General features: G+C 49.1%; 4 protein-coding genes across 14 annotated transcripts; 1 reads left to right on the top strand and 3 right to left on the bottom strand.

The window, feature by feature from the left end:
* Positions 1-45,744: 45,744 nt before the first annotated feature.
* On the bottom strand, positions 45,745-66,402 carry RIBC2 (RIB43A domain with coiled-coils 2). 2 transcript variants are annotated; one of them, XM_030320917.1, is made up of 7 exons: positions 66,117-66,402; positions 64,793-64,874; positions 60,905-61,249; positions 55,310-55,428; positions 52,192-52,419; positions 47,280-47,446; positions 45,745-45,931 (listed from the first exon to the last, which is right to left on the bottom strand). In XM_030320917.1, exons 1-7 carry the CDS (start codon positions 66,228-66,230, stop codon positions 45,853-45,855), a joined length of 1,134 nt encoding a protein of 377 aa, XP_030176777.1. In that variant the 5' UTR covers positions 66,231-66,402; the 3' UTR covers positions 45,745-45,852. The 2 variants fall into 2 exon arrangements, with proteins under 2 accessions (XP_030176777.1, XP_030176779.1); XM_030320919.1 differs by lacking the exon at positions 47,280-47,446.
* A 155-nt stretch (positions 66,403-66,557) lies between these two features.
* On the top strand, positions 66,558-142,365 carry SMC1B (structural maintenance of chromosomes 1B). Of its 2 annotated transcripts, XM_030320904.1 has the most exons (25): positions 66,558-66,666; positions 81,132-81,320; positions 83,801-83,913; positions 84,001-84,204; positions 87,172-87,410; positions 88,920-89,178; positions 90,124-90,264; positions 95,051-95,133; positions 95,927-96,134; positions 98,819-99,004; positions 100,185-100,364; positions 107,842-107,988; positions 115,467-115,604; positions 115,879-115,995; positions 117,389-117,495; positions 128,305-128,446; positions 129,275-129,420; positions 130,716-130,869; positions 132,863-132,961; positions 134,726-134,882; positions 135,358-135,512; positions 136,549-136,700; positions 138,509-138,578; positions 140,706-140,816; positions 142,264-142,365. In XM_030320904.1, the coding sequence occupies exons 1-25, from the start codon at positions 66,558-66,560 to the stop codon at positions 142,363-142,365; spliced, it is 3,708 nt and encodes a 1,235-aa protein (XP_030176764.1). The 2 variants fall into 2 exon arrangements, with proteins under 2 accessions (XP_030176764.1, XP_030176766.1); XM_030320906.1 differs by lacking the exons at positions 136,549-136,700; positions 138,509-138,578.
* A 1,878-nt stretch (positions 142,366-144,243) lies between these two features.
* On the bottom strand, positions 144,244-170,580 carry FAM118A (family with sequence similarity 118 member A). Of its 9 annotated transcripts, none has more exons than XM_030320909.1 (9): positions 170,485-170,580; positions 158,845-158,900; positions 157,824-158,079; positions 154,597-154,818; positions 152,819-152,947; positions 151,253-151,538; positions 149,589-149,621; positions 148,709-148,792; positions 144,244-145,476 (listed from the first exon to the last, which is right to left on the bottom strand). In XM_030320909.1, the coding sequence occupies exons 2-9, from the start codon at positions 158,889-158,891 to the stop codon at positions 145,457-145,459; spliced, it is 1,077 nt and encodes a 358-aa protein (XP_030176769.1). In that variant the 5' UTR covers positions 158,892-158,900; positions 170,485-170,580; the 3' UTR covers positions 144,244-145,456. The 9 variants fall into 9 exon arrangements, 8 of the variants coding, with proteins under 8 accessions (XP_030176769.1, XP_030176772.1, XP_030176768.1 ...); XM_030320912.1 differs by having other exon boundaries at positions 157,824-158,076; XM_030320908.1 differs by lacking the exon at positions 170,485-170,580 and adding an exon at positions 169,140-169,222.
* A 6,991-nt stretch (positions 170,581-177,571) lies between these two features.
* UPK3A (uroplakin 3A) lies at positions 177,572-185,289 on the bottom strand. The gene is made up of 6 exons (XM_030320916.1): positions 185,238-185,289; positions 184,064-184,219; positions 182,669-182,945; positions 181,291-181,373; positions 179,312-179,444; positions 177,572-177,877 (listed from the first exon to the last, which is right to left on the bottom strand). Exons 1-6 carry the CDS (start codon positions 185,287-185,289, stop codon positions 177,730-177,732), a joined length of 849 nt encoding a protein of 282 aa, XP_030176776.1. The 3' UTR covers positions 177,572-177,729.
* Between the last annotated feature and the right edge of the window lie 22,504 nt (positions 185,290-207,793).

Raw genomic sequence — 207,793 nt, 5'->3', positions numbered from 1 at the left:
ACCCGATCCCTTCCCCACCCGCCGACCCGAGGGGCGGGCCGGGTAGCAAAGGTTAGCTCCGCCCGACTCCGCAGAAATGGCGGGGGGGGGCGGGGACCGCGGGAGCGAGGGGTCCCAGAGGGTCGGAGGCGCTTTCTGGGGGGGGGGGGGTGGAAGGGCGGTGCCCCTTCGAGGCGGGGGCTCCCCGCAGGACGTGGCCCGCGGGTCTGCTCGTTTCCCGCCTCCCGGCACTCACGGATCATCCCGGGGCCTGCAAGTCCGTCGCGACCTGGGACCCGGCTCTGCCCTCAGGAGACTGCCGCTCAGGCCAGACGAATTCAAGCGACATTCCCAACACCAGTGGCATGTGACGAACCCAGGGTCCCGGAGCGCAGAGGAAAAGATTCGGTTTGCGGGAGAGGAAGCAGCCTTGGAACGCTGGGCCTGCGCCAGCTACTTCCCTGTGCAGAATTCACGGCTCCAAGCAGGCCAGTGGTCACTGAGGGTAAATTAGTCTGTCGGAGCCATAAGTAAATTTGCTTTGTGTTTTAATGTTTTGTTTCTCTTGAGACAGACAGAGAGCATGAGCGCAGGAGAGCAGAGAGAGAGGGAGACACAGAATCTGAAGCAGGCTCCAGGCTCCGAGCTGTCAGCACAGAGCCCAATGGCGGCTCGAACTCACAAACCCTGAGATCATGACCTGAGCCGAAGTCCGATGTTTAACTGAGCCACCCAGGGGCCCAAATAAATTTGTTTTAAAAGGACAAAACCCCCAACTGGTGCCGGTGAAGACGCAGAGGAGACCCATAGGAGCACCATTCAGTTGAATGCACCGACCCCCTCACCCAGCAATCCCACCCCCACGTTTACACCCGGCACAAATGCACACACGTGTGAGTGTGCACCAAAAGCTGGGTACTAGGGTGTTCATAACAGCACTTTTCACACATACTAGCTTCCCGTTAGGAACTTCCCGACATCACCAGCAATAGAATGAAAACACATCGTGGGGCGGTGGCACCTCCCAGGTGGGTGAAAAGTGGGTGCTGCAGCCTTCGTGGAGCCCAAGAATGGCTCTCAGAGACACCACGGGGCCGTGGAGCCACGTGCTAAGGATGCCACGTGACTCGGTCTATGTGAAGCACGTGTACAGTTTAGAAGTCGGGAGAGTGATGGCCCTTGGGGAGCACGGGGAGGCCCTCTGGGGAGCTGGATCTGATTTTTAAATCTGGACGTTGGTTACAAAGTTGGGTTCCATTTATGAAAATTTTATCAAGCTGTTCACTTACGCTATGTGCCCTTTTCTAAATGGATGTTAGATTTAAAACTGTTAAAAAGAAGAAAAACTAAAAACCCTTGTGCCCTCACCAGATGCCTGGTAAGTGGGAGGTTTGCAGAGAGTGTAAGAACGCTCATGAGGGGGTTCGCTTGAGAAATCACAGCCTAAAGATGCTTCCCCAAAAGGGTGGCTTGGGATTGGCCCCCGAAAGATGAGCCGTGGGTTGGGGCTAAGTGATTCCTGCCCTGAGCAGCTCTCGAAGGTTATCTGGTCCGCTTAACCGGACGGTGGGGGTGTCTGAGGTTCGTGCAAGAGGCAGGCAGTTGGACAGGGGTAGGTGGGGAGATCTGAGCTGGAGACAGGTTTGTGCTTTGCTGTTTTGTTTTTTTTTTTTTAAGCCACGAGACAGTAAGGGGTCCCTGGGGAGAGTTTACCGTTCAGAGGAGCACCGCGTATCACACGCCTGCACGTTATTTTGTTAATACAACAGCCATAGTCGTTAGCGCCCCCATTCTGCAGATGAGAACACCAAGGCTCAGAGACGTGAGGTCACTGGCCAAGATGGGAGGATTTGGAGTCTGAGTCCCAGTCCTGGGCTTGTCTGAGAGTGACTCGTACCAAGGCTCTGTTTTTCACCGAATGCTGTAACAAACATTTCCCTGTCTTCCCTGTCTTATTAGAAATCTTCATTCCACATCTAGCGAGTGAATAGTATGAAAATCGCACACACGTTTGCTTCCCCACTCCCCTGGGATTGGACATGGAGGTCCTTTCAAATGGGGGGGGGTGGTAGTGGGGGTTGAGGGGTGAAACCCGCATGTTCGAGGCTCAGCTCCCGGCAGAGAACTGGATGCCCTTGAAGAGTGATTGCCGCACCCGGGAATGGACTGATTCACGTCCCCAGAGAGAGACGCGGCCAAGCCCCGGGTCTGTCCGCCACCCTCCGGCATTGAGTAACATCTTTGTTTAATTTGGGCCACTTCCACAGGCAAGAGGAAAGGGCGTCTTGCTTTTTCTCCGTATCATCGATCATCATCTGATGTATCACCACAGAGTTTGAACATGTTTCAGAGGCTTATTAGCCATGTGTATTTCTTTTCTTGTAACTTCTTTCATAACCTTGACTCGTTTGTTTTTGTAATGACCCAATTGTTTATGACAGGGGACAATCTAGAAACAAATACAGTGTCCAACAATAGGCTATTTTTTATGGTGGGTATGATTAGATTCAATTCTACCAACATTCCATGATTCAGTGGAATATTGTGCCGCTGTTGAAAGGGCTGAATTGGATTCCTGAGTAGAAATACAATCTTTGTGGGGCACCTGGGTGGCTCAGTCGGCTGAGCGTCCGACTCCGGCTCAGGTCATGATCTCACTCACAGTCTGTGAGCTCGAGCCCCGTGTCGGGGTCTGTGCTGACAGCTCAGAGCCTGGAGCCTGCTTTGGGTTCTGTGTCTCGTTCTCTCTCTGCCTTTCCCCCCTTTGTGCTCTGTCTCTCAAAAATAAATAAATGTTAAAAAAAATTTAAAAAAAAAGAAATACGATCTTTGTGGACTAATATTATGTAAAAAAACACACACACACACACCTCAAAAAGCAAAATTGAGTGTGAACGTAGAGGTCCACACTGCAATTGTATGCTGAAAAAACTGTATTCATGTAGCTCAAAGATCTAAAGGGAACGAAAAGAAATCGGAGATGGTGTTTACTAGTGAAAATTTTGTTCATTTTTTTTTTCAGGAACAGTTGCGACACAAAGGAATAATTGTGCCAGAAACCTGGGGTGGTATAATCCCTATACCTAAACTTGACCGAGTTATGATCACTGATACAGCTCCTGTTTTCTGACCAACGAACGTGCACCATTTCACCAGGGGAGACGTGGTTCTTCTGGAACGAAGTTCTAACCATTTTCCTTCTTGATGAACAGCACGCAGTGTGTAGTTTGCAAAAGATGGGACTGGTCTTCTGCGAGGTTCCATGGGGGGGGGGGGATTAGGGACCAGGGAGGCTCCCACCACCTAACCCCCGGCGGGGATTGGGAGGGAGGGCGCTGGGGCAAGACAACACCCCCCCTCCTTAGATTGTTCTCCAAGCAGGAAGCCACTTGTCATGTCCCACTGTGACAGCCCAGCTTTCTCGGATCTCAGAGGAGCAGCACAGGCTCCTTGCTCCCCGCCCCGCCCCCCCAAACAAACAGCTCTCCATTTGTTTGAAAGCTCATTGTTGGCACATGTGGGCTGTTTTTCTCCAAGTCAGAAAACAAATGGCTTTGACGCCTGCCCAAACTCTGGAGGACAAGCCTCCTGGGGTTCCTGCCTGTGCTCCCCACCCTGAAGGCTGTGGCTGCCCTGCCCCCCCCACCCCTCCCGGCACAACCCGGCCCTGCACCCCTAGCTCCGGGCTCCTGCAACACCCAGGCACCCCTGCCTTCCTGCCTCAGTGCTCCGCCGGCTCCTTCTGTCCTCCAGGAATCTGCCAAGATGCTACTTGGCCCAGGGCTCTTCCTGCCCGTGGTGCTAACCCAAGCGCCCGGGGGGGCCTGGGTGCTCCCCACCCTGCAGTTCCAACCCCTTCCCGACCCTTTTCCCTCTTGGTCCTCCTTGACGTCCTTGTCAACGTGTTGATTTTCGCTCCCGCCACAGGCCCATGCGCTCCCTGAGGGCAGGGACTGCGCACATCCTCGGTGCGCACAAAACCCTTGCCCTTGCCGGGCAACCGCGGGGAGGGTGGCCGCCAGCAGCTGGCAGTGGCGCGTGGTGAGCGTCAGAATCGCACGGCCTTGCAACGCCCCCTGGGACGGAGGCTGTCCTTGCATATCTCGGCCAAGGAGACAGCAGCTCGGGAGGTGGCCGAGTCCCCGACAGACACCGTGTGGCTCCCTGGGCCCTGTCCTCCCCGCGCGAGCTGACCCGGGCTGTGGCCCAACCACCTCCTCTACCCCTAGATCCCCTCCCGGCCCCTCTGGGTCCCTTTCCCGCTCTATCCTAGGGTCTCTTCCTCACTAGGAAGGTCCTGGGGCAGTGGCCTGACTAGAGTGACGCACGGGCCGAGAATTCTGTCCCCTCAAGGGGGCCGCAGAAAATTAGAGATTCCAAATTGTGCCAGATATATACAATTATACACAAAACCGTATAGCCCCGGGCTCCCCCATCCCCCAGCAGACATCTGTCTCCTAACCACGCCCCGCCTCCCCCCACCCCACCCCCGCAGCAGGGCACCCGAATCAAGGCCCTCCAGAACGACATGTTTGTCCTCAGGGGAGCGGCCATCAGTGAAAGGCCTACGCTGGGTGCCCCACATCTAGCGACAACTTCCTGTCATCAGGGAAGGCCACGACCACGGAAATCCCCAACAGTGGCGGGTGCGGGGGGGGGGGGGAGGTGCTTCTTATATTTCTGTCTCCCTTGTGACCCTAAAGTTGCAGATTTCCACGTGTCCAGCACCCACACACGTCTCGGGCCTTCTATCTAATTTCACTTGCACGGCCAGCCGTAAGGAAGGCGTGCCCCCAAGTCTGTGACTCCTGTTTCACAGCGAATGAAACGGGATCCTGGAGGAAGCTGCCGGCTTCATACGGACCAGCAGCTGGGCCGGGATGCAGTTTGGGTGTGTCTTATCACCCCAAGGTGCCCACCCAGCACAGTGCCAGGTGGTTGGTGGGAGCTGGGTGCTGAACTAGGCTTCTCCAAACTCCACCTGTGGAAGTCCCCCAGATTGTGACTGTATCTGGAGACAGGCCTTTAAAAAAGGGAATTAAGGGGCGCCTGGGTGGCTCAGTCAGTTAAGCTTACGACTTCGGCTCAGGTCGTGATCTCGCGGTTCATGAGTTCAAGCCCCTGCATCGGGCTCTGTGCTGACAGCTCGGAGCCTGGAGCCTGCTTGGGATTCTGTCTCCCCCTCTATCTGCCCCTTCCCCACTCACCCTCTCTCTCTCTCTCTCTCTCTGTCTCCCTCCCTCAAGATAAATAAACATTAAAAAAAAAAAAGATTTTAAAAAAGGAAGTAAGGTGGGGTGCCTGGGTGGCTCAGTTAGTTGAGCGTCTGACTCTCGATTTCAGCTCAGGTCATGATCTCCCGGTTGTGGGATCGAGCCCCACGTCGGGCTCTGGCTGAGTGTGGCGCCTGCTTGAGATTCTCTCTCTGCCCCTCTCCTTTGCTCATGCTCTGTCTCAAAAAAAAAAAATTTTTTTTTTTAAAGAGATCAGCATGTGTTTACATGCACGGGCACACACTTAGGGATGGCCATGTACAGACACAAGGGGACAGCCGTCTACAAGCCAAGGAGAGAGGCCTCGGGAGAAAGCAACCATGCTGACATCTGAATCCGAGGCTTTCAGTCTCCGGAACTGTCAGAGAATAAGTTTCTGTCTTGCAAGCCACACAGTCTATGGTACTTTGTTACACAGCTTTAGCAGACTACAACGGGTACAAAGACAAGGGTGAGGAAGAGGTGTTATGCATCGTGGTCTGGGACATTGTAAAGGGCATCAGAACCAGGGAGGGAAGGAGGAGAGGGAGCGTACAACATTCCAGGGCATTCTAGAACCTCAGCTGTCCTGGGACTCTATGGATCCAAGGAAGAACTGTTAGGGCGAATGCAAATAAAACCACCCTCATTTATTGTTATGTGAAACAGAGTTCTAGGAGTGCTGCCCTCTGCTTTGAAGCCTGGAGCTCCCGTGGCACCAGTGTGTTGACAAAAATGAGAGAAGCCGGGGGCGCCTGGGGGACTCAGTTGGTTGAGCATCCGACTCTTCATCTCAACTCAGGTCTTGAGCTCAGGGTGGTGAGTTCAAGCCCCGCGTTGGGAGCCATGTTTGTCTTCATGAGATCGTGACCTGAGCCGAAGTCATAAGCTTAACCGACTGAGCCCCTTAATTCCCTTTTTTAAAGGCCCGTCTTCAAGGCTTCACTTTGGGGGTGACGCCTACTTTAAAAAAAGAGAGAGAGAGAGAATCTAACTGAACAAATTCTGGAAAAACTGCCCCGATGCCTTCAGGACAGTGGTGGAAACTCAGACTGCCTTTTGTTTGGGTTTTTGTTTGCTTCAGGACAGACCTGCAGGTCCTTTTGCTGTTTGCCGGAGATACTGCCGAGGACTGGCAATCTCGAAACTTCCTGTTAGTCTGAGTTGCAGAGTGGGGATTCTGACGGGCACCTCTCATTTTCTCCCCTTGTTTGAGGGATTCTCCACTGAAGAGCTCTTGAGGGAGCCCTGATTTCTTCCCACTACAGAGTCTAAACTTGTACTTTTCCCACACCGGCCTCCCTCGAAACCAGGGTGCTGGCCTGTGACCGAGGGGAGCTGACCACACACAACCACCCCAGACTTTGTAGTGGGAGCTGGTAATGGAAAGAGGCAGGCCTGCTAGAAGCAGCAGCAGCAGCAGCAGAAACGTGAAATTTCTGGGCCTGAATTTGGCTGTGGCCCTGGCTTTACTCCAGATGTGCCTGGTCTAGCCCAGCTTCTAGGCTTGGTCTGCGGTATTGCCGATGGTTCTACGGGCTGCCCAGGACCCTTCCAATGAACTTCTCTCCATTTACATCGACCAAAGTCGGTGGCAACCGAGAATCCTGCTTGATACTTGGGATTGTTTACAGAATTAGAGGAGGAACGGGCATTCCCTTACGGATGGTGGGCAGTGAGAAGAGTGCTTCTAATTTCCGGTGGGCGTCTGGATGGGGTATCTGAACATGACTTTGGTTGCCACCGGTGGGAGGAATGTACAACTTTGTACGTGAGATTGTTGGGTTGAGTTCAGCACAGACAAGCTTGAAGAGAGACAGAGACAGAGAGAGACAAAGAGACAGAGAGAGAGAGAGGTATATTAGTGTGCTGAGAACAGCCCATGGGCAGAAGGTCGGGGGCACCATTGGGGAATCCTATCCTGCCATGGCTCCCTCTTGACAGCTGAACCCCTTATTAAAATTTTGCATTTTTTACAAGGGCAGACCTCTCAGTGCTTTCTATATTTTATTGACATTCTGAATGGCGTGTGTTTTCTACCGTGGTTTCTAAGTGGTGGCCACTCATATAAAGGAAAGTTGTAAGATTTTACGTATCCAATATGTACGGCTGTATGTGAGTCATGTGCAATTTTGTTTATTGCTATGAGATTTATAATAGGAATATGAGCATAAAAGGAAACATAACCACCAGTGTGTAGGAGAGAGAATAGTTAAATAAGGACGTGACATATCCCTGCTATGGAATATCACGTAACTTTTTTTTTTTAACATTTATTTATTTTTGAGACAGAGAGAGAGAGAGCATGAACAGGGGAGGGTCAGAGAAAGAGGGAGACACAGAATCCAAAACAGGCTCCAGGCTCCAAGCTGTCAGCACAGAGCCCGACGCGGGGCTTGAACCCACGGACCGTGAGATCATGACCTGAGCCGAAGTCGGATGCCTAACCGACTGAGCCACCCAGGCGCCCAACACGTAACTTTTTAAAATTCTGTACGAAGACCGTGACAACAGAGGTGGTTGTTTTTTAATAAAATGCAAATGAAGGCATAAGTTAAAATTGAATATATATAATATATATACAGTAGGCTTTATTAAAGTGTATATTTTATATACCGTATACTATACATATGCTATATATACACATACACTATATATATACTATTATATATATACACACTAGGCTTTGTTAAAATGTATATATTTTATATGATATATATGAATATGGAGAAAATTTTGGAAGAAAAATACTATTTCATTAGGGCAGTGGCATTCCTAGATCTTTCTGCACTGATGAGTTTTTTACTCTCTACACGTATGACTTTTTCACTGAAGAAAAATAAAATCTAGGGGTGCCCGGGTGGCTCAGCCGGTTAGGCGTCCGACTTTGGCTCTGGTCATGATCTCACAGTTCACGGGTTCAAGGCCCACGGAGGGCTCTGTGCTGACAGCTCGGAGCCTGGAGCCTGTTTCGGATCCTGTGTCTCCTCTCTCTCTGCCCCTCCCCTGCTCACACTCTGTCTCTCTGTCTCTCTCTCTCTCTCTTGAAAATAAATAATACACATTTTTAAAAATCTAAGATAAGCCACACCAGTGTTTCTGCAGAACTTGTTTTCACAAGTCAGGAGTTCGGTCTCCACCCCAGGAAGACCAGCCATTGTTTCTTTCCTTTGACTTTTCAGGTTTATAATATACTTTTCACAACAACCACATTGCAGAAAATCAGGAAGATGGAGGGGGAAAAAAATCTCCTATAATCCCACGCCCTGACACAAGCAGACGTGCCCCGAGCCTGTTGCCAGGATTTTACACGCATAGTTTATGTAGCTCATCTCAGGGCACAGTCTTGGAACCCGGTGTCTTTAATTTACAGTCTGTCATAAACGTGCCCCGTGTGGCCACGAAGCCTCCTTCGCCATTCCTTCTCGATGGGCAACAAGACGCCATCAAGTGGGGGAGACATCAACTCATTCCCCTATTGGATGTTTGAGTTAATTCCAGTTTCTTTGCTGATATAAGAAATACTGCAAAGACCGTTTATTTGTTCATGAGGCTTTTCATTTTTGGGGTTATTTCTTTAGGACGGATTCCCAGAAGTCAGATGAGTGAGTCAAAGGGCACAAGCTGCTCCAATGAGCGTCTCTCCCTAAGCTGGCCGAGTCACCTGCCATTTGCTGGAAGGACAAATGGTTCCAATTAAAGGCCCAAAGTTTCTCCACAGGCTCCAGCTGCGTGTGGGGGGGGGGGGAGCCACTGGGGTCTCTGCCACCCGGGCAAACTTGCCAAACTAAAGGCTCAGTGCCAAAAGTCTCCGTAGGTAGTGTTTTTCTAAAAGGAATTCAACAATCTTTTGTATTGACTCATGATTAAATCTGTGCAGCTGTGAGCCTTGCAAAGCGTCCGCTTTGCTTAGCAAGGAGCAAGTGCACACCGGAGCTGGCTGGGGACCCACCATCATCCCTCCCGACCCCCATCGGGCCACCCCGCAACTCAGCATGGCAAGGGTCTTCATCTCTCTTTACCGCAACTTGTCCCCATTCTGCAGATGAGAAAACCGAGGTTCAGATGGGCGAAGGGACTTGCCTGGGATCCCGCAGTGACTCAACAGCAAAAGCAACACTCGGTCTAGTCCCCGGGGCCGCTTCACTCTCAAGCCACGTTGGACCAGATTCATTCACGCCGCAGACGCTGAGCACAGCCCTGTGCCAGGACCTCCCTCGAGGAGCTCGTGGTCTGGGGGAGACCTACCCCCGGCCATTTCAGTACCAGGGAGAGCCGTGCAGCCCCAGCACGGGGCCGGACGTTGCTCACAGAAGCATGCCAGGTGGGCGAGGAAAGGAGGAAACACAGGAGGAGAGTGCGGTGAATTTGGGCAAGAGCGGCACGGGCCTGGCTCTCAAGAACCTCAGCTCCTGGTCTCCTGGGTGGAGGTGAACATGGAAAGCTAACCCCGGTGGGAATAATCAGAACTCCCCCTGTCCACAGAGAGCACCCAGGGACAACGTTAGAGACCACAGTCACAGGTCTCACACCCGGCAAGGTCTCCTGATGGCCAAGAGCAAGCTCTGTCTTCACAGGCCTCTGTTTGGACGCTGCCCCTCCCCGTCACTGGCTAGATGACCTTAGGCAGGTCACTCTCCGGCTCTGAGCTGCAGCGGCTTCTTTATAATAAAGGGAATGACATCACACGCCTACCGATGTTGGGAGGGTTAAATAGGGTAAGCAACGTGTGGGGGGCTTCTAGACCTGAGCTTAGCTCAGGGACCTGTCTGCTAAGTGTTGGCTGGGATGGTGAAGTAGGGGAGGAGAAGGATGTGTGGGGAGAGCTGATCTTGAAGGGCCTCGTGGAGGGCCCGAAACCGGAGCTGGGAGGAGGACGCAGATGGGGACGGCAGGGCGCCTGCGGCGGGAAACACGGCAAAGGTTTGCAGAGATGCCTCGGCCACCCCAGGAGGGTCATTTTCAGTTGTATCCTGGAGTGTCTTCTTTTTTTTCTTTCTTTCTTTTTTTTTAGAGAGAGAGAGAGAGAGAGAGGAGTGGGGCAGAGGGAGACAGAGAGAGAGAGAATCTTTTTGGGGGGCGAGGGAGGGGATATAAAGTAAGAATTTCTTTTTCGTCTCAACTTAGCTAACACACAGCATAGTCTTGGCCTCAGGAGCGGAACCCAGCGAATCGTCTCTTACACACGACACCCGGTGCTCATCCCAACAAGTGCCCTCCTTCATGCCCGTCACCCATTGTCCCCCCCTCCCAACCCCCGCCCCCATCGACCCTCAGTTTGGTCTCTGTATCTGAGAGTCTCTTACGGTTTGGCCCCCTCTCTGTTTTTATCTTTTTTTCCTTCCCTCCGCCTACGATCATCTGTTATGTTTCTCAAGTTCCACGTGTGAGTGAAATCACGCGATAACTGTCTTTCTCTGACTTGTTTTGCTTAGCATAACACACTCCGGTTCAATCCATGTGGTTGCAAATGGTAAGACTTCATTCTTTTTCATCACCGAGTAGTATTCCATTGTATATAGAAACCACATCTCCTTTGCCCGTTCGTCAGTCGATGGACATTTGGGCTCTTTCCATCCTTTGGCTATTGTTGATAGCGCCGATATAAACATTGGGGTCATATGTGGCCCTATGAATCAGCACTCCTGTATCCTTTGGATACGTTCCCAGTAGTGCAATTGCTGGGTCGTAGGGTAGTTCTATTTTTAATTTTTTGAGGAATCTCCATGCTGTTTTCCAGAGTGGCTGCACCAGCTTGCATTCCCACCAACAGCGCAAGAGTGTTCCCCTTTCTCCGCATCCTCGCCGACATCTGTTTTTGCCTGAGTCGTTCATTTCAGCCATTCCATAGGAGTGAGGCGGTATCTCATTGTGGTTTTGATTTGTATTTCCCTGCTGATGAGTGACGTTGAGCATCTTTTCATGTGTCTGTTGGCCATCTGGATGTCTTCTTTGGAAAAGTGTCTGTTCATGTCTTCTGCCCGTTTCTTCACCAGATTATTTGTTTTTTAGGTGTTCGGTTTGGTGAGTTCTTTATGGATTTTTGATATTAACCCTTTGTCCGATAGGTCATTTGCAAATATCTGGGAGAGAGAGAATTTAAGCAGGCTCCACGCTCTGACACGGGGCTCAGTCCCACAACTATGAGATCATGACCTGAGCTGAAATCAGGAGTCAGATGCCTGGGGCCCCTGGGTGGTTCAGTTGGTTGAGCGTCCAACTCTTGATTTCAGCTGAGGTCAGGATCCCAGGGTCATGGGATTGAGCCCTGAGTCGGGCTTGTGCTGAGCACAGAGCCCGCTTGAGATTCTCTCTCTCTCTCTCTCTCTCTCTCTCTCTCTCCCTCTGCCCCTCCCCACTCATGTGTGCACGTTCTCTCTCTCTTAAAAAAAAAAAAGAGAGGGTCACATGCTTAACCGACTGAGCCGCTCAGGCGCCCCGTATCCTGGTGTGAGCCCTGACCAAGGGCCAACGCTGTGCCACACTTTGGCTCATCACCTAGAACCCCGCGGGCTGGGAAGCTGCCATTTTGCAGAGGTAGGCACGGGGGCGCCGTTGTCCCTCTGCACCCCGGTGCGCTCTCTGCCCAGGGCAGCCTCCTCTCCTGGGTTTGCATTTGTCTGCGGAGCCTGGCTTGCCCTTCACCTTCATTCCGGCCACTTGGCTTGGCTGCCGTTCGTTTCCCGCTCCTTCTTGCCGCGTGGCCATGTGGTGGTGTGGCCAGGAGGAGCCCCGCACGCACACAAGGCGTCGGCCGAGCCCCTGGGCTGTCCTGGAGGGCTGCCGTGTTTGTGGCTGTGGCCGTGGCCGTGGCCGTGGCAGTGCTCAGGGTGCAGCAGCCCCACGGCCGCCCCCACCCCCGCCCCAGGCGCCTGGGGCAGTTGGGCAATACCGAGAGCATCCCTGCTGGCTCCCTGCTGTCTGCGGGACCATGTCCAGGCCTCAGACTGTCACATGAGGCCCCTGGGACGCTCTGCCCTGCCCGTTCTCTTTAACCTCTTCTGTCTGCGTCCTCAGCGAATCGATTGTTCACCCATTCGCGCAACAAGCATTTTCTTGAACGACCACTATGTCCAGGCACTGTTTTAGGCGCAGAAGGGAACCAAACAGACAAAACCCTGCCTCCCTGGAGCTGACACGGCGGGGGGGGGGGGGGGGGGAGGGATGGGACTTCCATTCGGACCCGAAATATCTTTCCTTCACCTGTGGCTGTGTTTCCCTCACCTGGGAAACCCTTTCCCTCCTGGCAACTCCATTCCCCGCACCCCCCCCCCCAAGTGTTCCCAGACTCCTCAGGAGCCGTCTGATGACTGGGGTGGGGCACCGCCCCTGCCCACCCGCCCTGACCACGAACAGAAGCTTCTCGATCTGGGAGGCACATCGGACACAGGGGCTTGTATCTCGCCACAGAACGGGCTCCGACCTTTTGTGTGGTTTTAGCTTCGGTCTTCCTAGAAAATGTGCAGTGTTTACTCTGACGTGGAGAGAGTCGACCACTTGGGATTTCTCAGTTTACGAGGCTGACTTCGTTTATGGCCACATTTTACGTTCCCTCGTGTTTCAGACCCCCAAACACCTTTCACTCCCTCTGGGATCTCGGGGTTGACGCCGGGCACAGTCGGGTGGTCTGGGGGGGCAGGTTGGGATGCACGTGTCCTCTCCCACCGGCCCTCTTCTGGGTCCCCGTGGTCCTGCTCCCCCGAGTCTCACAGCCGTGCTGGCATCGACCATTCCCCCATCTCTCTGACCCCGGGGCAGAACTGCCTCTCGTCCTTCTCAGACTCCAGCTCAGGCTTGTGTTCACCCACATTTAGTGTCCCGTGGAAACGTGGAGAATGAACGGATGGCCCTGACCGGCGAATGCGTCTAATCGGATCGGCCCCCCCCCCCCACCCCGTGCCCTGGTCGAGCACGTGTCCCTCTACCGGTGACCTGAGCCTCCGTAGCTGCCATCCGCTCACGCCTGCCAACCCCGTGGCTCAAAGGCAGAGTTGGCCGAGCTCTGGCAAGCGGCACACAGCACGGCCCTGAGTCCCCAGACGCTCCCGTGAGATAGGAACACTGTGCCCAATGTCTAGGTAGAGAAACAGAGGCTCAGGAGGACCAGGGGCTTACGAGGTGGCGTGCCACCAGCAAGGGTCCACGCCAGGTGCTCCCCCCCCCCCGTGGCTTTCCTGGCTTGAAGTCCAGAGCTCCAGCCACGAAAACACCACAGAATGGACAGGAGGCTCCGATGGGTCAGTGGGGTCAATTCTCCCCAGCTTTTTTTTTCTTTAACGTTTATTTATTTTTGAGACAGAGAGACAGAGCACGAACAGGGGAGGGTCAGAGAGAGAGGGAGACACAGAATCCGAAACAGGCTCCAGGCTCCGAGCGGTCAGCACAGAGCCCGACGCGGGGCTCGAACCCACGGACCGCGAGATCGTGACCTGAGCCGAAGTCGGACGCTTAACCGACCGAGCCACCCAGGCGCCCCAACATTTACTTATTTTTGAGACAGAGAGAGACAGAGCACGAACGGGGGAGGGTCAGAGAGAGAGGGAGACACAGAATCTGAAACGGGCTCCAGGCTCCGAGCGGTCAGCACAGAGCCCGATGCGGGGCTCGAACCCACGGACCGTGAGATCGTGATCTGAGCCGAAGTCGGACGCTCAACCGACTGAGCCACCCAGGCGCCCCTAAAACAATATTTAAAAAACTTTTCGATAAACCACATGTTAATTCTATGAAAGGAAATCAAAAGCGCCGAGGAAAACGGACACACCCCCACCCCAACCCATTAGGCCCATTTTTCACATGTTCCTTTCCAGTTTCTGTTCATTTGTGTGGGGGATTCTTGCAGTTGGAATCATGACAAAGATGCAACTACATATTTACGTTTTTTTCTCACTTAAGCATGATTTTTTGAAGCAAATATGTGGATTAAACTATATAGGAGACATTCTTTTTCTGCTTTTTAAAAATTGGAGTAAGTCACGGGACACCTGGGTGGCTCGGTCAGTTAAGCGTCTGGTTCTTGGTTTCAGCTCAGGTCAGGATCTCACAGTTTGTGGGTTCAGGCCCTACATCAGGCTCTGCAGTGAGGATACGGAGCCTGCTTGGGATTCTCTCTCTCTCTCCCTCTCTCTCTGCCCCTCCCCCACACTCTTGCATGCTCCCTCTCTCTCAAAATAAATGAACTTTAAAAAAAATTGGAGTGAGTAGTAGATCATCCCAGGCCAATGTTCCTATAGCATCAATTGGAAAACCTGGATAAATGGCAAATAACATCTTTTTTTGAAACTTTATTTATTTTGAGCAAGAGAGAGAGAGAGAGAGAGACTCCCAAGCAGGCTGGGCTTGATCCCATGAAATCAAGAGTTAGATGTTCAACCAACTGAGCCATCCAGGCACCCCCTGCCCCTTTTTATTATTTTTTAATTATTTCTTTATACATTTATTTATTTTTATTTTTGAGAGACAGAGACAGAGCACAAATGGGGGAGGGTCAGAGAGAGGGAGACACAGAATCCGAAGCAGGTTCCAGGCTCCGAGCCGTCAGCACAGAGCCCGACGCGGGGCTCGAACTCACAAACCGAGAGATCGTGACCTGAGCCGAAGTTGGACGCTCAACCGACCGAGCCACCGAGGCGCCCCAACATTTATTTATTTTTGAGACAGAGAGAGACAGAGCATGAACGGGGGAGGGGCAGAGAGAGAGGGAGACACAGAATCCGAAGCAGGCTCCAGGCTCCGAGCGGTCAGCACAGAGCCCGACGCGGGGCTCGAACCCACAAACCGCGAGATCGTGACCCGAGCCTAAGTCGGAAGCTCAACCGACTGAGCCCCCCAGGCGCCCCACAGGCACCCCCCCTTTTTTAAGTTTATTTATTTATTTTGAGAGAGAGAAACCATCTTTTTAAAGGGCATGGTAGAGCTGCAGAAGAAATGAGATGTTGAGGAGAGCTGACAGTCTCCAGCCACTGTTTTTTTCTTGAGGACCAAGGATCGAGCTGTTTCTGGCCAGGAGCTTCTGCCAGGGGAGAAGAGAAACCAGCAAATATTCCAGCGGTCACGTGGAAAGCCGGGTGAGGAAGCTCGAGAGAGTTCGGGTGCACCGCTCGTTCCTCCTGGTGGTGCGTTTGCTGAGTTCTCATGCTGTGCAGGGATCTAGGGAGCCAAGGGGAAAGCTGGAAGGCAGAGCAGGGCTTAGGGCACAACAGACCGGCCGGGGAGAAGCCTGCCTCAAACACACTCTCTGACCCCCTGCTCCACACGTTTGCCAGATGTCAAAGCCACCTGGCAGGAAGTGGGAGAGCTGGGCTGGAGCCCCTATAGGGCAGAGCTGACTCTCCCGAAGGCTTTCAGGGCCACGGAGACAAGGTCTCAGCAGATTCTCGATCAAAAGCTCAGGAGGATGTGCTCTGGGAACGGGGACACCCAGAGACACACCGGCCATGACTAAAACTACAACCCAGCCCCTTCCCTGCTCAATTTCTGGTTGGATTTGGGTGCAAAGTCCCAGTTTTGTTTTCAGTTAAGCAGGAATATTTTTGGGAAGGGAGCCCCCTCGCTTTCCATGCACGATGTCCAGCATTCAGTTGAAATTACAAGACATGAGATAAGTGAAGAAAACGTGACAAATAACGGAGAGAAAACACAGGCAAAGGATGTATAGCCACACTTGATGCAGACCTTGAACTTAGCCAACAGGGCTTTGAAATAACAATGTCAAAGGAAATAAAGAAACATGTATGAGGGGTTCCCGGGTAGCTCAGTCAGTTAAGCAGCCGAATTCGGCTGAGGTCACAACCTCATGGTTTGAGAGTTCAAGCCCTGCGTCGGGCTCTGTGATGACAGCTCGGAGCCCGGAGCCTGCTTCAGACTCTGCGTCTCCCTCTCTCTCTCTGCCCCTCCCCTGCTTGCGCTCTCTCTCTCTCTCTCCCTCTCTTTCTCAAAAATAAATAATAAATATTTTTTAAAAATTAATAAAAAAAGAAACATGCATGCAAAATAATGAAAGGTAGATTTTCAACAGCAAGATAATAATAATAGTAATAATAATAATAAAAATAAATTGGAATCTGGGGCAGCTGGGTGGCTCAGTCGGTTAAGTGTCCCACTTAAGCTCAAGTCATGATCTTTCAGTTTGGGGGTTTGGGCCCCGCGTCGGGCTCTGTGCTGACAGCTCAGATCCTAGAGCCTGCTTCAGATTCTGTGTCTCTGTCTCTCTCTGCCCCTCCTCTGCTCATACTCTGTCTTTCTCTCCCTCTCAGAGATAAATAAACATTTAAAAAATTGGAATCTTTAAAGAGAAAGAACCAAATAACCAAACTGACCTTCTCAAAGTGAGAAATTAAGTACTCAATGGAAAGTTTTAACAACAGATTAGGCACAGCATGACACAAGAAAAGTGAGTGGAAATCAAGTCAGTAAAAAAATATGTAAACTAAAATGTAGAAAGAAAAAGAATAGATTTTTAAAAATGCAAAGAATAAAAGACCTATGTGATGCAGTCAAAGGGTCTAACGTACAGAGGTGCCTGGGTGGCTCAGTGGGTTGAGCATTCGACTCTTGATCTCGGCTCAGGTCATGATCCCGGGGTCTTAGGATCAAGCCCCACGTTGGGCTCTGCACTGAATGTGGAGCCTGCTTGAGATTCTCTTTCTCCCTCTCTCTCTGCCTCTCCCCTGCTTGCTCTCTCTCTCTCTCTCTCTCTCTCAAATAAAATAATTTTTTTAGAAAAGTTCTAACATACATGTAATTGTACCTCCAGAAAAAAAGGGAGGAGAAAAAACAGTACTCAGATTGTGGCCAAGAATTCGCCTCAAACAAGAAAAGATGTCAACCCATGTTTTTGAGAAGTTCAGTTTACCCCAAACAGGATAAACACTAAGAAAACCATATTCTAAGCACAGAATAGTCAAACTGTTGAAAAACAAACACAAAGAAAAATCTTTTTTTAAATTAATTTATTTAAATTCAAGTGAGTTAATACACAGTGTAGTGTTGGTTTCAGGAGTAGAACCCAGTGATTCATCTCTTACATAAAACACCCAGTGCTCATCCCAACAAGTGCCCTCCCTAGAGGAGAAAACAGGCAGCAACCTCTCTGACCCTGGCCGCAACAACTTCTTACTTGACACGTCTCCAGAGGCAAGGAAAATAAAAGCAAAAATGAACTACTGGGACCTCATCAAGATAAAATGCTTTTGCACTGTGAAGGAAATAATCCACTAAAACTAAAAGGCAACCGACGGAATGGGAGAAGATATTTACAAATGACATATTGGATAAAGGGTTAGTTTCCAAATCTATAAAGAACTTATCAAACCCAACACCCAAAAACCAAATAATCCAGTGAAGAAATGGGCAGAAGGCATGAATAGACACTTTTCCAACAAAGACAACCAGATGGCCAACAGACACGTGAAAAGATGCTCGACATCGTTCATCATCAGGGAAATACAAATCAAAACCACAATGAGATACCACCTCACACCTGTCAGAATGGCCAACAGTAACAAAGAAAAATCTCAAAAGCAGCTGGAAGTAGGCGTCGGGGGAGAGAAAATACAATATCTTTGCAAAAACCTTGAAAGAGCAGTGGGGAACCTAAGAACACTGCGTTGATCACAGAGGCGCAAAGACATGGTCCCTCTCAATGGAGCTCACGGGCTGGGAAGGAAACAGGATTCGAATACCACGTGATTTGTTCATGGCAGATGGAGGCACGGAAGAGAGGAGACAGGTAACCCAGACGGGGGCAGCATAGTCTTCCCAGAGAGGGAGCACCGAGGAAAGACGGAGGACAGTCCAGACAGAGGCCACCAGCAAAACCTCTCTGCGCCGACCTCCAAGATGGCCTCCACCCCACAGCCCAGGCCCCCCAAAGGGCAAGTTCCCTGTTCCTAGCATGCCCCAAAATTTCTCCTGGGAGTCAATCACCCCCAACAAGTTCTGCGGGAGGGACAGGCCCTACCCAGGAACTTGGCAGCATTACACTCTCTTCCTCCCCTCTCCGGACTCCCTCCCTCCAAGGTGTCAGGGCAACATCCGCTCCGAGTTCTAATAGTTCGTGTTGAAGACGAAAGGCGGAATAGCATCCTTTACCTTGAGGCGTGGATCGTACTCCTGGGGACCCATCCTCTTCACGCACCTGTTGGTGTCAAACGTTTTCAAAGAATCCATTTAGCCGGTATCTACTGAGCACCTAACACCGTCGGACCCTGAGCTAGGGACTGAAGATTTAAGGAATAAACAAGTCCCAGGCCTGTCCTTGGGGAAGATCCTTAATGAGAAACATTTGGGGGCCAACCATTGGGTAAACTGCTTTCGAGCCAACGTGCTGTAATGCTATTTCTTTTTTTTTCCCCTAATGGGGTTAGCTTTAGAAGTACGTTTGGCAAGCACCCTCAACAACCTGCATTAGTCCCAGCACATGCTCATTATTGGCACAAAGGAACATTGGAGCTGAAGACTCAGTTTCATCCAAAGTGCATGAAAAACATTTGGAGGTATACAGTCTTATAATTTTATGCCTAATCTCAAGCGCCAGTTTTCCAGGTTCAAGTTTCGACAATATTAGAGTCACAGCGGGGACACAGGCCAAACAAACAAAAAATGAGCCCAAGCGGAAAAAGAGGGCAAATACGTGTGTACGTTAAAGACCGTCGTTATCTACGCGAGACCGAACCCCGAAATCGAATCTGAGACATCCCCCCCGAGATTTTTCGTGGCAGGTTTTATACGTGCCTCATCTTCTTCTGCACACGAAAATCACTTGAATAAAACTTCCCCACACACTCACGTTCTAGCAAGAGAGCGTCTGTTGGCAATTCGGAGGTCTTATGACTTCATTCTGAGCCAGGGAAAATTCAAAATACATTTTTGAAACTTTAATAGAAAAATAAAACAGCCCGTAAAGAGATGACCTCTACTTTAGAGGCACAAGTGAGAATTTATTCGTCGTTCGGAGTTGTTCAGAATTCGTAAGACTTCAGAGCTGATCAAAACAACTGTTGTTTTTTTTTTTAATTTTTTTTAACGTTTACTTATTTTGGGGACAGAGAGAGACAGAGCATGAACGGGGGAGGGGCAGAGAGAGAGGGAGACACAGAATTGGAAACAGGCTCCAGGCTCCGAGCCGTCAGCCCAGAGCCCGACGCAGGGCTCGAACTCACGGACCGCGAGATCGTGACCTGAGCCGAAGTCGGACGCTTAACCGACTGCGCCACCCAGGCACCCCTCAAAATGACTGTTTTAAACCCTGAAGTCACCACCGAGACCCAAGTGAGGGTCCATACCGCCAGCGCGACCCCCGCTGTGTCGTAACAGAACATTTCAACTCCCTAAAAACACCACCCGGTAACCCCTCAGGGACGAAGCCTGTTTGGAAAAGAATTAGTTCCACATGAGCAATTTTCTCCCGTGTGGACGCTTAACCCTTCAGAAGACGAGCCTTTGCTTTTTATTTTGACAATTTTGAACGGAAAGATTTTTTAAATGTTCAATACATGGCCTTGCCTCGGGAAGCACAGTGGGAGCCTGTTGTGTCTTTCTTTGAAGGTTTCCAGCCATTACGGTGACGGGACACGGTCCTGGGACTTCAGGGGCCGGGCTGTGTCCAGCTTATTCCCTGCACGCCCAGCACGGACACGCACTGTCCGAAGTTTTGCCGAGTGACCCTGCCCGTGAACGCAACTCAGAAGAAGGAGAGGCAAGGGAGAGTGGCTTGAGAAGTCTGGGACACGCGATTGCACGTTCCGGGAGCTTGGCTCAGTGAATCCGCTCCCCGGATACCTGGGGGTATGAACGAAAGTTCCAGGACAACCCAGAGAGAGAATTTCAACTCCTGCGCGCTTCTGGCCCACAAAACGCTGCCCGAATACCAAATACCGTGTGTTGCCGGCAAGGCTCCCACCTGGGCCTGGGCTGGAAAGGGCAAACGGTGGCATCTCCCACCTGCCCGACCTTTGCAGAGGCAGCTGCCACTTTGCCTGGCTGCATAATGCCACCATGCCCCCCGCCTTCCGTTTGAAAGCTAAGGCTTTACCAGGAGCTCGCAACCTCAGGGTCGTAAGCATGAGAGACACGGGAGCAGGGAGGGAGAGAAACAGGCGGCCCAGCGCAAAGAAAGCAACAAACAGCCGCGTGTACACAGTTTTCATCTCTGAGTAAGAGAGGGCTCGCAGAACGCTCTCTCTCATCTTCCCCGGGTCCTCGCAAAACGGGAATTAGAACTGCCGATAGGGGTTGCAGACCACAGGTCTGCAGGCGAGATCCACAAGTAAGTTTTTTCAACAGTTTGAATCTGAAGGCTTTACCCTTTAGCCACAGGCCCCACCGCTCCCTATTACGGACTCGGCTGATTCACCTGCTTACTTCACTGGTTCAGCCTCGAAGCCGTTCGAATGTGCGACCGTTGATCCAGAAGCAGTGCATCTGTTCATCCCACGTGTGCTAAGGACCTACTGTATTGGTAGCGGGATTGACGGTTAGTTAGAGGGAAGATCGGAAGATTAACAAGCGAATCAGATCAAACACCTAAGATAAAAGGGATACTGATTTTACACAGACTCTTTCAGAAAGCCGAGGAGAAGGGAATGCTTCTCAAGCCGTTTTCAAAGGCCAGCATTGCTCTCGTGCCCAAACCAGACAGAGACGCTAGGAGAACAGGTAATTGCGGCTTAATATCCCTCATGAACATAGACACAAAAATCGTTAACAAGATACTGTCTGATCAAATCCAGCCATGTATCAAAAGGATAATACATCATGGCCAAGTTGGAGTGATCATGGAGATGAAATGCAAGTTTAACATTTAAAAATTAATCGATGCAATTCACCACAGGACACAAATTATATATAATCATCTCAATAGATACAGAAGAAGCATTTGACAAATTCAATATCTATTCGTGATAAAAAACAAAAAGTTTAGCAAACTAGGAACAGAAAGGAGCCCCCCCCCCAGTCTCATAAAGGTCCTCCACAAAGACTGACCGTGACGATGCTCAGTGAATACTCCAGAACATCTGGGTTATTCCGATTTGGGCCGTTAAGAATAAAGGTGCTATAAACATTAGTGTATGGGTTGTTGTGTGAACATGAATCTTCATTTCTCTGGGATACGTACCCAGGAAGACAATTGCTGGGGGGGGGCGCATATGGTAGCTGAACACTTAATTTTTTAAAAAACTGCCGAATTATTTTCCAGACTGGCGGTACCATTTTGCATTCCCTAGTTTCTGCACATCCTCACCAGCATTTGGTGTTGTCGCTGTTTTTTTATTTTAGCCATTTTGATAGGCGTGTACCGAGCCATCCCACTGTGGTTTTATTTATTTATTTATTTATTTACTTACTTACTTACTTATTTAAATGTTTACTTGTTTTTGAGAGAGAAAGAGCATGAGCAGAGGAGGGGCAGAGAGAGAGACAGAGAGAGAGGACATCCAAAGTAGGCTCCGTGCTGACAGCACAGAGCCCCATGGGCAGGGCTCGAACTCACAAACCGTGAGATCATGACCTGAGCCAAAGTTGGATGCTTAATCGACTGAGCCACCTAGGAGCCCCTCCCACTATGGCTTTCACTTGCATTTCCCTAATGGCTAAGGGTGTTTACTATCTTTCTCATGTGCCTATTTGTTTTCTGTATATTTTCTTTGATGAAATGTCTCTTCGTGTCTTTTGCCCATTTTCTATTTAAACGGGAGGCTTTTTTTGCTGTTGAGTTTTGCTCTTTGAGAGCTCTTGATGTATTCCAGATACTGGTCCTTTGTTGGATATGGGGTTTGCAAATATTTCTTCCCAGTTTGTAGCTGGTATTTCCATGTTTTTAACAGGATTTTTCTCAGAGCAAAATTTTTAAATGTTAATGACTCAAATTCACCAATGTCTCCTTTCCTGAATAATGCCGGGGACATCACCTCTGACAACACCTCACCTGGTCCCAGATTTTACCTCGTTCCCACAGATTTTCTCCCATGCTTTCTTTTTCCGAAAGTTTTACATTTTACGCTTAAGTTTGTGATCCATTTTGACTGAATTTCTTGATGGGTGCGGAACTGAGGTTGAGATTTACTTATGTATTTACTTTTTAGGCGATGGATGTTCGATTGCTTCAGCACCGTTTGTAGACATGGCTATCTCTCCTCTATTGAATTACTTTTGCACCTTTATCAAAAGTCAGTTGGGCGTATTCATGTGGTTCTACCTCTAGGCTTTTCATTCCATTCCATCGGTCTACGTGTCTCTTCCTTTGTCAATAGAACAGTTTTGATTACTGTAGCTGTAGAAGAAATCAAACTGGGTATGTTGATTCTCCCCCCTTTATTCTTCCTTTTCAAAATTGTTTCAGCTAGTCTAGTTTCTTTGCCTTTCCATATAGATTTTGGAATAATCTTTATATCTCTATATTGTCTATATCTTGCTGGGACTTTAATAGAAATTGCATTAAACGCGTATACCTGTTTGGACACATCAACACATCATTACCTCGTTGTATCTTCCGATCCAGGAACAATGTATGTCTCTCCATTTACTTAGTTCTTTAGTTTCTCTCATCAGCATTGTCTAAATTTCATCGTATACATGCTCCATTAAGTTTATACCTAAGTACTGCATGTTTGAGTGATAATATATGGCACTGTATTTTTAATTTTAGTGTCCACATGTTCATTGCTAGTATATAGAAAAATTTGATTTCTGTATATTCATCCTATATCCTGAGGTACTGCTCAACGCACTTATTAGTGCCAGGAGTTTTTTGCAGATTCCTTGGAATTTTCTACGTAGAAAATTATGTCATCTGTGATTAGGGACAGTATTTCTTCCTTTCTGATCTGTAATGCCCTTTATTTCCTTTTCTTGCTTTTTGTTACTGACTAGACCCTCCAGCACAATGTTGAATAAAAATGGTCAGAACAGATTTGGCCCTGAACCTGACCTTTCAGTTGATATGATCATATCATTTTTTTTCTTCTTTAGTTCATTAATAAGTACATCGATTGACTTTGAAATATTGAACCAGATTTCATTCCCGGAATAAACCCCGTGTGGTCATGGTATATAATTATTTCCGTGCATTGCTAAATTCTACTTACTACTATTTTCTTAAGGATGTTTGTATCTAAATTCATGAGGGATATTGGTCTGTAAAATTTTTTTTTATTGTCCTGTCATTATCTTGTTTTGATATCAGGATAATACTAACTTCATAAAATGAATTTGGAAAGTGTTCCTCCTTCTATTTTCTGGAAGAGACAGTGTAGAATTAATGTTAATTCTTCTTTAAGCACTTGGTAGAATCTGTCCCGTAAAACCATCCCGACCTGGAGACTTCTTTTTCTAGGAGTTATAAAATAATGAATTCAGTTTTATTAATAGTTGTAGGGCTGTTCCAATGATCTGTTTCATATCGAGTGATTTGTGATTAGTGTGAGTTTTCGGAGAAGGTGACCCACTTCATCTAATGTGCCAAATGTTATGTGTACACGGTTGCTCATAGATTTCCCTCATTAACCCTTAGAGGAAGGATCTGGAGTGACATGGCAATTTGTATATTTCTCTCTGTCATTTGACAGTCTTGCTGCATTTGTTGGTCTTATCTTTCAAAGAACCAACTCTTTGTGTTGTGGATTTTTCTCTGCTTCTATTTTTTTTTCTTCTATCTTCTGATTTCCACTCTTTATTATTTCCTTAGGGTTTATTTTTCTCTTCCTCTTACAGCATCTTGAGGTGGAACCCTGGATTGTTGATTTGAGGTGTTTCCTCTTTGCTACTGTATGCATTCCATGCTATAAATTTCCTTCTCGGTACTGCTTTATCTGTGTCTCACACATTTTGATATGTCATATGTTTACTTTAATTCAGCTCTGTGTTTTTTTTTTTGTTTTTTTTTTTTACTTCCCTTGAGACTTCTTCTTTGACCCATGGATTATTTGGAAGCATGTTGTCTCATTTCCCAGTGTCTGGAGATTTTCCTGTTAGCTTTTTGTCATTAATTTCTAGTTGGCTCCTGTTGTGATTAGGGAACATACTGTATGGTTTCAACTCTTTTAATTATTTTGAGGTCTGTGTTATGGCCCAGGATATGGTCTATCTTGGTGTAGATTTCCTGGAAGTTAAAAGAATATGTGTCCTGCTATTATGGGGTAGGGTGTTCTACAAGTGTTGTGTAGGTCCTGTTGGTCAACAGTGTCGTTGAGATCTGTGTCTTTGGTGATATTCTGTCTAGCTATTCTTTCAAACATGGAGAGAGGCATGTTGAAGTCTCCAAGTACAAATGTAGAGTGATCTATTTCTCCTCTCAAGCCTACCCGCTTTTCTTCCACAAAATTTGCGGCTTCGTTCTTTGATGCACGTTCAGAATTGGTGCGTCTTGTTGGTAGATCTGTCCATTCATCATCATACAATCTGTATCTCCGGTAATTTGCTTCGCTATGAAATCTACGCCGTCTGACATTAATGTAGCCACTGCTTTCCTTTGATTGATATTTATGTGATGTATCTTTCTCTACTCTTTTGATTCTAACCTGCCTACACCATTGTAAGTGAGTTTCTTGTGGACAGAATACAGTTGGGTCAGTGTAAAAATCCACTATGCTAACTCCCGTCTCTTAATTGCCAACTTCTGTCATTTAGTTGTCTTCACGTGGTAAATGACCATTTACATTTCATTATTGACAGACATGTTAGGGCTTCAATCTGCCTTTGGCTTGTGTATTATATTTATTCCCTTTTTGTTTGTTTCCATTTTCCCCCGTGTCATCCTGTGAGTTCCTTGAGTAGTCTTTAGACTTCCATTTTCATTTGTCTGTCATGTTTTTTAAGATATTGCTCTGTAGAACTATTTTAAAAGTTGCTTCAGATATTATTGTGTTATAGATACAAAGCTTATCACACTCTATCGAGATCATTTTACCAGTCAGAGTGAAATGTAGACATCATACCTCCCTTCAGGTTCCTTTACTCTCCCATTTATCGTTGTCTTAAATATTTCTTCTACATATATTTGGAAACACATCAGCCAATGTCAAATATAATTTAGAAAACTAAAGAGGAGAAGAAAAACCCATTGTATTTTCCCATACTTTTGCTTGCTTTCCCAATATTCCAAGGCTTCTCATTTCATTGCTTCCTTTCTGTCTAGAAAATTTCCTCTAGCAATTATTTTAGGACAGATCGACTGACAAAACTTCCTCTTAGCTTTCCGTTGTCTGATAATGTGTTGGTTTCCTTTCATTTCGGGAATATTTTCTCTGCACATAGAATTCTGAATTTTTCCTTTCAGCCCTTGTTAAATATCCTGCCACTTCCTTCTGGCCTTTGTGATTTCTTTCTCTTTTTTTCTTCTTTCTTTCTTTCTTTCTTTCTTTCTTTCTTTCTTTCTTTCTTTCCTTTTTAGAGAGAGAGAATGGGAGAGAGGCAGAGAGAGTGAGAGAGAATCCCAAGCAGACTCCACGCTCAGTGCAGAACCCAACACAGGGCTCAAACTCATGAGCCATGAGATCATAATCGGAGCCAAAATCAAGACTTGAATGCTTAGCTGACTGAGTCCCCCAGGAGCCCCAGGCCTTTGTGATTTCTAGTGAGGAGTCTGCTATAATATAATAGCCTCTGTGCTATTCTTCCTATTTTTTCCCCTGTAGGTAGGATGTCCCTTTCCTCCTGCTGCTTTTGAGAAGTTTTTCTTTGTCTTTGGTGTCCAGAATTTTGACTATGACGTGTCCTGGTGTGCATTTATTCAGACTGATCGTATTTGGAACGTGCTCACCTTCTTGAAGCTATAGTTTATGTTTCTTGCCAGATTTGGGAAGCTTTTGGTTATTATTTCCTGCGGGTCACTGGGGCTCTGTTCGTTCCCCACCCCCAGCCTGTTGTCCCTCAGATGTCCATATCAGGTGATTGGTATCGTTCTGTCTTCCAGTTTACAGATCCTTCCCTTTTTCTATCTCCTAGTTCTTTGCTGAGACTTTCTATTTTTTCATTTGCTCTGAGCACATTCATAACTGCTTGCCAAAGCCTTTCTCTCCTGGGTGCTTGGTGATCTTTGCCAGATAAGCTAACATCTCTTGTCATCTCGGGGTTGGCATCTATTTATTGCCTTTTTCCATTCTGTTTGAGGTCTTTCTGGTTCTTGGTCTGATGAGTGATTTTCAGCCGAAACCTGGACGTTCTCGTATTACGTATGTGATTTTGGATCTTATTTAAACCTTCTGTTTCAGCTGGCCTTCTCTCACACCACTCTGGCAGGGGGAGTGGGGGGCTGCCTTACTGCTGCCAGGTAGAGATGGAAATGCTGGTTTTCCACTCAGCCTCTCTTGACACCCGGGGTGGGTGCTTCCCATTCCCACTGGGGGGTGGGTAGGAGTTCTGGCTCCCCACCGAGCCTGCGCCGAAATCTTCCCGGCTGGGAGGGATACAGGTGCTTTGTTAACTCTCCCCACCTGGAGTCCCGGGTCGGGGGACTGGGGGGGAGGGTGACCTTGTTACCACTGGGCCACGGTGAAGGTCCCGACCCTACTTGGCCTCCTCTGACCAAACCCCCATGGGGAGGGGGGGAAATGCCTTGTTACTGCTGAGCTGGGGTGGAGGTCGAGACTCCCCACGTGTCTTTACTGACACCGCCACGGGAGAGGGGCCTCATTCCCAGCTGGCAGGGACGAAAGTCTTGGCTCCCCACTCAGCCACCCCTGACGCCACCCCAGTAGGGAAGTCGGGCCCTCGTTACAGCCTGGGGTGCGCCTGGGCAAAGCCCTGTTTTCTTCTGTGTGTTTAGCTAAAGTAGGGCAGTTTTTGTCTCAAAGTTTCCTGTCTTGCCGGGCTGCCCCTTCCCGGTCCTGTGGCTAGAGAGAACGAGCTTTTGTCGGGCTTCTGGTTGTCTGTGCCTGCTGGCATTTCCAGATGGCAGCCGCCTCAGCCCCAGGCCTAGGGTGCATACGGCCAAAGAGAACCCCGGGAGCTCACCGTCGTGTCGTTGCTGGGGTCCCAAGGCCCCTCGTCGGCCTTCCTGCCTCTCTCCACCTTGCAGAATCTTCCCCTTACTTGTTTTATACAAAACGTCCAGAGTTTTTAGCTGTGCCTCGTGGGAGGGATCGCCTCCATCACCAGGCACGGAAAAGCCTCTGTGCTATTCTTGCAACCTTCTGTGACTCTATCATTATTTCAAAACAAAAGGTGAGAAAAGAAATGTCAACCTAGGTGTCTCGCCAGTTTTTTGCAAGTATCAGAATCTAAGAAAGTCGGTTACCCCGAGAGAAGAAAACTATCCATCGAGTCCAGGCGGGGTGTGATAAATTCCAAAGGACAGCAGCTCAGAGGCAGGAGTCGGCGTGGGGCTGACGTTGGCAGGGGCGGGTTTCCCGATAGGACGTGGTGCCGGGCAGGCAGCTCGGGACAGACCTGTAGGGCCGTGTCTACGAAGAGAACGAAGCACTTTTCAAATAAAAGGCATCACTACTGCTAACCCCCTGGGGGTCCTTAAATTCCCGGTAGTCGCCAGCCCAGGAGGCACCCAACTACAGAGTGTGAGAACAGGAAGGGCCCACGGGTGCCACCTGCCCAGCCCTCCTCCGCGGCGGGAAGCGAGGTCACAGCCACAGCCACAGCGAGGCGGGCGGAAGCTGGGCCTGAGGGAGACCGTCTGGCCGCCCCGGAGAGGGGACTGAAGGAGAGGCCCACGGCGGGGGCCCAGCTGGCCAGCCGGACTCCAGACTGGAGGAGATGGGAGCATCTGGAAAACATCATTCACTTTGACCAATCAGTGTTTAAAAGCCAAACAAAGCCACAGTGAGCACAGCCGGGGTTTTTTTCCCCCTTCCAAGTAGAACAGCACATCTGGGTGTTTCATTTTACCCCACAGTTGTCTGCTGCCACGGATTCCTTGGGGAGAGCATGAGCCTCTTGCAATCGAGGACACATTTACCCGTCTTTAACTCCCAGAAAGTAGCCCGGTTTCCCAAAAACAAATTCACACCTGCTTCAGGGAAACCGGAAGTGGATATTTCCATGTCTCCATTCCTGAGGCAGCCCGGGGCGGGGGTGGTGGTGAAATGCTGGGGATGTGGATACAAGCAAAAACTAAGCCCCTGCCCCACGCTGTCCGCCATCTTGTGGAAGACGTGGAAGGGCCTGAGCGCAGGTGGAAACAAAGCGTCTGCTCCTACGAGGAGGCCATTCAACATGGCCGCCATCCCCCTTCCTTGGAGTCCCTTCTGTGACTCCACCCGCCCCTGGGTCTTCTGTCCCACCGGCCACAGCGTCCACCTGCCCTTCCCATCGTGTTGGGTCCTAGATCTCCTCTTTTCTCCCCCCACTTTCTCCTGAGCCCTTTCTTCCTCCCCTGTGGCTCTGGTTACCATCTCTTCGTCACTGGCTCCCAAATGCACAGCTCCCGCCAAGCCCTTCCCTCTGACCCTATCGCACACATCCGACCCCGCCTCTGGGATATCTCTGGGATCTCAGGACTCACCATCGACCGCAGGAAGTGGACGGTGAACACGGGGAATCTGCAAGGTGTCCCTTGACAGCTGTGTGTGGCCAGAGCAGCGGGGGCCCAGAGGAAGCAAGCAGGGAGCTGTTCTTGGAAAGAGATCAAACCAGTGCTGCTCACATAGTTACTGAAAGATGAAAAGAGGTGTTTGCCAGGCAGACCAAGCGGGGAGGGGCAGCCTGGGGGACAAATGGCCTGTGCAGAGATCCAGAGGCATGATAGGGTTTTCCGGGTGCTGCTGGAGCAGAGTCGGTGTCGGGGGAAAGCCAGGAGACTTGGTTGACAAGATCCTGGCCCCACGGATTTGCGTTTTCAAAAGAAGCCTGGCCCCACGGTCCCTGTATTCTCAAATGACAGCCTCAGTTCCCCCATCTGTTAAATGGGGATAATAACAGAACCTACCTCATAGGGTGGTGGTGCGGATTAACCAGTTAATACAACTTGGGGGGGCGCCTGGGTGGCGCAGTCGGTTAAGCGTCCGACTTCAGCCAGGTCACGATCTCGAGGTCCGTGAGTTCGAGCCCCGTGTCAGGCTCTGGGCTGATGGCTCAGAGCCTGGAGCCTGTTTCCGATTCTGTGTCTCCCTCTCTCTCTGCCCCTCCCCCGTTCATGCTCTGTCTCTCTCTGTCCCAAAAATAAATAAAAAACGTTGAAAAAAAATTAAAAAAAAAATACAACTCGGGGCGCCTGGGGGGCTCAGTCAGCTAAGCGTCCAACTTCGGCTCAGGTCACGATCTCGCGGTCTGTGAGTTCGAGCCCTGTGTCGGGCTCTGTGCTGACAGCTCAGAGCCTGGAGCCTGTTTCAGATTCTGTGTCTCCCTCTCTCTGTGACCCTCCCCCGTTCATGCTCTGTCTCTCTCTGTCTCAAAAATAAATAAACGTTAAAAAAAAAAAATTAAAAAAAAAATACAACTAGACATGCTCTGAACAGTGCCTGGCACACTGTAGGCACGGAACAATATGACCTATTTCCTTATGTCTCTGTTGCCGTCTGTCGGGCCCTGACGCTAGAAGGAAGGTTCTGGAAAATGTGGCTGTGCACTTGTGACTGACAGCCTCCTTGCCGAGGGAAGTCAGGGCTGCACAGTGCGAACCTTTCGCCGCCCACAGTGGCAAGGCCAAGAGGTGAATGGCGGCCCAGATGCCACCCGCTGCAAGCTGGCAAGGGACTACGCCCGTCCAGAAAGCAGGCGCTTTTTTCCAATGTGCCAAGCTCTGCATTCGGAGAGGAGCCTGGGGGACTGCTTTAAATTCACACCTGACATCCTGGGGCCCCTGGGAACAGTGACGGGGACTTCACTGTTGCTTCCATTGGGGGGTGAGGGCTGGAAGCCAGGCAGACTTCTCAATGTAGTGTTGATGGGGTGGGGGGGCGACCAGGAGAGAGGTCCGTCCCCTTGAGCCCCAGGTCAGGGCCCCTTCCGTGGAGGACACTTCCGGGAGCTATTAGATGCCCTGTGGAATTTCCACATTAAAATGAAGTCCACAGAGGGGCGCCTGGGTGGCTCAGTCGGTTGAGCATCCGACTTCGGCTCAGGCCGTGATCTTGCAGCTCGTGGGTTCAAGCCCCGCGTTGGGCTCTGTGCTGACGGCTCGGAGCCTGGAGCCTGTTTCAGATTCTGTGTCCCCTTCTCTCTCGGCCCCTGCCCTGCTTGCACTCCGTCTCTGTCTCTCAAAAAGTGAATACGTGTTAAAAATATATATATATTTAAAATGAAGCCCACAGAACTTCGGAAGTGACTGTCCCCAATGTCTGTCTCTTCCACCTCTACCTGAACGCCGTGTTCAACACAGAATTTAAGAGTCAAGCAAACCTGGATCCAAATCTCAGTGTCCCCACCCCCCCCTCCCCGCGACTGTGGCTTGACCCCCTAGGGCTTGGTGTCCTCGCCTAGGACCTGATGAGGTGATGGCACAGCTCTCACAACACACGGTAGACAAGAGCCCGAGATGAACAGCAATGCGGACGGTGCCTGGCCCAGAGCCGGCGCCCCAGAAACTCTAGCAACACCTCTCCACCCGAGGCGGGGAAAACATCCACCAACACTTTCCACTGGCACGAAGGTTGTAATTTGGCCAGAGGTTTATTTTAATTAGCCAACAGCAGGAAAAGTTGATTCTGGAATGTGAGTGCTTGATGACTTCCCCAGGTGGCAGGAGAAAATATTAAATGACAAAAACAAACTGACAGACATTCTTGAGAGAAAAGAGAGAGAGAGAGAGAGAGTCCTGTTAATGGCACTGCCTAAATATAGCCAAGAGTATTTTCGTAGATGGCAGGAACGATGCCCAAGCCTTGGAAGAAAATACTGCGTCTTCCCAATTTTCCGTCCGGCTCTTTTCTCGATTCGAGGTGGCAACCACTTCTGGAAGCAGCCAGACTCTGAGCGTCAGCCCCGTTAACCTGGCTGCTAGGCCCAGGCCGGCGGAGGGAGGGACGGAGCTCAACGGCTTTGCAGCCCTTCGCATGAAATCCAATAGAGCGGCCTGGCCCGTGAGCTCTGGTGCTTTCTCGCCTCCCCGGGGCTTTTCCCAGGCTGCATTTCAAACGAGAAGATGCGCACGGCCCCACAAAGGGCCCTGAGAGGCAGAATTTGGTCAAGGAGCCGTGCAAACAACAGCCAGGCCCTGGGCCCACACCCCGCACCCTCCCGCCAAACCCCTAATTGGGAGCAGGTTAGAGGAGGCGTCCGCGGGGAGTCAGCCATGCGGTCTCGGACAACAACCTTCCCACCGAATTCTTTTCGTCCCGATTTCCACACAGGCCGTAACAACAGCATGCACAACCAATTACGCGCTCCGGGAAGGAGGCCTCGGCTGGAGGCCGCTGGCAGCGGGCGCCTTGGGAGGCCACCCCCCTGTCCGTTCTGCCATCCGCCGGTGCCCGGAGCCCACGCCCGCCTCCCCGCAGGAAAACCACACGTCGTTTGTCATGAGTTCGCTGAAACGGGTGACCGTTTCGCGGATGTTCAACAAATTGGTGACCGCGGAGCTGTTGACTCCTGGGAGCGGCCGGCGTCTGAGCTGTTTATGTTAAATGAATGGAGAGTGAGGACTTCCTCTCCCAGATATCAGTTTACAGCTGTCGGGGGGGGGGGGGGGGGGGGGTTAGTACTGAATCCAAAAGAGGTGCGGGGAGGGGAGGGCAGGGTTTGCAGGGGGTGGGCGTGGGCGCTGTGGGAGGAGGAGGCTGTTTGGCATCGGATTAACCGGTGCATCCATACACTCTTCTCAGCCAACGTCTGTTGGGTGAAAGGGTTGATCCGACTTTGTTCCGGGCTCTGCACCCACGACTCCATAGGTGCAGCCGGGGCGGCCAGCCGGGGAATTTGCCAAGGCAGGGAGGAGGGAGAGAGAAAGAGACAGAGACAGAGAGAGAGAGAGAGAGAGAGAGCTCCACGCAAACCTTGGGCCCGTGACTTAGCCGACCAGGGCCTCAATTTCTCATCCGGAGACGGGTGTGATCGACGTGTGTAGCTCACAGGTTGTGGTCAGGATCACATGAAATAATTCGGGCAGCCATTGGCCGTTGTTAGGATTCTCCTGGAGACACCACCAGCTTGACAAAACCCACACTGAGCTCTCGCTGGGCGTCTTTTCGGTTGCCTTTTGGGCATCTCAGGGCAGACTGGCCGGGGAGCTATCCCAGGGAAGCAGGGTTTATGCATTCACCTAGCAAATATTTGCTCCCTGGCTGCCTTCTAGGAACAAAGCAAAACAAAGCAAACGATACAAATCTGTTATTCATCAGAGCCCCTGAGGCTGCCCCAAGCGGGCCGCACAGCGCTGTGGAGACGCTGGCCCAGGCCCGAGCGGCCGGTCCCAGGTGAGGGGTGATGGGGCCCGGGGTGGTCTCTGTCCCCCCTCGTGACTCTCAAGTGCAAAGCCCAAGTGGAAGGCTACTAATATTTGGAAAAGGAGTTGTGCTCTGCATTATCTGTCTAACATAGTGGACAGGAGGAAGGGGCGCGGACCCACCCGGAGGATCCTGGTCTCAGCTCCCCACATATGAGCTTGTGTTGTTGTTATTTACATTTTGCTCCGAAGGTGGAATCCAAGGGGAGACACCAAAAAAGGATTCCGATTCTAGTTCAGGTCTCCAAAAGAGCCACGACCAAGGGGAATCTGGATTTTTCCAGAGGTCACTTTGGCTGGAAGGGTGAGGAGTGGGCTTGTCGGAGGTGGGCAAGAGGGGGCTGTGGTCTGCAGTGGTCCAGACTTCGGAGGAGGCCCCCATGCCAGGACTGCGGCCAGGGCGATAGGAGGGGGGGGGGGGCCAGCCCTTGACTGATGTGGGGCAGCACGGGTGGCGGAGGGCAAGTCCCAGATTTCCCACCCGGGACCAGGTGGTGCCTCTCCCCAGTGGGGGATTCGCAGACAGAAGAGCAGGTCTGGGGGGAATGATGAATTTGGACATCATCAAGTTTGGACACGTTGAGTCTGAGGTGCCTGTGGGACATCTGGGTGGAGACTTCTAGCAGAGGTTTCAGTTGCACCCTGGGACACTTCCTGCCAGCTGGGGGACGCCTGCACCCAAGACACTTCACCCCCACCCCCCCACCCCCGTCTTCCCGATGCCTGGGAGGAGGCGGGAGACCTGAGTGTCGCAACGACCCGAGGTGATTTAGAGGCAAAGCGTCTTGTGTGTTTGTTTCTCAGCACCGCCTTCCAAGAGGGAATCTAAAACCCCACATTCTGATCCTCAGTGTAATTTCCAGTCATTTCCACCGACAACATTTGGTTCTTATTACCAAAAGATACTCACACAGATGTAGCATTAAAATCTTGGCTCCGATGGAAAAAGAAAACAAGATAATAGAAAGGATTGCAGCAACGCTCAGACATTTATGATTCCAAGAAATGGTTGTTGGATCGCTCCTCCAGAATCGCCGTCTTCTGTGAGTTTCTGGGTGGAAGAAAGCCAGCCTCTCGGTAAATTTCAGGCTGTTCATCTGAACTTGCACCGGGGAGGCCCCCAGAGTCCTGGATGGTGAACCCTTTAGGGACAAAGGCCTGGCCATTGTCCCCTGGTGTCACCAGCCAGGCACACGGACGCTGCTCACGCGGGGTTTGTTGACCGAGAAAAGGAACGGCTTAAGTCCCACAAGTCGGGACAAGCTAGGTTTTCTCGCTCGACATCTCCTTCCAAAGGTTTCAAGGGCTTATACAGGGAGAGGTGACTCTTCTCCGAGACACAGATGGAAAAACACTTACAGAGAACCAACGCTTTGACTTTGGATGGAGAACTTTATCCTTGCCTTTGTCAAATTCCGTGCTCACGGTTTGGGTCCCGTCAGTGCCATTCCTGGTACAGCACTCACGAGCGAGCCCGGGACACCCCCAAGTGTATTTTTACAGCATAATCACTAACATTTATGACATTTCTCCTATGTGCCGAGCACTTCAGTGAGCCATGCCCTTTTATCCCCACTAGTCTGGTATGATGATACGCTCATCATCCCCATTTTGTAGATGTGGGAACCTGCCCGGGAAGGTCATTTTTCCAAAGGTGCGTGGCTGGCAAGAGGCAGGGATGCTATTTGAACCTAGGGGGTGTGACTCCATCGCCCACTTACCCACTGTTTCCACTTGCTTCCTTTTCTTGTTTTTTGTTCTTTGTTTTTTAATGTTTGTTTATTTTTGAGAGAGAGAGACAGAGGCAGAGCATGAGCGGGGGAGGGGCAGAGAGAGAGGGAGACACAGAATCCGAAGCAGGCTCCAGGCTCCAGGCTCTGAGCTGTCAGCACACAGCCCGACGCGGGGCTCAAACTCTTGAACTACAAGATCACGACCTGAGCTGAAGTCAGATGCTTAACCAACTGAGCCACCCAGGTGCCCCTCCTTTTTTTTGAGCGACAGAGAGAGAGATGGTGCGGGGCGGGGGGGAGTTTAGAGAGAGAGGGAGAGAGAGAATCCCAAGCAGGCTCCGGCACTGTTAGCCCAGAGCCCAGTGTGGGACTCGAACTCACAAAGTGTGAGAAATCAAGAGTCAGAGGCTTAACCTACTGAGCCCCAGGACTCTACTCTTCCCTTTCAGCCCCTGGGCCCCATCGCTGCACAGGGACTACACGGGTCCCATCAGACAACAGGTCTCCATCCAGCTTCCCCAGGGCACCCAGGCTGCCAGGGGAGGGCATCAGCCCCGGGAACCCCCAGAACCCTCTGGGACCTTGGTGCAGTTGTGGACGAGCCGGGCATGACTCAGGGGGCCCTGGAGAGGAAGCAAAAGAGAATAGACTACGTGCAGCTAATTCGGCACGAAGGGACCGCAGATCCAAACAGCGACACCTTCCAGAGGACGTCTCCCCCCACCCCTCCGCCTGTGCACACCGTGTGGAAGGAGTTGGGAGACAGATTCAATTCTGTCCCTCTTCTGGGGCTTGCTTGCCTAGCAGGTTGGAGTCAAGGTCAGGAAAACCTCTCCCACTCCTCGTGGTGCTTCTGTGACCGGACGGCTCCCTGCCCATCCCCCCCACGAGGACCTACCGCTCATCTTGCCAAGTTGGAGCCCAGGAGAGAGAACCGGGCTCTCCCCGAAACAGCCCGAGTCATCCAGGATGTTGCCAGCTGTGGGGCAGGCTCTCGGGGCCCATTCTTGCCTGGTGGTCTGTGGATCCGGGAGGGGCACGTCATGGAGCCCCCGCGTGGACCGTGCTACCTCATGTACATGCAGTGCTCGTCTTCCCATCGGCCCAGCTGAGCAAGCGGGCTTACCTCCGAATTAAGACGGAAAGCAGATCCAAAGTGCTTTGGGGCCACACGGCACGGGGCGGGCCCCCATCCCGGCTCAGTGCTGTGTGGCTTCGAGCAAATCGCTTCACCTCTCTGAGCCTCAGCTTACGCACCCCAACAGCAAAGCTGGTGCAATACAGGGCTTTTTCACCTGGGTCCGTGGGATCCTGAGAGACCCGAGGGGAAGTTCCGTGAAATAGGGTGGGGCGAAATTACGTCCTTATTTCAACCAACTTACAACTGAAATGTAGCATTTCCTTCCATCACGAAGGTACGGAACGTTCTTCGAGAGGAGCATCAGTGGCACCGTGACCTGTCACCGATCAATGGCCACCCCTACTTCAAAATTACAGTAGTTACGAGATCCGTACCGGGTTTTGCCACTCAGAGCATTAATTTCTCAGTATCCTTGTACAAGTGTCCCCGAAGAGGAGAGGAGACCCAGCTGGATGGTGGGGTCTGTCTACACCCCTCCACTGTGTGAGGTCCCTCCGTACATGACACCCTGCTCACCCGACCCCCCCCCCCCCGCCCCAGTGAAACCACCCACCCATCGCTCGGCGACTCCCACTCGGAGAACGAACCAAAGGGTTTGGAGAAAGGCTGACTCTTAACTGCCCGGGGCAGGCCCTGCGTGGCAGGCTGGGACCCGACACGGCGTGTTCTGGGAGAAGGCGTCCGTTTTTGTAACAGAAACTCCATTCAAACGCGTGCTCAGTCTCCAAACCGGGGGTCACCCTCACGCCCCTTCACGCTGTGCACCCGCGTGTCGGCCTTCCTGTTCACTCCGTCTTCAGATCTGTCCAGAAGCGCGTCACGCCCCCACTTCTGCAGCTGGTCCCGAGGCGCCATCACTCGCAGCCGGATAATTCCCGTGGGCTCCCCTCTGGGCCCGGTTTCATCCCTGCTGCGTTCGTTCGCGCGCTGCAGCCTTAACCCCAGGAGCTGGAGGAGCCGTCTCCACATGCGAGCCAGCTCGCCCCTTGCTCAAAACCCTCCAAAGGCACCAATCGGACTCCCAGGAAATGTCAAAATCCTTGCAAAGGCCTGTGGGGTCTTCCCTTCTCCCCTCCCCGCCCCCGCACCGACTCAGCTCCAGCCACACCCGCCTCCTTGAACACCCAAAGCGTCATTCCTCCCCGGGGCCTTTGCACTTGCTGTCCCCTCCTGTCCGGAAAGGCTTTGGCCCTCGTCGCCTTCAGGGTCTTAGTTCCACATCCCTTTCTCGCTGACGACTTCCTCGGCGTGGTGGACACTGGGATGCGCGGCCTGGATTCCTCTTGGTCCCTTTGAGGATTGCCATCAGCCCACCCTCGGCCACACCTCCTTCCAGGAGCAGCCTGGCCCACGGACTGATCAACACGGGCTGTGAAGGCCTGATTTTCGGCAATTCTGAAGGCCCGTCCATCTCCAGAGCTCCGTGTGGGGCCAGCTGCTGTCTCTGCTGGGCCCTGTCACAGCTCAGTTCCGCCTCAGCCCCATCCTGCCTTTTCCCCCCTCCCCCCACACATGCTGATCCCAGCTGTCCTCCCGAACAAACGTCCTGTGCACGAATCTCCAAATCGGTCTGCTTCCCAGGGAACCCGTTGACGTGAGTCACCCCACCTACAAGTGCACAATGCCTCCTCAAACACACGCTAACCCCTTTCCTCTCCACTCGTTAGGGTCCCTCCCTCTCTTCGCGCACAGGTTTACCTGCGTATCTTGTTCGTTGACCGTCCTCCCGCTGGAATGTAAGCCTCATGAGGACAGGAGTATGTCTTGCTTTGTTTATTTTGTTTTTAATTTTTTTTAAATATGTATTTACATTAGAGAGAGAGAGAGAGAGAGAGAGAGACAGAGCACAAGAGGGGGAGGGGCAGAGAGAGAGGGAGACGCAGAATCCGAAGCAGGCTCCGGGCTCCGAGCCGTCAGCACAGAGCCCGACGCGGGGCTCGAACCCACGAACTGTGAGATCACGACCTGAGCCAGTCAGACGTTGGCCCGATTGAGCCACCCAGGCGCCCCTGCCTTGCTTTGTTTTATCCGCATCGTGCAGAAGAGTACCTAGCGCTCTCAGCACCCAACCAAAGTTCGTTGAATGAGTGAGTGGCAGAACGAGCATGCCGTCCTTGACTTGTAGCCCCAAATCCCTTTTACACGCTCTGTGGACTCGGACATCCTGAGTTACTGTAATTGGTTCGGGGAACCTGATTCCAGATCTCGACAACTCACCCCCACCAAATTCCGTTTGGCTGTGCTCCAGATGACGCGGTCTTGATTCTGGCTCTACTCACCTGACCACCTGAGGACTGTATATTTTTTAGAGCTTCATCCACATCACCGTTGAAAATGTTGGCTAGAACCAAGTGCCCCTCATAGCCATTTTCTTGGTGGTGTTTATGTCTCCTGGAGCTGATCCTGTCCAGGTACCCATTCGCATGTGTATTTCTGCCCCCCCCCCCCCGTTAGTGGGCGTGTCTTGTTAATTGCCGCGGCCCAGGACCTACGACTGCGCCTGGCACGTGTGCGTCTCTCCTAGTTGCCTCATCGCCCCTGGCGGCTGGGTGACATGTTCCCCCCGCCAAGGCTGGCTGGTCGTGCTCTCTGACATCTCGAGACACCTCTCTGGTACGACTCAGGGTCACGCTGCCTGGTGTTTCACACGCCCCAAGGAACACTGGCCCGTGGACTCCTGGTGCCGTCCCCTGTATCTCCGACAAGAGTCCCGCAGAGCTGAGCCACGTCTGTCTCCATTGTCGGCAAAGCCATTACAATTAGGGCACACTGTGTGCCAAGACTGCCCTTCCCCCCTGGGGGATTGCTCCCTGGCAGCATCTCCATCATCATACAAATGGGTCCCCAGTGGATTCATACCACTCGCTCTCTGGACCTGCCCCGAGTGAGCTCAGGCTTAAGCTCTAAATCTTCATTAATCGGTGCAACAAATATATGTCAGGCAGTGTTCCGGGTTCTGGGAATGGCAGGAATGAAAGCAAAGTCTCTTCCCTCGCGGGGCTCAGCGTCGAGAGGCAGGTGAGGGCCGACGAAACACACATCCCAGGTGATGGATGCCGTGGAGAAAAACTAAAGCAGGGCGGAAAGGGTGTTCTGGGGGAGGCGTGTTTTCATCGGATGCAGGACCCAGGAAAGAGCCTCACTGAGAAAATGAACTTTGAGCTGAGGCCTCAAGGAGAGGATAGAGTCGGCCACCTGGATATCCAGAGAAAGAGCATTTTGAGCTGGGAGAACACACCCGGCACGAAGCCGCGGTGGCCAGAGCTAGGTTGGCACGCTGAGTGCATAGTAATGAGGCAAGTGCGGTCGGAGCGGAGTGAGGGAGGAGGAGGGCGGTAGGAGAGGAGGTCAGAGAGACGCATGGCAGGGAGTGAGGTCACATGGGCTTTGAAGGCCACTGGCTTCACTCTGGGTGAACGGGGAGTCCCTGGAGGGCTTGAGCAAAATGACAGCCTGGCGTGCATTTTAACTTGGTTTCTGTGGCTTCTTTGTGGGAAAGGGCTGTGTGTGGCCAAAGGGAGAGCAGCAGGGACAGCAGAGAGGAGGTTAATGCAATCATCCAGGCCGGAGAGAACAGGCTGCACAAAGAGTTAGCCATGAAGGCAGTAAGAAGTGGTCAGATTTATACAATATTGAAATCTAGGCAATAGAATTTGCTGACGGAGTGGATGTGGGATGTGAGAGGGAGAAAACGCAGGGGTGCATCCAAACTTTTTGGCCTCAGCGATTGGGAGAATGGGACCGCCCTTGACGGAGATGGTGGAGATTTGCAGGAATGGGTTTGGGGGCAGAATTCCGTTTGGACACATTCACTCTGACTGTTTAGATAGCAAGGGGGCATTCGATGCTGAGCCTGGCATCCCAGGGCGAAGGTCTGGCTAGCGACGTGCATCGGAGAAGCTCTCGCCCGTCCCGGTGACCTGGGGCTCTGCCCACCATTCCTCCTGGGACTTCCGGGAGCCTAGCTCCACTTCGGGGAAGTTAATTCTAGTCTTTACGTCTCGGTTCGTCGTCTGGGAAATAAAACTGGCCAAAACGTGTTCCAGATTCATGAAGGTTTTCACCCCATGACGCGTGTATCCTGTCAGTGTGGCTCTAGGCTCCAGGAGCTTCCGCTATGGACACGATTATGTTTTGTTGGAAGTGCTAAGGTTGTTGCAAGCCCCCCCACCCCCCTTTTGCCTCTGCTTACACTCTGAGCCACATCCCCCTGGCCACAGAGACGGGAACAGGGATGAAACCTTAACCTGTGGGCTGCCCGTTTTATTTATTTATTTATTTAACCATTTTTTTTTTAAATGTTTATTTATTTTTGAAGGAGAGAGAAAGAGCACAAGCAGGGGTGGGGAAGAGAGAGAGAGACACACACACACACACACACACAGAATCCGAAGCAGGCTCCCGGCTCCTAGCTGTCAGCACAGAGCCCAATGCAGGGCTCGAACTCACGAACCGCGAGATCATGACCTGAGCCGACGTTGGACGCTTAACCGACTGAGCCACCCAGGAGCCTCAAGGCTGTCCATTTAAAAAAAATTTTTTTTTAACGTTTTTATTTATTTTTGAGACAGAGAGAGACAGAGCATGAACGGGGGAGGGGCAGAGAGAGAAGGAGACACAGAATCCAAAGCAGGCTCCAGGCCCTGAGCCATCAGGCCAGAGCCCAACGCGGGGCTCGAACTCACGGACCGTGAGATCGTGACCTGAGCTGAAGTCGGACGCTTAACCGACTGCGCCACCCAGGCGCCCCAAGGCTGTCCATTTTAAAGGACCACCGGGTCTAATCAGACTCCCCAGTCACGAATCAGAGTTGGGAATGAGGAGACCAGCCTCACCAGTGGTGGCCCTGGAGCCAAAAGGCCATTCTGGGCCACTTACCGCATGAGCCAGCCAAGGACAGAGTCACCTTGATGATGGTTGGCTTGAACCAGTTCTCACCCTGGGGAAGTGTCAGCCCCGTCCTAAGGCTCCGCGAGTTCCCACTGGACGTCCAGTCAACAAAGGCACATTTGTTGAGCCCAAGATGGGAACCCTAGGAGGTGACTAGTTCACAGCTCAGCCTGGTGTGATGTCCCGAGCTGCCTCTTTCTCCAATGGGTGTTGGAATGTTCCATCTCCAACAATTATGGACAATAGGGTTGAAGTCCCTTCTGGCACTGTCAGAACAAAAGTGTTTGGAGAGCTTTCTAGAACATCTGGTAAGAAGAAAAGACCCACTAAATCCCAGACATTCCATCTCTCCACACTGGGGCCATAAGCAGTGCTAGCTGGGGATTGGCCCTTGGGGCCTTGGATTCATCACTCTTTTGGCAAAGGAAAAGAAGGAAAGCAGACCTACCAGGCACAGGATAGGCAAAACTGACTTTGCCAGGGCTTGGCAGACGGGTGGCTAGGTTCCAAGACAGGGCAGCATGAGCCCTGTAGGGTACCACCTGGGCCTTTGCCGAGTGGGGCGTAAGCACAGAGGAAGGCCGTGTGGGTCCACGGGGCCCAGGGTCTTGCCCTCTCTCAGCTTCTCCCAGCCCCTTCTTGTCATTGTTTTAACACCATGTGGACACGTCACTGGTCAAGAAGACGCCTCTTATGGAAAATGTGCTCAAAAGTCCTCTCGCCATATTTCAGCCGCCGTGCTCTGGCCCGTGACCAGGCAAGAAGCATGGGGACCGGTCGTCTCCTCTCTGCGGCGTCACTCCAAGGTGACCGTCACAGGGGATTATACTCACAGCCTCCACACCAGCCTCCTCTATCTGCCTAGAGAGATCAGAGGCATACGTGGAGACAAGATGGCCCTGCAAAGGGCAGATGCGTGCAAGACAGAGTGCCACCTGCTGGTGGTCATGGGCACTGCAGACAGCCACCAAGTTCATTCCACAGGAATCTGGTAGCAGGTGTGTTAGGGCTCCTTCCTTCGCTTATTTGATGGGGGTGGGGAATAGAGCCTTGTTTCTTTTTTCTGTACATTCCTCCGCTCCAAAAAAGTTGTCTCATGGACTTTTGTGATCATCCCCATCACCCTGTCACTGGCGAACACTGACTGCCCTGGACATTCGTGCACAAATTTTTGTGTGGACATACGTTTTTAATTCTCTTGGGCATACCACGAGGAGGGGACTTGCTGGGTCACATGGTCGCTCTGATTTATAAATTCCTGCTGCCTCCGCTTCTCGGGCTCTGGGCTCTGCCTCGGCTCAGTGACATTAGTGTATTCTGCCTGGGGTCCTCCTTTCTGCCAAGCATAGTGATGCCTTCCGGAAGAAGCGCTGGGTGAGCATACAGCTCACCTTGCCCCCCTTCTCTCGGAGACCACAGTCCTGCACTGTCTGTCGTCCAGCACCTGAAAATAGTTGTCCTGTTTATTTTGTCCAGCTTTCTGTTGTTTAAAAGCAGGAGAGATAGTCCAGTACTCGTTACTCCATCAAGGCTGGAAGCAAAAAACCAATAACACTTTTAAAAATACCGGTACTCGGGGGCGCCTGGGTGGCTCAGTTGGTTAAGTGGCCGACTTTGGCTTGGGTCATGATCTCGCGGTTCACGGGTTTGAGCCCCAAGTCGGGCTCTGTGCTGACAGCTCGGAGCCTGGAGCCTGCTTCGGATTCTGTGTCTCCCTCTCTCTCTACCCTCCCCCCCTCCCCCTGCAAATCGCACTCTGTCTCTCTCTCAAAAATGAATAAATGTTAAAATAAATAAAAATACCTATATTCGATAATTTCATTGTCTAAAGTCCTAGGGAGATCCAAATCTGAATGGTGGTTTCTACAGATAGTTACTCATGGTGACTTCCTTGCTTGCATGTTTTGTGTTTGTGAGAGCTTGTCTTTGGTTGAATTTAATCTGGGAGAACCCTGAGGAGTCTAAATTGGGACTGCTTTTGCCTTGAGATTATTTATGTTAGCCCCTACTAGGTTCCATGGAGGTAAAATTAATCTGAGAACACTTAGGTTTAATTTTTCTGCTGGGGATTTCTCTCACCTCTTGGAAAAACGGAAACTCTGGAGCTATACAAGAGTGGGCATATGGGTGTGAATTCTCAAGGACTGCAATCATCAACCTCATCACCGCCATCATCATCATCATCCCCATCGTCATCACCATTATCACTACCATCACCACCGTCATATCATCATCACCATCATCCCCATCCCCATCCCCATCACCACCATCACCATCACCATCATCACCACCATCATATCATCATCACTATCATCCCCATCACCATCAGCGTCACCATCATTGCCATCACCATCAGCATCACCACCACCATCATCATTATCCCATAACCAGGGTGAAGACTCATTGCTTTCCACAGTCTCTTTCTATCCCTCCCTTTTATCAAGGGCATAGCCACCTTCCGAGGTCCCAGATTAGTGCAGAGGTCTCAGTTTTTGATACTCCCCCTTCATGAGGGCCTCTTATTTTTCTCCTAGTTATTAACCCCCCAAACTCTGGATTCCTGTTATCATCCTTTGCCACCAGGGCAGCCCCAGTTTCTATTCCTTATTAACGTTCACTGTTTTGGTCTCAATCCACCGTTCATTCTTATGTGTATGAATGACTTTCACGGTTTCATTTACTCCCTTGTGACTTCAGCAATGCAATGCAGACAAAAATCCCTGCTGTAATTAATCCAAGATCTAGTGGAGTTGTGGCGGACAAATATTTTCGGGACGCTCGACCCGCCATATGGATCATTGCGTTGGAAGCGGAAATTCTCCACCTCAGTGACTTCATCTGCGGCAAATGGGAGCAATAATCCCGACTGGTGAGAACCGTCGCGAAGAACTGAGGTGTGCGGAAGGAACGCACTTGGTAGAGTGCTTGGCAACAGGTGGCGTGGGCACGCGGCATCGCTAATGATACAGGAAGTGAGGGGAAGCCACGAACTGGAGCACGGCCCACTCTTTACTCCTTCCACAAACATATGTTGCTCATTTAGGCCACAGCTGTACATGATATGGGTCTGAACAAATATATGACGACCTGTATCCAGCATTACAGTATGATGCAGAGTAGTTTCACTGCCCTCAAAATCCTCTGTGCTCCTCCCGCCCATTCCTCCCTCCCCGCGACTCCCTGGCAACCACTGATCATCTTACCGGTTTTGTCTTCTCCAGAATGTCACATAGTTACAATCACTCATTATGTAGCCTTTTCAGATTGGCTTCTTCCATCCGGTAATGTGCACCAAAGTTTCCTCCACGTCTTGTGGTGGCTTGATAGCTCGTTTCTTTTGATCACTGATGACACTCTACGGCAGAGAGAGAGAGAGAGAGAGAGAGACAGAACCCGAAGCGGGCTCCATCCAGGCTCCGAGCTGTCAGCACAGAGCCCGACGCGGGGCTCGAACTCACGAACCGTGAGCTTATGACCTGAGCAGAAGTCAGATGCTTAACCGACTGAGCCCCCCAGGCGCCTCTAACTGGAATTTTTAAAGCCAGTCTGTGAGGAGATAATAAAGGAAGCAAGTAGAGGAAAATCTTAACCGCAGGGTCTAGGTAGTGGTGCCTGGGTGTATACTGTACAATTCTGGTTTTCTTCCGTAGGTTTGAAAATTTTTATAATAAGATGTTGAGGAGAAGTGAGACAAAGCAAAGCCAAACCCTCCGGAGGGTGTGTGTCTGTGTGTGTAAAACCGTATGGGGCCGTTCAGAGCAGAGTGAGCGAGACGCCCGGCGCCTGGACCCTGGCTCCGCCTTCCAGCCAGAGCCAAGTCTTGAGCTCCCTTCTCCTGCTTTCTCCTGGCGGGAGGTCGATCGCCACACCCGGAGGTGTCAGGGCTGTGGCAGGAACCTGTCCGGCGCCCCGCCTGGCTGGTCCTTCAATCACTGGGGTCATTTGCCCACTTGAGAACCACGGGGAACGTGTCATACTTCCGGTCACCAGCAGAGGGTGCACGTAAAAGCAAACAAGGGCCCAAGGTTTCCAAACCGGGTCTTCCCCTTGGAATATTTTCCATAAAATGATGCAAAATTCAGCGTTTAAAGCAAGCTTCTCCACACTAGGGCCATGATCCCAGTCATACCGACGTGTTATTGGTGGCTGCAGTGGGCTCCAAGAGCTCTCTCTCTCCCTTACTCGCCTGTGCCCGCCGGCCCCCGTACGACTCACCCTGTACTCCTTTGCAAGGATCTCCTTCATCAGCACCCCCGCCGGGCTGTGGGGGACCCTGGCACAGGGCCTCGGAGAGCACTCGGTGTGCAGCGGATGGACAGACATTACCTCCCATTTCTCACTTTATCTCCCTGCCCAAACGCGGCAGGACTGACCATCTGGATGGGGCGTCTCTCCTCCATCACCCGCACCCTCCCTCGAAGTGTGGCTTGTTCAGCCTGACCAGCAACGTTCCGAATTGGATCATCCTGGGAGGCAATGGGACCAGGTGTCCCCTGCGTCCCCCTGTTATGGGTTGAATTGTGTGCCCCGCCCCCCACCCTCAGAAAGATACGTTAGAGTCCTCACCTCCAGTATTTCAGCTGTGACCTTATTTGGAAATAAGGTTATTGCAGATGTAATTAGTGAAGGTAAGGTCACTGGGGTGGGACCTAATCCAATACGACCGGTACCCTTACAAAAAGGGGAAATTTGGGGCACCTGGCTGGCTCAGTCAGTTAAGCGTCAGACTCTTGATTTCAGCTCGGGTCATGATCTCACGGATCGTGAGCCGGTTTCTGGCCGATACGATGTGAATGGAGGTGAAGTGTACGTTGTCCGTGGCTCGTCCTCGAGGGCCAGGCCTACCCCCTCTGCTCCCTTGTGGCCCAATGACACAGAGCAGCATCCCTGGACCACAGGACGGAAGCTGGCAGAGAAGTGACAGAGGGCTGCTCCGGGAGCGAGACGTAAACTGCTTTGCTGAAGCCACTCTTGTTTTGGGGTCTCTGTTACCAGAACCAGGAGAGCCGGACGCCCTGGCTTCAACCCCAGGCCCATCACTGCCTGTCCACGTGACCTTGAGCAAGACACTTAACGTGTCTGTATCTCAGGCTCCTCTCCCAGAGCAGATGAGTAATAAAGATACCCACCCGCCACTAGCCGCCCCGAGGGTCAAACTGTTCTAAATGCCTTGCATATAGTGAGTGCTCCCGTTAGCTTTCACGGCAGCTGGACCCGGGGTGCCGGTGACACACAGGCCCCCTCGGATGCCACTCTCTCTGGGATGGTCCTGGCAGGGCCACGTCTATGCCTTCCCTGTACGGCCCCCACAGCTGCTCCGAGAACACACTTTCGGGGCAGAGCTGAACAGAAACCTCGTACACACACAGGGGAGGGGGTTAACACGGTTTGCCCACCATGAAAAAGCGGAGTCGAAAGTCACTCCCGAAACACGGGGTGTATTTCTTTGTAATAAATGCGACTCTTCAAAAGGCTGCTGCGTTTTATGGATGAACAATTCAGAAGGCAAGGACCGTGTCTTTTTCACTATCGACTTCCTGCATTAAATTGCGTGAAATAACCTTCAGTGGGTTGATTTGTACAGACTTCTTCCATATGTTTTTTCCTGAAAATAAAACAAGGAGAAAAAAAAATCAGCAAATGCCTGGTTTCCTAAGGAATCTATCTTTTTTTAATATGTAGGAAGAAGGCCACAGACTTTTGACCCGTGTGTTAGCCCCGGGATACGGAATACATTCCAGCCCGAGGAGCTCAAGGGTGAGGGAGGGATGTGTTTTATCATCGCCTTGCGGTTACACTGGGCACTGGGCACCGGCATAGTCTGCAGAGGTCTTAGAATTAAATCTCTGTGGACGTGGCTGTAAAGACATCTGTTCATTCCATTCTGTGGGATCATCTCTACTGCTCCTCTGGGGCCCCCAGCGGAAGTGACCAGCCAGCAATGGACCCGCCAGGAAACAGACACCTGATTAGAGAAAATACTGGTGGGTCTCTTCTGAGTTCAAGCCAAGAGCTTGATGGATACACAAATAACTAAGTCAATAAGTAATGTGGGGTTTGGGGTGGGGTTGGGGGGATTTCAGAGAGGGTGGTGAGGGGCAGAGGGACAGGAAGAGAGTCTTAAGCAGGCTTCACGCCCAGCACAGAGCCCAACCCAGGGCTCGATCTCATGACTATGGGATCATGACCTGAGCTGAAGTTAAGAGTCGGGTGCTTAACCGACTGAGCCACCCAGGTGCCCCAATACTGTGTGTTTTGTTTTGTTTTGTTTTGTTTTGTTTTTTCACCAAGTTCACCTACGGATCTGCATTAGATGTTTTCTGTCGCTGGCACTCTGTACTATGCGTGGGGTCTGTCAGTGTGAGGAAGAGACTCCAGCTTGCCCTTGGCAGCTGCAGCGGCTGGCACGGTCCCTCCCTGCCCGCCCCCCCCTCCCCCCCGGCCTCCCGCCACCTCCCGATGTCTATGCCAAGCAACCTCCTCAGAAAAGCCTTCTGACTCCCCCAGGCCCACTCAGAGCCCTCCCCTGGGGCTCCCAGGGCCCTCGGTGTACCCCAAGACCCGCACCCATGTCTGAGCCGCTGGGGGGCGCTATGCCCACATGCGCACCTCCCACGGAGGGTCTCCTGGCCTGTGCTGGCACCAGTGGTTTCCAAGCACTTAATTGCCGGCTTGTAGCTTTCAGCCCCTCTCTCCCTTCTGCTTGAATTCTCTACCAGGAGGCTGTGCCCGAGCCCAAGTCACTGCTGCGAGGGGGCTTTGGTGGGATACACAGCCGGGGCCTGGGGCCCTTGCGTGGGAAAGACTCGGGGAGGTGGGCCCGCGCTGCCTGCCCGACAGTCCCCACGACTTGGCGGGAGGGATCTCGGCTCCGGTGCCCCCCGCCGGCCCCACCTGCTCTGCCGTCACCCCTCCCCCTCCCCCTCCCCCTGCCCCTTGGCCCAGGCCCTCACTGCGAGCGCTGCTCCTTGGCCAGGCTGAGGTTGGCGCAGTCCAGTGCCCGGCGTAGGTCCCGCTGCTGGCGTTTCTGCTGCCGCTCTACGAGCAGAGTGGAGCGAGCCCTCTGCACCCTCTGCCGGTCCCAGTCCCTGTCTCGCCGCCACTCTTCTTCCCGAAGCCGCTGGAGGGGGGGAGAGGCGACTCACCACCACCGCCCCCCCTCCCCCAGGAAGAGATCCAGGGGATCGCCCGGGAGAATCGGCCTCTCATTTCACAGATGGGGAAACTGAGGCTCAGAGAGGGGGCAGGCAGGTGAGCAACATCATGCAGGGCATCCGAGGAGACCAGCGCCACCTGCCAGCCCAGGGCTGCATGGGCAGGGCCTGCGTACCTCCGGCCCTCCTACCCGGACGCTGCCAGTGGGGCGCGCTGCTGAACACGGGGATCACCTGGTGGCTTCTAGAACCTACTGAAGCGGCAGCCCCACCCAAGGCCAGCGGGCTCAAGGCCTTGGGGGTGAATTTCTGCATCTCAGCTAACTCCTCATTGGCTTCCAGCCCCCTCTATAAAAACCATTGAGCCCTAGAAGAGGAAACCCCATCAATGCGGAGGGAAGGGGTCGCTCCCAGAAACGCGAGCCGTTCTACCGGCCGTCCTGAGTCTGAATTATTGGTCCGCTCAGCCTTCTCCTGCAAAAGGAAGCAAAAGCAGGTGGCACCGGGGTCTGAAGATGAACACACCTCCTTCCCTTCCGTGGGCTTTAGGGCGGGGCTTCCGCTCACCCGATGAGCAGAAGTAGAGTGTTCAGCGGTGCCCCCCCCCCCCCCGACCTGGGCCTGCCAGCCACCGGGTGCAGACGGGATGGCAGAGGGCCCGGCCCCCCACCCAGGACCGAGAGGAAGCTGGTGCCCGGTTCTGCCGCCTACAGGGCAAGTCATTTTGCCTGTCTGAGCCTCAGTTTCCTCACCTGTAAAGTGAGGCTCCTCACAGCTGCCCTGAGTCATAACACAAGGTGTTTTCGTCAAGAAATACAGGATGCTGGGGCGCCTGGGGGGCTCAGTCGGTTGAGCGTCCGATTTCAGCTCAGGTCATGATCTCACGGTTCGTGGGTTCGAGCCCCGCGTCGGGCTCCGTGCTGACAGCTGGGAGCCTGGAGCCTGCTTGGGATTCTGTGTCTCCCTCTCTCTCTGCCCCTCCCCTGCTCACACTCTCTCAAAAATGAATAAATGTTTAAAAAATTTTTTTAAAGAATACAGGATGTTGGAGCGCCCTGGGGGGCTCAGTCGGTTAAATGTTTGACTCTTGATTTCAGCTCAGGTCATGATCTCAGGGTTTGTGGGTTTGAGCCCAGAGTTGGGCTCCGAGCTGACAGTACGGAGCCTGCTTGGGATTCTCTCTCTCCCCCTCTCTGCCCCTGCTCGCTCACTTTCTCTCTCTTTCTCTCTCTCTCAAGATAAATAAACTTGGAAAAAAAAAAAAAGAATACGGAGTGCCACGGGGACCTGCTTGCCCTGGACTAAGAGACAGCCTACCTATTCTTTGTCTGACCTCAATTTTCCAAACTGTCTCCATGCAGAGGGGGGACGTGCTCCGGAGGGCGTACAGGGGTGCGGAAGGGGGCAGGCGGATTTCTGAGCGGTGAGGCCTGGTCTAGGCTTTTTTCCCCTTTGCACTTTTCGGTCTTAATTTTCTATGAAGATTGAAAATCAGATAAAAATGCTGCTCTCAGGACAGGTGGCCATCCCTCCTTGCCAGACAGTTGGGCTGAATTGTAGGAGTGAAGGACAGAGCAGGGCCTGGCAAGGGCGACCCACATTCCCTGCCAACGTCAGGGCTCTTCCCACCTTGGGCTACTTCCCTGCCTGCCCCCGGCTGTCCCCTCTCACGCAGGGGCTGTTTTCCCTCCCACACTGTTGACTCTGTGCGCCTGGACCAGAGCCAGCAGGGGAGCTCTTCTACCCACTCCCCCTTCCCTGAGCCAGGCCGCTGCCCCTCCCCCAGTACCTGCCTGCTCAGAAGCTCACACTGACCGTGGCACCTGCCAGCACCCCACCTGGGGTGGTCATCTGCTGACCCTGGGGCAGCCCCGTCCACCCTTGCAGGCCCGAGAACTTCCTTCTTCCTGGCTTCTCCGTGATCCCCCCTCCTCTCCAAAGACCTAGTGCCAGCCTATCAGCTGTCACCCCCTGGGCCCAGCCTACCAGTGATCCTCGAACTCCAGTGGGCATCAGAAGAACCCCTGGGGGGCTTTCCTGGCCCCAGACTGTGGGTCTGCCCCAGGATTTCTGGTTCAGAAGGTCTGGGGTGGGGCCTGAGAATCTGCATTTCTCCCAAGTTCCTAGGCAATGCCGATGTTGCCGGTCCAGAGACCCCCCCCCTTTGAGAACATCTGCCCACACCTTGTCACTACCAAGGATGTCAGCCTCCCTAGTGTCACCCTCAAGTGTCCCGTCCACCACCATTCTGATCTGCCTCTCCCACCCTCTCTCCAGCAGCCCGGTTTTTCGAGTCCTCGCCCCACCCCGGGACCTGCCATCCACTGACCGTGCGCTTTCTACTGTCCTGGCTCTCCTGTGACTTCATTTCCCTCCTGGTTCGGCCCGGCGTCCACGGCTGACACCCCCTGGTGCAGATGCCCTCGGTGCCCTCGAAACTCTCACTTGGGTCAGACATGCCGGGCAGGTCTGTACAGCTAAGCGTGGCCGGGGAACGTCATCTGATTGCACTCACTGAGGACACTTCAAGTGCATGACCTCCAGCCCTGGCTCTGCCTGGCCACCCCTCCCCTTTCTCCTAGGCCACTCTTCTCCAGCTCTCCTAATGACCATTCTCAGTCCTCGAACCCCCAACCTGACCCCCTCACCCTCGGCTGCTGACCTCCCTTCCTGTTTCCCCAGAAAATAGGGGTTCCAGAAGTGAAGCCCACCCCCAAGGCCAAGGACAATCAGCCTGAGTTCCCACCCACCCCAAGCTTCAACTAGTGCTCCCAGGGCCTTGTTCTCCTGCTGGGGACACGGGCTCCAGCAAGTCCCCTCTGACATCAATTTCCCCCTCTCTACTGCGTCGCCCTCGTGGCATAACAAGTATGCTGTTATTTCCATAATCAGAAAAAACAAACGACTGTCCCCACCAGCTACCACCCCATTTCTCTGCACCTTTTTCAGCAAAACACTTTGAAAGCGGTGTCTGCATCGGTGGGTCTCCACTTCCTTCCTGCCTGTTACCTTTCTGTCCCCCCACGCCTCCTCCAAAGATGCTCCTGATAGAGTCCCCAGCGACTGCCCCCTGGATCCTGGGTTCAGCCAGCAGCCCAGCCACAGGGTTTGACCCGGGGGCTCCCCTTGCTGGGTCCCTCCTCCCTCTTTGGCTGCTCCTTCTCAGCCCCCCTCGCTCTCTATAAATGAAGGTGGGGGTGGGGGTTGTCCCATGATTCAGTCCTTAGTCCCCTTCTCCCTGTCTTCACTCATTCCCTGCGTGACCTTAGCCAGGTTCGCTGCTTTAAATACTCTCTGTGTGGCCATGCCTCTATGCTTATGTCTCCAGACCTTGTTCTGAACTCCCGACTATGTATCCAACTGCCTACTGGCTTTAGGTTGTGGCAGAAAATGTTACTTGCCTCCCGGTAGCCATTTTTCGGTCTTCCTCAATAAAACCATGGCCGGCTACCTTGCCGCCCGAAATAAACACTACATTTCCCAGTTAGGGGCAACCTTGTGACTAAGTGTTATCCAGTGGAATTTAAGCAGAAGTGTCCTGTGGAACTTCCGGGAAATGTCCTTAGAGTGTTCTTCCTCATTCCTTTTCCTGCTAGATGGAATATGCATGTGAGGGCTGGGGCTCAAGCAGCCATAATGTACTAGGAGGAGGGAGCCAGTCGCCAAGGATGGCAGAATGTTAGTCAATGACCCTGGAGTTGCCATGTGATGTCTATATGCCAGAGATAAAGTTCTGTTTTATTTAAGATGCTGTTAGTTAGGGTTTTCTGCCATGCTCAGGCATGGAATCCTCACAGATATAGATGTGTGACGCACACTGCACACATATCATTTCCAAAATTGCGCTTGTGACTTCCATTCCCCTATCAACCTGCTCCTCTCGCCCTCTTCCTGTCTCTGTAAATGCCAACTCCATCCTTCTCATTGCCCAGGCCACAAGGCCTGGAGTAATCCTTAACTCCTCTGGGTCTCATATGCCCCACCCAACCCTTCAACCAATCCTGCTCACTCTACTTTCAAAATAGATCCAGAATCTGACCATTTCTCGGCACCCTGGCTGCCAGGGCCCTGGACCAGCCAACATCATCTCTCACCTTGACCGCTGCAACAGCCTCCGTAACAGGCCCTCTCCCTCCCATCCCCCCACCCCCCCCCCAATAGAGCCTTTTCTCAAAACAGCAGCAAGAGGGATCCTGCCACACGTGTCACTCCTCTCAAAACCCTCCAGTGCTCCTCATCTCCATCACAGAAAAGCTCTTCCCCATGGGCTGCCAGGACCTTGACCTTCCCCCTCCCAGACCTCTTCCTCTCCCTCCTCCCTCATTCCTCCACAGCCCACCAGGCTCCCTGCTCTTCTCTACTCCTGCCTCAATGCCTTGTCCTTGCAGTTCATCCCCTGGTGGTCCTTCCTCCAATGTTTGCAATATTTGCAATACTCGCGTGGTGCACTCCCTCCCCTCCTTCAGGTCTTTGTTCCAATGTCACTTCCCAGTCCCCTGGGGACCCTTCTCAAACTCAGCACCTTCCATCCCCTTGGCCCAGCCTTACTTCCACCCCAGTACATATCTCCCTACCTCCCCAAACATAAACCCCTTGAGAGCTGCTTCTAGGGACAAGTACAGCAGCGGTGAGAACTAGACGGCTGCAGGAAGGCAGCGGGTGGTACAGGTCTGCGGCTGGGGGCTGGGGTGGGGGGTGGGCGGGCAGGTACCAGCTTCTCCTGGATTTGCTGCTTCTGAACCAGACGGATCTGCTCCAGCTGCTCCCGGGTCATGCCCTTCCAGCGGTCGGGGACCACGCGGTGGGGCCCGAAGGAGCTGGCTGCCTGCTGCGGGTTCTCGGAGAGCAGGTCCCCACGCAGCAGGTTGGAGATCTCGGCCAAGTCGTCTTCTTGTTCTTGTTTTTTCTCCCGAGTCTTCCTTTCCACTGACTCGGTGGCCTGCACAGGGGAGGACGGACAGTGAGGAAGATGCCCTGGGTGACCCCGTGGGGACTGAGGCAAGGCTGGCGCATCTCACTGGGGTCTCTTGAAGGAAGACAATGGTAAAGTGCGCCTGGGACAGGTGGGGCGGGGGCGGAGAGTCGGCAGGCGCGGGCGTGGGGAGGCCCTTGGACCCTGGCAGCCTGGGTGATGGGGGGCGCGAGGGCTGGGCTGAGGGAGCCCCCCTCTGCACTGATTTGTCGAAGCGGGGAGCGGCCTCCCCAGGTTAGGCCGCCATCTCCCCCAAGGCAGGGCTGCGTGCCCCTCCCAGTGGCCCTGGTCCCCTTGGGTGGCCGCAGGCCACAGAGGACACCCGCCAGAGTGATTCACAACGGCGGCGACCCCACAAAGGTGAAAATGCTCTCGATGCACGTGGGCCACGGGCCCCGGGGACAGACAGATTCCGGGTCAGATCCCTGCTCCGGGGAGGGTGAGGAGTGGAGGGACAGGGCCCTGGCCATGTGACCGGAGCAAGTCACGCCCCCTCTCTGGGCTGCAGCCGGTTCTCGGCTCGGTGTTACCCGTTCTCTCTAGCAGTAAACAGGGCGCTGGGCAAGGTGCCCGCACGCCGCGCGCGCTCGCGAAAGGCCAGCTCGACGGCGTCACGGCAGCACAGGCTTTGCGGTGGGACGAGCCCGGACTCACGCACTGAGTTAATTAATTAAACAATTAATTCGTTGTTTATCGACTAATCATACCCCTCTGGCCGGGGAAGGTAGTTGGACGACAGTGCGCTAAACGGGCCAACACGTTGCGTGTATTCACTCGTTTAATCCCACGACGACCTCACGAGCACGTGTGACAGCCATTGCCGCTGGTCACAAACTATCTCCCGAGCTCCTCCTGCAAGGTGGCGCAGCCGTACTTCCCCACCTGCTTAGAGCGCTCGTGGCCACGTGGCTTCCTCGGGCCCGTGAAGTGTGAGCAGAGGTGACTGTCGTGGCAGGATGAGGTGGGGGTTCGGGGGGCGGGGGGAGGACAGGACACGTTCTCCTGGGGGAGCAGCCCTCTTCTCCCAGGGGGACACCCTCCAGTGCGGGCCTCCTCTGCGGAGCCGGACCGGCCCGCCCGCAAGTGGCTCCGGAGGACGGTTACCTGGGCCTCCGCCTGGATGCTCCGGCCTGTTTCGACTCAGTAGCAGAGCCGCGAAAGCCGACGGCGGCTGCCCCGGGCGCGGGGGGCGTGGCCTGGCAGCGCGCACGCGCGGAGCTGGGGGACCCGAGAGGGCTGGCGCGGTGCAGGCGCTCGTCGCGGAGGTTACCGAGTGAGAGCGTCGGGGAGAGCGGCGACACGGTTTCCGAGAAGGCCAAGGGCGGTCCCCCAGCGGGAGGGCTCGCTAAATGATCCGCTGAGCCAATGAGCGAGCGACTAAATGAATGGCCGGAAGAGCGGCCACAATGCACAGCACCCGGCGCCTGGCACCCAGCACCCAGTACGCAGCACACAGTACATGGCATATAGCACCCGGCACACAGTACACAGCATCCAGCACCAAGCACCCAGCACACGGCACCCAGCACCCAGTACACAGCACCCAGCTCACAGCACACAGTACACAGAATCCAGCACCCAGTACACAGCACTCAGCACACAGTACACGGCACACAGCTCACAGCACATAGTATACAGCATACAGCACCAAGCACCCAGCACCCAATACACAACACCCAGCTCACAGCACACAGTACACAGAACCCAGCACCCAGCACACAGTACCCAGCACACAGCACCCAGCTCACAGCACAGAGTACCCAGCACACAGTACACAAAAGCCCCATCTACCATGAATTCTCTGCGGGCCCTGGAGCAGGTGACCTCTCCTCTTGGGCATCGTCTGCACACAAGGCAAGGACCAGAGGATGTCTAAGATGGCCTTCGGTCTGCCGGCTGGTGCCTCGGTCTGCCCTTGGTCTCCCCCCATCCCCGGCAGTTTGTCCTCCTCGGTCCCCGCCCCACCACCCAACCCCTGCCCCGCTGAAAACCAACATTCTCTCTGGTCTCTGGTCTCTGGTCCCGCCTCTCCCGGAGGTTTTGATTACATAAATGTCCCACCAGCAGGACATTTTTGAGCTTGTGTCTCCAATATATTTATCTCACAGCGTGACACCATTAGACCACACATGAACAGTGCTTCATAACACACATGCACACATGGGAGTTAAACACGGCGAGGCTGCATAAACACTGGAGTAGAGTTCTCCTATCCCTTCCTGCTCTCCAGCTCATCGTCCCGCCTGCCCTACTCCACAGACCACAGTTCTGGGCAACCAGTTCACCGGATAAATGAATCCAGGGCGGCCCCCATCCCACCCAGGAAGTAGAACTGCATTTGTAAAGAAGTCTGGAGCCGGGGTCTGATTAACTGGAGGAATAGAGAGCTTGAAGCAAGGCCAGTGAGGGAACGGGCGGAGCAAAAGGCCGGAGGTGGAGAGTTTGGGAGGAGGTCCCGCAGAGTTTAGAGAGGAGGGAGGTGTCAGGAGCCCCGATCATCAACATGATGATTGTTGCCCTTGGTGAGTGCCAGGACCTGGTCTTGATGAGGATGAGCTCTGAGAGGTGACAAAGAAGTGAGACCAAGACAGGATGCCAGAGTAGTGCTGGATGGCCGTTTAGGTAGATGTCACTGTCCTCGGTGTTAGAGAAGAATCTGAGGTTTGCAGAGTTTAGACAAGCCCACCGCGCCCGCGCCCCCCATCCCCAGGCTCCCAAGCTCAGGAGCACGGGCGGGGGCGCACTCAATCTGTACCAGGGCAGCCCCCGGGAGGGCCATGTGGATTGTGTGGTGTGAGCCGGTGAAGGGCTGAGCTTGGGACTTGGGACGGGGAGACTGGGGCGTCCCGGGAGCTACCTGGTTCCTGTTGAATTCTTTCACAGCTGCACAAACCGCCTTTCTGGTGGCACTTTCCAGATTCTGTAAATGCTTGGCCGTTTCATCAAACTGCAGCCTTGTCTTGAAGTAGAGGTCCTCTGAAAGGAAACAAAACGCAGTCACACCTCGCTTGCCCGCCCAGAGCTCCTTCCCAGGTGCGCAGAGCACCCTGTGGAGTGTCCAGCCACGCGTCTCTTCTTATCCTGCCCTCAGCCAGAGAGAGGGGATGCTCAAGGCTGCTGGGACACTTAGATGAGGTGATTCAGGTAGAGCTCTTGGGTGCAGGCCCCAAGGGTCAGCATCACTACCGGGGATCAGTAAGGTCGGCTGGCGATTGGTGATGTCTGCTGGGGATGGGTAAATTCTGCTGGGGATTGGTGATGTCTGCTGTGGTCCTGGGCTGGGGCACTGATCCATCATCCTTACAATGGACAAGGGAGCTCTTCTGTGGGGACCAGACGGGGCTCCGCAGAGGAGGGGTGTCAGAGTGGGGAGATATTCATGCAGTGACACTAGGACTTTTCCAGGCCAATGAGCAGCAGCAGCATCAGAAGAGGTTAACGTGGAACACGCAAACAACAAAAGGTAAAGATCTGGACTCAGATAAGAGCAGGCTCCCATCCCAGCCCAGACACTCCCTAGCTCTGCAAACCTGAACTATTACCCAACCTTTCCGAGCCTCCAGCCCTCATCTGGGAAGCAGGACAACTCCTACATTGCAGGGTTGTTACTTTAAACAAACAAACAAAAAAAAGCCACCGATCCAAAGGTCCTTCACGTGGTGTTTGTGCCCCATGGCATCCTCCTGATGTCCAAACACAAGAGCAAACTTCAGCGGTGAGGCAGGGGCCTCCGTTCCACTCGAGCTTCATCTGTCTTCCCCTCCTTCATTCATCCTTTCAGTTGACACAGCGCCACGAGGAGGTACACACAGGACTGTGCCCTTTGCAGGGCACAAAGTGTGTAGTGACGGGCAAGACAGAAAGGGTTCTTCCTGCCTTTGGCGAACTTACTGTCTGGGCGATGAGCCAGGTCATAAACCGATGAACCCCGAAAGAGATCTATGAATGCACGCTGCGGAAGTGCCGTAGGGGGAAAGGGTCCTCCTGGGAGGGGACACGCTGGGAATACCTGGCTCAGGCAGACGGGGATGGGGAGGAAGAGAGGAAGAGTGCTTCTCTGGGAGGAAGTGACCTTGGAGCGGAGGTCTGGAAGGACAAGAAGCTGGTGGAGAGCAGGTGCAACGGGTCTGACGTGAACAAGGATCTGTCGGCACCCAGAAATGAAAGGAAGCCAAGTGGCTGGAATAGAGTGAGTGGGGTAGGGGGCATGAGGTGACACAGGGGCTGAGCAGTGGCCCAGCACGCAGGGCCCTGTAGGCTACAGAGGATTCTGCATTTTGTTCCAGATGTAAGAGGGAAGCCATTGGAGGGTTTTAAGCTGGGATGGAGGGAGTAGGGGTGACAATGTTTAAAAATCAGCACTCTTGGGAGAACTGGACAGCAACATGCAGAAGGTTGAAACTAGACCACTTTCTCACACCATTTACAAAAATAAACTCAAAATGGATAAAGGACCTAAATGTGAGACAGGAAACCATCAAAACCTTAGAGGAGAAAGCAGGAAAAGACCTCTCTGACCTTAGCCGTAGCAATCTCTTACTCGACACATCCCCAAAGGCAAGGGAATTAAAAGCAAAAGTGAATTACTGGGACCTTATGAAGATAAAAAGCTTCTGCACAGCAAAGGAAACAACCAACAAAACTAAAAGGCAACCAATGGAATGGGAAAAGATATTTGCAAATGACATATCGGACAAAGGGCTAGTATCTAAAATCTATAAAGAGCTCACCAAACTCCACACCCGAAAAACAAATAACCCAGTGAAGAAATGGGCAGAAAACATGAATAGACACTTCTCTAAAGAAGACATCCAGATGGCCAACAGGCACATGAAAAGATGTTCAGCATCGCTCCTTATCAGGGAAATACAAATCAAAACCACACTCAGGTATCACCTCACACCAGTCAGAGTGGCCAAAATGAACAAATCAGGAGACTATAGATGCTGGAGAGGATGTGGAGAAACGGGAACCCTCTTGCACTGTTGGTGGGAATGCAAATTGGTGCAGCTGCTCTGGAAAGCAGTGTGGAGGTTCCTCAGAAAATTAAAAATAGACCTACCCTATGACCCAGCAATAGCACTGCTAGGAATTTACCCAAGGGATACAGGAGTACTGATGCATAGGGGCAATCGTACCCCAATGTTTATAGCAGCACTCTCAACAATAGCCAAATTATGGAAAGAGCCTAAATGTCCATCAACTGATGAATGGATAAAGAAATTGTGGTTTATACACACAATGGAATACTACGTGGCAATGAGAAAAAATGAAATATGGCCTTTTGTAGCAAAGTGGATGGAACTGGAGAGTGTAATGCTAAGTGAAATAAGCCATACAGAGAAAGACAGATACCATATGGTTTCACTCTTATGTGGATCCTGAGAAACTCAACAGGAACCCATGGGGGAGGGGAAGGAAAAAAAAAAAAAAAGACGTTAGAGTGGGAGAGAGCCAAAGCATAAGAGACTGTTAAAAACTGAGAACAGGGGCGCCTGGGTGGCGCAGTCGGTTAAGCGTCCGACTTCGGCCAGGTCACGATCTCGCGGTCCGTGAGTTCGAGCCCCGCGTCAGGCTCTGGGCTGATGGCTCAGAGCCTGGAGCCTGTTTCCGATTCTGTGTCTCCCTCTCTCTCTGCCCCTCCCCCGTTCATGCTCTGTCTCTCTCTGTCCCAAAAATAAATTAAAAAAAAAAAAAAAACTGAGAACAAACTGAGGGTTGATGGGGGGTGGGAGGGAGGGGAGGGTGGGTGATGGGTATTGAGGAGGGCACCTTTTGGGATGAGCACTGGGTGTTGTATGGAAACCAATTTGTCAATAAATTTCATATACATAAAAAAAATAAAAAAATAAACAAACATTAAAAAAATTTTTTTAAATCTTAAAAAAAATAAAAAAATAAAAAAAAATAAAAATCAGCACTCTGACTGCTATGTTGAGAAGAGACCAGAAAGGACAAGAAAGAACATGAAGGACTATTAGAAAGCCCTTGGTGTGGTCCCTCCAGGTGATTTAAAAAAAAAAAAAAAAAAAAGGTGGTGACTCGTATCACTGTGGTGACAGCAGGGATGGGAGAAGCGGGCCATTCAAGATACATGCAGGAGGTGGAAGGACGGGAACTGAGGATGGCCTGAGAACAAGGGTGGCTAAAGGAGGACTCCTGGGTTTGTGACTTGACTAGGGAAGGAGGTGTCATTGGTGGAGGGGAGGATGGCGGGGGGAGGAGCAGAGCCAGAGGGAAGTTCAGGGTTGCTCTCCAGGATGTTCTGAAGTGCCTGGGGAGATGTCCAGGGGGCAGTTCAAGGACCAAGTCCAGGGAGATGTCCAGGGGGCAGTTCAAGGACCAAGTCCAAGGCTGAGACAAAGTCTTTTAGCCAGAGATGGACATGTGGAGAGCCTGGGAGGTGGCTGAGATCTTGAAAGCCCTACGGATGCATTGTTCAACAGATATCTATGTGCCGAGAATGAAAGACAGAGCAGTGAATAAGACAGAGCAAATCTCCTGCCTTCAACGAGCCTGGGATAGGATGCTGGGGAGAGGGATGACAAATACATAATCGTACAGTATGTCAGTGATGGGGCTTTGCAGAAAAATACAGCAAGGAAAGGGATACAGAGTATAGGCATGGGGGAGGGTACGGGGTTGCAATTTAAAATAGTGGTCAGGGGAGAGACCTCTCTGGTAAGATGGCATTTCATCAAAGACCCAAAGAAGGATAAGGGGCAAGCCATGCAGATATATGGGGAAATGTTTCCAGGCAGAGGAAACAGTAGGTGCAAAGGCCCTGAGGCAGAAGTGAGCCTGACACACTTAACATTCTGAGTGAGGAAGCCAGTGTGGCGAGGATGAAAGGAATGAAAGGCAGCGTGGTAGGGGATCATTCCAGACTAAGAAAACCTTCCCGGTCCTTGAGATGAATCTGGTGCTTATTCTGAGTAAAATGAGAAGCTATTGGAAGGGTGTGCGCAAAAGATCTAGCTTAATTTTTAGCAGGATCATCCTGGTCACTGGGTTGAGAAGCAACTATAGAGGGCCAAGGGCAGAAGCACGGAGACCACCTGCAGGCGATTGCAATAATCGCACTGAGAGATGCTGACAGCTTAGCCCAGAGGGGTAAGAGTGGAGGTGGAGAGAGGCGGTTGTGATTCGGGGTGATTTGCTGCTGGACTGGACGTGGCATTTGAGACAAAGGAAGGAGTCAAGACGCCTTGGGGTTGGGGCTTGCGCAACTGGAACAATGGAGTTCCCATTGACGGGGGTGGCGGTTCACGGGGGGGGGGGGGGGGGGGGCAGGCCAGGGTGTCTTGTGTTGACTCTGATAAGTTCGTTAGACACCCAAGAGCAGATAAACGTCCAGAGGTGACAGGACGTGTGGGCTGAGAATCAGGGAAGAATCCAGGCTGGAAGGGTACGTTTGGAAGAAAGATGGCCTATCGGTGGTATCTAAACCCACGAGACTAGTTGAGAGCGCCAAGAGACCGAGTGTGGTTGAGGCAGGCAGGGCGCAGAGGGCACTGGTAAACACCAGGAGGTTGGTTCGGAAGGGGAGGAGAAACCAACCAGGGGGCCGGGGGAGGGGAGCCGGGATGAGAGCGGGTCCTGGAAGCTGGCGGAGGAAGTATTTCCAGGAGGAAGAGATGACCAGCCATGGCACAGGCCGCGGGTGAAGGAGCCGCCTGAAAACGGAGCTCGGATGCAGCAGCTTGGCGGTCACCTTGGGGCGCCCGGGGGGCTCCGTCGGTTAGGCGTCCGCCTTCGGCTCAGGTCATGGTCTCGCCGTTCGTGAGCTCGAGCCCCGCGTCAGGCTTCGTTGCTGCCAGTCGGGAGCCTGGAGCCCGTTTCAGGTTCTGTGTCTCCCTCTCTCTCCGTTCCTCCCCCACTCGCACTCTTTCTCTCAAAACTAAATAAAAATTACCAAAAAAAAAAAAATTTTTTTTTTAAACAAAAAAAAGAAAACACCGGTCACCTTAGTGCAGGCAGAGTTTACTGGACTTGTCGCAACTGCCTCAGGGATGGAGGTTGTTCCAGGTCTTGGAGGCTTTGCCAGAGGGGTTCCCTGGGCCTGGAGGGTCCTGGTGAGGACACGTGACCCCTGAGCCCTAGGCCTCACCCCGCTGCCCCCCCCCCCGCCCCCGTTCCCTGCGAGAACTTCTAACACAGCCCCCAGAAGACCCAACTGGACCTGTGTATTTCTCACTGTCTTCCCAGCAGACTGGGCACCTCCTTTGGGCAGGGTGGGTTTTGCACCTGCACCTAGCTGGAGACCGGCGGGAGCACAGAGTTGCAAGCTCAGAAATGAAGACGTTTACATCCTGGAACACAGGCTCTTTCCCCGGCGGCCAACACAGCACAGGGGTAGGACATGAAACACCAAACAAAGCAGGGGGAAACCCACGGGTTTGATCGGTCGGAGAAAGTATTGGGACCGGTTTGTCCCTTTGGGCTTCATTACCTGCACATCTTTGGTGGGCACGGGCACTCTCCCGTTCCCGCTGCTGTTGTAAGGACCATTCTCGGTTTTGTTCCTCCTGGAATTTCTTCCTCTCGTGGAAGTTTAAATCCTCTCCCATGAATTTCTGCATTCCCGATACTGTATTCCGAATATCGTTATCTGACTGCCTGGCTGGGAGATCTTTCCTAAGGGCTAGGGGGTCAGATAGGTCAAATTCACGGCGAGTTTCTGGCTTCTGGAAGGTCTGCTGGAAATCATTGATGGCTTTACAGAGGCTTTTCCTATCTCTCCTTTCTCGGCCTTCTAATATGCATGTGATTTTGTCATTTTGCCTCATTTCAGCAGCTAGAAGAGACACAGCATACCCATAAGATTAAGGTTCGAAGAAAAAATAAATTTGAATCCACCTTAAAAAATAATTTCTTGTGATTCTAAAAGTAATATAAGCCTTCAAAAGAGTAACACAACCATTAAAGAATTAATATTTCAAAAATTTTTTTTAATGTTTATTTATTTTTTTTTTAATTTTTTTTAACCTTTATTTATTTTTGAGACAGAGAGAGACAGAGCATGAAGGGGGGAGGGTCAGAGAGAGGGAGACACAGAATCTGAAACAGGCTCCAGGCTGTGAGCTGTCAGCACAGAGCCCGACGCGGGGCTCGAACTCACAGACCGTGAGATCATGACCTGAGCCGAAGTCGGCCACTTAACTGACTGAGCCACCCAGGCGCCCCTAATGTTTATTTTTGAAAGAGAGAGAGAGAGCAAGCGAGCGAGTAAGCGGGGGAGGGGCAGACAGAGAGGGAGACACAGAATCTGAAGAAGGCTCCAGGCTCCGAGCTGTCAGCACAGAGCTCAATGCGGGGCTTGAACTCACAAACCACAAGATCATGATCTGAACTGAAGTTGGACACTTAACTGACTGAGCCACCCAGGCGCCCCAAAATTAGTATTCTGAATATACAAAGAGTACCTACAAATCAGTTTAAAAAACCAAACAACCAAAGAAAATAATGGGCCAAGAATAGGAACAGGAAAATCACTATAAAGAAACCTGAATGGGGGTGCCTGGGTCAGTTGGGCGACCAACTTCGGCTCAGGTCATGATCTCCCAGCTCGTGGGTTCAAGCCCTACGTCAGGCTCTGTGCTGCAGCTCACAGCCTGGAGCCTACTTTGGATTCTGTGTCTCCCTGTCTCTCTGCCCCTCTCCCCCCATTGGTGATCTCTCTTTCTCTCTCTCTCTCTCTCTCAAAAATAAACATTAAAAAGAAATTAAAAAAGGGGCGCCTGGGTGGCTCAGTCGGTTAAGCGGCCGACTTCGGCTCAGGTCACGATCTCGCGGTATGTGAGTTCGAGCCCCGCGTCGGGCTCTGTGCTGACAGCTCAGAGCCTGGAGCCTGTTTCAGATTCTGTGTCTCCCTCTCTCTGACCCTCCCCTGTTCATGCTCGGTCTCTCCCTGTCTCAAAAATAAATAAAAATGTTAAAAAAAAAAAAAAGAAATTAAAAAAGAAAGAAACCCAAATGATCAAGAAGTTGTAAAAAGATGGTTGACCTTACAAGATGGGAAACATCTAATAAGTTGGCAAAATATTTACAATGATAATAATAGAATATATTAGAATAGAATATATACAATGCTAATAATAGAATATAATAGAACATTAGTAAGGACAGTAAGGAAACAAAATTTCTCATTCACTGCTTGTGGGAATGTAACTTGGTGCACTTATAACTTTGGAAAGCAACTTACCAATATCCCATAAACCTGAAAACATGCACACCCCAATACGTATTAGTTCCTCTTCTATGGTATCTCTCACCTGCATACACTAGGGACATAATGCATGGATAGCCATGCAGCAGGGTTTGGAAAAAAATCTGCCCATAGGGGAATGAATAAAAAAATTGCAGTTAATTCATATAAATATCACAAAATAATTAAAGTGAGCACTCTGTATGTAGATCAACGATTAATTTTAAAAATACGTTGCGGACACAAAGGTGCAAAAGGATCCATTCCATGTATTTATGCAAAATGTCACGTAACATTTGCATAAAATTTTAAAACACACACACACAATTTTATATCCTCATAAATATGTCCATAAATAGTACAGCATTACAAGAAACATGCATGGAAATGTCGCACCCCTGTGAGGAGGGAGGAAGAGGGAAGGGGAGGTGGGGAGAGCTCTATCTATCCATCTATAACTATACACACACATTTACATAGGTAGGATTTATATATATTTACATATAAACACACATTTTTATATATACATTATAGTACTTATATATATAGCTATATATACACACATACATATATAGGACTTAATTCTCAAAAAGCATTCTTAAAATAAGAGATATAAAGCCAATTGGCAAAATGTTAACATTTAATCTGGTAGTGGGTACATATGTGTCTGTCCTATCATTGTTGTAAGTTTTATTTATCTTGTAAGAATTATTTTGTTCAAGTTTATTTATTTATTTATTTATTTATTTATTTAGAGTGTGCGAGTGGGAAAAGGGTGGGGGGGGGAGAAAGAGAGAGAGAGAGAGAGAGAGAGAGAGAATCTCAAGCAGGCCCCACGCCCAGTGAGGAGCCCAATGTGGGGCTCGATCCCACAAACTGTGAGATCATGACCTGAGCCAAAATCAAGAGTCCCATGCTTAACCGACTGAGCCACCTAGGTGCCCCAGGTTTGAATTATTTTTAAACATGACAAAGGTAAACTGCTTAGGAACTAGAGAATGGTACAAAGAAAAAAATAAATTTCCCTTGTATTCCATCATCCCAACATCACCACTGCTGACATTTTGGTCTATTTCCTTTCTGTCTTTTTCTAAGCTTATTTCTTTTTATATATTTTAACATTTAATGGATAGCCCATGGTATATACAATTTTGCATCCTGCTTCTTTCTATTTAAAAAATCCTTATAGTGCTTTAAGAAGAAATAAGCTACACTTGTTGCCCCTGATGTGGGAAAGTGAATTCTATTCGGAATTTTTAAAAAAATGTTTATTATTTTGTAAGAGAGAGAGCTTGCACGCAGGTGGGGCAGGGGCAGAGAGGAAGAGATAATCTTAAGCAGGCCCCACACTCAGCAAGGAGCCCCACTCAGGGCTCTATCCCATGAACCATGAGATCGTGACCTGAGTCAAAATCAAGAATCAGACACTTAACCTACTGAGCCACCCAGGCGCCCCTGTTTGGAATTATCTCAGAGCTCTGACAGTATCTTATCTTGCTCTGAGTCACCACAGCCAGTGTGAACCAAGAGTGTCCCTATGTCCTCTAGTGCAAGCAGCTGTCCCCAGGAGAAGGTCTGAAACTTTTTGGCAGAGAATGGTGTGTGTGTTTAAGGGTTTTCATGTCTGGTTTTTAAAGAAAACTGAGAACAGGGACGCCTGGGCGCATCAGTCAGTTAAGCGTCCGAACTTCGGCTCAGGTCATGATCTCACAGTTTGTGAGTTCCAGCCCCGCATCGGGCTCTGTGCTGACAGCTCAGAGAGTGGAGCCTGCTTGGGATTCTGCGTGTGTGTGTGTCTCTCTCTGTGTCCCCCCGGCTCGCGCACACTCTCTCTTTCTCTCAAAAATAAACATAAAATTTTATGTTCTCGGGGTTATGTTCTCGGGTTTATGTTCCCGAGAACAGTGTACATTTACCCTCACAATACATCTCCTACACCCCCCATAGAATTCAATAACTGTTTTCCTTTCAAGAGAGAAAAAATCAGCACATTAACTGAGCACAAACAATGGTGAAATTTTAAAAGGATGAAGAGTGTGAAAATGACAAGCTTTTACACTTTTGAAGCAATGAGGACCAGAGTCTAGAGTTATACAGCCCCAGACTGCTAGCTAGGCTTCAAGAGATGCTCACCAAAAGTTTCATGTCTAGCTTTTTCGGTTGCTTCTTTTATCTTCTGGTCATGAACCTGAGCATCCCAGGTGTCTGTGTCTCCCTGGAAATGGAAAACAAAGGGAGCGGAGTTACAGCCAGATAATTTTAGTCAGTTGGTAACAATCCTACTGATCTTTTTTTAAGCCTTGTTCCACTGTTAACTAGTTGTCTTAGGGACACATCAGTTCTTTTCATACCTTTTCAGCCTGTCCCCAGAGCTTCCTTCTCCCTTTCTCTTAGTTGATAGATATCTGCAGAACAGGGCAACTCCTCCTCTAGGAAGCACTGATGTCCTCTCCCAGTCTCAGTCTGTGCACCCCTGACACCCCATGCTCCCCTCCCTCACAGCCCTGATTCCACTGCTGTGAGCAGTGGACCATTTTTGTTTTTTGTAATATAGTTAAATTTTTTTAGAGTATGTTATTTATTTATTTACGTAAATTCAAGTTAGTTAACGTACAGTGCAGTATTGGTTTCAGGAACAGAACCCAGTAATTTATTACTTACATACAACACCCAGTGCGGATCCCAAGTGCACTCACTCCTTAATGCTCATCACCCATGTAGCCCAGCTCCGCCCCCCCCCCCCAACCTCCGGTTTGTTTTCTGTATTTATAATTTTTTAGTGTTTATTTTTGAGAGAGAGACAGACAGAGCGAGAGTAGGGGAGGGGCAGAGAGCGAGGGAGACACAGAATCTGAAGCAGGCTCCAGGCTCTGAGCTGTCAGCACAGAGCCCAATGCGGGGCTCGAACCCACAAACTGTGAGATCATGACCTGAGCCGAAGTGCGAGGCTCAACCGACGAGCCACCTAGGCGGCTCTGTCTTCTGTATTTAAGAGTCTCTTACGGTTTGCTAATGTGACCGTTTTAATGCCAGAGTCCATCGGGCCATGAACTCTGCAAGGTCAGGCAGGGATTGCCATATTCCTCATTTCCTGGGCCCAGCTGAGGCGTGCCACAAAATAGTAACTCGCTGGCATGTATCAAATGAACAGACTGGAAGGAACCCCTGGTGGTGCAGAAAATCCGGCTCAGAGAAAAGAGACCCGCCTTCCGGTCTCTGACTAGCCACTCACTGCAGGCAAGCTCCGTCCCTGCTGCAGGACTCAGTTTGCCTGTCCTGCAAGTGAGAGGGTAGGTGTCTGCGAAGGTCTTCCCCCTCTTCGGCAGTTAACACGACGAGCTGGTGCCCTTTGCGGCCGTGCTTCATCAGCAGTTTCGCTGCAAGGGCTCATCCCTGGTCTCCGCCCCCCGCCCCTCGCTGCCCGCCCCCCACATTCCCACCGGGTAGAGGGCCTCACCCCGATGATCCTGTTCCTGGCGTTGAAGATCCGTTTCTGCCGGCACAGCTCCCTGTGCCTCCTCTTAGCCAGGCTTAAGTACCGCTCCAGGTCTCTGGGCTGCGCTATCTCCATGGCTGGAAATCGCGAAGAAACTCTGAGGGGGTTTTAAGACAAACGAGATGAAAAAGGAAAGACAACCAAATAAAACAAGCTGCAGCCTAAGCCAGGCTGGCTCCCTAGGAGGCCGGGCGGGTGCGAATCGAGCCGGCTCCGCAAGCTTTCAGTCCTTCTGCGACCTCTCCAAGCCCCGCTCTCCTCGGAAACGTAAACAACCCGGTTGCTTGGGAACCGCGCGGCGCTAGCCGGAGTCTCGCTCTCCTCTCGCGAGATGCCGCAAGCACTTCCCGCGCTTTCCCGCCGGCGTGTGCGGCCGCCGCTTGAGGCGCGGAGGGCGCAGCCATGGGCCGTTTGGAGGTGTTGCTCGTGGAGAACTTTAAGTCGTGGCGGGGCCGCCAGGTCATCGGCCCCTTCAGGAGGTTCACCTGCATCATCGGCCCCAACGGCTCCGGTAACTGGGACCCTGAACGCCTCTGCCCTCCCCGGTCACCCAGAACCCATTTTGCCGGAGGGGACGTGACGTGAGGGCGACCTAGCGGGCTGGACGCGGGCGGGTTACGGCCGTGGGCCTCCGCCAACCCCCCGGGCGCCCACCCCCCGCCCTGAGCCCCCGGGTGCCCACCTTCACCGCCGTCCTCCACCCCCAGCCCCCCGCCCCACCCCCACACGGCGCCCCCGGCCCCCGCCGCCAGGTGCCCGCCCGCAGCCCCCGGCCCTCCGCCAACCCCGCGGGCGCCAACCCCCGCCCTGCGTCCCCCGCCGCCAGGTGCCCACCTTGGCTCTCGTCCTCCACCCCGACCCGACCCCCACCCCCGCCCGGTGCCCCCGGCCCTCCGCCAACCCCCACCCCCCCAGCGCCGACCCCCGCCCAGCCCTCCCGGCCCCCCCGCCGGCTGGGACCCCCACCCTCCACCCCCAGTCCTCCACAAACCTCCCGAACGCCCACCCCCGCCGCTGGGTGCCCACCGTCGCCCCCAGCCCCTGGCCCTCCACCCCCCAGCCCTCCTCCAACCCCCCCCAGGGGGGCCACCCCCTCTCTGTGCCCCCAGCCACCAGGTGCCTTCCACCCCAGGGCCTCGTCCACCACCCCCAGCCCTCCGCCACCAACCCCCCCCCCCCCCACCAACTCCCACCCAGCGCTCTTGGCCCTTCCCCCTCCTGAACCGTGACCCCTCCGCCCCAGTCCCAGACCCTCCAACAACCACGCGGGGCGCAGACTCCCACCCTGCGCTCCCGGCCCAACGGGCCCCCCCCTTTCCCCCCCCACTTTCCACCGCCAGCACCCGGCCCTCCGCCCACGCCTGCCCTGTGCCCCCAGACCCCGCCGCCGGGTGCCCACCCCTGCCCTCCGCCCCCACCCCTCCGTCGCCTGACCCTCTACTCCCAGCCCCTGCCGCTTGCTCTCTGCCGCCGGCCCCCGCCCTCTGGCGTCCGGACCCAGACCCTCCACCCCTTGGCCCCCGCGCCCTCTGCAGCTGCGCCACGACCCCTCCCGCACACCAACCCCGGGTTTGTCCAGGCCCCTCCTCTCCTTTGCGCTGGCTCCCCGAGCTTCGCGGTGGCTTCTCCCGCCCTCCTCGTTCCCTCTTGTCACCAGCGCGCTGTGACGGCGCACACGCGGGTTGTGTCTTTTCCCACAGCGTCCGCTCATTTCAGTTATAAAGCGAGGTTACCATACAGCAGGTTCGGGATTCCAGACTCAGCCACCTTTCGCCACCCGTGTAACTTAGCTTCTTACACGTCCCGCAAAGCACAAGGCACAAAAAAGCGAGATGAACGGGAGGTAGGAAGCTAACCAGCCCACCCTGGAGTCCGTCTGAGCGCCCTGTTGAGAGGAGGCCTCGGTCGGGGTCTCTGCTCAGTACTTCCCGCTTTCTAAGTCCAAGCGGGGAAGGACCCCTATTCTTTCCTGAGATCAACCCTGCAGAGCCTTCCACCAGCTGCCATTTGGAAGTGGTCAGACATAGAGGGGTCAGTGTCTGGGGAGTCTGACACCTGGCTGCAGAAATCCTCTTTTCTAAAAAACGTTTGTTTTGAGACAGAGCGTAAGCAGGGGAGGGGCAGAGAGAGAGAGGGAGACCCAGAATCCGCAGCAGGCTCCAGGCTCTGAGCCATCAGCACAGAGCCCGACCCGGGGCTTGAACCCACAAACCGCGAGATCATGACCTGAGCCGAAGTCGGAGACTCAACCGACTGAGCCACCCAGGAGCCCCCCACCCTCTTTCTTTTTTTTTCTTAATTGAGCGAGAGAGATGGAGAGAGTGTGCAGGCTCACATGCCCAAATGGGGGAGGGCAGGGGGAGAGGGAGGGAGAGACTCTTAAGCGGGCTCCACGCTCAGCTTGGAGCCCCCACAAGGCTTATTACCCTCCTGATGGTGAGATCACAATCTGAGCAGAAATCAAGAGTCAGAGGCTTACCTGACCGAGCCTCCCATGTGTCCCCCACATCCTCTCTTTTTAAAGGGGTTTGATCAGGCCTGGCCTTTGCCGTCCTCTCTCTTTCCTTCTGCTGGTTATCACTTCTGACTGTGTCACCGGCTGATGCTGGTCTGGGCGATATCCGGTCTCAGCTGCAGTGCCCTGAGCTGCTCTGTCGCTGACACAGGCCCCTGCTTGACGTGAGTGGCTCTGTCTTACTCTCTACACTTCTCCTCTCCATCCCCTTCCCTTCCTCATCCAAAGATGGAGAGTGAGATCTGAAGGAAATAATTGGTTCTAAGGAGCCTGAACAACATTTTGGATTCAAGGAACTTTCTACACAGGAATATTGTAATAATAATGGCATGCATGGAGTCTCACCAACTTCCTGGCACCACTATTTCTGTTTAACCCTCATAAATGGGTATTATCCCATTTTATGGTTTAGGAAACAGGTTCAGAGGGGCCAGATGACTTTCCAAGGTTGCCCAGTAAGGGGCAGAGCCTGGACTTGAGTTCGAGTTCGGGCCTGGCCAGGCTCCCCACTGCTCTGTGACAAGAAACAAGAGATGTAATGACCCCGGCTGCTGGAGGGCCTGAAATGATAGTTACTTTGAGATTTTTCCTAACTCTCTAGTCTTCTTTTGTCTCTCTCAGTCCAGATTTCCTTTCTGAGCCCGGAAACCATTCTTGGGTTGAAAGATAATGCTTGCCTGAATAAATTAACTTATTTGACAGACCTTGAGTAGGAAACTGAAATTTGTGTTTTCCTGGCACTCCAACCTGACGTATAATTATTATGAAACTGTTGTGAAACTTCTGTTGCTTTATAAAGATAACTACTGTTTAATGTTTTCTTTGCAGTTAGTGTATGTGAAAGAATACGTGAGCTTGGAAATATGCACATAATTGAGGATTTTCATGCATCTTCTGTGTAATATACTTCCTCATTCACGCTTGATTCTGTTGTCAAAAAGACACTGAAAAGATAATTATTATAAACATTCCTTACGTTCTTACCCTAACCTTCACTCATGTATCAGGTTACCAGACCCACCGTCAGTTGATTTTCTTCACCTTTTAACTGGTGATTATGTGAAGGGTTGCTCAATTGTGTTTTGTACTTCCAACAGTAATATTTTGAATGAGTGTTTACATGAAATCTTATACTACAATCAGCCTAAAATACTTGCCCATTACCACAGTATAGTATCCTGTTGAAGTGATGTTTTGAACTTTTTAAAACTAGTGCCAAACTGTAAGTTTCAAAATATTCTTATCTCGTATCTTAATTCAACAATACATATTAACAACAAATCTTAAGGTTATTGTGAAAATGCCTTCACAAATTCCTCTTGTCCCGGTGCCCTGGAAGCTGCACTTCTCTCTTGAGAATTTGTGGTAACCCAGAGACTTTACTTAGAACCATATAAAGCCAGTCATGGATTCTTTTAGCATTGCCTTTAATATAATCTCTCTACAACAAAAATTTCTGGTGTACTTATTGCTGAATTTTGCATGAGCTATTCACATTCTCCTTCTATACAAAGGCTAAAATTCAGTATAATACTCATCCAAGACTAATTTAATGGGTGGTATTTCATTTATATTCATTTGAACACTTGTTAATAAGTCATCTTTTAATAAATAATCTTACGGAATTACTGGCACATTTAGGTAGATTTTATTAAACCAATTGATAATTACCTGTTACATTCATTTTCTCTTAAACTTCAATTTAGCTAGTTAGTCATACTTTTTGTAATAATTTCCTATTGTCACCACCTGTCAAAATTTGACATGTTCTCATTTGTTTTTAGTAAATCTAATGTTGATTTTTTGTGGTACTGGGAAAAATCTCATTTTGATTTTAACCTTAGTGTTCTCCACTTGAATTTAGCAAATAGTTTTTGCATATACATAGTGTTAGGAGCAGAAGAAGGTATGTATTATAAGACAGCTTCTGCTCTCAGGGTTTAGGGAGTATAAGAAAATACACTAATTGAAATAGGAGACCCAGTAACATTGTTTATGGAACTTTAAGCAAGGAAAATACTAGAGCTGATTTGGGGAGGTATGGTCAAGAAGAGGTCAAGATTAGGGAAGGTTTTCTAGAGGAATTATCATTTGAACTGGCTCAAAGAGTAAAGAGTATTTTCCCAGGGGTTTGGGAAGGTCTGTCGGTGGGACAGCTAATAGTCCAAATTGGCAAGAATGTGTAGAGGAGCGGCAGGATATAACGTTGAAATCCTTTTGGGTCAGTCCTTGCCAGGGTGATATATTTAACTTTATGGAAGAAAATGGGAGACTTTGAAGCATATTTAGCAGAGAAGTACTACAAGTGTACCTGAGTCCTCTCTACCTCTGTTTTAAATCCTTCCCCCTTTTATTTTGTAATTCTTTCTCTGGATTTTATCTTTCTCCCTTATTGGGTAGTTTTCATTGGCATTAATACATGTCTTATTATCATTCTTATAACATAGAGGGTGTATAGCTGTATGAAAAGAAAGTATAGTACAATGTTAATTGTAGAATTTAGTGGTAAATGTATGGGTGTTTACTATGAAATTCTTTCAACTTTCTTGTATGTTTGAAAATTTTATAGGGGTGCCTGGGTGACTCAGTTGGTTAAGCATCTGACTGTTGATTTTGGCTCAGGTCATGATCTTACTATATCATAGGATTGCACTTTGGGCACAGCGTGGAGTGTGGAGTCTGCTTGGTATTCTCTCTCTGCCCTTCTCCCCCACTTGCGCTTGTTCTCTCTGCCTCTCTCAAAATAAATAAGTTGAAAAAAAAATTTTATGAAATGCTTGGGGGAAAATCCCTTGAACTTCACTGTCTCTTTAGGCTATTGCCCCAATTTATCAATACAGTGAAACTCTTTGAGCCATTCTCAATGCTCTTGATTCAGTTTTCAAGTGTGATTTCAAGTTTTCAAGCTCCACTGAAATTTCTCTATGTCACTGTTGACCTACATCTTGTAAGAGTCAGTGGCCAATTTCCTATCCTCATTCCCTTTGATATATCAGTGGTATTTCATTCATTTAAAAATGATTGAATGCCTACTATATGCCATGTACCATTCTCATCAGTGAACAAACATAAAAATCCCTTTCCATATAGAACTTACATTCAAAGGTGGAGAGACAGACAACACACTAAATATGAAAAGTATATAGAATATTAAAGTGTTAAGTAATAAGGAGAAAAATAGAAACAGAGATAGGAAGTACTGGGGGTGTTTTTAAAGAAGTTGGTCAAGGGAAGGTCTTGCTGTCTAGGTGGCATGATAGATCACATTTCATCCCTCCCTTGGGTCACTTGGCTCTTTTTGACTTTGTGTACCGACTAGGTTTTCTCCTGTTTCACTGGCAAGCCCTCAGTAATTGGCTGCTTCTCCCCTGGGTCTCTTAAGCACTAGAATCCTCCCACCCCCTGGAAATAGGTCCTTTGTCTTTCTTTTCCCTGTGTTCTTTTCCCACATGATCTTATTCAGTTTCATGGCTTCAAATGCCATCTTTATGCTACTGACTTCCAAAATTATATATCTAGCCTATAATATTCAGCGTATTTTCATTTTTTGCTACTTCTAGTAGACCTAGAAGTCACCTAGCTGGCTCAGTCAAGTTCAGACCCCACGTTGGGCATAGAAATTAATGCCCATGTTGGGCATAGAAAATAAAATCTAAAAAAAATAAAGTACTATAATCAGAAAGAGTAGCAAATTTCCTCTCCCCCACTTCCACGAGACAAACTTATTCCTTCCTAGGTCTTACCTGCTTGGTAAGGGATGCAGTTTACTCATTTATTCAGACCAGAAACCCAGAGTCATTCTTTATTCCTCCTTCTACGCTCCACTTCCCTCATTTAATCTTCTATAAATCCGAATAACTCTACCTCTGAAATACATCCTGAATCCAGTTGTTTCTTGCCATTTTTCGCCACTATCACAATCGAAGATGCTAGAGCTCTCATTTGGACTATTGCTATAACCTCCTAACACATCCTTCTGCTTACTTTCTTGTCTCCCTACAATTCATTTTCACAGCACCCAGAGTGAGTGGTTAACAAACAAAGGAAATCTATAAATCAGAGCACTGCCTAGCTTAAAACTCTCGAATGGCTTTCCCCCACACTTGGAATGAAATCCGGTGTTTCTACCATGATCCACAAAGGCCTTTATGATCTGGCCTCTGTGTATTTCTCTTCTTTAATATTCTTTTTCGCTGTGTTTACTATGCTTTGGTCAGAATTGCTTTTCTTTTTTGCCTTCCTTACACAGACCAAGCTTATTTCCATTTCAGGGTCTTAGCATATGCTGTTCCTTGGACTTAGAATGCTTTACTCCTGGAGTTTCATATGGCTGCCACCTAAATGAATTCTCCATCTTTAATTGTTATTTTTTTTTTAATTTTTTTTTCAACGTTTATTTATTTTTGGGACAGAGAGAGACAGAGCATGAACGGGCGAGGGGCAGAGAGAGAGGGAGACACAGAATCGGAAACAGGCTCCAGGCTCTGAGCCATCAGCCCAGAGCCCGACGCGGGGCTCGAACTCACGGACCGCGAGATCGTGACCTGGCTGAAGTCGGACGCTTAACCGACTGCGCCACCCAGGCGCCCCTGAATTCTCCATCTTTAAATAAATTCTCCCTGTCACACCCAGAACACTAACCTGTGCTCTTCCCTCTTTTGCCACTACTCTCAGGGTTTCAGGCTCTCATCATTTCTTCCTTGGATTAATGCAGTAATCTTTTAGCTGAGTTTCCAATCTTTGGTCTTACCCTACTTTAATCTATGTGCCACTCTGTTCCCTCAGTAATCTTCATTTGTTTCCACAAGAAAGAAGATCCATTTTATTTCTTGATAGATGAGGAAAAGACATTTGAAAACATTCAATACCTAAAAGGCTGATGGGTTCAAATTAGACAGTTTTGGCTAGATTCCATCATAGGTGATGTTGTGTATTTCTCATGGTATTACATCACATAACACCTATTTGTTTTACCACTAGTGATGCTAAGATTGACCCCTGGATTAGGGTGGTGACAGCGATCACTACATTGTGCAATTAGTTTTTCCCTTCTAACTAGTCTGGTCTCCTAGTGTTGCTTTGACATTATACAAATGTTCTTTATCAAGCATTTACCCAAGTTTTTTAAATTGTATTAAGTTTTAAATTTTAATATGATACAGTGTTTGAAAAATTCTATACATTGCTCAGCATTCATCATGATAAGTATACTCTTCAATCCCCTTTACTCCCCATAACCTATTTCACCCATCCCTCTACCATCTATCCTCTGGTAACTATGTTTGTTCTCTATACTTAGTGTTTCTTGGTTTGTCTCTCTCTCTCTCTCTTCCTTTGTTCCTTAAATGCCGCATGAGTGAAATCATATGGTATTTGTCATTTCCGATTTATTCCATTTAACATTGTACTCTCTAGCTCCATCCATGTTGTTGCAAATGGCAAGATTTCATTCCTTTTTATGACTGGGTACTACTCCATTGTATATACATGCCACATCTCCTTCATCCATTCATCAGTTGATGGACACCTGGGCTGCTTACATATCTTGACCAATGTAAATAACGCATCTATAAACATAGGGGTACATATATCATTTTGAGTTAGTGTTTTTGTATTCTTTGGGTAAATATCCAGTAGTGTGATTACTGGATTATAGGGTAGATCTATTTTTAATTTTTTGAGGAACCTCTATACTGGTTTTCAGAGTGCTGCACCAGTCTGCATTCCCACCAACAGTGCACAAGGGTTTCTTTTTCTCCACATCCTGGCCAACACCTGTTGTTTCTTGTGCTTTTGATTTTAGCCACTGTGGCAGGTGTGAGGTGATACCTTATTGTAGTTTTGATTTGCATCTCCCCGATGATGAGTGATGTGGAACATCTTTCCATGTGTCTGTTGACCATCTGGATGTGTTCTTTGGAGAAATGTCTGTTCATGTTGTCTGCGCATTTTCAATTGGATTATTTGTATTTTGGGTGTTGAGTTGTTTAACTTCTATATATACTTTAAATAGTAATCATTTACTATGTCATTTGCAAAGATCTTCTCCCATTCCACAGGTTGTCTTTTAGTTTCATTAATTGTTTGCTGTGCGGAAGCTTTTTTTTTTTTTTTTTTTTTTGATGTAGTTCCAATAGTTTATTTTTGCTTTTATTTCCCTTGCTTCAGGGGACCTATCTAGAAACTATTGCTACAGCTGATGTCAGAGACATTACCCTGTGTGCTACCCAGATGGTTTTAATACCAAATAATATTTATGACTGAATCAGCATTTCATTAAGGTTTATAAAACTGAGGCTTTTTTTTTTTAAGCTTATTTATTTTGAGAGAGAACATGCATGTGCATACTTGTGTGTGAGCAGGGTAGGGACAGGGGTGGGGGGACAGAGAACCCTAAGCAGAGAATCTCTATGCTCACAGCGCAGAGCCCAATGTGGGTTTAATCCCACAAACGATGAGATTACGACCTGAGCTGAAATCAAGAGTCAGACGTTTAACCCACTGAGCTACCCAGGTGCCCCCCATTCAGTTTTAACATAACTATGTTTATGTTTTAACATAACTGTGCCCTGATTCTTGTCATTGCAAATATTTTTTCTTACTTTGAAAATAATTCCTAACACCACTAATATACTTATTTGCTTAAATCTATAATACAGAGAAAATGATCTTAAAACTACCAATGCCAGTATCATTACAAACAATAAAGATACTAAAGGAAATTTAAAGTTCTTTTATACTTCTTTTTGGTGCTTGAAATACATCCCACTAAGAATGTACAGTCAGAATTTTGTGATCTGAGGTCCCTTGAAATAAACCATTTCTCAATATGGCTATCACCAATTTAATATTCACTTAAGTTTACTTGTTTCTGTTTTTGAATTTTTATTTTTAATTTTTTTAGAGAGAATCTTAAGCAGACTTAAGATACCGATGTGGGGCTCAAATCATGATCCTGAGATCATGGCTTGAGTCGGACGCTTAACCAACTGAGCCACCCAGGCGCCCTTCATTTATAGAATTTTTAAATTTTAGTTTTTTTAAAAAAAAATGACAATACATACACATATTTCAAAGCTCAAAACTCTATATAAAGGTATACACCAAGAGATCTTGCTTCTGTACTGTTCCCCTATCAGGTAGGGTCCCAACAGGAAGCAGGTGGCACACTCAGATGAGGACAATTTGTGGAAAATTTGTTTACAAAGGGAGTAATTACAAATGTGTATAAGGCTATAAAGGAATTGGAAGGACTAGAGGAATTGCAGGGTTAGCATGATGGATCTGTCACCACCCAAGGCCCAGAGAGGAAGGAACCCAGAAGGAAATTTGAAAGGGTGGTGACCTATCGAAAGACACAGCTAACTAGAAGCCACCTCACAGAGAGGGAAGTAAGGGAATAAATACCCTGACCCTATTCTTTTCCTTCCCTCCTGCCAGAGCTCCCCATTGGCCCAATCCAAGTAGAAGCCAAAAGGCATGAGAACCTATTGATACAGGGTAGAAAATGGACCAGGAGGAGCTCCTGGGTGGCTTAGTTGGCTAAGTGTCCAACTCTTGATTTTGGCTCAGGTCATGATCTCATAGTTTAGTGGGTTCCAGCCCCGTGTCAGACTCCGTGCTGATGGTGTGGAGCCTGCTTGGGATTCTCTGTCTCCCTCTCTCTCTGTCCCTCCCCTACTTGTGCTGACTCTGTCTTTCTCAAAATAAATAAATAATAAATAAATAAACTTAAAATTAAAAAAAAAGAGAAAAGAAAAGAAAATGGACCAGGAGAGGCAGACAGGTATCCAGCTCAGTTTCCATGTCCTGCTCTTCACCTTGTATAGATGACCATTCATTTCTTGATCGTCTTTCAGTGTTTTCTTTTTGCAAATGCAAGCAAATATGTATGTATTGCTATCTCTAACTCCTCACTTCTCATTACATCAAAGTTCATAGTTAGTTTTTTACTATATATGCTGTTATGCACTTTTTTTACTTTATCCTCTTCTGTTCTCTTCTGCTGTGTAATTCTCCATTGTGTAGCTGTTATACAGCTATTTCAAGCATTCCCTTAATTTTTGGACACTTGAGTTTCCAGTCTTTTTCTGTTAGAAACAACCTGTAATGAATTGCATAATTGTGTATTTGCCATTGTACAGTTGTGCACATAAATCAGGGAGATAGATTTTTAGAAGTGGAATTGCTGGCTCAAAAGATGAATGGATTTAGATGAAGTGTTAGTATCCAAAATATATACAGAAGCTAAACAACTCAACACCCAAAAATCAAATAGTCCAGTTAAAAATGGGCAGACAGCATGAACAGACATTTCTCCAAACACATCCAGATGGTCAACAGACACATGAAAAGATGCTCCACATCACTCATCATCGGGGAGATGCAAATCAAAACTACAATGAGGTATCACCTCACACCTGCCACAGTGGCTAAAGTCAAAAGCACAAGAAACAACAGGTGTTGGCCAGGATGTGGAGAAAAACCCTTTTGCGCTGTTGGTGGGAATGCAAACTGGTGCAGCCACTGTGGAAAACAGTATAGAGATTCCTCAGAAAGTTAAAAACAGAACTAGCCTATGATCCAGCAATCGCACTACTGGGTATTTACCCAAAGAATACAAAAACACTAATTTGGGGGCACCTGAGTGGCTCAGTCAGTTAAGCGTCCAACTTCAGCTCAGGTCATGATCGCACAGTTGTGAGTTTGAGCCCTGCATCAGGCTCTGTGCCGACAGCTCAGAGCTTGGAGCCTGCTTCAGATTCTGCGTCTCCCTCTCTCTCTGCCCCTCCCCTGCCCACTGTGTCTCTCTCTCTTTCTCTCAAAAATAAATAAAAATTTTAAAAAAAACCCACAAATTCGAGGGGATATTCCACCCCTATGTTTATAGATGCATTACTTACATTGGCCAAGATATGTAAGCAACCCAGGTGTCCATCAAGTGATGAATAAAGCAGTGATATATATATATATATATATATATATATATATATATATATATATATGTATATATATATATTTATCCACACACACATATATATACCACATACATACATACATACATACATACATGTATACATACACACAGTGGAATATTATTCAGCCATAAAAAATGAATGAAATCTTGCCATTTACAAAGACATACATGGAGCAAGAGAGTATAATGCTAAGTGAAATAAGTCAGAAAGACAAATACCATATGATTTCATATGTGGAATTTAAGAAACAACAAATGAACAAAGCAAAAAAGAGACAAACCAAGAAACAGATTCTTAACTATAGAGAATAAACAGATGGTTAGCAAAAGGGAGGTATGTAGGAGGATTGAAAAAATAGGTAAAGGGGATTAAGAGTATGTTTATCATGATGAGTATCGTGTAATATATGAAACTATTGAATCACAGTATTGTATACCTGAAGTTAATATATGTTAACTATACTGGAATTCAAATAAAAAATAAAGATGAATGGATTTATAATTTCATTAGCTATTGCCGAATTTCCCCTCTATAGGAGTTGTATCATTTTGTAACTCCAACAACAATATATGAAAGGGTATGTTTCCCTTCTGCCTCACCAAAGGCACGTGTTTTCAAGGTTTTGGATTTTTGCCAGTACGATAAAACTGGTAGTCAATACAGTTTTAATTTATATTTTTCTTATTATGACTGAGCTTAAGTATCTTTTCATATGTTTAGGCGCCTTTTATATTTTTCTCTGAATTGCCTTTTTATATCCTTTGCTCATTTTTCTGGTGGGTTATTGTCTGAGAAATCTTGATAAAACATGTCTGAAAAATTCGCTGCTATTCCTAAAATCCTCCAATGGTTTCACATCATCTTCAGCATAAAGTTTAATTTCTCTCTTATAAGCTCTGCTCCACCTATATAAAATTATTTGCCATTTTTTACTGAAATGGTACCATACTCTCTTACTTCTTGGTACCTATGACCAAGCTGTTGTCTTTTCCTGGAATGGTATGTTTACCCCCTCTCCAAACTTCTTAATTACCCTTTAAAACTTAGCCCCAAATCATCTCCTGCTAAAGTCTACTCAGAGCCTCCAGTAGCTAGTGCTTCTCTTAAGTGTGTCTAGGTGTGTTAATTTTATTTTTAGAACTTACTATAGTGGATTATAATTCTCTGCTTTTTGTTGGAAGAGTATATAGATTTTGGATTCAGACACCTCCAAAACATACAATTTGTTTGACTTTGAGTCTCTACTTTTTAATTTATGAAACACAAATTAAAACCTACTTCATAGGATTGTTGCGAAGACTGGATAACAGATGTAGGAGTACAGCTAGAAGACACCTGAAGTAACAAGGACTTGAATGGGCAGAAGGATGGGAAAGAAGGAGGAAATGGGAGGAGGATGTGCAGAATTGGAATGAAAAGGGACTTAGCATGTTAGTTAAGAAAGCAAATGAATGGAAATATTGAGGTTTGGAGACTGGAGAGTGATAGTGTAATTTTTATATCTTTGAGTGATGACCTAAAAGATAATTCTTCCAGAATTATTATTTTCCTTATGTTGATTTTGCGTTTTTACAGCAGAGGTCCCCTATCTGACCATTACCAAACTTGGTTTGTTTGTTCGTTTGTTCATTCATTCATTCTTTTCAGCACATGAGTCTTAAGCTAACACTGGCTGGTCAGTAGGCTCTTAAAATGTTTCCTGACCATCCTATCTGAAGTTATGTCTCCCAGTTACCCTCTATTCCATCACCCAGTTTATTTCCTTACTTATGATACTTAACTCTAGTATGGAATTGTCTTTTTTTGTCTTTTGTCTCTCTTAATAGAACATAACCTTCATTAGGCTGGGAGGTTTTTTGTCTTCTTCTTTTGGTATATCCTTAATAGCTATTAACATAATAGCTATTCAAAAGATATTAATGGAATAAATTAATTTGGGTAAGCAAGTGTTTATTTTAGGCAGATTTTAAATAAGGATTGACCAAAACTGGTTTCTCTTTAATTCTGTTAACAGTGAGATTTAATTCAACTCAATTAGTATCCACTTTGTCCTATCTGGCTTATAATAGCTTTCAGTCAACCCAAAAAGCCATGTTTCATACCCAATCATTAATTGAAACTTAGCTAAATAAATTTATAGCATTTTAACCACTTCTGATTCTTTTTAGAAAGATTACAAACTGGGGCGCCTGGCTGGTTCAGTTGGTAGAGCATGCGAGTCTTGATCTCAGGGTTGTGAGTTCAAGCCAAGATCGTAAACTTCTAAAACTAAGCCATATTTCCACTGGCTGGCAGTATTTTCTTTGTATTATCTTCCTCCTGTTCTGGCATTGGAAATTTAAGTTGCTTGCGGATATGGGGAAAGGAATGTGATTGATTGATTGATTGATTGATTGATAGGTAGATAGATACAGATGGTGGTAGCAATGACACAGCACCTTGGAAATTGTCTTAGAGCAAACTGTGGGCTCATGATTGTATAACAATTTGGCCTTTGGACCAGGAATGCCCAAGACTACACCCCCCTCCCCCCGCCCCCATTTCAGTGATTTGCTAGGAGGATTCACAGAACTCAGCATGTAGTTGTACTCAGGATTGTTATGTGTTACAGCGAAAGGGAACAGAGCAAATTCTGCAAGAGGGAAGGCACATGGGACAAACTGAAGAAACCAGGCACGAGGTTCTAAGAATCCTCCCCCAGTGGGGTCACACAGGACAGGCAACTCCTCCAGCAATATGTAGTGGCAATATACATGAAATGTTGTCTACCAAAGAACCTCAAGCAAAGACTCAGTGCCCAGGATTTTTATTGGGGAATGGTCAGCTAGGCACCCTCTGTCTAGCACAAACCAAAATCTAACAAAATTCCAGACTCCTAAAAAGAAAACAGGCGAGGTGTCCAGCATCAATCATGTCGTATAAACACTTTCGGCACAGTGAGACATTCCTATCAGAAAGTGGTGGAAACTCTCCCAAAATACAAATCCCCAGATGACAGCCAATCTTGTGAGCAGGCCTTTCAAAGGATTGCAGGCTCAGACCTGCTCTATAACTTTTCTGTACCGCCACCTCCTACAATCATAAGTATTCCAGCAATCTTATTCTAGTCCTTGGGATATCTTGGACATACTTAGCCATTTTTTAAAATAGGTGATAGTTAATCATAAAATGGAATGACTGAAATTCGGAGAGGTTAAATGAGTTGCCATAGTACAATATTTAATAATGGAAGAGAGTTGGGTTTAGATCCACTTGCTTAGATCCTTAAATTTAGGCCACTTAATGCTCTGCCATAGCTGCATGGAAGAACGCGGTGATCTATATAAAATTGGTCACATGCATTTTAAACCTAGACAAGACAGTACTACTTTTTAGACATGTGTATTGGCTATATTTCACTTCCATTGTTGGCTTCTTTGTCTCTGGGCAAGGTTTTTTATTGTTAACAAGGGATAACTTTTCTCTCTGTCTTTTCTTTCCCAGGAAAATCTAATGTAATGGATGCACTTAGTTTTGTAATGGGAGAGAAAACAGCTAATTTAAGAGTGAAAAATATTCAAGAACTCATTTATGGAGCACATATTGGAAAACCTGTCTCTTCTTGTGCGAGTGTAAAAATTGTGTACGTGGAGGAAAGTGGAGAGGAGAAAACATTTACAAGGATTATCCGAGGTATTTTTTTTGTAGATACTTGCTTATGAGCCCTTTGATTTTTCAAAAGTTAAGTCAGATGACCTGTTTTTTATTTATTTGAAGGGTGTGATTTATTTCACTGGCATAGTAAACTAGAGATTTGGAGTTTTTTTTGTTTTCCTCTCTTGGATTGCAAATCTCAGAAGTAAATAATAGAACCTGTATGAGTCTCCACTAAGACTCTTTTTAAAGCAGACATATTTGTTCAAATTTCTCTACTGTCAAATAGCATTTTTCTACTGGTTATTAGGTTAAAATGATGGAGGTTCTTTATGTACGTTTAACTTTTTCTTAGTGATGAACTGAGTATATGTATGTATACAGACGTGTGTATATATATATATATATATATACACACACACACACACACACACACACACACACACACATACATACTTACTAAAGTTTAGAGAAAGAGAGACCATGCATGCGTGTGTGAGCAGGGGAGGGGCAGAGAGAGAATCCCAAGCAGGCTCCACACTGTCAGCAAGGAGCCTGGCACAGGGCTCAGTCTTACAAGTCATGAGATCATGACCTGAGCCGAAACAAGAGTCATATGCTTAACCAACTGAGCTACCCAGATGCCCCTGTATTTTTGGTTTGTATAGAAAGTTTTTCTACCACTGAGTAGCAATTTGAGTGAAATATATGAATTTGTATTTTGTGATTTAAATCCTATAATTCCTGTTTCCTGAAGAAGCAAGATTGAGAGTTGTTTATGAATATCTTTTCTATATGTTCAGAGTTTACAGAGCCTCCATAATATAGGCATGTCTTGGTTTTGGTTTTTTGTTTTTGATATTTCATTCTGGTCCACTAGAACATGGACTTAATTTTCTAATGTATAAATACTATTTTATTAATAAATACTTGTATACCTATACCTTAATGTGTAATTTAAGTATTTTTACCACTTTATCACCTAGGTATCTTTATTGGTGAATTTTCTTTCTCACTTTTGGGTTTTTACTCAAAAGTCTCTGTTTCAGTAAGGATTCTCTAGCCTACTCTTTATTTACTAAATCGTCATAAATTTATTTTTCCCATCTTTATTGAGGTATAATTGACAGGTAAAAAACTTCATGTATTTAGGGGCACCTGACTGGCACGGTTGGCGGAACATGTGACTCCTGAGCTTGAGGTTGTGGGTTTGAGCCCCAGGTTGGGCCTGGAGCTTACTTTAAAAGAAAAAGAAAAAGAAAAAATGTTAATTTCACAAAAGTGCATGTATTTAAAACATGTATGTTTTAATATACACTGTGAAGTCAGTACCACATTTGAGCTAATTAACATGTATCACCTTACATAGTTACCATTTTCTTCGCATGCAGGCACTATTGTTGTGTGTGTTTGTGGTGAGAATACTTAAGATCTACCCTCTTAGCAGATTTGAAGTTTATAATACAAATTGTTAACTGTAGTCACATTGCTCTATGTTAGATCCCCAGAACTTAGCATCTTGCATAATGGAAACTTTATAATACTTGACCAACATCTCCCCCCATTTTTTCTCCCCTTGGCCACTGGCATCCACCATTCTATTCTGTTTCTATGAGTTTGACTATTTTAGATTCCACATATAGGTGCATTCATGCAGTATTTCTGGGCTCTCTATTCTGTGCCATTGGTTTCTGTGTCTGTTTTTATGCCAGTGCCATACTGTTTGGATTACTGTGGCTTTGTAATGTATGTTCAGACCAGAAGTGCAGTGCCTCAGCTTTGTTTTTGCTCTTAGCCCGTCTGTCTTAGTTTGTTTGGGCTGCTATAACAAAACACCACAGACTAGATAGTTTATAAATAATAAAAACTTATTTCTCACAGTTCTGAAGGCTGGGAGTCCAAGCTCAGGTTGCCAGTATGGTCAGATGAGGGGCTCTCTTCTGGGTTGCATACAGCTCGTTGTGTTCTCATATGGTGGAAGGAACTAGGGAGCTCTGTGGGGTCTCTTTTATAAGCCCACTAATCCCATTCATGAGGGCTCCACAGTCACAACTTAATGACCTCCCAAAGGCCCCACCTTCTAATACCATTAGGATTTCTACATATGAATGGGGGGGGGGAGACATAAGCATTCATCCTGCAACACTATCCTGTTTAAAATTGTAATGTCTGTTCCCTGTCACAGAAACTTCCATATCCCCTTCCCAGCTCTCTTTTACTTCTTAGCACTTAACATTTTCTCACATCTTTATTGTACTTCCATATCTCATTTTTGTCTGCACTGTGGGATATATAAGCTCCTTGAGATCCAGACTGTCCTCCGTTTTGTTCACTGCTATAGAATTCTCCTTGGCATAGAGTAGACATTCGATAATTGTTGACTGATTAAATGCGTTTATTAATAACACCTATGTTGTTACATAACTGGCCACTTCAATAAGAAAAATAATTTTACTAACCTTTGAATTGTTGTTACATGTCTGGTATTTATAGTTCCAATAACAGTTTTATTCTCTTAGGGGGATGCTCAGAATTTCATTTTGATGATAATCCAGTGAGTCGTTCTGCTTACATAGCCCAGTTGGAAAAGATAGGCGTGATGGTCAAAGCACGGAACTGTCTCGTTTTTCAGGTAAGGAGCTGTACTCGTTTAGTTGGCTCATGAGTTTGAAAATGCATCCACATATTTTATGTTGATGTGCTTTACTGTTTTTGAAAGGGAACTGTGGAGTCGATTTCATTGAAAAAACCCAAAGAAAGAACCCAGTTTTTTGAGGAAATCAGCACTTCAGGAGAGCTCATAGGAGAATATGAGGAAAAGAAAAGAAAGTTACTGAAAGCTGAAGAGGATGCACAGTTTAATTTTAATAAGAAAAAAAATGTGGCTGCAGAGCGCAAACATGCAAAGTTAGAGAAAGAAGAGGTAAGGCGTCGTGAAGATGAAACCAGTAACTGTTGGATACAAAGTCTTTGGTCTGTCAGCATTGCTAGATATTGGCTTTGGGTTACTAAAAAGATTTTTTTTTTTTTATAATGTAAGACAAATAAGGCCCACTATTCATTAAAAATAAGCTTTTTGACGTAGTCTCTACTGTTTTGTTTCCTAAATAGGCATTGCTACCTGAAATACAAAAATGTCTGATTTTCCCAACTAAAAATAAGCTTGAGGGGTGTATATCTTACATGGCATAGGCTTTCAACTTTTGGATCTTGTCCCTTTACACTCTTATAAATTATTGAGGTCCCCAAAGAGTTTCTGACTGATGTTTATTGTGTTTGAAATTAAAACTGAGAAATTTAAGAAATATATGATAATGATCAATGTAAAAACAGCAATAAGAAACAATTCACATTAATATAAATAACATACTTTTATGAAAAATAATTGCATTTTGTAAAACCAGAAGGGTGACATTGTTTTACATATTTATAATCTGCTTAATATATGGCTTAAAGGAAGACAGGTGAATGCTCCTATCGCCTTCTGTATTAAATCTTATTTATGTTAAGGCCTAGCAGCTTTACCCACCATTGGCTTTTGCACCATCAGTGTAAATGTTAACACAATGAAAAAGGCAAATGAAGTCTTACTATTATTATGGAAAGAGTTTTGACTTCAGGGGCTCCCTAAAAGGGTATTGGGAACCTCTAGGAGGCCAGAGGCATGCTTTGCATATGCTGTTCTGTGGTATTTCTTGGTGCCCTTTACAATGCCTAGTAGAGTACCTCATTTATGGTTGATAGTTCTTTGCGTTTAGAGTGATCTTTGTCAGCGTACCTGGGGGGCTCAGTCAGTTAAGCATCCGATTTTGGCTCAGGTCATGATCTCGTGGTTCGTGGGTTTGAGCCCCATGTTGGGCTCTGTGCCGACAGCTTGGAGCCTCCTTCGGATTCTGTGTCTCCCTCTCTTTCTGCCCCTCCCCTGCTCACACTCTGCGTGTGTGTGTCTGTCTCCCTCAAAAATAAACATTAAAAAAAATTTAGATCTTTGTCAAATGCAAATCAGACTCTGTTCTCTTTTTTTTTAATTTTTAAATGTTTATTTTTGAGAGAGAGCTAGCAAGCGTGAGTGGGGGAGGGGCAGAGAGGGAGGGAGAGAGAGAATCCCAAGCAGGCTCCTCGCTGTCAGTGCAGAGCCCAAAGTGGGGCTCGGACCCACAAACCGTGAGATCATGACCTGAGCCAAAACCAAGAGTTGGACGCTCAATGGACTGAGCCACCAAGACGCCCCAAATTTTGTCTTTCTCTTGCACAAAACCTCCATCAGTGCAGTGCTTCCCACTAGTGTCCCTGTCCAGCCTACTGACCTAGACCATCACCCACCTCTCAAGCTTTGGTTTCCTCTACTCTCCCACCACACTGGCCTTTACTATTTATTGAACATGCCGTCCTCACTTCTAGCTTGAAGCTTTTGCTATTTCCTCTGCTTGGATAGCTGTATGCCTGATTTTTTTCATGGCCAATACTCTCTCATTCAAGGTTTCATTGCCATTTTCTCAGGTAGGCATTTGCTATCCACACCACCAATCTAAATTGGCCTTCCCCTCCCTGGTACGGTTGTATTACCCTATTGTTTCTTTTGTAACATCTATTGCTGCATGAAATTATCTTGTTTATTATTTGTTTGCTTGTTTAATCTCTAATCCCCCCCCCCATTAGAACAACTGGATTATAAGATTGTAAGAGCAGGGACTTTTTCTGCCTTCTTCCTTCCTATATTCCCAGCAGCAAAGGCCTGGCACATAGTAGGCAGTCAATAATATTTGAAGAAATAAAAGTGTTGTGTTTCTCACTGTGATGTTTGTGTCTTCATATTTTTCCATGTGCGTATGTGTCCTTGGGTTTGTTAGTGGTAAGGGGTGGTATTGGTGAGAGTCAGACTACGTTTTTCATAATATACTGAAACAGCTTTCAGAAAGTAGAGTTGCAGAACATTAAACATTATGAGGACAGTTAGAATCGTTGAAATTCCTATTTGTTACGGTGTCATGGCAGATGGCTTTTTACCTGTTACTTGGAATACGTCATTGATTAGGAGCTTTTCTCTCAAGGCAGCCCATTCCTTTATTCCTTTATTAAGAGTACAAATGGTAAAGAAATTCTTCCATTGTCCGTATACTTTAGAATTTTAATATTCCTGTTCTATTAATAGAAAAATTATATCTTATAGCAGGAATTTTACCTGGAATTCTTGGATTTAATGTTGCTAGGGACCCTATAAGTCATTCAACTTTCTTCAGTTTACAAATGAGGAAACTGAGAGCAGAAATGTTAATGGTGAGGCACCTGGGTGGCTCAGTTGGTTAAGTGTCCAGCTCTTGATTTTGGCTCAGGTCATGACCTCACTGTTTGTGAGATTGAGCCCTACGTTGGGCTAAGTGCTGACAGTGCGGCACCTTCTTGGGATTCTCTCTCTCCCTCTCCCTCTCCCTCTCCCTCTCCCTCTCCCTCTCCCTCTCCCTCTCCTTCTCCTTCTCTCTCTCTCTGCCCCTCCCACATGCGTGTGCGGGCTCTCAAAATAAATAACTAGAAACTTTAAAAAAAAGAAACGTTAATGGACTTGCCATACTCTGAGGTCCAAGGTCCAAACAGAAATGCGATGAGGACCCAGGTTAGCAGGTGCCACTTCATTGTTCTTACCACCATATCACTGAGTATATGAGAATAAAATCTGGTTTACTGGTTTGTTGTGTATGTGTACCCAGAAACCTCCAAATAATGCTACTTTTGACAAGAATTAACTTCATAAATTTGATAACTTGTGAATGATACTTAAATAATAAATAATTTGATTCCTTAGAGATCATTTGTTGGTACTCTCGCTGAGTTTATGAAGGGTCAACTTCAGTATATTCCCTTTTAACTGTTACTCAATTGTACTGTTTTATAGGCAGAACGTTACCAGAGTCTCCTTGAAGAACTGAAAATAAACAAAATACAATTACAGCTTTTCCAACTATATCATAATGAAAGGAAAATTCATTTTCTGAACACCGAGTTAGAGCGTGTGAACAGGAATTTGAGTGTCACAAAAGAGTCTCTTTCTGATCATGAAAACATAGTTAAAGCCAAGAAAAAGGAACATGGAATGCTAACTAGAAAACTACAACAAACAGAAAAAGAGTTAAAGTGAGTTTTAAAACATAGTTATTAACAGTTAGGTTTTATGTACATTGATAAAAAAATAAAAATATAAGTGACATTTTGAAAGTTGATTTTTTAGATAAACTTTTTACTTTGGAATACTTTTAGATATACAGAAAAATTACAAAGATAGTAAGAGTTCCCATATTCCCCACATTCAGTTTCTCCTACTTAATAACATTATTAATATGATACATGTGTCAGAATTAGTGAACCAGTGTTCATGCACTACTGTTAACTGAAGTCCATGGTTGACTAATATTTTCTCTCTTTTCCCCAGTGTCTTTTGTCTCTGGTCCAGGACACTATGTTACATTTGTTATCCTGTTTTTGTGGGCTCCTCTTGGCCGTGACAGTTTCTCAGCCTTTCCTTGTTTTTGATGACCTAGATAATTTTGAGCCATATTGGTCAGGTTTTTTTGTAGAATGTCTCTTAATTTGGATTTGCCCAATAGTTTCTCATCATTAGTCAAGGTTTATGGATTTTGAAGGGGAAGGCCGCAGGGGGTAAAATGTCCTTCTCATCACATCGGGAATATCTACATATAATATGTTATATGACCTAGCGTTTGTCTAATACATCATAATATGAGTTGCCATCATTGTTGACGTTGACCTTCTCTCGCCTGTCCGTAACCTCCATGGCAATAGCGAGCAACCTGGCTTCCACGGTCAGCCGGTCATTTTCAGTTCTAGTAATCATCTGTGGCGGTACTGCTGATGTTAACCCATACCCTCATGGGGAGCAACTTTGGCAATGAGAGTACAGTGCCTGTGCACAGGTCCTCTTGCTTTTAGTTTTATAGACTTGACTCATTTTCAGAGTTACTTAGGTTAGCACCTTTCCTCCCAATCCCCTTCAGGAAGGTGATTTCATACACTGGTAATACAGTAGATTCTTTGGTCACATTTTGTATTCCATCTGGATCCCTTAGCCTCCTAAGTGATTTTTTTAATTTGTATACATTACATTAAGGTTCACTCTTGGTGCCATGAAGTTCTATAGGTTTTCACAAATGTACAATGTCCTATATCCACCATTATGGTATCATACAGAGTGGTTTACCACTCAAAAAATTTCCCTGTGCTCCACCTGTTCAGTACCTCCCCCCCAACCTCTGGAAATCACTGATCTGCTTATAGTCTCTGAAAGTCAATTTTTAAAGTTTATTTAAAAAATTTTTTTTTCAACGTTTTTTATTTATTTTTGGGACAGAGAGAGACAGAGCATGAACGGGGGAGGGGCAGAGAGAGAGGGAGACACAGAATCGGAAACAGGCTCCAGGCTCCGAGCCATCAGCCCAGAGCCTGACGCGGGGCTCGAACTCACGGACTGCGAGATCGTGACCTGGCTGAAGTCGGACGCTTAACCGACTGCGCCACCCAGGCGCCCCTAAAGTTTATTTTTAAATGTATGATTTGATCAAAAGAACTTCCTTCCCTTATATGGTATAGATTTAATTTACTTTAAAGCAAACTTTATTTTCTTTTTAGATCTCTTGAAGCACTTTTAAATCAGAAAAGGCCTCAATACATTAAAGCCAAAGAAAATACTTCTCACCACCTCAAGAAATTAGATGTGGCTAAGAAATCAATAAAGGACAGTGAAAAACAATGTTCTAAACAGGAAGATGACATAAAGGCCCTGGAGACAGAACTGGTTGATTTAGATGGTGCATGGAGAAGTTTTGAGAAGCAGGTTGAGGAAGAAATCTTATACAAAAGGCGAGACATTGAACTAGAAGCCAGTCAGGTGAACAAGTCAACATATGAGAAAACTTTCTATTATTTCAGCTTCTTAGAAATAACTTAAAGGATGTCCTCTCTGATATTTTAAGAGATTGACCTCAGACAATCCTCATCTCAGTGATGGGGATTGAAATTTTTCAGCCTATATGCAGAATGTATCTTTAGGGTATTTTTGTTTTATAAGATTCGATGGCATTATAACCTTTATGAGTTCATTGAAGTCATACTTCAACAAGACCACATGGTATCATTTTGTAATAAAATTAGGTAATTGATATTCTTACATTTTTGAGGTAATCGTTTTTTCCTTACGGATATTATAAAAACTTAAAAATCAGATATACGTGGCTTTGAAGAAACATGACCACTTAATTGGCAGGAGGGAAGTTGATTGTTTGAGGTGGTTTAAATGTGGTGGTGAATTAATATGCAATTTGGTATGTAAGATTTAATTATAACAAATGGGAAAAAAATAATTATGACATTGGTAGTAGAGCTCCCATAATTTTTAATTCAGAGTTTTCAAACATTCTCTCAACTGACTTTTTATCATTTATCTTTCATTAATGTTATGATAATTTTACATCATAAAATATATACCAAAATAACTATATAAATAAAATATTTGATTTTATCTGAACTCCTTGCATGTGGACTGTTAATGAGTTTAATCCCCTTCTTTTATTTTTTAATCCCCTTTCTCTTTACGTTTTTCTTGCAGAGACTTTATAGAGTTGGTTTTGAATCCTTATCTGTCTCTCTATCTAGGCAGTTTTAAATAAGAAGAGGTTCATTTTACGTTCACATTATCTTACCTGGAAAAGATAACCAATTATGATCCGATTTATTTAAAACTGATAAGATTATCTTCTAGTCAAAGGATATCACATAAAAATTTCCTCTCGTGTTTCTTCTGTGAGTTAGTAATATTTTAATACTCCTTATACAGCTGGATCGTTATAAAGAACTTAAGGAACAAGTAAGAAAGAAAGTGGCTATAATGACCCAACAACTGGAAAAGCTGCGGTGGGAACAGAGGGCTGACAAAGAAAGACTGGCATTCGAGAAGAGGAGGCATGGAGAAGTTCAGGTACCTCTGTTTGTGCAGTCATGACGGGGAGTTACCATCAATGAAATGGTATTCTCTTTTTGTGTCAGCTTTTCACTATATTAATGGATTTACATTAGGCATAAGCCATTAATTTAAAAATTCTGGGTTCCTTGTTTTGCCACTCAGTGTCCTTTAGGTGCTCCTTCATTATGGTCTAAGATAGAAGCAGAAAGCACCTTCTTTCATGTAATCAGGAAGTGTTTTCTACACACCTATGTGGTGATGGTCATGAGCAGATCACACAGTTTTTTTTCCTTCATGTGTTTTAGTTCAGTGAGGTGAGGAGGAGGATAAATAAAGAGAAAAAACAGACAAGTATCTTAACAGAGGTGAATGCAAGGCCCTGTGGAAACATCAAGGACACAGCCCAGGAGGAGCCTGGGAGCTTACTGCACTGCATGGGAAGTGACCATCAAGGCCGCATGATAGAGCTCTGCCCTCCAGTTAGGCAGACCTGGCTTCCAGCCAGTCTCCTTCTGTCACGGGTCTGTGTAGTCTTGAGAAGTAACTAAATTATTTAACTTGTCTGGGCTGGGCCTTGATTTCTTCATTTGTGCAAGAGGGACCAATGAGTCTACCTCATAGAGACGGGAAGGTTGAATAAGATGAAAGCGTGTGACAATATACGAAGTGTCTGGTCTTTTCCTCTATGCCTCATGACCTCGTTTTCCAAAGAGTGAGAATTGGACTCCAAAATTATTATGGCAATTCAACAGATCACAAATCGTGATATTTTATACAGTCGGTGGGCCATCCTAAAAATATGACCATTTCTGATAAGAATTGTAAAGGGTAAATGGTTCTGAATTATATATACATTTGACTTATAAGTAAATATTTGGAATTTAGAGGAAAACGTTGATTGATTACTTTGCCAGGCACATTGCATTCATTGGCTCCTGTACATCTCACAATAATAACAAAGAGTAGGTATTTACTCTAGGGTACAGATGAGGAAACTGAGGATTGGGATTTCAAAATGAAATATGTCTGTGGAAATGGGTCTGACGTTTTCCAGAGAAAACAGCAATAATATTATAGTGTAGTGTTTATTTGTATATACCACGTATATAGCATTTTACAGCACTGCTCTGAACCTGATTTATTTATTTAATATTCAGACAAATTTATGAAGTAGATACTAGTATTATTATGTTCTCATCCTGGATTTTCCTCTTTTCTAAGTTTTCTGCCTTGGTGACTTATATTCCCATAGATTTGAATGTCATCCGCTGATGACTCCCCAATTCGTATCTCTTCCTCACAACCTCATATATCCAGCTGCTTTGTCAGCACCTCCTTTGTGGATGTTGAATAGATCTCTCAAACTTAATCCAAGCCGAGCTTCTGATCTTCACCCCCACATGCTTCCCACACGTAATCTTTCCCATTTTAGGTGATGAGATTCACTCTTACTGGTTGCTCCGACCAGAAAACTTGGGTTCCATCTTTGACTCCTTTAGGGAATTGTGCCGGCTCCACTTTGTACGTGTACCAAGTCTCGTATCGCTTCTCCGCTGCCCTGCTGGTCCCGATCACCATCTTCTTGTTTGTTTGTTTGTTTGTACCACTCTGATAGCCTGCCAGGTTTTCCTGTTCCCGCTGTCGTCTCCTCTACAACGGCCTCAGCACAGCAGCCAAAGAAATGGTTTTAACATCTAAGATCATGACACTTGCTCTTTTTTACTTCCTCCAGTAGCTCGCCATCACACACAAAGTCAGGGTCCTCGAGTGCCCTCCATAGAGCTACCTGGTCGCTCGCCCCTCCCCCTCCAGTTTACCTTTCAAATCTCCGCTTTATCTGTTCTCCCTCTTACTCCCTGTGATCTGGCTGTACTGGCCTCCTGGAACATGTTGGACATATTTCTGCCTTCAGGCCTTTGCACCGGTTATTCCTCTGCTAGGAACAAGCTTGCCCTACATTTCTTCATTTGCCACTCCCTCACTTCCTGCAAGTCTTTGCTCAGATGTTGCTTTCTCATTGAAGCCTACCCTGACCTCCCTATCTAAAATTATAGTACCCACCACACTTCTGCTCGCCTTGCCCCAGCTCTGCTCTCCCAAAGTGTTTGTTTCTCTCCTAACACATGATTTAATTTCCATACTATATTTGTCTGCCTTCCCCCTCTAGAAAGTTAACTCCACAAAAGCGGGGAGATGTTTGTCTGTTTTGTTCACCGATACAACCCAAGTGTCTAGAATAGTTCCTTATCCAGAAGGGATAATCAGTAAATATTCGATGGGCGAATTTCACGGATGAAGGAATCAAGGCACAACATGGTTAACTTGACTAAATGAGTAAGTGGAGGAACTGGGATTTGGTTCCAGGCGCTTTGTCTCCACAGTCCGTCTTCTTCACCATACACTGCACTGCCTCTCACGTTAGGCATGTTGTGAATTGGCAGGTGAAAAGACGACCAAGAATGAAAGGCGAACTATTTGATAATCATGAGTGGAAGAGAGAATGTTTTGTGGAAGGGGAAAAACAGATGCAGTACCAAAGCAGTAACTACTTTAAAACACTTGTATCATTTGCATCACATTATGAAATTGTACACTGACTTCAGTAAATACTCTTTGTACATTTTTGCCTTTGTACACGCTAGTTTTGGGAAAACCTCCTCATCTTTACATATTAAATTCTGTAGTTACTCACACTGCAAAGCCTTCTCGGGCCCACTTTTTCTTCCCACCAAAAACCTGAAAATAATTTATTCCTCATCTAATTACTCATTGGGCTTAATCTGCATCTAAGGGCTTTTATCAGATTGAATAAGAAGTACAGTTCATTTGGTACCAGTTCTACTAGACTGGAAGCTTTTAAAGGCAGGGTTTGTAACAGTGTTCATTGTAAACCATGCACTTAGATGTCAGTAAGTGGTGGTTGAATTGCAGCTGTCTTTTTTTTTTAATGTTTATGTAACAGAGAGCACACATGCATACACGTGAGTGGGAGAGGGGAAGGCAGGGAGAGAATCCCAAGCAGGCTCCATGCTGTCAGCACAGACCCTGACACGGTGCTTGATCTCACGAGCCGTGAGATCATGACCCGAACTGAAATCGAGTGTCAGGCGCCCCGTGGCTGTCTTTTGAATACAAACACATCGGTAGTAGAAGAAGAACATGTCAGGTTGGAGACAGATGGAGACGTCTGTACCCAGACTCAGTTTCCCACAGGACAGGAGGAGCTTTAACTTCCCACAGATCTTGAGATCACAAGGTTCTGGGCGGTGTTTGCTTCTCCCAGACAACTGCGTGATCAGCCGGCATCTCAAATTCAGAAGACCTGGTACCAAAACTGTCTGATTATCCTCTATTGTGTGTCGAGCAGAACCCAGGCCTTAACCACTTCTCCATGGGAAGACCCTGGCCTTTTCCATTTTCTTCATTAAAGCCCATTCTTTAAACTAAGCCATATCTGAAGTTTGTTCTGAGCTCTTGGCATAACAGATGGTGACCTTGATAAGTATTGACCACAAAGGAGCCCAGCTGGCGTGATACAAGCCCTGGGAGTGGCCAGAGCAAAGGCAGAGGCAGGTGTTTCCAATTGACTTAACTTGGTATGCCTCGTTCATCTTGTTTTTGCTTCTTTGAATGGAATTCTTTTTTGTTGTTGAAAGTTTTATTTTTTTAATGTTTATTTTTGAGAGAGAGAGACACAAACTATGAGCAGGAGAGGGGCAGAGAGAGAGAGGGAGACACAGAATCGGAAGCAAGCTCCAGGCTCTGAGCTGTCAGCACAGAGCCTGACGCAGGGCTCGAACCCATGAACTGTGGGATCATGACCTGAGCCGAAGTCGGACGCTTAACTGACTGAGCCACCCAGGCGCCCCTCTTTGAATGGAATTCTTAAGTTTGTGATAATAGAATTTCAGTATAACGACTCTAATTGTGAAATGTGTGAGTTCTAGAGAAAAGGAACTATGTCTTGCTTATTTTTATAACTCCAGCACCTAGCACAGTAGATGTTTATTCAGTGAATTTGTATTACAAATGAGTAAAATGACATAATTCTCTTCATAGAATATATTTTTCCTTTTCCAGATGAAGATTTGGTCATTTCATCTGCTATTATATACTGAAAAGGAATTGTTTTTACTTTGGTACGCTCCTGGTTTTAGATCACTTAGTAATGGAGTAAGAAAGGTTAATCTGGCTGTAGTGCACAGGGTGAATACGGGAAAGGTTAGATATGAAACCTTGAAGGCTAGTACAGCACTTGTATTTAGTGATACAGTGAATGGAGCAAGACTTGTGCAAAGTCCTAGTCTCACAAGCCCATGGTTGCCTTCCAGGTGCCTATGCTGTTTGTAACACCAAGTAACTGCCCTAGAATTACTGTCTACTTGTGTGTCTCCCACCAGCCCTCAGTCCTTGAGAGCAGAGACTCTATCCTGTTATTATTATATCTCTAGTTCCCAGTACATGGCAGCCAGGGAATAAATATTTATTGAATGAATTAGTTTGAGGGACGGATAAGAAATGTGTAGACATTTGAAGATCAACCCTTAGAGTTTGGAGTTGCCAAATATCTAGTAAATGGTGGAGCCAGGATTTGAACCTTGACCCTCACAAACTCAAAGCTCTATGCTTTACTGCCTTTTCAGAGTTAAACCTTGCGCTTATAGGTGTTTTCATATGGTTATATTTGATATATTTCAAGTTTAGAACATCTTACAATTCTCTAGTAACTTCTAGGAGGATAGTGAAAAATAACTTTATTTGGAGTTGCTGTAATTGATTTTAAGTTTTCTTCCTGTTTTAGGAAAATCTAAAACAAATAAAAGAGCAGATAGAAGATCATAAAAAACGAATAGAGAAGTTGGAAGAATATACAAAAACATGCATGTGGGTACAGGGGAAATTCTTGTGGCTTTCTTATGTCTCGAGGGTCTGGTATATTTGGGGTATATCTGTGAAATGAAAGCTTCCACTGTATCATAATGTTCTCACTCCTGTGGTTTTTTTCTTTTTTAAAAAAATGTTTATTTGTTTTGAGGGGGGAAGGGGCAGAGAGAGAAGGAGAGAGAGAGAATCCCAAGCAGGCTCCATACTCAGCATGGGGCCCAATGTGGGGCTCGATCCCATGACTGCAAGATCACGACCTGAACTGAAATCAAGAGTTGGACATTTAACCAACTGAGCCATCCAGGGGCCCCTCACTCCTCCATTTTTTTCATTTCATTGTAGATAATTAAAAATTAGACTTAACCACATAAGTAAATACAGTATTTAAGTTTTAAAATATAAACTTTCAAGTGATGAAACTTGAAATGTTGGTATTGATGTTTTATAATAAGTTATGTCACGATAGCTGGCATGACCTGATTATCCTCCCACTAAGATTTTTGTTTTTCATTGGTATTTACTTCTTATTAAGCCCACAACGACTCCTCTGATTATAGTGATCTATCCTTACTTTCACTTTCTCAGTCTTCAGAAATGTGTATCTTCTGAATCAACAAAGAATGATCAAAATCTCTTTGCCCATGTCTGGTGCTAAGCTTATTTTATTGTCATTTTCATCATTTAAAATTGATAAGCACTATTCCATTCCCCTACAGTGCCAGACCACAGTATGTTTTATCTTGCAATTAATTTTTTTTCTTTTTGCTAGTAACTTATTGTTATTGTTATGTAGGGATTGCTTGAAAGAGAAAAAACAGCAAGAGGAAACCCTAGTGGTTGAAATTGAAAACACAAAATCAAGAATGTCTGAAGTTAATGAAGAATTGAACCTTATTAGAAGTGAATTGCAGAATGCTGGAATTGATAACCATGAGGGAAAACGTCAGCAGAAGAGAGCAGAAGTTCTAGAACACCTTAAAAGACTTTACCCAGATTCTGTGGTAATTAGAAGTGAATAGTTAATTGAAACAAAAGGGCTAAGCTTTCTTATTTGGGATTTTAAAAGTTACCATTACTAGGAAGCAGAATTATTTCAGAAGTCTTTTAGTTTTGTGTTTGATTATTTGTATTGAAAATATAATAGTAGATAATTGTGACAAAATTTAACTTCCAACAGTGTCTAGAGATAAGTAATTATCTGAGAGAAACCTGGACATTAACAGTATGACCCAGCAAGTCTGAGTTACGACCACTATCCCCATAGGTCACAACAGATCACCTCAAGCCTCATGTTCTTCTTGGTTTTGTTTTGTTTTGTTTTGTTTTGTTTTTAATATTTTCAGTTAACCTCAATGGCATACTTTTGAAATGATGATGTTTTATTCTCTAAATCTGTGTATCCACTTCTGCTGATACATTTCATTAGCTGCAGGACAGCTCCGGTTGTTGGGGCATCAGCTTCACAGAATGACTTCCTCTGCTGTCGGGGTTGTGGTGTCTCACTCTCTTGTCATTAACACCAGGGACACTGTGCAGTCCTTCTCTTAGGAGGGCCTGTTCTTAGCTTTTGGCCCTGGCAACCTCTTGAACTGTTTTGAAACTGGTCTTGACTTCTGGGTAGTGATGGGGGAGGAATAAGGCTGGGTCACACAATCCTTCCCCCCAGTACCAAACAAAATGACGAAACTAGTTTTAAAAAGTAGTTTAACAACCGAAAAAGGAACGGGGCTATTACATCTAATGCCGTAAACTTCAGAAAATGGTGATAGTCCATGATTTAAAAAAAGAAAAAAAATTGAACATTTCTTGTTCTTAACTCTGCAGAAGGAAAACTGACAAATTCCTGAGAATTCTCACCTAGTATCCCTTAATCTAGCAACAAGTAAACACAAGTATATACGTGTGTGTGTGTGTGTGTGTGTGTGTATGTATGTGTGTATATATATTATATATATTTGTTTCCTTCTGATTCAAAACTAGTGGGTCAGGAAACATAAACCTCTGATGTTCTTAGATGGAAGTAAAGGCCAGTTCAAAACCCTGTACCCAAAATGGAATTTTCCCTCCTCCCCCGAGGCAGAAGAACCTTGGTATTGGATATTAATTAAAAACTCAGAAGAAAGAGCAAAGCTCAAGTATTCAGACAAAAGATCTACACAACCTCAACTCCGCTCTCACTTGCCCCTATCCTCCATGCCATTAGGTGATAGAAAACAGACCAGAAAATACTGAGGAGATAAAACAGAAAATACCTAATTTAGTCCACCACTTGGTGCTCTCAGTTGTAGGTGAGGCAATCAGGAAAGTTATCCACCACAGCAACTTAAAGGTCTGAACAGAGCTGCCCACGTAAGCAAGTTGAAAAGAATCAATACAACAGCTGTAGGTACATGCAATAATAAAAAGAAAGAGTAATTTAAAAAGCATTTAGAATGGGGCTCCTGGGTGGCTCAGTTGGTTAAGCGTCCAACTTTGGCTCAGGTCGTGATCTCACAGTTCGTGGGTTCAAGCCCCATGTCAGCCTCTGTGCTGATATCTTGGAGCTGGACCCTGCTTCAGATTCTGTGTCTCCCTCTCTCTCTGCCCCTCCCCTGTTCACGCTCTGTCTCTGAAAAAATTTTTTTAAATAAAATTTTAAAAAAGCACTTAGGAGTCAAAGAGGCTAGTCTGGAAGAAGGTTACTGAACAAAATCCCCCTTAAGTATGGTGTGCTATGGATAATTTAATAAGAGCTTGAATTCATAAAACCAGATTCACATCTGAGCTAAAACAAAATAAAAAGTAAAACATAGAGCCAAGAAAACAAATCAAGAACAAATATTATTGCTGAACTAATAAGTAAATTGCAAGTAGCAAGGAATGGGTTATGTAGCTGAAAGTCAAATGACTGACCTAGAAGTAAGGTTGAGTTAATCACAGGTTGAGTGGAGAAGAAAAATACAAACAGCAAGATAATGAATATTAAAGACAACGATGCCCTATCATAAAGAAATTGGTATTCCTGAAATAGAACCTATTAAATGCAGAAAGAGTAGAAAGATGTAAAATTGAATCTTCAGATTTTCTAGGGAGCAGTGATGATACGGGACGGTTGATATGCTGACACTTTCTAGTAAAGTTTTTGATTTTCAGTCTAATTACTTCTTGGCCATTCATCAGATCTCATATAACACTTCATAGGAAGACTTCCCCGGCTTCTCCAGTCAACCTGGTCCCTATTACATGCGCTCAGAATACTTCGTGTTATCACAGTGTATATTATCCCTCTATTTTGTGCATGCTTGTAATTCTCATTTATATCTTCTCTACTGGACTGAAAGCCTTGTAAGGTCACTTGTTCAGTGATGGTCACACAATTTCTAGCTCAGTAAACTGCATGTAGCAGGCACCTCATAGATTCTTATTTAATACTCAGAGAGTGGATGAGTTACCGTGGCTTCGTGAAGCATTTCAATACCTTGGTAAGGCTAGTCTCTCCTCATTACTCTTAAATGAAGTGTGGCACACCTAAATGGATACTTCCTAATTAAACCTATGTCCATTTGAATGAGACAGTGTTCAAATATGATATTTATAGTTCTGTAAAATTAGTTTATAGTCCATTATGCTCTGTTACATTGAAAAACAGTGAATTATTTGTCCCTCAATAATGTGTTTGTTTTCTCCTGTTTTGAAACCTGCTAAGTTTGGAAGACTGCTTGACCTCTGCCACCCTATTCATAAGAAATACCAACTGGCTGTTACTAAACTTTTTGGTCGCTACATGGTTGCCATTGTTGTAGCCTCTGAAAAGGTAGCAAAAGATTGTATTCGATTTCTGAAGGAGGAAAGAGCTGAACCGGAGACATTCCTTGCTCTAGATTACCTTGATGTAAGAGATTTGTAATATTTATTACTTAGTGGTGACAAAATCTTGTCTTTAAAGCATGTCTTTATTGCCTAAAACTAGGCAGTGATAGAAAAAAAAGTCATAGCTTGAATGCCTGTTAGTCACTCAAATGGCTGGTGTTAGAGTATTGGTAGGCAAAGCATAGTAGTTCTTGATTTAATATCATTTCTTTCTAATTTAGTTTTGCTGTAAGTGTACCTTGATGATTTTGAGGACATGACTCTAGTGGTACACCACTCTGCCTGCTAGCCAGCAATTTATTTTGTTCTGTAGCAAACGGTAGGAACAGTTAAGACATATCAGTCTGTCCTTGAAATGCCAACCCTGGGTCTCAGTTGTTAAATATGCAATCACGTATTTACATACATCGCAGGAAACACGTATCAGTCTTTGGTACAGCAGACAAAATTTGGGGCCTTATGTATTGAGAGGCCTTAGGGTATCCAGAGTAAATTCCTATAGCAGGAGGCTTGTCATTACCATAATTGATGTCCTTTACTGGTTTTTTGCCTCCTAGAGAAAATGCTCTGCTTGGTCCAGCTTTCAAGACCCTGAGCTGCAGGCAGTGTGTGTAGCGGTTAGAGCTTGTGCCCTAGACTTGGACTGCCCTGCACTTGACTCTCCGCCTTGTCTGTCGTTAGTTCTCACCGGCTTGTTCTCTTAACAGTGAGGTCATACCTACCTGCTGTTTTCCAGCAATCATCGCAGGCACTTTTTAAAAATCTGTTTACACACCCAGCCTAAAAGTCATGTCGAAAAAGATCTGAAGGCTTTCCTGGTCATTTAAGCCTAAAATGATTTTCAGAGTTCCATGATGTGCCACTCTCTTGACGCATACGTAAATGGGTGTTATGTCCCATTAGATTTTCTCATTTTGAGAGCATGGAACCCTGGTCAGCCATTGCTTTGGCCCAGCTGGCTGGTGGCAGAGTTGAATCTGGAAATTGTATCTTCTGGCTTTTGCTCAAGTGTGTTTTCTTTAAATGTTACGTGGGCCAGTCAGTGGGATATAGTTCATCAGGTTTTTGTCAAATTTTATTGCATATAAGTTCATTCTGTTAATTTTTTGCTGTCATGCTTATGTATGCTTTTTGAGCATGTACTAAATATTGCATTTTTATTTTAGTGTATCTAATATAACAAGTATTTTTTAACCTTTCAGATCAAGCCAATCAATGAAAGACTGAGGGAGATTAAAGGCTGTAAAATGATGATTGATGTCATAAAGACTCAGTTTCCTCAGCTGAAGAAAGTAATTCAGTTCGTGTGTGGAAATGGCCTTGTCTGTGAGACTGTGGAGGAAGCAAGGCATATTGCATTCGATGGACCTGAAAGACGGAAAGTAAGAGGCTTAGATCACACCTTGGGATAATTTGAAGCAGTATTTATAAGACTAATATACTATACACACAAATATTTATATATGCTCATATGCTCTCTTTTAGAAGGAAAACTAACAGAACCTAGGATAGTTACGGCTTCGGTGATTGTTAAAATGTCTCATTGAATTTTCAAAGAATTAATTTCTGTAGTATTCCCTGTTATAAATTATATTTTAGAAATTAGATCTATTGTAATCATAGCCTAACGCAGTTAATTTTTTTTTTTTTTTTTTTTTTTTTTTTTTTACCTGACATGCAGTAAATGTCCTTGGTGCATCTCTGACTTTCCTGGCGTTTCATATATCATACATGTGTTTCTGGATACCAGGAAAAAGGTTTTAGGAGCTTATGTTTTATATTAATTCTTCCGTAGCTCAACGCAGACATTGTCCTTTTACACATTCACGGTTTTGGCACACTTGAAGTTCTAAGGATAGCATAATTGAAATGAGCTTACTGAATGCTAATCTCAAGAGGATAATTTTTATTTAAAAAATACCGTTTTACTCAGTTGAATAATTTATATTTAGTTAAGCAGTGTTAAATTCCTCAAATTATCTGACATAGGGTTTTTTTGAACTACATTTGTTATGAATTATAACATAGAGTCTGAGAGCATAAGTTATGAGGTAAGACCAGTGATGCTACTTAGTATTTAATGATACACCTTCCAGAGAGTTTCTACACATCTAATTTTATCATTTAAAATTGGAGAAATAATCGTACCCATTTCATAGGGTTAGAGGGTTAAATTAAGTAATAACATGCAAAATGCCATTTCAGTGCCTAGCAAATAGCTCTCAAAAAGTGCCAGTTGTTTTTTTATTTAGTACTAAGCTAATTTACACATTAGATCCGGAATGTCCAGAATTGCAGATTAATACAAAATAGGGTATTGTTATGAGAAGTAGGAATTTCCAGTATTGAGTTTATTAACTTACCTAACATGATTAATTTCTCATACATTTTAGTACTTCTTTCAGTAATCGTAATTTGGTCACTGTCATTGACTTCTACACATTAAATTTAAGGAGGTATCATAAGTGAGCTACTAAGATATTTTGCTACCTATTTATACTACAGTTGATTTTTGTATGTTTGTAAAATTGATTTTGAAGATTTGTATGGTCAATTTAAAGAGGTCACATGAAGATAAGACTGTTTATTCTTTCATTCAACGAACTTTCACGGCCCTATATCTTGTTCACGCCTTACTCCTCTAGGCTGTCTCTCGTTCTTTTCATTATTTCAAAATTTTAATTAGCTTCATTTGTCTTACTTGTATCTTAAGTATATTTCAGGGACTTTATCTTCTTCCTGTTCCACTTAAAGAATTTTCTGTGTAGACGTCACATTTCACAGAAAATGTCTTCAATTTGTGCTTTTGGTTTTCCATGGACTTGATATCTTTCTACAGACTTGATATTGGGTTTAAAATGTTTTTAAATTCAAATACTGCAAGTGACGTCACAAAATGATATTTGGGCTAGTTTATAATCTACACAGTATATATGAACTACATAATATAAGTTATAGCAGTTCTGCTAGCTATAGTTTGGTCATCAAGATTTTTATGATAACTCAATTTCTAAATATTTTTAAATTTATATAACAACATTTTAAAATCTGGACTCTCTTTAAATGCATGCGATTATTCCATCCATTCCCCTTAACCAGAGAAACAATAATAATTTGTTTCCTTTCCCATAAGTTGGGTGACTTACTTTAACAATTATATGGAAAGATATATTTATGTTTTTAACATGGTTAGCAAAAAACAGACCCAGAAAACTGTCATTAGCTAGCTAGTAATTTGTGAAAAGATCATTTTTCCAAAAATTATGCACATTAAACAAAATAAAATGCAGGCTACAGTAAATTGAAAAAACTGGGTACCAGGGCGCCTGGGTGGCTCAGTCAGTTAAGTGTCCAACTTCAGCTCAGGTCACGATCTCACGGTTCGTGAGTTCGAGCCCTGCATCGGGCTCTGTGGCTGACCACTCGGAGCCTGGAGCTCCTTCGGGTCCTGTGTCTCCCTCTCTCTCTGTGCCACTCCCCACTCTCACTCTGTCTCTCTCTCAAAAATAAATAATAAACATTAAAAAAAAAATTAAAAACTGGGCACCATCTAGAACAGAACATAATTGAATCTAAATTTCATACCTTATATCAGAATATATTTCAGATGGATTCAAAATATAAATGCGAGAAATGAAACTGTAAGTCTACTAAGAGAAAGCATGGGGGCTTTATTTTTTTTTTAATTTTTTTTTAATGTTTATTTCTGAGAGAGAGACAGAGCATAAGTGCGGGAGGGGCAGAGAAAGAGGGAGACACAGAATCAGAAGCAGGTTCCAGGCTCCGAGCTGTCAGCACAGAGCCTGACACGGGGCTCAAACCCACAAACCACGAGATCATGACCTGAGCCAAAGTCAGTCGATCAACCCACTGAGCCACCCAGGCGCCCCGGGGCTTTATTCTTAATGTCAGAGATAGTAAGACCTTTTCAGTATGACAAAAAAAAAACCCCAAAGCCTTAAAAGATGGGTAAATTCCCATAAAAAATTCTGCATGGCACAAACCACAAGCAAAATCAAAAGACATGGCAAACCAGGGATAATATTTGCAGCAGAGTAAAGAGCAAATTTTCCTATAAATCGATGGAAAACAAGAACACAAAGCAGAAAAATGGATGAAGGATTTGAACAAACGTATTGTCGTGGAAGGAAATATAATTGCTCTTATATGTGAAAACTCATTCTCACTTTATACGGGAAATGCCAACTAAAACTGCACTCAATGCTTTTTCCACCTGTCGGGTTGATAAACATTGGAAGGTTTGCTAACACCGTGTGAGGAGAGAAACCCTTCCATCCCCTGCTCTGAGTATAAAATTCGTATCAGCTCTGCGAAGGGCCGTTCTACCAGTTGTACTTGTTAGGAACTTCACACACAGATGAACTCACATGTACATGAAATGATTTATTTATTGAACCATTCTGTGTAACAGGAAAAATGGGAAACATTCCAGACAAGACTAATTCAATGAAAGTAGTGTGTTCATAGAACGGAATACTGATAATGTGCAACCTTAAATAAGAATGAAGTCCTTTATGTACAAGTATGAGACCACCTCCAAGATGTATTCAGTTTTTTAAAAAAGTCGTATGTAGACTAGTGTGTAGTGTGTTACCATGTGTGTAAAACATTGGGGGAAATAAGAGATGTTTGCATGCATCTGTTTATGCAAGAACATTCTGGGAGAATGCATAAGAAAAATCACATCATTGATAACCTCTGGGGAGGGAATGGGGGTGGTAGGGGCCAGGGAAATTTTTCACTCTACAGTCTTGCGTCTTTTGGATTTTGAATTCAGTGAATATCTTTTCCATTCAGAAATAAAATGTTAAAGTATATTATTTTTCATACCACTGAAAGGGAACATTAAAAATATGTAGAATCTGCATAACACAAAAATTTATGGGAGAATCTACCTTAGCAGTTTATAAGACTGAAACGCTGTTCTTGAAACAGTCGAAGCTGATTCGGTGGATTGGTTGGTAATCCTGCAGAATAAGTGTTTAATGCCTAAGAATTTTTTTCTAGCACATACTCTCTAGAAGTTTCATTTAGTGTTATTTAAAAATTCCTCCCACTCTTCTGCCATGAAATCCCAACTGTGCCAGCCAAGGTATTTTTCAGGAATGTGACCCCCAACTAGGATTACTACCCCGACCAACTAATGTAAGATTTAAGTTAAGGAAATTGCAGGCTGGAAGTTATAATTATAGTCCTCTGGAATAGGAATTTGACTGTAAATCAAATGAAAATAGGTTGTTGGAGATTACATTTACCTTGCGAAGAAATAAGTTATTTTAATAAACCTAGAAACTATTAAAACAAGTAAGATTCATAATTCTGTGGTTGGTGCTCACAATGTTTTTGGAATTGAAGGAAGTGTATAACATGGTGGGTGAGAACACGGGGATAGATGTTCGACCAACTTGGGCTTTGGTCCCTGTGTATGGCCTTAGGCAAGTTACCTAATATCTTTTGGTCCCTATCTGTGCAATGGAAATACTATCTACTTAATGGGGTTGTGAACATAGAACTAAACAGCATCTCTGTACTGTGCCGAGCACGTTATATGCAGTAGTAAACCGTTGTAGTAACAACAGCAGCAGCCAACCAAGCAATGAAGTAAAAAGAGCCTCAGAAAACTGTACCCCTGCTCAAAGAGGAGAAGTTGACTTGTAGCTGGGAAGAGGGCGCTGGCGTTGTACTCCCATGCACGATATGGCAGATTCTCATTAGCGCAGAGCTCTTTGTGCCCCTCTCCACGCCAGCCCCCGGTGAGGTTTTTCCTCACTGTTATGTTTGGCTTTTGTATATCAGATATACAAGTTAATAAATGTGCAATTCAGAGATTTGGGAAAATAGAGCTCAAAAAGGAAAATGAAAGCCATCCCTAACTTGTCTCCTAGAGTTACCAGAGAAAACATTTGGACATACCACCTGTATTAAAATTTTTTCCATTGTTTATCTGAAATTCACATGTAACTGGGTGTGCTGCTTCTCTCTTTGCTAAATCTGGTATCCATACCCTAGCAAGATCTAGTGCGTACTATGGTATATAAGCTCTATGTTTAGGAAGCAGTTCTATCATTCTTAACTTTTGTAAGTATTGTTTTTACATGTTTAATGGGGTCTTTACTATAAAATCAAATATATATTTACTTAATTTTTCTCATGTTTTTGGTGGTACCGGTTCTGTATTTTAATCTTAATCTGAAATTTATTTTGATGTGTATTATTAGGTATAGGTATTAGCTTTTTCCCCTAAATGGTTAATTACCTATCCCAATATCATATATTGAATAATTTTTGTTTTTCTGCTTGCTTAATTGAATTCAGTGATTTCTCATTTTCTCTTTTTCAGTGATTTCTCATTATGGATTATTATATTTGGTTCTTTTTCCACCTAGTCTAATTTCTTATCTCTAGTTATTTATTTGAGGCTATCTTACTGCATATTTATATTTATTATAATCTTTATTATGATTTATAAAATCTAATTTCTTTTAGAAAGTAATCAAAATATGCATTATAAATAAGTAAATAAAATACTAGCCTACAAGCACTGTAAAATCAGTATGTCTGAAACTAAATTAATGTTCTTTCTGAATCTTGATCTCCTGTATTTAATTCTTGGTACCACTATTCTAGCTAAATGAAGTTCTGGTTTTTCCCCAAGGATTTCCTCATAACCTCTACAATCCCAGTCTATTGGACCAGTCTGTTTTTCAAATAATTGCCAGAATGGTCTGTTTAAAGCTCATGTCTGATCACTTCTGTCTCCTATGTGCTACCTTCCCATTCCGTGTTAATCCCCTCCGCGCCCTCCATAGACTCCCTGGTCCTTAGTCGTGTTCAGTCCCCATTTTCCCGTGAGGGCACACAAAGAGCTCCACGGTCTGCCCTGCCTGCTAGCCGTACCTCTGTGCTATTCCTTCACTGTCGCGTTACTTTCTAGGAATTCCAAACTCACATTGCCTCTGTCTCCATCCCACCCCTGTGACACATGCACGTACACACAGTCTGTGTGTCCGTGCCCCGCTGCCTGCATTCCACCACCGCCCTTTTCTGGGCTACCTCCTACCTGTGTGTGTCAGAGACTGCAGTTGCCTGCTTAGTATCCCTTTCCCTGTTTTCCTTACTAACAGAAGCCTGATCTTCCTGCGTGACAATCTAGGGGGGGACAATTGGAAGTAAACGGCAGTCATCAGGAGTCCTGCCAGGAAAGTTTCTTAATAGAACTTTTACCTCCTTTTGTGAAACATAGACACAGTAGCTGGAGCTGTAGGATTCTCCTGGACTACCAAATGACTTTGAAACGGTCACGTGAGAGATTCAGACATACACATCACTAGTGACACATAGTGTAAACGTAAAGTAAGCTTTGTGGAGAACTTAAAAGCAGAAAAGGAGAGGAGCCTATGTGGTTCTTCACCTTTCCTTCAGTGTGAATGAAATACGGTTTGGCCAGGCAGACAGAGCCCGAGCTGAAAGTGTTCCCAGAGAGGGATGCTGCCTCCATATCACTGCACATAGTTGTGAAGAAGTCAGAGGAGTCAGCAAGGTGTGTACCAGTGGGCTTCCCAAACTGCCCTCCCGCTCAGAGAGAGCTTCCCGTTAGGAGCTCAGTCTCCATGCCACTGCTGTTGCTATCCAGTGAAGATGTAACGCTTTTCCCCAGAGCCATTTCAGACCATGAGCAAACTGATCGCCAGGCCGACAGTTGGGAAGGAAAGGAGCCCCTAAAGCCTTCCAGAAAATAACAAGGCTGTCGCCCTTGAAGAGTGATCCAAATACTAAGGATAGTACAGCAATATTCTATCAGGAGTCTGGGTTTTTGTTAACTCTGGCGTCACCATAAAAACCCTGGAACGCGTACCTCTGTAATTGTGAGACAGAAATAAACTGAGTTTTCTGGTAAATATCTAGTTACGTCTAACTAGTTCCTCTGATAAGATACAATGGAAGCCTTGGCCTCTTCAGGAAGCCTTCTGCAGAGCAGCTGGGTTGGAATCCTCCAGTTTTATGCTTCGAGATTATTCTGAGTATGACTCTAGCTTCTCATCGCTTTATGTTGTAATGATATGTTTCTTTTCCCCACGAAAGTGATTTGCTGAGGGTCAGTACCATATGTCACTTCTTTGGTCACTCCGGTCCCCGGTATGGAACGTCTCAAACACAGTAGCACGCAGGGAATGTTTGTCTGAATGAAGGAATGAATGAGATTCCTATTTGTTGACTTTTTTTTTTTTTTTTTAAGCTCACATTGCATGGTTTTAGTCTTACACAGGTGGTCTGCACCTGCTTTCACCAAATAATTAGAAACATTTGCAAAACACAGAATCATTTACTGCATAAAGCATATGATTACTCACTGGACTATAAACTTGAAGCTATTTTGTACCTCTGACTCTGTTTAAATTTTTTTCTTCCTCCCGGTTTCATTTGCATCGGGGAGAATGTGATATGCTTCGTATCTAAGGCTGTTTTCGTAATATGCCACTGGCATGTGGTAAGAAATTCTTCAAAACACAGGAATATATAATGCAAACTATTTGATACCAAATTTGCCTCTCATTATTGAATATGTTTGGAACTAATGTACAATTTACTTTGAAACTTTTTAATGGCTGCTAATCTCTTGCCTAGAATTGCTTTGGGCCTTAGCAAAACAGGACTTGTATTTGTGGTTCATTTATTGGCTAGTGTCTGTCCCTTCATAAGTTGGGTATTTTATTCATAAATTTCATTAAGTGGTTTTTCTCATCTATAAATTCCCAGCTGGAAAAATTTCCATATTATGTCCAATCTTTATCTTCCTTATGTACATCTCTCCAGGATAAAATGTTTTTAATTTTACAGACAGTAGCTCTTGATGGAACATTATTTTTAAAATCTGGGGTGATCTCTGGAGGATCAAGTGACTTAAAATACAAGGCTAGATGCTGGGATGAGAAGGAGATAAAGAACTTAAGAGACAGAAGAACCCAGCTGATCCAGGAATTAAAGGTAAGCCCATGCTGTAGACATTGTGGCATACTAAAGAGAGTAATTGTGTTTTTAAACAAATTTTTGGACTAATACAAGGACTATGCCTGCTTAAAAAAATTCAAGTAAAGCAAAATAGAATAAATTGAAATATAAAAATCTTTCTCTTACCTATCCTTACATCTCCGTGATATTTGCTAAACACAGTCTGATATATAGCCTCTGGAAATTTTCTCTGTATATGTAAGTATATATATTATTTTTCCTACTTGTTTTATGATAGACTTTTGCTACAAATAATGTTTGCAACAAGCTTTTTCACTTAATGTTATGACACGGACATGTTTTCATCTTAGCATACAGAGAATGACTTTTTTATTTTAAATGTTTATTATTTATTTTGGCGGGGAGAAAGAATGAGAGCGGGGGAGGGGCAGAGAGAGAGGGAGACACAGGATCCAAAGCAGGCTCCACGCTCCAAGCGGTCAGCACAGAGCCTGATGTGGGGCTCGAACTCACGAGATCATGACCCGAGCCGGAAGTCGGACGCTTAACCGACTGAGCCACCCAGGCTCCCGGAGAACCACTTATTTTTAATGAATCCTGCCTGGTATTTCATTATATAGATTGTGTTTATTGCATCAGTCTCCAATAATGGATGTGTTGGTTTTTGCTATTACAAATGATGCATCATTATACATTAAAAAAAATTTTTTTTAAGTTTATTTTTATTTACTTTGAGAGAGAGAGAGAGAGAGAGAGAGAGAGAGAGAGAGCAAGTGGAGGGGGGACTGAGAGGGAGGGAGACAGAATCCCAAGCAGGTTCCGCACTGTCAGCACAGAGCCTGATGCAAGGCTCGAACTCACGAACTGGGAGATCGTGACCTGAGACAAAGTCAAGAGTTGGACGCTTAACCAACTGAGCTACCCAGGTGCCCCTCATTACATGTTCTTTAGAGGATGAAAACCAAAGTACCTAGGAGGATAAATTCTGTAGCCACACTGCCTGAGTTTGAATCCTGGCTCTGCCACTTGCTGGCAGTATGACCTTGGGCAAGATACCTAACCCCATTGTATCTTAGTTTTCCTGCCTGTAAAATGGGGAGAACAAAAGTACCTTCCTTTTAGGGTTATTTTAAGGATTAAATCAGATAATCCAGTTAAAATACTTAAAATGGTATCTGGCATGTGTGAGTACTGTATACGTGTTTATTGTTATTCTTTAAAATACCTTTATTTGGGGGTGCCTGGATGGCTCATACAGTTAAGCGTCCGACTTCAGCTCAGGGCATGATCTCACGGTCTGTGAGTTCGAGCCCCGCGTTGGGCTCTGTGCTGACGGCTCAGAGCCTGGAGCCTGCTTTGGATTCTGTGTCTCCCTCGCTCTCTGCCCCTCCCCCGCTCACGCTCTGTCTCTCTCAAAAATAAACAGTAGATAAATAAATAAAATATCTTTGTATAAATACATCTCTAAGATGAATTCCTATAAGTGGGATTTCCAGGTCTAAGGGTATGTATGTTACTAAATTCCCATCAAAAGAAAACCTATAGTAGAATGTGTATATCCCTAGAGGGCTACATTGGATATTAACAGATTTTTAATCTTTGCCAATCTGATTGGTTAAAAAAAATATCTGATTGTTTGAATATGCATTTCTTAAATTATAACTGAGGTTGAGCATTTCCTCATATATTCATTGGTTCTTTGGAATTTTTGCTATAAAGTACTTATTTCTTGTGCACATTTTTCTATTAGCTGCTTGTTATTTTATTACCTACTTTAAGAATTATTTTCGGGGCACCTGGGTGGCTCAGTCGGTTAAGCATCCGGCTTCAGCTTAGGTCATGATCTCACGGTTCGTGGGTTTGAGCCCTGTGTAGGGCTCTGCGCTGACAGCTTGGAGCCTGGAGCCTGCCTCGGATTCTGTGTGTGTGTCTCTCTTGCTCTCTGCCCCTCCCCCACTTGTGTGTGCCCTGGCTCGCTCGCTCTCAAAAATAAATAATAGAAAACATTAAAAAAAAAAAAAAAAGAATTATTTGTATAAGTAAATTAATTCTTAGTCATATATGTTGTAAATATATTGTGTGACTTTTTGTTGGCTTTAATGACGTGTAATTTATATACAGTAATAGGCACCAATTTTAAGTGTGTGATTCAGTATGTTTTGACAGTTGTATGTAGTCATGTAATTGCTCCCACAATCATATTTAGAACATTTCTATCACCTTCCAGATTTCTTTATGGTTGGCCTCCTCCCCTGGACCCTGAACTGAGAGTGGGGGTAACAAAGCACCTTCACAGCACTGTTCAGAGGATTAAGTGGGTGAATAAATGTAAACTTTATAGAACACTGATCAAAGTACTCAATAAATGTGAGATATTTAAAATATCCATGAAACAGTTATAAAAACTGATCATATACTTGTCCATAATAGAAATCTCAATAGTTTTTTAAAAGGTCACCTTGATTATAATTAAATTAAGTTAGAAGTAACAACTAAAAAAATTTTTGTTTGCATAGACATTAAGAAATGTACTTATAGGTAGTTTTGGGATCAAAGAAGTAATGAAAAGGCAAATCACAACATGTCTCTAAAGTGGTAAATGGGAAGTCTGTGAGACATATAAAAGCTACATCAAGAGGAAATACCTTCAGAAGAAAGATTCAATATAAGGGCATTTATTACTTTAAGAAATTAGAACAACAGCCACAAAATAAACAGAAAAAACTTATAATGTAATTTTTTAAGCTAAAATTAATTAGAGCACAAGTCAAAATAGAAAAAAAGACTAGTGAATCTAAAAGCTGTTCTTTTGAAAGGCTAAGAAATTGCAATTTTAATAAAGGGAGGAAAAATTAGAGGCAAAAATATACAGCCTGCAAATGAGAAAATTAAAATCATTTAAAGAGAATCTTAAAAGCAAATAACTATGTCATAACAAAATCAAAATCTGAAAGAAATGGAAGATTTTCAGAAAAATATAATTAAAAATAAATATAGGGACGCCTGGGTGGCTCAATTAAGTGTCCAACTCTTGATCTCAGTTCAAATCTTGATCTCATGGTCGTGAGTTCAAACTCCACACTGAGTTCTGTTCTGGGTATGAAGCCTACTTAAAAGAAGATAGGTACGTACATACATACATACATACATACATAGACTGACCAACTAGAAAAGAAGTGGGACATTTGAAAAGTTAGGCAGTGGTGCAGTCTGCTGGCCAGGCCCCATCCATAACATCTTCCTTTCTTGCTTGGCTTTATTACAGAATCATAAAAAAACTAAGACAACTTGATTTCCTAAGTTGCATTGTAGCTACCAGTGGCCACGTGACCGTTTTAGAGCTACAGATGGAATTATTGGTATTGTCACTTGCGTTTTCTTCTTCCTTACCGGAATTCAGTCAAGAGGCCTGGGGAGGCAGCAGCCATCTTGCACCAAGAGGCAGCAAGCATGAGGATAAAGCCACTGTACTAAGAAACTAAAAGTTAGATGCTGTTGTTGAGGAACTGCATCAGCCTACATCACACTGCTTTTGTGTGAGAAAAATAAACCCACATTTTTTTTAAGCCACCGCTAGCTGGGTGACCCGCCATTGAATAAACACGCCCAGAATGTAAAATAGACAGCAGCTGTGGAAGACAGTATGGTGGCTCCTTTAAACATTCAAACTAGAATCATTGTATGATCCAGTAATTCTGCTTCTGGGTATATACTCCAAGGAATTTAAAGCAGGGTCTAGAAGAGATAGTTGTACACCCGTGTTCCTAACGGTATTATTCACAACAGACAAAAAGTAGAAGCAACCCAAGTGTTCATCGCTGGATGAATGGACAAACAAATGTGTTCTGTACATTCAGTGAAATACTCATCCTTAAAAAAGGGAGGAAATTCCAACACCTGCTACACAGTGGAAACCTGAGGACGTGATGCTACATGAAATAAGCCAGTCACAAAAAGACGAATACTGTAGGATTCCACGTACATGAGGCCCCTAGAGTAGTCAGATTCATACAGACAGAAAGTAGACTGCCAGGTGCCGGGGCTCGGGAGTGCGGAGAACGGACTGTTGTTCACTGAGCATAAAGTTCTTCAGTGGGCAAAAGTTTTAGTTTTACAAGATGAAAAGACTTCTGGAGAAGGGCCACACAACAACAGACATGCAACTTAGACACCACTGAACTGCACACTTGAAAATGGTAAAGATGGGGAATGTTATATGTGTTTCACCACAATTGAGACAAGGATTCTGGGCCTCGTGGGTTTCCAGGTGACTTCTAATATAATTCTAATCTTCACTAAGGCATTCTAGATTATAGAAAAGGACGGAAACTTGCCAGCTTATTTTATAAAGTTAGTATAACTTAAATTTCAAATATTATGAAGATAATACAAAAAAATAAAACTGGAAATGACTTCCGCTGTGAATATAAATGCATAATTCTCAAATTAAATATCAATATAGAGAATTCAGTAATGTAGTAACAGAAAACATAATCCATTATAATAACAAATCGAAGGCAGGAGAAAAATCCTATCATTATATGTAAAAATGTATTTGGTAAAGTTCAGCAGGTAGCTCTAATTAAAGTGCTAACTAAAAGAGTAAATGGTGGAAATGATTTAAATAAATAGCTTTTACCCAAACCTAACGGGTGTAATGGCTTAAATGGTGAAACATTAAAACCGTGTTAAAATTAGGAAGTAGACTGAGATATCTATTATCAACATTATTATATAATGTGGTCTTGGAAATTATGGTAAATATAATTAGGCACAAATGAAATTTGTATAAATCTTTGAAAAGAAAAAAACTAACTTTTTGCTGATAATAGGATTATAGTTTTGAAACTACTAGATTTAATAAGCTAATGGGAGGGCTATGTGGATAAACAAAACTCCAGTTTTTCTCTGGACTATCAAAAAACATCTAAAAGTGGGAAAAGATTCTCACAAGAGGAATAACTGTAAACCTAAAGACACAGTAACTGGGGCACCTGGGTGGCTCAGTTGGTTAAGTGTCCTACTCTCCATCTTAGCTCAGGCTGTGATCTCAGGGTTCATGGGTTCAAGTCCCACGTTGGTCTCTGCGTGAACAGCACAGAGCCTGCTTAGAGTTCTCTCTCCCTCTCTGTCTCTGCCCCTTCCCAACTTGTGCTCGCTCGCTCTCTCTCTCTCTCTCTCTGTCTCTCAAATAAATAAAGATTAAAAAAATTTTCTAGAAAATAAATCTCAATGAAAAACACAAAGAGGAAAGGCATACTATATTCTTGGGTTAGAAATCTTCTAATTAATATAAAACTAAATACAATTTTAATTAAAATATTGAGGAGGGGTGCCTGGGTGGCTCAGTTGGTTAAGCATCCGACTTCAGCTCAGGTCACGATCTCACGGGTTTGTGAGTTCGAGCCCCGCATCGGGCTCTGTGCTGACAGCTAGGAGCCTGGAGCCTACTTCAGATTCTGTGTCTCCCTTTCTCTCTGCCCCTCCCCCATTCATGCTTGCTTGCTCGCTCTCAAAAATAAACATTGAAAAAGAAATTTTAATGTTATTGAGGATTTTTTTAAACATAGAATCTCTTTTTAAACTTTTTGAAATGTTACTTATCTTAGAGAGAGGGGGGCAGAGGTGAGCAGGAGAGGGGCAGAGAGAGAGACACACACACAATTCGAAGCAGGCTCCAGGCTCTGAGCTGTCAGCCCAGAGCCCAATGCGGGGCTCAAATCCGCAAACCACAAGATCATGACGTGAGCTGAAGTCAGATGCTTAACTATCTGAACCACCCAGGTGCCCCTTATTGAGGACTTTTTAACTTGATAAAATGACGTTCTAATTTTTACAAGTGAAGAATTCCCTAAGATTAGTAAAAAAAAAAATATGTGACAAAAGTGGGGAAGGTAGAACTTCTCTTGCTGGTGTACAGAATACCACGAGAAGCCATTGCAGTCAAGCTGATGCATTATTGACATAGGGATGGACAGATTAATGAAACAGAAGAGGAATTCCAGAAATACTCCCAGTATACTGACAACTTAGTGTACAACAAAGATGATGTTTCAGTTTGGTGGGAAAAGGATAGATGATTTAGTAAATGGTATTGGCATATCTAGAGAAAGTAATGCTATGCCCCGTGTTATAACACAAAAATAAATTCCAGATTAAAAGCCTGAATGTAAAAAAGTTAAATGAGGATAAAACCCATTGTATACAGTTTTTTAAGTTTAAAATGAAGACTAGGTTCTCTGCTTATCAAAGAGTTCTTTCCAAGTTGACATGAAAAAGACATGATAGAACATCTGGGGAAAGGATAAGATTAGACAGTTCAAGGAAAGAAGTTGTCCATTGGCCAATAAACATGAAAAAATGCTCAGTATAGAATATAGCACTCAAGGGAATACAAAGCAAATTCAGATTACTTCATACCTATACGTAAGGCTTGGAAATATATATAAATGCTGGAGGAGAAGTAAAGAAACATGTACTCCTCCGTTATTTATGGAAAGGAGAGTTCTAGCCTTTGGGAAAGCAGCGGTAGCTGCTGTTAAACACATGAATACATTTGACCCCTTGATCGTACCCTGAGGATCTATTGCATGGAAATGAAAACATGAACACTTAATGGTGTACATACAAGTATGTTGTTGCAGCTGCTGGCAGTGGCAGAAACCCAGCCCATCATTAAGAGAACAGTTGGATAATTTTGGTACAGGTACACTCTGGAATAATACACAGCCATTGAAAGAATTGATCTAGAGCTTTATCAATTGACTTTTGTGAGTAACTGAGAAAAACAGGAGGCAGAAACATATGCAACATGATTCTAAACTTGTAAAACAAGTGACTCTGTGTACGCATATATTCATGTAAAGACTAGGAGGAAAATACAGAAGGACATATACTAGGAAGTTAATCTGGTTGAATAATAGGGTGGGCGAAGGAGGAAGGGGATGCGCTAAAAGCAAGGCTGATTCCATTTCAGCCGCTTACGTGCCTTGTATGGAACACACGCTTCCCATTCCTCGTTTTTCATTTCTGTTTCCTGTTCGGAAGTGCGTTAGTTTTTGAGGGTGCTTGTCGTAGGGCATCGTGGGCACTCCGGATGGCTCGTGTACTTAGTTGCCAGTCTCTTATCAGAAGAAGGGAAGATGGGGAGTGCCTGGGGGGCTCCATCGGTTAAGCGTCTGACTCTTGATTTGGGCTCAGGTCACAGTCTCACTGTTTGTGAGTTTGAGCCCTGCATCGGGCTCAGCCCTGCTGGTGTGGAGCCTGCTTGGGATTCTCTCTCTCTCCCTCTCTGTCTCTCTGCTCCCCTCTGCTGGCTCTCTCTCTCTCTTTCTCCCTCTCTCTCAAATAAATAAATTTTAAAAAGGGAAGAAGGGAAGGTGGGGTGTGGGTGTGGTTATATATAAAAATCAGTGAATTATTCCAGTGAGATCACTGGAAAATGAAAGTGCTATTCTCTTATAAAATGTTCTCACGTTTCTCTCCCTTGTTAGGATCTAATGAAGATACTTCGCAAGGAAGCTGACTTGAAACAAATACAGACTCTAGTACAAGGAACTCATACACGACTCAAATATTCCCAGAGTGAACTAGAGATGATTAAAAAGAAGCAACTTGCTGCTTTTTACCGGGTAATATGGGCTTACATAAAACTTGGTGGAGATTAGAACCAGGACAGAGAATTTCAGGAATTATATATCTATAACACCATGTAATTTCTACACTTTATCCCATGATTGAGATTATATTTGTATGGTTGTTAATCTGGATATACAGGTGTGCCTGCAGTTACCTTATCTCATGGATTCCCTTTTTATTCCAAAAGATTCCTGTCACCTTTTTTTGCTTCACCATCTAAAGCTAAAACAGCTATTTTAAAAAGAAAATTTTCTCTTTCGTAATTAGGAACAATCTCAGCTACAGAGTGAGCTGCTGAACATTGAGTCTCAATGTACTATGTTGAGTGAAGGTGTGAAAGAACGGCAACAACGAATCGAAGAATTTCAAGAGGAGATAGACAAGGTCACGCATCGTGTATTTATGACCGATGGGCACGTCAAGTAGAGTTCTCAACCAGATAGCGGGTTTAGGGCTTCTTGCACATACACTAAAGCAGTTCGATAAGTGCCTGGTTTTATTGGTCTGCCAAATGAGTTTGTGGCTTTGGAGAACCACTGCAGCACCTCTCGAGAGGTCATGACCGGTGCACACTTACTCCTGCTCTCTTCTCCTTGCCCATTGTAAAAATGAGAGCCTTTTTCTTCTCCCACTGCCCTTAACGGCAAGAAAGAAAGAACTTTTCGTTCAGATTAGTTTTTAAAGTTGCTTCTTCCCTGAGTAATTATTTCTTGAACATTTATTGTATATACCAGGCACGGCGCTTGCCTCTGGGGCAACAAAGATCTGGTCATCTAGCCTCTGCTGGTAACATGACAGGAGCTTTGTGGCTCAGTTCATGCCGCTGTTGATCCTGTCTAATCCTGAGGAAGTTGTCTGTCACACCATCGCTGAGTAACTTCCACTCATTGCTTTAGTTCTGCCTCGTGTCACAGGTTTCTTATGTTACTTTAATTAGCTTTTTTCCAGGTTAAGTACCCCTAATGCTTTAATCATGTATGTTGACCGTGGATTTAAGACCAGCTCTGGCAGCCATCCCCTGGGCTCTCTGTTGTTTATCAACGCCCAGAACAAAGTTTAAGGTCAAAATATCGTCTGACCTCTACAGAGTACCATGGGACTCAACACATAGAACTATAACTCTCCATAGTTTTGATTATCTAGTTATGTAAATTATGACTTACCACTGCATGAATGATATCACATTCATGCTTAATTTATATTCAACTAAAACCTGAAAGTTTTTAACATGTCCTGCTGTTTAAAACAACAAGTTTCTCTTATCCTGTAATGGTATATAAATAAATGCAGGGCTTTAAAGATATTGAGGTTAAATGTTATTTTGTTGGGATTTGGCTCATTCTAGTTTTTCCAGATCTTTCTGAGTCTTAATTCAATGTTCCAGTCTTCATGGCTTCTATTGCCCAAGACTCTATAGCATTACTTACATAGAAAGAATATTTTATTTATTTATGTAGAATGTTATATTATGGTGTAGCTAACGTAAAGGAAATATTTCTGATTTTGTTAAACACTTCATAAAGCCAAAACTGTTAATAAGGCCAATTATGAGCTTTCTTATTTAGTTTTTACAGTAAGAAATTTGAAAATAGATGGGTGTCGTTTGTGGAGTTAAAGAGAAAGAAATCACTGGCTCCTCAGAGTACAATAATGCTTTTCAGATTAGTATTTAGCCTAATACAGGAAGTTCTTGGTGGGAAGAATTTAGATTTAAGCATTGTCTATATACTTTCTAAAAATTAATTAGTAAACCAGTTGTTTTGAAATAATTTAAAAGGTTGAAGATGATATTTTCCAACACTTCTGTGAAGAAATTGGTGTGGAAAATATTCGTGAATTTGAGAAGAAACATGTTAAACAGCAACAAGAAATTGATCAAAAAAGGTATTTTTATAAGAAGATGTTAGTAAGCAACTTACACATATATAAACGTAACTATTATTTCTTAATTTAAGGGAATTGTGGCTGAACGAATCCTTATTTCAGTTCATCAAGAAATATCTAGTAAACATTCATATTCTTATAGAGATAGAATTCTTTTATTCAGTAACTTTTTTTTTAATGTTTATTTCTGACAGAGAGAGACAGAACATGAGTGGGGGAGGGGCAGAGAGAGAGGGAGACACAGAACCCGAAGCGGGCTCCAGGCTCCGAGCTGTCAGCACAGAGCCCGACACGGGGCTCGAACCCACCAACTGTGAGATCATGACCTGAGCCTAAGTCGGACGCTTAACCGACTGAGCCACCCAGGCGCCCCTATTCAGTAACGTTTTAAAGAGAGGAAGCATAAATATAAGAAATAAGAGAATGAGGATATACTTACACAAACATAGTAATTATTAAAAGAATAATAAGGCAGTAATTTACTTATTTCTCTATAAATATCCATGTATATGGATAAAATTTGTAATTTTCAAGAAATAACATATTACCAGGATAGAAAAATCTGAGGAAGTCAGTTACCATAAGAAAGGAAAGTAAAAAAGCTTTCTGCCCATCACACCCTTCCCCAAATTCACCAGGCATGTATGGTTTCGCAAATGAATCATCCCAGCAAACTTTAAAGGCATAAGGAACTTCAACATTTAACATTTAAACGAATGTTCAGTATTTAAACTTCTTCATGGTATAGGAGAGGAAGTTTTATTAAATGAACAGCTTTTTATTAAATGAACATAATATAATATTGAGTAATATTGATACAAAAAATCCAAAAAAGGTATGTACATATACATCTCAATCATTCCTACCTGTAAATAACCAAATAAGTTTTAAAAGGAAACAAGGCAGTGCAACAACAACAGCAAAATATTCCACCATTATCAGTGTAGATTTCATTCTGGAAATAAAAGGATGGTTCCGTATCAGGGATTATTGCTATAATTTGCCATATTAATGATCAAAGGGGAAAAAAATCAATCAACTCTAGAAATGATTAAGAGAACTAGACAGAATTCAGCATCCATTCTTGATTTGAAATTCTTAAAATGTGAGTAGGTATCTGTAATATGAGAAAATATACCTTATCCTAAATCAGCATTATGTTTTCATGAGTAACGTTGGAAAACACTAGAAGTATTCCTAGTAAAATTAGAAATGAGAAGAATATTCAGTATCACCGTTACCTAATGTGCTCCTAGAAATAATAGTCAATAGAGTTAGACAAGAAATATAAATAAGGTATAAACATTTGCAAAGGAGGAAACAAAACTTCCACTGTTGGCAGGTTATATGATATATATCTAGAAATTCCTAGAAAAAAATTAGAAATTGAAATTCCTAGAAAACTGTTAGAAACAAAAAAGCGTTCAGTAATGTGGCTGAATACAAATATTAATATGAAAATTTTAAATTAAAAATTAATATAAAAATTAATTTTAAAATTAGTAGCCTTTCTATATAGAAACTACCAGGGAGACAATGTGTAGGGAGAAAATATCTCAATTATGTTAGGAAAAGGGTGTAAAATACTTGGTACTTGGGAATAAAGCTACTAAATGTGAAAGTATATAAGGAAACTTTTAGGGGCACCTGGGTGGCTCAGTCAGTGTCCGAATCTTGATTTCGGCTCAGGTCACGATCTCCCAATTCGTGGGTTTGAGCCCCGCATTGGGCTCTGTGCTGGCAGTGCGGAGCCTGCTTAGGATTTTCTCTCTCCCTCTCCCTGTCTCCACTCTCTCTCTCTCTGCCCCTCACCCCTCTGAAAACTAAATAAGCTTTTTTAAAAAAAGAAATTTAAACAAGACAGAGAAATAATAAAGTTGAATAAAAAGAAAAGGCAGGGGCGCCTGGGTGGCTCAGTCAGTTAAGCGTCCGACTTCGGCTCAGGTCATGATATCACAGTTTGTGAGTTCGAGCCCCGCATTGGGCTCTGTGCTGACAGCTAGGAGCCTGGAACCTGCTTCGGATTCTGTCTCCTTCTATCTCTGCTCCTCCCCCACTGTGCTCTGTCTCTGTCTCTCAAAAATAAATTAATGGTCGGGGCGCCTGGGTGGCGCAGTCGGTTAAGCGTCCGACTTCACGATCTCGCGGTCCGTGAGTTCGAGCCCCGCGTCGGGCTCTGGGCTGATGGCTCAGAGCCTGGAGCCTGTTTCCGATTCTGTGTCTCCCCTCTCTCTCTGCCCCTCGCCCGTTCATGCTCTGTCTCTCTCTGTCCCAAAAATAAATAAACGTTGAAAAAAAATTTATAAAAAAATAAATTAATGGAAACAAAGGAAAGAAAGAAAAAAAAGAAAGAAAAGGCATACTAGTTCTTTCATAGGAAGACTCAGTATTATAAAGAAGTTGGTTCTCCCTAATTTAAGCCATAATTTCATCTCAACACATGTATGGACAAGGTTTAAAAAAAAAAAAAAAACAACTGGGTAAGCTGATTCTAGAGTTCACATTCAGAACTAGCTAAGAAAAAATCTGAAAAGGGTAATGAGAAAGGACTAGGACTCCCAGATTTGAAAACATGTATAAAGTTGGATTAATTAAAATCTTGAGGTACTTGCTCACAAATAGAGTCCAGATCTATAAGGGAAATTCAAGTTAATATAAAGCTGGCATTTCATATAAGTAGAGAAAAAATATACTTTTCCAGTAAATCATGTTGGGATACATGTGTTTCCAACCTGGAAAAACGTACTTGGGTCCCTATCTCATTCTTCAGACCCAGATCAATGCCAAACATTCTAGTGAATAAAATGAAGGCATAAAAATACTAGGATAAGCCATAAGAGAATTTTCAAAAATAATCTCAGATTAGAGAAGGTCTTTCAGTATGACTTAAACACCGGGAACCATAAAGGAAAGGATAAAATGCAAAGGTATAGAAATAAAGATGTTTTGCATGGCAACAGTACCGTGAAGAAAATCAAGACAAATGACAATCCGGGGGAGAACATATGTACACATATATGTTTAGAAATCGTAAAGAGTGGTTCCTCTGAGAAGGCTGACAAGGTGGGAGAGAGATATTTTACTTTTTGTGTATTCTTGCACCTTTTTAATTTTGTACCACATCCATGTATTATCTATTCAAATGTGATTGTTTTGACAATAGGACTATAAATTCTAAATTTAAGGATACAATAGTGACAATGACAAGGTTGTACCGTAAGTCAGAGGACAGTCCCTTTACCCAAGGGGTGTAATCATTTTATGTTTAAAAGTAGTCAAAGTCGGGACGCCTGGGTGGCGCAGTTGGTTAAGCGTCCGACTTCAGCCAGGTCGCGATCTCGCGGTCCGTGAGTTCGAGCCCCGCATCGGGCTCTGGGCTGATGGCTCGGAGCCTGGAGCCTGTTTCCGATTCTGTGTCTCCCTCTCTCTCTGCCCCTCCCCCATTCATGCTCTGTCTCTCTCTGTCTCAAAAATAAATAAACGTTGAAAAAAAAAATTAAAAAAAAAAAAAGTAGTCAAAGTCATGCAGAAACAGGAAACACAAAAGCATTTATGATTGCAGATTATTTAAGGTCTAGACTTATACTCATCTAGATGATTGGTTTATTTTGTATTAGGTACTTCTCTTTTTTACAGTTTTATTGAGATAAAATTGACATGCATCACTGTGTTAAGTTTAAGGTGTATAGCATAATGGTCGGAGTTACATGCATTGTAAAATTGTTATCGCAGTAAGTTTAGGTAACATCCATCATCTCACATAGACAAAAAAATCAAATATAATTTTTATTTTTACTTGTAAAAGTTTTTTATTTCCTGTGTAGTTAACATGCAGTGTTATAGTAGTTTCAGTTATACAATATAGTGATTCAGCAGCTCTATGTGTTACACCATATGCTCATCAAGATAAGGGTACTTACCCTTAATCCTCTTTACCTATTCCACATATCTCCCACCCACCTCCCCTATGGTAACCATGTACTTGTTCTCTAGTTAAGAGTCTGTTTTTTGCTTTGCCTCTTTTCTTTTCCTTTGTTCATTTGTTTTGTATTTGTCTTTCTCTGACTGACTTATTTTGCTTAGCATAATACTCTGTAAGTAGCTCCATTCAGGTCATTGCAAATGGCAAGATTTCATTCTTTTTTATGACTAATATTCCATTGTATATACATACTGCATCTTCTCTATCCATTCCTCTGTTGATGGACACTTGGGCTGCTTTCAAAGTTTAGCTATTGTAAATCTGCTATAAACATAGGGATGCATATATTCTTTTGAATTAGTGTTTTCATATTCTTAGGGTAAATACCCAGTAGTGTGATTACTGGACTGTAGGGTAGTTCTATTTTTAACTTTTTGATGAACCTCTATTGTGTTTTCCACAGTGGCTGTACCAGTTTGCATTCCCACTAACAGTGCATGAAGGTTCCTTTTTCTACACACCCTCACCAGCACCTGTTTTTTCTTGCATTTTTTTTTTTAATTTTAGCCATTGTGATAGGTGTGAGGTGGTAACTCGCTGTGATTTGTATTTCCCTGATGATGAGTGATGTGGAGCATCTTTTCAAGTGTCTGTTGGCCATCTATATGTCTCCTTTGGGGAAATGTCTGTTCATGTGTTCTGTTCATTTTTAAATGGATTATTTGTTTTTTGGGTGTTTTGTTTCTTGGGTGAGTGCTATAAGTTCTTTATATATTTTAGATACTACCCTTTGTCAAATATGTCATTTGCAAGTATCTTATCTTATTCTGTAGGTTGCCTTTTAGTTTTGTTGGTTGTTTCCTTTGCTGTGCAGAAGCTTTTTATTTTGATGTAGTCCCAATAGTTTATTTTTGCTTTTATTTTTCTTGCCTCAGGAGACATATCTAGAAAAAAGTTGTTCTGGCCAATGTCAGAGACATTATTGCCTGTCCTCTATTCTAGGATTTTTATGGTTTCTGGTCTCATATCTAGGTCTTTAATCCATTTTGAGGTTATTTTTGTGTATGGTGAAAGAAAGTGGCCCAGTTTCATTCTTTTGCATGGAGCCGTCCCGTTCTCCCAGCACCATTTGTTGAAGAGACTGTCCTTTTCCCATTGTATAGCCTTGCCTCCTTTGTCAAAGATTAATTGACCATATCGTGGGTTTTTTCTGGGTTTTCTATTCCATTCCTTTGATCTGTGTGTCTATTTTTGTGCTTGTACCATACTGTTTCGATTACTACTTTGTAGTATAATTTGAAATATGGAGTTGTGATATCTGCAGTTTTATGTTTTTAAGATTGCTTTGGCTATTCAGGGTCTTTTGTGGTTCCAGGCAAATTTTAGTATTGTTTGTTCTAGTTCTGTGAAAAGTGTTACTGGTATTTTGGTAGCAATTGCATTAAATATGTAGATTGCTTAGGGTAGTACAGACATTTTAACAATATTTGTTCTTCCAGTCCATGAACATGGGATGTCTTTCCATTTCTTTGTATTGTCTTCAGTGTTTTATAGTTTTCAGAGTATAGGTCTTTCACCCCTTTGGTTAATTCCTAGTTTATTCCTAGGCATTTTGTTATTTTTGATGCAATTGTAAATGGGATTGTTTTCATAATTTCTCTTTCTGATGCTTCATTATTAGTGTATAGAAATGCAATGGATTTCTGTATATTGGTTTTGTGTCCTGCAACCTTACTGAATTTATCAGTTCTAGTAGTTGTTTGGTGGAGTCTTCAGGGTTTTCTATATATGCTAGCATGTCATCTGTAAATAATGAAAGTATTATTTCTTCAGTACCAATTTGGGTGCGTTTTATTTCTTTAAAAATGTTTTTAAATGTTTATTTATTTTTGAGAGAGAAAGAGTGCACAAGCAGGGGAGGGACAGAGAGGGAGACACAGAATCCAAAGCAGGCTCCAGGCTCTGAGCTATCAGCAGTGGAGCCTGATGAGGGACTCCAACCCACGAACTGTAAGATCATGACCTGAGCCCAAGTCAGATGCTCAACTGATTGATCCACCCAGGTGCCCCACTTTTTTTTTTAATTTTTTAAATGTTTATTTATTTTGATAGCATGCACATGCATGTGAGAAGTGGGGGAGGGGCACAGAGAGGGAGGGAGAGAGAGAATCCCAGGCAGGCCCTGTGCTGTCAGCACAGAGCCTGATGCAGGGCTTGATCCCACGAACCATGAGCTGATCATGACTTGAACCAATATCAAGAGTTGGACACTTAACCAGGTGCCTGGATGTCTTTTATGCCTTTTTCTTGTCTGGTTGCTGTAGCTAGGACTTCCAATATTATGTTGAATAAAAGTGGTGAGAATGGACATCTTGTCTTGTTCCTGACCTTAGGGGAAAAGCTCTCGGTTTATTCCCATTGAGTATAATGTTAGTTGTGGGTTTTTCATATAATCAAATATAATTTTTAAATACAAAAGTAATATGTACCTCCCAGAGAACATAGAAAAGACTTTTAAAAAATATCAGTCATTATCCCATTGTCTAGAAATAAAAAACTATCGATATTTTGGCCCATTTCTTTAATTTTATTCTCTATAATTCATAGTCCATTTATTTATTCAACACCTATTTAATGTAAGCCTCCCATGAGTTAGGCACTCTTCTAGGCACTGACACTACAACAGTGGACAAAGCAGGTCAAGCCCCTGCCTATTCTGTGTCCTTTGCATTTCCATGTACATTTTAGGATCAGCTTTTCAGTTGCTCGTAAAAGTCTGCTGGGATTTTGATTGGGACTGTATAAATCTATAAATCAATTTGGGAAGAATTGACATGTTTTAATGCTAATGCATGAATAGTAACCGTCTTCACTTACGTAGATTTTCCTTAACTTCTCTCATTAATGTTCTTTAGTGTTCAGTGTACAAATTTTATTCACATCTTGTTCAATTTTAAGTACCTTATATTTTTATGCTATTATAAATAGAACTGTTTTTAATTATCAATTTCAAATAGATGGTTGGTAATATATTGAAATAAGATTGGTTTTTATAAATTGACCTTGTATGCTACAACTTTGCTAAACTTATTAGTTCTAGGAGCTCTTTTTATAGATTCCTTGGGATTATTTATATAAACGATCATATTTCAGTAAAAATAATTTTATTTCTTCTTTTCCAATTAGTGTGCCTTTTATTTCTTTCTCTTGTCTTACTGCACTAGCTAGAACCTCCAGTACGATGTCGAGTAAGTAAAAGTGTTGAGAGCGGACATCCTGCCTTATTCCCAGTCTTAGGGGCAGAGCATTCAGTCTTTCACAGTTAGATATGGTTTTAATTTTAAGGTGCCCTTTAGCAGATTGAGATAGTTCCTTTCTATTTGTAGTTTGCTTAAATGTTTCATCATGAATGGATACTTTTTCTGTCGTCTTTTGAGATGATTACATGGTTGGGGTTTTTTGTTGTTTATTAATGTAGTAAATTATACTGATTGATTTTAGAATGTTAAACCAACTTGATATACCTAGGATAAACCCGATTAGTCGTACTGTATTGTATCCTTTTCAAATATTTTTGGATCTGATTTGCTAAAATTTTGTTAAGGATTTTTGCATCTACATTCATGAGTGTATTGGTATACATATTTTTTTCTTGGAATATCTTTGTCATGTTTTTGTATCAGGGTAATGCCTAATGCCAAACCCATAAAATGAATCAAGAATTGTTCTCTCCTCTTGTTTTTTCTGGAAGCGTTTTTGTAGAATTAGATTACTTCTCTCCTAAAAGTTTGGTGAAATTTGCCAGTGAAGCCACTGAGGCCACCTACCTTTCTTCATGGGAAAGTTTTTAGTTACAAATTCAGTTTTCCTAATAGATGTAGGGCTAGTCGGGGTATTTTTTTCCTTGAATGGGTTCTAGTAGTTTATTTCTTTCAAGGAATTTATGTGTTTCACCCAGGTTGTCAAATTTATTAACATAAAGTTATTAATAATCACTTTTTATCCTTTTTAATGCCTGTAGGATCTGTACTGATATCATCTCTTTTATTTCTGATATTGGTGATTTATCGTCTTTCTTTTCTTCTTGATTCCTAGCTAGAGGTGTATTAGTTTTATTGATCCTTTCTAAGAGCAGCTCTTGGCTTCGTTGGTTTTCTCTGTGGTTTGTCTATGTTGTTGATTTCTGTTGTCACCTTTACTGTTTTCGTCCTTCTACTTATTTGGGTACATAAGCATTATTTTCTAATATGAGTATTTTGAACTGTGTCTTTCCTGGCAACTATTGCTTATACCGCATCCCACTACTTCTGGTATGTTGTGTTTTCAGTCTCATCCCATTCAAAATATTTTCGACCGCCCCATGTGATTTCTTCCAAAGACCCTTCTGGGGTTCAGAAGTGTGTTGTTTAATAGACACCTGCTGGGCGGTGGGTGGAGTATTCTTCCGGTGGCAGTTAAATCTAGTCACTCGAATCCTCTCTATAACTTACTGGTCCTCTGCCTGGTCGTTCAGCAAACACTGAGAGGGCTGTTGAAATTTCCAAGTGTCCTTTTGGATCTGTCCATTTCTTCTTCCGGTGGTGTGAGTTTACTTTATTTTAATTTAAATTTTTTTAATGTCTTATTTATTTTTGAGACAGAGACAGAGCGTGAGCAGGGGAGGGGCAGAGAGCGAGTGAGACACAGAATCCAAAGCAGGCTCCAGGCTCTGAGCTGTCAGCACAAAACTCAATGCAGGGCTCGAACTCACAAACCGCGAGATCATGACCTGAGCCAAAGTCGGACGCTTAACCGACTGAGCCATCCAGGCGCCCCAACTTTATGTATTTTAAAGCCTTGTGATTAGGTCTATACATATTTGGGATCATTAGGTCTTTTTGCTGAATTAATCCCTTTATCCTTGTAAAATGCCCCCCTCTTTATCCCTGTCATATTCTTTTTTTTTCTGAAGTCTGCTTGAACTTCAGTAGATTATCTTTCTAAAGAATTATGTCTACTACTGTTTATTGAATTTCTCATAAAAAATCCAACTGGAATTCTGATTGAGATTCTGGTTCTGATTATATATTTGGGGAGAACATCTTCAAAATCTCAAGTCCTCTCATCTAAGAACATAGTATGACTCGGGGCGCCTGGGTGGCGCAGTCGGTTAAGTGTCTGACTTCAGCCAGGTCACGATCTCGCAGTCCGTGAGTTCGAGCCCCGCGTCGGGCTCTGGGCTGATGGCTCAGAGCCTGGAGCCTGCTTCTGATTCTGTGTCTCCCTCTCTCTCTGCCCCTCCCCGTTCATGCTCTGTCTCTCTCTGTCCCCCCCCAAAAAAAAACAAAAAAAAACATAGTATGACTCTTCATTTATTCTAATCATCTATATTCTTTATTAGAATTTTAAAGTTTTCTTTTCCATTGAGATCTTGTGTTATCGTAAGTTACTTCCTAGATATTTTAGAGGTTTTTTTTTTCTCTTATGAATAGTATTTCTTTTTATGCTGTATTTCTAGTTGGTTTCTACTGGTGTAGAAACATGCTATCGACGTTTAGATCGATGTAACATATGATAAGTTTGCTAAAATCTCTCGTTACCTCCAGTAGCTTATCTATCATGTACCTGGGATGCCTCTGACATCCGACTGAAAATGTGGAGTAGGCAGTTGAATGTACAGGCTAGGAGTTCATGGGAGAGGTGCAGGGAGAGGTATAAAGTCTGGGTCTGTATGCAGATGGCACTTAAAGCCACGTGCCTGGGTGAGATCACCAGAAACTATTAAAGGAGCAGCCAATGAGGGGAGAGGAAAGCTGGAGTAGTGTGGTGTCCAGAGCCAGCGAAGAAGTGTCTCACTCATATGTGGTCTGCATACAAGTCTGCAGCAGAAATAAGTCCTTCGGGGGTTTGTTCTTAACCACCACCACAGGCGCTACTGTCAGCGGCTAAGAGCAGAGCCTCCGAGGGTGTCACGCCTGGCTCCACCATGTCCTGACCGGGTGGCCTTGGGCAGGAAACTTGGCTCTGCCTGGGTCTGCTCGTCCTCATCGTAAACAGGGATAGTACTACCACCCACCTCAGAGAGTCATAGGCCTTAAGTGAGTTAAATCACGTAAAGGTGTTTGTAACAGCACTGGCATGCAGTAACCTCTCATGGAATAGCACTCGGTTTTTTATCATTCCTGTTCTTGTTGTGGTCTGTGTATCAGCAGGATCTAGCACAATCTCTGATAACAGTGCTGTAAAATGTTTCTGGATTGAATGTTGCTGTTAGGGTATGTGAGGGAGACAGGATGGGAAGAATGAGCTACAGTTGGTCTTGGAATTCTTTACGAGGAGTCTGTGAAGCTGGCAAAGTAGGAAGTGCTTCAGGAAGGAACATGTTCTTTAGTTCCCAAGTTGGGAGTGTGTGGACGACGAGCCATTTGCAAAGACTGACTAAAGAAACAAGAATAAGCACATAAATTGTAACTTAAAGAGGAAGGGAGGGAGGGAGGGAGATAATAAAAGATTGAAGAAACATGTATCATATGCAGTGTATGAATTCTGATTCAAACAAACCAGTTGTTTTTTTTAACGAGACTCGGGAAATCTGGCAGTGATCACAATTTAATATTAAGGAATTGTCATCAGTTCTATCTATAGTAGTTTGTGGTTTTGTTCTAATGGTCACTTCACTTTCAGAGACACATACTAAAATGTTGACAAATGAAATGATATGATGTCTGAAATGTGCTTCAAATAACCCAGTGCTGGAGAGCAGTGCCCAGTAGAGTTCTAGATGAAACAGGATTCTTTATAGTATTCCTTCTACTTTTGTAGTTTTTTAAAAATTTTCCACGATAACAATTAAAAATAAAGAACTAAAGGCTCTTGACCACTTGTAACACTTGACTCTGTTTTACTAGATTAGAATTTGAGAAACAGAAAACTCGGCTTAATATTCAACTTGAATATAGTCGCAATCAGCTGAAGAAGAAGCTGAATAAGATCCGTACATTAGAAGAAACCATCGAAAAAGGCAGAGAAGACATCGATAACCTAAAGAAGGTAACTAATTATAGGCGGCCGAAGTGCGTTGCCATTGAAATGATTTCTTTCATTGCGTAAACACTGTTGGACTCCTGAAGTGTTCTCATAGTGACGGGAAGGGTAGGGGGCAGGTTTGAGAAATACTGGAAGTAAAATCAGCAGGTTCACAAATTATTAGGTGTTGAAGTGGGAGAGGCGTGTGGGGTGTAGGTGCCGCTGAGGACTCCTGAGTTCTAATTTGGGCAATTCGTGGATAGAGGGGCAAGTTAAAGAGAGGAAAGTCTGGACCCACGGAGCTTGAGTTGCCTGTGTGAGATCTAGATAGCAAACTCTAGCAGGTGGAGGGCACGTGGAGAACAGGAGAAGCCCAGGCTGGTTAATGGGAGTAGATTGAAGCCATATGTGCATGGTTGAGACCTCACCCCCCCCCAACCCCCCAAGCCCGCCCCGCCGCCCAGACAGAGCAGTAGATGCTGAGGAACAGTGAAGCGAGGGGGGAGCTCGGGAAGGAGGAAGTGAGGACAGTTGTCAAAAAGGTAAAGTCTGGGAGATGTCTGCTTAATTGCCAATTAAGAGGTCATTTTTGCAAAAACATTTTCATTGGACAACGTCCAATGGAACAGAGTCAGAGGGTAGCAAGCTGAGGAATGAATCCAAAGTGAAGGACAAAGGCAGGTAGTAATTACCAGTCTCCAAGAAATGTAGAACAAGAGTGGGTCACATTCGGGAATAGAAGTTCAAGCAGCACACAGAATCACTGCTTTGCTTTATTGACGATGAGATGATCTGTTGACCTTATTAACGTAAAAGATAATTAAGTCTACAATGCAAATCATCTTCATTCAGGCTGAAGAAACTTGTCTGCAAATTGTGGATGAACTCATGGCGAAGCGGCAGCAACTTAAGGACGTATTTGTCACTCAGAATGCCAACACGGAGAAGGTCCAAGCTCAGCTTGAAGAAGAACGGAAGAAAGTCCTGGCTATTGATAGGTAATGAAGAAGTTTGTCAGCTTAAAGGACCATAACCAGAGTTTTACAGACATTTACTACCAATTTAAAATCTGTTAGAGGCAGTTTGTTATTTGAATATGTGTCCCACATCACACCTTTCAGACATTCTCATTTAGGGGAAAACCAAAAGAGGCGGTCAGTTGTTGAGAATGCATAGTTCTTTTTGGCAGATGCAGACGTGGCCCTGAACAGAGAGTCCCTTACCCTGAGTCCCTCTGACGCTGGTGTACAGGGTCTTCCTACAGTCCGTCTGGGTGAGGACGCACGGCGGGCCAGGGCGGGATCTGGAGCCAGCCCGTGTGGTTGGTACCCCGGTTCTGCTGCTTACACGCTGTGCCTGCCTTTCCTCAGAAGGAAATACTAACGTGGGGATCTCATAGTGCCTGCCTCCCCGGACGGTTGTCGGGATTCAGTGAGGGGTTGTTCATAGGACACTTAGAACCTGGCACGTGATGAGCATGGGTGTTTGTCGTGATGGTGACGAGGACACTTGGAGTCAGGTGGCTTGTTGCACCCCAGCGACCTCTGCTTTTCGACCGTAAGTGGTCAGATGAAACGTGCGCTCTGTTTTTGCTCCACTCTTGGCACTGCGTAGTTTTCCTCACTGTTCAAAGCCCTTCAGCATCTCGAGATAGAGCAGAAAGTTCTTTGTCTAAGGTTTCTGAGTGGAGTTAAAGTTCATCTACTCTTGAATTGTTTTCATGGTTGTATTTAAACAGAACCACATCTCTGTTTATCATCATATTCTTGAAAACCACATAATTCTTCATTTATTTTATTTTTTGGTCCTGTTTCTGGGACCTCTTAAAAATACCACGTTGTTTTACTTGGTAAAACCCCAAACCCTCATTTAAGACAGAAGGCATCACATTATTAGGGGCTGTAGGAAATAGGTATGTCATGACTTACCTGGTAAGACATTTCTCTTGTTAAAAGATTGTTTCTCTTGGTTTGAGGCTCTAAAGTGCAGAGCTTATATTGAGGGAGAAATGCAGCTTGAAAAATTATATAGATTTTAAAGCCAAACTAGCCCGATGGAAGTAATTATGTTTATTATTTGCAAGTGCTCCATTGGATACATTAATTGCATTCATGGCCTTTCTCAAGAGCGTTAAAGTTTACAGAACAGCACCAGTGCGATAACTCTAGAACTTACAGCACTCCTAGGAAAAAATCTTTTCCATGCAGTTTTATTTGTAACACATTCGTTTCTCTTCTCTGGTACAGCTCGAATGGGTAAAATATAATCACTTCTCCTATCTGCGTATTTACAGGGAAGTGGGAAAATGGCAAAAAGAGGTTGTCATCATTCAGACTTCTTTGGAACAGAAACGGCTAGAGAAGCACAACATGCTGCTTGACTGCAAAGTTCAAGACCTTGAAATAATTCTTTTGTTGGGATCGCTGGACGACATCGTTGAAGTGGAGGTATTCTACCACGTGACTTCAAAATGCACGCAGCTGTGGGGAACTCGTGTAACGCCCGGTGGCTGCTTAGCCAAGTCCCAGCGCTGCAGACGGTTCCCCTGGCCCCACCCAGAGCCCCGTTAGGAGTGGAGGAGACATCTCCTGGGAGGCAAAAGGGGCAAAAGGATCGTCGTTACAGAGGACTGGGCGTCTTGTGCCGTCTCTTCCATCTCTTGCCCGTCCACGTCCTTTGAGCCCCCGCGGGATGGGCCAGTTTCTTTCCCGCACATTGGATACCCGAGAGTAGAGTGGAGCCGCTGGAGTTAGCGACCTCTGGGGGTGGTGTTAGGAAGGCTGTGCTGTGGCTTCAGACAGAGTATCTTCCGGTTCGCTCGCCACAGGATGCAACAGAAACGGCTGGTCCTGCCTTTCAGGTCATTCCTCTCTGAGCCCTTTCTTCCCTGGGGTCTCCCCCCTACCTCCCTCCTCCCCGCCCTGCTCTGCCCGGCAGTCGGACATCTACTCTGTTCCGTCCACCCTCCACTCCAGAAGTCCTTCGTCCTTGCTAACATGACTACTTCTCACGACCTTATACTCCAAGTCTTTGTCTTTTTTCTCTATTTTAGCAGAGATCACATTCCAGACAGGAGGTAAGGAAAGGAGAAAGCCCTTTCCAGGCCACAAATGACATAAACCCAGTTCAGAGGCTTTAAAGGGGGTAAAGGGACAGGACTGGAATGGAGGCGATCTCATGCCAGACTCAGTCCAGGAATTTGAACACCATCAAGAACTCTTTCTGGCTCAGTATATATTGGTTTTATTCTCCCAAATGGGCCTTCCCCACAAGGCTACAGCTGTAACCACTAGTTCTGACCAGAGGGGAAAGAGAACTCTCCCCTAGTCTCTGCTGGGAAAATCCTGGGGAAGAACTCTGGCTCGTTCTGGGTCACAGGTCCACTTGCATAGATGCAGAGAGAGAAGGGAGGGGGTCTGTTGACAGCAGAAGTACATGGGAGCAGGAAAACAATAGTCATTATACTCTAGAAAGAAAAATAGTATTTTTTTTTAATTTATTTTTTAGAGCAAGCGCTCCAGCAGGGGAGAGGGGCAGAGAGAGAGAGAGAGAGAGAGAGAGAGAGAGAGAGAGAATCTTAAGCAGCAGCCTGACATGAGGCTCAATCTCACGACCCTGGAATCATAACCTGAGCCAAAATCAAAAGTCCGATGCTCAACTGACTGAGCCACCCAGGCGCCCCTGCATTCACTTTTTAAAGCATGATGCTTCTTAAGAATAAAGTGTTGAGGAGAGTGAAAAGGTCCCAACCATATTGTCCCGGGAAGAGAAGTCTTGGGGAATACGATCGTTTTCCTCCAATAGAAGATGGCCTGTCCCAGAGGAAAGATCACATTGGTTCTTTCTGGTCCCAAGGTGGATACAGGGTTGGGAAGGAGAGGCCACAGAAACAGCTTTCCTCTCCTAGGGAACACTTTTACCACTACTTGAGTGGTGAGTTCCCTGATTGGAATTTGGTAAGCACGTCTGGTAGTGGCCACATAATGGGGAGACAATATAAGATCTTCTATAAAGGCTGAAATAGAAAAAGCACTAGGTAGAAATTGTCTCTCTCCAGAGGGCTGAACAAGGAACACCAGGTAGAAATCATTTCAACAGTTGTCACAGGAGTAACTGCCTTATCACTGTTTTGAGGCTGAACCTGAGATTTCCCTTCCACTGGAGGTGTGGAGACAGGGTATGTTCCCTAGGTCTCCAGGACTCTCCTGGAAGACTCTTCTATGGTGGGAGAGACTGTGTCGGATCATTAGTTCCAAAATCATTCTGTGCACGTGGACCATCTGGGGGTCTTGCTGCCGGGTCATCACAGCCTTGCAGGCCACGTGAGGATTTTAACTTTTTACCCGAGTGAGGTGGCGATCAACTGAAGGGCTCGGGACAGGCGGAGGAGTAGAGCTCCCCGTTTCACATAACAAAGGAGGGGCTTCATCTGTTTTTCAGTTGGGCACTGAAGCAGAAAGTACCCAGGCAACAAGTGACATCTATGAAAGAGAAGCAGCCATTGAGGTAGACTACAGCTCCCTACGAGAGGATTTGAAGGTAAATGGAGGATTTCCGCTAGGGCCAGCTCACGGTGACAGTGGATATTTACATATAATACAGAAGAGTTTTTTGACCATAGGTTCAGGGGAAAAAGTAGAAATGGTATAAGTAGACAACTTCTTAAAAATGTTTCTGTCAGCCTTTCTCACCGTGTGTTCACAGAACATGAGTATCATGGAAAGGCTTCCCAAATGAAGTCTTCTGTGGGCAGCCAGTTTTTTGAAAGGCTGTCTCCTTGGAGATTTACAGTGACCACTAGTCTCTGAGAAGTCCCGCAGCAGACACAAGTGACCACCGTACTCCAGGAGCCTGGGTCGGCCTGTCACCGTCCCGGTGTGGCCCCCACAGTAGGGGACAGACACATCGTCACAGCTGCAGAGCACAGACCTGGGGTCCGGTTTCAGGGTCTCTAATCCAGCATCTCTGGCTGTGCTGCTCCGTCGTCCCTGTGAGCCGCACTCCGATACTGCATTTGCGTTTTGCCTCCTTCCTGAGGCCGCGTCTCTCGTTGAGGACACGGCGACTAGCCGGTCCTAGCGTTCCAGCCACACAGCCCCGCAACCTTCAGGCAAGAGACAGGCCGCCTTCGTAGTGGTGTGTCAAGGGTGAAGAAGGGCTTTGCGGACAGAGCCCCAGGAGCTGTGCTGGCATCACAGCGGCCAGAACTGGTGACCAGTCACCGTCGGGGGGACGGGGTTGGCGAGCCTCAGATCGAGCAGGGACCCCCGCCCCCTGCTACAAGGGACCCGTGAGGGAGGAAAGCTCAAACATGGGCTCTGTGAGACAGGGGTGGAGACCAGATGCCAGGTAGCAATGTCCACCTTTCAATTTCACATGTTCTTACAGGTGCTGTGAGATTTGCTGGGCTCTTGGATCGCAGTTCTATTTTTAGGCAGTCACAAAACAGCTTTTGTCTTCTCTGCAGTCTATTTAGTGCTTTCATATTTAGAAAACCCTTACCCACCTTATTACTCAGTAAATATTTATAAATATTCGTGTTTTGTTTTCATGACCTATTTAATTCATCTGAAGTTTATTTTGGTAGGTGGCATAAGGTAAGTATCTGTTTTTAAGAAGTTACCCAAATTAGCCAGTGTACCCAACATTTTTCAAATAATTCTCTTCTCAATGCCTTAAAACGTCACATTCCTCATGTTAACCACCCTGGGAGGGCAAGAACGCTTTCCTGGAAGGTCACGCCTACACCCCTTCCTCCTTTCCCTCCTCACTTAAGGTCTCTTCATCCTGGTGGTTTCAGCTGAAGTGTCTCCCCCTCCAGACTGGTTGGATGCCTTCTCCCTGCCCCGCAGCACCTCTGCTTACCGTTAGAGGGTTTCCACACTGTTGTAAATGCCAGCCTGGGTGTCCGACTTCCCAGTGAGCTCTTTAAGAGCAAGGACAGAACAGTTTTCATCACTGAATCCTCAGGGTCTAATCCATAAGTAAACGATCAGTATTTTTTAACGAATGAGAAAATGCGATCTAGGAGTTGCTGCTTTTTGCCCACATTAGGAAGTGTGGAGGTGAAGCACGTTCCGGGAGAGCAGTATCTAGAACACTGGAGCCACGGCACAGCACGGCTGGCTAAGGGAGCTGCGGATAGCGCGGCCCAACTGTGTTTCAGACTCCGAGGCGCCAAGGGAGGGAAGGGGTGGCTGCGGAGAAAGGGAGGCAGGGACCTGGTCCTGAAGGGCCCTGTGCCTAATTACTCAGCAGCTAGGATCTGAAAGGCAAGCGGTCACCGCTGTTCTCTGTCAATAGGCTCTACAAACGGATAAAGAAGTGGAGGCCGGCCTCAGACTCCTGCTGCAGCAGGTGGCATCCCAGGAGGAGGTCCTGTTGAAGACGGCGGCCCCAAACCTGAGAGCCCTGGAGAACCTGAAGACCGTCAGGGACAAGTTCCAGGAGTCCACAGACGGTGAGGCTGGGCGGCACTTGTCAGCAAGGCCGCACTCCTGGGGGTCGTGGGTTCTGTCTCTTTATTTTTAACTTAGATCTTTCTCTGTCATCCCATATTAATGTGTACTTTTAGTACTGAGTCACTAGTTGCTGCCTTTGTAAAAAGTGCTCTGCTATAATTAAAAAAAAAAAAAAAACAAGTATACTGGTTATTTTAGAACATAATTTTTTATACCAGTATGATGGCCGTCTTAGATTCTCTTTCACAGAATTTGTCGCTATTATTTAAAAATTAGCCCTATTAGAAAAAGGGCCCATCAATTTTAAGAGCCATGTTCTTAGAATTAATAACAATTGGGGTATTTTAAAGGTAGATTTTACTCAAGACAACCAAACTCAAAATCCAGTTTTTAAGATACTCTATGCTTTAAAGTTGCAATAAGAAGCCCTCCCCCCAGTGGTCTTCAAAGTAAAGAACGTTGCTTCTCTCTCAGCTTTTGAGGCCAGCAGAAAGGAAGCCAGAATGCGTAGGCAAGAGTTTGAACAGGTGAAAAAAAGGAGGTACGACCTTTTCAGCCAGTGTTTTGAGCACGTCTCAGTCTCCATTGATCAAATCTACAAGAAGCTCTGCAGAAGCGTCAGCGCCCAAGTAGGTATTTCCACCCCAAATGCTGCTGGAAACCATGTTGCTGGTCGTTTTTTTCTGGTGGGAAATGAATATCCACCGCGTTATCGGAGTGACCCACTTCCAGTCGATTCCAGAAGACTGGCTGCCACAGTAACTGTGTTCTAGATCCCACTCACTGTCCCACTGGTCAGCCTGGACAAGGCAGAACCTCTCTGGTTCTATTTCTTCATCTGAAAAATGAGGAGGTTCGGCCATTTGTTTCCAGATTCTCTTCAGTTCTGAGTTCTGTTGCCTGGTGCTGATTTGGTTTCATGGAACAGTCAGTGGTCTCTGTAGTACAGGTCACGTTCTGTGGAGGGTCTTGGGAATGGCTGACCTGGGGTCTGTGACAAGTTGGGCGGAGTACAAAGGAGAGGAAGGAACCAAAGGCAGGACTGTGTCGACAGTCCGTTTGCTATAACCTTTGCCCGTGACGCGGTCAGTACCCACAGCAGACCCCGTGGCACTGAACGTGGAATCGAGGGGTGCATGGGGACTTCTACACCTGCTTTTACCTTTCTGCTGGTGTTCTTTTATGGCTGAAAGTTGATCCTGGATCAGACACTTAGGGTTTTAGCTGAAAATAATTTACTTATCTTCAGTAAAGTAAGACTAAAATAAACCCATTAACTTCTTGAAGGCAGGATTCCTGCCTGTATCTACAGTACCTGGCCCGTAACGGCTATTCAATAAACGGTTGATGACGGGCCAACGGGTGAGCTGAACAAAGACTGTTTTCGTCAGGCTGCGACATGTGCTGCTGACGTTTGAATGGCAGTCCTACGGGAAGGCCTACTCCTTTGTGTGTGTTAGAATGTTTTCCCTCTCCTACCACCCACGCAACCCTATTTCCTGTGACTGCATGAACAGCTATACACATTGTTTACAGGCATTGGTATTTTCCCATCAGAACGGAGGAAAACCTCACCAATGGAATATTTCACAACCTCTCTGTTTCCAAAGTCGAAATTTTACTAATTGCTTCTGTGATACTGCTAATAAATAACCTGTGTTTCAGGCATTTCTTAGCCCAGAAAACCCAGAAGAGCCTTACCTAGAGGGAATCAGCTATAACTGCGTGGCTCCAGGCAAACGGTTCATGCCAATGGACAATCTGTCCGGGGGAGAAAAGTGTGTGGCAGCTTTGGCCCTCCTGTTCGCGGTGCACAGGTAAAGGCCACAGTGAAGTGTCTTTCAGCATATGTGCTACAAAACTGTTTTCTTCAGCCAGACAATTCAGGTTGTTTTAGGCCTATAGTAATTTAGACTGAAAATCTAATACATAATTCAGTCCTTGACAGATTTTCACTAAATTTCTGCAACTACCAGAGGCTACTAATATTCCAAGTTTATAGAAAGGAAAGAAAAGGAAATCCTGGGATGGACGGATGTGACATCAGAATTGCCAACAAACAGAACAAAACATCCAACCCGTGGGCTATTTTCCTAGTATATATTCAGAGAGCCGTGTTTAGGCAAAGAATGTTACACAGAGTATTTCTTCTGAAAAAACGTTTAGCCTCCTCCTCTCCACTAATGGTGGTGGCAATCTGTGAGGAAAATGGAGAAGGTGTCGGCTAAGGTCAGGACGGCTAGTATTCAACATTCCAGCCATTAGATGAAGGCCCAGGTGTGCATGGTGCTCCCTCTCTACTTTCACGACCAGAAGGATTAGCATCAGCTGATGTTCATAAGAGGAGGCCAGGACAGGAAAGGAAAAGACAATACCACCATTCATGCAGGAGACTTTGGAGAAAGCAGGCAGCAGGAATCGAAACGTGAGCCTGTGTTGAGCAAATCGCAGCAGAATAAGACTATTACTAGGGGTCCCTTACTAGCAATTACTGTCGCCATCCATTTATTCGACAGATACTGATTAGAGATCTGTGTGTCGGGTGGTGGTGCAGGCACCGGAGAGTCAGCAGGGAACAAAACAAAATCTTTGCCTCAAAGATATGTTATTTTTGTTGGGGAAGACAGAGGAGAAGGTATTTTAGTAAACTAACTCTCTGACAGAGAGACTATCAGGAGATGGCAGATGCCATAGAGAAGAAAATAAAGTAGGGAATTGGAGACAGCAAGTAGCAGGGAGGGATTTGCAATATTAGAGTCACCCTGGAAGGCCTATTTGAGAAGGCGACATTTGAACAAAGTTTGAAGGAATGAAGGGAGCAAGTCATGTGGATGTAGCTAAGGGAAGATTGTTCTAGACTTGAGGAACAGCATGTGCAAAGGCCCTGAGGCCAGAGACAGCCGGCATCCGTAGTGAATGGGCCGTATGCAACAGTGGTGGACACAGGGATAGAACTGTGGTAGCCGTCAGGGAGAAAGGGGAAGAGGGGCTGGACCAGGGTGAGTGTCGGCTGAGCAGACAAGATGTGGGGTGAGAGGGAGGCGGCAGGGGTGACACAGGCCAGCTCGGGTGAAAAGACCGTGGGAGGGAACAGGTCTGGAGGGGCAGCTGAGGCGTGGGATTTGGGATGAGCTTTAGCTGTTTATCAGACACCCGCCAGGAACCGTCAGGCAAGCTGTTGGGCACATGAGGCAGGTAGGGTGTGGGAGCCATCGGTATACGGATGGTGTTTAAATCCCAGAGATGAGATGAAACCACGCGCGAGCCAGTTAGCGTGGAAGGACCATGGACCGTACCCCAGGGCACCACGGGGTGAAAACGTTCGAGCACCGCACGGAGAGGAGCTGGCGGAAGAGACCTGGAAGGAGCGGTGGGGGAGGTGGGGGAGTAGACGGTCATCTGTGACATCAGACCGCCAGGTGGGGGCAGCCCCCAATGCCACCCGCAGAGGTCACGCGGGACACCGACTGAGCACTGCCCCCTGGATTCGGCACCGTCGGGGTCACTGGTGACTTGGTGACTGAGGCGGAAGCATCCAAGGGGATGGATCTTGTTCAGTCTGAATACTGTTAATCTTCTCCAGGTCTCTCGAAAACCAAAGCTGTTACTTCTAATTTCTTCCTAGTTTTCGGCCCGCTCCGTTCTTTGTCTTAGATGAAGTGGACGCAGCCCTGGACAACACGAACATTGGCAAAGTGAGTGTCTCCCTGCTTTTAATTTCCAGAAGAACACCTGTGGTCCAAGGATCACGTGCTGGTCAGAAGGCCGCCTACCTTGGAACACCCAGTTGGTTGGAGAACGGCTGATTAACAATCAAATCTAAGTTAAAGATCTAAACAGGAGATGCTGTGGGGGAGCAGTTTTCATTCGAGGGGCAGGGGATCCTCAGTCAATTGCTGGGGAATCAAAACAGGGAGTCAGGTCAGGATCGCTGTGCTGAATCCACAGCACTGCTGGCGGGTGGCTTCTCCCCGGTTCTAGACGTCAGTGTAAAGCCACCTGAAAGAGACGGACTGTGAGGCCACAGCTCCCCACTGTGAGTCTGACGGGAGCACGGGGTCAGCCGTGGAAGCGCGACCAAAGAGGAGGGGTGGTCCTGCCTGCAGACTCCCGGCGTCACGGTCCCACTGCCAGAGCCGTCCATTCTGGAGTTGGGCGAATTGGACTCCTGGTTCCGCTTCCAGGCACGTTCATCTTCCAGAGACGACCAGGCTCTTTGTAAACTGGCATCGTGGCGTATATACCTTAGTCTCGTGAGCTTGGCTGAGGAGTCCACCTCTGAGAGAGGGAGTCCTGGGTCCCTGACGCTGGGCTCCCTGGAGCCCGCCAGGAGATGCCACAGTCGGGGGGGGTTTCGGGAGCTGCGGCTGAGGCCCTTCTGGCGGCCCACGTGGCCTCACTCAGCGCTGCCCGAGCTGTGTTCATCCAGCCCGGGTTTCTCATCCCCGCGTTCTGAACACGTCCGCTCCGTAGTCAGAGGTTTAAAAACCAGATCCCCGATCCCTTTGAACTTTGTAGAGGACAGGAAAGAGCCACCTTCTGTGACCTGCCAGGCATCAGGTTAACTGGGGAAGGGAAAGAAAACAGGAACAAAAGACAATCTGTCTCCTGAACGCCGGCCAGCGTGCATCGGCCGATTGGACTCAACGGCCTCATTTAGGAGACCTCTTCCCCCGAAGAGGTGAATTTTGGCGCTTTGTAGCCCATCTTCTGTATGTTGGGGTGGGAGGGCGGGGGTCTATTTTTGTGGGCTCTTTTCTCATTAGCTTTTAAGGTATCCGTGCCTTCCAGCAAGATGGAGCTGTATCACTGGCCTCTCCAGGGACGAGGTCTTACTTAAGACTGTTCTGTGGCATCCAGCCTGTGTATTAAAGACCTGTCACCTTTCAGTCTCCCCCAGGATCCACCCTGCCGACCGCTCCGCTGCCATGCTGAGCGCGGGCGGACGTGTGAGCGGCTCCCAAGTGACGGCCACCCCCTCTGGTGCCCGGGGTGCCCGCCGTGCACCTCGGGCACCTCGGCAAACACAGTGCGTCCCGCCCCCCTCCCGCTCGCAGCCGCTCACAGCTGCTCCACAGTGGCTACCGCTGCCTCTGATGCTGAACCGAGTTCCTTCTGCCTGTGAATTCAACCCCTTCACCAGAAGCAGTTTCCCCTCCTGGTCCCTCACCTCCGCCAGTGACTCCTCGCCCAGCACTGGGCCATAGTCCCACACAGTCGGGACCCGTACGCGCGGCCCAGAGCCATCCAGCCCCTCAGAGACGTGCGGGGGGTGGGCAGATATCCTGGGAGGCTGTGCCCAGTCCTTCTCCATCTCCCTCTGGGTTCTCAGCAGATTTCGTTCAACAAGACCCCTTTCTATCTTACTCCCTCCCATTCCTTGGATTTGAGGATGGTTCCTGAATATATATAATTGCCACTCTTCCCATCTTCTGGCTCTGAGTTATTGGCAAAATAGGAAGATGGAAATTTAAAGACCGGTCCTTCCTCAATGTCTGGTCGTTTTTACCTTGTTATGAAAACTGATTGCATGTTCACTTGATGATATCTTAAGTTAGAGCTTTGTTCTTTAAAATATTCTTAAAGTTTAGATGGCAGATTTCATAAGATTTACAATTTTTTTCACCTTTTAATCTGAGCGGTTTCCATTTCTGCACTTATACTGGGTTTACTGAGTTACCAGAAAGGCAAGTAAGTGCTTTGTCCCCTACAATGGGCAGAGATGGGCACAGTCACCCTCCCAGGGCCCTTAGAAAGGAAGCCTTTCCTTGCTGGTGAAATGTGTGCTTTTTGTCCCCCCCCCCCCCCCCCCCCCCCCCCAGGTCTCAAGTTACATCAAAGAGCAGACTCAGGAGCAGTTTCAGATGATAATCATTTCCCTAAAAGAGGAGTTCTATTCCCAGGCCGATGCGCTGATAGGCATCTACCCGGAGGTAAAAGGCAGCCCCAGGAGTCTCCCTGTTGTGTCCCGAAGTGAAATTACAAGTACCAGTGGGGTCTGCACATGCGGTTTGATTTCTGCAGTTGAAAACTATTAGGCTTAAGTGATTTTTTTTGAATCAAATAAGATTTTTTTTTTTAATTTTTTTTTCAACGTTTTTATTTATTTTTGGGACAGAGAGAGACAGAGCATGAATGGGGGAGGGGCAGAGAGAGAGGGAGACACAGAATCGGAAACAGGCTCCAGGCTCCGAGCCGTCAGCCCAGAGCCCGACGCGGGGCTCGAACTCACGGACCGCGAGATCGTGACCTGGCTGAAGTCGGACGCTCAACCGACTGCGCCACCCAGGCGCCCCTCAAATAAGATTTTTTAAAACGACTTATTTTTCTACGACAGTAGACAGAATTTTTAAGATGGACTTGAAGTGAAAAAGCAAACAAAATTACAGAGCTGTAAGGTACACACTAAACTGTTAATACTGTGTTTCATATTTCCGTAACGTCTGCATGTTTTAGACCAAACAAATGCACTGTGGGTAGCACTAAAGGGCCCATTTATCTTTCAGAAAGGACCAGAGGGGGAACAAAACAAATTCACCAGACGTTCCAAGTTGTATAGTAACTTAGAATTCAAACACACCTACAGCTGTTCAAAATACTTACCTGAGCTAATGGAGTAGAGCAGCTAATTCAGATTATTCAGTTTGGGAACAGTAAGGCTTTACTTCCTGAGTTTTCATTTAAAAGAAGATAAAAATTTCCCTTCCTGTGCCTACAAGATGCAAGGGAGCACCGGAAATTCTCACACCAGCGTAGGGGAACAAAAAATACCTTTTTCCTCTACGCACTTAGGTTCTCTGGCTGGGGCCCTGTAATCAGACTGGCAAAAGGCAGATTAACAGGAGGAAAACGGCTTAACACGTGCATCACACATGTACACGTAGACGCCCTGGTGAAGAGTAACCCCAAGGGCTGCCGGCTAGACCCCGCGCTTACACACCATTCCAGGCTAACACGAGGGGCGGGGGCTGGGGGGCGGGCGAGGGGAGCCGTGGTAAGCACGGATCGCTTAGCAAGTCCTGTGGTGCGTGTGGAAGCGGGCGCCTTCTCCACCGGTGAGAGCTGGTGAGAGCGGAGCGGGGCCTCCTACATCGAGCACATTTCCTTTGTGAATATGGAGCTCGGTCCTTAGAGCTGCTCCTGTGTCAGCTGGTTCGCGGTAGCCGTTAGCTCAGAGCAGTCCGTGCACCGCGATGGCACGCGCTGGGACTTTTTACCAGATAATACAAAACATAAAGCTGATGTAAATGGAGACCCGTGGTTATAAGGAGATTCCTTTTTAAGTGCAAATCCAGATTCGCTAGTGGCCTCCTTTTATGTTTAATAACACGTTTCTCCCCCAAGTCGACAGGTGACTTGAGCGGTCTTTTCTCATTTCAGTTCGACGACTGCATGTTCAGCAGAGTTCTGACCCTGGATCTTTCTCAATATCCAGACACTGAAGGCCAAGAAAGCAGCAAAAGAAACCAAGAGTCGCGTTAGGACCGCGAGTGCCCCCTGAGCACCTGGGGGTGTCCGTGACCTGGGTCACGGTCACGGCTGCCTAGCTGTTGCTCTTGAATAACAGACTGCTGGAGCAGTTGGGACAGCCTGGGCCGCTGTAGCTCGCGTCCATCATTCGGGCCCCCTTCCCGTGGGTAAGGTTTCCGGAGTTAGTGTTGAGCGAATTATTAAAAAAAAAAAATGTAATTTTGTGTCATTCTGAAAGCCAGTCAGAATAATTTTGGATTCTGCATTATTTTCACTTAGGTCTTGCCTAGTATGTTTAAGTGATCTTTCAGGGAAACTCTTGGTTCTCAAATATTGTTAGTTATAGAATGTTGAACCTGGGTTTTATGGGAAGTTATTTCAGGGGAACTGATGTCAATACAGGAAATCTCAGTAAAGAATATTCTAACTGCAGATGTCTCTGATCTATCATTTTAGAAACAAAAATTCTTTTAAGGTGAAACAATTATGTCTGCTTCAATGCAATCTGAATTTTTCTAAGTATAAATCTGTTGGGAGAACGTCGTACACAGGCTTTCCTAAGTAACAACTGACTCCTCTGCTTAAATACGTGGTTCTGGGGAGGAAAGTTGCAGCATTTTCAATAATACTTCATTTCCCTTTCAGAATGGATTAGAGTTTTGTACACAGCAGAGCAGCTCCCTCACTGCAATCTACTGACAGTTACCCGTCCACACAGGGTCTGTGGACATGTGAGGACCAGCGGCGCCTGGGCAGCTCGGTCGGTTAAATGTCCAACGTCTGCTCAGGTTGTGATCTTGCAGTTCACGAGATAGAATATCCCGAGCAGGCTCCTGGTGGTCAGTGCAAAGCCTGAACACCAGGCGCTCTCTCTCTCTCCCCCTGCCCCTCCCGTGCTCATGCACGCGCGCACACACACACGCACGCACGCTCGCGTGTGTGCTCTCAAACTTTACAGAAAGAATTCCGAGATGCTGGTGGTCTTCCGCTTAAGACGGGCTGGACCCAAGTGCTAATGAGGGAGCAGCCTCCCGAAGCAGTGACGCGGCCACTTTTGAACACCCACTGCTTCACGTAAACAAAGTGCCCCGTGTGCCCACCTAGACCAAAGTCACAGAAGACCTGCTTCCTGCCCTCACCCAGCCAATCAATCTCTTATCGAGTGTAGAGAGCAGAGGCCACTCTATTTGTCTCCTGTTCCTAAGAAAACACCAGCAACACCTCTGCCTCGCGGACCTCCTCCGCTTTACACAACATCAGCTTCGCGCCGAGATGTCCCCGTTGCCACGTGAGCTCAGAGTCGACCCCGGTCGCACCTTGGGCCGCTCTCACTCTCTCACCGGGACCCACGCCGTCGGTGATCCTTCACGGCACGGTTTGTCACGGCACCGGCTACCCCGTTCCTGAAAACCACAGGCCGGCGGGAAACTCGTGCTTGGGGCGCCACCACGGGCCCAGGGAGCCAGCCGGCGAGCCACCAACAAGCAAGTCATGCTCCAGGTGCCTCTAGCAGACCAATGACATTGGAACCAGCGTGCGTTTGAATTCGCTCAGTGGACAGCCGACCTGACTGCAGAGGCCGCCCGTCACGGCGACGAGGCCTCACGGCCTGGAGCGTGGCGCACAGCTGGCCCAACCTCTCCTCTTCCGCATCCCTTTCCACGCCGGTCGTTCTGGCCTGCCCCGCGTCCAACCAACTTTCAGACGCAGACATTCGCCTCTGGTTGCACTTGGGAAATGTGTCTTTAAAAACCAACAAATTATAATCTCTGCTTTTTAGAAGATTTAAACACAAGCAGTCACTTCTCAGCTGAGTGAGAAGTCAAGGCCAAAGTTCTCATTAAATCCACTACCCCCAGCTTTGTCGTAACTAAAGCCGAGCACACGTAGTCGAGGTTAAAATTTTATTTGTGACCAGAGTAACATAAAAGATTTTTCATGCTTCAAAAAGAGAAAAAAAAGTGTCTCAAGCAGGTCTCTGGCTTATCTCTCACTCGCAACATGTTCCAACCTTATGTTTCTTGTTCTTAACTTTCTCTGTACCGGGGGGAGGGTGGGGGGCCAGCGCCTTCAATGGGGAGCATCATGGAATTTGGCAAGGACAGCACATCCCAAATAGGCAGCCTCTGGGAGGAAACCAAGCAGGGTCCCAGGGTCACCGCCATGGCCACCATCGGGCGTGAGCCCTGCCCCCAGCGTGGTGCTCTCCTGCCTGCGTGAACCCCAACGCCCCTGACAAGGTCTGCCCACCTCATTCCAGGCAAACCCCAAACGGGCCCTGGGGAGACACTTCTAAGAGATAAGAACAGAAAGGCTGGACCTTCCCCCATAGAATAAAGACTCCGAAAACGTGGGATTTCTATTCTAACTAAAAGCTGCAAACTTGGTCTTGCGCTCCACTGGTCATTTCTCAGGCGCCCGTCGCAACACCGACTTATGCGGCGCCGAGCTGCGCTCGTGCAAAGGCCCTGGGGCTCCGGGGCTCCGCGGCCAGTTGGGGCCCTGCCGCTCCTTGGAGCCGAAGTCACCAAAATTAGGGAATTCCAAAGCGACCCCACTCAGCTGGCCTTTCCTCTTCAACACCGACCACTCTCACAGCAGCAGGCTCGGTGCCTCAAACAAGCACCCGCTCGTTCTTTCCTAGCGAACAACGCAACCACCGTACTTTGAATTTTTTTCTACAGTAACACGTTTCCACGTAAAAATCACAAGTGTCTTTTTTTTTTTTTTTTTTTTTTCTTCTTTGGCAACTACTGTTGCTTGGACAGTCCTCACCCTCCCCTTTTTACTAGAAAAACCACCTTGACAAAGGGGGCCCGTCGGGCAGAAGCCAGGAGTCCGGTCTCCCTCCCACCACGCCGGTCCCTGAGGTAGCCGTCCGTCGGGGCCCGTGTGAGGCTCTACCTCCCGAACGCGCGAACCACACGGTGGAACTTGCAGCCGGCCTCCGAGGCGCCCGCGCAGCTCTCCCGGGGTGTAGGATGGTTTTGGAGCGAGAGATGCCACGCGGAGTTCTCTGAACATTCCTCGTTGCTTGGGTTACGGCACTGCGGTTACACAAGGCTGGTCTTCCAAGTGGCAGGTTTTGGCGGTTTTAAAGATTTCAAGACCCTCCGGCATCGTCTATTGCGACAAAACAAAGAAAGACCCAGACGTTAAGATTCAGCTCGGAGGAGCCTCCACGACGGGACGTCGGTGTCCCACACCGTTCGGTTTTCTGCACACGCTGAAGACTTTGACACAGTGGCCACTGTCTAGAAACGGCATTGTGACCCGTACGCGCCATCGGGAACAAAGTAAATCACCGTGCTAGGTTTGCAAAGACCGACGGGAATCTCCACCCGTGGAAACGGGCGCCTTTCCCTTCTCGGAGGAACAGCGGGTCCGCGCCACCTGCCTATGGGAACGGCCACTGCACTAAGCGCGGACCCGGAGGGCTTCCTCTGAGCATCACTCACGGCCGCCTGGGGAGCAGCGGGTGCAGGCATGCGGGGCCCGTCCGCTGATCCCGTGAAGTCTGCCGGGCGGTGAGCCCGGCCACCGGGCACACGGCCTGCCACCCAGGGGAGGCCCTGGACGGGAGAAGCGCACGCACGCGGCAGTGGCAGCAGAAACACTACCAGCAGAGAATGACCAGAAGATCTGCCTTCTTAAGTATCACAGGTGACGGAGGAGCCCCAGACAGACAGGAGGAAAACGGAGGAGACAGTCCAGCGGAAACCACCACCTGTCCTGGAGGAAACAGGTCAACGCTAATTTCGTCGTTTCCCTCGCTGTCTGGTTACAAATGTCCCCACTAGCGAAATTCACAACCCAAATATTTGCCAAAAGACTTCAGAGGAACTGCTCCTGGAATGGCATCCTCTCTCTACAGGGAAGTGTGTTGAAGCTATAGAAAATCGGCCGAAGGACCCGGACGCCCGCCCCTTCGGCGTCCATCCAACCGGTATGAACGAGGCCACAGCCTCCCGTCTCCCCTTGTCACCAGCCCTACTCCGGTGATGACACTCTGCACGGAGCCCCACTTTTAAAACTACTTCATTTTGGGGCGCCTGGGTGGCTCAGTCGGTTAAGCGTCCAACCGATGTTTGCGAGTTCCAGCCCCGCGTCGGGCTCTGTACTGACAGCTCAGAGCCTGGAGCCTGCTTGGGATTCTGTGTCCCTCTTTCTTTCCACCCCACCCCTGCTCATGCTCTGTCTCTGTCTCCAAAATAAATAAAAACATTAAATAAATAAATCAAATCAAACTGCTTCCTTTCACTAAGCGTTCTCCGCATTCACCGTGAATCTTTGCACCTGTGCCAGGCCGCTTCGACAGCACAAGCTCCCCACGATGTAGAAGAGGAAGATACTCTAACGGCAGCCCCACCGAGGGGTAACTTCTAGGTGCCGAATAAATAGGTAAACTGACGAGTTACTTGCTTCATAGGCCTAGAAATTCTTAGTGGATTATTACGTTTAGGAGCACTTTGCTTCGGTTTTCTTATGTAAAGCAAAAAAAATAAACAAACTGTTATTTGAAAATCTTCAATCCCAATGTTGTCAGGAATGGAGTCAGACAACCAGGGAAGCCTCTGGTATCCCTCAAGATTTGAAAAGATCACGGTCTTGGGGGGAGGGGAGGAAAGATGCCACGAAAGAGAGTAAATCAGAACACAGAAGAGCTCCCAGAAATCAACAGTAATACTCTCAAAATAAAAACGGAACCCAGAGACTAGGACACGATTTTGAGAATCTCCCAGAAAGTTTCTGAAGAGCTGAACACAAAATGAACAGGAAGACATGAACAGGAGAAAATGCAGGACCTCGGAACGCAATCCAGGAGGCCCGGCCAGCATGAATTTGAGGACAAGGGGACACAGCAGAAAGACATAATCAGGGAAACCAGAGATTATCCCTGGGGCTGGAGACACAGGAAAAAAAATTGAGCAACGTATATAAAAAAGAGCTCCACCTAAATTCGTGAAATTTCTGAACAGGAGGAAAAAGAAGATCCTGAAAGCTTCCAGAAAGGCAGGCAACAGATCACCTACAAACCACTGAGAACTGGGTTGGCAACAGACCATCTCCAACAGGAAACACGGACCCTTGAGACGGTGGGTTTCCCAGCAGAATCCCACACCCCGGCCGTGAGTGGAGTATGAGGACACCCGAGGGCCGGGGTGTCCCCCCCTACCCAACGGGGCTGTGAGCGCCCCCTGAGGAGGTCCTGGCCAGACGGCCGGGGCAGGAAGACAGGTCTTTGCAACAGTGGCCTAGGAAGCGAGAGAGCTCCCACACGGCAAGTGTGCACAGTCCAGAGCCGGGCAGAAGGCCGAATGTCACGGGAAGGGAGGGGCCCTATGACAGACAATGATCCAATGGAAAATAACGTGGGCCGCCCGGGTGGCTCCGTCACTTAAGCGTCTGACTCTCGATTTCAGCTCAGGTCATGATCTCACGGTTTGTGAGTTCGAGGCCCACGTCGGGTTCTGTGCCGACTGTGGAGCCTGCTTGGGATTCTCTCTCTCCCCCTGTCTTTCTGTCCTTCCCCAGCTCTGGCTGTCTCTCTCTCAAAATAAATAAATAAACTTAAAAAAAGAAATACTGCAAAACATTATTTTTTGGACAAGGGCAAAGAGAAATCTAAAAATTCCTCAAAAATAAAAAGCACCGACACGCAACAAGCAAAAAAGCACATTTGCCCTCGATACTGACAACATCCCGCCGCTGACACTGGTCCCGTTAACACAGCACCGGGGGTGGCTGCTCAGCCAGAAAAAAAACGTTTGCGTCGTTTTAATAAAGTAATCGCTTTTGTTTTCCACCTTTTAAACTCTACCGCCTATAGACAGGCCGAAGGGCACAATCCGTGCTATGACCTTGGCAACCAGCAGGGGCCGGTTCGGGAGTCAGAGCCGGCACGTGGGCAACTAGAGGTGATGCGCCGACGCCTGGAGGCAGGCGTGAGGGCGCCACGTCTCCTCTCCCGGAGCCACGGACGTTGTCCGCTTAAATCAACAGTTTATGTAACTCCCTGTCGGTGACATGGGGAACAAAAGACAGATGACCTGAAGTGGTTTTCCCTGCGGACCGAGGGACAGAAGGCAGGATGGTGGTCAGCTGGGGTGCGGCGGGTGGGGGACAGGCTCCCAGCGATGCTGCTTCTCGAAGCGGGTGTGACGGCACAGAGCGCTCACTGCGAGAAGCCTGGGCTGACCTCCCGTGTGCTTCCTCAAGCGCGTGCCGCTTTCAATGGACACATGTGTCCTCACCCCTCCCGCCCACGGCAAGGGGCCTCATGACCGGACAAAACACAGGGGCCGCCAACAGCTGTGTGTGGCCAAGCGGCCGCTGCACGGAAAGCCACACGTACCTGCATCGGACCGTCGGGGCCTCTTTGAATCTTCAATCCCGTTCTCTTCCAGCTTTCTCTTCGCGCAGTCCTGACACGCATTACCTATGACGTGAAAATTTTTAATCTGTTTTAGAATCCACCCTTCAAGGGCTAATAAATCGGATTTTACTGAAACAATAGCCAAATAACCCCTGCCACGCCCCACGGGTTGCGCTTTCTTCCAAAGAAAGGGACGGATCTGAAAGTCACGTTTAAGTGGGAAAGGGTCTAACGAAGGCGTCCTTTCACAGGGAAACGAGGCAGGAATGGAAAGCGGAGGGGCCGAGCCAGGTGGGCAGGGGCACCAAGGCCGCACAGACCGGCCCCTTCTCCCCCACCAGCCCACCTCTGTGCACAGCCCGGTGCCCATTCCACCCACAGGAGGACACTGGCCGCCACCCGGCCCGGCTCTGTCTTGCAAATTCGTAACCGGCCAGAGAGGGCCTGGCAGCGAGAAGCTTCACCTTTCCAACAAGCAGCAAGCAGAAAAACTGATCTGAAAGCTCAGAACCTTGGCGATGGACATTTCTGAGGGGGCCGGGCCAGGCCTGCTACACCTTAGACGGAGTCTTGTCTGGTGGCCCTGCAACTCTCACTTGTAAGACGGGAAATTATTCTCGGCTGCCAGCACATGACCCGTGTTTGAGCTGCGCCTCCCTGCTGGGGGGACGCGTTTTTAACCCCCGCGCTGTGGCAGGGACCCTCGCGAGGGCGGGGCTGGCCATCACCTCTGGGGGGGCCGTTTCAATACAGGCTAAGTATTTACTACGAGAAACACTTGGTGATTCTGCAACAGCGGCAGTGAGCTAGCAGCACATGTAGGCAAAGAACGGGCTGGCAGAAATCAAGATCTGTTTACCCAACAGCGTGGTGCTGTCCACTCGGTCAGCATCTGGAGAAGAAAGAAGAGAGTCAGCAGAACCGAGACGTCACGTGCCCTTGGTCCTCATCCTCAGGGCAGCGGCAGGGACAGCGGCAAGGGCTGCTCGGAGAGGCAGCGCGACAAGGGGACCTGAACGCCAGCTCCGGTGTGCCGTGGGGCCCCGGGCCGGGAGCGCCCCTCCTTGCCTCCTCCCTGGGTTACCATGAGGACCGAGGGGCTCCACGTGTGGCACGTCTGGGCCAGCCTGGCACACGGGGAGGAAGGTACGGTACCCGCGGTCACTGTCACGACTGTCCTCACCAGGACACCACCCTCTCCGGTCAAGAGAGATAATTCGCGAAGGTAAGCACAAACGTCCTGAAGGACGCGGTCACAGATTCCGGGTCCAAAAGAGCTTTTGGCCCTGACAGCTCGTCGGATGCACCCGGGGTCATGGAAGGGGGTCTAGCGAGGACAGGAAGGCACTCGGGTTTCGTGAGCCCCGGTCCTCGGGGCAGCCGTGCGTGCAGAGGCGGGGGAGGCCGTGGGGAGGGGCAGGACGAGGCCGCGCGGGCCTGCCTGAGACACACCGGATCCCGCTCCGGCTCCGAAATCTCTGGGCGTTCACCGGGCAAGTGATTCGCCTCTGAGCTGGCCTCGCCATCTACCGAATCATCTGTTTCATGGCCCCGGGTCCTGTGACCGAACACGAAGGTGGAGAAGGTAAAGCTGACGGCGGGTGGGGCCCCGTGAGGGTCCGTCCCCGCTGCTCCTCGGGCTACGACACGGACCACTGCCCTCGACGTAAAGCCAACTGTCCGCTAGGACGAGCGGGGAAAGACAGAGCTGTCGGGACCATGTACACATCCGGTCAGCCGCAATCTTGGCCTTCCAGGTCACAGCGGCCACGTGCAGCCGTCCACGTGGTTGACCCAAGTCCCCTGCCCGGGGGGAGTGGGGGGAGGTTCTGGCTGCAATTAAATGGCAGCCAGTAAAGACCGCTCCACGCCCACCATCATCCGTGTTTGATGTCCCCGACCTCAAAGCCATCAACTGCCCTTCTGACAGGCTGACCCACTTAAAAGCTGCTCAGTTACCCTGGTCCTTCCTGGGCAGGTCAACAACTCCCCCCCCCCCCCCCCCAGCCGGGCCAGGAATCACCTACAAGGGTGTGCTGCACGCGGCAGAACGGGGAAAAGATGTTATTTGCGAAAAGAAAAGTCTTCGTGAAATCGTCTCGTGTCTCTGTGGTTCTAAGTCGTGAGCTGCAGCGACACGGTGAGAATAAATGAGGTCTCTGCACTTTTAGGGGTTTCGGCATCTCAACGGCTGCGGCCGGCTGGGCAGTTTGCTCTCCTGGTTAAGGGCCTCGGCGGGGACATAGCCGGCCATCGGAAACAGGAGTACACGGGGGCTCCTGCACGCACAGCGCTAAACGCTAAGGCTCCGCTCGCAGACGTTACCATCAGACCACTCGCCCCAGCCTCCGATTTGTAACGGACACACGGACCCTTTTAAAATGTGGCTGGAGGGCCGGTCAACGTAAGGGTGTGTAAAACTACATCTCCACTTCGTCTCGCGGTACGTACGTTCTATCCCCAAGAAAGGAAAATCAGAAAGAACCCCATCGCCTTACGCCCGGAAGGGGGAACGGCCCGTACCTGGGCTGCGCTGCCTGCAGATCTGAGAGGCGAGGTCCTGCACGTATCCGGGAAAATAGTCAAAACAGTCCCCGTACGACACGACCTTGATCCCGTGCAGAAGCATGTCCGCTTGATGCTTGAAGAAGTGGTCCTCGTCCTCCTTGAGCACCAGCATGTAGTGCTCCAGCTCCACCTTGTTGGGCACCGAGTAGAGGAAGAGAGCCTGGAATATCTGGTCCCGCAGGGTCTCTCCGCAGCCCACGAACAGGAAGGACTTGGTGCGGTACAGGTTCTGGAGCACCTCCTGCGGAGAAACCAGCCCAGAGACAGGGACGCTCATCCGAAAGACGGCGAGGTCACGCCCGGTCGCGCGCCTGCGCCTTTAGAATGTCGCTCGGCAACAGGCCGTCCCCACCAGCCACACCGTCCCCAGTGTGAGAGGCAAAGCCGTTCGCGTCAACGCAGTGTGGCGCGTGAGCAAACTGAGGCCCGAGCCGCGCACACACTCCCTGCTCGGCACCCGCGGGAGCCCCTTCCTCTCCAAGCCGGGGTCACGGATCCAGGTCCCAGTCGACGTCCAGCGTAGACGTGCCTTAAAGTAAGGAGAGTCTGACGCCCACCCACCACCCACCTTGTGGTGTAGTCCCTCCAGTCAAATCTCCTGGAATTAAGTACAATTTTAAATTCTCGAAACGGGAACTAAGGACGTTCCATTCGTTTCTGTCCAGAACTGTTATGTATGACGGTCTGGAATTAACGTGTCTCCGTGGCTCACAGACGGTAACAGGGGTGCTGCGGTCAGAACTGGGTTTCTGGGAGTCAGAGCAGAGAGCTGAGGAGGGGGGAGACCAAGGACAGGGACCCCAGGGAGCGGGCCAGAGGGGGCCACCAGGACTCTGCACGGTCACTCGGGCGTGCGGCAGGAAGTTGCCCCTTCAGACGCCCAACACCCCAGGGGGAGGTCCGGTGTCCACCCAGACGTCCTCACAGCATTACTGACGCAGCTGAGGGGCATCAGCCCGGCCACCCGTCTGGCCACACCTGGGCCCCGGGCCGGGATCGGCACAAGGACCACGGCGCCCGACCCCGAGCTTGCTGGTGACTCCGTGAGAATACTGTGGTTTGTAAGCGCTCTAATTAAAAGAGTTTATAGAAAGCTGAAAAGCAGCTTTCCCACACTTCGTTCTGTCCAGGATATCAAAAAAGCCTCCCAGGGAAGGAATGAAGCGTAAAACAAGGTTTTGAAAGCTAGAGAGAATGCCGAGCAGAGAAAGGAGAGGGGAGGCCTGAAAGAATGCAAAAAAGCACCACGTGAGGTCGGGACGAGAGGCCGGAGAAAACCGGCGCGGATCACGCCGAAGAGATTCACCTGCGTCCCCGAGCGGCCGGGCCGCACCGCACGAGGACCGGGCCTCCGTTCAACGCGCCAGCCCCGGGAGACAGAGCTGAGAACAGCGCCAGCTGTGTGGACAGAGGGGCAGGAATATGCCTGGAGGCCAGGAACCCGCTCGGACTGCCGGCAAGCAGCCAGCGGCCACCAAGTCCCAAGGGGCGCAAGCAGTGCCTGAGGAAGGGGGGCCGTACCATGACTTCCGGGTCTTGAGTAACATCTTTGTACCCCGACGGATCCAGGACCATCCCGCAGGGATCGGTGTACAAGCCGTGAATGTGGAGAACTCCGTATTTGATGTGCCCTCTCGCCCACTGAAGGACCTGTGGGACAGCAAGCCAGGACAGAGGGGAGAAAGCTATTATTTAAAGGAGGCAGAAGAGGAAGACATCTACGCCGGACTCACGGGTTCCAACCGTTCCTTGGAAAGAGCGAGAGAAATACTTCACTTTATAATCACACCTTTAAAGCCTAAGAGGAACCGGGCTATCGTGCCACTTGAGTCCTGTCGGACCAACAACTGCTTTACAGACGGCTTTCAGCACGTGAGATGCCAGCTACCTGCCGAGACCGGTTCCTTGAGGGGGATGAAGGGGACTTTCGCTTCTGAGTGACTCGTTCTATTTTAGTCACTGCCGTGGACGTGTCGTCTGTACGCCCAGAAAAACACACGTGTGGACCCATAACTTATCAAACAGCCCTGGACTGACTTCACCTCAAGATCTAGAACAAGGCCCTTGAAAAGCTACACATCACACACACTCCATTTTGTCTTCACGCCAGGGCCACCGTCACATCGGCGGGCAGGCCTGGCACCACCAGACACGCCGCAGGAGCCCAGCTCTGCGGGCACCGGGCAGGAGGTGGGCCGGCACTTCTGCCACAGGCCCTTTGCGCTGGATTTCCAGGGACGCGATTTACAACAGCAGCAGCCAGAGAGCCTCGCAGATGGGACCGCGTGGCTGGGGTGCGGCGAGCAGGCGCTCCGTCACGTGTCACAAAGAGCTCAGGGGAGGGCGTGACCCCACCATGAGGACCGTGCTGGCACACGCTTTCGCCACATTCCGCGGGGGAGGGCGCAAGGAGCAGCCCTCAGCGTCAAGGCGCGATCTCTACGCACTTCGGCTTCCTGGGCGGGTGAGCTGGATAACCCAGCAGCAGCGTTAGTAATGACACAACATCTTTACGCAAACACACAAAGACACAGACATTTCATAAAAGAAATACAGTCAACAAAAAGAAACCAGGATCGACCTTAGCGATAAGAGAAACAGAAACGTACACTGTTCACCGATTTCCACCTCAACGGGAGAAATGTGTTTTGTTTTGTTTTTTGGTGACATGTGTTGACAAGATGTGGGACACGCGTGCTCTCTGACGCAGCTGGTGGGGGCAGGAACTGGCTACCTTCCGGGAAGCAACCTGGTGATTCACATCATCTGTCTAAAATATTCATGCCCTCTGACCCTGCCGCTCTTCTGAGATTTTACCCTAAAGAAGTCACCAGAAAGACACACAAGTGTAAACATCCTCACAGTAGTGTTATCTGTACTTGTGCAAAGACGCTAATAATGACAGAGAAAGGATGGCAATTCTGGTTCAGTTCTCCCATCGCCCTGCCGTTTGTAAGCATGCTTTTAGAAACAGCTTCGTGATCAGGAAACATTCCAAGTACGGTACTAAGGGAAAAATATCAAGATAACAACATCACGCACAGCATCACCCGATCCAGAACGAGGGGGAGGGGCTACCCAAACCACTGGCCCTCCTTCCCACAGGGCCTGCCACGCACACGCACGCACGTGAGCGGCCCTCGCACGTGCGCGGGACAAAGGCACAGAGGAAACGCGCAGGTGAGACAAGTCGTCGCCCTCCCGGTGTCGCGATCGCTAATGTGCTGCCGTGAAAGGGAGGGCTCGGTCGGCCTGCGGAGGGGGTAAGACACCCCCGCCCCCCACCCTGCAGCCCGCACCTTAGTCTTGTCCTTCAGGTCCAGGGACTCCATGGGCTTGCTCTGCTGCTGCCCGAAAATCTCCAGCAGGTTGTCGTAGTTGGTGGTGAGGACCATCGTGCCCCTGTCCATCAGGCTGAGGACGGACTGCAACACCAGCGGGTTCTGGATGTGGTGTTCCAGGTTGTCGAAAACCTCCATCAGGCAGTCCTGGAAGAAGTTGGGCTTGGTGTCACCTGTACGCTACAGAAAGGGGGAACAGAGTTACCAAAACATCCTCTCTCAGCAACTACTGAGCACCTAGGCAGCAAACATTCTTTCTGGCTGCTGATTTCAGAAAGAAAGGAAACCCCGACCTGATAGAGTTTCCTAAAACCCTGGAGGAGGGAGACAATGTACAAAACCTAAGTGGTACGTCAGTGGTGGCCAACGTTACGGGAAAGTAAAGCAGAAAAGGGGGGACGGCGCTGCTGGGGGCAAAGGGCACTAGGAATGGGGACACTGGAGCACACACCCTCTGGGAGTGGCCCAAGCAGAGGGAAGAGCGGACGCAAAGGCACTGAGGTAGCAGCAGCAAAGGTGGGTCCGAGGGTGATCCGGGGCCCTGGCGGGTAAGGGCGGGCAGGTGAGGTGACCGGGCACCAGATCACGTGGGGCTTTGCGGACTTCAGATTCCCTGTGAGGAGCTGCAGAGGTGCTGGTTTTCTCTTTCTCGGTGCCACAGCATCTTAAAGTTAGGCGGAGGACAGTAAGGCACATGCTGCTGGGTGATTCAATGGGACGGGAAGGAGATCCGGCCTCTGGATGGAGCACCAAAGGTCACCTTCGGCCTTGACCGGAGCCACTTCCGTGCAGCGACGGGGGTAAAGCCCGGGCTCAAGAGGAGGGCAGGGGAGCCGCAAACACACACAAGCTTCCGAAGAGCCCTGCTGAGAGGGGCCGTGGGGGAGTGGGGCTGGGGGGCAGCTAGGGGGGCGTGGGGGTCAGGCGGCAGCGTGCACTCGGGAAGGCTGAGCCTCCCGGCCACCCCCACCGCACACGACACGACATGCGCCGGCCCGCCCTCAGTTCTGTCCATCAGAAGCCACCTCTGTCCCGGTGCAGGTCCCAGGTCCCAAGACCCCAGGACAGCGCTCGACTCCTTTTTCTGACATTCTCGACTCCTTCCCCGACCCCAAAAACCCTTCCCCTGTTCCCGTGGGCCCATCATCAGTAAATTCCCACACGTTCACCTACTTCTGTGAGCATCCACCTCCTGGTGCCACTGAAAACCGGCCCGGCCCTGGGAGCACAGGGGTGGACCCAGCTCCCCGTCAAGTCTCTCTGGCTGTACTTCTGGGCCAGTTCCTGCCGGTTCCTTCAGCCACTCAGCTGACCCTCGAAGCACCTCCCTCCCTCCCCTCCACCGACCGCGTCCCATCTCCGCCACCGGCCTGCTGTCACATCCCGAGCCTCACCACCACCAAGAGCCTGGCCCTTTCAGAACCTCTGGCCAGGCCTCCCCTCACGCCTGCTCACCCTGCCAGCACCTCGGCGCCCAGGGCCACCCTGAAGCCAGCAGGACCCGCCCACCACCGAATCGGGTCCCGCAGACCCGCCCCCCCCCCCACCCACCCCCGGCCACCCACCTTCTCCCAGGAGGCAGCTTACATTCCGTGATCTATCACCGCAACTACTCCCCTGACCAAGCTTTCAACCTCGCTGCCCCTCCTGTCCTTTGCCAGGATTTCCTGGCAATTTGGAAAAACTCGCCACTTACCCCATACCTGTTCTCAACCTGCTGACCGTGGCTGGGGAAACACAACCGTTCCGGCTGGCCTCACCTTAACTCCTGTCTTACGAAGTTTAAAAAAGCGCACAGAAGTAAAGAGAAGAGTAGATGAAGGCTCCATCTGTGCGGGAGCTCCAAGTGTCTGCCTCGTGGCCTCTCAACAAATGAAACACCTCTCACCACACGCGGCCCCGCACCACCCGCCCCACGACACTACTCTGTCCACTGACTCGTCCCCGTCCATCTCAGCAACCCCGTCTGCAAAGGCCCAGACGGCAACTGCTTCAGGCTCTGTGGGCCTCAGTCTCTGCGACAACTACCCGACCCTGCGCCTGAGCCTGAGAGCAGCCGTGGACAATACGCAAATGATCGGCGTGGCTGGGCACCGGCAACTTCATTTACAAAACAGGCAGCGGGCCAGGCCTGGCCCCACGTCCCAGCTGCCCCGAGCCAACAGAACACGTCCCCCGGGACAGCTGCCCAGCCAAAACACTTCCCAGACGCTGGAGACCCAGGCCGGCGCGAGGTAGATGCGGCGCAGGAAGATGCGGCTCCCACGTCAGGCAGGGGTGAGGCGGGAGCCCACCCCGCTCCCCTCCTGCCCTGCCGGACAGGCACATGTTGGCAGAGGAACAAAACAAGGCCCGGGGGCCCCGGCCCTGGCAAACCAGCATGCTGTCCCGGGGCTGCCTGCCCGGACTTCCACGTGGGGGACACAAATGTGACCACATTAAGTCAGTAGTTGGGGGCACAGCGGCCTAAACTCTCCCGGTCTCCCTGATGACCCTGCAGACACCCTCTCATGCTTTCTGTGCAGCGTCTCCAACACCCTCCCCCCCTCCCCCCCCACCCCACCAACGCTCAGATGATGGCTGTGCTCTAATAAACCCAGAAGTAACCAGAAGAAACCCGCCCCTGGACTCTTCCACATCGTGTAGCTTCCCAGCGTCCCTGCCTGTCCACGGCGGCTGCCTCACGGCGGACCCCCACCCCTGCGCCGGCACCCCCGACTCGAGGGGACCGCTCTTCCTCTCCACCAGATCACGTCCCCCTGCGGACAAAGACGCTCTAGCTTCCCCCATCTTAAAATGTTTTCGGGAACCACCTGTCCTCCGAAGCTCCGCGGCTGGCCTGCTTAAACCAAAACCACACCTCCAGGATACCCGTCTGCTAAATGGGCGTGAAACCAAGGTTCGTCCCCAGTGTGGCATGACACCCCAGTCACCACGTCTCGTATCCTGGCTCCACTCAGCACGGGCTCTTTCAGGAGCCCCGCGGTGCCCCCGCATCACCGCTGTCGGAAGGGACGGTTCAGGTTCCAAAGGACACGAACACAGTGGCTCGTCAGCCCGGCCCGGCCGAGAACAGAACGCGACGCGGGCTCGTGCAAGCATTCGAATCAGCTCCGCCCTCTGCAGCCCCGTCCGGAAGCAAGCGACCCACGGAGACCCGAAGCGGCCCTCTGAAACAGACTTACAGGCGACATCTTCCGGATCAGGTCGTGGGCGACGACCAGCAGGTCCCGGTCCTTCATCACCTTCCTGCGGAACTCCGCGACGTCCCCGGGGTGAAGCACCTCGAGCTGCTCGGCGGCCTCGATGACGGCCTCGATGCAGCTCCGCCACGAGCAGAGGGCGCGGATTCCCGGGGCCACCGCGGCGCTGACGCCCGTCCCGATGACCAGGAGCAGCTCCTGGGGCTGCTTCCGGATGAGGCTTTTTAAAAACTTTCTGCTTAAAAACAAGGGAAAGAGAGCGCGAAAGTCACCCTGGAAGGACCACAGTCCGAGGGAACATGACATCCAGGAACACCTGCGGGGCTCAGGTCAAACACGGTCACCCCCCTACTTGCCACTGCTGGAAGAGAGGCCCCGCCCATCATGCTGTGCTGTGGGTTTATCTCACGCGCTCTGCCCTCCGTCCACAAAGGAGCTGGGGCCGGCTGTGCCTTGGTCGTCACGAGTCCCCCTGGAGGGCAGCGCGTATTTAAGTCATCTACACACGGGGACAACACGCCGACAATTTTAACTCTTTTGACGCTGCTGGGAGCTCGGAAAGACCAACCGCGATGACAGAATGATCCTGCTGGCGGCGACAGGTAAGAGAGTCCCCGGTCCAAACCGGGTTTCTGCCGCTTATCCATCGCGACCCACCCCAGGCTGACACCTCCTTAACCCGACACCACTTAACACCCGTAACCCGCGGTCCGCTGAGCCAGAGAAGCATGGCACTCCCAGTCTCCTCCCAGCCTCCGACGGGACTCTGGGTTCCCTTGTTGCTTGGTCTGGAGACCAGGTTACAGTCACTTCCTCGGGCAAAGAGAGAACTGCCTTCTGGAACAGTTCTTATGTTGAAGCAAAGGGCGGCTACACAGCCCGAGCATCCCTCCTGACACAACGTTCTCCTTCCGCTTTCCCTGTGCGGGGGGCTAAACACCAGCTCAGGAGACCCGTGACAGGTGCTCTACACCTGCATGAAGGTGTAGCCGCCCTTATTTACCTGGATTTTTGTTCACTTCTGTTTGTGGTCTTTTCCCCTGGATCCATCTGTAAATCCTAGGGAGAAAAATAAGTCAGCCGGGCCTTCTATTTCCCAGATCAAAGTTCTCCCATTAAGACTCTGGAAGAGTGAAAGCTAGAATTCAAATCAAAGGTCCTGGATCTTTGTTAAATCACAATACCTAAAAAATGCCATATACAAAAAACATACATCCAGAACGCTTCCCAAGCCACCGTTCCCACGCCTGTGTGACCAACCAGGCCAGGCGGAGGCTCAGATTCAGACTCTCCGAAGCTCTACTCTGGGCAGAAAGGGAAGGGAAAGTAACGTGTGCCCAGCGCAGACGGCACGGCGGGTCCGTGAGGGGACTCTACTCCAGAGGGCTTCCCGTGGGCACGCGCGCAAACGACTGGTCACGGGAGTAAGGATGGCAAGTTGCCCACCAGAGCAAAGCCAGGGGGACAACATCTCCAGGGCGCGGAGCCCTCCTGCAGCCAGGCTGAAATCTAGTCCAAAGATACAAACTAAGTAAAAGGTCAATTCTTAGCTTCCGTAAAACAAGCATCTTAAGCCAGCTAGGTCTCTACAGCCAAACTATCTCCATAGTCTACGAAGTTTACAGAATCACTTTCCCCCAATTCCAGAACTAATACTTCTGTAAATAAGGAAATATACAGAAAAATCAAGTTTATAAAGCCCATTCCTCCGCTACCTATGGGCAAGAACTATTAGGAACATCTGTACATTTCCCTCAAGGTGGTTTACATTTTTCCCATCATTTGAGTCCAAAGGTCATACCCTACTTTTTTTCCATGCGTTATAATAAAAGCATTTTCCTTTCCTTATTAAAAAGATTCAGAACTAGGGGCGCCTGGGTGGCTCAGTCGGTTAAGCGTCTGACTTCGGCTCAGGTCACGATCTCGCGGTTTGTTGAGTTCAAGCCCCGTGTCGGGCTCTGTGCTGACAGCTCAGAGCCTGGAGCCTGCTTCGGATTCTGTGTCTCCCTCTCCCTATGCCTCTCCCCTGCTCACACTCTGTCTCTATCTCTCAAAAATAAATAAACGTTAAAAAAAATTTTTTTTTAAATTCAGAACTAGAAGTGTAATAGCTACATACACAAAATTCTACCTTATTAACATGCCATCATTTATTTTCTCTAAAATCCCAAGGCAGGACATTACTATAGCACTTGGACAACCATCTTTGTGCACCAAGATTTTTATCTATTTTGGAATTATTTATTTAGGAGAGATTCCTGAGAAGTACAATTGCTGAGTTAAAGAATATAAACACCGTAAAACATCTCAGCATGCACTGACAAACTACCTTTCAGAAAAGTGGTCAGCAAATATGGAAAAGCCTGGTTTGTCATATCCTAACCTGCACTGACTGGAAACCACCTTTTTACATGTGTAGTCTTTTTTTCTTTTTTTTTTTTTTTTTTTAATTTTTTTTTTTTTTCAACGTTTATTTATTTTTGGGACAGAGAGAGACAGAGCGTGAACGGGGGAGGGGCAGAGAGAGAGGGAGACACAGAATCGGAAACAGGCTCCAGGCTCCGAGCCATCAGCCCAGAGCCTGACGCGGGGCTCGAACTCACGGACAGCGAGATCGTGACCTGGCTGAAGTCGGACGCTTAACCGACTGCGCCACCCAGGCGCCCCGTCTTTTTTTCTTTTAATCTCAATTAGAATCAGGTCACCAAAAATAATTTCCCAGGGTAAGTAAACAAGGCTTAATAAATAGGTCTATAAGCATTAGATTGTAGAGCTAAATGGCATCCTAAGAATATGCCCTGACAACGTAGATACACCCGTGTGCAGGCGTGGATGCATCTCTCAGCCCCGCCCCGCCCCAGGGAAGGGGTTCAATGCTTCCATCGACCTCCGGATGGTGTCTGTGACCTTCGCTCGAATGTTAAGAAAGCACAGCCCACAGGCAAGAGGAATCCTGCACAGAGGCCTGAGATCTACCCAAAGGGGAAGGCTGGCAAAGTTCGGGCTGGCTCTCGTCCCCTCCCTTCATCCTCTCCACTGGAAAGTTCCGATCAGAGCCATCAAGTCAAATCTTTTTTTTTTTTTTTTTTTTTTAACCTACTAGATATTTTCTAAGGAAGGTAACAAATGTTGGGGCTTTCCACCATATTAAGTAACCCTGGACCCCAGCCCTGAGATATCAATAACTATGCACCAATCGTCAGTTTTAACAACTATAAAACGTGAATTCTTGCCAACCAAGTTTTGAAAGTTCGAGGCTGTCTCCCGTGAAACGTGCTTGGATGTTCGAACTGTGGAGTCAAACAGCACGGGCTCCGACCTGCCAGTGAGGTAGCTCTTCAACCTCCTGCTTCAGGAAGGAACTTGAGGCTCGGTCCTACTCAATCATATTTGAAAAGTTAACGTGAGGGGCGCCTGGGTGGCTCAGTCGGTTAAGCATCCGACTTAGGCTCAGGTCATGATCTCACAGTCGGTGGGTTCGAGCCCCGCGTCGGGCTCTGTGCTGACAGCTCAGAGCCTGGAGCCTGCTTCGGATTCTGTGTCTCCCTCTCTCTCTGCCCCTCCCCCGTTCATGTTCTGTCTCTCTCGGTCTCAAATAAACGTTAAAAAAATTAAAAAAAAAAAAAAAGAAAAGAAAAGTTAACGTGAGATGCTTATCGGTTGACCAATCCAGCTGCCTCCCACCCTCCCCCCCAAAATAACACACATCGCTTTGAAATAGTTACTCCTGGGGAGGAGCCTTTCACCTCGGCCTTCTCTACGCAACATTTTAGAATATCTCTTAAACAGTCAATGGTCAACCAAAGACTTCAGAAATGCCTCAAACTGTTTCCATGGTAAAAACCTTCCTTCCACCTGTCTGCCGTTCTCCCGACTTCTGTTCAACTGCTTGTGATTCGCCACACAGGCAGGACCTTAGTTACAAACTGGAAATCTAAATATTGCATTGACACACCTGTCAAAAAGTATGAACGACTTAAACTTTGGCAGGCTCGATGGAACTCCGAAATTATGTGATTTCAAAGTTTGCCAAAGGAACTCATCCGGCAAGTACTGAACGCTTACATAACAGATGAGAGCCTGCCCTGCCGTGCGGTTTGTTGCTGGATTAAGCGCTCAAACCTCTCTCTGCCTGAGTTCGATGAAGGTCAGAAGCCAGCTCCTTAGACGGCACTTCAGACCGAGTCACGGGCTCCAACTGCAATGGCCAGATGTGCCTCGAGACAGAGACACTGCTGTGCACCTTTAAGAATCCAAGGAGCCAGCAGGGGAAGCACTCAATTATATTAAAACTCAACCCAAGAACCGTGAAGATGAACCGCACAGCTGCCCATATTTAGACATCTACGGTTCGTTTGAACACTGCACGCTACAGACACTACCTCATTTCCTGTCCTTTCAGCAGAATCATCAGCAGAGCCAAATCTCACCATAACCCAGAAAGTACCCCCAAAGCGCTCCTTCTTAATCCAAGGGCCGAGTAGGAGATTTCCAAGGCCATTAGCGCCAGAGCCTAGAAGTTTCAGCAGGACGCAGGGCAGGCCGCTGGCAGTCTGTTCCCATCCCCGACACCATTCTGCTAAGCCAATCAGATTCTAGACAACAGTAACAAAAGCCTTCAGAGACCTTTTAGAAGCTGCATCTTTTGGTTTCCTTGGTGACCATGTCGTCACCAGTGTGCAGGCCCAGAGCAACCCGTTTTTTTTTTTTTTTCTTCAAGGACCTATCAGCATTTTCTGAAAGTGGAATCAGGCCCCAACACAGATCTGTATAAGCAGTTCTCGTCCTTTTTCTCTAAAACCACGAATAAAAGTCTTAACAGGATGTTTTCTGCTTAAAATTTGAGATCATGAGGGGCGCCTGGGTGGCTCAGTCGGTTAAGTGTCCGACTTCGGCTCAGGTCATGATCTCACGGTCCGTGGGTTCGAGCCCCGCGTCGGGCTCTGTGCTGACAGCTCAGAGCCTGGAGCCTGCTTCGGATTCTGTGTCTCCCTCTCTCTCTCTGCCCCTCCCCTGCTCATGCTCTGTCTCTCTCTGTCTCAAAAATGAATAAAAACATTAAAAAAAATTTTTTTTAATTTGAGATCATGCATAGTTTATGAACTAGCTTTAGAGTAACCAGAGACTGTCCTGTTCTTTGAACCCCAGCATCCAGCATGAAATAAATGGTCATCAAACGGAGTCCAACGCAAAAAAGAATAAACTACGACCATGGTCTTTGTGATTACGGCTAGCGAAACAAGGCCCCCTCCCAACTCCCTAACCCCACTGTGCCAGACTGTTAAGGACCTTCCCCTACCATCCTGCTTCCTGATAACCACGCCCTTGGACGGTCCCCTCACTCACTAACTCTGGACCTCATCATCATGTGACTTCTTTGACCAATGGGATACAGGCAGCGAGCAAAAGTTTGAGGGGCACTTTGACACTGGAACCAGCCCTCTTGGAACTCGGGCCTTGTCAAGTGCAGTCCAGCCTTCTGGGAGGGTGAACAGCCACCAGGGGAGAGCTGAGGTACACCACGTGACAACCCAGCACCACCCCCGACCCAACACAGAAGAGGCTACCCGGGGCCACTCAGTGCCAGCCAAGCAGCCCGATCAGCACAAGGGCAGGGGTGACGCCCGGGAGGCCAGCCAACGACCTGCCGGAGCAGGCCCAGACGCTGAGCTGCAGAACCGACCCTAGTTTGGAGCGCCCATCACCACCACTGTTTTCCACCACCACGAAGAGCACAGAGACGGGAAAGGAAGGAGACCAAAGCGTCAAGAGCACGGATCAATGAATGCTTGGATCTGGAGTGCTGAGGCGGAGGGAGAAAACGTTTGTCAAGAATGGTCTTTATTGCGTTAGCACAACAAAAACCTTAAACTGAAACTAATTACCTTCTATTACAAATTACAGCACGAACCACGAATTAGTCTGTGGGATCAACAAACGTCCTTAGACAAACCCCTTCGTTTCTTTCTGTAAGTGAATTATACAGGTTTTGAGCGACCCAGGGGAGTGGGGAGAGCTCTCAAGTCGTACAGCCCTTGATCACAGGCAAGAGACACGTACTCAAAACATATTCCCTTCACACAGCAGGGGAGGAGGTACCGCAAACGTCCGCCAAAGTTTGCACGTGTTGGCTTTCACCTCACCTCTAGTCCATCCAGAGAGCGACGGAATGAGATGCTCCCAGAAGGTGTGCCCAAGGGTGACACCAGCCATCGTGACTACACGACTGGATTCCCACAAAGGCCCGGCAACAGGGCGGCCCTCTGTACAACATTCTATCAACGGTACAGCCACCACTGTTACGGAAGTAAGCCACACGGAGAGATGTGTAAATGTGCCGCTCGCAGGAGACAGACTCGGACGGAGCTCACCCTTGAACAGGTGGGGCACCAGCACCCCACGTGGTTGAAAATGTGCATAGAACTTTTGACTCCCCCAAAACTTAACTACCAACAGCAAGAGCCACAAGAGAGCACTTTTTACCGAGACACAAAATGCACAGAGAGATGAAATGCTCACGGGGAGATCGGTGCCCGTGGCATTTTAAGCAGATACTGGCAGGACTTGAACTCACCACAACAGCGACCAGAGGTGGCTACAAAATACTGACAGTACAGTAGGACTACAGGTAATTTTATGCAGTTTTAATAGTGCATTTCTACGTCTGTCGACATTTCTCTCCACGGAGAATGAAGTCACACACAGTCTGCCAGTTTTGATGAATTTTAACTCTTTAATGGATCTGTGTGTGCTTTATGGTGGTTAACTGATCAAATAAACTGGTATCTACAAATACTTTATGCGTTCAGACATACCTACCTTGTTCTGAGTTCTTGTGACAGTTCTAGGCTATGTGGCTTGTCTGTGTTCTTTCAACTCACAGACTCACAACTCGAAAAAAAAATGTTCCCATATACTTACTGAAAACAAGCTGCAGGTAAATGGACCCACAGGGTTCAAACGCGTGTGGTTCAGGGGTCAACTGTACAAGGATAAGTGCTATCCGTGGGACCAGCGTGGGTTCCTAAAGACCGGGATGTCCTACAAGGAGGCCAAGACCCACCTGTTGTACTCTGGCTGCACCAAGGCGGGTCTCAAAGCCCGGGAGCCCCGAAGCCAGCACTTCCCACTTAGCGGCGTCCCACGGCAGTTCCCACAGCTCCCGGCACGGACACCCGTGGCTACCGCTGTCCTCTCCTACTCCGACGGGACTCCCACAAACCGCCTTCTTCGGGGCAGCCTGGCTTCCCACGCAGACTTGGGGGCGGGGGGCCCAGAAGCACAATTCACGGGGTAAGAAGAGCCCAAGCTTTCAAGTACTGCCGACAGCCACGCTTCTAACCACAAATGAGTCACCTGGGGGTGAGAAACAAACTGCCAGAGAGTCGGATGAGCCGACGAGGTCACCTGATCCGGAAACAAGGTGCAAACGGGTAACGACCGAGCTTCCGGAACCGCAGAGAGAGGCCCGGACCCGAAACTACAACTCCCAACAGAAGGCAGCGCTGGAGGCACCACGGAGAAAACACAAGACCTGGAGTCGAGAAAACACCGCCGCGTCCCAGCCGGGAGAGCTCTCTGCACCTCAGTTTCCAAGTCTGTCACCTGGGAATCCACCAGCCACACCAGCGGTTGGATTGTTGTGAAAACTCCAGGTGAGTCAAACATCCGAAAAGGTTCTCACTCAACGGGAAAGGGGGCGCCGCTACCGGCCGGCTCACCTCCCCCAGCCTCGGGCAGCTTATTTCCGCGATACCACTGTGCCAGGGCGGGAGCACAACCACACCCTAATTTGCCCACAGTGCAGCCTAAACTTCGTCCCAGCCAGCCCTAATAGGGGATCTCCAGGACGAACTGTTTTTCTTCACTTTACGGAACACATGACACTTAATTTGAACCTTAATTTGAACACATGACACTTAAGCCATCACTTTCTAAAGTTCAGTCAAAATCAATTACGACAGGGAAAAAAAAAATGCTTATTTTTACCAGTTATAAATGAACCACACCTCCGGAGTTGCTTGGGCATAAACTGGGCAGAAATTCCCAAACCAAGGAAACAACAAAACCCCCCACCAATAAAAAACATAAAAGTCACAGTTTAGTCCAAAAACCACATTTGTTACTGACATTTTTTGTTCCCGTGTGAGATTCAGGGGAAAGTACCAAGCACTTTGCATGCATTTTCTCAATCCTCCCAATAACCCCTTGAAGTAGCTATTTTTCTTACATCTCATCCGGCCAAGGCTGACATTAAACCCTTCTAAGAGGCCAGTCACCATGATGTTTTCTCCTAACACGAGTGTGGTCCAGAACAGCATATATACCTGACATTTTGCCGGGCACCCCGCCAACTAATCACGTGTTGGCTGTTTGAGTTTGTCCATCATCAGATGAGACACGTCGAATTAACTCAAACAGATGTGCTACTTCATGATAAGCCAATAATGGTGAAGACACACCAGTACCAAGGCCAAGGGCAGGCCGAACCCCCAGCATGTCTCCAACCCAACAAAAAGAAGAGATGTTCTAGAAAGTCCACCTCTAATGAATTGCAACATTACGGAGGGATCCGAAAGGTACGGGATGCCAGATGCCCTCGTCTTAGAGAAGCGGAAATGGAGACTCAGAGGGAGTGACCTGGTGGAGGCCCCCCAAGGAGTCAGGGGCCCGCTCTACACTCACCGCTGGCTCATGGCCCATAACTCTGCACTACCCTGGGCACCGCCTGCTTCACCGTGACCCCAAGCCCCCATCTAAGGCACTCACTGCATCCGACATACCTCTTCTTACCGCCAAATCTCCACAAATAACAAGCCACGGTGTTTCACTGACCGCCAGTTTCACTTGCTTCCGTGACTCATTTTCCAGAAATGCTAAGAGAAGAGGCCACTATGAGGAAGATCTAAGAGGCAGCAGAGGCAGCGGCAGGCAAAACGAGCAGTTCACAACAGTTTTGTTTGGTCTACGCCGCCGACCTCCGCAGGGACGGGCGAGGAGGGCGGACTGGGGATCCAACACCGCCTCCCAGGACTTCCCTCTCCGGGCCAGGGGATGCTCCAGGCTCCTGGCAGGGAGGAAGCAGGGTGTAGCAGGGAGAGCCCGGCCTTCCCAGTTAAGCAACCAGGTGCTGGTGGTCCCTCTTAACGCTAAGTTACTCGCTCTGAGTCTCTATCTCCGCCCTCTGTAAGAAGAGGAATAATATCTCCCGTCTGCTAGCGTTGCTGGAAACATTAAAAGCGGTAACACTTAAAAGAACACAGCCTAGGGCCGCTCAGGGTGGCTCAGCCGGTTAAGCGTCTGACTGCGGCTCAGGTCCCGATCTCACAGTTTTGTGGGATGGAGCCCCTCTCGGGCTCTGTGCTGACAGCATGGGGCCTGCTTGGGACGCGCTCTCTCTCTCCCTCCGCCCCTCCTCCACTCACACGCTGTCTCTTTCAAAATAAATAAATAAAGTTAAAGTTAAAAAAGGACAAAACCTCTCCTCCAGGAACTAGTAAGTTCCAAAGTCAGTTCCCGGGCAGAAAATTGTAGGTTCAGACAGGAAAGAGCTGAAAGGCAGTCCTGGGGCTCTGGACTTGAGGAAGCAAGCCACGGTCCCCATTGTCACCACCCCGGCCCAGGACCCCTCTCTCACGAGCTCCCATGACCCGGCTTCCTCCAGACAACACCCACTCCCACCCCCCCTGCAGCCAGTGGCTGTTCATAAACACAGAAACCATCTCACTTCCCTCCTTAAACCCCTCAGCGGGCCTGGACTCTGACTCCGGACTCTCACCCTGACCCCCCCGCCCGCCCCTTTCTTTGCCTCAAACCCCGCCCTCGGCCAGACTTGCCGGGTTCCCCCCTTCTGGTCTCCCCAGAATTCCCCTCCCTCCTCTCTACCCACCAAGTAAGTCCTCCCTTCCTTCAGCCCTGCGCTGCATCACCACTTGCCTGGGGTGACGGCAGAGGCAGTAAATCAGCACAGGGCCAAGGGCATGAGCCTCAGGGAACGAAGTCAGATTCCAACACCACCCTGAGAACATCTTCATTAAGGGAGGCAACGCGTCTCCAGCCACCCCAGGATGGATCTCGGCTCCAGCCACACTTCTCATTTCCAAGATCGGCTGTGCCTCGTGGCAACACCTCTGTGCCTTTTCACACACTGTCCCCTTCCCTGGAACTGCTCTGGCAAGCTTCTCCGCAACCCCGACCTTCAAGAATCCGCTCACCTGTTACCCACCAGCCTTCCTCCCCTTCAACGAGCCCTCCGGAACGCCACTTCCTGAGAATCCGGCTCCCACCCCAGCCGGGCTCAATGCCACTACACTGGAAAAACTACCCACTTGCTCAGCCTCCTAACCCCCACCCCCACCCCTCCAGCGTGGGGCCCCGAGAGCAAGGACTCTGTCATCTCCAGCTCCAGTGTCAATTCCTCCTAATGATCGGGCCTTCAAGAGAAAAAAGACGCGTCCCACCAGTGAAAAGATTAAGCCAAGGAGACAACCTCAAAGGCTGACTTGCCCTAACTCCCTCACCGACGCAGCTCTCCCTCCCTCCACCACATCAGCGCTGTTCTCTAGACTCTTCTGTGAGGCCATATGAGTCTCATCAAAGAGCATTAAAAGTTAAACACTGTCCCTGCCCTGGCCTCAATGCAACAGCAAACACAAATGATCCTGCGGGGGCTGAGGTCGCACCCCCTGCTCTGTTACAGAGGCTCATCGGCTGACCTGTTACAGGTCCCCACTTCTTGGGTACTCGTGAATTCACAAACCCCAGGCGAAGACGCACGGGTGCCCCTCGGGGTCCACGGACCTCAGGTTTGAGAAACCCAGCCTGGAGACCAGCCAAAGGGGGAGTGGACACTCGGGGCAGGTGGTAAGAGAGAGGGGCAGGGGAGCAGCCCCGGGGTGGGGAGAGAGGGCACCGAGGGCCTGCGCGGCCCAGGGGGCTTCTCAGGAGCCCCGCGCACCGGGACGGTAACCTGGGGCGGGCTCAGGGGGTCCTCAGGCGATGTGGGGGGCGGTTTCCGGAACCGAGAGTCCTCGGGGTGTCTGGAAGTCTAGGGGAAACCCTGAAGGGTCTCGGGTTGCGGGGTCCTCCAAGTGGCGGGGGCCAGAGGTGGCCCAGGGACTGCGACAGGGTCTCGGGGACCAGGGGTCCGGAGGGGCGCGGGCTGGCCCCCAGGGTGTCTCGGGAGGCTGGGGTCCCCAGGGGAAGGCTGGGAGGGGTCTCGGGGACCGAGGTCGGTCGGAGTTCCCGAAGGGGTTCTCGGCCCGGACCCCCCGGGGCCTGCCCGCCCGGTCCCCTCACCTGCCGGGCCGCCGCGCCGCTGGCCGGAGCTCGCGCTCCCGCCGCCGCCTCCCGCTCAGCGGTCGCCCTCGTCTCCGGCTCTGGCGGCGGCCGCGCGCTCCCCGCGCTGGGCGGGGCCGGAGGAGGGCGGCCCGCGGCCCGAGGGCTGCGCGCGCAGCCGGGGCGGGAGCCGGCGCCCGAGCCGGAGCCCGAGCGGACGCCGCGCGGCTCCCGGGGGCCGGCCGCGGCTCGGCCGCCAAGCCTTCCCCCGCACGCCCGCCGTAGCCGCGCGGAGGTTCCGCCCCGAAACCGCCGGCCCCGCCCCCGGAGCCACGCCCCCCGCCTCGAGCTCTCCCGCGCAGGCGCAGAGGAGGGCGCGCACGGAGCTCGCGCCCGCGACCCGGCGTCCGCGCCGCCGCCCTGCCGGGGCTGGCTGCGCGTCCTCGCTTCCCGCATCTGCAAAATGGGCGCAGGCGCACTTTGCCGGGACGCGGCGAGCGTCTCTGTGAGCCCGGAAGCGCCGCTCGGCAGCCGCGCCCCGAAGCGCGTTCGCGCGCGGCTTGGGCGCTCCCGACCCCCGACGCGCGCGCTGCGGGTCCCAGATGCGCCTCCTGGCCGCAGCCCCCTGCCCACCAGAAGCAGTCGGCCCCCGGCCCCAGCCCCGCGCTCTGCTCTTGCAGAGCCCTCCTCCGTCTCTGAAACGGCGCACGCCTGTTGTTTGCTGCCTCCCTGCCCGAGAGAACCGGGACCCTGCCTGCAGGACCCCCTGGGTCCCCAGAAGCTAGCACGGAGCCGGGCGGTCGGTGCCAGGCGTTTGTGAATGCGCGAGTGCACCCCCACCCCCGCGCTCTCCCCTCATCAAGAAGTGCCCTTCCCCAGGGTCTGACAGTAGGGTTCGGGTCCCCTTCGTGCCCCAGGGTCTGCGTCCGTAAAACGGGGTGCCTGAGCGAACTCATGATCACGCGTGGTTGCACTTGGCACGGGAACACGCAGCTGGACTCGTCGCCTGGTCATCCTGTTATTCAAGTGGCTCCCTCCCCCCTTTCTCTGCCCCTGGAAATCTCCTTCCGCGAACAAGACCCAACTGGACCAAAAACCACTTCCTCTGCGCAGCCTGTCCAGCTCCGCTCTGCCTGCCCTGCCCAAGCCAGCCAGAGCTGATGATTCTTCCTTCCCTCCTTGGCATCTTTGTCCCTGCCTGGCGTTAATTGCTTGTTAACATCCCCCCAGCCCACCCGGCGAAGCTCATGCGTTTCAGCAGCCTGTGAACTTTGGGGGGGGGGGGGTGCCCAGAGCGCTGTGGGGAACCGTGGCTTCGTAATAAACAAGGCAGAGGTGGGCTTCCTGGGTGGTGCCAGGCACTCACCTGAGCCTGCTGTAGGCGTGCCTTCGTTCAGTCCTCAGAGCAACCCCTAAGAGGAAAGTGTGCGAGAGGCTCGTCTTCTCTCAAGTTGTGGAAAATTACTGAGAGGTAGTGCCACCTGGCTGCCTGGAGCATTGTCAGGGCAGATAAGGGACTGGCATGGCGCTGGTGGGCTGGTGTGTGTGTGTGTGTGTGTGTGTGTGTGTGTGTGTGTGTGTGTGTCTCACAACGCGCTGGGCGCTGCGGGCTGTAATTGCCTGCGTCCTAGCCTCCACCCAGCCGGCTTGAGCGTGTCCTAGTGTGCGTTGAGCAAAGGAGTAAATACGGTTGTGGGTGAAACAGCAAGACTCAGCTCCCGGAGCCCAGGGACCAGGCGTGCTCGTGTGCGCGTGTGTTCGCTCCCGTTTATTGAGCACCTGCTAAGGGCCACCTTCTAAACTCTCACGCACATCCTGCTTCATCCACACAGTCACCAAATGCAGGCGGTATTAGCGTTCCCCTTTAACAGGCTGAAAACCAGACCCAGGGGACTCAGAGTATCTACGCCAAGCTGGCGAGCAAGCATCTGCTTGGGACTGCTGCCAGGAGCTGTCTGGCCACACAGGGAGCTTTGCACTGTCAGAAAGGAGAGAAGGCCCAGAGTCACAGACAGGGTCCCAGGAGGGGTGACCAGAAAAGACGTCAGAGACCGGCCAACAATCCTTCCATCCTGGAGAGGAGCCTGTCACTTTATTGCATGGAAGGACCCACGTAACACACGGATGCCCCACGCTGGTGTGAGAGGCCGGATGTCCACACATCATATACCCTGGACCACACCCTCCATAGATAGCAGGCAGGGCACATACACACCCTCACCCTCTGTGTATACACCCCCTCAATTACACATGCACTGTAGACACTGATGGAAAGGGAGCTAATTATACCTTTTGGACACCACCCCCATCAATTTCCTGTAGAAACTTGTGTTGCCCCTGCCATTGGGCAGGCCAACAGGCAAGGCTGTGATCCAGCACCGGGCAGAGGTGGGGCGTGTGCGGAGTGGGATGGCTTCGCCGGCAGGAGAAGGGAGGAAGGGAGCTTGGCACGTGCCCCTTGGGAAAGTCTCTCCAGCGCTTCTCTGCCCCACCCCCGCCCGTGCCCATGCCCCAGCTGAGGACTCCTCACTGCTGACCTGGAAGTTTGCAACAGCCCACTCTAAGGTCTCCACACACCAGCTCATGTGCCCCTCCAGCCCCTTGGCAGCTGCAATGTGGCCAGGGAGCCCGGCATGGCCACTGAACAAATATGTCCTGAGTACGCACTGTGCTAGGAGCCAAGGACAGAGCAGGAAAGACATCCCCTGAACCCATGGAGCTGTCTGTGTAGAAGGGAACACAAGCAATAAACATACCTGTCAGGGCGTGACGAGGCTGTAAAGAAAAAGGAAGTTGGGTGAGGGGCGGACAGGAGAACGAAAATGAAAGGGCAATACACAGACTGGGGAGACATTTGCAAAACATTTCTCTAAGGACCCAACCTAGAATATAGAAAGAACTCTTACAACTCATAGTAAGAAGACAAACAACCCAATTAAAAAACAAACAAACAAACAAACAAAAACTTGAACACATGCTTCATCGGTATAGATACAGGGACGGCAAATAAGGACCTGAAAAGATGCTCAACCTTTTTAGCCGCTGGCGAAATGCAACTCGAAACCATAAAGAGATAGCCTTACATACGGATGTAAAATTAAATGGCCCAAATTAAGAAGACTAACCATACTGAGTGTTGTTAGGGTGTGAAGGAACCAGAACTCACACTCTGCTGCTGGGCAGGTGAGGTGTGCCCACCTATCAGAAAGGCTAAAATAAAAAATAGCGATAACACCAAATGCTGGGAAGGATGCAGAAAAACCGGATGACCCATCCAGTGCTGGGGGAACCGTAAATGGTTTCCAACCACTGTGGAAAACAGCGTGGCAGCTTCTTTCAAAAGTGAACGTGCAGACCAACAATTACACCCTCGGGTGTTCATCCCGGGGGGGGGGGGGAATGAAAACTGTGTTGGTGGCAAACCTCACATAAAGGTTCACAGCAGCTGTGTTCAGAATAGCCCCAACTTGGAAACGCCCGAGAGCCCCTCCTTGGGTGAATGCCGTGGCCGGAGAGAAGTGAGAGCAGCCGATAGCATTCAGGGTAGGACGGCTCTCCCAGTCGTGGGAAGATTCTGGCTTCTACACCTGGAGACACGGGGACACCGGCAGGTGGGGGCAGGAGCAGCCAACGTGCGGAAGGGACATTTTCATAGCATCCCTGACTGCTGCACGGAGAGCCGAATGAAGGAGGAGGAAGGAAGCAGGAGCTAGTTTCCTCCCCGGGCCATTCTTGATGCGATGAGAGCTCGTGTGCCTTGGGACTTGGGACAGACCTCTCCCCCTGCCCCTTGCCACGGAAGGTTAACCGTCCTTCGCATTCTGAGGCCTGGGGTTGTCGTACAGGGCACAGCCATTCAGTGCAGGTGGGAAGAGAGGGTGAGCTTTGGGGGCGAGGTCGAGGAGTAGCAGGGCCCTGTGTGCCAAGGGGCCCCCAGGGAGTGTTCCTGAGTCCCCAGGGGCAGAGACGTCCCGCAGTAATTCCATGTCCATCCTCAGATTGTCACACGACCCACAAAGGAGGGGGGATAGTGACTGTAGGCACCTCTCCAGCCAGGTAGAGGGCTCTGAGGAGGGGCCTGGAAGGAGGCTCAAGGGATCAGTAACCGGGGCACGGGTCTGAGGCCCCGCCAAAGAGCACCCTAGCCTCCTCGGTCCTCTTCAAGCAGCCAGTGTGCTGTGTCGCTTGTAAAATTCAGAATCCTGAATTTAAAATGGAAGAACAAGAAACACAACATCCCGAGACCTTGTTCCTATTGTTTCAGCATTTATCTACCTGTGACAGGGCCGTGGAATACAGCCTCTGGGCTCAGGAGCTGGCTTAGAGATGGTAGGGACCTGAGAAAAGTACCTTCTCCTCCAGGAAGCCCTCCTGACTATTCCGGCCCTGATTGGTGGGGAGGGGATCATACCTCCGAATCCGACGGGACTTCTAGCCCGACCTGTGTGTTTAAGGCCAGACCGTGCTCTGTCCAAGGCTCTGCTCTGACAATTCCTCTGTGCATTTCTGTTCTCCTGGCCAGCTTTCCCAAGCCTGGGGCTCAGGGCTCTATTGGGTTGAACTGAATGACATCACTTTGTGATTGATCAGATCTGAGGGAAAAAAAAATCACTTATCTTTGAGCGGGCTTCCCAAGCATTCCGACCCTCTCTGTACCCATGAGGTCAAGGGCGCCCAGAGAGGTTACTTCCTTGCCCCAAGTCACACAGCACGTCTATGTGATCAGTTCATTGACGAGCCAGGCCTGGGGTAGGAGGGAAGGTGAGGCCGCATCTATGCGGAGGTGGAAAGCGCATTTTGAAGGTCCTGCCACCTCAGCCGTGGGGCAGGCGGGGGAGGGGCCAGGAAAATCGCTCCTGTGGGTATTTACAATGACGAGTTTCTGAGAGCCTTCTCAGTGCAGCCCGGAACGCATGCACCACTCGCGATTTCTTCCACCCACCTCCCCGCCCAGCTGCTTGGGTTCTTCTGCTCAGACGGGATAGAGCTGGCTGGGAGTTAGCAGGGCCTTGGCCTCCCCCTTCAACCCACCCTCTGAGAGACGCTGGTTTCCCTTCTCTCCCCCGGTGCTGCACGGGAGGGACCAACCGAAGGACCCCAGAGAGGCTGTTTTGTGGACAGAAGTGTGTGTTGGGGAGGAGGTTTTGGAGACATGGGAGCAACACTGTCACCATCTCCGTGATGGGGAGGTTCGGGGGCTGAGCGGGAGAACAGAGGCCAGAGACCGCGTCGGGGTCACAGAAGGTCGGGTGCAGCTTTCCGGTGAGTTCTCTTCCTGTTCTCTTGGGCGTCCCTCCGTCCTGGCCCCACTGCGGACGCGCTCGGTCCCTTGCAGTCTCTCCATCCCCCTTAAGTGATCTCAGCCAGTCCCCGGGCCTCTCACATCGTGTGTGCTCCGCGCATCAGCCTCTGTGGGCGCCTGGGCGGCTCAGTTGGTTAAGCGTCCGGCTTCGGCTCAGGTCACGATCTCGCGGTTCGTGGGTTCGAGCCCTGCGTCAGGTGAGCCCTGCTTCTCTCTCTCTCTCTCTGCCCCTCGCTCACTTGCGCGTCCCCCCCCCAAAAAAACAAGTCAAAAGAAAACCAAAAAGAAAGTCTGTGGGTTATGCCGTAACAGGCCTGCCGAGGCCAGGCTGGGAGATTCGGTGGGGAACAAACGAATTTCCTTGTTAGACTCAGACAGCCAAGGAAAGCCGGGCGAGACCCCAGCCCCCTGCGATCCTGCAGGCTGACCCTGAATCACCAGGGGCCAGACCATTGCCTCATGAGTAGGGGGACACTCCTGGACTGAACTTTCCTGCTCCAGCAGCACCGTAAGGCAGGAAGCCTTAAACCTCATCAGAACCCGGGACGGGAACCCGGCCCCTGGCGGCCTCCAGGGAAGATGCGGAGGCTGGCGGCGGCTCTGTGGCACCGACCCCCCGCGCCCCCTGTGCTCGCCTGTCCCGGGAGGTCACAGGGCGTGTGGCCAAGGCTCGGAGCAGCCGTGGGGAAGCCCTGCCTACGCGGCCGATGTGAGTATGTGCAGGGGCTTCTGGGCACAGGCTGGGAGCTGCTCCGTGAGTCTCCTTTTTTTGTTGTTTTTTAATGCTTATTTATTTTTGAGAGAGAGCACGACAGAAGGCAGAACGTGAGCGGGGGAGGGGCAGAGAGAGAGGGAGGGACACAAAGATTTTGACTCCGAGCTGTCAGCACAGAGCCCACGAGAGCGGGGCTCGAACTCACGAACCGTGAGATCATGACCCGAGCCAAAGACAGCTCAGCCACCCAGCCACCCACGGAGCCACCCAGGCGCCCTGTCTTCTTCTTCTTCTTCTTTTTTAATGTTTCTTTATTTTTGAGAGAGAGAGAATGAGCAGGGGAGGGGCAGAGAGAGAGGGAAACGGAGGGCCCAAAGCTTTTTTACAAACGGGGAAACCGAGGCTGCACGAGACGAAGCGGCTCACCTAAGGTCTCCCGGCTGACAGGTAAGTCAGATCTGATGCTTCGCTCGAGGGACCAGCAACCTCTCCCGACGTGGGAAACAATCTGGTGGGTCCTCAACGCGTGAAACAGAACGGCCACATGACCCGGCCATCCGCTCCGAGGTACGCACCCAAGACCCCCTACAACGGGTGTCCAAACAAATACGTGAAGGTGGCCGTTCAGAGCAGCACTGCCCCCCGCAAACAGCGACACGACAGCGAACGGTGGAGACGACCCCTGTGTCCGTCCACCGAAGAATGATAGGGCCATACGGCGCACTGCTACGCGGCCGTGAAAAGGGAACAAGGCACCGACACCTGCTACGGTGTGGCTGGACCTCAGAAACGTGACCAAAGACTCAAACGTGACAAGCCAGACTCAAAAACCCATGCGTTGTATGAGTCCGTTGGTACAAAATGTCCAGAGACACTGGTGGTTGTCAGGGACTCGGGTTGGGGGGACGGGGGGCGGGGGGGGAGAAACAGGAAGTCCCTGCTTGATAGGTATAGGGTTTCCTTTTGGGGTGATGGAAACATTCTGGAACCAGGCAGAGGTGATGGTTGCATAACATCAAGAATGTTCTAAATGCCACTGAACTGTTTGCTTTAAAATGGTTAATTGTGTGTTATGTGAAGCCCACCTCAATTAAAATAAATACAGGCATGTTACAGAACAGAAGGCAGGGTGCGACTCTTGATCTCAGGGTTGTGAGTTCGAGCCCCACACTGGGCGTAGAGATTACTTGTTAAAAAATGGAAAAAAAAAACCCAAAATGCACCTTTGCAGGAATTTTTAACAAGGGCCGACTTCCGGAAGCCTTGCCTCCCCTCTGCGGCCGCTGGGGTTTCTACTGGAGGAACTCTGCAAGCACAGCCCTACTGGAGGCAGGGCTCGGGGAGGACGAATTAGCACAGAAGCACAGGGGCCGCCCAGGCTAATGCTCCTGGGCTTGGAATACAGTGTCGAGGGATCCAGAACTGGCCGGAGCCTACCCAGTCTGTGCCATCTCTCCCTCCTCCCCACGGCCCAGGGACTGGGTTCCTCTCAGCTCCCGTGGCCGCGGCCACCCTGATGGACCCTCGGCCGCTTCGGCTTCTCCTGACCCTTGCCTGACTTTAGGCTTCTTCTCACAGCTGCTGCCTCCTGCCTTCCCGGCTTTGGAACCCGCTGGTGGACCCGTGCTGGTCTCAGCATCCGTACCCCCAGAGGAAGATCTGGTGGTCTCAGTGGACCCCATCGGCCACTGCTGATGAGGGCCAGCGGGGAGACCGCCGCCTCTCAGGAGTGTTGTCTCCCTCACAGCTGACAGGTTGGCGTGCCTGCTTTAACCCAGCCCTGCTCGGAGAAATTTCTCCTTTCCGTGATGGGAAAACCATGACTCGTTTTGCACATTCCCCAGAGGGAAGTGGTCTTGCTACCTGGCTCAGAAGAGAGAACTGAGTCATCTGAGCCGGGAAGCGGGAGTAGGAGGGTCCCTGCGGCACCCCCACAAGTGGACTCGGTGCCCCTCTTCTGTTTCCGGAAGCCTCTTTGGCCCGCCTACCGCGGTGCCCTCAGGGAAAGCAGGGAAGGAGCCTTGAAAGTAGCCATTTACACATCAGCCCATTTTACAGATGAGGAAGCTGAGCCCCGGCGAGAAGGAGATGGCTGCTGGGGGACACAGGAGTTGATGGCCGCTGCCCCTGTGGGGCCCAGTTCAGGTTCAAGCACTTCGGAGTCAGCGAACCCCAAACACCATCTAGTGACTGCACGCCTGGCCCGTCTCTCGGGACCCCTCCAGCTCACGGGAGGCGATCAGGGGGGTGCTGCTTCCCCCATCTTCCGGGTGTTCCAGGGGTTCTGACACCCGTTTTTCCTAACCCTCACCCCCTCCACTCCGATGGAAAATCAGTCCCCTGCCCCCACCCTCTAGAGAAGAAACAATCCGGCCCCTCCGCCCAACACAGCATTCATTCATCTGTCTTGTCCCTCATTCATTTGGAACTCAAAACCTCGGGAAGATTTTATTAACAGTTTTCCCGCAGGTTGGGCCAACACACCCTGTTCCGCCGTGGGTGGGGTCAGGGCACCGGCTGCCCGCACACCCCCTGGGCAAGGCCAGTGGGGAGAAGGCCTCCGGCCCAGGAGCGGGCCGGGCTCAGTCCCGCAGCTAGCTGGAATACGCGTCAGCCCTGTCCAGCGGCGGCCCCCGGTTCCCAGACGTGTACGCGGGCTCCGAGGTCCCCAGGGACTTGGGGACGGCCTCCTGCGTGATCTGGGAGTCGTGTGTCGTTTCCCTGTCAGAGCCGCCCGTGTCCCTGACCAAGCAGAGGAAGAGAGTAAGGGTTAGGGGCACAGAGCAAGCCTAAACCCCTGCAGCTGCTCAGGGACCTTTCTACTTAGACGCTGCCCTCGGCCAGAGACCAGTCTTTCCAGAGCCCTCACTGCGTGCCAGGGCCCCGGGATAAGGGAAGGGGCACCCCGTTTGGAACTGCGGGAACAGGCGATTTATAGATCTTGCCATGAGCCGGACACTTGGAGGCCGCCGTCCCAAATCCCCAAAGAGCTAAGATTGTGGAAGACAGGCCACAGGAAAGAATGACCAGACAGAACGGACAGGAAGGCTTCCTGGAGGAGGGGACAGGTCATAGATCCCGAAGGAGGGGGCTGAGAAAGGCATTCCAGGCACGCGACAGGAAGGGCTGGGGTAACAGTGGGAAGTCTGGTGTCGCTGGGGCTGGGATGGGGGTAGAGGAGGGATAAATGGGAGAGCCAGGCTAACGTCAGGTAACAGGACCTTTGGTGCCAGATTAACGTGCCGCCCACAGGAGGGAGGGACATACCCGTGTCCCCAGGGCTCCCAAGTCTGACCAGACAGACCAGTCTCCTAGTGACTAATCTCATCTGTTATTTGTGTTTTTAAGGACTTAAATGGCAGAGGGCAACCTGATTTGCAAGTTCATTGTCCCCTTCCCCATCCCCCACCCAGCCCACAGGGCTTTTCCCACCTGGCTGGTCTCTGTGTCCCCTTAATTTCACCTGCTCCAAGGGGACTTCCCATCTGTCCTCCCACCAGCACTGGGGCAGGCACCCTCTCCCTGCCGGTGCCTTGATTCCCCCCCTGCGCCATCGTCCCAGGATGAGTGGATTGTGTGCAGCCACCAGGCAGCCCTGTGAGCTGCTCCGGACCCCCCACGGGAGACCTCAAGTCCTCGTCCAAACCTACGCACATCAGAGCCGTTGGTAGCTTCAGAAGCCCAGGGCTCTGAGCTCAACTCTGTTTTAACTGGCTGTTGTGACCTTGGGCCTCAGTTTCCCCATCTTACAGCAAGTAGGTGAACTGAACTATGACAACAAAGTTAATATTTACTGAGTGTCCAGGTGCTGCCCTGAAAACTCTAGGGATTATGTCACTTAACCTTCAAGACTCCACAAAGAGGATAGTATTTGTTCGTATCCCCGTCGCCCAGATGAGGAAATTGAGGCACAGAAGGAGAGGTGTCAGAGCCGGGACCTGCCCGCAAAGCCCGGGTACCGAGCCCCTCCCTACCCAGCTGAATGATTTGACCTCGGACACCCCAGGACACTGCTCCCCTCTCACCAGCCCCCCGCCCCGCCCCCACCCCGGGGTGGAAGGCAGCTCCATGGCCTTCTGGGCTCTCCCCTGCCTGGGGGGGGGGGGGGGGAACGCTCGAGGAGGAGCGTGCCTGGTGTGCACCCCGAGTCGCACCCTCCAGCCGGCGGCTACTCACAGGAGGCTGAGGACGATGGCACCAGCAAAGGCGACGAGCAGGAAGAAGGGCAGGGAGCCCAGGATGGACGTGATGACGATCATGCCCCCGCTCCGCCGGCCCGGCCACGTGTCGATCGCGGAGTAGGGGGTGGCTGATGGGACACGGGCCCACTTACTCCCCAGACACTGCACCCCTCAGCCTTCTCCCAGGGACACACAGGGGACCCCCACCCCCACCCCCAGGCCCGGCAGCCGCAGATCTCAGGATGAAGCAGGGACCCGGGTCGGTGTCTGTCCCCCCCCCAGGTCTGAGGCGCAATTATCTTGCTTGTTCCACACCCACGTCCCAACTACCTCGTGTGTCTCTTCTCTTCCTCTCTTAACGGTCTTTCCGCATAATTTTATTTTTAAAAAATGTTTACTTAATTTTGAGAGAGAGAGAGAGAGCCAGAGGGAGAGGGGCAGAGGATCCCAAGCAGGCTCCAGGCTGTCAGCACAGAGCCCGATGCAGGGCTTGAACTCACGAACTGTGAGATCATGGCCTGGGCCAAAGTCCGCGGCTTAACTGACTGAGCCACCCAGGTGTCCCTGGCCTTTTGCATAATCTTAAATTACAACCTAACTCAACTCGTCTGGTGAAATGGATGGGATACGGATTATCCGCAATTAAAGATGAGGCCTGGAGCACCCGGGTGGCTCAGTGGGTTAAGCATCTGACTTGGGCCCAGGTCATGAGCTCGTGGTCGGTGGGTTCAAGCCCCGCGTCGGGCTCTGTGCTGACAGCTAGGAGCCTGGAGCCCGCTTTGGATTCTGTGCCTGCCTCTCCTCTGCTCACTCTCTTTCTCTCAAAACCCTCTCAAAAATAAATTTAAAAAAATTTTCTAAAGATGAGGCAAAGGGCCCTGGTCTAACAGAACCCCTCCACCCCTCTACCAAAGTCACCTTTAGAACTCAGTGAACAACTTACAGGTCCTACGGTGAGCTAGCTGCTTTCTGGTCATTGTCCCATGTAGACCCACGAGATGCCCATTCTACAGATCACTTTCTGCAGCTCAGGGAGATTGAGTTCCTGTCCCAGGGCACTCGGACTCTAGACTCGAGTTTACGTGCCGGTCTGTCTAGTCCCAAAGGGCACAGTCTTCCCACAAACTGACCTCGGGCCCTGCCCAAAAAGAACCGGGCCTGGTGCTTTTGCCTGGATAATTCAAAGGAATCCGGCTGGGGAGGCAGACCAGGGGTTTTTCCTCCCACTTCTGAGATGTGGGAACTGAGGTTCTGAAGGGTTCACGCAGCAGTGAGGGGCAGAGGCTGGGCTTGAACTCGGGACTCTTGGTCCCAAGGCAGCACTGTTACGGGGGGGGGGGGGGGGGGCCCACAACGCACGGGCAGGCGGGGAGCCACCCCAGCCACATGCACACACGCCCCGCCTGTCCACACCCGTCACTAGCCATGTGACTTCAAGCTACCTTTCAGAGCCACTGCATGGCCCGTCAGCTTACCGTGGGGGTGGACCCAACATGGGGTGGGGGGGTCAGGATGGAATGCAGGACAAACTCCACACCCACCTCAGTTACGCCAGCAAAACCCGCTACAACACCTCAGACAAGGGAGGGGGCAAGTGTCAGGTAAACCATTTTAAGATACATCCTCTGGGGCCCCTGGGTGGCTCAGTCGGTTAAGCGTCCGACTTTAGCTCAGGTCATGATCTCATGCTTCATGAGTTCGAGCCCCGGCTCTGTGCTGACAGCCTGGAGCCTGCTTCGGATTCTGTCTCCCTCTCTCTCTGCCCCTCCCTCCCATGCACGCACACTCTCTCTCTCTCTCTCTCTCTCAAAAAAATAAATAAATATTAAAAAACATTTTTTTAAAGATGCACTTTCCTCATCAACCCAACAGCCTGCCCTGCATCTGGGGAGACTTTTCCCCATGACAGGCTGAGTCTGCTTTCCCGGGTTCCCCTGAGGGTTGCCCCCCAGCCCTCCCCCGCCCCCCACTTACGACGGTTGGTGCGGATGGGGTCGGACCATAGGGTCTGGTCCTGTACTAAGCCCGCAGACATGTTGACGAGGAGGTACTTGAACCTGCAAGGAGACGGAGCAAAGGGCGACTTCTATCCATCCTGTGCGCCCCGGCCACCGGCAGGTGGGAGGACAGGTTTGGGGGAGAGACGGGGTACTTCTAGGAGATGGAAATCTAGGCGGCCACAGGGTGGGCTCTGGGCGACAGAACAGTGCTGGATTTGGCATCGGCACCGTTGCCCCATATTCCTGCCCCTGGGCTCTTTCCAGGAAGCCTCCAGGAAGGGACCAATGGCCCTCCTGTCAGCTCTCCCTCTGGGAGCCCCGCCCCCACCATTTCTCTATTATCTATACGAGGCCTGTAGCATACTGGCTGAGTATTAACCCATTTGTCCTGGTGGTATTTTTGCCTTCCACTATTCCCAGCTTGGTCCTTGGCACACAAAAGGGACTTTAAAAAAGAAAAAAAAAAAAGGAATAATATGCATTCCCAACTCAACTTTCCTGGGACAGGGCTATATTTTTATGTAGAAAACCCCAGTCAAGTGTTTCTAATCATAAAGGAAGATCAGCACAAAATACCAAGAGCCCGCTGACGGTCTCATACATGGTCAGTTTAAAACAGCGGATATTCTGAGAACCAAAAAATCAACAGCCTCTAGTTTAACACTTAAAAAAAAGGGGGGGAGGGGCGCCTGGGTGGCGCAGTCGGTTAAGCGTCCGACTTCAGCCAGGTCACCATCTCGCAGTTCGTGAGTTCGAGCCCCGCGTCGGGCTCTGGGCTGATGGCTCGGAGCCTGGAGCCTGTTTCCAATTCTGTGTCTCCCTCTCTCCCTGACCCTCCCCCGTTCATGCTGTCTCTCTCTGTCCCAAAAATAAATAAACATTGAAAAAAAAAATTAAAAAAAAAAAAAAGGGGGGGGCGCCTGGGGGGCTCAGTTGGTTAAGCATCCGACTTCGGCTCACGTCATGATTTCACGGTCCGTGAGTTCGAGCCCCGCGTCGGACTCTGTACTGACAGCTCAGAGCCTGGAGCCTGTTTCGGATTCTGGTCTCCCTCTCTCTCTGCCCCTCCCCCTCTCACACTGTCTCTGTGTCTCTCTCTCTCAAAAATAAACAAATGTTAAAAAAAAAAAGATTTAAAAAATAATAAAAGAATTTCAAGATGACAAAGGCAGAGGATTAAGCCAAGCAGGGGTCCTTCTGAGTGCATGGGGCCCTGGCATGGTCACACGCCCTGAAGCAGGCCCCTTCGTGAGCCCTGGGCCAGTCCTGGTACAAGAAACGCGGCCCTTCTGGGCCTTCCTGAGTCAGGGCTGGGGCATGACGGTCACTCACCCACAGCTGCCCACACCCACCTGTACTCCGTGGCCGCCGACAGGGGCGGGTTGCAGAGGCCGTGGAAGTTGGGGTCTGAAAGGCAGGTGCCGTTGGCGCCCACCTTGACGAGGTAGGCGTCCAGGATTTCCGAGGCCCGGGCCACATCCCCGATGGCATCCAAGCTGGGCAGGTCACCACAGGGGATCAGGTCAAAGGCCGCTGCCTTATAGGGGCCTGTCCTTCCCCCCTCTGTTTGCTGGAAGGTGGAGCTCAGCGGGGTCTTGGCGTCCTGCACGGAGGCGTTCCTGGAGCTGGCTGTAGAGACAGGGTCGGGAGTGAGATTCCTGGCCACCTCAGCTCAAAGTCACTCACTCGGCCATTCACCCAATACCCGCGGACAACCTCCCTGAGCCGGCGCTATGCTGGGCCCTGCGTCCCAGGCTGAGGCAGGTTCAGCCCTGCTTCGAGGGCTCCCTGTGCAACGGAGGGGGCAGACGGGATCACCTCTCGGCTTCGGGCGCCGTGCCCGGCTCCCGGCTCTCACCCACCTCCTCTTCCTGCAGACCCTCCCGCCCCAACAGACTTCCACCATTTTCCCGAGAGCCCTGGATCTTCCGTAAAATGAGAAAGGAGGGTGCTACGGTACAGGGGAAACAGCATGCGGGCAGACAGACCTGCGTCGGGTCCTAGGTCCCTTCCTTACTTGCTGGGTGACTTTGGACAACCCCTTGTACCTCTCTGGGCCCTGGTCTGTAAAATGGGAGAGAACCCCCCTGCAGCGGGCACAGATCGGGCGCAGGTAGACAGGCGGGAAATGTCGGCCGAAAGAATGAAATGATGGCCCTGAACGGGCTGCCAGAAATGTAAGAGGTCGTCCCTGGGTTCTTTCTCCCAGAAGCCCAGGATCGCCCCAGTGAGCAGGCGAGGCCGGGCCAGAGCACGTGGGTCCAAGTGCACGGTTTCCCTCGCAAACCCCAATCAGGCACCACCTCGGGGAGCCTGGGGAAGGGCCGGGGCTTGAGACACCACAGTGATCTGGGTTCACTTTCCAGCCTGGGGGCTCCCACGAGTGACTCCACCTCTGTGAGCCTTGATTCCTTGCTCTGTGGTGGGCATCCTAGCAGCTGTCCTGCCGGCCGGTTGTCAATATTAGCTCTAAGGTGTGGGAAGCACTGAGCACGATGCAGGTGCTCAGTGACTGGTGCTGCCTTTATTTCTCCGCTAGACTGGACGCTTCTCGGGGACGAGTCCATACATGTGGCCTCAGCTCCCCGCCCAGGGCTGGCACGGAGCCCCCAGGGCTGCCTGTCAGCGAGGTACACGGGGGTAGTCGCGTTCCGGTGCTAAAGCACCCCACTACCCGTGTCCTTTCCTCCTCCCTGCAGACAGGTCAAAGCCCCTTTCGGTGCGGCCCGCGGGAAGAAGGCCTTTACCTGACTCGACCAGGACATAGAGGTACACCTCAAAAGTGCCATCGAGGGCCGCTGAGCTGTCAAACACGCAGAGAGGCTTTTCCAAGGCCACCGTGGTGAGGGTCGGGTTGTTGGTGGCAAAGGTCACACTGGCCAGCTGGGGCTGGAGGTTCACACCTAGAGGAGGCAATGAGGACAGGGGCTGACCCCCAGCAGAAGAGCCCACGCCCCTGGGCACACTCTGCCCCCCACCCCATGTCTGCACAGGGTTCCCGACACCCAGAGTGTGCCGGGCACTGGGGTTCGCCCTCCCCAAGGGCCATTTCAGGAACTTGTCTCAGACACAGGCGGCACCCCTGCCCCCACAACCCCCCCTCCCACCCCCCGAAGCCAAGCGGTCCAGCCCCCTGCTGCCCTCTCTCTCTTGGGTTGCCAAGAACCCCACTGCCTCTCCTAAGCATCTCTTCACGCAGTCAGCCCAGTCCTGCAGCTCCACTCTCTTCACGTGGACCCTGCCCCCATTCTCGGCTCTCTAACATGCAAACCTGACCCTGTCACTCTCCTCCTGGGCCCCTTCTGTGGCTCCCCACTGCGTTGGAAGGGACTCCAACACAGTCCAGCCCCTCTGAAGGGGCATCAGAGTCCTGAGGGTCTGGGCTTTGCTTCCTTGGGCCTGCGGCCTCGCCCCAAAGCACGCCCCCCACCCCCCCCCCCACCCACCCCCACCCCATGCTCCAGCCACGCTGACGGACAGTGGTCGGGAGGTTCCCAGGATAGACCATACTGCCTCCCTCCTTGAACTTGCGGGGGCTGCCCCTTCCCCTGCAATGCCCCTCCATCCCCGCCAGTCCAGGCCTCTCCAGGGTCTAGTCCCGCCCCTTCTCTGCTCTCCCGCAGCCCCCTGTGCGTCTGTCTCTCGCAGCACCCATCACAGGGATCTGTGATCCCTGAGCCCTGGAATCCCACCTGAGGAAGCTTATCAGTTAGTGTGGTCTACTGTTAGCAGCACCCGAATCCCCACAGGGCTTGGCACAGAGCGGGCAGGCGTGCCCGTTCCTGGAGCGAACACGCGAAGCTCCCCGTTCCCAACGCTCCTTTGCATCGAGGTTCCTCTGAGGACTGTGGGAGGGTCAGGGCCCAGGTCACAGCTGCCCGCCCTCCCGAGGCACGGCCCCTTCTCCCCTTCCCCGCTCACCCGAGCCGAGGCGCAGGCAGCCGAGGGCCAGCGGGGCCCAGAGCGGAAGCATGGCCTTGAACCAGCCGCGGGGAGCGCGGGGCGCGCGGTCCGGCGGGCACCGCGCCTCTCAGGGTCCGCGCACCTGGCGGCCTGGACCCTCCCTCGGCGCGCCCCGCCCCCGCCCGCGCCGGCCAATCCCCGGCCTCCTCGCTGGCTATTTGCATACGCCCCGCCCCGTCTGCCCAGAACTCTGGTTCCCCGGGGCACACGCCCGCCCCGCGTCTCCGCCGAAGCGCCTACTGTGTGCAAGGAGCTGGGGCGGCGCTCTCACAGCGTCTCTTCCCTAATGAGACCTCTGCGGGCAAGACGTCCCCTCTTTGAGCCACGGCTTCCACCCTGTGAAATGGGCCTCTAATTCCTACGGCTGTTTACGGAGACCCTACTAGGTGCCAGATACTCTCTCGGCTCTTGTGAAGATTAAACAGGCTAATGAGAAAAAGCGCTGTCATAGAGACCACGAGGTCCCAGGCCTGTGAGCTCTCCAGAGACTCCGCTGTCACCCTTGGGGTTCACAGGTGGACGGCCAGGGACTCTCCAGGCCGCACACACACTCTTCCAGCGTCAGGAATCTCCAAGAGTGTCTTAAATACTATATTTTACATATAAGAAATAAATCAACAAGGGTGGGGGGGGGACTAAATTTGGAAACTTAACAGAAAGTAAGGAATCCGGGTATAGCATGAACAACATAACCCTGTGCAGAAAACTACCGAGAAATTTGACGAGGCCTGTCTGACTATGCTCCCTTGTAGAGAGCACTGTGAAGGCAGGGAGAGCTGTAGCCAAGGCCTGGACCGCAGGAGTGAAGCAGGGGTGGGGAGGGCAGAGCAGTTCTGCAGCGACTTGGGTGTGCCCCAGAACTGGTGTCAGGACCCAGGTCCTCAATACAGCACGAGGGAGATTTGGGGGGCGGGGGGGGAGGGAGGAGAACTTAGGGAGTTTTGAATTGGTAGTATTGCTAAGATAAAAATAGCAACTCCCTAGCTCTGTCTGCTCAAAGGGCCTAGCCACAGTCACTTAGCACTCTGGGTCCTGCAAAAGCATTCCCCAGTAAAAGGCACTGGGCCCCCTGGGAGAGATGGTAACTTCCGGGCTGGGACAGAGAATGTCAGGAGGAGCCAAGAAACTAAAGTACTGGAAAACGATGGGACTATGTCCAAGGTGCAGGCCCAGAAGGGGCTTGAAGGGGCGCCCAGCGGCCAGATGGAAAGTTTGCACGCAAAATAAATAATAAAAGTAACAAATCTAGCCCCTTGGGTGAAACATGAATCCGCGGGCCAATACTGGCACTTTAAAAAATGTTATAAAACAGGGGAGCCTAGGTGGCTCAGTCATTTGAGCATCTGACTCTTGGCTTCGGCTCAGGTCATGATCTGTGGTTTGTGGGTTCGAGCCCTGCATTGGGCTCTGTGCTGACAGTGTGGAGCCTGCTTGGTTGGGTTTCTCTGTCTCCCTCTCTCTCGGCCCCTCTCTTCTGCTCTCTCTCTCTTTCTCTCTCGAACTCGGAATAAATAAATCTTTAAAAAACTTAAAAAGTAAAAAAAAAAAAAAACAAAAAAACAAAAAAACACGTATGGGGTGCCTGGGTGGCTCAGTCGGTTGAACGTCCGACTTTGGCTCAGGTCATGATCTCGCAGTCCGTGAGTTCGAGCCCCGTGTTGGGCTCTGTGCTGACAGCTCAGAGCCTGGAGCCCACTTCAGTTTCTATGTCTCCCCCTCTCTCTGCCCCTCCTCTGCTCATGCTCTGTCTCTCTCGGTCTCAAAAATAAATAAAAACATTAAAAAAATTTTTTTTAAATGTTGTAAAAGAGAACATTTTTCTTCGGAGAACACCAACTAATAAATGTACAAGGAATGACAAACCAAAAATCGCCATTTTGCAAACGTCCTGGTAATAACTGATTTCAAGAAATAATCATCTCAATCAATGTTAAAACCATAGATGAAATATTTTGTTAAAAATTTTTTAATGTTTGGGGGGCGCCTGGGTGGCGCAGTCGGTTAAGCGTCCGACTTCAGCCAGGTCACGATCTCGCGGTCCGGGAGTTCGAGCCCCGCGTCGGGCTCTGGGCTGATGGCTCAGAGCCTGGAGCCTGTTTCCGATTCTGTGTCTCCCTCTCTCTCTGCCCCTCCCCCGTTCATGCTCTGTCTCTCTCTGTCCCAAAAATAAATAAACGTTGAAAAAAAAAAATTTTTAATGTTTGGGGATGGGCTAAATGAATAAGAGGCATTAAGGAATCTACTCCTGAAATCATGGTTTCACTATATGCTAACTAATTGGGATGTAAATTTTAAAAAATAAAAAATAAAATTAAAAAAAATTTGAATGTGTATTCACTTTTGAGAGACAGAGAGAGACACAGAGTGCAAGCGGGGGTGGGGCAGAGAGGGAGGGAGACACAGAATCCGAAGCAGGCTCCAGGCTCTGAGCTGTCAGCACAGAGCCCGACGCGGGGCTCGAACTCACGGACCGCGAGATCGTGACCTGAGCCAAAGTTGGACGCTTAACCGACTGAGCCACCCAGGCGCCCCATAGGTGAAAGATTTTTTAAGGAACAAGACGTGCAGGAATCTGGGGACATCAGCTCAGGGAAGTAATCAGACGTAAGATAACCAATAATGGATAGACTGACTTCATGTGCTTCCTTGGTGTCATGCCTCTGAGAAGGGCCCAGGATCTTCTTTGCAGTGTTCCCATCCCAAAAGTTTAACCTAAATCAGACCAAGAGGAAACAACCAAACACAAATTGAGGGACTTTCTGCAAACCAGCTGGCCTGGGTGTTTTGAAAATGTTAATGTCAGCAAAGCCAGAGGCAAACACAACACAAAACAAAAGGCTGAGAACTGTTGAAGACTGAAGGAGGCTCAACCACTAACTGCCCCTGGTGACCCTTGATTAATTCCTGGATGAAAACTACCTACAAAGAGCCCTGTTACGGCTAGTAGGACAATAAAGGGAACCCAGATTATGGAATGTGTATCAGATAATTATATTGAGTAGATCTGCCATTTCCAGAATGCAGTCACAGTATCGTGGTCACGTAGAAGGAGCTGCATGCCGGACCATGTCACCACCTCCGAAGCGAGAGCAGATACATGAATAAGGAGGGACAGAGAGAAAGAGAGAGAAAGCACATGTCGCAGAATGTTAACATTTGGTAAAAAAAAAAAAACATGGATATTCATTACACTGTTCTTGAAACGTGTCTATAGATTTGAAATGTGCCCAAGCGAAGATGTGTTTAAAAACCGGACACGCTGCTCCCCTCTCTGGGCCTCGCTTTCCCCTCTGTGAAATGGGCACGAGTCCGATCGCCCCGAGCCCTGCCATGCCGAGTGGATGATCAGATCCTTATCTCTGGGAGACAGAAAGTGACAGAAAGTCTCTGCCCCAGAGATAGGGACCTCTTGGGCAAGGTGCTGGGGGTTCCTCCAAAAATGTTTACAGGCTGACATTTCCCGTCCGATGATCATTTGTGTACCTGGACTGGAACAGGACCTGGTTGAGTTGTTCGTGAAGGTTCAGCCCAGAATCGCCCGTGAGAGAGAGAAAAGCCAGGCACCCGAGGCCTTCTCCCAGACAGTGCAGTTTCTCAGGAAAAAAACAAAAACAAAAAAAAAAAGCCCTCCTGTCTCTTGTCTTGCCCAAATATGGCAAGAACATCTGGGGAAAAGAGTTAAAATAATCTGCTAAGGCCTCCAAACATTCTGGGGAAAAAAAAAAAAAAAGTCTTGGATTTATAAACATCCACTTCAAAGATGCTGACTTTTGTTTGGTGAATTCTGAAGAGGGACAAGTGCAAGGGGAAATGGGGTCACTGTGGCACATTGGCTGGGAGACACCATGCTGGTGTGTGTGGAGGGACATGGGGAACCAGGAGGCCCTGACAGGGGGGTTCCTGTGCCCAGCGCCCCGGGGTGCACATTCCAAAACCGTTTTTGGAATATATATATATATATATATATATATATATATTTTTTTTTAATTTCCCTTTTTGATCAAGCAAATTCCAGGGCACCGAGCTTCAGTCTGACTTTACATCTGTTTGCGCGTCTCAGTGCATCAGACCATCTTCCTGAACCCTGGCCCAGATGACAAGCTTGTCAGGAGGCCGCAAAGCAGGAAGAGCTGGGAAGTGAGAGGTTATGCAAACCCCAGCCCTGCGCAGACCTCCTCTGAACTTGAAACGTGGGGAATTTACGGGTGGGAAATTCTTGACCCCGACATGTTTCTCCAAGCACCAGAGAGGCCTGGGCCTCTGGTTTCCATGACTCTTTTCTTTAGAAGCCAGAGAAGTTGCCAGAAATCCTCACCGCCGTGAGCTCTTGCCTTTAGTGTTGGCTACGTCTGAAAAGTCCTGGAAGCTTTCCGAGGTGCTGAGACCCAGTCACTTTGTTTTATTTTTTTTTAATGTTTATTCATTTTTTCAATTATTTAAAAAAAATTTTTTTAACATTTATTCATTTTTTGAGAGACAGAGCATGAGTGCGGGAGGGGCAGAGAGAGAGGGAGACACAGAATGCGAAGCAGGCTCCAGGCTCCGAGCTGTCAGCACAGAGCCGGACTCAGGGCTTGAACCCATGAACTGTAAGATCATGACCTGAGCCAAAGTTACACGCTTAACCGACTGAGCCACTCAGATGCCCCTGGATCCAGTCACGTGAAAACAAAATGAAAGGAACGTAAGATAACCTGAGCCCGGAGCCTTGGGAGCCTGGCCATCCACCCCCCCACCCCCCCCACCCCCCCAGCTCCAGGCTGTTCCCAGAAGCTCCCACCTCTCTCCCAGGCTCCAGCCACCTGTCCTGCAGAGCGTCCCCGCCCTGGTGGTCCCGGAGGCCCCTGCCCCTGCTTCCCTCGGGAGCAGTCCCTGCCCCTTTCCAAAGCCTTAGTGTCTTTCTCAGTAAATGTGGGCTCTCAAGGTGCCCCCGGGCAGAGCAGAGGCGTGAAGTGTTTGCCGTGTGGCTGGGGGTTGGGGGCTGGGCAGTGCTGGTGGTTAGAGCTCTCATCTGCCTCTGCCCAGTGCCGTCGGGTTTGTCCTGCCTTCTCTCGACTGTCCTCAGCCCTCCCTTCCCGGTCCCCGTCCTGCCAGATCCAACCGTATTCGACAGATAATGAGCACCTACTGTGTGCTGGGCACACGAGTTCCCCCCCCGCCACCCCGCCCCCCCCCCAAGCGACTCATATCCGTGTCTTCCTTTCCGGTCCTGCTACGCTGCCTGGTGTGTGTATCAGTTTGCTAGCGCGGCAGAAACAGATTCCACAGGCTGGGGACTTAAGCCATAGAAACGTTGTTTCTCACGGTTCCAGAGGCTGGAAGTCTGAGATCACAGTGTGGGCGGGTCTGCCTCCTCCTGAGCCTCTCTCCTGGGCGTCCTCCCCCTGTGTCCTCACGTGGACATCCCTCTGTGTGCCTGTGTCCCGACCTCCTCTTTTTCTAAGGACACCAGTCACGTTGGATTAGGGCTCACCCTCCACACCTTATTTTACCTTAATTACCTCTTTAAAGGCCCCGTCTCCAAATACAGTCACTTTCAGAGAAACCGGGGGTCAGGACCTCAGCACGTGCATTTGGGGGAACACAGCTCACGATAGGTTCTGTCCGTGCCTTCTTGCCTGGACCAGTAACCAGTAACAGCAGGAGCCCCCTGGTCTGGGAGGCGGGTACAGATGGGGAAACTGAGGCTGAGGACCTAGAGTGTAAACATCTCTCTGGAACAGAGTCTCTAACCCCAGCACCCAGCGTCGGCTGCTATGCGGGACAAATAGGTGTGTCCAGTGGCCCCCAGGTAAGAAGTAGGAAGTGGATTTTAAACGTAGGTCATGGGACCCCAGTGTCCAGTCCCTAACCACTATGCCGCCCTGCCTCCTCCCGGGTCTCTTTAACCCGTCACCCTCCAGTGCATCTCTACCCAGAAGCCAGCGGGGACTTCCTTTTCTTTTTTTTTTTTTAAATATAATTTATTGTCAAGTTAGATAACATACAGTGTATATATACATTGTGCTCTTGGCTTTGGGAGTGGATTTCCATGATTCATCCCAACAGGTGCCCTCCTCAATGCCCATCACCCATTTTCCCCTCCCCTTCCTCCCCATCAACCCTCAGTTTGTTCTCTCTATTTAAGAGTCTCTTATGGTTTGCCCCCTGTCTCTGAAACTATTTTTTCCAGAGGGGCCTTTCTAAAATATGAATCTGGTTGTCACCTCCCTTGTGCAAAAAACCCCCCTGGGGGCCTTGGCGGTCTTCAGGATACAGCCACACTTCTTACCCCAGCGCCCAAGGCCCTGCATGGTGGGTCAGCTCCCGCCAACCTGTCTGCCTCCCCACTCTCCCCTCACCCCTGCCACCAGCCCCACTGGACACTGGCATGTCCCCAAGCTCCCCATGCTCTCTCTTTTGCCCTTTGTGGCTCCAAAAATGAGAGCTTTCTCTGTGCTCCCCAACTTTGATATCAATAACTGATGCTTTCTCAAGGCCCCTCCCCTGTGCCCACTGCTTGAGGTGACTGAGCCACGATCCTGCCTGGGGGTCCCCTGTCCTCCAAGGCCCAGCCCAAATCCGTCCTTCTCCCGGGAGTCTTCCTTCCGGGGCTCTCCCGCACACGACCTCTCTAGGGCTGATGACATCATTCCACTGGCGTGTCTTGCTCCCCAGGCCCCAGAATAAGAGCCCCTCCCGGGCCACGATGGAGTCTTCTTTATTATAGTGACTCCGGTGCCCTGCCCAGGGCACGTGCCCATCCGTGTTGAATGAATGAGTGAAAGAAGGAGCTATGGCAAGGCACGGAGCAGGTTGGCATCAGCGGGGGCAGGAGGAATGTTCCCCCTGAGGATATATTTTGAAGGCTGGGCCACCTTCCACCATCCACCGGCTGGAGTGGCCGTAAACTGAGACGGGGGCGCAGGAAGAGTGGGTCTGGAGGGGACAGGGAATCAAGATGTCGGTTTTAGACCTTTGGATTCCCTTTTTCCCAGATGAGGCTCTGGGAAAGAAGCAAATTGGTTAGAACAGGCCACCCAGAGCCCAGCGCAGTGATCCATCTACAATGTTCGTCCTGCTCCCGACGGCGTCCACTTTGGGGTCTACGAGACTGGTCCCCTGTCCTAGAGTCTTGGGGATCTCTTGGGGCCAGCAACAGCTTCTCCCACCCAGTGACACCTGAGGGTGGCAGGAGGTGAGGGGACTGATTTACAACCTGAATTCACCGAATGTCCCCAAGTTCCTCAGGGCGCAGGGCACTGAGGGCAGCCCCTCAGACCCGCTGGGTCCTGGAGACTCTCTTGGAGCCCCATCCCCCACTGCTCCTGCCACAGAGAGTCAAGGTCAAGGGCTGTGCCTCGAGGCACAGGAAGGTCAGATGGATGCTCACAGGAAGGTCAGATGGATGCTGGGGGGGGGGGCCACCCCCTTGCCCGGGGCAGGGGGCGGGGGGAGGGGTGGGCAAGGAGAGGCTTCTCTGGTTGAGCCTTGGCAAACTGGTTTGTCCATCTCTGGAATGAAGCCTGGATTAGACATTAATCTCTCTTTATCTGTGGGATCTGGAGGCTGGCCCTTTCTTGCCCCAAATTGTCCTTGTTGGCTCAGAATTGCTCTCCCTCTGCCTCATGGCTCAGTCCCCACCGGCCCCTCACCCCCAACCAGCCTGGGTGGGCCAGAGGCTTGACTTTCTAGCTCCAAGCGCTTCCCCCTCTCTCGCTTTCCTTCCTTCATCCCCCACACCCACCCCTGCCCTTACAGGGGAGAAAACAGGATTCACAAGCTGCAGTGACTTCCCAGGCCGCTGGTTCTGTTTATGCTGTTACGCAGTGTGTTTCAGGACTGCGGGTGGGGATGGGGGGGCGGGGGCTGCGGATGGAGGGATGGGTTGGGGCACCCCCAGACCTCGGGTGACGGCTGGGCACTGGGAGCCTGTACTCCGGGCCTGGGCCCGATTTAACTGCTGTTCACCCCCTCCCAAAGCCCACCCAACCCGGGCACTGCCCAGCCAGCTGGAAGCCCCGCCCCCCCGCCCCCAGCGTGTGCGTTCACAGCCACCAAGGCCCGGAGGGAAGAGCCGGGGACAGCCACGCAGCCCAGCCCAGCAGGATAGGCTCAGAACCCCCTGTTCTTGCCCTATTTGTGCCCACATCTCGATCAATCTGGTGTTTTCTGACACTGCCCTTTGGGTCTTACTCCTGCATCTGAACACCCTGCCAATAACCACACGTCTAAAATGAGTTTTCTGTGTCGCGTCCCCACCCTAACTCCACCCCCTGTCCGGAAAGGCAGGACAAACTAGTTCTTGTGAATCCGTGAATGCCTCAGGGCTCCCTAGACAGTTCCCTCTGGAGGCCAGGAGGCACCCAGGTTAAGCCCAAGGGACTTGTCAGCCCCTGCAGGCTGTGCTTTGGGCAAATAAAATACTCGCTACACGATGTCCTCATTTGGAAATGATCATAATCTCTCCCTCATGGGTCTGCTCTAAGGAAGAAACAGACTCATGGGATGGGGCGCCTGGGTGGCCCAGTCGGGGAAGCGTCAGACTCCTGATTTCAGCTCGGATGATGATCTCGCGGTTCTTGGGTTCGAGCCCCAGACTGGGCTCCGTGCTGTGAGCACGGAGCCTGCTTGGGATTCTGTCTGTCTCTGCCCCTCCCCTGCTCACTCTCTCTGAAAAACAAATAAACTTCAAAAAAGTAATAAAATCAGCAACTAATGTATATAACAAAGGACTCGATTGTGAGGATTAAGTGAGCCGGTAAAGGTTGAATAAGCAGATCCTGGGCAGTAAATAACCCGATCGCATCATCTAGACCATGGGAGGGGAGGGGAGGGGAGGGTGTGTTTCGGGAGGGGCGGGTCTGCATCCGTAGGGTTGAGCCCCGCCCCTTTCCCTAGACCCGCGTGTCCGATTCTGCAGCCGCCGGACACGTGCTGTTCACAGGTCATCCAAATTAAAGTAAAAAATTCAGCTCCTTAAGCGCACTTGCTTGTAGGATAAAGCGCCTCACTAATTCCTTCCTTCAAAGGAATATGCATTCAACAAGCGCTTATTAAGTGCTGGGGCGCCTGGGTGGCTCAGGGGCTTAAGCACCAGACTCTTGGTTTCTGCTCAGGTCATGATCTCACGGTTTCGGGGGTTCGAGCCCCGGGTCGGGTTGAAATGGAGCCTGCTTGGGATTCTCTCTCTCCTTCTCTCTCTGCCTCTCCCACTCACGCTGTCTCTGGGTCTCTCAAAAATAAATAAACTTCTTACAAAGTGCCTACAACTGTGTGCTGGGAATACCATTATTCCAACATTGCAGGGGCAAACAGCCCCTGCGCCCAGGATGCTCTGTATTAGGGAAAGGGGACGTTCATCAAATAATCCCACAGAAACACATTTAAAAAAAACCAAACAAACCTACAACAGGCTAGGGAGAGGCTCGGGGAGCCTAGAATCGGGCTTGGACTCCTTCCAGGCTGCAGGAAAGGCTCCCCAAGGAAGCGGCACTTAGGCTGGGCTCTGGGGGGGATGAGGTTTGGCTGGGCAGAGGGGTCCTGAGTCAGTGCAGGAAAGGTCTGCACACCAGAATGGGAAATTTGGGACTGCGCACAAACGAGGCAGGGGGCGGCCCTTCCTAGGCCTCAAGGGGCAAGGAGAGAATCTGCTGGAACACAGGAGAGCTGGCTCCTGCCGGTGGCCTCCAGGAGAGCCAGACACACCCAGCTCACTGTCCTCTAGCCTTCGATCTCCAGCCGGGACCCCCGCTGCTGGACCCTAAGGGAAGCCTGGGAGTGGGGAGCCCAATGGTGCAGCCCATGGGGGGCAGGGGGCCCAGAGGAGGGTGGGAAGATGCAAAAGGGATCAGCCTAGTCTTTTCCCTTCGGGCTGGATGGCTGAACGTACCACGGGAAGTGATATCTGAGGGTCTCCTCCTCGGTGTTTGAGTTCAGCCTGCAGACCTAAGATTCTGACATATGACGCTAGCAAACGCGAACACTCAGAAAACCCGATTTTTGTCATGGAGAACGTAAGGCACACACAGAAGTAGAGATAAGAGAATGTGTGCCTGGGGCTCAGCCTCACCAATAGTCAACACTTGGCCCACTTTGTTTCATCTGTCCTTCTGACTTAAACATTTTTTCTCACGAGCGGCGCCTGGGTGGCTCAGTCGGTTGGGCGTCCGACTTCGGCCCAGGTCATGATCTCACGACTTGTGAGTTCGAGCCCCACGTCGGGCTCTGTGCTGACCGCTCAGAGCCTGGAGTCTGCTTCAGATTCTGTGTCTCCCTCTCTCTCTGACCCTCCCCCATTCATGCTCTGTCTCAAAAATAAATAAATGTTAAAAAATATTTTTAATTTTTTTTAATCAAATAAAAACTTTAAAAAAATTTTTTATGGAAATTATAAATACATACAAAAGTCGACCGACGGCACAACAGTTCTCTGTGCCCACCCCCCAGCTGTGACAATTATCAACTCTTGTATTAATCTTACTTTGTCTGCCCTCACACCCACTTGCCCCTCCCCTTGAATTATTGTTCAACAAACCCTAATTTACCATTATGAAAGTTACAGAATACTGGATTATTCTACTGAGTCCTTGCCTTCGAGTAGGAAAATGTCTTCAAACAAAGATATTCTTTTTATTACTATTTTTTTAAGTTTATTTTATTTTTGAGAGAGAGAGAGCACGAGCAGGGGAGACAGAAACAGAATCTGAAGCAGGCTCCAGGCTCTGAGCCATCAGCACAGAGCCCCATGCGGGGCTAGAACCCACGAACCGTGAGATCATGACCCAAACCAAGATCGAGAGTCGGGCGCTTAACCAACTGAGCCACCCAGCCCCCCCCATTATTGTAACTTTTTAATGTTCTATATCATTATGGGCTTGGTTTTTCAAAGCGTTAGTGTGCTTTAATCAAGTATAGTCACTTTTTTTTCCTTTGAGCTCCAAATTGTCAGGACTTTGGCCAATGGGAGTCCCTTAAGTAAGCTCTTGTGTCCTCTTGATGTGACCCCAGGAATCCTTAAAAGCCTTTTTGCCCTGTGGCTCACCAAGGTGTTACAGGTCCACCGCGTAGCTCCTGGCCCACACACAGGGACACAGGGGCATATATATATATATAAAATCATTAATAGCTGTTAATGTAGTTATTTAAAATCATGAGTTTGTGTCAATATTTCTAATGTAGTTCTCACATTCTTACTTACATTATTTGATTCTGTGATTGGTACGTATGTTCTTACCTGAAATCTTGACTCCTAACCCATGAACATATATACTTAGTTGTATTTTTGCTTAAAATACAATAAAATAGTTCGAAAATAACTCTGCCAGTATCAAAACCAAGAGGAAGGAAGGAAGGAAAGAAGGGAGGGAAAGAGGGAGGGAGGGAGGGAGGGAGGAAGGAAGGAAGAAGGAAGGAAGGAAGGATGAAAAGGGAGGAAGGGAGAAGGAAGGAGAGAAGGAAGAAGGAAGGAAGGAAGGAAGAAGGAAGGAAAGAAGGAGGAAGGAAGGAAGGAGGAAGGAAGGAGGAAGGAAGGAAGGAAGGAAGGAAGGAAGGAAGGAAGGAGAAAGGAAGAAGGAAGGAAGGAAGGAAGGAAGGAAGGGGAGGAAGGGAGAAGGAAGGAGAGAAGGAAGAAGGAAGGAAAGAAGGAGGAAGGAAGGAAGGAAGGAAGGAAGGAAGGAAGGAAGGAAGAAGGAAGGAAGGAAGGAAGAAGGAAGGAGGAAGGAAGGAAGGAAGGATGGAAAGGGAGGAAGGGAGAAGGAAGGAGAGAAGGAAGAAGGAAGGAAGGAAGGAGGAAGGAAGAAGGAAGGAAAGAAGGAGGAAGGAAGGGAGGAAGGAAGGAAGGAAGAAGGAAGGAAGGAAGGAAGGAAGAAGGAAGGAGGGAGGAAGGAAGGTGGAAGGAGGGAAAGAGGAAGGAAGGAAGGAAGAAGGAGGAAAGAAGGAGGGAGGAAGGAAGGAGGAAGGAGGGAGGGAGGGAGGAAGGAAGGAAGGAGGACAACCGAATCAAGTTCAAAGTTTTCTAAGTGATTTCTTTTAGGGGAGGCTGCATCCCGTTGCAACGGTGAATTTTATGCCTCACATTGGCTAGACCACGGTGGCCAGATATTTAGTCAAACATTATTCTAGATGTTTCTGTGAATCAGTGGACTCTGAGTAAAAGCAGATTACCCTCCATGATGTGGGTGGGGCTCATCCCATCAGTTGAAGGCTTCAGGAGAACAAAAAAGACTGACCTCACCTGAGCAAGGGGGGATTCTGTCTCCCGATGGTGTTTGGACCTCAACCACAGCTCTTGCAGGTCTCCAGCCTGACAGCCTGCCCTGCAAACCTTGGACTTACTAAGCCTCCACAATCCCGTGAGCCAGTTTATTAAAATCTCATTCTCTACACACACACACACACACACACACACACACACTGTTGTGGCCAGGTCTCCCCGGAGGACCCCAACGCACCTTCCAAGGATGCTCTATCCAATGCTTGCCCCAGAGCAGAGGGTTTTCAGCAGGGGTCCATTCTGCCCCCCGCAGACATGTGGCAATGCCCGGGCACAGCGCTGGTTGTCCCATCCGGGGTGATGAGGAGGGGCATCCGGCGGGTGGGGCTCAGAAACGTCTCTAAACATCCTGTAACGCACAGGGCCACCGCACACAGCAGAGAATGATCCGGCCCCCAGTGCCCGCAGCGTGGGACCCCAAGAGCTCTGCTCTCAAGCACGTGTTAACCCCCCTGCCCCGTGTGATTTGTAAGCAGTCCCTTCATGAATAGTGAGTTCGATTGCTCCCTTTTGCTCTTGGTTTGAGCGGATAATGTGATGGTTCAATCCCGCGGGGCTTTCAGCTTTGGGCCTTTTCTTGCGGGCAACATACAGCACCCGGAGGAGAGGGGGGTCCGCGCCACGGGGCCACTCTGGGATGATGCCGAGTCAGGAGGGGACAGTGTTGCCAGAGGCTGTGTGCTGCTCGGGGCTGACCAGCATCCGCCAGAGTCGTTGATGTGGACGCCCCAGGGATGCGGGACTGGGGGGGCTTCCGCTCAGGGGAGACAAGAAGTAAAGGAGAGCTTTCACGAAGTAGGGGGCCACGGAAGGAGTGAGAGAGAGTAGGAGTGAGAAGCCGGAGGGCAGGAGGAGCCAGTGATCCTGGCAGCCACGGGGTCTGTGCTGGGGCAACGGCGGAAGGGCTGGGGGTGAGTGGGGAGGGGGGCAGGAACTGTGGGATGGGCTGGAATTGGGCGGCGAGGGAGGGTGGAAGCGAGAGCGATGTCTCCCAGCCCAGCCAGCACGAGCGCTCGTGGATGTGGGTTCGAGGTCTGAGCTTGGGACGGCAGGACAAGCATCAGCTGAGAGCGGGAGCGGAAAGAAAGCAGAATTGTGACCCTCACTCCAGGAAAAACGAGCCCCAGCAGCGAATCGTCCGAGCAAAGACAGCGTCCCAAGGACCTCTCCGTCCCACGTAAAGTGCCCAGTTCGGTGGCCTTCAGTCTATCCACGGGGCCGCGCAGTCCTCACCCCTACTGGACATTTTCATCACCCCCAAAAGAAGCCCCGTGCCCATTAGCAGTCACCCCTGCGCCCCCTCTCCCTGGTCTGGCCTCTCTTTGCGGGGATTCGCCTGTTCCGGGCATTTTGCACAATGGGTGTCAGACAACATGTGGTTTTTTGTGACCGTCTCCTTTCCCTGAGCGCAACATGGTCAAGGTTCATCCAGGTCACGGCATCTGTCAGGATTCCCTTCCTTTCTTACGGCCGTCTATTATCGCACGGACAACCCGCATCGCCTGTATCCGCTCATCGCAGATGGACCTCTGGGTGGTTCTCGCCTTGGGGCCATCAGGAACTGACGCTGCCATGGGCATTCGGGCACAGTGTCTGCGTGGCAGGTGCACCTTTCTCCCGGGGAGACACCTGGGGTGACATTGCTGGGACGGGCACCAACTCCAGACCACTGCGGCTGCGCTATTTAACATTCCCTCCGGCAATGCCCCAGGGTCCCGCTGTCCCCACAGCCTCACCCACACTGTCGTTTTTGTCGCAGCCGCCCCAGTAGGCGTGAAACGGTATCTCCTTGCGCAGAGGGGTTTCTGAAAATTAAAACCCTGGCGAGATCACGTCGTTTGGGTTGGAGTATTGCGATGGCTTCCTGTTCATCTCAGGAAAATTCCAGAATCCTCCCCTGACCCTCCAAGCCTGGCAGGCATGGGTGCTGCCACCCTGGACACCCCTCCAGGGCGCCCCTCCTGCACCGCTGTGGCCTCCGTGCTGAGTCTCAGCCGCACGGGCCAGCTGTCCTCTGCAACAAGCTGCTGTCCTCACCTGCGCCCGCCTGACCCCCACTAATCTTTGACAATCCGAGTTGAAACGTCCCTCCCCACCCCCCCGGAAGGGAAACCTTTTCCTGACCCCCATTCGCCGGCTTCTGAAAACCGTATTTAAATCATCACTTGTTCAGCTGTCTGTTCCCCCCACCACCCCACCCCTGCCTACAGCTGAAACCATTTGTACCGGGCTCCCTATGTCCCCAGAGCCTAGGACAGTGCCCTAAATGCAGAAGGTACAGAGCACGGACGTCTCAGTGCGGGGCCTGGGCCGAATCAGCCTGTGGGAACCGGAGCGGAGGTCACTGTGAGTGGGAGACGCTTCCTAGGGTCAAATCCTCCCTGCTCCCCTGCTCAGTCCCTGGAGCCAGGCCTCGGTTGGCCTGTGCCCCCCGCTGGTCCCCGCTGGCCGAGAAGGGGGCCAGGAGAGAGTAAGGGTCTCACACGTCCAGCACCGACTATGTGCTGGCTAGGTGCTGTTCGAAGAGTTTTGTACCTTGGATCTGGTCCTCACCATATCCTTTGTGGTCGGAGCTCTTATGCCCATTTTAAAGGGAGGTGTGTCTGTTTCCTGGGGCTGGAAAAAAAAAAAAAAATCACCACAAGCTGGTGGCTTCCAACCCCCAAGATGTATTTTCTCACAGTTCCAGAGCCGACATCTGAAACCCAGGTGTCGGCCGGACCGTGCTCCCCCTGGAGGCTGCAGGGGAGAATCTCCTCCGCTTTCTGGCCACCAAGGGCATTGCTCGGCTGGTGGCCACATGGCTCCAATCTCTGCTCCGTGGGTCGCGTGGCTTCCTACGCCATCTCTGAACTCTGCTTCTCTCTTGAAAAGGAGACATGTGGTCGCATTTAGGGCTCACACAGATAACCCGGTGTAAACTCCTTCTCGAAATACCCTGCGTTGACCATCCTGGAAGGTACTATTCCCGGGCCATGGTGTTGGGGTGACAGAGTAGGGCCGGGGGCACTGCAGTGTGGCTCCTGAGCTCATGTCTCCCCAGGGCCTGCTCGCCCCCCCCCCCCAGGAGCAAGGGGCCAACCCCACCCATAGGAAGAGGTGCTGCGACCAGTCTGGTGACACTGGAGGGGCGGCGGGGGGAGCACCCCATCTCAGAGCACCTGCGTCGCAGAGGCCCGGAAACACCAAATCTCGGAGCTGCAGGCACCCAGGCGGGTGACCCCAGAGGGCATCGCTGAGGGCTCCCTGTGTGCCAGGCTCTGCTGGAGCTTGCCAGGAGTGACCCGTTGCAGGTTATCTGAGGCGCGTGTGTCTGTTGCCTCAAACGTCACCTCCCCAAGGGCGGTCTAGGGGTCCCAGGAGCGGTGCCTGGCCCACAGGCGTTTGGAGAGCCATCGTGTGAGTGGCTGACCCTCAGATCATCTGGCGAGGTGGGTCCCACCGTCCTGCAGGGGGGGACTCTTCCCTGGGGAACCCTGAGGAGGCGGGAGCGGGCTTCTCATCCGGGGTGGGAAGGGGTGGGAAGGGTAGCGTGGGCCCCTTCTGCAAGCCCCAGGCAGGCAGGCAGGCAGGGGCGAGGGGAGAGGGAGGACACAGGTGCTCAGACCAGCAGAGACAAGGGAGCCAGGAAGTCCCGGGCCTGGTGCTCAGGCGGGGCCCGGCCCCAGCTCTGCCTCTAGATGCCGTGCCCTCCGGATGTCTTAGCCAGCTGGGGCTGCCACGGCAAAGTACCGTAGACGCGGGCGGCTGAAACCGCAGACATTCGGTTTCTTGTAGTTCTGGAAGCCAGATGTCTCCACGATCGCGGGTCAGGCTGATTCCCCTCCTGGTGAGGGCTCTCTTCCGGGCACTCGGAGACGGCGAGCTCTCTGGTGTCTCCTCTTACGAGGACACTGATCCTATGGGATCCGGGTCCCACCCATACGCCCTCATCTCACTCAATGACCTCCGTATAGGCTCCATCCCCAAATACGGCCACCCTGGGGGGTTAGAGCCTCAACCTCAGCGGATGGATTCAGCAGACGAGCATGTCCTCCCTCCGAGAGGCTGGGCACAGGGTCTGGTGGCTCAGCGGGGGCCGCTGCAGCTCGGAGCTGCCGAGCCTGAGGCCACACAGCTGGGAGGTGGGCGAGCCAGCACCCCCGTCCTTAGCCACTGCTGGCACCGCCCCAGACCTACTCACTCATTCATTCATTTGTCCAGTCATTCATTCCTGCACTAAGCCCCCACATGAAGCTCCTGCTTCCTCAACTTAGGCCCCCAGGGTGAAGAGTCCTCACCCAGGAAAAGGCAGTGACACCCTCCCTCTTCCCCCCAGGATCATGACTCCGCCAACGCCCGCGCTCCTCCGGGAGCTGTGAGTTAAGGGGATGGGTGTGTTCCCACGTGTGGTCGCGGATTCCAGAGAGCGGCACGAGGAGAGAGGTTCTCGAGGGCCCAGGCCAGACCTCACAAGCCTGCCAAGGGCCCGGGGCGGGCCCAGCCACGGGGCCCCGAGCAAGTCATGGCAGACTGTGTGCTTAGCAGCACTGCTCATAACAAACCCTTCTAAGCCCTTCCTCTGTGCTGGGCCTTCTCCTGGGTCCTCTGCAGGCCTGGTCTCATTAACCCTCCTGAGAATGGAGGCCGGGGCTGGGGGTGGGGGTGGGGGGGTAGCTTCGATATCACCATCCCGTTTTGCAAAGGAAGAAATTAAAGCACAGAGAAGTTCAGTAGCTTACCTAAGGTCACACAGCGAGCCAGAGTTGGATGGAGCTGGGACCCGAACCCAGGAGGTGTCTCTCCAGCGTGCGTCACGCATCCCCTACGTGGTGCGTGTATGAGCCAGAGGCCAGCAGGGACCCTGGGGAGGGGGGTCTGGATGTTCTAGAACATTCAGACGCAGCCTTTCCAAAGCCATCCTGCCTGCCAGACACGCGACGTCTACAAGAGCAGCCACCGCTGTGAGGTCAAATCACGTGAGGGAAACAGATCATCACAGAGATAACCGGAACCCTCTCTAATTTATTAATTGTAAGAAAATCATTTCCAAACATCTCTGAGTCCTTTGCCAGAGTGTCAGGAGCTGACCACTCCTCCTAAGCAGGAAACAGCAGGCAGAGATGTATGGTACCAGGGAGGGCGTCCCAGTGGAGGGACCAGCTGGTGCAAAGGCCAGAGGTTGGGAGCCGGAAGGGGTGGGGAAACTGAGGCAGGGCTCAGCCTGCAGGCTAGGAGGGCACTCCTCAGAGGTTACAGACATGAGATGGGACGGGGGTGGGAGCCAGGGAACCCATTACTGACCGTCTGTAGCCACTTAGGCCCTAAGCAAGGGAGGGGTGGGGGGCCAGGGCCAGGACCTCCACCACTGATGACCCAGGAAAGGTGCGCGGGGCTCCCAGCTCCCAGATGTATTCACCTGAATACCATTGCCAGAGTGGCCATTCTGGGGTCATGGGTGACCCAGGCCCATCCCTGCCCAGGGTGTCACTGTCCACTCCCTTGGAAGAAGGGAGCAGGGCCTGGCAGTGTGGACAGAGCCCAGGGGGCTCTGGGAGGCTGGAGGAGAAGCCTGGCCCAGCCTGAGACCCAGGATGACTTCCTGGAGGCGATGGTACCTCAACTGGGTGTCGAAGGGGGAAGAGAGGCGGTGAGGTGCCCAGAGTGTCCTTTTGGTGCGGAGGGCCCGAGCCCCCAGAGCGCAGAGCAGGATTCGGCTGGGGGCGAGCCTGGCTCCTTCTCGCGGCCCAGTGGGAGCCACGCTCTGGTGTCGGGCGCCCCCTGGCGGCGTCCCCCGGCACGGTTCGGATGGGGACCCTCCCTGGCCCGGCCTGCGAGTGCAAGCAGGGAGCCCAGCTAGGAAGCCATGTGGTGCCCCCACCCCCGGATGTGTCCCCTCCCCTCTGTCCCCCTGCCTTGGGCCCCCTTCTCTCTCCCCCGTGGCCCCATCAACAACCACAGGCCGTCCTCCTGAAGGACCACACGTTGGACATGTGTCCCAGCATCCCACCTCATTCCTCAGGGCTCATAGGTAGAAACCCACGGGTAGATAGGAGGAGACCCTCCACCATTTCTAAGTCAAGGAGAAGTGCCTTTGAGCTTCCTGGAAACCAGAGCACAAAGGGAAATCATCTGCTTTTTTTTTTTTTTTTTTATTAGTTCAGTGCATAAGAATAGTGAGACGTCTCTATTAAGGAGTGAGGAGTCACTAGTCAAGATTCCTCGAGATTTCTGGGGTCTCAAATGTCCCCCAGATTTGGGTGAACTACAAGAGCTCAGAACTCTGGGCAAACTCTGGGTCACAGGATGGAACCGGTTTCTAGAGCCTTCAGATCTCATGTTTCCCAACTGATCCTGGTAATTAGCAGCTCTGAAGAGGGACAGGCTGAGAGGGGAAGGCGTATCCTCAGAGAATCAGGCCCACCTCCCCTTTAGCGGTGGGGAAACGGAGGCAGGGAAGAGGGGAAGGGATGTGGCTAATGCCACAGGGGTCAATTCTGCAAATATTTATATCAGCTGGACCGATGGAGGCACCGAGCAACAGACGTGAGTAAAGCCAGGTCCCCTGCGTCCCCCAGCAAGAGGGGGAGAAGGGGCGTGTGGGCAGAGAGCTCTAGGCCAGCCGTGGACTCAACAACCCAGCACAGAAATAGTGTACAAAGGAGTCTTCGCGCAAGTCCTGCCGCCCTCCTCACCCCCTCGCCCATTCAGACAGTCCCTGTGATCCTAGTAGAACGGGACAGTGGTCTTGTCCAATGGTACGATGTCCATCATGAATTGATGAGCTATCACTCTTCCCAGATTAAGTCCAAAGCCTGGTGTTTAAAGTTCTTCTTAAATTTATTTATTTATTTATTTATTTATTTCAGAGAAACAGAGCAAGAGCAAGAAAGCACATGTGTGAATGGGCACGAGGGGCAGAGGGAGACAGAGAATCTTAAGCCCACTCGGGGCTCGATCTCAAGACCACAAGATCGTGGCCAAAATCAAGAGTTGGACACTCAACCGACTGAGCCACCCAGGCACCCCTAAAGTTCTCCTTTTCATTTTTAAAGAGTGTTTAAACATGTATTTATTTTAGAGAGACAGAGCATGAGTGGGGGGTGGGGGGCAGAGAGAGAGGGAGACACAGAATCGGAAGCAGGCTCCAGGCTCCGAGCCATCAGCCCAGAGCCCGACGCGGGGCTCGAACTCACGGACCGCGAGATCGTGACCTGAGCCGAAGTCGGACGCTTAACCGACTGAGCCACCCGGGCGCCCCAAAAAATCATTATTTTTATGTGAGAGCACAACACACATGCAGGATGGAAACAGACATATGTGGGATTAAACACTCATAGGGGCAATTGGGAGAGCAATGTGGAAAAGGGGTCCTTGAGGGAGGGTGGGGAGAAAAGAAGGCTGGGAAACACCATTTCGGATGCCGGGCCTTTGTTGGATATACGCTTCACGGAGAGCAAAATGTTAAATTTGGATACAGTCCAATTTATCAATCATTCCTTTTATAGCTTGCGCATTCTGTGTACAGCTTTCTGGGCCACCGAGATTTTCTCTTATTTTTTCTTGTAGCCGTTTCCTATTTTTATTAATTCTTTTTAGGTCTATGACCCATTTCCTAGACGCAAAATTTAGTTTTTGTGGGTAGTGCGAGGTCAGGGTGAAAATTCATGTTTTGTTTTGTTTTATGCGTCTGGACCTCCCATTGATCTAATGCTATTTGCTGAAACTCTCTTCTTTCCCCACTGATCCGTGTATGTGTGGGTCTATTTCTGGACCGTTAGTTCTGTTCCAGCTAACTCGAATATTTTTAACATGCCATGCGGACCAAAGCGAAGCCCATCTTTGAGCCACCTGTTCTGGGCCCTGCCTCTCCCCCGCTTGGTCTCCCGCAGAGACCTCCCGTCTCCAGGCCTCAGCTCCAGCTCGACCTGGCCGGGAACCCTCTGCCCTGATGTTGCCCCACATCGGCGTCTCCTCCTCTGAGAGGGAGGCCCCCTGCTCTCCGTGACATCTCTCTGTCGATTTGGTTCTGGGAGACCTGGGGAAGATCGGCAGACACCTTTGCGAGTGTGGCTCAGTCTGCTGAAAGGGAGCAGCACGGAGGCCCCGGCCAGCCGCTCGCCCTGCCTGCGCCCCCATCATCAAGGCATCCCCCCACTTTAAGAGCAGCACAAGAGGGAAGGAAGGTTAGCTCCAGCTGGCCTCTCTCCAGGGCCTTGAGGTGAGGTGTGCTGGGGGGAAGGGGAAGGGGCATGCGGGGCTGTTAGTGCCTCATAACGATATCAGATATCATCGTGGCTGGAGGGGTGGGGGGTGGCGGGGTGGGCTCAATGGGTGATGGGCATTTAAGGAGGCGTTTGTTGGGATGCACGCTGGGCGTTACGCGTAAGTGATGAATCAGCAAATTCTACTGAAACCAACACTGCACTGTGTGTTAACTAACTTGAATTTGGATAAATAAATTGAAAACAAAAAAACTGATGCACGTATCGAAGCATTTAGAATTGAACAATCATCGCATCCGAAACCGACTGCAACCGACCGAAACTTTCCTTTTTTAAGGAAAAAAGATAAAGAAAATGAAGCAAGATGTGAACACTTATTTAAAGTTAGGTGACAGGAGTAAGAGGTGTCCGTTTTTCTATTCTCTCAATTTGGGGGTTTGTTTGAAATATTTCACGTGAAACTGAAAAAAAAAAGAACGGAAAAGTAGGGAACACAGATCATTAACAGGTAGATGAATAGATAGGCAGACGGACAGACGGACAGGCAAGGTTACGCTGGTTGTCCAGCAGAGGCTGGGGGTGGAGGGGCCCAGGCGTCCCCGGCTGGGAGACCCCATGGAGAGGCTCTCTGTTGTAGGTGAGCTCTAAAATGACCACCAGTGCTCTTGTATAATCTTCTCCCCTTGAGTGTGAGTGAGACCTATAGATATGAGATGATATCACTCCCATAATTGGCTATGTTAGATGGCAAAAGGGAATTTTGCCTGTGTAAACCAGATCCCTAATCAGTTGCGTTAATCCAAAGGGGGATTATCCAGGGTGGGCCTGACCTAATCAGGCGAGCTCTCAAAGGGCATCTTAAAGACCAGGGAAAGTCCGAGAGAGGCACTCTTGTGGCCTTGGAGACACAGCTTCCATGAGTCCTACAGCTGCCAGGAAAGGAATTCTACTCAGGTGAGACCTCGGCTCTTGCTGGCACCAGGATTTCCGCCTGTCAGACCTGGCAGGAAGGAACCCAGTCGTGCTGGGCCTCAACCTCTGACCTACGACAACTGTTGAGACCGGGAGTCGCTAAGTGTGTGATGCTTTGTTACAGGGCGACAGGAAACAAATATATGTTAACAGAGTTCAGACGGAAGAGAGCCAACAGTGTGGATCGGGGCGGTGACAGTGGGGACGGAGTGAAGAGAGGGGCTCAGGAGCCCTCAGAAGATAAATCTCTTGACGGGTTAGAGACGAGAAGGAGGGAGGAGGCGAAGGCAGAGCCTGCTGGATTTTTGGCTTGAGCGGCCGCCGTGGGGAACCTGCAGGAGGAGGTTGGGGTGTTTCGGGCAGTGAACTCGTCACGCCGTTGGCTGGGCCCGGGGCGAGGTGAGGCACACGCGGGCAGTTGCTAGCATGGGGGGGGGGGGGGCTGGCGCCATGGGAGTGAGGAGGAGGGCCCAGGACGGAGCCTGGGCCCGCTGTGCCCTCCTCATTGCCTTTGGACTCTGTCTTCTTCCCCATTCCCGGCACTGATACCCCCAGCCCAGGACTCCCGGCCCTTTCCCTGACCCCGTGTAGCAACTCATTCCCCTAAGGGGCCTCCCTGACTCCCATTCTCTATGGTCATCCTTGCACACTCAAATCTGAGATCATGTCCCTGCTTGGCGTCTTTGGGCGGGGGGAGGGGGGTTCCCTGGACTCCTGGGACAGCTCTGAGAGGGCAGGAACGATGTCTGACGCCCCCTGCCCGCCCCCCTGCCTGCCGGGCCCTGTGTGGGTGTTGCCGGCAAAGCTGTAGATAACTGCTGTGGTCTGTGACATTTCCGTGGCCTGTAGCCTGCAACCGTGGTGGACGGATGCTAGCTTTGAGTCAGAAGTTAGTGAACATAAACATGTGATGTCGTTCCCACCCAAGTGCCCAGACCTCCCGAGAATTCTATCCGCAGACCCCAAGATCGTGAGGTGGAGCTCCCTCCCACCATGAGGCGTGAATCGGTGCACTTTGTGAGCAGAACAGCATCGCCAAGGAGGAAGAAAGCGTCAGCAAGCTGGGGCAGCAGAATCCGCAGGGC

Source organism: Lynx canadensis, chromosome B4 (genome assembly GCF_007474595.2).
Source record: "Lynx canadensis isolate LIC74 chromosome B4, mLynCan4.pri.v2, whole genome shotgun sequence".
Taxonomy (NCBI): Eukaryota; Metazoa; Chordata; class Mammalia; order Carnivora; family Felidae; genus Lynx; species Lynx canadensis.
Note: the sequence above shows the minus strand (reverse complement) of the source record. Positions and strands in the feature narration are given on the sequence as shown.

What these genes read in the sequence shown, in the direction of transcription:
- RIBC2 (XM_030320917.1), bottom strand. Translation starts at nt 66,230, where the DNA reads ATGGAGATAGCGCAGCCCAGAGACCTGGAGCGGTACTTAAGCCTGGCT. An exon ending in CCAGGAACAGGATCATCGGG is followed by an intron (nt 64,875 to 66,116) that starts GTGAGGCCCTCT and finishes TTCCATTTCCAG; the next exon opens with GGAGACACAGACACCTGGGA. An exon ending in TGCCCACCAAAGATGTGCAG is followed by an intron (nt 55,429 to 60,904) that starts GTAATGAAGCCC and finishes GTTTCCTTTCAG; the next exon opens with AGGACCTCTACTTCAAGACA.
- SMC1B (XM_030320904.1), top strand. Translation starts at nt 66,558, where the DNA reads ATGGGCCGTTTGGAGGTGTTGCTCGTGGAGAACTTTAAGTCGTGGCGG. An exon ending in GGAGGCATGGAGAAGTTCAG is followed by an intron (nt 90,265 to 95,050) that starts GTACCTCTGTTT and finishes TTCCTGTTTTAG; the next exon opens with GAAAATCTAAAACAAATAAA. An exon ending in TTCAAGAGGAGATAGACAAG is followed by an intron (nt 115,996 to 117,388) that starts GTCACGCATCGT and finishes ATAATTTAAAAG; the next exon opens with GTTGAAGATGATATTTTCCA.
- FAM118A (XM_030320909.1), bottom strand. Translation starts at nt 158,891, where the DNA reads ATGGATCCAGGGGAAAAGACCACAAACAGAAGTGAACAAAAATCCAG. An exon ending in AGAAGTGAACAAAAATCCAG is followed by an intron (nt 158,080 to 158,844) that starts GTAAATAAGGGC and finishes CTTGTTTTTAAG; the next exon opens with CAGAAAGTTTTTAAAAAGCC. An exon ending in CTGCAGGCAGCGCAGCCCAG is followed by an intron (nt 149,622 to 151,252) that starts GTACGGGCCGTT and finishes TTTCTTCTCCAG; the next exon opens with ATGCTGACCGAGTGGACAGC.
- UPK3A (XM_030320916.1), bottom strand. Translation starts at nt 185,289, where the DNA reads ATGCTTCCGCTCTGGGCCCCGCTGGCCCTCGGCTGCCTGCGCCTCGGC. An exon ending in CTGCCTGCGCCTCGGCTCGG is followed by an intron (nt 184,220 to 185,237) that starts GTGAGCGGGGAA and finishes TGCCTCCTCTAG; the next exon opens with GTGTGAACCTCCAGCCCCAG. An exon ending in CCCCATCCGCACCAACCGTC is followed by an intron (nt 179,445 to 181,290) that starts GTAAGTGGGGGG and finishes GTGTCCCATCAG; the next exon opens with CCACCCCCTACTCCGCGATC.